Source organism: Heloderma suspectum, chromosome 4 (genome assembly GCF_057233095.1).
Source record: "Heloderma suspectum isolate Gila_16-S chromosome 4, 16-S_ref, whole genome shotgun sequence".
Taxonomy (NCBI): Eukaryota; Metazoa; Chordata; class Lepidosauria; order Squamata; family Helodermatidae; genus Heloderma; species Heloderma suspectum.
Window position 1 is genome coordinate 105366022 of NC_139461.1, and position 288358 is coordinate 105654379.

General features: G+C 42.2%; 5 protein-coding genes across 18 annotated transcripts; 3 read left to right on the forward strand and 2 right to left on the reverse strand.

The window, feature by feature from the left end:
* The first annotated feature begins 1948 nt into the window (after positions 1 to 1948).
* On the forward strand, positions 1949 to 124396 carry KIF13A (kinesin family member 13A). Of its 9 annotated transcripts, XM_084850190.1 has the most exons (41): positions 2024 to 2629; positions 3819 to 3912; positions 28924 to 28936; positions 39605 to 39665; positions 42002 to 42094; positions 47406 to 47586; positions 48352 to 48439; positions 50028 to 50162; positions 52654 to 52766; positions 57268 to 57379; positions 58148 to 58360; positions 59509 to 59619; positions 60919 to 61053; positions 61936 to 62066; positions 64855 to 64941; positions 66136 to 66302; positions 66713 to 66923; positions 74451 to 74613; positions 76122 to 76262; positions 77908 to 78057; positions 78823 to 78987; positions 79501 to 79674; positions 84266 to 84417; positions 84829 to 84961; positions 85176 to 85322; positions 87742 to 87749; positions 87866 to 87902; positions 89807 to 89906; positions 90258 to 90384; positions 97245 to 97300; positions 98122 to 98246; positions 99810 to 99986; positions 102047 to 102139; positions 102331 to 102483; positions 102879 to 102956; positions 103732 to 103776; positions 104406 to 104517; positions 111405 to 111553; positions 111996 to 112100; positions 119579 to 120641; positions 122760 to 124396. In XM_084850190.1, the coding sequence occupies exons 1-41, from the start codon at positions 2575 to 2577 to the stop codon at positions 123041 to 123043; spliced, it is 5937 nt and encodes a 1978-aa protein (XP_084706316.1). In that variant the 5' UTR covers positions 2024 to 2574; the 3' UTR covers positions 123044 to 124396. The 9 variants fall into 9 exon arrangements, with proteins under 9 accessions (XP_084706312.1, XP_084706313.1, XP_084706314.1 ...); XM_084850186.1 differs by lacking the exons at positions 87742 to 87749; positions 87866 to 87902 and having other exon boundaries at positions 1949 to 2146; XM_084850181.1 differs by lacking the exons at positions 87742 to 87749; positions 87866 to 87902.
* Positions 124397 to 138853: 14457 nt separating this feature from the next.
* On the forward strand, positions 138854 to 157858 carry SIRT5 (sirtuin 5). 4 transcript variants are annotated; one of them, XM_084850197.1, is made up of 10 exons: positions 139404 to 139738; positions 140828 to 140905; positions 142395 to 142527; positions 144626 to 144759; positions 146656 to 146881; positions 152707 to 152794; positions 153699 to 153752; positions 154973 to 155090; positions 156146 to 156261; positions 157026 to 157858. In XM_084850197.1, the coding sequence occupies exons 2-10, from the start codon at positions 140888 to 140890 to the stop codon at positions 157099 to 157101; spliced, it is 963 nt and encodes a 320-aa protein (XP_084706323.1). In that variant the 5' UTR covers positions 139404 to 139738; positions 140828 to 140887; the 3' UTR covers positions 157102 to 157858. The 4 variants fall into 4 exon arrangements, 3 of the variants coding, with proteins under 3 accessions (XP_084706322.1, XP_084706323.1, XP_084706321.1); XM_084850195.1 differs by lacking the exon at positions 140828 to 140905; XM_084850196.1 differs by lacking the exons at positions 140828 to 140905; positions 142395 to 142527; positions 144626 to 144759 and having other exon boundaries at positions 138854 to 139738.
* Positions 157859 to 160388: 2530 nt separating this feature from the next.
* Positions 160389 to 172839, forward strand: NOL7 (nucleolar protein 7). The gene is made up of 8 exons (XM_084850199.1): positions 160389 to 160605; positions 165236 to 165296; positions 167362 to 167417; positions 168018 to 168049; positions 168934 to 169018; positions 170443 to 170564; positions 170656 to 170733; positions 171828 to 172839. Exons 1-8 carry the CDS (start codon positions 160421 to 160423, stop codon positions 171893 to 171895), a joined length of 687 nt encoding a protein of 228 aa, XP_084706325.1. The 5' UTR covers positions 160389 to 160420; the 3' UTR covers positions 171896 to 172839.
* Positions 172840 to 173779: 940 nt separating this feature from the next.
* RANBP9 (RAN binding protein 9) lies at positions 173780 to 222518 on the reverse strand. Of its 3 annotated transcripts, XM_084850193.1 has the most exons (15): positions 221437 to 222518; positions 210642 to 210753; positions 194206 to 194258; positions 191065 to 191232; positions 190034 to 190056; positions 188614 to 188798; positions 186853 to 186965; positions 181516 to 181624; positions 179841 to 180031; positions 178701 to 178848; positions 178548 to 178601; positions 177574 to 177695; positions 176696 to 176847; positions 175880 to 175991; positions 173780 to 174733 (listed from the first exon to the last, which is right to left on the reverse strand). In XM_084850193.1, exons 1-15 carry the CDS (start codon positions 221864 to 221866, stop codon positions 174603 to 174605), a joined length of 2103 nt encoding a protein of 700 aa, XP_084706319.1. In that variant the 5' UTR covers positions 221867 to 222518; the 3' UTR covers positions 173780 to 174602. The 3 variants fall into 3 exon arrangements, with proteins under 3 accessions (XP_084706319.1, XP_084706318.1, XP_084706317.1); XM_084850192.1 differs by lacking the exon at positions 178548 to 178601 and having other exon boundaries at positions 177622 to 177695; positions 221437 to 222485; XM_084850191.1 differs by lacking the exon at positions 178548 to 178601 and having other exon boundaries at positions 221437 to 222333.
* Positions 222519 to 245120: 22602 nt separating this feature from the next.
* On the reverse strand, positions 245121 to 260670 carry MCUR1 (mitochondrial calcium uniporter regulator 1). Its single transcript, XM_084850198.1, has 9 exons — positions 260197 to 260670; positions 259025 to 259144; positions 258519 to 258622; positions 257533 to 257634; positions 256552 to 256593; positions 253083 to 253154; positions 252324 to 252377; positions 250091 to 250205; positions 245121 to 249368 (listed from the first exon to the last, which is right to left on the reverse strand). Exons 1-9 carry the CDS (start codon positions 260531 to 260533, stop codon positions 249313 to 249315), a joined length of 1002 nt encoding a protein of 333 aa, XP_084706324.1. The 5' UTR covers positions 260534 to 260670; the 3' UTR covers positions 245121 to 249312.
* Between the last annotated feature and the right edge of the window lie 27688 nt (positions 260671 to 288358).

Genomic DNA, 288358 nt, shown 5'->3' on the forward strand with positions numbered 1-288358 from the left:
ACGCTGGTACACAAGCTGTTGCCCTACCTGAAGAAGAGGGACCTTGCCTCAGTTATCCATGCACTAGCAATGTCCAGGCTGAACTTCTGTAATACACTGTCAGTGGGGCTGCCTTTGAAGATGGTTCAGAAACTTCACCTGGTACAGTATGCAGCTGTCCAAGTGTTGGTGGAGGCAATTCAGTTTGATCATATAATGCCTATACTGAGCCAGCTACACTGGTTACTGGTGTGTTTCTAAATCCAATTTAATGTGCTGGTTTTGACCTTTAAAGTTTGGAACCAAATTACTTGAAGGACTGCCTTCACCCATATCAGCCTGCCGCATGTTAAAATCAGTAAGAGAGGCCCTCATTTGCCCACCTGTAATAGCAGTTAGGTGGGTGACCACATGAGAGAAGGCCTTTTCTGCAGTGGCCCCACATGTCCAGAATAAGTTGCCATCAGAGGTCTGCCAGGCCCCATCACTGCAGCCTTTAAGAAGGCTCAGAAAACATACTACTTTACTTTGGCCTTCCCCTGGTATGTTTGCTTTTATTGTGTTTTTGCTGTTTTTACTGTTTTTATTGCTTTTTAAGACCGTATTAGTTTTTATCATGTGTTTTATTATTGTACGCCAGCTTAGGAAGGCTTCTATCCTGAAAGGTGGCCAAGAAATATTTTAAATAAATAATTCTTGAAGTTACATAATCTCAGTACAGAATCTGCAGTATTGTTTTATCTCTACAGGCAGGCCTCTCCACTTCTAAGTATACATATACACACACAACCTAGCAGCCCTAGGTCCCCAGCCAATGAATGGCAGAGGCCAGCTTTGAGGTTCCAGGATAACATGACCTTAAGCATGACAATATTCCTACCTAGATAACAGCATAGATTTAACAGTTTGATATAAGTGTATGTGAAGCTCTTTGAACAAACTGAGTAACTGGTCTGCGACAGGTAGTTTGGGACCCACAACTTCGTTGCGCTCCCCCTCCCCAACCTAACATGGGTTGCACCACTGACACCATTAAAGGCACAATCCTATTCATGTTTAAATAGAAAAAAGTCTTACTTTTAAATAGAAAAAGTCCATGGCTGGCTGGGGCATGCTGTGAGTTCTAGGGCTTTCTTTCTGTCTTAACATGAATAGGACTGCACCCTGAGTTATCTTTTTGGTGGTCGTTGCTTTGAAGCAAGGGTGTCTCCAGAAAAACCGGGGTGGGAGAGACCATTATTAAGGGAGCCAAGATTTAATCCATGCTATATAGGACTTTAGTATACAATGACTGAAAGCTGGGGGCGGTGGGGAATTTTTTGGAGGGGTGGGGGAGGAAGCCCACTATCCCTCGGAGCCATCCCTACTTTTAAGAGAGGAAAGAAACAAGCATACACACAGAGGGACCGGAGGGGAGGGTGAAGAAAACAGAGAGGCGTTAAAATGTTTTAAAATGGTTCCTACGCTGCAGATTGGGGCCAAAGGTGGTTCCATGACTTCAAAAAGTTGGACTATTGCCTTAGGACATATTAAGGTTAAGCAGAACGACTGCACTCTGGTGAGTCATCGGGGCGCGAATAAAACCAGGACCCTGCCTTCGCTCACGCGGGAACGGACGATCTCGGGAACGCTGTAACCTCACCATTCCGGATTCTATGATCTTCCTTAAAATGGGCAAGTCTCCCGCTGTTCCACTGCATTCCTGCCTGCCTAGACAACACTCTCTTTCCTCCCTGTCTCCGCCAAGGCCGCGCTGCCCCATTAGGACTTCGGCCCTTGCCTTACACTCCACCGTGCCGCCCAGCGTGCCTGGGTGCGCTTTTTATCCCCTCCCGCTCCCGTCTTCGACGTGACCCCCGCATCCACCCCTCTGAGCCCGGGGCGGGGGCGGGGGCGGGGGCGGCGCGGCTCCCCCGCTTCGCCCGCACCTTCCCCCTCCAACGCTTCCGTCTGCGCTTGCGCGAACGCGATGCCGAGCTACAAGTCCAAGCCGGCAGGCGGCGCGGGGAAGAGCTCGCGCATGACCGTTGGGCGCATCTTCGTCGGGAGACGGTTGCCTTTTCCTCCCTCAGCGCCGAAGCCACTCGGCTAAACCCGTCGTTTTACGACTCCTTCTCTCCCCCCGCCCCGCCAGTCTGCCTGACCCTGGAATCTCCGCAGAGACCGAGTAGGTAGAGAGACAAGGCAGGACCCGCCGCCGCCGCCGGGGCTAGAAGATGGCGGTTGGGATGGGGAAGAGGCGGCGGCAGCAGGAGGCGGCGGCGCGGGGCTGGGGGAAAGGACAGAGGGGCTTTTTGCGCGAGCGAGGCCGAGGCGAGTAGCGCGTCCGCCGCGCCTTCTGGAAGCCTTCTTCCGCCGCTCCTTCCCAGCCAGCCGGCGGCTCTCCTCCTCTTGGCGGCTCCCCGGCCCCGCTTCCCCGCCGGCCCGAGATGGACCGCGGCGCTGCCCGGAGACGCCGGCGGTGTCCCGCGGGCGGCCCCTGAGGGAGAGGCGGCCCGTTGTGCCCCTGGTTGTGCGACGCAAGAAGACTCCGGAGCCACGTTCGCGGCTGGGGGCGGCGGGGACCCCGCGCTGCCTCTGCCGCCGCCGGGGAAGATGTCGGATACCAAGGTGAAAGTGGCCGTCAGAGTGCGGCCCATGAGCAGAAGAGGTAATAAGAAATTATCATCACCGTCATTGTCACCGTTCCCAGCAGTCCCTAACTGACCCTGGCTTAACCCCTTAGAAATACCGTTTTCCCTCTTCCTCCTGGGACTAACTTGTTTGCAGAGTGGTTGGGATGGGGTTGGAGAAGGCGGGAGGGAAGGAGAATTAAGAGCTGCAGCTTATTAAGCCCCCACCTTTTTTTTTTTTTGGCTCGGCGGAGAGGTAAGTGGGCCGTCCGACTTCCCCAAACTTTGCCTTTGCGGCTGGGCAGCTTGTCTGGGTGCAAGCCTGTGGCGAAAAAGCGGGGATCCGATCCCTCCCGTTATGTCCTTACGATCCAGAGGTTTTCGTTGGAGCGCAGCCTCCCTTTTCCAGTGTGAGGGGCGTGGAGCTCAGGACAAACCCCGTCGCTCCTTGCAAAGCTGCCCGTTAAGAGAAGAGCTCGTTTTCTCGCGTGTCGGGTGGGGAAGCTTGCTGACTCCTCGAGGCGATTTTTCCTCGGATAACCTCGCAACCTGTTTCCCCTTTCCTCCATCGGAGAAGCTGGTAATTCCGTCCTAGTATTGGAGGCTGTACTCTGAAATGTTTTTCATGGCCCCTGCTTCGTTCTTAGGGTGCATATTCAAGATTGCTCAGTGTGGCTTGGTTATTTATGATATTACATATCATAGTGACAATCAGGGTGGTTAAAGCGAGAGAGCTGTCTATTTCACCATCCTTTTAGTCCACAGTTGTGTGTGAAAAGGGACTTGTGATCCCACAGTAGTGATGTGTGAACATGGAATTGGGATGGCATGGTATACAGCAACATGATCTCACATGTGTGGCATGAGGCAACATGCAACCCAGGCAATTGAACTAGTCTCTGAGACAGACAGGGAAACAGCAGTAGGCGCACCATGACTGTTCAGAAAGGTGCCCATGTGCCTCCTGGGTTTCAGAAACCACATAATTCCCCACTAGGGGAGAACCTCTGTCAAATCTGTAGGTCTCCAACTTCTTGTTCCAGGGTTTTGTTTTGTTTTGTTTTTGGAGGACAACGCCCATATCCTTCCCTATACTCCTAGCAACAAATGGGAGTTGTTTTCTAGACCCAAGAAGAAAGAAACGGGAAAAGCCTTGCCGACTAGGGATGAAGTGTATAACATTCTGTAAGGGAATGTTCTGATGTCTTCTGTTGTATTATGTTTCAGAGCTGGAGCTGAATACCAAGTGCATTGTGGAGATGGAAGGGAATCAAACTGTGTTGCATCCTCCACCTTCAAATAACAAGCAGGGAGAAAACAGGTAAAAAAGCAAATCCAAATCTATATTCTCAAGCAAGATGAGTTGCTTGTGAGCTCTTGCATTCTGGGGCATGATCCTCCTCTTATGCAAAGAGGAAAAACATCAATTTAGCTTCCTGTAAATGAGGAATGATATCATATTAACCTGCAATGGTTTAAATGTTAAGTTGCATGGGCAAAAAGTTAGTAATGTTACCTTATAAATGTGACTACAGTATTACAAGTTCATATGGTATTCAGGGTTGACCTAGGAGCAAAATAATCTCTAGATTTTTAGGCTATGGTGAAAATTGTTGGGGCTGTTTACTAGATTCCAACATACATTCATCTGAGCAGATGTATCTCCCGGATTCCTTTCTAGTTCTGGCTTATTTTAATGAAGAGAGAGAGTGCTGAAATAGTTCATATATTTGGCATTTATTTGTAAAGCTCTGAAAAGAACAGTTGGAAACAATCCAAAATACCAGTGCGCCAGACTGTAAAAATAGATCAGATGTTTTTCCTTCATGAGGGGTCAAGGAGAGGAGGTTGTACAGAGAAGACATAGAAAGAAAAGTTACATTATCATCTGATTTGTATTAGTAATTGATTATTGTAAGCACTTGGCTCTGTACATATTTTATTTGAGGGGAATCTCTGTTATGATACTTTCTCATAAGAATATCTTGTTTTATGTAGAATAGATTGGGGGCATACTGTTCTATCAAAAACAGTTTTTGAAGAAGAATTAGTTACTAAGGAGGGAGCATAGCAGAATTTTGTACAGTTGATGATAGTAGGGCTTTTCTTTCACTGCTCAGATTCCAGTACCTGTGACATTTATATCTAAACTTTGGCATCAGAAGATAAAAGGGAAGTATTTGATTAAAAGAGTGAGAGGTGTGTGAAACTTCATGGTTAATTTCATTGTACACTTTGAACAATTAAATTAACATGGGCACAATCCTGTGTGCCAGGACAACAAGATAAAGTGGTCGGCTTCTCAAACAGAAGATCAGAAAACATTAAACACCTCATGGGGAGGAAGTTTCAGATCCTACATGCCACCACCGAGGAGATCCTGTTTCTAATGCCCACCAAATCAGCCTTAGGCAGGAAGCCTTGGTTTTGTCTTTGACTCCTCTCTCCTTTCCTCTCATATTCAGTCCATCTGATCATACCACTTCTCCCTTCACAACATTGCAAAAATAAGGACCTTCCTTTCTGTCCCTTCAGCAAAACTCTGGTTCAAGCCCGGATAATCTCTTGCTTTGATTGCTGCCATATTCATCTTTCTGGCCATCTGCTTTTTCACCTTGTTTCACTTATGTCTTGTCCAGGATTTTGCTGCCAAAATTAATCACTTCTCTCAGCACTCTGACCATGTGATGTTCCTCTGTAAATCCCTACACTGACTTCCTGTCCTCTTCCAGATCCTGCACAAGCTTTTCCTCTTCACCTTCAAAACTGTCAATGGCCTTGCCCCCTGCTTATTTCTTTGCTCCGAGATCCTAACTCATCCTTACTTTGACCTTCACTTGTCTAGTTTTGCCACCCTCAGCTTTCCAAGGGCCTCCATCTCCTCAAAACAATTGTCCTTTCTTCCTTGATGCCCAGAATGCCTCTATGAGATCACTAACTATTTCCTTTAGATCCTTCCTCAAACCTGTGAAACCTGTAGAACTACCCCTAGATCCATTACCCTATTTTCTGTGGAACCTGTAGAACTACCCCTAGATCCATTACCCTGTTGTAACTAAGCCTAAGTATGTGTTTCTGAAATCATCACATGTTCTTCCCCTGTTTACTTCTGCCTACATTTCCTCCCCTTCTTCCGTTGTTTCCCTTGTGTCTGGTTTTAGATTCTAAGACTCTTGGGACAGGGAACTGTCCTCCCATTCTTTGTAGAGCACCATACATGAAGACAGCATTATATGTGAATATAAAAATATAAAAATACATCTTTAATGGTATTCACCAGTACTTTGAATTGGGCCCAGAACCATATTGGGAGCCAATGATGTCTTGATATTGGAGTGATCTGCTCTGAATAGCTTGCCTGTGATACTAGTTTGGCAACATTGTGTACCAGCTGCAGTTTCCAGGCATTTTTCAGAGGCAGCCGCATGTAGGGTGCTTGGCATTAATCTAGTCTGGATGTAACCAATCTGTGCCCAGGTTGCCCTCTTCTAGGGACAGCTGCAGTTGACACACCACCCAAAGATTAGCAAAAGCACCTCTGGCTGCAGGATCAATATAACCTTCCAGGAGCAATGATACATCCAGAAATTCTCTTAGATTGCAAACATACACTAAAAGATTTTTACCTTTCTATTTATTTAACTGCAACCCTGATTGTTAATAGGGACTGGCCTGCGAGCTCATATTACGCCAGTACTTTTCCAGCTGCACTGGCTGCCAGTCCATTTCCGGGCCCGATTCAAAGTGCTGGTGTTAACATTCAGAGCCCTTAACGGCTTGGGGCCAGGTTACCTGAAGGATCGCCTCCTCCCATATGTGCCAGCCCGGACCTTAAGATCATCGTCAGTGGCCCTTCTCCGTGAGCCCCTGCCAAAGGAAGTGGGGCGGGTGGCTACTAGGAGGAGGGCTTTTTCTGCTGTGGCACCCCGGCTCTGGAATGAGCTTCCTAGTGAGGTTCGCCTGGCACCTACATTGTATTCCTTTCGGCGCCAGGTGGAGACCTTTTTATTTTCCCAGGCATTTTAGCGTTTTAGCTTTCTAAATTTTTAGCTTTGCTGTTTTAAATCTGTATTTTAAACTTCTGCACTGCTGCTAGGTTTTATTGTGGTTGTATTTTTATATTGTGGTTTTAATGTTCTATATATTTTAAATTGTTTTATTGTGTGTTGTTTGGTTTTAATTTTTGTGAACTGCCCAGAGAGCTTCAGTATTGGGTGGTATAGAAATAAATAAATAAATAAATAAATAAATAAATAAATGTAATAATAGCCTAATGCAATTGCAGTTGATCTGGATCACACAACCCAGTCCTATAGAAAATTAGGCATACCTAAGTCAGTTGAATTAATGGGACTTAGGCATGCTCAACTCTGCCTAGAATCAACCTGTTAGTAGGACAATGCTGCCTGGCCAAGGATACTCCAGTTATAACATCACATTTCACTTTAGGATTAAGATCCTAATTGTTTTCTTCAGTTTTCCAGCTACATGTTGAAAATTATATCACTGTAATACATAAATTAGCTTATCTTCTTTCTTCATAAACTCTTTTATATATTTATAATATTCTTTTAAAAAGTTATCTTAATTTATATTCCTTTTTCCAGTTATGCTTTTTATTAAAGATCATAACCATCGTAGACGATAGAAGAACATATGTGGCATTTGTAATGGTTCATGTGGTTTGTTCTTTTATTTACTACTGCTTCAAGCCTTAGAGGAGGTTAGAAGGGAAAGGCTCTAGCTCTGGGGAATTGGTGTTTTGTTTCAAAAGCCTCAACTGAAACTTATCTAAATGGTGTGTCAAGTGAAATGAGACAGCTACCAGCTGTCTGTTTGTCCGAAGGAATTATCAGCCAGAAAGAAGCTGCTATGCAGGTGCTTTTAATATCACCTGCTTGAGGTAGTGGATAGAATAACAGCTGACAGCATACTTTTCCCTTGTTTGCAAGAAACTGTAAAAAACTGATTTTGACCTCTCTCAAATTTCCTGTTAAAACTTTTCAGCTTCTGAAGTGCTAACCTTGGTTTGGTTAGGGTTTTAAAAAAATGAATAGAAACACGTATTTATGAACTGCTTTAGCAGCGTTTCACTAATCACATTCTAGGTGGTGACCAAGATACTATTCCAGTGGAGTACCACTCTCAAACTGTGCATTATTAAAGCCCTATTCAAGTTACATATCTATGGCGATGTTTCTAATAAATATTTATTTAATCAATGTATAGACCACTCACCATATTTTATTTGTTTATTTAATATTATTGTTAGACTGCTGTTAAGGGAAAAACCCTCACATCTTAAAAAACACATTGTAATGGTTTACAATACAAGATTAAAATACAAAACAGTTAAAAAAATTGAAAAAATAGCAATTAACAAACTGGGCAGCCGAATCAGTCAGGGAAGCCCTAGGTGAAGAAAGGGGTATTTAACTGGTACCTAACACACACCACAGTTGGGAATCCCCTGAATAACAACAGGGAAGGCATTCCACAAAGCGGACACAACCATAGAGAAGTTCTGCTTCTGGGTTGCCACTAGATGGCAATCTGTAGGACACAGTACAACAAGCAAAACTTTGTACACCCTTAACAATCACATGCGGCTACACTGGGGAACGTAATCCACCTGGTCCCAGGTCCTTCAGGGCTTCATATGCCAACAACAAGACCTTGAACTTGGCTTGGTAGCTAATAGCAGCCAATGCAGTTGTTTCAACTCCAGTGTTGCATGGCCAGATGCCACACTCAGCATCCTGGCCACCACATTCTGCATGAGCTGCAGCTTCTGGACCAAGCACAAGGGTAACCCAATATAAAATGCATTACAGTAATCTAAATGTGAGGTTACCAATGTATGGACTACAGTGGTCAGGCTATCCCTGTCCAGGAAAGGGTGGCATGCCAACTGAAGCTGGTAATAGGCACTCCTCATCACAGATATCATTTGGGCTTCTGATGACAACAATAAATCCAAGAAGAACCGCAAGTTACATATTTATTCTTTCTGAGGGAGGAAATTCTCTAATTTCTATATCTGGGAGCCACCCACCCATCGAGTTTCCATCTTGTTGGGATTCCATCTCAGTTCGTTAACCCATCACTACCCCAGGCACCAGTTCAGAACATGCATGACCTCTCCTGATTCAGATGTCACAGATTAATAGAACCAAATCTCCTAATGAACGCCCCCAGAGACTTCATATAGATGTTTAATAGCATTGGGGGCAGTTACCCAGGGCTAATTTCTGGAGCCATCTTTACAAGGTAGGAGTGGAACTACTGTAAAACAGTGCCCCCGATTTGTGGAGATGGTTCAGAAGAATGCCATGGTTAATGGTATTAAAAGCTGCTGAGAGATCAAGCAGGATCAACAGGGTCATATTCCCTCTGTCTCTCTCACACAGGGGGTGATCCATCAGTGCAGCCAAAGCCGATCCTGTCCAAAACCAGGCCTGAACCCAGGCCAAAATGGGTCAAGGTAATTGGCGTCCTCTAAGAATGTCTGCAATTGCACAGGCACCAGCCTTTCAGTTGCCCAAAAAGAGGATACTAGTGATGGGATGGTAACTGGTATAAACCTCTGGATCCAGGCTTTTTCAGGAGTGGACACATCACTGCCTCCTTCAGTGCAGTGGACACCACTCTATCACTTAAAGGTGCATTCACTACTTCCTGGATCCACCTGGCCAACCCCCTACCCCCAGTTAGCTTCAGGATGGGCAAGGGTCAAGAGAGCATGCTGTAGGCTACAAGCATCTTGTCCACATTCTCGGGCCTAAAAAAATTGGAACTGATCCAATATAACTAGGCCAGATGATACATTGGACACCTAACTAGATACTGTACAGAAAGCAGTGTTCAAGTCAGCATGAAGCCAAGCTTATCCTCAAAGTGCCTTGCAAAATGAAGTCAAAGTTGACAGCAGTCTATACAGCATAACTACTTTTTTTCATGTTCTCTAGATATTGGTGATCAGTGATTGAACTTCCAGGGCTTGCCTGTTAAGTACAGACAAACAAGATAGCCTTTATTCAAGTTTAGAGATACCAGAGTAGATTTCTGAGGACGTTTTCAGTGTTGTGTTTGAATGGGAAATCTTGACTTAAATTCGGCTTTCCAAAAATTAGACCAACTTCTGTTAAGGGATCTACAAGCTGTTGAATTGAACAGAAGCATTTCTGATTGATTCTGTCTAACTGAAAATGTGCATGTCTACACACACAGAAATTAATCCCATGAAAGAGATTACATTAATTCTGCAAACTTTAGGAATATTCTTGAATAGAATAATGGCAAATGTCGCACTGTTCTAACTAGATAAAAAGTATACAGTGAAACGCACCAACTATGTAATATGTCGTAGTTTGTGAGAGATTGACAACCCTTTAAATATAATTAACTTATGTGGATACAGAAGAGATCGTTATGCATACACCTGACTGTTATCCTTGCAGTTCAAAGAGATCATTAGAGGTATGGAGCACTCTTCAATTTAGCATTCTGTTTGTATGCTAGGTTAAGACCACAGCTTACTTGTACAGTAATACTACTGTTTTCCTTTAGCAATTGTCAATTATTCTTGCAGTAGGAGTGACTAACCTATGGGTTACATATAGTTGCCTGATACGTATATTAAGAATCTCAGTTTTCACATAAATCCTAAATCAGAAGGGCAATGAAAGACACAGAAACCAAGCAAATAAAAGTCTAATGTGAATTTTATTTTCAGTGCTCATTTTCTAAGGCAGACTAATTATTTTAAGGCCTAAATTATTAGTATGAAATTTCACTACAAAGATGCAATGAGAGGGTTTTTCTTCTATCTTTAACAGTTTAGAGCAGTTGGGATTAATACAATTTAATACCATTTAGATTTGGAGATTAATAATCCCAAAATACTGTAAAAACTATTAGCAAAGCCCTGCAAAAGATACTTACTAGGCATGCACTGTAAGAAGTACAGTACTCCCAGGAAAGTGCAAATAGGATTGCAACCTTACTTAATGTCTCCTTTTCTTGGATACAAATGTTAATGCATAATTATAAGCCAATACATCTCAGGAGTGATGTTTATGTTCACATGGTAAATAGTGCTTTGGAAATATAGCATTTCATCTTGTATTAATGCAAAAAGAAGGAGAAGGAGAAAAGAACCCCATCGTGAAGGTAAAGGCTACTTTTTGTACTTGTACAGGACAAACAGCTATATCCAATAATCATTAGCATTTCCTCATATTTACTCTGACAAGTATTCTGAAAGCTAATGGATATCAGTGTTTTTTTCCCAGAGTCAGAGAACATCTGAAGTATTCATGAAAACAATTCACACCATTTTACCCAAGTGAGGATGCCAATTACCATCTCTCCTGATACACACGTTGTCCATCACAACTTGCTTTCAAAATAACAATAAGAATATTGCTTACAACTTTCAATAACAATCTTCCAACAACAATCACAATCTCTTTTTAAAGGGTTTGTTAGCCCACACAACACACTGTTTCTAAACTCAGCAGGATTGTTTCTGAAATAGGATTGTAAAACATTCTGCCTTAGTAGCAGATACCACAGATTCTCTTTTCCCACCACCACACTATAGTGCACATACATCTGATCTTTAAGAAAGGAAACTCCCTTTTGTCTACAGTTGTAGCAGAAGACACGCCACTTCCAAGGTACTGCATACTTCACAAGTTACCTGGTGGTAAGGACAGAATTTATACACACACCCCTCAATTGGGTGCACACAGAAAAAGCTTTCCAACAGGAAGTTCGATCCCTTAAAGTACCGGGCATGCATAGAATGGACATTCCTGAGCACACACTGCTGGGTACATTTCTCCCTACTTTTAAATCAACTGGTATACCCCATGCAGCTTTAAAGCTGGATCATTATTGACCAGGAATTTTCTTGGAATCCTGACTTTTTCCTAAACCTGTAACTGAAGATTACTGGTCTCAAAAACCAATGTCAAAAAGAGAAAATCCACTTTAGCTACTGATTCCCCCCACTCTTATCATATAGCCCCTGATGTCCTGGCCCAGGGCCCTGTGGATGCATAAGGGGGAGGTAACAGCAGTCTTGGGGAAACCCCAAGGCTTGCAGAAGTACAAATTGTATTTAGAAAAAATCCTTAATCGGGGAACAAAACAACCCAATAAGAAATGAGCATGCTTAGTGTGTTGGAGTGGGGAGATGGAAAAACAGGGAGGAGAGAGAATTCTGAAAAAAGCCATGACTGCCTGGAGAAATCCAAACTACAACATTTTGTTGCAGCTCCCACTTGTTAACCCAGGCATAGAAAACCTCCTGCCTGAGGGATTACCCATCCAATCCATTACCTTCTTTCCTAGGCACCATCCTCTCTCCCAAGCAAAAGGTCTTATCACTCTCAGAGCTGGGGAAGGGGAAAGGGCTTATCTCCGATTTTCTGAAAATTCAAGATAAGCCCCTTTCCCTGCTTAGTGCTGAGAAAGGGAGTCTCTCAGTGCTGGCTAGGGAAATCCCCCTCCCTCCAGTGATCTGCATGGATCAGCTGAGGTGAGACTGGAAAGGGTGAGTGTCTGCGTGGATGAGAATGTGTTTGCATGCAAGCCAGTGGCCTCACCCATTGCTGGCCTACCCCACCCCCATGTCCTCACCCAGCCGCCAATTTGCCCCTTGGGCTGAAAATGTTTTCCCACTCCTCTGTTAAACTATAATATGTTCACTTATTAATCAATCAGACAATGCTTTGGAAATACATACAAAAATCCAATTAGCCTGTATTTCTCATAGCCCTTCCATGGAGGATGAGATGGTTTTTCATAAGCAATTACTATGACCTACAAAAAGACTTTCAAGAAGATTACGTCAAAACATTTTTCAAGAAAATTAAGTTACCTGATAAACTCTGCATTCTGGGAGTTCAGCTGGGGTGGGAAGAAGAGTAAGGGTCACATACATGCTTGCTAGGTCACCAGCAGTATCCATAAATTTAATTGCAGTGAGTGACCAGCAGGAAATTCTTTTTTAAAACAGTATCTGTGTATATCAGCAAGGTGAAAATATAGGAGCTGTGTGTTCTGCAGTGGTTCCTGTGGACTTCCAAATATGGTATGGCAGAGAATAAGGGCGAAGTTTCTTTTTTTGTTAAAAAGAACACAACAGCAACACTGGCCATACAGCTTTCAGAGGAACTCTTTCCTAATATGATTTCAGACTGATCGTTAGATTCTCATTATTCAACACCCGCAAAACTTTTTCTGGCTCAGACTTACTTTATGTAATCATCTGGAATTTCATATGGGCCTCTAGCCAATATTTTTCTAAATATATTTCCTAAAACAAAACTACTGTCTTTGTGTATGATAAGGGTAATGGTTTTCCCTAATGTCACAGTTGCCTCCTTAGGAACCCAAACCATGTTAAAAGCCTCTGTGTACAAAACTAACATTTACTGCTCAGGGATAGCCCAAGACATTTTGCTGCCTGAGACAGTAACAAAGCCTTCCCGCTACAGTAGTAATAGAAGACTAGAAGTAATAGGATCAAAAAATACAGGCTGAAGAATTCAAAACAAGAAAATGAACACCCTCAGGAGGAGATGCTGAAGTATATGGAGATAAAAGGAGAAATGAGGCAGTAGTATTACATCTGAAAACTAAGTATGAGCAGAACAATTTTTATCAATGAACTAAAAAACGTTTGAAGAAGGAATGGGTAAAAATAGGGAATCAGAAGTGGAAAAGAAGCATTGAAGTCAAGCAACAAAAGACTTAAAGCAGAAACACATTGTAGCACAACAGAAAGAGCAAGAGAAAAAGCAAACATTATATTGCAGAAAATTAGAATTTCAGATCTGCCCCAAACTCTCCAGAACTGAACTATAAAAGTAAGGTTTCACTGGGCCTAATAGAATTAAAATCAAGGATCACAGCAAAGAAAAGTAGAAGAGAACTAAGGAAAACATTGTATACTTAACAGACAAGGATCGAAAAAATGGAACTGAAAAAAAGAAAAAGTACACCGATAATCAATAGATACACAAAGACAGCCATGTTGGCCATAAGAAAAGAATCCAACATCCATATAGTGTAATACCTTTATTGGGTCAACTCAAAGATCACAAAAATGTGCAAGCTTTTGAGATCTCTAGATCTCTTCATGAGGCAAGATGTTACAAAAAGTAAGTTGGTGTGCTGGGGGAGGTGGGGGGGATAGGGAAAAAAAGTCTGACTAGTTGTAATCAGGATGTATGTATGATCAGATTCTAAAGATATGAAGGAGGAAAGGTTGCAGACATTCAAATAGAGCTCTTCTAGGTGATTCAATGGTTTCAGTGCCCCCTAGGACCACTGGGTAGAAGAAAGTCTCAGACAATTGTATATCCCCCATTTTTTAAAATATAAAATCAAGCCAAAACTGTCTCCATCCAGGGCAAACCAGATAGGTTCCTTGACTGATGGAAAACAGAAGTAGAGATCAAGTAGGAAGTCTTTATATTAACAAAGCTGGAGATATGCTCTGCCGAGTAAAAAAGAAAAAAGGTCAATAGAAGCCAAATCGGGTAGTTTTACCTGGTAGTTGGAGAGGATAATCCCTCAGAGAATTAAGTCCTAATTAATTTAGGCGGCATAAATCCTCTTCCTCCAGTGTAGGGTCCTGCTGTTGAATAGCTGAATTCAATATTCTCCAAGTTACACAATAACAAGAAAATAAGCAAAGGCAGCTCTTTTGGCCATAAGAAAAACTCTAAAATCTTTGAGTTGGTTGAATAAAGGTATTATGCTATATGGATTTTAGAATTTTTCTTATGGATTTTTCATAAGAAAATAATTTGGTTCACACAATCAAAACCGCCCACTGGGTTGTTTAAGGCATGGAGTGCTGTGGTGTATGCTGGCACGTCCCTAGCAGGATTTGCATATTCAGCGCCTGGCCACAGCTTGTTGTGTCATGCGAACCTGTGGACCTTGGGTTATGTGAGGGTTGTTAAGATTTAAGTCGAAAGAAATGTAGGATTTTAAAGATAATTTAGGAATATATTATTTACATTTTTGTTGTTGTTCAGTCGTTAAGTCGTGTCCGACTCTTCGTGACCCCATGGACCATAGCACGCCAGGCATTCCTGTCCTCCGCTCTCTCCCGGATCATGCTCAAGTTCAAATTCATTGCATCGGTGATGCTATCTAGCCATCTCATCCTCTGCTGTCCCCTTCTCCTTTTGCCTTCAATCTTTCCCAGCATCAGGGTCTTTTCCAGAGAGTTTTCTCTTTGCATTAGATGGCCTAAATATTTGAGCTTCAGCTTCAGTATCTGTCCTTCCAGTGAGCAGTCAGGGTTGATTTCCTTTAGGATGGACTGATTTGACCTCCTTGCAGTCCAAGGGACTCGTAAGAGTCTTCTCCAGCACCACAGTTCAAAAGCATCAGTTCTTCGGTGCTCAACCTTCCTTATAGTCCAGCTGTCACAGCCAAACGTTGCTACTGGGAAAACCATAGCTTTGATTATACGAACCTTTGTCGGTAAGGTGATGTCTCTGCTTCTTACTATGCTGTCTAGGTTTGCCATAGCTTTCCTCCCAAGGAGCACGTGTCTTTTAATTTCATGGCTGCAGTCACCGTCTGCGGTGATCTTGGAGCCCAAGAAAATAAAATCTGTCACTGCTTCCATTTCTTCCCCCAGTATATGCCAGGAAGTGATGGGGCCAGATGCCATGATCTTCGTTTTTGTAATGTTGAGTTTCAAACCAGCTTTTGCACTCTTCGCTTTCACCCTCAACAAGAGGCTCTTTAGATCCTCTTCGCTTTCTGCCATTAGGGTGGTATCGTCTGCGTATCTGAGGTTGTTGATAATTCTCCTGGCAATCTTAATTCCGACTTGTGATTCATCCAACCCAACGTTTCTCATGATGTACTCTGTATATAAATTAAATAAGCAGGGCGACAATATGCAGCCTTGTCGTATTCCTTTCCCAATTTGGAACCGGTTGTTCCATGTCCGGTTCTTACCGTTGCTTCTTGACCCTCGTACAGGTTTCTCAGGAGACAGGTAAGGTGGTCTGGTACTCCCATCTCTTTAAGAATTTGCCACAGTTTGTTGTGATCCACACAATCAAAGGATTTAGCGCGGTCAATGAAGCAGAAATAGATGTTTTTCTGGAATTCTCTTGCTTTCTCCATGATCCAGAGAATGTTGGCAATTTGATCTCTAGTTCCTCGGCTTCTTTGAAACCCAACTTGTACTTCCGGTAGTTCTCGGTTCACATACTGCTGAAGCCTAGCTTGTAGGATTTTGAGCATCACCTTGCTGGCATGTGAAATGAGCGCAATTGTACGGTAGTTTAAACACTCTTTGACATTGCCCTTCTTTGGAAATGGAATGTCAACTGACCTTTTCCAGTGTTGTGGCCGCTGTTGAGTGTTCCAAATTTGTTGGCATATTGAGTGCAGCACTTTAACAGCATCATCTTTTAGGATTTTAAATAGCTCAGCTGGAATACTGTCATCTCCGCTAGTTTTGTTGTTAGTAATGCTTCCTAAGGCCCACTTGACTTCACTCTCTAGGATGTCCAGCTGAAGTTCAGTGACCGCACTATCATGGCTGTCAGGGACATTCAGATCTTTCCTGTATAGTTCTTCTGTGTATTCTTTCCACCTCTTCTTAATCTCATCTGCTTCTGTTAGGTCCCTGCCTTCTTTGTCCTTTATCATGCCCATCTTTGCAGAAAACGTTCCCTTGAGATCTCCGATTTTCTTGAAGAGATCTCTAGTCTTTCCCATTCTGTTGTTTTCCTCGATTTCTTTGCATTGTTCATTTAAGAAGGCCTTCTTGTCTCTCCTTGCTATTCTCTGGAACTCTGTATTCAGTTGGATAGATCTTCCCCTTTCTCCCTTGCTTTTCGCTTCCCTTCTTTCCTCAGCTACTTGTAAAGCCTCATCAGACAGCCACTTGGCTTTCTTGCATTTCTTTTTCTTTGGTATGGATTTCATTGCTGCCTCCTGTACAATGTTACGGACCTCCGTCCATAGTTCCTCAGGCACTCTGTCTATCAGGTCTAATCCCTTAAATCTATTCCTCACCTCCACTGTATATTCATCAGGGATATGATTTAGGTCATACCTGAATGGTTTAGTGGTTTTCCCTACATTCTTCAATTTAAGCCAAAATTTTGCAACAAGAAGCTCATGATCTGAGCCACAATCAGCTCCCGGTCTTGTTTTTACTGACTGTACTTCATTTTGTACACCAAGGCCATGCTTGCCTGTTATCCTGGTGATTTCTTGACTTCCTGCTTTAGCATTCCAACCCCTATGATGAAAAGGACATCTTTTTTTTGGTGTTAGTTCTAGAAGGTGTTGTAGGTCTTCATAGAACCGATCAACCTCAGCTTCATCGGCCTCAGTGGTTGGGGCATAGACTTGAATTACTGTGATGTTGAATGGTTTACCTTGGATTCGTACTGAGATCATTCTATTGTTTTTGAGATTGTACCCCAGTACTGCTTTTCCCACCCTTTTATTGACTATGAGTGCTACTCCTTTTCTTCTAAGGGATTCTTGCCCACAGTAGTAGATATGATGGTCACCTGAATTAAATGCACCCATGCCTGTCGATTTTAGTTCGCTGATTCCCAAGATGTCAATGTTCAATCTTGCCATCTCATGTTTGACCACCTCCAGCTTACCTTGATTCATTGATCTTACATTCCAGGTTCCTAAACAATATTGTTCTTTATAGCATCGGATTTTCTTTTCACCACCAAACACATCTGCAGCTGAGTGTCCTTTCAGCTTTGGCCCAGTCACTTCACCCTTTCTGGCGCTACTTGGAAATACCCTCTGCTCTTCCCCAGTAGCGTATTGGACACCTTCCGACCTGAGGGGCTCATCTTCCGGCGTCATATCTTTTAGCCTTGTGATACGTTCAGTGGGGTTTTCTTGGCAAGAATCCTGGAGTGGGTTGCCATTTCCTTCTCCAGTGGACCACATTTTGTCAGAACTCTCTGCCATGACCTGTCCGTCTTGGGTGGCCCTGCACGGCATAGCTTATGGCTTCACTGAGTTACGCAAGCCCCTTCGCCACAACAAGGCAGTGATCCATGAAGGGGATTTACATTTTACTGTTACTCTATCATACAAATTTGCTTGGTTATATAAACAATGTACTCTTCACTATAAGCCCCACATTTTAGACACGCTGCTGAATAAGTCAGTTTTCCAAGTGAGACTCCTGAACTTCTGCTTTCAAGCATTATTGCTATTAAAGTGTTTCTTTTCAGTTTGAAACATGTATCAAACATTGTAAAGTTTTGTCCTCTTATTCCTTTCCATTGTTCTACTTTTTCAGTATCAAATATCAGTGTTTCTTATGCTGGACTTTGAAAGTTCCAGAGTGACACAGGTCCAGCTGAACATTGATACTCATGTTCTGAAGGTCATTGCCTTTTTTGTTAATTATATAGAATAGGGCTAGTTACATTGTGGTGGTTCTAGTAATCTCAAGAAATTACTTCATTTTTTGTAGACAAAATACTGAATTTAACAGGTTACATATTACTTAGTAGTATTATACACTTTCAGTGTTTGGTTCTTCTCAAGTTAACATCAATTTTTGTTTACTGTATTAGCGGAGATTGCATTTCCATGCTTTTAAATTGACCATGCCAATAAGGAAATGATTGCTCTTGCTGATACGTTTTTCATGTGTTCATTTAGAACAGTTTGCTCAGAACAACTATACTTTCTTAGTAGAAAATAATTCAGCATGAAGAAAATGTTAAGAATAATCATTGATGAATTATTTCACTTGAAACAGAATACTGAAATAAAGCTGTTTCTGAATCTCATGACATCAGCAGGTACTTCCTGAATGCTTATAGGCCCCTTCAATTCAATCGACTACTGTTTTTTGTAGTATAACTCCCTTAAGATTTTGTTGTAACTTGTCTGTTACTTTATGACTGACTTAAATGTCTATATTACTGAATTCTTTGTCAGTTGCTTAGTGAGGAAAAGTGGTATCTTATGTGGCACTAATGTGCTACAGTGGTTAAATGGTTGGACTAGGATTATGGAGACCCAGGTTCAAATCCCCACTCAGTCATAAAGGTCACTGCTTGACCTTGGACCAGTCAACATATCTCACCCTAAACTACCTCAAAGGATCATTGTGGGATATTATATTACTCCAATTATTCAAGTTTTGTGTTTTAGAGAGAGATCTTACATACTTCTTCACTTTTCACATTATTATATGTATGGGAGATGTGGAGTGCTAGATTCCTGGCAGGCACATCAGAATCAATAAATACTTTGTGGCAGTTCTTTATGCATTTTTCTTTGGAAATATGAATCATCATGGGTAAAAAGGTTTCCATTTATCCTTACTACAATAAGATTGTCATGCCCAGGCCCAAGGAATTATACCAGGGATCCCCAAACTTTTTGGACCCGTGGGCACATTTGGGAATTTGAGATACTGCTGTGGGAAACACCACAAAATGCCTGATCAGTGGATCACCACTTTGGCATCTACCTTTCACGTCTATGGATCTTAGGCTGCGTCTTATTCAGCAAAAACGTTTGCTTTGTGTCTATTGGACACCGCAGTGTCTCTCTAATAAGGGATTGTCTAGTTCAGCCAATTGCTGGCAGTGCAATACAGCTAATGCTTCTTTTAAACATATATTTTGGCAATATCCAGTAGTTGCTTCTTTTTGCAGGGAGGTTATTACACCAAAAAAAAAAATGTTCTAGAACAGTCTTTGATATTCACTGATGTACATGCTCTTTTAAATTGTTTATCTGCTTAATGGAAATTAACAAATGGTCAGCGTAAATGGCTTCTCTGCACCCTTTAGTCAGCTAAAAGACTAGTATTACAACATTGGAAAGATAAACACTCTCCTCCTATAAAGCAGTGGACTGAGGACCTTACAACACTTTCAGTATTTGAAAGGGTTGCATATGGATGTCATCTTCAAATGGATACTTATTTGGATGTTTGGTCCACTTTTGTTGCCACTCATGTATAATTGCAAGAAAGTTGTATGCATTTCATACAAATCCATGTATGTATATTAAAAACTGGAAAAAAATAAAGAAATTGAGTGCTTGCAGTCACCACGTTGAGGACCCCTGAATTATACAGTTGAGAGGGAGAGAGCATGATAACTCATTAAGCAAAATGAAAAGTTTCATTCTATGTTAATTGCCTTACAGATTGATTATGGCTTCTGGTTGAGTTGATCATTTGCATGACTATATTGACCCCAAAGTATTCATCTGGGTGCACAAACAGCTTGGCATTCCGCTGTCAGGATGGAATCCATATCATAATGGTTTCTTGATGGGAGCTGTATTAGCTGTAGGGTTTCTTTTTTCTGTCAGCAATTTTTTGCCAAGTTGGAGACACAAACCCGGCTAATTTCCACAACTGACATTTACATTTTCCCTTTGTAAACAAATGCTAAACTAGTGCTCATTAGAAGTTCTAATGGTCTCAAATCCTTTGATCTGATGATGTGGTTATATAACTTTCCAAATCAGACTATGGCAGCAATCAAATTATTGCACCCTGCTTTCTCTCTCCCTCCCTCTGCCATACCCTTCTCTCTATTTCCACCATAAGAACATAAGAGCCATGCTGAATCAGACTAAAGACCTATCTAGTATAGCATTCTGTTCTCACAGTGGCCAACCAGCTGCCTGTGGAAAACCCCCAAGTATTGCAATAGCACCTTCCTGCTCTTGTTCCCCTGCAACTGGTGTATAGAGGCGTGCTGCCACCAATACCAGAGGTAATATATATCCATATAATGACTAGTAGCCACTGACAGCCTTTTCCTCCATAAATGTGTCCCCCGGTAAAGCCATACAAACAACTACTGACCACATGCAGCCCTCATCTTAATTTCATGCAGGTGGCAAGGCCCTCAGGCACCTCAGCTCATAAAGTATAAACCTCCTACCCCCTTCAAATTCCTCTTAAGTGCTCCTCTTCTGGAAGAGCCACCTTACTTGGGGTATTCTTCCCCCCCCCTTCATTTCCATTAACCATTCTTATTGTCCTCTTCCCTCCCCTATCCTGGGCTTTCTTCCTTGTCTTTATTAAATCAAGAGCCAATCTTGAAGAATTCTGAAGAGGGGATGGTGGTATGTAAGATAAATTCTTAACTGTATTTTACTTCAAACAGCAGGGAAGAGGACTAATGTTTCTCCTCCTCACCTAACTCTTTAGGAAAAGTGGCTTCACATGGTTGCAGAAGAAGGAATCTAGGGCTACTTGGGTTTGTCAACTGCCAGTATCGAACAACGAAATGACAAGCTTTAATCAAAACAGAAGTTAATTGGGAGGAGGTGGAAGAGATAAATACTGTTTACTTATACAATTCTTTGTATGTTACCTCATTAGTAAACCCCATTGTGTTCAGTGGGGCTTACTACCAGAAAAGTGTACATAAGATAGCAGCCTCAGTTAGTTTTGTGGGGAGGTTTGCAGCCTGATCCTCTGCATGTTTACTCCGAAATAAGTTCTGAGTTGTGAGCATGGCACTATAGGCTTAATAAACTGTCCATCCCATTCTACTCTACACACTTGGCTACCCTTTCAGCCCAATCCTGTGCATGTTTTGTCATTTTCCTTTTTGCATGGCCTCTAGCTTCAGTGGTGAGGGAAAGATGCTTTGTACATGCTCAGGGGTAATTTGCCCATAATTTGACGCTATTATTAAAACAGACTACTTGGCTGAATCCTGGCAGTGTCTTGCAACACATTAAGTTAAGGGGAAGTGGAGGCAAGGAGAGCTTGGCTATAATAAGGAGGTGGTAGGGGAGGAAATGAGGAAAGATTGTTGTTTGGAGGGACATAGAATATATGTGATTTAGTTGTGGTGTTCTTGTAAAAGGTGTGGTAAGTGCATTTAGGAAACCGAGACATGCAACAGAGCTAAAAGATAAATGCAGGAGCACAGAGGTCAGGTCAGCAAGAACGTAGAGGGAGCCAAGAGAAAAGGGCATTGAGCAGAGAATGGCATGAGAGCAGTATAGAGGAGGCATGGACCAGAGGGCATGTGAGACAAGACACACGCACGTGGTATTTACCACCACCAGTTGAGATATCCACCACTGATCTTAGGAAATTTAGTGTTATCTACATTCTCCTGCTTCCACCTCTGCTATCATGGCTGTGCACCTAGATCTTCTACTTCTCCCTCCTACATTGAGAGAGTAATTCCTGCTGCTGTTAACACCTCATCAGTTGGCAGGGTCCAGCTAGCTCGGGGTACATACTTCTTCCGTACCACTACTGCTGACCTGCTTGCTTCACATTCCCAACATGGGAGGCTGGCAGGGATCCAGACTAGACAGCCCAGAGAAGAATATGGGGTAGGATTGCTATTCCAGATTTTGTACAGGCAGTGTCATCTGCACACACACCTTGCAAGCCTCCTCCTGCCCAGCACACACAAAATGAGCAATGGTTAAAAAAAAAAAAAAATACAGGGTAGAGAGGCTCCAGGGCAATGAGGCAGAATAATTTCTCTACTGGTTGACCTATCCCCAGTCTATCCAATGTTGCACAGGAAGCTGATAGTATAACAGGAAGACTTATATGTAATTTAGCTTAGCATTGTTCCTGTGGAAAGTATTTCCAGCTTTGCAGTAGCAGAAGGATAATAACAATATCCTTTTGGGGAGACAGCTGCTGCTTTTATTCGAAATACTGAATATTGTTACTCAGAGGTTTACAGTATTAACTATGTCATGAACATAGGAAGCTCCCATATACTGTGTCAGATCATGAGTCCATCTAGCCCCATATTGTCCACTCTGACTGGCAATGGCTCTTCAGTGTCCCACAAGTCTCCCCAGACCTGCTACCTGAGAACATTTTATAGGAACTTGGGATTTTATGCATGCAAAGCATGTGCTCTACAAGCAAGTTATAGCCCCTTCCTAGTCCTTGTAATGATTTGCATTCACACACAGATCCTATAAGAATATCTAATGCCTATAAGAAATAATTTCCTCATTCAAGTACTGTTGTTCGTATGTGCAGTTGTGTATAAAAATAGACAAGTAGAGGTGGGTATCTTGACACCACACAGCAAAATTAGTCTAGCTTGTTCATGTGAGTATAGTTGAAATAATTGGCTTAACAGCAGTTGTGTTCATCTTTAGCAGTATTCTGCAGTACAGGTTGTTTTACCCACAATGGCTTGGCATGTTGCCCGAATTCAGACATGCCAACTCATCATGGGTAAAGGGTATAGGGCAGCAAGCCACTTGACAAGAGCAGCAGAAAACCCCTGTCCCTCTTTCCCAGCAGAGCTGCAATTGCCATTTGGCACCTTGGAGGGGTTATTACCTTTCTCCCCTGCAGATCCCCCCTTACGATCAGATCCCCTTTTTTAAAAAAAATCCAATCCCCCCCCCCCCCCCGTAGACCATAGCAGGGGGTCTGTCTGGAGTAGCACATGTAGTGTTGTTTCTGTTATCTGCCAGGAAACTGAGATTGTTGTATGGAAGTATGAGACTTGAGATCTCTCTCTCTCTCTCTCTCTCTCTCTCTCTCTTCCTTTTGTAATTTCTGTGTTTTGGTTATAATGTTCTTTATTTGACAGTTTCTGGAAATATCGTTAAGGGCTGGTCCACATATGTATGTATCTTGTTAGATATTTGATTCTCAGTGATTAGCTGTCTGCCTAAATTATCTTCAGTGAAATGTCCTGTGTAATGAGGTGGTATGAAACCTCTGCCTGTGTTGTGCATGTTGTGATGGCAGTTTTATATATACAAGTCATCAGTTGATGATACAGTTATCCATCCTGATCCGTCTCTGATCATGTGCAATTAGTCACATCAACAGGTGACTTTTTGCCCAGATGGGGTTGAGCATTCCCAATCTGCTTCAAAAGATACAACAAGTGGCTTCAACGGGATCTTAATGAGCATTACAGTGTAGATGTGAACACCCAACCAGGTGCTAATTTGTATCTTCTGCAATCATGGAAGCTTGCTTTCTCACACTTCGTTCTGGATCAGGGCATTGTTGTGATGAAATGAGCATGTGATGAGCCATATGGTGGCATTCAAAATGAGGTTACTATTAACTTCAAAATGCTTTAAACAGGGTTGATTTGATTTAAATCAAATTGATTTAAATCATGAGTTACATCACTTTTCTGAAGGACTCAATTTTAATGATTTAAATCACAGTTTAACTCACTAGTGAGGAATATTCTATTTAATCATCATTTTTAGTAGAAGCACATTATTGTTTAATATAACCTTATTAGATATTCAGAGATGTAGATTTCATTAGACGGTAGGTACAGACTAAGCAATTATTCTGAATTGTTTAGAGATTAATTTTCATCAAAAGTGGGATGATAATTTGGTCATTTTAGTACTAAAGCAGAATGAATTTGTGAAGCCATTCAGGAGATGAACCAGCTCCAACTGTTCAATTAATCATGATACTTTTGTCATGATGTGCCAAAATCACCACACCAAACAAGCTTTTAATTGTATGAATAAGATCGTTATTCTTCTGGTTAGTTTTCTTCAACAAACAGCAATTGCATTGATATCCTCCTCCTTGTTCAGATCTACTCCATCTCTCCAAATTCTCTATTCACTGACATCCTCTATATTTGCACTTAGAGAAAGGCAGGGCCTTGAGAGAGTGAGAGAAAGAGAATGCACTTCTGTGTACCACCTGCAGTGCAGAGTAGGACTGATCAGGTTATCTCACATCTCCATAAACTGTTAACATATTCATAAAATATAGGAGTTGTATAATTAATGTTCATGATGATATCTTTGACCTAGGCTGCTTTTTTACTAATTGTTTTAAGATAATTTCAAGATCTGATTTAAATAAAAACAATTTAATTTTTTTAAAATCTATTTTTTTCATTTTTAAAAAAATCACTGATTTTTATCAACCTTGGCTTTAAAAGGGCTTATGGTACAAGTAGCAAGAACTGCAGAAAAGGATGGGAAACAATAGGTTCACTCTTTCACATTGTTTTGGAGATGTTCAGTTATTCAGAGATGCTTCAGAGGTTTAAAACATTAAATCCAAAAAAACTGGTGTTATATATTGATTTCTCCATGATTGTTTATTTAGGATTCTTAGTAAGGCTACATAATTGAAATTTATTTACCGCTGCAAGGTTAATGTATAAGTAGGTGCTGGAAATCTAGAAATTACTTATCTGTTGATAAATGGCTGCGTAAGATTTGAGATATATTCAGTATCTGTCAGAAAAATGCAGGGTTTTCCAAATTAACTTCTCTTTTTGCAGTGAATTTACATACTAAATATGATGTTTAAGATTTCTAAGCTATATTGACTACATTTTAGGAAATCCCATTACTTTTATTGTTTTATCACACCCTATTTCTTTTTTTAAAGTTCAGTTTACCATAAAAAACATTTTGATAACCTTTGAAAATGCAGGAATGCTTCAGAGAGGCATCCTTAAAAAGCAGATGGGCAGTGACAAAGAGTCAGTTTAGGTGTTCCATTTAGCCTGCCTCACAAGCACTGGTAGTAGGTAAGTCAGGCTTGTACATAACCTCTTCAAATGATCAGTCAGGAGAGCTTTTGTAGCTTTATTTCTTAGCAGTCCACATATACCTAAGCTAGTCTGTCTTTGCAGGCTGCAGACCGGAAGGTTGGCAGGACAGCAGTTTGAGACCCAAGTGCCGTGTGACGGAGTGAGCTCCCGTCTTCAGTCCCAGCTCCTGCCAACCTAGCAGTTCGAAAGCAAGAAATTGCAAGTAGATAAATAGGTACCGCTTCGGCGGGAAAGGTAACAGCGTTCCGTGCACCTCGGTGTTCAGTCATGCCGGCCACATGACAATGGAAGCGTCTTCGGACAGCGCTGGCTCTTCGGCTTAGAAATGGATATGAGCACCACACCCCAGAGTCGGACACGACTGGTTGGGGACACCTTTACCTTTAAAAAAAATATTTTTGAGGGCTAGTAACTTCTGAAGACTTCAAGGCTGGGTTAAATGGTAGGGCTTTCTAGCCTGCCATTGAATTCTTAACTCTTCATATGATGAAAAACAAACAGAACCTGTGGCAAAGATGGCTTACCATTGGGGTACCAGAGATAAAGATGTTAATTGGTGGGGGCATGTCCACTGTCAATATGAATGGTTTTCAAAATGGACTGAAAGGGTGTGAAAGTATGAAAACTCTCATAGAAAAGTCCACTTAAAGAGAGTTGTTGAGAAAGTAAAACCAAAATCTTGAAATCCTTAATAAAATACCCGAAAGGAAGACCTGTGTTTGTGTGTGTGTGTGTGTGTGTGTGTGTGTGTGAGAGGGGGGGGGGAGGAGAGAGAGGGAGGGAGAATACAAACAATAATGAGACAGTGGCAGTGATTAAGCTAGTTGCCACTGCCAGAAATCATGCCTATTAACATTGTGATCTTTTCTTATCTTGAAGAAATTGAGGGCAGGGATGTGTGGAATATTCAATTTTTCATGTAATAGTAACTGGGGCTGTTCACATGACACGGTAGCCCGTGATGGGTGACTAGCCATGCAGGGTTGGTTGTTTGGTGCCACCCTGGCATGAATGGGAAACATGCAGGTAAGTGGATAGTTTTAACCCTTCTTTCCCCCACTCCCATTTGTGCCAGGCTGGCGCAACACCCTAAGGGGGTCTCCTGTTTGGGCACCCATTCCCCTGCATCCCATCTTTTCCATAATTTGTTTTAATTTCTTCATGCTGATCTTGCTCAAGATTGGAATGAAGCCATTTTTTTAAAGTGCCCTATATCTTGTGAAGACTCAGGGACCCTGGCACAGGGAGGGGGGCATACACCCCCTCCCACCCTTCCTCGTGCTGGGCTTCCTGCTTCTTCATAAGAAAGTGAGTGGTCTTTATGGGGACTGGATACAGGCTATCCTCGCCTGCAACCCTTTATGTTTAGCAAGAGCAATATGCGGTGGGGGGGAGCCATTATCCTTCAGTTTTGTGTGGATGCGCATGTGCGCAACAGCACAAACCTGAAGAAAAATAGAATGAAAAGAAAAGCCCCATTTGTGCACATTCCCTGGGCATGGGGAAGTGTACAAAAATGGAACTAGGAAATTTTTTTAAAAGGGGATCCGATTGCAGTTAGAGCCAGGAAGGGGGAGAAAGGGTGGGTGATAACCCCTCCAAGGTGCCATTTGGGCACCTTTGGAGGGGCTGTCACTGGCAAGGGGAAAAAGGCATGGGCAGCAGCTTAGCCACAATAGCAAATGGTGATTGCAGCTCTGCTGGGAAAGAGGGGAAGGGGTTTCTGCTGATCTGGCTGAGTGGCTTGCTGCCCTATGCCCTTTACCCATGGTGAGTTGGCATGTCTGGGTTTGGCTAACACGCCAACCCATTGTGGGTAAAACAACCCCTACTGCACACCATGCATTCTCAGGGTGGGTTGTTTGGGAAAAACAACCCACCCTGAGAGGAACTGTCTGGGTTCAGACAACATGTTAACCAATGATAGTTTGTTCCAGAAAACAAGCAATCATTGGTTGGCATGTCATGCGAACCCAGTCCCTGACATTCTTGATATAACTTTTGGGAGAATACAACTCTTCATATTGACAATTACAATGTTCCTATCGAGTTGTGTCATTAGTGGCAGAATGACATCTCCATCTTTGTGAAGGCAACTTGTAAAACTTCAGACTTTAGGGTACAGAGAATATGAATCTGCACAGTTTATGACAACATTAAGCTTCCATACCATATCACACAAACATCTCATTTCATGTGTAAGAAACTCTTGTATTTTGTAATACAAAATTTGCTCCTAAATGGAGGAAGAGAAGTCAGCTTTGGAAAAAAAAACTGCATTTTTCCTGAACAAGAAGAATATGGCAGCACATTGACTGCTGGGTTTGTGATTTTTTTAAAGTTTTTTTTAAAAAATCAGTAATTGATCCATGCTAGACACAACATGTTGAAAGTAATGAGTGGCAATAGGAAAGGCTAACTCACCTCAAGAATGTTTGTATATTGTAGGTTTACTTTGTCGTAAGCATGCAGCAGATTAATTGGAAAGTATCATCCAGGTGCTAAACAAGCTCTGCAAATTATTTTTACAATTATTAATGCATTAATATATATAGAAAGGGGCCGCGGTGGCTTAGTGGTTAAGACACTGAACTGCAGACTGGAAGGTTCGAGACCCAAGTGCTGCGTGATGGAGTGAGCTCCCATCTTCAGTCCCAGCTCCTGCCAACCTAGCAGTTCGAAAGCAAGAAATTGCAAGTAGATAAATAGGTACCGCCTCAGCGGGAAAGGTAACAGCGTTCCGTGCACATCGGTGTTCAGTCATGCCGGCCACATGACCACGGAAGCGTCTTCGGACAGCGCTGGCTCTTCGGCTTAGAAACGGGGATGAGCACCGCACCCTAGAGTCGGACACGACTGGTTGGGGACACCTTTACCTTTACCTTTTTATATATAGAAAACAGTATTTATGACTTTTCCAGCTGCATGAATATTTACTTTGATCTCATTGAGAAACACTGTTTTGCTCAATAACTACCAGCCATTCCTTCTGGAAAGTTCTGAATACTCATATCCTGTTCACTGGAAGTGAAGACTACTTTATCCAAAAGAACTTGTTTGTAGATAAATGTGCATAGGATTGCAGTCTTAGCCTTCAGTAAGCGATCTTGCTTAGTACCCTTGTAAATGTTCAGAGTACAGAAACAGAAATCTCTCTTACCTCTAAACAGACATAATTCTGCTTTACAAAAGGCATGTGAACAGTATTTAGATTATAATCCTAGGGTGTATAAAACCTGTATTGTATGTTTTGCTTGATCTTATTATAGCATTTAGTTAGTTTGGGTACTTGTTCTTGGATTTCAGAATGGGAAACAATTTAAATAAAATGTTTAAATTGTTGTTTTCTTTTTCTTGGGAGATTTTAATTCACTAACGTCCTTGATTTAAAATCAGTGCTCCCTGGGAGATTATCATCATATGAACAGACAATGAGACTAGTACCTTCTATTACAGAGGTCAACATAATATCAAAACTATAGCATTAGCCATCTTGTAGATTTCTGGGAGTTGAGCAGATACATTTCTTCTCAAAATCTTATTGATGTGTTTTGTTTTTTGGTAGAGAAAAAATGGCTTTCCTAAGTCAAATAAAAATCCAAAGAGCTTTCTCAATAGAGACACTTATAACGTTTATAGAGTGTTCTAATGGTTTTAGACATTAACTATATTCTCATTTTTTTAATGCTTTCTGGTTATGCGGATGATACATTGACAATCCTCTTCTGCCGCTTTGAATTTCCATTCCACAGAAAACTACCAAAGGTAGGTGACTTTTTTTATTTTCCTCATTTTGCTTTTTATTCTGTCAAAATGCAGATCATTTGCTCACGATGATATAAAATATATGCTTTAAAGCTATTTCTACTTCACATTCAAATCATAGAATCATAGAATAGTAGGGTTGGAAGGGGCCTACAAGGCCATTGAGTCCAACCCCCTGCTCAGTGCAGGAATCCAAGTCAGAGCATCCCTGACAGATGGCTGTCCAGCTTCGTCTTGAATGCCACCAGTGTGGGAGAGCCCACTACCTCCCTAGGTAATTGGTTCCATTGTCATATTGCTCTAACAGTCAGGACGTTTTTCCTGATGTTCAGCCGGAATCTGGCTTCCTGTCACTTGAGCCCATTATTCCTTGTCCTGCACTCTGGGATGACTGAGAAGAGATGTTGGCCTTCCTCTCTGTGACAACCTTTCAAGTACTTGAAGAGCACTATCATCTCTCCCCTCAGTCTTCTCTTCTCAAGGCTAAACATGCCCAGTTCTTGCCGTCTGTCTTCATAGGGCTTTGTTTCCAGTCCCCTGATCATCTTTGTTGCCCTCCTCTGAACCCTCTCCAGTTTGTCTGCATCCTTCTTAAAATGTGGTGCCCAGAACTGGACACAGTACTCCAGATGAGGCCTAACCAGTGCTGAGTAGAGGGGAACCAGTACTTCATGTGATTTGGAAGCTGTACTTCTATTAATGCAGCCCAAAAGAGCATTGGCCTTTTTTGCAGCCACATGACATTGTTGGCTCATATTCAGCTTGTGATCGACAACAATTCCAAGATCCTTCTCGCTTGTAGTGTTGTTGAGCCACGTATCCCCCATCTTGTAACTGTGCATTTGGTTTCTTTTTCCAAGGTGCAGAACTTGGCATTTATCCCTATTCAATGTCATTCTGCTGTTTTCTGCCCAGCACTGCAGTCTATCAAGATCACTTTGAATTTCGTTTCTGTCTTCCAAAGTATTCGCTATCCCACCCAATTTTGTGTCATCTGCAAATTTGATCAGCATTCCCTGCACCTCCTCCTCCAAGTCATTCATAAAAATGTGGAAGAGCACTGGGCCCAGGACTGAGCCCTGCGGTACCCCACTCATTACCTCTCCCCAGTTTGAGAAGGTCCCACTGATAAGCACTCTTTGAGTCTGATTCTGTAGCCAACTGTGGATCCACCAGATCGTTGTTTCATCTAGCCCACTTTGAGCTAGTTTGCTCATCAGGATATCATGGGGCACTTTGTCGAAAGCTTTGCTGAAGTCGAGGTATATGATGTCTACAGCATTCTCACGGTCCACAAGGGAGATGACTTGATCAAAAAATGAGATCAAATTTGTCTGGCAGGACATGTTCTTGACAAATAGATGTTGGCTTTGAGTAATCACTGCATTGTTTTCAAGGTGCTTCCAGATGGATTGCTTTATCATCTGCTCCAGAATTTTCCCTGGGATTGATGTCAGACTGACTGGTCTGTAGTTCCCAGGTTCCTCCTTTTTACCCTTTTTGAAGATAGGGACAACATTAGCCCTCCTCCAGTCATCTGGCACTTCCCCCGTCCTCCATGATTTCTCAAAGAGAATAGACAGCGGTTCTGAGAGTTCTTCTGCCAGTTCCTTTATTACTCTAGGACGCAGTTCATCTGGCCCTGGAGATTTGAACTCATTCAAAGTAATTAGGTGTTCCTTGACCATATGCCTATCGATCTCAAGCTGCAATCCTGCCCCTTCAGCCTGTACTTCGCCTTTGCCAGGGGGGTCATAGACCCTCTTTTGGGAGAAGACTGAGCCAAAATAGGAATTGAGCACCTCTGCCTTTTCTTTGTCATCTGTTATCATTTTGCCATCCTTATTTAATAGCTGAACCACCATTTCTTTCCTCTGCCTTTTACTATGCACATAGCTGAAGAAAGCCTTTTTGTTGCTTTTAGCATCCCTCGCTAACGTCAGTTTGTTCTCAGCTTTAGCCTTCCTGACGCCATCCCTGCAATTCTGTGCTACCTGCCTGTACTCTTCCTTTGTTACTTGGCCCTCTTTCCACTTCCTATATGTGTCCTTTTTTGTTTGCAGGTCATCTCTAACCTTTTTGTGAAGCCACATTGATGTCAGCGTGGAAACTGAGCCGATAGAACCCCAGAGCAGTTCTGATTCTGAGGAGGATCAGCAATCCATGGGAGAGGAGCCAGATCATCCCTCACAGGCACAGCAGCTGGAAGAGATTCCTCCTGCTGGCATTCCTGAGATAGATAGTGATCCTAACAGTGAGAAAGTGTGGGAACGGGGCTTGCTAGACGCTCGATGCAGATGCAGGGAGCGACAAGCGATGGAGGGCGCGGAAAGGAGGTGTAGCGCCTGTTTGGCGCACAAGCAATGGCCACCTCCCGTGAACCCAAAGGAAAGAGGGAGGATCTCTCCCTAGCCCATAAGTTCAGGGTCTTCAAGTGACTCTCCTTCAAACGGGGATCAACTGCCTACTCGGAGCATAGGCCACTCTGCTGTTCCTTGCTTAGTTGCTGGTGATTAGCATCTGAAAGCGTCATTAAGTTGTAAAAGGATTAAAGCCTTGAAAAGAAATCTTTCGTCTGTGTCTTGAATTGGCTATTGCAGTCTACTGAAAGAGGCCGCCAGGGCACTCCTGACAATTGGCTTCTTCTGTTGTCTTCCACCTTTCTTCTTGTTGGAATTGTTTGTAATTGTGCCTTGAGAATTTCCTTTTTTAAAACCTCCCACCCATCTTGGACTTCTTTTCTCATTAGCGTTGCTTGCCATGGGACCTTACTGATCATTGTTCTGAGTTTATTAAAATCAGCTTTCCTAAAATCCAGGGTACGCGTTCGACTGCACTCAGCTTTTTGCTTCCTTTAGAACCAAGAACTCAAGTACAACATGGTCGCTTTCCCCCAGAGTTCCTGTAACTACAAGTAGCATCAGAAAGAATGAAGCGGCTGGGCCAAAGCCGAAAGGACACTCAGCTGTGGATGTGTCTGGTGGTGAAAAGAAAGTCCGATGCTGTAAAGAACAATATTGTTTAGGAACCTGGAATGTCAGATCAATGAATCAAGGTAAGCTGGAGGTGGTCAAACATGAGATGGCAAGATTGAACATAGACATCTTGGGAATCAGCGAACTGAAATGGACAAGCATGGGCGAATTTAATTCAGGTGACCATCATATCTACTACTGTGGGCAAGAATCCCTTAGAAGAAGTGGAGTAGCATTCATAGTCAGCAAAAGGGTGGGAAAAGCAGTACTGGGGTACAATTTCAAAAACGATAGAATGATCTCAGTACGAATCCAAGGCAAACCATTCAACATCACAGTAATTCAAGTCTATGCCCCAACCACTGAGGCCGAAGAAGCTGAGGTTGATCGGTTCTATGAAGACCTACAACACCTTCTATAACTAACACTCAAAAAAGATGTCCTCTTCATCATAGGGGATTGGAACGCTAAAGTAGGAAGTCAAGAAATCACCAGGATAACAGGCAAGCATGGCCTTGGTGTACAAAATGAAGCAGGACAAAAGCTAATAGAGTTTTGCCAAGAGAGCACGCTGATCATAGCAAACACTCTTTTCCAACGGCACAAGAGGCGACTCTACACATGGACATCACCAGATGGTCAATATCGAAATCGGATTGATTATGTCCTTTGCAGCCAAAGATGGAGAAGCTCCATACAGTCAGTAAAAACAAGACCTGGAGCTGACTGTGGCTCAGATCATGAGCTGCTTCTTGCAAAATTTCGGCTGAAATTGAAGAACGTAGGGAAAACCACTAAACCATTCAGGTATGACCTAAATCATATCCCTGATGAATATACAGTGGAGGTGAGGAATAGATTTCAGGGATTAGACCTGATAGACAGAGTGCCTGAGGAACTATGGACAGAGGTCCGTAACATTGTTCAGGAGGCAGCAACTAAATCCATCCCCAAGAAAAAGAAATGCAAGAAAGCAAAGAGGCTGTCTGATGAGGCTTTACAAGTAGCTGAGGAAAGAAGGGAAGCGAAAAGCAAGGGAGAAAGGGGAAGATCTATCCAACTGAATACAGAGTTCCAGAGAATAGCAAGGAGAGACAAGAAGGCCTTCTTGAAAGAGCAACGCAAAGAAATCGAGGAAAACAATAGAATGGGAAAGACTAGAGATCTCTTCAAGAAAATCGGAGATATTCAGGGAACATTTTGTGCAAAGACGGGCATGATAAAGGACAAAGGAGGCAGGGACCTAACAGAAGCAGATGAGATTAAGAAGAGGTGGCAAGAATACAGAGAAGAACTATACAGGAAAGATCTGAATGTCCCTGGTAGCCATGATAGTGCGGTCACTGAACTTCAGCTGGACATCCTAGAGAGTGAAGTCAAGTGGGCCTTAGGAAGCATTAGTAACAACAAAGCTAGCGGAGATGACAGTATTCTAGGTGAGCTATTTAAGATCCGAAAAGATGATGCTGTTAAAGTGCTGCACTCAATATGCCAACAAATTTGGAACACTCAACAGTGGCCGCAAGACTGGAAAAGGTCAGTTTACATTCCAATTCCAAAGAAGGGCAATGCCAAAGAGTGTTCAAACTACCTTACAATTGCGCTCATTTCACATGCCAGCAAGGTTATGCTCAAAATCCTACAAGCTAGGCTTCAGCAGCATGTGAACTGAGAACTACTGGAAGTACAAGCTGGGTTTCAAAGAGGCAAAGGAACTGGAGATCAAGTCACCAACATTCACTGGATCATGGAGAAAGCAAGAGAATTCCAGAAAAACGTCTATTTCTGCTTCATTGACTACGCTAAGGCCTTTGATTGTGTGGATCACAACAAACTGTGGCAAATTCTTAAAGAGATGGGAGTACCAGACCACCTTACCTGTCTCCTGAGAAACCTGTACGAAGGTCAAGAAGCAACAGTAAGAACCGGACATGGAACAACCGATTGGTTCAAAATTGGGAAAGGAGTACGACAAGGCTGTATATTGTCGCCCTGCTTATTTAACTTATATGCAGAGTACATCATGAGAAACGCCGGGTTGGATGAATCACAGGTCGGAATTAAGATTGCCGGAAGAATTATCAACAACCTCAGATATGCAGACGATACCACCGTAATGGCAGAAAGCGAAGAGGATCTAAAGGATCCTCTAAAGAAGCGAAGAGGATCTTGTTGAGGGTGAAAGTGGAGAGTGCAAAAGCTGGGTTGAAACTCAACATTGCAAAAATGAAGATCATGGCATCTGGCCCCATCACCTCCTGGCATATACTGGGGGAAGAAATGGAAGCAGTGACAGATTTTATTTTCTTGGGCTCCAAGATCACCACAGACGGTGACTGTAGCCATGAAATTAAAAGACGCTTGCTCCTTGGGAGGAAAGCTATGGCACATCTAGACAGCATAGTAAGAAGCAGAGACATCAGCTTGCCAACAAAGGTCCGTCTAATCAAAGCTATGGTTTTCCCAGTAGCAATGTTTGGCTGTGAGAGCTGGACTATAAGGAAGGCTGAGCGCCGAAGAATTGATGCTTTCGAACTGTGGTGCTGGAGAAGACTCTTACAAGTCCCTTGGACTGCAAGGAGGTCAGATCAGTCGATCCTAAAGGAAATCAACCCTGACTGCTCATTGGAAGGACAGATATTGAAGCTGAAGCTCAAATATTTTGGCCACTTAATGCGAAGAGAAAAGCCACTGGAGAAGACCCTGATGCTGAGAAAGATTGAAGGCAAAAGGAGAAGGGGATGGCAGAGGATGAGATGGCTAGATAGCATCACCGATGCAATGAATATGAACTTGAGCACACTCCAGTAGGAAGCGCAGGATAGGAAGGCCTGGCATGCTATGGTCCATGGGGTCACGAAGAGTCGGACACGACTGAACGACTGAACAACAACAAGAACCAAGAACTCAAGTACAACATGGTCGCTTTCCCCCAGAGTTCCTGTAACTGCTACTTTATCCACTAAGTCATCTCTGTGGGTTAGGATCAAGTCAAGGATAGCTGATCCTCTAGTTCCTTCCTCTACTTTCTGTAGGAGGAAGTTATCCTCCACACAAGTCAGGAATTTCCTGGAGGGGCCATGTTTTGCAGAATTTGTCTCCCAACCAATATCAGGGAAATTGAAGTCCCCCATTACTACTACATCATGCCTCCTTAAAACACTGGCTATTTGCTTTTCAAAAGTTTCATCCTCGTCTTCTCCTTGATTGGGTGGCCGGTAGTAGACTCCGATCATCAGGTTCCTTTTATTCTTTGCTCCATTTATTTTGATCCAGATGCTCTCAATGGGGCTTCCAAGCTCATCCTCCTGTATTTCTGTGCAGAGATATGTATTTTTCACATACAGTGCAACCCCACTTCCCTTTCTGTTCCTCCTGTTCTTTTTGAACAATTTATATCCTTCAATTGCTGTATTCCAGTCATGAGAGTCATCCCACCAAGTCTCAGTTATACCTATCAAGTCATAATTCCCTCTTGTATTAAGAGTTCAAGTTCGTTCTGTTTGTTTCCCATACTCTGGCCATTAGTATATAGACATCGAAGACCATGTGCTTCATGGTCTGGCTTTCTTCCTACATGTGTCTGAAGACTATTATTGGGAGGTATCAGAGCTGTTCTCTCCATTGTAGTGCATGAGCCTACATCCATTGTTACCCCCAACTTTACATCTCCCTTCCCCATAGGATTCAGTTTAAAGCCCTCCTGATGAAGTTCTTCATGCTGTGGCCAAACACATTCTTCCCAGCTTTTGTGAGGTGCAACCCATCCCTTGCCAACAGCCCATCTTCCAGGAAGTATAGCCCATGGTCCCAGAATCCAAATCTCTCACGTCGGCACCACCTTTGTAGCCAGTCATTCACCCGGAGTATTTTTCGTTCCCTTTCTATCCCTCTTCTAACTACTGGAAGGATGGATGAGAAAACTATCTGGGCCCCAAAGTTCTTGAGTTTCCTTCCCAAAGCTTCAAAGTCTGATGTGATTTCTCTGTAGCTCCGCTTGGCGGTATCATTTGTTCCCATATGGATGAGAAGAAAGGGATACCTGTCAGTGGGCTTTATGAGTGCAGGCAACCTTTCAGTCACGTCTCTAATCCGTCCTTCCAGGAGACAACATACCTGGCGAGTCCACGGGTCTTCGCAACATAGTTGGGTCTTGATCCCACGCAGCAAGGAGTCTCCCACTACTACCACTCTTCTTGTCGTTGTATGCCTTGGTTTCATCGCTTCTGTTTGACTGACCTTCAGCCTCTTGCTCACTCTTATGTAGGTTCCCCTGTGATTCTTCCTCTGCAGGCTGTCCTCCAGTCTCATCCGCAAGTACCTGGAATTGGTTCCACAGCTCCACTGTTTCCACTGGTGCAGAGTGGCGTCTAGTTCTTCTTCTCCTAACTGTCACCCTTTTCCAAGGAGTATCCTCTACTCCATTTTTTTTCATCTCAGCATTTCCCACTACTGCCTCATCTTGCTGTTGCTCTTCAAGCTTCTGGTCTTCCCTTTGCTGCTGTAGTTCCCCCATTCTGTCCAAGAACTCTTTGTGTTCTCTTATTCCCCAGAGGGTCTACAGTTGCCACTCCAGTCCACTTACTTTTTCTTCCAGCAGCATGATCAGCTTGCACTTGTTGCAGGTGTAGGCCATGTTGTTCTCAGGCAAGAAAACAAACATTGCACACACCTTGCAGGTCACCACCACTGGAGAGTCGTGTCCTTCCATAGCCTCTTTTCCCTTTTTGTGTCTAGCTTTGTGATTGTTCTAGACTAGCCTGTGCCTGCTCCTCTACTCAGTAGAGGTTAAAAGCAGAGTCCCACTGGTGTGGAAGTGTGTGTTACAAATAAATTAAATTATTACAAATAAATGAAAAAAAGTTAGTTAAAAACTAAAATGAAAATAAAAAATAAAAAAATGTTAGGGGCCTCCCCTTGACCTCCTCTGCCGAACTCCCCTGGCCAACTCCTGTTTGCTCCCCCTGTCTGCTCGCTCTGGTCACTCGCTCTCTGGTCGCTTGCTTGCTTCTGTAGTCCCTGGACCAGCTGGAGCAGCTTGCTCTGCTCTGCTCAGCTGGGAAACAGGATACAGTGGGTTTGTAAAAATTAGTGGTTTTGTATTCTAATGTGACTTAGAGCAACTGCCTGCACTATTTCTATCTGACAAGCTCTTAAATCAGGTGCACAGAAAAAATTTGAAAACAGTTAAGTAGGTCTGTCTTTGTAACATGAGAAATTACATGCATATCTGGCTCATTGACAGTCAAAATGAGACTGAGGTGCATATTCTAAGAGTCCACTTTGTCAGATATATGCACTGGATTGTCCATATGTCACTCAGGGTCAGTTCGGATGTTCATTAACATAGTAATAAGCTACATGTATGTTGGATGTAGGTCTCCAGGTTGCACCTGCATGCAGGAAGTAATGGGACTGGTGTATGCATATGTGTAAATAACTTGAATTTTGCTTTGCTTTCACTTGTTTTGGTGTGTGTGTGTGTATGTGTGTGTGTGTAGGCTTTGGGACAACTGTGTGTACATTCATATACCTGGATTGGATTCTTCCTCTAGGAGGTGGAAAGCACACATAATCTTAATATTCATGTCCATATTCCACCACATGCAGAAAGGGTAGCTGAGGGCCAGAGATGTGATATGGAATATCCATGATGAGATCTGTCAAAATTGGCTTTGTTTTTTCATCTGTAAAATTGCCATGGTGGGTGTTTTTATTGGAGTAGCAACTCAGGGGAAGGGAATCCTTCATCCTTTCTCTTGAACAGCTCTCCCAATTTAAGTTGTACTTTCTTGAAGCTGCTGTCATTCTGCTGAAGGAAGAAAACATAGGTACAATACAAGTAACCATATTTTTCCCCTGGTAGAGCTAATGGCACTTTGGGTACAGGGACTTAATTTGGTAAACACTGCAGATGGAGAAACACTCCCTCAAATCTGGTGCTTTGATAAAAATCAGAACTCCTCATGTTTTAAAAATGTGTGTGCTTTTAAGAAAGAATGGATCTCCTGCATTATGTGAGTTTGATTTTGAGAAGTTCTCAGTGTAGAAAGAAAGGAGTTGGGTTTGGATGCAGGGAGTTTTTATGATAATCAACATCTGAACTCTCTATAGACGTGAGTCTTTAGCCATTTGTGGCTGTTTCTCTAAACGTAGTTAGAAAGAAGATTCTAGGAAGTAGTAATTAAATTGCTTATTAAATACATACCATATATTGATAGAGTAATAAGCCTATTAATCAGAATTCTGATACTAGGAAATGAATAACAGCTTATTTTGCTTTAGTGCATTGCTGAATTAGATTAAATTATAGCAACACTTGTTATAAGAATAGCATATAAGGAGCATCCTGGATAGTATATGGGATATGAATTCTGTTGAGTCTCTGTCCACTGCCGATTTACAGTGAGACTCCCAAGCCAGATGGGCCAGACGAGAGCTGCCTGCTCTGCTTGCAGTGCATACCTTATACACCACACATCTGTTGTGTTAGTGCTCACTATAGAACTGTTTACCCAATTGAAATGAGATGCTGATTATTCTTCAGACAGAGATTTTTAAGATGAATTTGAAGCCCTTCTTTGAATTTGAGAATTTAATGGTAACATTTGGGAGGAAAGAGTGTTCTCAGGTATGTGGTGATGTCATCAACAGCAGCGTTCTAGTTAAGCCACCTCTGTGTGTGTGTGTGTGTGTGTGTGTGTGTGTGTATTCCTCAAATTTTCTGAAAGCTGAAAAAAAATTGGGACTAAATTAGCTAGAGATAATGAGACTTTTTTCCTAGACATTTTTTCTACATTTGTCATCTCAGTAGTACTATGAATTGCCAGTGTCTTCAAAAATCTAATGAATGAACTCAACTGTCTAGCTTTTCTTTGAAAGACATACATATAGTAGTGCTGGATGATTATTTAAATCTATCCCAACCTGAGTTCAGGCCTGGTTCCATCTGAGATGGAAACAGCCTTGGCCACCCTAGTAGATCACTTATGCTGGGGAATGGATGGCAAGAGTGACCATGTTGGTTCTCCTGGATCTCTCAGTGGCTTTCAGTACCATCTAACATGGTATCCTTCTGGATCGTTCATCCAGGCAAGGCATGGGGGCACTAGATTAATAGTTTCAGAAATAGTTTCGTGCTTGGGGACTTCTGTTCTACCCCATGGCCATTGGTCTGAGGGGTGGAGCAGGGTTTCATCTTGTCCCCTATGCTTTTCAATATCTGCATGAAACTGCTGGGGGAGGTTTGGGCTGAAGTGCTATCAATATGTGGATTAGACTCAGTTCTACCTCTCATTTCCATGTTATGACCTGAAGGAAGCTGTTAAACTCTTGAACTGGTGTCTTGAGGCAGTGTTGGGATGGATGAGGGCAAACACATTGAAACTTAATCCAGACAAGATGGAGGTACCATGGGCAGGAAAATTGACCAATCTGGAATACATTTGTTTTTAGAACAACTGCAGACTATATGTGAACTACACTGAAAGAATGGTACTTTCACTACTGTTGTTGGTCGTTAGCTTTCAGGAGTATATAAAGTTGAAAGTGTCATATTCCAGATAAGAAAGCAAATAGGTGAAATAATCAGAGAAAAATATGAGAGTAAATTCAAATATTTGAATTAGTTTTTTCAAACCTGCAGATACAATTGTTTTGCTATTCAAACTTAATGTTTTACATTCTTATGCAGGTGTTTGCCTTTGATTACTGCTTCTGGTCTATGGATGAATCAAACACTGCAAAATATGCAGGTATAATTTTTCACTGCCACTAAAATTATGTTCCCCAACCTTGTTTCTTGTGTACTCTATTTATGTACAGTTTGTGTACAGAACTGAATTTAATTTTTAGTTCTAATTCTTTTGTGATTTGGTTATGCCCTTGGTAGAGAATCTAGTATTTCACTGTAAAGTGTGTATCTTAGTACCTGTAGATCAGGGTTGACCCAAGATATTTTACTACCTGAGGCATAGCACCAAATGCCGCCCTGCCCATTCCAATATAAGAAAAGTCAAGGTGCATACTACCCTGAATACATACAGATTTGGTTTTAAAGGAATATTTTATTTCACAGCATTCACAGTTAACTATAAACTTGATATTTAATTTCAGAAGAATAAGTTGGTTTTTAAGTAGCACTTCATTCTGGATTGCTTCCCACTGAAAGTTCAGTCTATGGCCATTGCTTGTACAGTATGACTCCTTGGATGTAGAAGAAATAATATTTTATTCAAAATTGAATTGCATTATTGTGAATTAAGCTAAACATACATTTAGGGTGTAATCCTATGCATGTTTAGACAGGAAAAAGTCCTACAACTACCTGCACTCCCAGTCAGCTTGGCTGGCTGGGGTATGCTAGGGGATGTAGGGCTTTTTTCTGTTTAAACATGCTTAGAATTGCACCCTTGATGTAAAATAAAGCCTAGGGTGTTGAACTGTGTCTAAAGTGCCATTCTTGACTATATTCTTATGTGCTTTTCAGGTAGATGCAGCGTTCGCCTTTAGTCTTCCTTTAGGAAGCCAATAGAAGTACCTTTTCTTGTAGCTAGTTATTGTCAGATGTTGGGGGGAAATCAACTGTAATTTTGTTCCAAAATAAAATGTTTTTTAGCTAGTAATGTTTACATTTGAATACTCATAGTTTAAAAATGTGTGCTACTCATTCACAATGTTTAAGGGCGCAATCCTATTACTTCCACGTCCAATGCTCATAAGCCTCTGAACTCAGAGGCTTATGAGCATCCAGTGCAGAGTGGGAGGAGCAGCAGTGAAGATTGTCACCTCTGCTGCTCCTCCCACTTGCATTTTAGCTAGAGAGGCTCTTTTGCCCGTCTAGCTGGGGCTCACTGGAAACGGAGGGAGGGAGGCTGGAATGGCCTCGGGATAGCTTGTATCCCAGTCTCTCCAGACAGCTTGTATCCTGGCCTTTCCCTCCCTGCCCACTGGAATGCTGTCTGAGGCTGCTGGTGCAGTTCTTGCCACACCGGCTGCGAAGAGGAGGGGGTAGGGAGCGCAGATTCCCAGCTCTGAGGTCAGAGCGCTGTCTCCGACCTCAGATCTAGGAATCGGAAGTATCCTATGGCCCCTCAGACACCAAATGCCGCCCTGCCCATTCCCCAATATTTAGGATTGCTCTCTAAAAAGAGTTCTAAGGAGAGAAGGTTGATCAACCTGATTTAATTTAATACACTCATAATTCACTTTTTTGTATATGTGTGCTGTTGATTTGATAGTTTCTATCAAGGAAAGGAAATACCGATTTAGATAGAGGGCCAGTTTTTTAAAAAGCACAATTCGTATTTATCTATTTGTACAGTGTGTTCTGATCTCTTAATACCATGGGCTGATAAACATTGTAAGGAGTGGTTGTACTGGTAGGGTTATGACAAAACAAAGTGGTGCAGGACAGTTCATTCCTGTCACCTCTCAGAAGACAGTACTGATAATGACATAGTAATTGTACTGAGTTGGATGACCTGTGCAGCAGTACACATCCGATGGACAACCAAACCACGAATTTTGTACTTACGTGGACACAATTGTAGCATCTTAAGTTGAGGCATTTGATATCCATGGTTAAGATGACTGCAATAAAATAAAAAAATACCCATGTTGTTCAATTACAACAAAATTCATAGGCAGCAAAGGAATAGTTTCTAAGCAGTATGTGAGCTTTAGAGTTACTCAAAACTTTCTTCCTGTGGCTGGATATTATAAAAATAATGAAAAGGTAAGAGAAGATAATTTACTCAGATATCCATTTTTTCATTAACATAAAAATGTATTCATATATTGGGGAAGAATTCTGGATAACTAAAACATATGCATATTGCATTGTGACCATTGGTTGGTGTTACTGAAGGCATTTGTTTACTGTTTGACTGTAAGGAGACAGTTGCTCTGTGATTATTTAAATAAGACACACATACATTCGGCATGGATTTAGATGTCAGCTTTATTCTCCACAACCGTTACTACTTTTTTCTTGTCTTTTTTAAACATGAAGATTTGCTTTGGTTTTGGTGGCAATAAAACATTTAATGTTTACAGATTTTGTCTCTCAATTATGTATTACATTTTGTAGGTCAACAAGTAGTGTTCAAGTGCCTTGGAGAAGGAATTCTTGAGAAAGCCTTTCAGGGATATAATGCTTGCATTTTTGCCTATGGACAAACAGGTGAGAGGATTGTCTTTCTGGGTTACAAGTGGGAATGTTTCATTGTCCCAGGGGCTTATTTGGGGAAGGGAAAGCCACTCACTAGTGTCTTCCTTCTCCAGTGTGAACCTCTCCTTGAGTTCAGGGCTGGATTTCTCCATAGCTGCTTTACTCTCCTCCCACCCTGGCCACTTCTCCCTTAAGATAGCTGTGTTTTTTTAATGTTTATATAGATCGATATAGTGTATATATGCATGCGCACGCGTGTACACACACACACACACACCCCTGCTGAATTCTCACTGCCCAATTAACTTTCTAGATTTCTCACTTTCAGCCTTGTCACTTTTACTGCGCAGCAGCTCCCTCAGTTGGTGTCACTCCCTGGGTTCTGGTATGCTGCTCTCATTGTGGATATGTCACAATTTAACTGTAACTTGCAGACATGTTACAACTAAAGCCATTAATATAGAGCAACCAAAAAAACACCATTGGTTCTATAGTTTTCTGTTGAATGAGTTAGGGTGTGTGTGTGTGTGTGTGTTTTAAACTACCCTGAGAACTAGTGTTTCCTGAAGGGGGGTGACCCAAACCAAGGATAATAAAAGCAAGAGAAGGAACTCGTGTTTCATTAGATAAGTAGATATAAACCCTGTGAAGTTTTGCTGGAACCAGTTCCAACCTTCCTGCAAGGTAGGACCACTCTGGAACTAATTCCAACTCTCCTACAAAATACGACTGGCCTTCCAGTCCCCCAGAATACCCAGTAGCCACCCTCCTAGGCCAAGAGGCACTGAAATTAGCACGGAGGTTATGCAGAGAAATCACACCAACTGGATAAAGATTGATTAAGACAAAAATAAAGGGGTAGAGGGAAAGGGAAGAATGGAAGTAGCAAGTTGCACAAGAGGGTACAAAGCCAAATTACTTAAACATACACAGAGCTTTATGAACGCACACCCAAACAAAATAATAAAGCCACCTGGCCTATCCTTAACATGCCAACGTATGGGTCCCCCAGGACAGCAACCAGCTGTCTTCAGGTCCAGAACCACCAGGACGAAGGGAGACACCATGCCTCTAAAAGCCCAACCCTGGCAACCCAGTGCAGATTTTCCTTTAGCCAATCACCTGCTCAGCCCCTGGGTGGCCGGCCCTTGCCTCCAAAGAGGCTGGAACTCCCTACCAACTACAGCTGATAGCATTTCCCAATTAGTAGGTATTGTGCCTGGCTTTGAGCAAAGGGCTGAGGAGCCTCTAGATAATATACAATTCCAGTGGTTACATCATCAGATGTGACAGCCCAGCCTAATCTCCTAGTGGAAAACAGGCTGTCATTCTTGACAAACCAAATTATGGTCATTATCATGTTACAGTGAAGGTGATCAGAATTCACAGTCCTGTGTAGCTGCTTTTCTCTTGGGTAATAAGTCCATTTGTACTAGTGGAATTGCCTGATGCCGCTTAAAATTTGAAATTATCACTTTGTATACATTTCTAGTGATATCTCATACTCGTTCATTTTAAATGGATCCAGTGCAGACCAGAGCAAATGGCTCTATCCATGTGTTCGTATTTTGAGTTGATAGTAAAAAGTTCAGTGTATGATATTTGGGGAGAGTTAGGGCAGAGGTATGTTATCCTTAAGAAAAATCTGTCCAACAAAAGGATCTGTCAGTGGGAGCCATCTTGAAATGTGCATATCTTATGTTTCTAGAACATGAACTGATTTTATGTACATTCCCAGGCTTTTGTCTGGAACAGAAACAAAGCTCAGACTCAGCTTGGTTAGCCAGTGGTATAGAGGAGACTAAATAATGTGCTATAGTGGTGTGAAATAACAAATCCCTGGGTCAAATTTCAGCTCTACCGTGAACTCAGTGGATGACCTTAGGCAAACCATATTATCTCAGCCTCATCACCCTATCTGCAATATGGAAATAATGTTGGCCTATTTTACAGGGATGCTTCCTCATGCACAGTAATGTATCTGAAGTGCTTTGAATACTCCAAAGCACTAAATCAATGCTGAGTATCATCATCTTATGCATGTGGCCATATCAAAGCATGAAGTACTTGTTCCCCATAGTAGGTACTATTCCAGAATCATTTTTTAAAGATCAAATAGAGGCAAAACAGTATCTTCCAAAACTGAGTTTAGATTATAGGCAACATGTTCTGCACCAAGAGCCAAATAAGTTGGAGTGTTGTGGTCTGTTTGCATAATGCTCAGATATTAAAAAATCCATATTACTTTTGCATTATTATAATGGGGGGGGTGTTGCAGTTAGTGAGTGTGTCTCACCACTTTGCAGTGAGAAGCTAAGTCTAGAAATAGTAGTTCTTAAAAGAGGTAGTGATGGTTACCAATTGAAATATCAATTTCAGAGTCAAAAATGAAAATATACTTGCCTCAGGTTTATAAACTTTTAAAACAAATTAACATAACCAAAATTTTGCAAATGTTTAGGTAGAAATTCACAAAGTCAAAACCTGTAAGCACTTAGGGAGGTAATCCCTAATGGACATTTTCTTGAACTTAATAGAACTGACTCCTGAATAAAGATGCTCCTGGATCTCATGGTAGGTTAGATTTAAATGTATCTGGCTTTGATGAGACAAATGATCAATAAATAGATAATGCTACATATTCTCAAGCTGAAAAAACAATCTTACTATGATTAAGGATTATCTCGAACTGTGGGCTCAGTACTGGTCTATTCAGACAGGTACCCAAGGAGAAGACAAGGATGAAACTTTTGAAAAGCAAATAGCCAGTGTTTCAAAGAAGCGTGATGTAGTAGTAATGGGGGACTTCAATTTCGCCGATATTTGTTGGGCAACAGATTCTGCAAAACATGGCCCCTCCAGGAAATTCCTGACTTGTGTTGCTGATAACTTCTTCCTACAGAAAGTAGAGGAAGGAACTAGAGGATCGGCTGTCCTTGACTTGATCCTAGATGACTTAGTGGGTAAAGTAGCAGTTACAGGAACTCTGGGGGAAAGCGACCATGTTATACTTGAGTTCTTGGTTCTAAGGAAGCAAAAGCCGAGTGTAGTCAAACGCGTACCCTGGATTTTAGGAAAGCTGATGTTAATAAACTCAGAACAATGATCAGTAAGGTCCCATGGCAAGCGACTCTAACGAGAAAAGGAGTCCAAGATGGGTGGGAGGTTTTAAAAAAGGAAATTCTCAAGGCACAATTACAAACAATTCCAACAAGAAGAAAGGTGGAAGACAACAGAAGAAGCCAATGTGGCTTCACAAAAAGCTTAGAGATGACCTGCAATCAAAAAAGGACTCATATAGGAAGTGGAAAGAAGGCCAAGTAACAAAGGAAGAGTACAGGCAGGTAGCACAGAATTGCAGGGATGGCGTCAGGAAGGCTAAAGCTGAGAACGAGCTGACGTTAGCGAGGGATGCTAAAAACAACAAAAAGGCTTTCTTCAGCTATGTGCAAAGTAAAAGACAGAGGAAAGAAATGGTTGTTCAGCTATTAAATAAGGATGGAAAATGATAACAGATGACAAAGAAAAGGCAGAGGTGCTCAATTCCTACTTTGGCTCAGTCTTCTCCCAAAAGAGGGCCTATGACCCTCCTGGCAAAGGCGAAGTACAGGCTGAAGGGGCAGGATTGCAGCTTGAGATCGATAGGCATATGGTTAAGGAACACCTCATTACTTTGAGTTCAGATCTCCAGGGCCAGATGAACTGCAACCTAGAGTAATAAAGGTATTTCTCTCCCAACGAATATCGGGGAAATTGAGAGCCAGTGTGGTGTAGTGGTGAGAGTGCTGGACTGGGAGCCGGGAGATCCGGGCTAGTCCCCACTCAGCCATGGAAGCTCACTGGGTGACTTTGGGCCAGTCACAGGCTCTCAGCCCAACTTACCTCACGGGGTTGTTGTTGTGAGGATAAAATGGAGAAGAGGAGGAGGAGAATGTAAGCCACCTTGGGTTCCTTGCAAGAGGAAAAAAGGCGGGATATAAATGCAATCAATCAATAAAAAATGGAAGTCCCCCATTACTACTACATCATGCCTCCCTGAAACACTGGCTATTTGCTTTTCAAAAGTTTCACCCTCATCTTCTCCTTGATTGGGTGGCCGGTAGTAGACTCTGATCATCAGGTTCCTTTTATTCTGTGCTCCATTTATTTTGATCCAGATGCTCTCGATGGGGCTACCAAGCTCATCCTCCTGTATTTCTGTGCAGAGATATGTATTTTTCACATACAGTGCAACCCCACTTCCCTTTCTGTTCCTCCTGTTCTTTTTGAACAAGTTATATCCTTTAATTGCTGTATTCTAGTCATGAGAGTCATCCCACCAAGTCTCAGTTATACCTATCAAGTCATAAGACTTGGAGGAGGAGGTGCAGGGAATGCTAATCAAATTTGCACAGAATTGGGTGGGATAGCTAATACTTTGGAAGACAGAAACGAAATTCAAAGTGATCTTGATAGACTGGAGTGCTGGCCAGAAAACAACAGAATGACATTTACTAGGGATAAATGCCAAGTTCTGCACCTCAGAAAAAGAAACCAAATGCACAGTTACAAGATGGGAGATACGTGGCTCAACAACACTACAAGCGGGAAGGATCTTGGAATTGTTGTCGATCGCAAGCTGAATATGAGCCAGCAATGTGATATGGCTGCAAAAAAAGCGAATGCTCTTTGCTGGTTAAGGGTAGATTCACCTGTTCATTTTTATAGGTTTGTTTCGTAGATGTCCTTGTGCATCTCCATCTTCCAAATCATTCTGAGGAGATGGCAGCTGTACTTGCTGTTTATATTTGTGTTTAGAGGCATATTTCAAGATGTGCAGTTTGTGACAATGCACAAAGATGGCACGGCAGAAGACTAACTGCCAACCTTTACACTTCCCTGTAGTCAGGTTAAGCAGATATTTCTCACAAACGAAGTAGCTACATTATTCATAACATTTTAGTTACAGCTAAATAACTTTACATCCCTAATGTTGACCATCAGTTCCTTTCTTCCTGGATGAGTTATCCTGAAGATGGGAATGATAAGGCAGCTTGCACTGCCCATAATTTGTTACCTGTTTATTTTGAGAGAGGGAGGGAGTGCGCACAATTGATGACAAGGGTGCAGACAACCTAAAAGTTACCTGTACTGACTTATCTGTGTACACTCTTGCATATAACTGGTACTTGGAAGAACAAGCTGACTTGTGTTAATCTATCATGCAGTTTAGGTGTACATACAAATTCTAATGTGCTTGTGGGGTGGGAGTAGTATAGGAATCCCCTTAGAAATGTCAGGATGGTTTTTAAAATGCATGTTTTTTATATTTATTCTCTTTTAGGCTCAGGAAAATCCTTCTCAATGATGGGCCATGCAGAGCAGCTGGGTCTCATCCCACGTCTCTGCTGTGCTTTATTTCAGAGAATCACTTTGGAAGAAAATGATTCACACACCTTTAAAGTTGAAGTGTCCTATATGGAAATTTATAATGAGAAGGTCAGAGATTTACTGGACCCTAAAGGGTGAGTAACTTGTGTTAGTCGACATGGCAGGTTTACATATGAAGTCAGCAGACCTGCATTTAAAGTGACAGGTCTGCCATTGTTATGTGTAGTGTAGATCTGGCTGTGCTGACTACAGAGAGCTATATTTACTGAAATGAAAATGTCAGCCATCTACAGTGGGTGTGCTCCTAAAGGCAGCTGGCTTTTAGAATTTCCCTCATTAGATGTGTACAGATGTTGAATTCTGAAGAGCAATGGGAGCAACTTCTCTCTTACTGGCATGGCACTGCTATTATAGTAGCCTGATACCTATACAAAAGTAGTGGGGGATGGTGGGGAAAAAAACAGATTGTGGGCTGGGGGCAGGGGTGGGGAGGCTGTTAATTTCATTGACATGGTTGGCACATTAATATGGTTCGCACAGCGGCAAACGGTGCATGCAGCATGCAACCTGACAGATTGTAGGTTAAGTAATCCATGATTTGTCACCGTTACATGTGAATGGGGCCATTGTCTTGTTCTCTAACCTTATCTTGCAACTGGTTTCTCCATGTCCTATAAAGTCTTTTCGCATTGGGCTGTGAAAATGGCAGGAACTTAGAGGTTATGGGAAAAACATAGAGGAATTAAATGATGAAATTCAGATTGTAATGTTATGAGAAGCTGTGTTTGATTAAAGTAATTGGTTGTGTAATCAACCCTTGAATTTCTAATAAATTAAATTTTTCCCTATGAAGTAAAAGTTTACAGGTTGTTGAATGGGTAATACTTTTTGTTTCAAAGGAGTCGACAGTCCCTCAAAGTTCGTGAGCACAAAGTTTTGGGTCCATATGTAGATGGTTTGTCTCAACTAGCTGTTACTAGCTTTGAGGTAGGTAAAGCACACATTTAATGGTATTCCTAGGGTTGGGGTGGGGGAAGAGCAAATACTGAGGCCATATAGTACACCACTGTGTGCCAGGCTGGGTAAACAGTTGAGTGAGTGAATGACTTGTGCACTTGCACTCTGAGAGAAGAAAAGAAATGTGCTTGTGCGCGCACACATGCAAACACAGAAACACACATGTGCACACGTACATATGCACTGAAGGAGGAAAGTGAACTGTATATATTCAGGCTGATGTGTATTTTAACTAAGAAACTACTTTTGCAAGAGATTTTAATATAGAAATCATAATGGGCAATATCCTATTCAGCAGTAGCGCTAACAATATGTTGTTACGCTACATTAGTTACATTAGTAGCGTAACAACGTAATTAGTAATTACGCTACATTAGTAGCGCTAAATTACGTTGTGCTAGTGTAAGCTACTTCTAGTTCAGCACCAATAAAGTTTACTGGTGCAACAGGTTTTCCAGGGAAAACCATTGTACCAGTAAATGTTATTGACATTGCACTCAACGTAGCTTATGCTGGTGCAATGTAATTTAGCTCTAATACTGAATAGGATACTGCCCATTAGCAGTGTATTAGCGATTGACAAATTTCAGATATTTGAGTACAAATTAAATTATGTCAGCAGAAGATAAATTAATTCACCCACCTTCTATTTCCAAAATTATTGGCGGAGGGAGGAGTAAAGTTTAACAGCAATCATATTAAACTTAAGCAAACCTATATATCAGATGTGATGTAACTATCTTCGGCCTTTATACGTGTGGAATATCTAGTGATTCAAGGTGAAATAAATTCTTGATCTAATTACGTGAAGATCGTATTAGTGTAAATGGCACAGTTTATATGTCATTAACAACCCATGCTTAACAAACCATGGTTTGTTGAGAAGATGAGCAGGAGCTGGTGTGCATACTGGTGTCTGTCCACCCGCTATTGCTGTGACAAATAACACAGGGGCGCTTTGTGGGTTGTTTATCATGACATCCAAACTCAGAATGCTGGGGGACAAACCCTTGGTTAAACCCATGGCTTGTTATGTGCGAACCAGGTCATTGTGTTCATCTACCCAAATGCATTTGTGTTGGCCTGTTTAGTCATTCAACCATGTTTTGAAATACGGACTTTAAGAGGATGTATGGGATCAGTTAAGGACAGGTAAAAGGTGTTCAAAATTAGCTTACACTTAGTTAGATATTCCACCCCACCCTGAAGGCTCAGTGCAGGCAACCAAGCCTTCTCATACCCCAGCAAAACAGAATACAATGTTTTTAAAATCACTGAAATGTCTCCATCCTTTTCTAACTTAACCCTAAGCCCCTACTTTTGTCAAGTTATTTGGCTTGGACTTCGAGTCCATCATAGAGGGGAGTTCCATAATGGGATGGTGCGCAAAGAACATGCTTAACATGTGATGCTTTAGGGAAAACTCATGTTTATTTGCACCCCAAAATTGTATTTCACATTTTGTGATGTGCTATATGGTAGTTACCATAAATTGGGAATGTTCCAAATGGGAAGAATAAGTTCATTGTCACATCCATTGTTCTTTGTTGTGCTTCAGGATATTGAATCATTGATGTCAGAGGGAAACAAGTCCCGAACTGTTGCAGCAACCAACATGAATGAGGAAAGCAGCCGCTCCCATGCTGTATTTAATATTATAGTAACTCAGACACTGTGTGACCTGCAGTCTGGTGTAAGTGCATGGAGTCTATGGGCTTTCTGAAATGTTATTACATTAGTCATGTGATTCAAAAAGTGAACTTGTATGTCTCATCTCGTTGATTTCAGTGGCACTCACTCCCAGATACATGGTTTTTAAAACAGGAGTGTCATTCTCTAAGGTTTAGAAGGGATCTTAATAAAAGCAGTTAAAGGCACAATCCTATGCACGTTTAGACAGAAACCCCCCCTACAACTCCCAGTATGCCCCAGCCAGCGTGCCCCAGCCCCATGGCTGGCTGGGACATGCTGGGAGTTGTAGGCCTTTTTTTTTCTGTCTAAATGTACATAGGATTGCACCCTAAGTCTTGAATTAAAGTTTCTACTGTTGTAGGCATATAAGTATTTAATCTGAGATAAAGAGCTAAAGTGATAACAGGTGACCTGACACCTTTAAACTTAAGATGCCATGATGACCAGCTTCAGCAAAAGAATATATACATGTAATCTCAAATGCCATTCGTGGACACACATCTCTGTTAGACAGTGGGTTGGATCCACACTTAGTCATCATGTTTAGAGTGGACTGATTCAATTCAGTGAGTCTAAGCATAACTAAGTCTGGATCCAGCCTCACTGTATTTTGCTATTACAGATGATACAATATACTTTAAATTTTAAAGATCCAATGTGGCCCTTACTACTTTGCTTTGATCTAATATTTATTTATTGTGGTCTCTGTACAGTCACACATGGGGATAGGCAAGTGCAAGTTAGCTACCAGGAACCTTATGGAAGCAGTTCAGAGAAAGTCTGGTTAATACTCATCCAGTAGTTCTACTTTATGGTAAAAAAAGAGAGAGAAGGAAATGATGCAGTGAGGTCAATAAAGAGAATGGAATTGTACCAAAGATCTGTTGCCTGCTGTTATATAGAGTTGGTTCCAGCAGGACAGACAATTCAGCAACCTCTGTCTGGGAATGATACTAAGTACTTGAGGGATCTATAAGAAGAGGAGTTATAGCTGGGTCAGGGGAGCATGTGATACAGACCTTTTAAAATCTCCTCAGAATGCACATGGTGGTTTGAAAACACCCCCATGGAAATTTTCACACACATGGAAAGCTAAATTAGAGATAAATGTATGCTAAAAGCGTGAGAAAAACATGCCTAAGTGGGAGGACAGAGCTACTATAGTCTCCAAAAAGGTTTCTGCTCCTTTTTTCATGCCTGCACATTTGTTTGTGTGAATATGTAAACATTAACACTTAAAATAAGTTGAGCCCTGTTTCCTTGAGGAGTGTGTAGTGGAGAGTATAAGGAAATAGCACGAATGCATCTTCGTTGTAACAGTACGTATGTGTCATTTTTTATCTCAAGGCAAACTTTTACAATGCTAAGTTCTGAGTCCTTTTCTCCTTTTGGGTGCACTTATTAACCTTACCACCTGTAAATTCTGTGGTAGGTAAACAAAAGATAATACTTGTGTGCTTAAATTTAAATGGAGGAGCGCCAATAGAGACTCAGTCCAGACAAGGTGGAGATTGGTAGATGGTTCATCTGCCCAGCTGAATCATGTTCAACCTGTTCTGGAAGGGGTTACTCTCCCACTAAAGGATCAGGTTCGTAGTTTGGAGTGCTCTTGGATTCAGCATTGTCACTGGAAGCACAAGTGACTTTGGTGGTGTGGAGCACCTTACATTAGCTTAGGCTGCTATACCAACCATGACACTATCTGGATAGATAGCCTGACTACAGTTATCCATGCTCTGGTAACCTCTTGTTTGTATTACTGCAATGTGTTATAAATGGGTCTGTCTCTGAAAATGATCTGGAAAATTCAGCTGGTCCAAATAGGTCAGTAAGATTGTAATGGGCTGGGCAATGCAATCATTACACCGGTGCTTCGTGATCTGCACTGGCTTCTAGTCTTTTTCCATGTCCAGCTTGGAGTACTGGTATTAACCTTTAAAACTCTAAAGAGCTTGGGGCCAGAGGGATCATCTCCTCCCATATATACATGACCAAACTCTAAGATCATCTTCAGAGGCCCTTCTCCATTGCCCCTGCCAAATAAGGGTACCTAGGGGTCTACTAAAGACAGTCCCTTTTCAGTGGTGGTGGAATATCCTCTCCAGGGAGCCTTACTGAGTTCCTACATTGTGGTCTTTTCAGTGCCAGGCGACCTTTTTCCCACGTTTTTTCGTCCTTCATTTGGACTAAATTGTATGGTTTTAGCTCTCTTTTGTAAACCGCCCAGAGAGGTTTGGCTATTTGGCAGTATAGAAATGTAGTAAATAAACAAAAAATAGGAATGAAAAGGAATTATGGGCGTTTACACATATTTGTTAATGTTGGATTATAATGGTGATGTCTACTCCATAGTAATGTTAAATTGGTTTAAAAGAGAGTTTAACTGCCAATAATTTTTGCTGTTCTTCAGGTTCCTTATATTCCCAGTTTTGTTTTTGCACTCTGTAAAGTCATTATTTTTGTGTTTACTATTTCTTTGTGTTTCTGCTTAGAACTCTGGAGAGAAAGTGAGCAAAGTCAGCTTGGTAGATTTGGCTGGTAGTGAAAGAGTATCTAAAACAGGAGCAGCAGGAGAACGTCTGAAGGAAGGCAGCAATATAAACAAGTAAGAACATTAGTAAACTTAAATTGTCCAAATAAACATTCATTCTAACTGCACTCACCAGAATGCCCTTCAAATCAAGCTTCTTATAAGTATACTACATATAAATAACATCTGTAAGTCCCAAGTGTTACAATAGCCTCATTTTTCTGTACTTTTTTTTTCCATTAATGAACCAGCTGTATGACTAAGGTGAGATCTTCAACTTGAAGTGACTGCCGCCTTTCACTGAATGAAAAGGTGTTAACCCATTACAATTTCTTTACACACCCATTTCCCCAGGCAGTTGTGGGCATCACATCACAGTATAGAACTTGTTGTATTGCGTTATAAAAAAGTGAGAGTAATTAACAGGCAATAGGCCACAGTTAAGGGTGTGAGACTTTAAAAAAGTCTGGGCCTCCAATAATTGAAGCAATGAGTAGTTACAGGACATTTTAATACAATAATTAATGTACTTTCATAGAACCAATAAAATGACAATGCTACTATTTTAGTTATATTTTTTTCTAGAATGAAAAGCAGCACAATATTGACTCCAAAATAAGAATTTTTAAAGTTACTTGGTTTGCTTGCAGTAAAGCCTTGCTACTGAGCTGTTTTATTAAACAAATGACAGAAAATGAAGGCACACTCAACTCTCATTTACATATTTTTTATAGTAAGAGTACTTTTTCATATATTTGTACACACTCCTCTCCCATGTCTATCCACAAAAGAAGAAAATTCCTTGTGGACAGATGGAAAGTGTATTGACACTTTGGCCTGCTGTAGACATAATGCACCAATCTCTTAACTATGGAATTTGGGAGTGGACCTTAGCATAATGTGATTCATCCCTTCTCCCCTATTTTGTCCATGTCAATCATGGTAGAGCATTACATCTCCACCAGTAGCTTTTTACCCAGGGTTTGGAGATGACTTGCCGCAGTGTCTGCCACCATGAGGCAATTTTACCAGATACTCAAGAAATTGCTATATCAATTATTCAGATAACACATTAACAGTGCAATCCTGTGTATTTCTACTCAGAAGTAAGCCCCACTGAGTCCAGTGTGGCTTATTTCTGTGTAAGCATATATAGGACTGCAGCCTAGATTAGTCCACACAAAGCATGTACCCAAGAAGGCCGTAACTGCTTCTTCAAATCAATAACTGCTTTGATTTATTTGAAATGAATTGTCTACATCTTAATTTGAACTGATCTCATGTTGAACTTATCTGGGGTACAAGATGAGGCAGTGAGTCTTTGAAGGCTCTTTATGCCTAATTGTACTTTGGCTCAACCTGAAGTGGGCCCAGGTCAGCCATTATCATTACAATTGATGCATTGATGCTTTGCGTTTCCTTTGTGTACATTGCTCTCTAGCTGAGTTCCTAAATTCTCAAACCAATTAATACATTTTTAATTTCGGTACTGCAGTGGGACTTACAGGCTTGAAAAAGAATGGAGTCCTAAATTAGCCCTTCATGAATGGGCTAATAAAGTTTGAAAGAACTGTAAATTGTTTAGAATTTCTGTTCCTGTACATGTCAAAGCAGAGAAAATGTGGAAACTGTAAAATCACTGTGTGTGAAAGAGAGTGGGGAAGGTAGAGAGTGCATGAATTAATGAGTATTTGTAGCAGTTTTTAGTATTATTCAGCTATTTTGTGTGTTGAACAATGCAGTTGTATATACTTGGGCATACAATGCCTTATTCTTCACTGTTAAGCATTTCCTCTTTACTGTATTGAGTAAGCAATTCGTTAGCAATGGGTAAGTTGTACATTGCACGTAGCCAAGTGTACTCGAGCATAAACAAACCTTCCTTGACTAACCATCCACAGTTTTATTGGTACAATCTTATTGTAAAGGGTTTAATTCTGCATTTCTATCATCATCATCATCATCATCATCATCATCATCTCCCCTTTTTATTGTTCACCACTCAGATATGTTTTTGGATGTGGATGGTAAATGAATCATGTAATTAATAAATAAAGGGAAAGTAAAATGTGAAGTCTTACAGAGGTATTTTCCTCATACCCCATGGTAGGCTGTTAAAGAAACATGTTTTTTTTCCTTAGCTTATTGCAGGGGTAAGCAACCTGCTGCCCTCCAGCTGTTTTGGAATAAAACGCCCATCAGCCCTAGCCAGCATGGCTAATGGTCAAGGATTATGGGAGTTGTAGTTCAAAGCACCTGGAGGGCAGCAGGTTGTCTACTGTTGGTTTATTGCATGATGCGAACAATTTATTTTCAGACTACAATAAATAGTATTAGACTTCATATGGGATGTACGAAAATTAAGTCATATTAGAAGATATCAATTTTTATTGCATTGCAACAGTTCCTAATATTACTGTAGTTTAAATCTTCAGACAGTTTTATGTTAACACTCCATTGAGTTTTTATACGTTATACACAGAACTCTTAAACTTGCATATACTGATTGTCCCATTAAAACCCATGTGGAGCTCAAGTATTACTGTTCTTATGTTTTTGTTTATTAAATCATGATCCAATGTTCTGGGTGAAGCCTTCTGTTGCAGAGCAATTTTGATTTAAGAGGCATGTTTATTATTTCTTTAAAATGCTGTTTACTGTGAAATCTTACCCCTTTTCCACTTCTGTCTCTCTTGTATCTACCCAATTCCTGAGTGGTTTTTTCCTTGGACTGCTGTTTATTTGACTGTATGTGGTACTACATAGTACCCCTTACATCCTGCTCTTGGTGTTCATTGTGACCTGCATGTAACATCCCTTAGTGTCTGGGTTCATATGTTTCACAGCATTATCTTATTTATTTATTTATTTATTTATTTATTTATTTAAAGCTCTCTGGGCGGTTCACAAAAATTAAAACCAAACAACACACAATAAAACAATTTAAAATATATAAAACATTAAAACCACAATATAACAATACAGGCACAATAAAACCTAGCAGTAGTGCAGGAGTTTAAAATACAGATTTAAAACAGCAAAGCTAAAAATTTAGAAAGCTAAAATGCTAAAATGCCTGGGAAAATAAAAAGGTCTTCACCTGGCGCCGAAAGAAATACAATGTAGGTGCCAGGCGAACCTCACTAGGGAGCTCATTCCAGAGTCGGGGTGCCACAGCAGAAAAAGCCCTCCTCCTAGTAGCCACCCGCCTCACTTCCTTTGGCAGGGGCTCATGGAGAAGGGCCGCTGATGATGATCTTAAGGTCCGGGCAGGCACATATGGGAGGAGGCGATCCTTCAGGTAACCTGGCCCCAAGCCGTTAAGGGCTTTAAATGTTAATACCAGCACTTTGAATCGGGCCCGGAAATGGACTGGCAGCCAGTGCAGCTGGAAAAGTACTGGCGTAATATGAGCTCGCAGGCCAGTCCCTGTTAACAATCTTGCTGCCCTATTTTGGACCAGCTGAAGTTTCCGGACCGTTTTCAAAGGCAGCCCCACGTATAACGCATTGCAGTAATCCAGACGAGAAGTTATCAGAGCATGGATAACTGTAGCTAGGCTATCTCTGTCCAGATAAGGGCGTAGTTGGTATACCAGCCTAAGCTGATAAAAAGTGCTCCGTGCCACTGAGTTCATCTGTGCCTCAAGTGACAGTTCCGGATCCAAGAGCACCCCCAAACTATGAACCTGATCCTTTAGAGGGAGTGCAACCCCCTCCAGAACAGGTTGAATATCACCTAGCCGGGCAGACGAACCACCCACTAACAGTACCTCTGTCTTGTCTGGATTGAATTTCAGTTTATTGGCCCTCATCCAGTCCATTACCGTGCCCAGGCACTGATTCAGAACAGCCACTGCCTCACCTGGTTTTGATGAGAAAGAGAGGTAGAGCTGGGTGTCATCTGCATATTGATGGCACCTCAGCCCACACCTCCGGATAACCTCCCCCAGCGGTTTCATGTAGATGTTAAACAGCATAGGAGATAAAATAGAGCCCTGTGGAACCCCATGGCACAATTGCCATGGCACAGAGCAATAATCCCCCAGCACCACCTTCTGGAATCGGCCATCCAAGTAGGAGCGGAACCACTGTAGTGCAGTGCCTCCAACTCCCAATCCAGACAACCTATCCAGAAGGATACCATGGTCGATGGTATCGAAAGCTGCTGAGAGGTCCAGAAGAATCAACAGGGTTGCACTCCCCCTGTCCCTCTCCCGGCAGAGGTCATCCCACAGGGCGACCAAGGCAGTTTCCGTTCCAAAACCAGGCCTGAAGCCCGATTGAAATGGATCTAGATAATCCGGTTCATTCAAGAGTGCCTGGAGCTGTCCTACAACCACCCGCTCAAGCACCTTGCCCAGGAAGGGGATGTTGGCTACTGGCCTATAATTGTACTTATCCTTCTACATGTTCCTATTACTCTTGAAAACTGTTTCAAATCTTCATAAGTTCTAGAGGTTATTATGTATTGCAGAACCTGCTTTTTCTTGCAAGACTAACGCTTGTTAATATTTATATATTTTGCCAAATCACATGTTACATGTTCAAGCTGTGATAATTTGTTGCTCTCCTAGGTCACTCTCAACACTAGGTTTGGTTATCTCATCACTTGCAGACCAAGCAGCAGGAAAGGGGAAAAACAAATTTGTCCCTTACAGAGATTCTGTACTCACCTGGCTTCTCAAGGTAAAAGATGACCCTCTTTCATACTTATGGGAAATATCATAGACTGATACCATGCTTTCTTGCACACCATTATACAAGTTTCTGAACTTCAGTGAAGTGGGAAATATTGCAGATACAATGCGCAGTGTCCAATACTGCCACTCCACTTATGGAATTGACACAGTGCTCGCAGAAACGACCATTAGCGCTATGCCAATAGTGTAAGCTGGTGTGAAGGGTTTTCCAGGGATACTGCCTATTGTATCTGCAACATTCTACCGTAATACTAGAAGTTGCTTATGCTAGCAGTATGTTAATTGCGTAAGTGAAGCGGCAGTGTTGGATACTGCCTGATGTCTTCCTAGTATGACATGTTTCTTCTTGCTATATTAACATTTTGACAGCCTTGTTTATTTGCCATTCTGATTTTTACATAATCATTTTTAATGCTGAGAGCACTGTAGATCAGATTCAGTTGAAAGAGATACATTGGGATTTTGAAATTATGGGCAGTATCCACTACTGCTGCAGTATTCCTGCTGTTTGTGCTAGTACTTCCTAAAGCAACTCTTTGCAAGCCCCACTGACCTGCCCTGTTCCAGAAATGAGTATTTCTGATAGTTTCTGCTGGCTTTAGGATCCTCTAGTTTCCTGTTGTGCTACTGCTGGTTTGTGTTAGTACATGAGCAGCATTGTATACTGCCCGTTGTATGTTAAAAGTTAAAGAAATAGTACATCTAAACCATCAGCCTATTTTGAATCTGTCTGGCATACTAATGTGCTCTTTAGGACAACTTGGGAGGAAATAGCCAAACAGCGATGATAGCTACAATCAGTCCAGCAGCGGATAATTATGAAGAAACTCTCTCTACACTGAGATATGCAGACAGAGCTAAAAGGATTGTTAATCATGCTATAGTAAATGAAGATCCAAACGCCAGGGTCATAAGAGAACTCCGTGAAGAAGTAGAGAAACTGAAAGAGCAACTTTCTCAGGCAGAGGTAAGGCTTGTAGAAATATTTACTTTACTGGTGATGTTAAATGAAATAATGTGTGCTTTTGATTGCTTCCATATAGCTTTTTACAACAAAGAATGGAAAGCTTTTACAACAAAGTGTTATGCCTTTTGAAAAAGATCTGAGATAATGGTTTTAGATCTGCTGTAAAACTTGTATCAGAACAGGTTTGCTTTGAAGATAAATTGGCTCCTTATAACCTTTGAAGATAAATTGATGCCCTTGGTTCCTTATAGAATGAAGAACAATGTGGGTGAATTTATACCCAAGGAGGTGGCTGTTCACAATCCTTAGGGCAGTTCCTAAATAGCAAGGGGATTCACTGGGGGGAGCTGCTGCTGGCACATGTAGGAGGTTCTGTGCTACCAGCTAGAGCTGAGTGTGCTTCACTCCTACTGCTTGTTCACTGTGTGGGGAACGAGAAGCAGGAGAAAAGCTGGCTTGAGTGCTTTTTGGTCATCCTCTACCCTCCCATCATGGGGAAGGCAAATAATGAGTGAAGCTGGGCTGCACGCTTGGCTGACACTTGCTGGAGGCCCTGTAAGCACCAGCTGAGTGTGCATTGCTCCTGCTTCCCATTCCCTGTGTGGGACCAAGAAGCAGGTGCAAAGCTGACCAAGTGTCTTTAGCTCATCCGCCACCTTCCCCTTGTGAGGAAGGCAAAGGGCAAGTGAAGCTGGGCACTCCTGCAAGCACTGGCTAAGTGTGCTACTCCTGCCCTGCATCCTCACCCAATCAGAGAAGGCGTGGGGTAGGCAAAGCCAGTCAGAGTGGCTTCCCTGCCTGTGGGCCTTCCCCAGTGTGAGAAGCCCCATGCACAGCAAAGCTGGTTCCCAGCCAGTGCTTCAGGAGGATCATCCACCTGGTGCGTTGGCCGGGGCCCAGATGACATTGGGCCATGGCTCTGCCCAGACACCATTTGGCCTGCAGAGGGGTGGATGGGGATCATCTGCCCCTCCACTACAATTCTCTTGCCTACCCCTGCCTATACTTCCTCCCCACCTCCCCACCCCAAATTTATTTAACTGATAGTTTGGAAACAAAATGACTTAGCAGAACAGGATTAAAATTTGTCATGGTTGAAATGGGAATTGTAAGAGAATTGTAACTGTCATGTTTTGGATATTATTAAGGCTATGAAGGCACCAGAGTTAAAGGAAAAATTAGAGGAGTCTGAAAAGCTAATAAAGGAACTGACCGTCACCTGGGAGGACAAGTTAAGAAAAACAGAAGAAATTGCTCAGGTATTTTAAGTATTTTCTGTACTTGTTATGTTAATTACTTAACTGGTGTGCCTTTGCATTACTTATATAACAGAGATGAACAAACGTTATATTTTTAGAAGTGATCTGGCTTGAACATGCCATTTCCCATGAAATTTGTTCTGGGGGTCTTTCCTTTCAACTGGCTTTTTCTTTTAATATCCTTACATTAACACTGTACAGCCAGGTTGCTAGTGCTCAACATTGGCATACTTGCTGTGGCTGCATAGGCTTTGTTCACGGATTAAATACATCATAGAAACTCACAAATCTAACAGTTGGATCAAAATCCACAGCTACAGTATGCCAAAGCCCAAACATTCCTTGTTATATTAAATAATTGTGACAGCTCAGACCCCACTGGATTAAAATGAGTATCACGCATGCCCACTTGAAGCAAAACTGAAGCGTTCCAGAATTGGGGGTGGGATATTAATATGTTTAGCCTGACTGAGTCATGTTTCAGTGTATTTTTATATTCTGCATTCTTTAATATTTTGTTTGCAATATTTACAAAGAAATATAAGGCGAGTAAGTTCAGAATAAATTTCAGAATCTAACACAATTTAACGCCCTTTACCTAGCTTCTGTCCATTAGCACCTCTGTAGTACTAAGTAGCTATTGTTGTGTTGGAATGTGAAAAAATAGTGAAGATGAAAGGGATGAGTTTATATACAAAATTAATATTTTTCATATACTTTCTTTTTATGTAATACCTTGACCAACTTGCAGTTTATAGATATATTATAAACTGTAAAATTAAATACTGTTTTTCATTATTTTAAACAATGTCTATAGGTCTATATACATGACTTCAGTAGTTGTGCTTTCGTAGACTAATGAGCTGGAGTCATAATGGATGAAAGGCTTCCTGGATAATCGTTCACATATTTGTGTAACTTCTTATCTGTTCTAGTCATACTCTGTTAGTTGGGTGCAGATAAATGTTAATTCTGCTTTTATTTCCATTTGTGCCCCTCAATATGAGGAATGCTGCTTCTACTCCCAGATGTTTTACATCTCACAGTAGAGCATTGTCCAAGAAAAGTGCATCTAAATTCAGAGATGATATTTTACTTACGCAGTCTTTTGCAGAAGTGAGAACATGGAAACTGATATCGGACCTACCTACATGAACTCTTGTGTAAGCATTTGCAGAGGAGTTACATCAGCTGTGTTTCTTTGACTCATGATTCTTTTGATACAGTCTGTAAGATTTAGGTTTGTTGCCCCTAAACTAACTACATCTGACAAATTTCAGTTTTTTGTATATTTTACAGGAGAGACAAAAGCAGCTAGAGAGTATGGGTATTTCCCTAGAATCATCTGGCATCAAGGTTGGGGAAGACAAGTGCTATCTGGTGAATTTAAATGCAGATCCTGCACTCAATGAATTACTGGTTTATTATTTAAAGGTAAAAAGGAGCATGAATTCCTAACAGTCCATACTTACAAATGCCTTAGAGCTTTATTTTAAAAAGTTTCCTATTGTACTCAATCTAAATTGATTCTCTGAATGGGTCTGACACAACTGTAAACAAACAAACAAAAATATGTCATTTAATACTTGTAGAAGTCTTTACAATGTTATTGCTGAAACCTTGATAATGTTACTCTACAGTTATTTGACTCCAGTTCTCAGCGGGGACAATTAAGTGGCTGAAGTAACTTCGTTCATGTATGCATTTAAAAAAAATAAACACATGAATTAAATGGGCATATTGACAAGCTTTTCTTTCAGTGAGCAATACTCCTAAGATTCAAGCCAATTTTTTTCCTTCTTGTATGTAGTAAACAGTACAGATTCAGGTCTCCCATTACAGTATAACTGGATTGTTTTCAGTAGACTTCAGTCATGTAGTTAGTGTGATTATTAAAATGTAGCTCTTTTATTTTTGCTCACTACATACTCATATAAGCATGTTTTTTTTAGAATTCTCTAATAAACTCAACATAATACCTGTTAGTGTTTTAAACCGAAAATATTGTAAACAGTTAAGCCATGAAAATATTACTAGTTTGTAAAGCTGGATGGCTATTTTCCTATATAGCACTGTGCCTTGGTACTCCTGTAATACTGTTAATAGTGTGTCTTCATTTTTGTGAAATCGGTTTGAGAGAGTGCCAAGTAGGAGGACAAGTCTATTGCCCTTGCTAGCCTAGGAATATTTTCACTGTGTAGTGAATATAAATAAGCATAGGATTTCAGAGTGGATTGCATATACTTTGTGACTAGTCAGTTTGTACTTGCTAACAGAAGCAGCAGGTTTTATTTTTATTGTATGTGTCTTAATCAGGATCATACTAGAGTTGGTGCAGATACCTCACAGGATATTCAGCTATTTGGGATAGGGATCCAACCAGAGCATTGTGAGATAGACATTGCATCAGATGGGGAAGTTTCACTCTCACCAAAAGAAAATGCAAGGTAAGGGCAACTGTAAAATTGATTTGGTCTTACAAAAGGGATCCTCTCATAATTGAATCATTTAACCAAAAGGGCTTCTCATAATCAAAGAGTAAGTCACCACACACCTAGCTTTGCAACAATTGTAGTGCTAAGAAGCATAAGAAACAAGTGCTTACATTCTTCTAGATGCATAAGTATACAGGGATGGATACTTCTCATCTGAGATTTTTTTATTTGCAGTTGGTGGTGTCTGTGGGAATCTTTTCCCAGACTACTTCTCTTCAGAAAATCTTAAATGCATTTATTTATTTATTTAATTTTTATACCACCCGATAGCCGAGACTCTGTGGGCGATTCACAAAATTAAAACCACAGAAATACAACAAAAAATACAATATAAAATATAATAGATTAAAATTACAGAATAAAAATGCAACCAGAGTAAAACTAGCAGCAGTGTAGATTTTTAAAACGCAATAGCAGATTTAAGACAGCAGAGCTAAAAAAAACTGGAATGTTAAAATGCTAAAAATGCCTTAGAAAATAAAAAGGTCTTCACCTGGTGCCAGAAAATAGGTGCTAGGCAAACCTCTTTAGCAAGTTCGTTCCACAATTGGGGTGCCACAGCAGAAAATGCCTTTTTCCTATTGTGAGCCACCTGCCTTACCATATATTACGCATATATTCCTCAAACTTACTTATCGGATCTAATTAGTGCATGCATTACTGAATACAAGAAATCTGTTTCACTTAACATGGTGCTACGAGAAGCATCAGTAACTTGAAGGTTTGGTAGTCTTTTAAGCTGATTTAGTTGTTGTTCACTTGTACATGTAATACTTAGTTATAATTTTGTTACATTTTTTGCACTGATCAAAACCCTTTTTGTAATCAGAAATATAGTGGAAAATTGTTTTTCAAAAATGTTTGCTCTTTAATGTAAAGCTTGGCTTCATTTTAACATGAGAATTAGAATTTCACATATATGTGCTGTGTTAACCTTTAAAGACACAGTGCCAGCTTGCAGGCCTAGGTAAGAGTGTAAATGTATAGAAATTAGCACAGTTTATTCTACATGTTTTACTATTCTTTTTGCAGGGTGTACTTCAGTGTTCTATACTGAAATGCTGTAGTCTTGAGAACAAATTTCCAAACATATGGTATTCAGAGTTGTTATGATAGAATTACATTGCTAGGAATTAGTCATTTTGACTGGCAAGAACAAAGAAGCATGTCACTGGAAAGAATTTATAACTAAACAGGCTTTGTTTAGTTTGTGCTTCATCCAAAAATGCCTAAATAGACACAAACCTTGTTACCAGGGCTACAACGGACAATACGTTGGGTCATTTCATTGCTGACTCTCATAGAGATTAAAAGTAACTTCTTTGTGATAGGTGAATTAAAATACTGTTTCAGGTGAATATTTACCACATTTGGAACTCTTGAGATTTTTTTGTGGGCATTGAGAGAACTGGAAGATGGTTTAGAAGTTACCTTTTTGAGAAAATTAGGTGCAACATTATTTACTTCCCTATTTTTACATGCCTGAATTTAAGGGTAGAGAAGAATTTATACGGAAGTTATCTCTCAAAATTTTCCTCAAAGCCTGTAATAAAATATCTTTGTTCTTTTAACTGTGACTAAAAAGTGGAATAAACTTCCTTTATTTGGAGTAACTTGATTTTGGAAGAATTTGTGTAACTGAGGAAATGACAGATGTACATGCCTCATTCAGGAGCTTTTAACTAGGTTTGTGCAGACTGCTTACAGTGAACAGCCTATGACTCAATTACTTAAATTTATGCGCTGCTAAAATAGAATCTCTGTTTCCCCTGTCTACAGGGAGGTCCTGCAACAGCAGTAATAGTTTATCAGTAGGAATATACTTCTTATTAATTACAGCCTTCATGATTAAACACTGAATTGATGGTTTATGCTTTTATTTTGTGCACGTTTAACATGTGGTGATAGACAAACTAGTTCAGGGGTTTCTTCTAGCCTTAGCAACAATGAATCAAGAAATTCCCCAGTCCTCTCCAAATTAAGTGCATGGGTAACTCATCTGTTGACATAACATTTATCACAGAGCTTGGAATAGGTAGGCTAAAAAGAAGAGAGAGCGTGTCTACGTGGTGGTCTTAAGATCCAGAAGGAAATGACTAGTAAACAATAAAGGGGAGAAAATATGTCAAACTTTCTTGGGCACTTGCACTATCAAGCAATGCTAACTGTCACAGTAGGAGTTCAGTACACAGACATTTACATCAACAACACATCAAATTGGAATGGAAAATGGTAACAAAGGGGCTTGTTACTATGTTAAAGCCTATCATGCCTTGCTAAGGAGACTCACCTCCCACTTAGAAAACCATGGAAATGAGAGCTAGGCCTCATGGAGAAAGCACATGAGATTCTGCTGCAGAATGTGCAAGGTACTGCTTCAATACTCCCACCAAGGTATTTGTACATGTGTTGAGTGGGACATAATGTAAAATAAACTTTTGCTATTCTTGGTGAGCATTATGTGTGTAAGAAGATCTCTCTAACATTGGTTCCAGGTGACACACATAACAAGGTGACTGCTGTTGTACCTAAGGGCAATTGTAACCAGTGGGTAGGAGGGAATTGTGTTACCCCTCCTTCTCCTCTCTATCTTTAGGAACAAGCCCTTCCCTGGACCAGAATGAGTTAACGGTCTGTGGCAGATGGTAATTGGTTGTAGAGAAGTTTACCATGCTGGAGTTGGAGAACTCAAATACTATAGGATGGTTTTGGTCTTATCTGTCTCATGTTTTATTTTTAGATCTTGTGTAAATGGCACATTGGTGTGTTCTGTGACACAGCTGTGGCATGGAGATAGAATCTTATGGGGAAACAACCACTTTTTTAGGTAACAGTTTTTCTCTTCCCCTATCTTCTTTATAGAGAGCCATGTTCAGATAAGAATTGTGAATGATTTTGCTGCCAAAGGGTTTTCAAATAGCTTTAACTAAGAAGTTCATTTGTGACAATTTAGACTGTTCTCAGATTTCCTGGACTGGAGCTAGTTGACATACAGACTACCTATCTTTTAGTCTACCTATCTTTTAAACCAGCCAACACAATGCCTTTCTCAGATAATTTTTCTCCTGTTATAACTATATTGCGAAGAGCTTGAATCTGTTATCACACTCTCTCAAAAATGCTTGCACTGGGCTTTGAGAGTATCATGAAGCATGTATGAAACATCTTGAAAGACAGATGCAACTGAATTTCTTACAGCAAATAGAACATTGTATTGTAGTGTAGACATTTTTATTTCATTTTGATCATTTATTTTTTGTCAAAGGGTGGGGTTGGATGATCGCAGGGGTAAAAGAAGCTTCTCCTCCTGCCCCTGTGTATGCTGCATGTGTGCTGGTTGTTTACATAATTACCAGCGCAGCAGCGCAGGTTGGTGTGTTGTTTAAATCTGCACAGCACGACAGGGGGCTTGTACCCCCACCCTACAACCCCTACCGGATGGCATGTGTTGTAGGGTGGGTACGAAGCCACCACTGCTGTGCCATGTGCTGGGTTTAGATGATGTGCTAATCTACACTGCAGCGCAAGTAATTATGTAAACAATGACATGTGCCGAAGCAGGGTAAAAACCACAATGGCTTGTTCTACCCCCTGTGGTTGTGCAAACCCAGTCAAATTGTCATATGCGTCCTTGCACTGGAAAGAATAACCCCTTAGTATTCTCTGTCTCACTTTTATTAAAAGGAGGCCTTCCTTAGCCTTGATTCTCAATACTAGCTAGCAGTTCAGAGAAGCCTCAAGGGCTTGATAGGCAGCTGCAAAAAATGTTTAGAGTGGAGCAAGTGAGGTACCCTCTGATGAATACACAGTCACATATTCTTATCCTGTACAGTGAGCAAAAGCTACAGTCACACCTCTAGCCTTTTATATAGTTTCCTTTCTTTTGAAATAAGCCTTCATCCCTTTCCTCTCTGCCACAATTCCTTGTATAAAAGTCAGAATTAAAACAGTAATTACCGTCCTGCAAACTTTTTATACACTTACCAAGATCTTTAATCAGTACCTTTTAACTTTTAAATAGAATTAATCTACCTAAAAGAAAGCGACGAGATTGGTTGAAAGACTCTGAAAAAGAGATGTTGTTAGCAGAACATGATCTAGACACAACCAGTGATGCTTCTTCAGAACCAGACTATAACTATGAATTTGCACAGATGGAAGTTATAATGAAAACACTGAATAGCAACGGTAAGAAAATGATTGTTCAGTCACTGAAAATGCTAAACAGAAGAAAATGCTAAACAAATTTCTGGACCCCAGTAATAGATTGTTTAATCTGTTCTCTTATCTTGACACTCAGCAATAAGGAATGCGTAATTGCTCTGTATATTCAATAACTGTAGTAACTTCCTGGGAATAGAGGCCATAATGAAGTAAATATTATTATTGCTCGAGGTTGCTTCCTTTGTGACAGACTGATCCTAAATATATTTACTTGGGAGTAGGTCTCTCAGTTTTATAGGACTTACCACCAGGTTAGTATGCTTTGGATAGCAGTTTTGATCTTTCATATAAGCTAAAGTAGGCTATTGCAATAGCTTTAATATTGGAAATATTGGTAATGAACTCTAAGATACAATGGCTTCTTTTCTACTTAGATCCAGTACAAAATGTGGTGCAGGTCTTGGAGAAACAATACCTAGAAGAGAAGCGTAGTGCTTTGGAGGAGCAGCGGATGATGTATGAACGTGAGCTGGAGCAGCTCCGGCAGCAACTCTCTCCAGAAAGGCAGTATCAGCATTGTAATGACAGGCTTGCAGATGCTGCCCAGACTGCTCAACAGAAAGTGAAACTCTGGTCAGAAGAGAGGTGAGAGCACTGATGTTTAAACCATAAGAAACTGAAGCAGAGGATGAATGATAAAGAAAAATACAATTCTCCTGTGCATGTAAACAGTACATCAGGTGGGTCTTATGTGCCACCTAGTGGTCAAAGGCAAAATCACTGCTCCAATTAAGTCTTTTAACTATCTTTCCCGCCTTTGAAGCTCAGTTTTGCAAATTTGCCTCACTGAAGTGGTCGTGGATTCACCTCTCTGCATTCTTCTGACTCGGTCTTGTTTTTTTCCATTGTCTCCCTAACAATCAAAGAGTCATCTGCTCCCCTCTCACAGAATACTCGACCTGGGGGCCTTAATAGACACACAAGTAGGGATCATGGCTGTCTCTCCAGAAGGGTTCTGCAAAATTCAAGCTGCAGTCAAATTGATTTGCTTCAGGAAGTCAGCTGGTTTCATGCTTCTAATGAAGGTTTGGGGCCTCATGGTGTCAACATTCCAGGTAACTCCTTGGGCAAGACTTCATTCGCGTCCCTTACATTGGACCCTGCTTCCTTTCCAAAGCGACATAGCTTCAAGATGCCACTTGAACATTCATCTGTCCAGGACTGTTTGAACCTCCTTCTGCTTGTGGCTTCTCCATCCTGTTCTGGAGAGAGGGGTCCCCCTCCAGGATCCCCCCAAAACAGTGATTACATCAGATGTCAGCCTTTCTGGTTGGGAACCTCTGTGCAAGGGGAGGATGGTTCAAGGAACTTGGTCCTTGGGGGAATCGCAGCTTCCTATCAACCTACTAGAACTCCAGGTGGCCAGTCTAGTGGTGCTACACTTCATGTAAGTACTTCCTCTCAGATCGGTCTTCATCCAGGCAGACAATGTCACAGCCGAAGGCACACATCGACCATCGGGTGGGAATCAAGTCTCTAGACCTCTAGGCGGAGGTGGACTCCCTCATTCTATGGGTGGAACATCACCTAGAATCCCTCTCTGCAGAATACCTATGTGGGAGACAGAATACTCAGGCTGACTGTATAAGCAGGAAACAGCCAAACCAAGGAGAGTGGATGCTTCACCCAGAAGTCTTTGAAGTGATAGTCTCCTGTTTCAGGAGAGTCCAGGTGTACCTGTTTGCATAAGAAGCCACTCACCAGGACAGCAGGTTCTTCTCCCGTTATGCATCTCCAGTAGCAGAGATGATGGGTGCCCTGTCTTCTCCATGGCCGACTGGACTTCTATATGCTTTTCCGCCACTCCCTCTTCTTTCCAGGGTTCTGTGGAGGTGAAGGAAGAAAAGGCGAGAGTCATTCTAGTGGCTCCCTTTTTTTGGCTACGGAGACCCTGGTTTCCCAACCTGCTTGTTCTGACAGGGGCTCCTCCTTGGCCCCTTTCTCTGCAGGGTGACCTGTTATCTCAAGGCCATCTCCTTCACCCAAGCCCTGTGTGGCTTCAGTTACACGTCTGGAAATCAAACAGAAACATTTCGCCAAAGCAGACCTCTCCCCCACGGTATTCGAGATTATATTGGCCTCTAGGAGGCCATCTACCTGCAGAATTTACCAGAATACATGGAAGATATTCTCCACTTGGTGTACTAGGAGAAGGATTTGGGGCTCAAAAAGCCAGAATCTCAGACCTTTTAGCATTTCTGCAAGATGGTTTGGCTATGGATCTCAAGCCTAATATGCTTAAGCATCAGGCTTTCATGCTATCTACTCTTTTATCAAAAAGCCCAGATAGGTCCATGGGATCTCATCTTTTTCTTAAACAGTTCCTGTGCAGAGCTTTTTCAAAGTCACCTCCAGTTCAACATCGTTTCCCTTCCTGGGGTCTCCATAAAGTACTTTCAGTTCAGAAGTTACCCTTTAAACCCCTGAAATCAGTATCTCTCCAACTGCTCTCTTTCAAGGTTTTATTCTTGGTGGCCCTAACATCAGTCAGAAGGATCTCCGAACTTAATGCCCTGGCTGTGGATAAACACCTATGTGTATTCCATAAAGACAGAGTGGTTCTCTGTCCTAACCCCTTTTTCCTTCCTAAAGTTCTGTCTCCTTTTCCTTATCAACAAGAGCTAATTCTTCCCACTTTTTGCCCTTCCCCTGTGCAGCCCTCAGAAAAGAAATGGCATTCCCTTGTTTGGAAGGCCCTGAAGGGCTATATCAGCAGAACCAAAACTTTTCAGCAGTCAGATTCCCTGTTCGTTTCATTCCATCCTGCTTCCTTGGGATGGAAGGTTTCTAATGCCACTCTGAGTAGGAGGCTAAAGGCATGTATGTCCCTAGCCTATTCCTGCCTGAAGTTGTCTCCACCTACCAAAATTTTTGCCCATTCTACAAGAGCAGCTGCAACGTCGGCAGCCTTTTTCTTCAATGCTCTGCTGCATTGATTTGTAGGGCAGCTACATGGTCAATCCTAGCACCTTTGTTAAACATTACAGGAATGACTTATATGCATCTGCTGAGGTGGCCTTTGGAAGGTGTGTCTTGCAGCACATCCTTCCCAGTCATTAAGCATCTACTACTTTGTTGAATCCTGCCCTACATGGGTCAAGCTTTGCTATGTCCCACCTGATGTACTGTTTACATGCACAAGACAAAAGACTGTTGGGCACTTACCCATCAAAGGGATTTCTTTGTGCATGTAAAACAGTACATCAGGGTCGCACCCTAGATTCAGATTCTGTTAGGGCTGTTTCTGCTGGTGGGGATTAATTTTCTTTTTTTTGTCACACTTGGTTTCTTTCCAAGCCCTGTCTGCAGAGAGTGCGAGATGTCCTGTTTTTCTTGTTTATGTTTCGCTGTTCTCCCTGATCCTAGTACTTCCTGAGCTTGTCATCGGAAACTGAGCTTCAAAGGCGGGAAAGACAGTTAAAAGACTTAATTGGAGCAGCAATTTTGCCTTTGGTGCATAAGACCCACCTGATGTACTGTTTTACATGCACAAAGAAATCCCTTTTACAGGTAAGGGACCAACAGTCTTTTCTTGGAATCTGTCCAGGAAAAAACATTCTGTTAGGTCTGAATTATTAGTGGCATTAGAAAGTAACACTTGCTAATGCATCTTGGCACTGGGAAGAATACTTAATCTGCTTGTTGTTTAACGTGGGACACAATTAAATTCTTCAGATTTGGGACTCTTGGGAGCCTCTATACATTTGACTGGGTATTTTGCATATATGTACTGCAACTAGGATGTAGTCCTGTTTACCAAGTGGCGATACCCGCTTTGGTCCTATCTTATCATCTCTCCACCATGTACTGATAATTATGTCTTATTTTGCATTTTAGCTCCAGGAATCAGTTTGGTTCTAGGAACATATTTCGGAAGCTTCCTTGGCTGGGAAGAATAGAACAAATGTTAGAGGTTAAATACTAACAAAATAAGCACTTTTGGGTTCATCATTATAAAGAGATGTAGTTGCCTTGAAGCATTTTCTTCACGCATTAATTGTACAGTGATAAAACATAAGTTGCACAGACTAAATTATATACCTCAGTTATGCAAATGTTTTGTTTTTTTTAAAAAGAAATACAAATCTAGAAACACAAACCTGTCTAAAAGCCTGATCCTGTCTTACCACGGGCACAGTGTTTGTGTATGTCGGAATTGCTATAAGGCATAATGGTGCACATGGACGTTGCATTCCTTGACTGAGTGGACGGGATAGGCCGAATGGGAGTTCAGGAGCTACATGCACATTTACTATTCTCTGTAATGGCTTGATGCAATACCTGCATGCTTGCCTATAAACATGTGCAAGCTTGGGGGAATTGGACTTAGTTATGCCCTATGGGCATCCTTCTGTGCCTCCAGTAGGATTTGACTGAGACTTCAGGGTTTGCAGGAACAATTTTCAGTCAGTAGGAAGATAGCATGCTGGTTTAAGTCATTCAATACAAATAGAGCTCAAAACAGATACATATCAGGCCTAGCCCAAGCAGCACTGTTGGCCCTACAGCTTTGGAGCCAGAGTCTGATTCAGAGTTGGAGCAGGATGATTTAGAACCCAATATAATTGTGGGAAATGCAGAGGCTGGGAGCTTAGCTCTTCCTAGCTTCCCATCTGATAGCAGGCTGAAGGAAGGTGATGCTCCCTGTCAGCCACAGCTGCAAGATTCGGACCTCTGATTTACTGCCTGAGAACTCAGCAGGAGGAAGATTCTGCAGAGGAGGGAGGCTCAGGCGTGTCACCCAGGCTAAGGCGTCAACTAAAGAGGGCAGAACAAAGGCATGCTCTCAGATGTAGTGCTCACTTATGGGCCAGATTCCTCTGTCAGGATAGATTGTCAGAAGGGGAGCTCTATCAGCCCCTCTTCTGTATTTAAGCTGGTGCAGAGACTGAGGAGCCTTTGCTGGGAACAGCATCTTAATTGCCTGGAATACTTTGTTGCCTGGACTTTTTGTGAATCCTTTACCTGTGTGTGCCCTGAATTCTATACTGTTGAGATCCTGACTTGGAATCTGTTGCTGGACTTGAACTTTGACTGTGACTCTGTGTGGATTCTAGCCTTGGAACTTTTCTCTTCAGTGAAGCAATGTGCTGATAGCCTCTGATTTATTGGGGTCTATAAACACTATAAGCTTTGCCCCAAACTCTGGAAACTGGTCTGTGTAACCTGATTCGCTGCAATAAAGAGTTTTGCTGTAATTTCTGTTCTGTGTTGGGTTGCCAGAGTGTGTCAGAAAGCTGAGCCTGCCAATACATGAGATACAAATTGACTTTGAAGTATTTGGAAGGGAATCTTGGTTTTGTAGCAAAAGACAGTAGGGGAGTGAGCAGAACCTTATAAAAATCACAGTTGTATTTTTGGCAGGACTTTGTGTACACTATTCTTACTCTTGAGATAAGAAAAGGTTGAGTTCTGTGACAGCTATAAACTGTGTATATTATCAAATACGTCTGATTTTGTTCATTTTACTTTGCAATGTTACTATTTCCCTGAATTTATTTTGCTTCTAGTAGTCATGAAGCAGGGCACTGAAACCCTTCAGTTTGACCGCTAGAAATCCTATTCAGCAGCTCCGCTAGATTCTGACATTTCACCAGGCACATTTTTGCATCTTATAAGGGCTAGATTTGTTTTCATTAAAAAAAAAAAAAAAGAGTGCTGGATTTTCAAGAAGCTAAATTCTACAGCCAGGAGCAACTTCTGTAGCTTTTTGTATTCATCCTGAATTATAGCATGCATGCAGTCCTGTATAGAAGTGATGCATCTCATTCTTTATGTTGAATTTTTATAGGGCAGAATCTGACATTGCTGCTCTTTGAACAGAAGAAGTTTCTAACCATGAAAGGTGTGTCCTTCTATGAATACAAGCTCCTTCCATTTATAGAGCAGCTACACTGTATACCACCCAGAGATAATAGTGAGATGGCATTGTGGTAAAGGGTTTTGATAAATTATTCAAACTATAGTAGTTTTCTTCTCCCACTTTATTTCTTTTTCAGTCTTCTTAAAAAGTAATGATCATTGGTAGATTTCCACTCACTTCTGATATAACTTTCCATGGAAAGTGGGAGAAGAAATGTTTTAGTTTTTATCCAAATATGCTTTTTCTAGACTGATGGATACAGATAGAATCTTTTGAATATAGAATATATAACAATGAATCTCATTTTCAAAAGGTGGCAGAAATCTGGATCTGAAGTCAGGAGATAGATAAGTTTGTTACAAAGCAGTACTGTTACATGAAACTCTGCTTGCTGATTATGCAGTGAACTTGCATTTTCTTCAAATGATTCCAAGATTTAACTGTGTGCATAGAGTGCATTACTGTCTAATTCCAAGATTAATGTCAATGTAAACAAGTAGAGACCTGTGAGTTTGTGCAAAATGGCTTTAATCTTTTCTTTCTTTTTCTGTATTAGAGACAAGTGTTTAAAGTATACTGTAGTGTTTGGCTCAGTATGTCCTAGCTGCCATACAACCCCCTACTCTGTCTTTCTGCAGGCATGTCTTTCTGCCTCTCACACTGCAGTTGTATGTCTCACATATACCCTCACAAGTACATTTGCTGGTGGAAAACATCCTCAGCATTTTCCTCATTGTAGTACATGGTGCAACTTCATTGTGTACATCTGCTTTACAGGAAGCTGCCTAACCTGCCATCGTGAACAGTCTGAAGGTTTCTTCATGTGAATATCTACTTGTGGGGAAGCGATTCAGAAACCCAGGAAACCCTTTCTTGGCAGGAATTCTCTGTGTGGGCGTGATTGTGTTTGCTTCCTAATGTCATAATGTGACTTTATGTTGAAGCCAAGCATTTTCAGTCTGTTGTAGAAGACAGCAGGTCACAATTCTGGCCATCTTTGAGGGGAGGGGCTTTTTAAAATTCATGCTTTTTTCTATGAAATCTCTGTTATGTGAAGCTCAGAATAACCTGCCTTAAACTTCAGGAAGTACCTGATTTGTCTGCGTGATCCTAGAAACCTTTCTAACAGTATTCTGAACACTAATGAAATTCAGACTTTCAACCTGGATTTCTTTTACTTCCTCACACTTAGATAAGAAGTAGAAAAAAAGAATACTGCTTACAGCTGCTGGTTGTGCATTAAGCATGTACACAATCCAGCCTTCCCCAACCTGATACCCTCCAGATGTTCTATATTACAAACTCCCATCATCCTTGATGGGACTTGTAGTACAGAACATCTGGAAGGCATCAAGTTGGGAAAGCTGACCTAATCCATCTCAGTCAGATAGAGGGTATGTTTACAAAGATCATGATACATAGATGTGTTAATTTGGGGTGGTTGTATCCATTAATTAAACTACCCTTTTGGTTTATTTATATATGTAAAAAAATCATAGCGTGCTGCAATATTTTTGCTCACATCTGGCTTATGGGGCTAGCTGGAATCACAGCCCTATCAAAGCCAGAGTGACAGAGTGAGTGTTGCTGTCTTGAGGTCTTTCTAGTATTTGTGGCACCATTATGGGGTATGCTTCAAAGAACCTAAGATGACCATTTCAGTATTGAAGACTGTCCATTCTGATGACATAACAGAGGTGAGAGCCCCTGATCATCCGTACAATTTCAGATTCTGTATCTGCTACTTACACTTTGGGTGTGCCCATAAGCTAGGTATAGGAAAGCTGAAGATGAATTAGCTTGGAATAAGCACTTGTCTAAACAAGCCTAAGCTGGAGGTTTTAGTATATTAAAGGAAGCACATTACAGCTGTACTGATAGTTTGTCAATTTCGTCTTGGTTTACGTATAATTTTCCTCTGAATGCCTATAAAAGTGGATTATCATGTGACTGGATTAATTTTGTTCCTGAGCAGCATATTCTAGATAGTCTTGGCTTGCATTTAAAAAATAAGAAGCATCTTTGGACTCATAACTACTACTGTGGCCTCTTATAGAAAACTTTGGTCATATTTATTCTAGATTTTTTTATCAAAACTCTAAACTTACCTCATACTCTTTCACTGAGAACTTGGTAAAAAAAGTTGACAGATCTCCCCAATATTGACAGATCTCCCCAATAACTGATTACTAGTAACAGAAATGGGTTTTTTTCTTTACATTTTTCCATACCCCACCTCCTCACTGTAGGGATGAGTTATTTCGGCAGAGCCTGGCAAAACTAAGAGAACAGATAGTTAAAGCCAATACGCTAGTGAGGGAAGCAAACTTCTTGGCTGAAGAAATGAGCAAGCTAACAGATTATCAGGTCACACTACAGATCCCTGCTACTAACCTGAGTGCCAACAGGAAGGTAAGAAATTTGATAATTGAAACTATTTTGTATAAGGCCTTGAAAGATGCAAAGTCATATGGGTACAGAAATAGATTTTAGAGGTCTAAGTGAGAAAATGCCACTTAAATGAAAGTAATTGTAATACCGAATAAATACAGCTTCTCTAATCTTCCTGTCTCAGTAAACTTGTACTATGTCTGCACACATACAGTAGAAACAAGGCATTCATACTTGTGCTATCTTGATGTGTCTATGAACAGTTGTGATTTTTAGTTTTATACTGAGTTAATTTTATCTATCAACATTATTTATGATTATAATCAATATAATAGGGGTAAGGGCTGATCCATACATTTTAAACAACGAAGACAGCACATGCAATAGAACAGACAAAAACAACCAGTTAAAATGCCTACGTAAACACAAAGGTTTTGAGCTGGCACAGAAACAATTGCTTTGTTGGCGCTGGTCACATCTCCATGAGGTGGATATTCCACAGTCGGGGTGCTACAGCCAAGAAGGCTCTCTCCCTTGTTGACACATAATGTACACAAGGTACTTGGAGAAGAGCCTCCCCTGATGATCTTAAGTCATGGGCAGGCTGTATAGGAAGAGATACTTCTGCAGAAGTACTTGTGTGCCAAGCTTTAGAGGTAAGCAGCAGCACCTTCAATTGGGTTCTCAAGCAAGGAGACAGCTAATGCAGCTCCTTCAGAATTGGTGTAACAAGATTCCAACTGGCTGTACCAGTTACTATTCTGGCCATCACATTCTGCGCTGGCAGAAGCTTCTGTGTTATCTTCAAGAGCAGGCCCACGTAAAAATGCATTACAGTAATCCATTCAGGAGGTCAGCAGAGCACGAAGCACTGTGGCCAGACTAACCCAGTCCAGAAATCATTGTAGCTGGCAGACAAGCTGAAGCTGGTAAAAGCCACTCCTGGCTACTGAGGCTACCTGGTAAAAGGCACGCCTAGCCACTGAGGCCACCTGAGCTGTAAATAACATACACATGATACAGCTCATAACAGGCCAGTACCATCTCTGAATGTATCTGATATGATTTGTTTGAACAAGGTACTTCCATCTTGCTGAACATAGAAAGCCAGCATGCTAGAGTAGATTTTTTCCCCTCTGACATGTTAGCTTTTTATATGCAAGGAGGTTTTGACATGATCACACAAGGGATGCCCCATGTCTGAGGCTGCGAGAAGTACTGTATGCCTGTCTGTGTGTTTGGGTTACCTCCATCTTTTTAGACAAATACTGGTATATTTAGTTAAAAGTACATAATGTGCTCATTAAGGAAGATGCATATTTTCAGTCTTACATGAGCAAATAAAAGTACCCTCAGCCACAATTATTACATGTGAATATTTTTGAAAACACAGGAGGGTGAATGGAGTATAGAAAGAATAATTAGAATATCTAAAACAGAGTACTCTTGAATATAACTTTGAAAACCTGAAACATTTAGTTATACTATATTTTTAACTGTTTAAGTTACTTTGTCTTGTCTTTGTTTAGAGAGGTGCAATAGTAAGTGAACCAGCTATTCAGGTAAGAAGAAAAGGAAAAGGAACTCAAGTGTGGACCATTGAGAAGCTAGAGAACAAATTAATTGACATGAGAGATCTGTATCAAGAATGGAAGGACGGAGTCCATGAGGTATTGAACTTCATTTTTTCAATGTGACCAAAATGTTTCTCCCCAGTTCTGTTTTTATAAAAGGAGTGTGTGCCTGAAAACCACATATACTACAGTTACCTGTTTTTGAGGAAATCCCCTCTCTGTCAGACTCCACTGCTACATTCAGTTATATTATTAGCCTAGTCAATTACTGTAGTTCAATGTTCATGTACAGGTTTGAGAACAGACTAAATTGACTAAGCATTAGATTCTTCCATAATCTGTCCCTTCAAAGCACATCAACATTGTGTCTTGCTAGTTCAATAAGATAAGATAAGAGCTCTTATCACCCAGGTTTCAGCAATAAGTTTGTTTAAATGTAGAATGTTATTTCGTTGGACATGATGCTGAACATAGTACTTTATATAGTGTAATATGCATTGCTGGAATCAAAAGCATGGCAGGTGGTTTTTTGTTTTTGCCATTTCACACATACAGAATTTTACTTTGGGTCTTCTATGCACAACAGAATAGGGATTCTTGAAAAGTCTGTATCCTTTTTATTTTAAAGAGGAATAAGCTTCTGGTCTGCATAATGGTTAGGTTTCAACACATGTAACACAACATGTAAAGTTCTGTTGTTTAGAGCATACTGCTCCTCTTATGAATTCCAGTCCTAATGCTCTACATACCCCTGCTGCCTTTTTCGATTATCTCACTTGCTCTGTTTAGATATGTTGTACAGTGATTAATTGGGGGTTTGACTATGACATTACAGGATGTAGCTCATAATGATTCCATAAATACACATCTGTGTTGAATCGTATCAAGAACTCCCATTTTCTTTTTGTGCTCTGTGTGTCTAATTCCATCTGGCCAGGCTGAAGTGACACGTACCATTGCAACCACCTGTGTGTCTGTTATCTCCAGATGCCCCTGGCCTTCAAGGCCAGGGTAAGATTTGGTTAATTGGATTAAATGATCTCAGTTGTGTTCCCATGGGAACTTTCACCCTCCCCTGTGGGGTTTGGGAATGCTGCTTCAGTCAGCCTGTGATTAGCTAACTAAGATCTTCCTTGAGTTGTCAGGGTTTGGGGTATAAAAGAGGGTGCTTGGAGCCTACCATATGCTTCAACTTGCCTTCAGGCTTGTGATTCTTTGGATCCCAGATTGGGCCTTGCTCTATTGGAGGACCCATACCTAGGTAATATATAGGGCAGATTTAGGACGTTTTGTTCTATTCTTACCTGAAGTGCTATTTCTAAGGGTTACTCTGATTTTGTATGACTTTTTATTCCTTTCCCCCTTACTCTATATAAATAAATGTAACACCTAATTCCAGAGTTGTGAGTGCTTCCTTCCAAGTAAGCCTTAGTACTAAATCCAGAGTCTTCTGCTTCGTTATTTGCTACTGTTTAAAGTTTCAGGCTTGAGGCTTGTGAATAGGATGGGGTGAAGGTGAACCCCTATTTCCTCAGCCTCAAGAGTGTCCTGTAAGGTCTGAGAGTCTCCTGGCTCAGACTGAGGTAGACATAAGGGGTGGTGTTAGCCTTCCTTAGTACTTGTTTGGTTCCTGCCTACACTGCAGGGAGTTTGGGCAATCCCCTTTCTCCCTTCACAAATTGCTATATTAAATCATTTATGCTTTTAAAATTAAACTTGTCTTTTTTAATTAAAAAAATAGATAAAGAGAGTCACTGGAAAAAGAGGTGATCCTTTCTATGAAGCACAAGAAAACCACAATTTAATTGGTGTAGCGAATGTCTTTTTGGAGTGCCTTTTCTGCGATGTTAAACTTCAGTATGCAGTGCCCATAATTAGCCAGCAGGGGGAGGTAAGCATAAGTCCCTGATACTTACTGTATTTTGCTTGTGAAGGTGAAACTTTGCTGTAAACAGTGCATGCGTTAGGGAGGAAGGGCCCATGTTACACACAGAATAACTGGGGTGTTGCCATTTGGTCTGCGCTTGTCTCTTATTTTCAGTGCTGCTGATTGCAGCATCTGCTAGCCATGGATGGGGGAATGCAAAGCATGTGGCTTGAAGGAAAGAATGACATAGAGAATACGTTGATGACTAATAATTAAAAGGTGATAAAATCACACAGACCCTAGGGACAAGGAGTTTTATGCCACTGAGATCAACAAAGCAGAGTGCATGTGCACAGAAAATGTTGAGGCCAGCCAAACTGAATTTCATGTTTAGCTGCAGATCACTTGATTTTCCAAATAGGACTCCAGCATGCTTAATCTAGAGGCCAGATCAGAGGGAAGGGCCGGTGACTATATAGAAGACTATTCAAAAGAACTAACTATTGATATCATCCACTTTATTTCTAAATATGTAAATGTTGATGACAGTTGAGTAAGAAAATTGGAATTTTAGTAGTTAGATATAGAGCTCTGGTTCAGGTAAACCTCTGTAGCTTTTAGTTCATTCTGAGACTGTTTTGAGAATGATAGTATTTGACTTGCAAATTTTATATGCATGTTTTTCTTCCATTCAGTTGCTGAAAGTGCAGTTAGATGTATGTATCTATCTGGATAACTGATGTTATGCAGTGCCCCAATGTCTAAAATATTAATATTTTTGTAATGCAGGTTGCAGGGCGTCTGCATATTGAAGTGATGCATGTAACTGGTGTTGTCCCAGAACGTGTAGTGGAAGGAGATGACTCTTCTGAAAACTCCAGTGAAAGTGGAAGCTTAGAAATCATGGACAGCAATGGAGAAATTATTCACAGGCCAAAAAAGCTCACCTGCAGGGTTAGGGCAATACAATGTATACACTAATATTTTAAAAGGACAAATATTTTAGCAATACAATATTCTGAACCATTTGCTTACTATGCTGCAGTAGAAGATGCCTCTGTCGCTGGTCCACTGAATTGACATAAACCTTCAGAGATCTTGGTTTGTCTTTAGAGGGCCTGTGTTCATACTACAATCATTACCTTGGATAGCAGTTTTAGAAAAAAAACTTCTGTTTGGCAAATAAAGTCAACCAAGTTAACCTTCATTTAAAAGATGTAAGATGTCCCTTTTAGAACTGGAGATGAATAATTTGGAGCAGGTTAAGAAATCAGTGCTGACCTAGCAATACACATGTATTGACAGAGATTATATCTTAGTCAATTGCTATTACACTGATTTGTTTAATAAACAACCTCTCAATATGTGCAATATATTTAATAAATATATTTTGTAACATAATATCCTATTTAGAAACATATTACTATAAATATATCAACATACTGAATTTGTTTTATTATTGTCCAGGTAAAAATTAAAGAAGCAACAGGGCTACCACTGAATCTCTCAAACTTTGTCTTCTGTCAATATACCTTCTGGGATCAATGTGAGTCAACTGTTGCAGCACCAGTTGTAGATCCAGATGTGCCTTCACCTCTGAGCAAGGATGCCCAGTTTACAGTGACTTTCTCTCATTGTAAGGTAACTATTCTTATTTTTTTGCTTAGGGTACCATGGACATATATTTTACTGTATCATACTGTACAGTGGCCCAGTTTGGATTTCTGTGGGAACCCTGGCTTACTGTGCTCTAGTAGCATGCTGGTGCATGCTTCCAAATCGCTCTCGCTCCTGCAAGCAGGAATGGGTAAAGAAATTGCGGATCTTCCATCCATGGTTTGTTTATTGTTATATGTGAATTGGGAACGCTGGTTTCTCTCCCTCCAGACAAGCCAGAGTCATAAGCCAATAACAAATCATGACTGGTTTGTGTGGGGAGAGACAAGCCAGAGTTCCCAGTTGACACATAACGATAAGCAAACCAGAGATAGAAGGTCTGTGGTTTTGTTTAGGCACTCCCACTTGCAGGAAGATCCAAGTGGGAGTGTTTGTATCAGTAAACAAAAAAAAGCATTACTTAAGCTATCTCACTTTTTGTTGGGCTTGGATGGATGGAGTACAAGACAGAGAAAAAAAATTTCTCAAACTTCATTGTGCAAGGCATATCAAAGAATCCACAGTGAATTCACTGCCATGGTTTTTAGGCTGCCTGTGTGTTGTCCAGTTCCGTGCATCTCCCAAGCAGGCATCAGGGAAGTCAACAAAAGATCTCTAATTCACCTTTCCTAAGCCTAAAACCTCCCACCTCTGGAGTTACCAGATCCCAATGTCCCCAGTACCATAGGTCAATCAGAGTCCTACAAGTCATTAGCAACATCAGACACAGGAATTGTGTAACCTGCTTCTAGTGATAAAGACAAAACATTTCAATTTTGAATCCCCGTGGAAAGAGGTAGACAGAATACACACAATTCACTGCTTCAGAGGATCTGGTCAGAAAAAAAGAGTGACCAGCCACTCCCTCTTAGGGAAAATGAGGTCAGATGAAGGAAATGAAAAAAAAAAAAATGTATGTGCTTTTCAAAAAATTTTTTTCTCAAGACAGCTTATAGTTAATATCATAAAACATGTAAGATCAATGTATAATAACATTTAAAAGCAGTAGGATAAAACTTCAGACCAATAAAAAGCATGTTACCATTAAAAACAGAGAGAAATGACAGTCATTGTTAGACACTCATCAGTTAGGAGTGACTAATCTGGCATACTTCCTGGTTCCTGAAAACTGAGCATTGTGCTTTTTAAAATGGTAGGCTATCATGTCAAATTCAGGTTCATCACTGCGGGACAGGGGCTTAAACACTAAGTGTTGTATTCATCAACACAAAACATTAGATTTTGATAACATGTGGTAATGTAATTCAGAAATCTACTAATATAAAATAGAAATCTGGTAAGTATTGCTTGAAATCCTTATAGCACTGCATATTAATGCATATGAACTGATTTGTGGAATTACTTCTCTCCACTAGGAGCTTTTACTGCCCAAGAGAGGATATTAACTCAGAGATCTGTTTCCCCATTGCCACTTGAACATGCACTCAGTTTTTTGCCCTTAACCATGTTGTTGTTGTTCAGTCGTTAAGTCATGTCCAACTCTTCTTGACCCCATGGACCAGGCCTTCCTGTCCTGTGCTCTCTCCCGGAGTGTGCTCAAGTTCATATTCATTGCATCGGTGATGCTATCTAGCCATCTCATCCTCTGCTGTCGCCTTCTCCTTTTGCCTTCAATCTTTCCCAGCATCAGGGTCTTTTCCAGAGAGTTTTCTCTTCTCATTAGGTGGCCAAGATATTTGAGCTTCAGCGTCAGTATCTGTCCTTCCAATGAGCAGTCAGGGTTGATTTCCTTTCAGATTGACTGATCTGACCTCCTTGCAGTCCAGGGGACTCGTAAGAGTCTTCTCCAGCACCACAGTTCGAAAGCATCAATTCTTTGGCGCTCAGCCTTCCTTATAGTCCAGCTGTCACAGCCAAACATTGCTACTGGGAAAACCATAGCTGATTATACGAACCTTTGTCGGTAAGGTGATGTCTCTGCTTCTTACTATGCTGTCTAGGTTTGCCATAGCTTTCCTCCCAAGGAGCAAGCATCTTTTAATTTCATGGCTACAGTCACCGTCTGCGGTGATCTTGGAGCCCAAGAAAGTAAAATCTGTCACTGCTTCCATTTCTTCCCCTTCTATATGCCAGGAATAGGTGGGGCCAGATGCCATGATCTTAGTTTTTTAATGTTGAGTTTCAAACCAGCTTTTGCACTCTCCACTTTCACCCTCAACAAGACGCTCTTTAGATCCTCTTCACTTTCTGCCATTAGGGTGGTATCGTCTGCGTATGTGAAGCTGTTGATAATTCTCCCGGCAATCTTAATTCCGACCTGTGATTCATCCAACTCTGCGTTTCTCATGATGTACTCTGCATATAAATGAAAGAAGCAGGGCGACAATATACAGCCTTGTCATACTCCTTTCCCAATTTGGAACCAATCGGTTGTTCCATGTCCGGTTCTTACTGTTGCTTCTTGACCCTCGTACAGGTTTCTCAGGAGACAGGTAAGGTGGTCTGGTACTCCCATCTCTTTAAGAATTTGCCACAGTTTGTTGTGAGCCACACAATCAAAGGCTTTAGCGTACTCAATGAAGCAGAAATAGACATTTTTCTGGAATTCTCTTGCTTTCTCCATGATCCAGCGAATGTTGGTGATTTGAGCTCTAGTTCCTCTGCCTCTTCGAAACCCAGCTTGTACTTCTGGTAGTTCTCAGTTCACATGCTGCTGAAGCCTAGCTTGTAGGATTTTGAGCATCACCTTGCTGGCATGTGAAATGAGTGCAATTGTATGGTAGTTTGAACACTCTTTGGCATTGCCCTTCTTTGGAATTGGAATGTAAACTGACCTTTTCCACTCTTGTGGCCACTGTGGAGTGTTCCAAATTTGTTGGCATATTGAGTGCAGCACTTTAACAGCATCATCTTTTAGGATTTTAAAGAGCTCAGCTGGAATACTGTCATCTCCGCTAGCTTTGTTGTTAGTAATGCTTCCTAAGGCCCACTTCACTCTCTAGATGTCCGGCTCAAGTTCAGTGACCGCACTATCATGGCTATCAGGGACATTCAGATCTTTCCTGTATAGTTTTTCTGTGTATTCTTTCCACCTCTTCTTAATCTCATCTGCCTCTGTTAGGTCCCTGCCTTCTTTGTCCTTTATCATGCCCGTCTTTGCACAAAATGTTCCCTTGAGATTTCCTATGTTCTTGAAAAGATCTCTAGTCTTTCCCATTCTATTGTTTTCCTCGATTTCTTTGCATTGCTCTTTCAAGAAGGCCTTCTTGTCTCTCCTTGCTCTTCTCTGGAACTCTGTATTCAGTTGGATAGATCTTCCCCTTTTTCCCTTGCTTTTCGCTTCCCTTCTTTCCTCAGCTACTTGTAAAGCCTCATCAGACAGCTACTTTTCTTTCTTGCGTTTCTTTTTCTTTGGGATGGATTTAGTCGCTGCCTCCTGAACAATGTTACGGACCTCTGTCCATAGTTCCTCAGGCACTCTGTCTATCAGGTCTAACCCCTTAAATCTATTCCTCACCTCCACTGTATATTCATAAGGGATATGATTTAGGTCGTACCCAAATGTTTTAGTGGTTTTCCCTACGTTCTTCAATTTCAGCCGAAATTTTGCAAGAAGCAGCTCATGATCTGAGCCACAGTCAGCTCCAGGTCTTGTTTTTACTGACTGTATGGAGCTTCAACTCCATCTTTGGCTGCAAAGAACATAATCAGTCTTATTTCAATATTGACCATCTGGTGATGTCCATGTGTAGAGTCGCCTCTTGTGCTGTTGGAAAAGAGTGTTTGCTATGATCAGCGTGCTCTCTTGGCAAAACTCTATTAGCTTTTGTCCTGCTTCATTTTGTACACCAAGGCCATGCTTACTTGTTATCCCCGTGATTTCTTGACTTCCTGCTTTAGCATTCCAATCCCCTAAAAAGAGGACATCTTTTTTGGTGTTAGTTCTAGAAGGTGTTGTAGGTCTTCATAGAACCGATCAACCTCAACTTCTTCGGCCTCAGTGGTTGGGGCATAGACTTGAATTACTGTGATGTTGAATGGTTTGCCTTGGATTTGTACTGAGATCATTCTATCGTTTTTGAGATTGTACCCCGGTACTGCTTTTCCCACCCTTTTGTTGACTGTGAGTGCTACTCCATTCCTTCTAAGGGATTCTTGCCCACAGTAGTAGATATGATGGTCACCTGAATTAAATTCGCCCATGCCTGTCCATTTTAGTTCGCTGATTCCCCAGATGTCGATGTTCAATCCTGCCATCTCATGTTTGACCACCTCCAGCTTACCTTGATTCATTGATCTTACATTCCAGGTTCCTAAACAATATTGTTCTTTACAGCATCAGACTTTCTTTTCACCACCAGACACATCCACAGCTGAGTGTCCTTTCGGCTTTGGCCCAGCCGCTTCACTCTTTCTGGCGCTACTTGGAAATTCCCTCTGCTCTTCCCCAGTAGTATATTGGACACCTTCCGACCGGAGGGGCTCATCTTCCGGCGTCATCTCTTTTAGCCTTGTGATACGTTCCATGGGGTTTTCTTGGCAAGAATACTTAACCATAGAACTGATAAAAATCATGTCCTTTAAGTTTTCTGCAGTAAGTATTCCATTTTTCTAGGAGTATGTGGTGAACGTAACAGAAGAATTTCTGGAGTTCATTGCAGACGGAGCACTTGCTATTGAGGTATGGGGTCACAGATGTGCTGGAAATGGCAGTTCCATATGGGAGGTGGATTCTCTTCATGCAAAAAACAGGACCTTGAGAGACAGGTAAACCTATATTGTATCATCCTTGTGGTGGTGACGCCTCATAACAAACAGCATATGCATCAGGGAGAAAGGAGAAGGTGTAACACATCTGCCAGGGATGAGCAGAAGGACAGAAAGAGGGTAATGCATGTGAGAGTGAAATGTTGGACAGAGGGGGGGAAAGCATGCCCATGAGAGAGAATACACTGGTGGTGGCAGGGGGGGGCGGCAGGGGGGATTGGAGAGAAATAAGAGATTTTCTCATAGTCTGCTAATTGGGTAGTCTGGAGGCGGGGAGAGTTCTGTGTACGTTAGAATTTACCAGCTTGCAGACCTGTAGTACTGAGTAAAATAAACGGCTCTAGAAATGTTCCACTGAGGTTTAGAGAAGTGTATTCATACTAATCTTATTGCTTCTTGGATTATCCCTAGGTGGAATGAAGTAACACGTCGGATAGAAATGTGGGTTTCAATTCAAGAACTGAATGAAATGGGAGATTATACAGCTGTGGAACTCCACCAGGCAAAGGATGTAAACACAGGAGGAGTTTTCCAGCTTAGACAGGTACAATAGAGTTTCTCCTCTCTGAAAAGGATTGTTGTTGTTCAGTCGTTCAGTTGTGTCCGACTCTTCGTGACCCCATGGACCATAGCATGCCAGGCCTTCCTGTCCTGGTGTGCTATGAAATATGTTAGTATCCTGAAAAGGATACTAACATGTTAATAAATGTTTACTTTATTTTACTTTTTCTCCCCTCAACCCTGCTTTATATGACCAGGGTCATTCTCGTAGAGTTCAAGTGACAGTTAAACCAGTGCAGCATTCAGGAACATTGCCACTTATGGTAGAAGCCATTCTGTCTGTCTCCATTGGCTGTGTGACTGCCAGATCAACCAAATTGCAACGGGGCTTGGACAGTTACCAGGTAAGATAACTGGTCTTAAAGTACTAAGTTATTACAGCGCTGTGCAGTTTTGTTGTTGTTTCAGTTCTGTCTTTAAGGATACATTGTTTGGAATTTGTATGTGTACTGTAAACGATACATGGATGATAGTTTTCCCAAGGGCTATTAGCTATAACAACTAAATGGATCATCATGTTCAAATCAGTATCCACTCTGTTCAAATCAGAGTGCCAGATGCAAGGGACAGATGGGTGGTGAACACTGGCCTCATGTCCTGCTTGTGACCTTCAAGAGGCATCTGGTTGGCCATTGTGAGAAACAGAATGCTGGGTAGCTAGATCTTGGGTGGAACTAGGCAGTATGGAAAAAGCATGCCTGCCACCAAAAGCAACAGCTCTGTGTCTCTTAGTTCTTTCTCTTGGCCCCAAGTCTGATAAAACTCAATGGTCTAGTTCAGATGGTCTTGGTTTAGGTTATTGTAAATTAGTCATGGCATGCTTCAGGCTCATGCGCTCCCTCTTCTCCTGCATCGTTTCCATCTTCACTTAGAACAAACAATGGTTCTGCATTACATACAAACTCTAGGAACTGGTTTATTTATCCTGGTTTATTTTCTGACTGTTTGATCCTGGTTTATCTTCACTAACTTTGGTTAGGACAGACCATAGTTCACGGAATTTGTACAAAATGCAGAACTGCACTTTATTCTAAAATGAAAGTAGAAGCTTCCTTTCCTGTACAAGGAGGAGAGGGGTGGGAAAATGTGCAAGCCTGAGGCTCACCATGGCTTGTTCTCTATCATCTGAATGATGGGTTAGATGATCATCTGAACCAGGCCAGTTTATAATGTCACATAATCAAGTTTCCCTAGTTCCTCTCCAATCATTGGCAGCTGTTTGCAGGGGAGGGAAAACTCTTAATACAATTATGTAATTTCAAACATTGAAATGTACTAGATGTTACCAGGGAAGAGGGAAGGAGGAATTGCAGGTTGCTGCTGTCAGTGGCAACTGTACATTGTCCATATTAGCTAGTTCTTAATTTGTGCTAACATAGCAATCCTTATGATATGAGACTCAGATTTAACAGATACAGGTTAACTCTCATCAGGACTTAGAACTGCAGCACATGATTATACTAGGTTTTTGGGTCACATGTGAGTCTGCTGTAAAAAAGGCAAATGCCATTTTGAGTTAGATTAACAAAATTTTAACCTACCTCACAGGTAAAATGTGAGGATAAAATGGGTGGAGGGAAGAGCTATCTTTGATACCTTGAACTCTCTCAAGGAAAGGCAGGATATAAATGTAAGTCTGCCTTTCCACCTAATTGTGCACTTTTAACTCATGTTTCTGTGATTTACCTATGAGCATATTGTGAGGTAAAGTCACTATTGTTCCTAGGATTCTGCATATGATATCAGATGAAAACCTACACTAAAATTTAAACATCAAGTCAAAGCTTAGATAAATCAGATTTTAAAAACCTCTAAAACAAATGATTTTGTCTGTGTCATTAAGCATTTTGTCCAAGCTAATGCAAAGCAGGTCAGCTGCATGAAATGATTTTGCTCTGATCTGGCAAGGGTCCAGCCGTAGGTCACTTTACTGGATGCAAACAGTGTTGCACAAGGTTAAAAAAACAGCCACCTGTGTCTAGCCCCTTGGGTTGTGTGCATAGGTTCACTTGCACACACTTTGACAAGTAGTTGACCCAGAGAGCTTTGATAGCTCAGATTACCTGTCTGAATCCAAGTCTGCCCACCACCCACAATATGCGATCATTGCATGTCGACTGTTCTACAAGGATCTGTAGATTGAAGGCATCATGATTAAGCCTCCTTTCTTGCTTTACCAGTGTTTGTCCTCATGTGGTGGAAGAGCATGTGGACACTTCTCTGCTCAGCTATCACTCCAAGAATGTGCAAACTAGGAGCTTCCAGCTAATGCCTGATTATATGTAGGCCCTATTTGTGTGATTCCACAAATAAGGTCTCAGCATGATCGTGCATTAGCATAGAGCTGGGGTCCTGGGAACCAAATCCAACCCTCCAGGGTTCCCCAGAAGATCATGCCCCCTTTCCTCCAACCACTGATAGTTGGGTGATTTCCTGACTTTTGTGCAGTTCTTCCCCATTTTAAAAGATTGAAATGCCTCTCCTAAGGGTTAGTTACTGGCAGTAAGTTTTAAGCTACAATATGCTGGTATTTTTGGCTCCACCCTTTTTGCCCTTCCCCCTTTTGCCTTCTTTCACACCAACCACTGGAATGCAGCCTCCGAGACCTTCTTCAAAATGGAATTCAGCCCTTGGGCTGAAAGAGGTTCTGCATCCCTGGCACAGAGGCCCTGACCCACACCTTCTTTGTTGTGAGTGACTGAAGGCAGAGGTACCCACCTGCTCCCTTTCTCTCCACCATGGTAGTGGGCCTCTGAGGCTAAGTTTGGTGGGTTCTAAAAAAAATCTAATTTGTGTCTGTTATATTTGTGTATGCTTTTATTTGGGGTGTGCTAGCAAGAAAATGCATGTTCTGTGTATTTCTAAAGTTTATTCTTTTCTACCAGAGAGGAGATGATGATGGTGGTGATATGGATAGTTATCAGGTATTGCTGCTGTCAAATCACATGGCATGGGGCACAGCTAATGCTAATTGTCATCAACTCCAAAGAGTTTCTAGAAGAAAAATAGCACATGCAAAAGTAACCTTTCGAGTACTCTCTGCCTTAAAAGGCATCTATTGATTAATAGAACAAGCCATTTCATTTACATTTGATTGCATCCCTAGCCACTGATATGTCATTGGTGATTTGATTGATTGATTGATTGATTTGATAACTGAAAATATTTTAACCCCACTTTTCCATTTAAAATGCCCAAAGGTGACTTGCAGCATAATTAAAACAAAATAATAACGCAACATTATAAAACAAATGCAGGAGAAAAGACAGTAGATAAAATTTCATAAGCTAAAATGCCAGGGTATTAAAAACCATCAACGGCCTGACAGGTCAAATGCTTTCCAGAAAAAAAGAAGTCTTCATGTATTAATCAGCTGTCAAAGAGGGGGCAAAACAAACTTCTCAGGAAAGGAAGATCAGGAAGCCTGGGCACAACAGAGAAGGCTATCCTGTATGTCCCAACCAAACATTACTCAGATATTGGTGTGATGCAAAGGAGAGCCTATAGACATGAGTTACATAGCAGAAGGATTCATAAAAAAGCTAAAGCTTTATTTTTCTATATGACTATATTACATTTTCAGTCTTTTATGAAATCTTACTGGGATATTACATATAGTTTATTTGTCATTCCGAATTCATTATCAATTTCATTAAATTACAGTGTGGTTTTTGAAAATACAAGTATAGCAAATATTTACTTGATCTGTTAAACATTTTTTCCCCAAAAAGATAGTCCTGTAAACTTTGCCTCCATACTGGTAACAGCCTTAATAAAGTTCTGAATTAATTAACAAGGCTCCCCAATTTGAAACGCAAGAAGCAGCAAAACTAGCACTAGTATAAATTTAGGCATCCCACCAGATAGCTTAGCAGGTTGTGCAGTTGTTCCGGAAACCTAAAGCTCAAACTACATATGATGGCTGATCTATGTTTAAACCCAGATCTGACCCAATCATGTAGAAAGAGGAGAGTGGGGGTCCAAATTAAGGGATTCATGGCTGAAGAGAGCTGAATCCATGCTCCTGCACCACTTAGCTTTCTGCAACCTTACTCCCCAAGCATGCATCTCAGATTTATGGGCACTTCTAGTATTAAGCCTGGCTGAGAGAAAAGTAATTTCAAGGGACAGACTGCAAGGAGTTAAACCGCAGGCAGGGGGAAGGTTTTGCAGTTTCTGTTCATGAGGGGGCCCTGTTCCCTGCTTTCTGCATGATTTGGGCCTATCCAGGTTTAAATATAGTTCTGCTGCTGTCACAGGTAGTTTGAGCCTAAATTAGCTACTAATTTGCTTCAAGCTGTTCATGGCGCTTCCTGATAATGTGTTATGAAGAATGGATTAAACATTTCTATTATGTCAGCCAGCATGATTGCATGATGGGTTTTCGTTTGCATGGGGATGATTTAGTTGTACTGATAGCTATGTATAATGAATTTATGCAGGTTTAAGGGTATCTATGCTGATATCTGTATATTCTTTTTCACTTCCATATGCTACTAAATAATTCTTTGGCCACTGCATTATTTTTCTGCTTAGACCTAAATCACAAATTTACAAAGGATGAAATAGACAAATAGCTCTAACTATGGAACTGTTGATGCAACTCAAGCTTTTCTTTCTTTTTGCTGTTTGCAAGTTGGGCAAGCTTACCTTCTTGGTTGATGTACTATTTAATCTAATGTAAATGAAACATTTACACTTCAATATATCAGTAATCAAGACTATTCAGTAACCTCCAATCAAAGCTGAAAATTGCATAACATTAAATATGTGTGTTATTGTTTGGGGTATGATGCATGTTCAGAAAAACATGCTCTCTTTTAAATAGGAGGAAGACTTAAACTGTGTGAGAGAGAGATGGTCAGAGGCACTAATAAAACGCAGAGAATACTTAGATGAGCAGATTAAAAAGATCAGCAATAAACAAGGTTTGTTATCCTTGTGGTTTAATTTCCTTTATGAGAACTTTGTGCCTTCTTGTTGTTGTTTTTTAAATGAAGAGTCCTACCCTAGCATATTACATTAAAAAAAAACTAGTTGTATTTGAAAATTAACTAATGTTAAAGAAACTCTTAATGAGGCAACCATTGGAATGTTCAGCTCATTATAAAGTGAAAACTGGGTATCCACTTTCAGTGACAAATTCTCATTGGCTTCAGTGGAGCTCACTTGCATCCATTGTAAATTAAAAACAGCCATTTTGTTCTGAAGTACTGAGCAAAATGTAGCTTACAAGCTATGGACCTAGGAGAAATTAAGCATGCTATCTTACATTATAGAGAAAACAGAAGATGACATAGAAAGAGAAGCACGGCTTGTAGAACAATGGGTGGGACTAACCGAAGAGAGAAATGCTGTTCTAGTCCCAGCACCAGACAGTGGGATCCCAGGTGCTCCTGCAAATTGGTAGGTAGAGAGAAATCATTACAACTTGCTTACAAAATACCTTCAATTAATATTATATGCAGTTAACTAGATGATAAAGAATTGAGGGAAACATAAGCTGTATGTACTACAGTGCTTGGTGTGTGTATGGTAAAAATGTTGATTTTTATATCCCGCTATGACCTGGTTTGCATGTAATAGCAATCCATTGGTTAAACAACCCATGAGTTGCCATGCATGAGTGGGAGAGAGTGAGTGCACTGCCTCCTGTGTGTCTGCTACTTCCACTTTTACTCCACAACCCACGATCAACTCCTTCATAAGTTGTTGAGCCACCGTGGCTCCTGGGTATGACAGCTGAACCCAAACTGATGGGCTGTTTAGGGGCTAAACAAGCCAGTGGTGAACCCATGGAAGGAACTGTATCCATTCATCCTTATCCAAGTATATACAAAGTTGTGTTAGCAAAACTTGGCCCTGGTCCTGTCCCTACTACTTTGGAAGCAAAATGGGGCCCCACCCAGAAATACAATATTAGTTCTTCTTCGTGGTTTCTGTTCATCACACATATGGGCTCTGTGCCTGAGGGGAGCCTTGATTCAGGAAATTGCTAAAGCTGAGAAAGTTTTGGTGGGAACCCTCCCCCACCATCTCATCATGCATATCTGGGTGGGTTCCCGCCTATTCCTCAGTTCTTCTTCGCCTGCCAACTGTGGTGCCTCGTTGGGAATCCTCATCTGTTTTAGGACTGCATTTTTGACGGTTTAAGTTGAGATTTTATTCTATCTATATCTTTTCTATTGCTCTTCATCCTGTACATTAAGAATGTTATTTTCTTCTATCGGAGAGAGCGATCGGTCAATGGCGCACAGTCCGCCTCAGGGAATATTGCCTTGAAGGCACCTTTTCGGAAGTGCTTGCAGTATGGGAGTAAATTGCCACCTTCAGATAGGCACTCCCTCTATCTTCTTTGCCTCAGAGAGGGGCACGTGGTGGAGGAATGCTCATTTTGCTAGGAGTTCTCTAAACAAGCCCACAGAATTCAGGCTGATAGACTACAAGCAGAACATTGGAAATGGGCCTTGGCTGCTGTTGAAACCCCTAAAACTGCAATGATGCAGCCGTCTGTCCACCTCCGGGAAAGCGCCTCACACAGGAGAGCAAATGGACAAAGCTTCCCCCTCCGTGCTGGCTCCAACCATGGGCAGGACAGAGAAGCCATTTGCTCCAAGGAGATCTCTAATGCGGTCTATAGCGAGAAAGGTGTCCAAGTAAGCATTCGACCCTTCGTCTATAGAGCCAGAGAAAAATAAGAAAAATAAGGAGAAAGATGGGAGAAAGTCGCATGCGGCACATTTGGGGGATATTCCGCCACCGCTGTTGAACTCGCTGACACTGACAAGACCCAAGACAGAAGATATGTCGATAGCGAGGCTTCTACATCTGAGTGAAATCTGAGATTCCACTCTACCCTGCGAGAGAGGGGAGGATATCACTTACCTCAACACCAGGAATTGCATGAGTCTAGATCTTCGTTTTACCATCTTTGGGCCCATAGAATGGAACCTACTTATGCAGCCCGTCCTCGACATCGATCTCAATCACTGATGTCAGGTTGGGAAAGATGCTTGGAGTGGTCGTTTCCTCCCAGACCTACTTATTACTGAGATGATTGGAGGCACAGACAGAATGACCACTTCTATCCCTACATGGACACGGATCGACGCCATCCTAGATCCATACCGACAGCAACTCTGTCATGTTCCCCTCTGGATGCAATGCCTCAGTCTTGACATCTAGATGATCCTGAACCACTTCAGTAGATGCCACCGCCGTAGCCACCAAGGGCGGTGCAGCCTTCAACCCTTCAACAGGATGCTCTTTCAGCACCTTACGAGATGCAGGAGGACGATGCCCACTTCTCGATCAGGGACATCACCACATTCTGCCACTATCAGTCGGATTCTGCCTCATCCTCCTTGATTGCACCATCATTTCCTTTCCGGATAGAGCAGTCAGCTCTCAGGACACAATTTTACCTTCTGAGGATTTGAGCCATTTCTCTGAGCAAATCTTGAGAATGGCACAATCTTTAGGGATAGAAACACAACAATCTGTCAAATGCCTGAAGGACCTGGTATTTGATGTTGTTAACATGGAGACATCGATGCCAGTTGCTATCCCTTTCCTGCCAATGTTGTTACAAACTGTGAAACAATTGTGGAAGGCACCAGCATCTATGACGCCTACTTCAAAAAGGTTGGAGAGCATGGAAAAGGATGCTGAATTCCTGTTCATGCATGCGCGCCCTAACTCAGTCATTGTTGAGTCGGTACAAAGTCTCTCACACAAGCAGCATTCTGCTTCAGTGGACAAGGGGGGGACACAGATTGGAACTCATGGGCTGCAGGATTTATTCGTCAGCAGCTTTAAGCCTCAAAGTTGCTAACTACCAGGCGACGATGGCAAGGTACCAAATATTTTTGTGGGAGAAAATGGGATCGCTTTGTGACCATTTATCTGATGTCCAGAGAACTAGCATGGGTGTTCCAGGCAGAGGTGACTCATGTGGCAAGACAGCAGATCAACACTGCATGTCATCAGTCGGATTACGGAGCTAAAGCAATGATGGGTGCAGTTGCGCTTTGGAGACATGCCTGGCTTAGGTCGGCTGCGTTGTCTCAGGAAGCCAGGTCACGTATTGGAAGATCTTCAATTTGATGGTGCTGGTCTATTTAATGCAACCACAGACAAAGCTATGGATTCTGTCCAAAAAGCAAAGGCCACGGCCAAAAAGATGGGACTAGCTCAAGCCTCCACTTCATACAAGCCTCGCTGCTTTTCAACAGCAAAGGCAACAGGGAGAACGGTACCAATGACATCAGGGTCAGCATTCCTCTGTCCTGAGGAGGCTGTACCCTTCATCAGTGTTCGGTTCCATTTGTCGCAAGTCTGATCCTGGCAGCAAAAATCATCTTTGACTTGGGTTGGAAATGCCCCCACTTGCTGACCACTCCTCAAAAATTTGTGACTTGTCTCTCTCTTTTTCTCAGCATGGGAGCAAATCACATCAGATTCTTGGGTACTGTCAATCACCAGAGGATACAAGATCGAGTTCAATGCCCCCCCCCCCCAGTACGATCAGGTCAACGCCACCATTGGATGTCTTGGAAGCAGAGGTAGCATCGGTCCTGCAGAAGGGTGCAATCCAGCAAGTGTTACATCGTCAACATCTCCAAGGCTTTTATTCCCAATACTTCACCGTACTAAAGAGGGATGGAGGGCTCTGCCCAATTCTGGAATTGCGAGATGTGAATTTCTTCCTTACACCAGGGGAATTCCTCATGACCTTGTTGACTACGATACTACTGCTGTTGCAGACGGGCGATTGGTTCGCATCTGTCGACCTCAAAGACATCTATTTCAACATTGCAGTTGCAAAATCCAAATCCGGGGAGTGACTTTTTCCTTACATCGACGATTGGCTCATAGTGGCACCCCTGCGATGGGACCTTCTTCGTTCCATATCCCTTACTTGCGATCTCCTAGCTGCCCTTGGCCTCTACATAAACTTTCAGAAATCTTCTGTGGAACCAGGCCAAACCATTCAGTTTATAGGCGCAATTTTGGACTCCACCCAAGGTCACGCTTTTCTCCCAAGGAATCAGGCAGACACACTTGTGGCCTTGGTAGCAAAGGTCCTTCATGTTGGTACTGTAACCACTTTTTCCATTCATTGGCTGTTGGGACTTATGGTGGCTATGACTGTGGTGGTCCCATTTGCCCATCTTCGAATGAGGAATCTTCAGTTATGGTTCAACGACGTGTTCAACCTGTTGAGCAATGCAAGGCAAGTTAGTTTTTGCCTCCCTGGGAGGATTTGAGAGTCGTTTTGATGGTGGATGTCCCTCAGTCATCTTCTCCCCGGAGTACCTTTCCACTGGGTATCACCTTCCAGGCTGCTCATGACAGATGCCTCACTACAGGGACGCGGGGCACATTGTGGTTCCCTCAAGGTACAGGGCCCCTGGGCAGCATCAGAGAAAGGCAAACACATCAACTACCTCAAGTTGCTCGTAGTCCAAAAAGCACTGAAGGCTTTCGAAGTCAATGTTTCTGGCAGGGTTGTGCAGGTCACATCCAACAGCACAACTGTGGTTTATTATTTGAACAAGCAAGGGGGGATGAAATCCCCCTCTTTAGCGAGACTTACTTTGAACATCCTCAAATGGTGCATTGTGAAGGGAATCTCCCTGATAGCAGTATATGTGTCAGGATCCGATAATGTTCTGGCCAATCTGCTCATTTGATCTTATCGAGCATCACATGAGTGGCAGCTCCACCCTGAAGTACTACAGACTCTGTTCAATCCGTGGGGAGACCCCATAATAGACTTGTTTGTGATAGAGGAAAACAAAAGTATGCTGGAATTATTGGTCAGGCCTCACTGGGGGATGCTTTTCTCCTGACTTGGAACTAGAGATTCTTCTTCCTTTTTCCACCATTTCCTCTGCTAAATTGGGTGCTGTTGAAGGCTCTGGATGATGACACGAATTGCATAATTATCATGCCGTGGTGACTGAGACAGGGTTTGTCCCATTGCCCTGTCGGTGTCAGGGGAAGTATTTCCAACTCCCAGTGAGACCAGATCGCCTGTACCACCAGGACAGCCGTATTCAACATCCTGATCTCTGAATGCTGGGACTGACAACATGGAGGCTCCAGACCCACAGGACCTCTCACAAATTTCGAGGCTGATCCGAGCAATCTTAGAGGGGGCTAGGAAGCCAGCCACAAGATGTTCTTACGCCCTTAAGTGGGAAAAGTTTTTGGCATTTGTGATTTCTAAGAGTTTAGATCCAGTTACTTGTTCCCTCTCCAACATTCTTGTTCTCCTTATTTGAAAAAGGACAAGTTATCATCTAACAAAGTTTACTTGGCAGCCATTTCTGCATCGCATGCTTTGATACAAAGCTTTACTGTTTTTTCACACCCACATATTCAGCAGTTTCTTTGCGGAGTACGAAATCTCCAGCACCCTGTTAAAGCTCTGATTCTGAGTTGGAGTTTCTCAGTAATCCTGCAGGCCTTAACAGTTAAGCCTTTTGAGCCTCTCGCTAAAATTGATCTCCATCTATTATCATGGAAGGTGGCCGTTTTAGTAGTGATAACTTCTGCTTGCTGAGCTAGTGAGCTAGCGGCTCTTAGAGTGGATGATCCCTATATGGTCTTCCATAGAGATAAAGTTGTACTCCATCCAGATGTGCAATTTCTGCCAAAGGTAGCTTTGGCTTTTCATGTTAACCAAGACATTGTTCTGCCTGCCTTTTTTCCATCAGGGCTGGAGTCGAGATTGCATGCTTTGGATGTGAGATGGGCATTAGCCTTCTATAAATCTAGAACTGAAGTCTTTCACAAATCACCAAGACTTTTTGCGTGTTATGGGGGAAGAAAAAGGGTCTCTCTTTGCCAGCTCAGAGATTAGCGTCCTGGATTACCCAGACCATTACCCTAGCTTACAAGCTGGCAAACCTGGATTTGGGCAGAGTGATGGTGCACTCCACCAGGGCCATGGCAGCATTGATGGCGTTTCACAGGGGTGTCTCTGTTCCAGAGCTGTGTCATGCTGCCACTTGGGCAACCCCATCCGCATTCGTCTGCCATTATTGCCTGGATGTGAGGCCTTGAGCCGACTGCTCTTTTGGCTGCGCTGTTCTTTCATCTGTATTACATTAGGAAACCGACCCACCTCTGGTAAGTGAGCTTGCTACTCACCCATGTGTGTGATGCACAGAGACCATGAAGAAGGAGGACAGGTTGCTTACCTGTAACTGTGGTTCTTCGAGTGGTCATCTGTGCATTCACACAACCCACTGACTGTCCCCACTTCAGTGTTCTTGTTATGATTTGTGCCTGATACCACGGTGATTGTTCATCCTACTTCCTTCAGTTTCAAGGCCACCTTTGGGTCTCATCAAACTGAGGGAATAGGTGGGAACCCGCTAGGACATGCGCAATGAGACGGTGGGGGAGGGTTCCCACCAAAACTTTCTCAGCTTTAGAAATTTCCCGAATTGAGGCTCTGTGCAGGTGCAGAGCCCATTTGTGTGAATGCACAGATGACCACTCAAAGAACCACAGTTACAGGTAAGCAACCTGTCCTTTCTGCAAATAATGGGGACAGCCCAGGTATGCAAATATATATATTTGTTTGTAAATTAAAACAAAATGTTAAAAAAAATCTTAAATGGCCCAACAATTACCTATGCGCAGTAATTTCCAGGACCAATGGAATAGTCAGGACAGTTGAGTCACAGAATGTTGAATTTGTCAGTTGAAAGAAAAAAAGGGAGTGGGGAGGAAATCATTATGCTTTCACGAGTACCAGGTTAGAATATCCTGGAGGGGAAAATTATGTTTAAGGAGACCCATAACCTGAGGGTTTTTTTGTTTTTTAAACCTTTCCTCTCAATGTTTATGAGAAATTAAAGGATATAAGATATCTTCCCCACCTTCCCATTCTCCAGAAATCCTCCCTCTCTCACACCACAATAGACCAATAAAGTACTTGGGTTCAGGGTCCACAACCAGCCCCAAACCCACTGAATGTAAAATATCATACCAGGGGAAGGTTTTAGGAGGGCAGGAAAGCAAAGCGGTCCCCCCACCCCAATATTTGTTTGAACCCTGGAACGGAAGGACTCCTGTTGGTGGCTGAGGATGTACTGCAACATTTTATTGTAGGCCCCCACTTGTTAAGTCTCTAGTAGTGATGCAAGTTTGAATTATTCTTTTTTTAAAAAATGGCTTGAGTTTTCCATTGAAATATCTATGCATGTATCTGGCTTATTATATTGATTGGGATGCTTCCTTACTGTTAGGATCCCACCTTCTGGAATGGAAACACACATTCCTGTACTTTTCCTTGATTTGAATGGTAAGTTGCAGCTTGCCAAGGGAGTGGAAGTAAGAATTCATATTGCAGTTCTAGTGCTGTGTGAGAAGTAAACAAAATTTATGTTGGGCCCCTGAATCTAAAGTGACTTCTAGAAAATTCAGTTTTTGCTTATTGAATATATTGAGAGAAGCACAGCTCTTGGGCAGTATAATGTAGAAAGACACATAGTGGAGTAATTAATATTGCTGTGTTATTGGATTTTGGGGTAACAAATTATATTAAGTTGATGTATACAAATGTAAATACGACAAATTAAGGTTAGTCTCGCAAAAAGCACTAGCTGTGATGGCCAGAAGAAAATGTCCAAAATCCATATTAGGACAATACCTTTATTAGGTGAACGCAAAGGACACAAACTAAAGTGCAAGCTTTTGAGTCCTCCAGAACTCTTCATCATATTAGACAGTAAACAAAGCAAAAGTGGGAGGAGGGAGGGGAAAACTGGCTGATGTTGAAGCCATTGAGTCTTCGTTTAGTTAGTCTTAAGATAGAATCTGGGAGGAGGTTGCAGACATTCAATTTAGGCTCTTCTAGGTTCTGTGATGATTTCACACCAGTCCTATGGACTGCCCCTAGAGCTGCTGGGATGAAGAAAGAAACCATGACTATTCCTTCAGTTTTAAAAGAATAAAATCCAGACAATATCAATTGTCATTCCATCCAAAATATTATTTTCAGTGGTGCATGCTTTCTGTGTAATATGTTTAAGATTAGGTTTTACGTTTATTTTACTAAACACTGTGGCAGATAGAACTCTTTAAGGCTAGAACTTACTGTCTTGTAACCTTTTTGTTTGTTAGCTGATGACCTCAGTGCCAATGAACAGCTTATAGGTCCACATGCATCAGGAGTTAATTCAATACTACCAAAGGAGCATGGAAGTCAATTCTTTTATCTGCCAGTTATAAAACACAGTAAGGACGAGGTAAATTACTAGCAAGCTAACCTGGATAGCAGATTTATGGCTACTGTATTCCTACTGTTTGATTTTCATTGATGTATTTCATTTGTATTCATATTTAATACATCTAGAGTGCAATCCTATTGGGATAGTCGGCCGCCTTCGAACTCGGAGGTGGCCAACTATCCAGTGCAGGGTGGGCGGAGCATGGAGGGGATTCTCTCCTCCTCACTCCATCTGCCCTGCATTTGCGACTAGATGCTCGATTTCAGCTGTCTACTCGGGAGCTGATGGAGCAGGGATGGGGGAGGCCAGATGGCACATTGGAAGCGTTGTAACAGCGCTTCTGCCATCCCCTCCCCACTACCAGGAACACCCCCTTTTTGCCCGTTCCATGCTGCTCTTATGAGCACGGAGCCAGGCATAAGCCACACTGCCTATGAGACAGTGGGGGAGGGGGAGGGGAGCACAGTTTCTGGGAACTGAGCTTGGAGCCCTGGCTCCAAGCTTTGTTCCCAGAAACCGAAAAATCCTATGGCCATCTAGGCACTGTCTAGCAGCCATAGGGTTATGCCCTTAATTCTACATCAGCTCTTTGAAATGTTTCAGTATACCCTCCTAACAAAGTGGTCTTTGATTAGGTCTAATTCATGCAGGATTGAGAGACTTCCCAAGAATAAGAATTTTATATTCATTGGATGGGTGAAGAGTTTTTTAAAAGTGTGACTTGAATGGTTTCCTCTCAGTTGCTCAGCTCCCACTCTTCTGGCTCTTCTCTTGTCTTTTCCACTAGCTTGCCTGTTGTTTTGCTGCCTCAGGTGTGACAATACTTTGTCAGAAATCAAACCATGAGCATATTTACTGGGGGAGGAACATGAGAGAGCTATTGTTTTCCTGTCCTGCTTGTGGGCTTCCCAGAGGCATGTGGTTGGCCATTGTGGAAAACAGGATGCTTGAGTAGATGGACCTTTGGTCTGATCCAGCTGGGCTCCTTTGATGTCTCTTTAATAAAAAGTACTATGACTCATTTCACCTTTCCTTACTTAAGATCAGAGATTATAAAGAGCCTCTTCCTCTAATCATTACAGGGCCAATCACATGCCGCTGGGAAGCCTACAAGCAGGACATGAATTCAGTGAGACAAGTTAGTCATTTCAATGGTTCTACTCTAAGCATGACTAAGTCTGGGTCCAACCCATTGTATCCAAATCAGAAAATATTCTTTCTTAATGGGATTAATGGGTTTTGCATGCAGGTAGCTAGCTTTTTACTTTTAGAAAAAAAATCCCCCCGCTGCCAAGTTTAAATAGCCTGAGATGCTTTGTTTGGGTTGGTGTGGAATTGCTTTTGGGAAAGAAAGTATGAGTACTGCTCCATGCTTCAGATTCTTCTCCTGGGCTGTTAAGAGGGTCCATTATACCTTCCGTCCCATGTAGAAATGATTTGCTTCAAGGTTTTCAGTTAAGCTTCTTCTTTCTTTCCTTAATGGTATATTAATTGTTTAGGCATTTCTGCATTTCAGACCTACATTTAAGCAATGTAAGCAAAAAGTTTCCTTTTTCATATTCTACCAAATTGTGCCTGTAGGTTTCAGCCACTGCTTCCTGGGACTCTTCTGTGCATGATTCAGTGCACTTGAATCGGGTAACACCACAGAATGAGAGAATCTACTTGATTGTGAAGATTACAGTCCAGCTCAGCCATCCTGCTGCAATGGAACTGGTGTTACGTAAAAGGATTGCTGCCAATATTTACAATAAACAGGTACCGGATGGATTCATGTAATTCAGATCTGCTTTCAGCTTGATGAATCCTGCTTTGGCTGTATTTTGTTTCCATTTTATCATAGGGTGCAATCCTATGGACGCTAGCCATTGGCTAGGCAGCCATATGATAGGTTGCTTCCCTGAGCACTGACCTCCACCCCCTCTCGCACTGCCTCGTAGGCAGTGTGGATTGGCCCCATGCTCCTAAAAGCAGTGAGGAGCAGCGAAAACGGGGCGTTCCTGGGGGGCGGGGTGGGGTGGGGAGGGCGGAAGTGCCTTTCTGATGTTTCCTGTGCGTCGTCTGGCCTCCCCCACCCAACTTCCTGTGGCTAGACAGCCAAAATTGGCTGTCTAGCTGCAAATGCAGGGCAGCTGGAGCGCAGAGGAGAAGATCCCTCTGCGCTGCTCCTGCCCTGCGATAGGCAGTCGGAGGCAGCCACCTATCCCAATAGGATTGCACACTTAATGGTTTGAAGGAAAATAATCTATGATAATAAAGGAGGATGTGTGTCTAGTTGTCTGTCCGCATTCTAGAGCCAAGACTGCCAAACTTAGGTACTTGAAATTGGCATGTTTACTTCAGGGACCCTAGGGGTGTACAGCTTGGGGTTATTTTCTTTTTTAAATGCATTAATTTAAATACATTGGCATGGTTGAATCCTGCAGTAACATTTTCACTAGAGGCAGAATTCCTAACCATTTCATAGCTTTGCAGTCGATACAGTTTGAAGCCACAAGAGATTAGTAGGCTAAGGGACAAAGTTATACGGCTGCCCCTCCCCTCTTTTGTAATTCAGCCTTCAGGGAAATAGATAGACCCCGATCAGGGGGCTATACGGGTGCACCATATGTTTAAATTACTTAAACCATGCCTAGGGGTGCCAGGGGGCCTATTTTTACTCAGAGGGGCAAGCATAATATGTCCAACTCTGACAGCTGCATAGGTTTGCTTACAGCCTTTGCTATATCAACAAAAGGCCTATTCCTACCCATGTGAAGCTGGCCGGGTCTATTCACTAGTTAATAATAAGCTAAGCTAGGAATTATATCCATGCAATGCTCTTGCATGCTAGGTTTTATTCTGGTTGTATTGTTATATTGTGGTTTTAATGCTTTTATATTTTATATTGTTTTATCCTGCACTTCTTGTTTTTAATTTTTGTGAACTGCCCAGAGAGCTTCGGCTATTGGGTGGTATAGAAATGAAATAAATAAAATAAAATAAAGTATGTTCATCTGTAACCTACACAGGTCACTATAAAAGTAAATACCATTATGTTAAAATCACTATTGTACTTGATCTGTCAGATATCAGTCAGCATTTCACCTGGACTTTGGCTCTTTCTTCCCATCATATGTTTATGGGCATAAGATTTGACTTGTAATAACACCTGTCATGTCTAATGTTTACTCACACTTTACCTCCCTCTTGTAGATCCATTGACCATTTTAATGTGCTTCTTTCCTTTAATCTTCTAATAAATATAAAGTATAGTAATTTTAGAACTAGTGATTGCTATGTCAGACAGATGTCAGTGTCACATTTTTTGGTAGAGTCACATGTATCTGTTACGGCGCATGAAATCTTATTCGCCAATTGCAACTTCCCATCTCATGTATACTTATTTTTTAATTATAGTTTAATCATGTTCTTCTCAGAACTCTCAGTGGCTCTAGGCAATTATTGGATCCATGCCTGTTAAGGTTTAGTAGTGCTACAGTAGGGGCTGCTGTTTGTCCATTCTCATGCAGTGAAAGGGACAGATGTGTGCTGATCCCACATGACAGAAATGCATAATTTTCCTGCGAAGTGAACCTGGGAGAAATTGCTTGCCTTATCTATTTAATATTCTTGACAAGAGGATGTTGGCAAATGAGTTCTATTTAAGAGAGGTGCACTGCAGATGTAATTGAGTTGTGAATTGCTTTTGAAATCGCAGTCTTAGGGTTGAATACAAACAAATATTTAAAAACAGCTGTTTTGTACCATGATTAGGAGCTTGCTTATTTGGTCACAGTATTCACCATGTAATACTGTGTTTAAATTTTTTTTTCTAGAGTTTTACCCAGAGTCTCAAACGAAGAATATCCCTGAAGAATATATGGTATGCTTGTGGTGTGACCTATGAAATAGTGTCAAATATACCAAAGGTAAATTCTACCTTACTTCTGTCAAGAGGTTTAAATACAGGAGAAAGTCAAAGTAGAGGAGAACTCTGCAAACTACTTCTGCAGAATACTGTTTGAGACATTTTGACATGGACTCTGTATCAGGAAAAACTGAATAGTGTGTTCCAGTCCAGTTGTGTCTCAGTTTTAAACATATATAGTTTACATTTTAGGCCACAGAAGAAATTGAAGATCGAGAGACTCTGGCTCTGATGGCAGCCAGGAATGAAAATGAGGGTACATCTGATGGTGAAACATATATAGAGAAGTATACACGTGGAGTGTTACAGGTGGAAAATATTTTGAGCCTTGAGCGACTAAGACAGGTGAGTACAAAGGAAGCTCCAGACCGGCTTGGTATAGTTGTTGTAAAACTATGGCCATTAGGGATGTCTCTTATTTTCGTAGCCTTTAGTGGCTGGCAGACACAGTTGATGGGAACTTGCTTTGGAGGTGTAATTTTGATGTAATGTTCCATCCTTGAACTGCCTTCAGTGACACTAAAGTTATGTAACATTGGCTAAAACCTGATTATGCAAAAGTAAAAATGAATACTATGTATAAATGTACCCTTTATATAATTTTTGAAATGAGTTTCAGATTGCAATCCCATAAACGCTTTCCTGGGAGTGAGTCCCATTGAGCTCAATGTATTGGATTGCAATTGCCTAGATCTGTAACTAGCAGTATATCTCAGTTATCTCTTTCTGTCTTAACACAGGCAGTCACAGTCAAAGAAGCTCTTTCTACTAAAACTCGACACATACAGAGGAGTATTAGCACACCAAATGTTCACAATGTAAGATGTTCTTTCAGGATGACAAACTCATCTATTACTAAAAATGTTAAGGTTGTAAACAAATGTGTATCAGCTCTGATGCTGAAAAAATGGGGAAAGGGCATTTTTACAAATATGTAATAGGATGCTACAATCAAGTCAGCAGCACATTGATATTTATGGGAACCTACAGTTAAGGCGTGAACTGGAAGAATTAGTTGTTAAGCATTAGGAAGAGATTTTTCTCCCTAAGAATAGTCAGTAGAGCAAGGTCCTTTTTTGCAATATAAGCTGCCCAGAGGATATCTGTTCATGATAATAAATAATGGAACTTATAAATAATGGAACTTCTGGTCTTATCAGAACTTGTTTCTTTTAAAGTGTTTTAATTGTTTTAACGTGATGTTTTATTCTTTTATTCTTGCTGTTCACCGCTCCGAAATCTTTTGATGTGGAGCAGTATATAAATATTGTAAATAAATGAATAAATAATATAAGTAAATAATAAACTTCATATAAATAAATTTTGGAAAGAAAATAAAGGAAATGTGGAATATAATTTGTCAGGGATAATGTAGGTGTATATTTCTTTCTGAAATGTAGGATAAACAGTAGATGGAAGTTAAGGTCCTGAAAGTCCCATTGGCATTCTTCAGTTTCTTGTATTCTGAACCTTCAAATGCAGACTCAGCTTAGTAGGAGGTGAAGAGGCTATGGTTCTCCTGTGGAGCCAAGCTAGCTGCTTAGTAGGCTGACAGCATTCATTGGCTCATAACTATTCATTGCTGTGTTTTAGGTATCCTCTAGTCGATTAGATCTTTCTGGCTATGATGAAGATAAGGTATGGACATTCAGAAAAGTGAACTGGTGACTCCTTTAAGGTGTTTGAAAATGTACTAGGTTAGAAATGCCTCTTCTTTCATCTTTAATACAAGAAATATATTATCAACAATTAGGAAAATAACTGTAAATGGTTTAGATCAGCAGTCTAGAGTTTGGCACAGCATTACTGACTGGAGAAAGTCAGGGTAATTTCTGTTCAACGCAGCAATGTTTTTTTATAATGGTATATGGAATCTTTTCAGTTAATTCTCTTGGGTGGCAGCGTGGAGGGCATAATAGGTTTGTCAGGATAGTTACAGTGTAGATTTAATCCATTACAAAAACTCCTAGGAATTTCCCAATTTCACTATGAAATAGTAAAGATTACTGGATGTTTTTGTAATAGATTTTGACAAAAATAAGGCTGCAGTCCTAATTAAACACTTCCTACAAGCACGCTGCAGTGAACTTACTTCAGGGTAACCTTGAAGAGAATTGTGCAGCACTAATTGAGGAAAGCATTATTGATATTAGAATATGTATATGAGAGGGAGAAAATTGACTACTTTGAAAGAAACTGAACTCTGAAAATAGTAATATTTTATTTTGCAACTTAATACTGGTTTTTTTCTGGGTTTATGACATTAGGGTTGGTCAGAAGGTCATCTAGATGTATTAGATTGTTCTTCCAGTTATCAAGATGTATCATGTTATGGTACTTTACCCAGGGATTCACCTCGCAGAAATAAAGATGCTGGTGGTAAGATTGTATTTTTTTCATTTAATTAGGTCAGTAAATGTAGATCAGTGATGTAAAGGACATTTTCCTCTGTTCTACTGCCTTTGAAGTCTTGGTGCATTTGCGAATGTGTAAAGCATTTTGTCCAAACTTCTACAGTGCTTTTTAATGTGCTAGCAGTGGCTATTTCTCTAACTGCTACAACCAGACACTCTATTTGTGAAGAGTAGCTTCCTGGATATGAAGCTCTTTTCATGAAAGTATGTTACCAACCAATCTTGACCAGGCTTTTTCACTTGGAAGAATTCTTATTAAATATATTTCCTATAGAGAAACAGACAAAAATAGCATTACATTTGTAAACTGTTGTCCACTGGGTACTTCTGCAAAAGTATGGCACGCTTTTAATGTGATTTAATGTTTGGCCCTTTGAATGGGAGCTAATGTTTGGCCCTTTGAATTGGAGTTACTGTGAAGAAGAATCTTACAGTGCAAGTAGCACTTAACTGTATTTTATTTAAATCTTATTTTTTTTTTTTTTTAACCTGCCCAGTAGCAAATGTTCTTCTTTGTGGTCTTTGTGCATCACACATATGGGCTGTGCACCTGCATGGAGCCTTAAATCAGGAAATGTCTAAGGCTGAGAATTTTTTGGCAGGAACCCCTCCCCCACCGTCCAGTGTGCATTACCTAGGGGGTTCCTGCTTCTCCCCTCAGTTCCTTGAGACCGCCATTGCGTGCACCTTGAGGGATCTTCGCTCTGTGTTTTCTCCTGTGACAAAGCATTCGTTATCGAAAAGCTGAGGTTTTTATTCTATCTTTTCTCTGACTATCATTTTTATGTAATGTTTCGTGTCTTTTCACCATCGCCTTCACGGGGGTATGGCCCTCCAGGCACCTTTCAGAAAGTGCACCTGCTGTGGGGCCAAATTACCCCACAAAGACGGGCATAGTCTGTGCCTGTTTTGCCTAGGAGAAGGGCACATTGTAGAGACTTGCTACCACTGCAACGCCTTTTCCAAACAGATGCAGAAAAATTCCTCTGACCGGCTGAAAGCCACATTGTGGAAGAGTGCATTGGAGTCCATCCAGAGTCCTAGGAAAATGGCAGAGGCTGTTGTCCCAATGCAACTATAGCCTATAGAATCGGGGCCCAAATCCCCTCAATGCCGTGCTTCGCCAAGTACCCAAGACCTCTAATACCGTGTCGGTCTTTGGCGCTGACACTTGCAAAAAGACGTTCAAAGAAGTTGAAAAGCACAAAAAAATCCACCCTTTCGTCTTCTGGACACAAGAAGCGAAAGGAAACTGCCAAAATGGCTCATGACATAACTCAGGAGCAAGTGAAGGATGCACGTACCGCCCTTCCTGATCCTTGAACACAGCAGCTGCCCCTGCCGTCAGGCATGCCAGTTTGGGAACACTCTCCCGCTCTTATCCGGACACCACCTCGAGAATGCCAACCCGCAGTATCAGTGCCATCAGTACCACCGCCTGTTCCCACAATTCGGCTCTTGGCATTGCCCATACTGATGGTACAAGCCCAGCAAAGAGAGTCCCTCCTTTTGGCTTCCACATCGGAAGGCGAGATCAAAGAGTTGTCACCTCTGAGACCTCCTTCTTGTCCACCTTGGCTGGGGCATGACTATTATGATCTGATGGGATGACATCGAAGGTCACCTGACTCGGCATATTCTATAACATCGTCTCACAGATCATACAACTCGACTAGATGACATAGTCATTGGTACCGGGAGCACTCCAGGTCCCCACACTCAGAATGGGGAATAAATCCCCCCACCCCGTATGGTAGAGCAAGACAATGGGTTGAGTATGATGACAACGTCAGGCAGTATTGTCCTTTTACTGAACGCCTGGCATGGGGGAAAAGTTGCCCTTGAATCCAGCCATCAGCTACCATCTCGAAGGCACCAACTGAGTGTATGTCGCCTGCATTGGAGTCTTTGCAGCCCCTTTCACAGGTTGCCCTGCCCCCTCCTGTACATCAGTCTCCACTGACTTGGCCTCCGGCACCATGGCAATAAAGTATAGTACAAACTCTGTTCCAAACCAAATCACCCCTTCTGCTCCAATACCCCAACTTGCTTTTATGGTGACGACACATTTATCCAAGACAGAGGACTATGAATCTGACTCTACTTCTGAGGTGGCCTGCCCACTTTCACTCTCCTCCCCAGATACTTTGGTTGGGACTAACGAATCCATCTCTCCTTCTGAGGATTTAGGTCAATTTGCTGACCAGATTCTTAGAATGGCGCAAGCCCTAGGACTTGAAACACAGCAGGCCGCTCCATCTATCCAGGATTGTGTTTTTGATGCAGTAAATGCAGAGCCTTACAAACCAGTAGCTATTCCATTACTGGCTACCCTCAATGAGACCATCAGACAGTCTTGGAATGTGCCCTCTACAGTTCCCCCAATCTCTAAGCTCTTAGAGGGTTTGTATCATCTGCAAGACACCAATGGAGAGTATTTGTTTAAACATCCGACACCCTATGCCATGGTGGTTGAGGCCGCTCAAGGCAAGTCAAGAAAAGCACATTCCTCTCCCACTGACAAAGAAGGGAGAAGAGTGGATTTACTCGGCAGGAGACTTTGCTCTTCTGCATCTTTGGATCTAAAAATCGCTAACTACCAAGCGGTGATATCAGGCTATCAGTTGCTGTTGTGGGACAAAATGGGCAAGCTCCTTGACCTTTTACCTGATGACAAAAAGGAGATGGACCATCTCTTTAGGGCAGAAGCACTAAAATTATCAAGACAACAAATAAATACATCACGGCACCAGACAGATTGGCAAGTTTGATCACCCTGTGGCATCATGCGTGGCTTCAGTCATCTGGTCTTCCCCAAGAGACGAGATCAAGAATTGACGATCTGCCATTTGATTGACAGGGGCTATTCAATGCGAAGACAGACAAAGCTCTGGACACAGTCCAAAAAGCTCATACTACGGCACATCATATGGGTTTTCTCTGGCAGCAGCAGCAGCCTAGATCTTGTAGCTGGGCTGGCTCAACAGCACCAATACCACTCTCAATCAAACAGGCAGGGAAAGTCTGTCTAAATTTCAAGGCCCCACAACTACCGCCAGAAGCCTGATAGCAGGGACAAACAGTGCTTTTGATTCCCTCTTCTTCTTCCACAGCAACCACTTGCATTTGGGACACTTCTGGCACAATTCCATCTAGCTTGGCATACAAGATTCGGCGGTTATTGGGGTTGATGGCTGCAACGACGGCAGTTGTTCACTACGCACGTCTCCGGATGAGACCTTTACAAAATTGGTTCATCCGTCATTTCAATGACGTGCGCTCCCTTCTGACATCTCAACAGACTTGTGGGTCCTAACCATAGTACAATATGGATACTGGATCAAATTCAACACCATCTCTCCATTTGGTACTGTGAAGGTGACTGCTCCATCATTGGTCCTTCTGACTGAAGTGCAGACCCTCCTCGACGAAGGGGCGATCCAGCCAGTCCCGAACAACCATCTGACAGCCATTTTCTATGCACGGTACTTCACGATATTGAAAAGGGATGGTGGCCTTTGACCAATCATGGATCTCAGGCAACTCAGCAGGTTCATCTCACCCAGAAAATTCCGCATGGATACCCTGGCGCCTATTCTCCTCCCTCTCTCCCAAGGAAAATGGTTTGCCTCCATCGACCTCAAATATGCTTACTTCCACATCACTACAGAACAGTCCCACCAGCGTTATCTCCGTTTTGCAGTTGGTGCCTGCACCTTCCAATTCAAAGTTCTACCCTTCAGCCTTGCCACTGCTCCGAGGGTATTTATGAAGTACATGGCAGTCGTTTGTACTCATCTCCAATTGCAAGGCATGGAGGTCTATCCTTACATTGCCGACTGGCTTCTGGTGGTGTTTACAAGGTTTCAGCTTCTGAGGTCCATAAGGTGACCTGTGACCTTCTTATGGGTCTGGGACTTTACATCAACTTGGAAAAGTCTCATCTTGTGCCAGGACATAATATTCATAGGGGCATTGTTGAATTTCCAAGTGGGCTTGGCCATCTTGGCTGAGACCAGACTACAAGTCCTAGTTGCCTGTGCCTCCAATATCCTGGCAAGAGAATCGTCCACGGCATACAAGATTCGGCGGTTATTGGGATTGATGGCTTCAATGACGGCAGTTGTTCGCTACGCACGTCTCCGGATGAGACCTTTACAAAATTGGTTCATCCATCATTTCAATGACGTGCGCTCCCTTCTGACATCAAGGACTCCCTCCACTGGAAGTCAGTACCAGACAGTTTGGATTGGGGGCTTCCGTTTCATCAGCCCAGCCCATCTGTGATCCTGACAATAGATGCCTCCCTTTCAAGATGGGGAGCGCATTGCAGATCTCTGATGGTTCATGGTGACTCATCCTATAAATTTTCTCAGGCTGATGGCAGTGGAAAAAGCACTTTGTGCTTTCAAAATGGACCTGAGAGACAGGCAGGTCCAGGTAACATCAGACAACATGACTGTGATTGTGTACTTCAGTGAACAAGGGGGTACCAGGTTGCTTCCGCTACGGCCCCTATGCTCAAAATCTTTGACTGGTGCATATCATGTCAGATAGGCTTAGTGGTGCTTATGTTGCAGGTGTGAACAATGTGCTGGCAGATCAGCTCAGTTGGACGATGCTGACCTCCCACGAGTGGGAGATGGACAGGTCTGTTCTGATCAATCTCTTCAAGCGTTGGGGAATGCCAGAAATTGACTCATTTGCCATTGTGAGCAATGCCATCTGTCCCAATTTCTGCACCAGAGCGGGTCAGGGTCTTGGGTTGTCTTCCAGTGGGAAGAATCTCTGTTCTATCTTTTTCCTCCCTTTCCACTTATAACAAGAGTGCTGGCAAAGATCACAATGGATGGCACCAAAAGATGCATCCTTATAAGACCTTGGTGGCCATGCCAGCCTTGGTTCAGCTCAGGATCAATACCGACGTCTCCCATTGACCCCATCCCTCCTCACCAGGGAGACTGGCTGGATTTGCCATCCTGACCTCTCCACTCTCCATGTGGAGACAGCATGGAGGATAAACTCATTGACATTCCAGTAGCCCCAGCCAGGGTACAGAGAATTTTAGATGCCGTATGAAAGCCTTCCATACAGCACTCCTACTCGAGGAAGTGGTCTGTGTTTGTGGCATTTGCTTGTCAGCAGAGCTTCCACTCTCAGATGGTGCGCAATGCATCAGGTTCTCGAGTTCCTCTTATCCCTTTTTGAGAAAGGACTCTAGCTTTCCTCCCTCAGAGTTTACCTGTCAACTGTCTCAGCGTTTCACTCTCCAGTTGAGGGATTTTCCTTTTTCTCACATCTGACAACAACCTGGCACTCCCACTCCATTCTACAGTTCTGAGCTGGAGCCTTTCTGTCATATTGAAAGCCCTTTCATCTGAGCCCTTTGAACTGCTAGTGATTGTGGACTTACACCTTCTTTCCTGAAAGGTGGCTTTCTTGGTAGCAATAAACCCGCACGTCGAGCTAGCAGATTTTGTGCCTTTAGGGTACACATATCAGCCATATCTCAACTTTCATCAAGATAAGGTGGTGCTTCAACCTGATCCTGTTTTTTTTTTTTACCCAAAGTTGTTTCCGATTTCCATTTAAATCAGGACATTGTTTTGCCAGCTTTCTTTGCTTCCCCATCCACGCATCTGGAGTCGACCCTGTACACTCTTGATGTGTGCTGTGCCCTGGCTTTCTATAAGGCAAGAACTGAATATTTTGTTTGTCACATCGTCTTTTCGTATACTATGGAAGCAAGCAAAAAAGGCCAGCCTTTGTCCAAACAAAGTCTTGCCTCCTGGATTGTCAAGACTGTTGAATTATCATATGAACTGACTGAACTCAAACTGTCTGCCCCAGTTAGAGCTCACTCTACTCGTGTAGTAGCAATGTCTGTCACATTCAACAGAGGGCTCTTCATCCCTGAACTGTGCTGTGCAGCTACCTGGTCAACACTGTTACCGTTTGTAAAGTACTACAAGTTGGACACTCAGGCAAGAGCTGACTGTGCTTTTGGTCAGGCTGTCCTTTCATCTCTTTTGTAATGGGACACCAACCCACCTCCATTCTAAGTAAGCTTGCTAATTACCCATATGCATATGCACAGAGACCACGAAGAAGAAAGACAGGTTGCTACCTGTAACTGTAGTTCTTGAGTGGTCATCTGTGCATTTACACAACCCACCCACCATCCCCACTTCTGTGTTGTACTCGAGTTCAGTGTTGGGCACCAAAGTTTAGTTATTTCTCTTGGTTATGAGGCCACAATGTCAGTCTCGAGGAACTGAGGGGAGAGGCAGGAACCTCCTAGGGATATGCGCACTGGATGGTGGGGGAGGGGTTCCCACCAAAAATTCCTCAGCTTTAGAAGTTTCCTGATTCGAGGCTTCATGCAGGTGCAGAGCCTATATGTGTGAGTGCACAGATGGCCACTCAAGGAACTACAGTTACAAGTAGCAACCTCTCTTTCTCTGGGCAAATAACCTAAAGCTTAGTGAATAAGAACTTCCCTGTTATGTGGCACCTCATTCTTGTTTATGAGCTAACTTATCAAACAGCTATTTGGTCTTTTAAATTACCATGAACATCAGTTTGTGATGGTGCTTGTTCCCATATAAGAATGTATAGTTTCCCTGTTGCATCTCAATCTCCACTGCTATTTCAGTGTACAAACAGCAACATCTTATCATAAGGGGTAAGAACAACATGACCATAAACTATCTGATTGCATGACACATTATGAGGAACTAATACCCGGTGATGCTTTATCTTCGTTTTGTTTTGTGTACTTGCTCATTTATTTGACAGTCGGTGTTAGAATTGCTAATCTATTGTGTGTGTGTTGTTGTTTTATTCTCCAAGGTTGTGTATCAGAGAATCCACAGGCATCAACTGTCAGCCCATTTAAAGTATTTTCCCCACAGCCACCCAAGTTTTTCAAACCCTTAATGCCAGTAAAAGAAGAGAACAAAAAGACCTCTCTTGAAACTCGGCCTCTTCTAAGCAAAGAGGTAAGTAGTTGGAAGAAATTTAAGTACTATTAACCTTTCTGAATCTTGATAGATTTATGTTTAAGTAGTAATTATCTTAACTTTGCAAATAGCTTGCAGCTTGCATTTGTGACATGGAGCATTTATAATCCTGCATTAAAATATTGCAAGTTCTTGCTCTATATTTATTGGAGTGATGCACTATTTCAGATTTTGTCTCCTTTCATAACCATTCTTGCATGGAGTGTGTCTTTTTGCTTAAACGTACGTGTGTGTGTGTGTGTGTGTGTATGTAAACACCTGTCCTGAGTTGTCAATTTCCATTAAACTATAGCACCAGACAATGTTTCATATTTCTTTGCTTGGGTTGTTTTAATAAGGGAACGTCCTGCCTTACTAACTTGCATGTGTTTGATGTCAGTATCTCCTTTGTGTGATGTTTTGTGTGTCTTAACCTTTGCAGAACATGCCATCATCTCAGGTACATAACACTGGTTGTGTTGTACCCTCAGGAAGTAATGCCAGTAGCATGCCAGTAGAACACAATAGCATGCATGAGGAGACGATTGTAAGTGTTGCATCAGTTTCTGTCACAGTGCCTGGTGGTGGTTTATGGGCTCATTCCTGGGTTCATAATTCTAAGACTATGTCTTTGGGGCATTTACACTGCAACTGTAAGGAAAAAAGTGTCTATAAAATATGCCTTGTTGCATGCTAGCTTCTGTGCATGTGACAAAACGCATAATTTGTGATAATTCATTTGATTTGTTCATATATAACTTTCCAGTGGAAAAAGTGGTATTCTCTTGGGTAAGACTTACTGGTAAACATCAGCATTTCTTTCACCTTTCCCATGGGAATAAAACCTTAAGAATTATCAGTGTGTAACAGCATTCCCTGTCCCCTCCTCCCAGCCCCCTGAAAATGCTGCCTAGAGAGCTGAGGGAACCTGCTGAATGGAATAGGCTGTAGTCTTGGGGGTGCTGAGGGGAAGTGAGAAATCCCCCCAAATTGGGGGGAGGCACCTTCTGCAATTTGGAGCTCCACTTAAGGAAACTGCCTCTGCCTGATTTGGAAGGACCTCACCCTTCCCTTCAGCCCACACCACAGGCCACCCCATTTAGCAGAGTCCCTCTGCCTTCTGTTAAGCATTTTCAAGAGCCTGCCATGGGAAGAAGGGAAGTCCATTTCCTCCAGTCATGTAGTTCTGGATCCAACCCAGTGTTGCACAGTTAGCAGTATACAAAGTGTGAATGCTTGATTTGAATGCCATAAAATAATGAAGCAGCAAATTATGAAGATTAGGAAAGATATATTTATTATTCCATAGGCTAGGGATAGACAACATTTGGCCCTCCAGATGTTTTGGCCTACAACTCCCATGATCCCTCAACATTGGCTATGCTGGCTAGGGATGATGGGAGTTGTAGACCAAAATATCTGTAGGGCTAAAGGTTGCCAACCCCTGCCATACACAGTCTCATAATTTCAATAACCCATGAGAAATGTACCTGAGTAGCATAAAGTTTCAATCTACACCATTAGATTAAAATTTAGCAAGATTAAAATTTAGCTAGGAAAATTGTCTATCCAAGTAAAGTTATTTGGCTCTGAATATTTTTAGTAAATGTACTGGGAAAGGAGAATCAAGAAGTGAAAGCAAAGAAATCCTGGAAAGTATTACATGCATGTCAAAACCCAGTGCGTAATTAGTGTGCGGGAAAAGAGATCAAAGTCAAGAAATATTTGACTTGTCATTGTTTTAGACCTGTGGTGGCGGAAGGTATATCTGGATCTACCAGTAGTTCATTGGTTGATTTGCAGTAGACCAACTCAAACTCCTAGTTGCTTAACAATAGCAGCAACAGAATAACACTCTATGCTGCTGAAATGAAGAGAGCTTGCAGTAACCAGGAGTGGATATTTGTGTGCAGGGACAAATTCCTGGACTCATAATTCTTTAATTCTAAGTGTATGTCTTTTGCACCAGGCTCCAGTTGGTGGATCTTTTTTTTTCTCGTAAATAACAAAGTGGATCCCATAAGCTTGAAGGTTGCCCACCTGTGCTTTATACAGTCTAGGTTGAATCCAGAATGTCCCTTTTGTTTGCAAAAGGGGCTGAGACCCAGCAGAGCTTCCCACAGAAGAAAAGGGGGAAATTGTTTCCATTTCCTCCTTCAACCCCCTCATGCCACCTCCCACACAGTTCTGGAGGGTCCCCCAACCCACTGGAACAGCTTTTCAGGCGGCACAGAGGTTGCAGGAAGAAACTACTGGCATATATACTTTTGTAATTTGCTACACAACCACTGGAAGTCTAAGAACTATTTGAGTTTCCACCTATAATCTTGTTGAGTTCAGTGCAATTCCTTATACTCAACCAATATCTTATACATAATAATTAATAATATTTGTTACATATTTGCCAATTCATCGTTCTGGAACTCTTGAACTGTATAGTGATATTCTTGACATACCCTGTGATGGTATCCATGTTGCTTGTTGATGGAAAACAGCTGATACTCTTGGCTTCCCAATCAGCATGTTAATAAATAATAGCTATATGACAGACTTACCCAGCTATGCAGGGAATATGAAGCTTAATGCTTTTTATTTACAAGACAGAGCTCCATGTTGATTACCTTGAGGGTTGTTGCAAGATTAGTGGCATAGTGGAAGTAATTGTGTAAGACTGCTTCTATTTTCTGAAGTCCAGCATGAAATCCAAGTGTGCCTGACTTCCACATTTCCTACTAATAATCTGTAAGCCCTAGTATTGGTTTAAGTCATCTACTAGTGCTTACATAGTCCTTTCCTTCTTCTGTATAGTAACTCTGGAAAAATCTGGTATGACAAGGGGTAAGAACAGAACAGCCAAAATTGTCTAAAGATGATGTAATAAAGCTGAAGGATAAACTTCCTATAGCAAAAGGCCATATTAGGAACGTGTTCAGTGGAATGAATAATAGAAAGCCCTTTGCCCTTCAGTGTGTACCAGTAAACCATTGTGCCAGGTATTCTTGTAACATTTCTACAAAAGTACACTATAAGAATCTGTAAGGAGCCTGGGCAATTTAATGTGTATACAGCTAGCCTAACTTAAGCCCTCTTGGAGCAGCCAGTATTGTAATATGTAATAGTGAGTTTATGGACAGCTAAGTGGATTTGATTATTGTCTCTAGAAACTGGCATAGTTATTGCATTACATTCTGGTGCCCAACATACTGCATTGCTGTCTAGAGAATGATTAGAGAAAACATTGACAGGGTTATCCACTTTGCTATTGGGGGATTATATTTAAAATTATCCAAGTTCCTTTCAGTATAAAAATGGAATATCACTGTGAAGATCTGATTCTTTTCAGATGCTAACAAAAATTAATTTTTCAGGGTACAGAAAACATGTAGATTACAGGTTCTTATTGTCTTGTCTATCTGATGCTACCCAAATCTAATTTTCCTGTGGCTTTTATGTTTTCTCTGAAAGGATCCTTCAGAGTAGAAAAGGGTTGCAAGGATTGTTTCTGTTTTTCCAGGACATTGCCTGGATACAGTGTGCTGACTGTTGATAACTGAGAGGGCCGAGATTTGGAGATCAGCAGAGACAGAACAGGTAGACATTTCACAGAATACGTTTCAAAGATCTTTAGTTGAAACCCCACCTAGTACTTCAGCAGCTTGTATTAGGGTAGAGGTAGGATTTATCCAGTACGTATTCTCATGCCATTCATGTATTATTCCAAGCTTTGTAAGTGGATGATGATACAGTATTAGAAAAATTATTTGGGGAGCAAAGAAGAGTCAAATATAGAAGCAATTGGCTATCTCATTGTAAACAGAAAATGTCAAATCAACCCTAATAATTTAAAGAATCAATATTTAGCCCAGGCCCCCCAACAAAAAAACATCAAAGATAAATCCTCTAATCAAGATAAGAAAAAGTGAGCTCTTCTATTTTCTTCTCAATATCTTTGATCAAGACACGTTCTCAAAAGGTGTTTTCATGATTTAATGTATTTTGCCCTGTGTAAGAACTTTTTCACATTGACATTCCAAATCGTGCCTACTCTGTATCTTGAGGAACTATATCAGAAATATCCCTTCAGACTGTTAGCTGTTTGTGGAAGGCTTTGACATTTGTCATGATATTTCATTGTGATATTTGTACTGCATGCAGGACATTTGTTGAGCCATTGTTGGATAGTCTGGTGTCAGGATTCCTTTAGCCCCCACTTTATTTCAACACCGAAAACAAACACAGACGAGAGGCTTCAGTTTACAGCTTTTAATCCATTACTTCACAGGGTCATACAGGTGCAAATTCTCAGTGACTCTCAGTCTACAAAGGAATGCCGTCAGGGGAATTCAAAAGGAAGTTATGAGAGTTGTCCGCTGTTTGAAGAGGAAGGTGGTCTCACTAGCCTAACTTAAGCGGGGGAGGTCCCTTTCTCTTGTGAGGCTTCTGAGCGCAGCTTTTCACGCAAGGCCAGTCGGGTAGACGGACTAAGTTCTGCCCCTGCCTTCTCTCTCTTTGCTCTGCACCTGGCGTCTATTAGATCAGACTCCCCAAACGCCGCCTCCTTCTGTTTGCTGTCTCTCACAGGGGTGTGTGAAGAGGGACCCTCATCCTCAGCAAGCCGGGCGTTTGTAACCTGGGAAGTCGGCCCAGTCATATCTGGACTAGCCTGGGAAAACACCTCCCCCATGTCTGGCGGTTCTCCTTCAGAATCTGAACTGCTATCCCACTCCCTGCACTCAGAAACACCCGACATCTGGCCAATTCTGATATCATTTAACTAACTTTTTAAACTAATTCTGATGATTTAGTTAAAAGCAACAACAATTGATTGAAAAGTTCTGTAGATCATGAAATGTGCATATTAAGATAGGTTTTTAAACATATCTTAAGATATAGAACTGAGTTTCATTCATAGAAGGGGGCTTTCCCATCTCCCCCTTCCGTATGCTCCCTGAAAATTGCTCTTGAGGGTTAGGAGACCCTCCAGAATAGTATGGCATGTGGTGCAGCGGGCTGCAGTAGGAAGAGGGAATCACCAAAAATCGAGGACTTCTTCTCTTTGGTTGAATGGAAGTGTCTTCCATTTACACAACTGCACTTTCAGATCAGAGGCATGCTTATTTTTACCTTGGGTGCAATTTAAATAATGTCCAGCTTTTATATACTTGCAACGATGATGAAGCCTCGCAATAACTGAATTTGCTTAAGCAACAAATCTTTGGCTAGTATATATTTAAAACATAGTAATCTTTCTATTACTCCAATTACTTTGTTCCAAAAACTCTTGAGTAGCACACAGAACTGTAGTGCACACCGGTAACACGTTCTTGTTGCTTAGTAGTAGTATCATTACAAACCAGTTGACTTGTGTAGAAAGCTGCAATTTTTAAGTGACCGAGTATATTGCTCTGGGGTCCCGATTCTGTCAGGTCCCAGCCAGAAATAGATCCTTTCGATTACCAAGATGAAACAAAGCCACTTGTGCGAAAAGATGACAGTTTATTGATAGAAAATAGATGCAGGATATACATGCAAAGAAAGCTCACACCGCTTTCCAGCTAATCAAGCTATCATAACTAGGTATCTATCAGAGGACCCACAATAGATGGAAGCCATCCCTTGAGCCACGAGTCCTCCAAGCTGGGTGTGTGTGCATTGCCCCTTGAAGTAAGGCTAAAGCTCAAAGTCTGTGGATTGGATCTTATAAGCTTTTCTGTTAGATGCCCACTTCTAGCTCATGATCTGATAGGCAGGTTTATACACACACTTTTAGGAGAAGGGGGGCCTCCGCCTCTCAAAGCATTGTAGTAGCCTGGGAAACTAATTACTCCTGAGCTTAAAGAGAGAGGCCCCAACAGTCCAGCTCCTCTGTGAAAACTAAGGCAGCACACCTTCTCTCTTTAATTGGGCAAAGGCCTAGCAGTGGCTAAATGTTGACATATGGAGCTGTGCTGGCTTGGAACCAATTAAGGCCTGGTGTAGAAGATCTGCTTACTTAACCATGAAACTGCTGGTTAACCCAAATCACACAGGTCTACTACCAGCATACAAGAACTCTGCAAAGTCAGGGTTTTTTGCTTATTAACCAACTCAGTTTTGCAGTTAGTAAGGTGGGTGAGGGAGAGTAATTTGAGAAGGATATTCTGAGTAATTCAAACAAAATTAGGTTGCAGTTTTAGCATGACAACAGAGTAGAAGTTATACATCATTACTTGAAACTTCATGTGGTACCTAGCATTCCATTGTTACTTGAATGGGCAAGTTTTCATCTGCTAATGGGGGATTATTACCTGTTCTGCATTTCTAGAAAACTAAAAGGCTCAGAACGACTCAATAGATAACACTTTTCCTGTGTACTGTCAGATAAAAACTTATACAAATTGTATACACTATTGTGAGAGAATTGTTTAAGTGTTTTGTCTTTAGTGACTGCTGTGTGGAAGCTGCTATGTGTTGCTGTTTTTAATCACATGTCTTAATTAAACTTGGAGGAACACATTTTCCATGATTAGTTTCATGAATATATTGCCCCTACAGTACATTCCCTTCATAGATCAAAGATTTAAAATCCATGTACATATTCTGACAGATGCAGGAGTATACTTGCGTCTAAGCATTGTGTACAACAGCATGAAAATAATATAAAAGATAAGTGACTAGACTGTGAATAGGAGAGAACAGTTGCACCACATTTTTCCATAGAGATCTTATATACTGCTTCACCAGTTTGGCATGTGAAATTGTTACGTGTGGCAGAAGATTGATCCTAAAGTGCCCTTGGATTAGGTTCACCCCAGCACCAATAGCTGCACTGGTAGCCTAAAAGCTATCTATAGAAACAAACTATTTGTATATTATAGGAAAAATAACTGAAATTAAAAATCTACATGAACAGTAAAGTGATATTTTTGTTAGACCATTCAGCGGGACCTGAATTAGGAGACCTTGTTATTTAACTGGCTTAAAATTTAGGAGCTGAACTCTCTGTTCAGGGTCCAAAGAATGGGGAAACTAGTTCTGTGAGCCCCACACAGTTTCTAACTTGTTTTTCTCAAGCTACACAGTACCCCACTCCCACCCATCATGGCAAACGGTTAAATCTGAGGGGAGTTTGTGATATGGCATGCAGACATAGGTTTTGAAAGAAAGAGAAAAATCAAAATATTCCACTTGGATGCACACAAATCCTTGAATGAACTTTAAGCAGCAATTTGGATCCCAGCCATAAAACCTTTTCTGAGATCTGGGACGGCAACCATCTTCATTAGTACCAGAATCAAACTCTGAGAATGTGAATGGCAAGTGCTCTTAAAATAGCCACTACAGAATAATACATTTGATTTTCTGCTGAAATCAAATGAAATTAAAAACAGGCTGATAGGCTGCTCACCGCCTGAGAAAAAAGCATTATTTGACTAGTCTGTTGTACAAAAGTTGCAGGTTGCAACACTTGCAGATTGTACACAAGTTAGATTTCATTAAAAGACAGTATTAAGTGTAGGTAAACACTATTGTTCTTTACAGGAACTGACCACAAACATATGCTGATGTTTTCTTAAAATAATTGTTGCTTTAGCCTCGATAGCCAACAGTGTGCTCCATCTAGTTCCATTTCATGAAATAAAATGCTCACACATTGTATACATCATTATGCAAAAGGTACATAAGTGTTTTGTGTTGAGTGCACATGTTTAGAAGCTGCTGTATGGTGCATCTTTTAAATGCATTTCACTGCAGCAAAAGAGACAAAAAACTTTCTCATTAGTTTTACCATTTCCCTTCATCACTAGAGAAAGTAGAATCTTCTTATTTTGAATGGGAAAAGTATTTAAATAATGTTATGAACAGAGTTTTTTTATGGAACATGATGGACTGGTCCAGTTTTGAAATGGTAAGATTACTAGCATCTTCGTTAATACGTTACACTGATTCCCCAGACCATATTCATCAGATTTATTTTTCAGTGATAACTTGTCATGCTCTTGCTTAAAATGCAGCAGTACTAACTGTATATCTTTACAATTTTAGCAGGACTCTGAGGAAGATGATGAGTTGGAGGCCAATAACAAGAAGCCTTATGTGCCCGAGGAGTTTGCTGACTTCAGTGTTTACAATGCTAGCCTGGAAAACAGGGAATGGTTGTCCTCTAAAGGAGATTTTGTAAACTCACGTGTACTTGAGAAAGAAGTATCTCGTAGCCCCACCACGAGCAGTATTACTAGTGGCTACTTTTCCCACAGTGCCTCTAATGCTACTTTATCTGATATACTTGTTCCTTGTAGTGATAGCACAGACCAATTAGCCAGTCAGATGAGGGATTTGGACTCTAATGGCCATTCTGTAGCCCATCTAACTCATGATTTAAAATCTTCAAACAATGAGGCTTCAGAGCCAGAAAGAGACTTCACTAAATATAAGAGATCCGTGTCACCAGTCAAAGGAAACAGTGCCTTAGCAACAGAGATTTCAGTGTCTGAAAGCACTGACAGTGATGCTACAACATTACATTGTTCAGCTTTGGATTCCTCAGCTAATAATAGTAAACAACATGGGATTGAATTCCCATCTCGAGAAGCAACAGTTGAACACACGTCAAATGTTTTTGAGGATCACGCATTTACAGAATTCATGGGTGTTGATGATGGAAAGGAACTTGAACATACAGTAGGTCCACAATTTTGTTCCAGTGACTCTTCTAGAAGAAGAAAAACGCTCTCAGTGGCTAGAATGAACAGTGCCTCAGGTTTCTCAAAAAATCCCCACAACCAGGACAATCCTGTGAGCAATTTGGAATCCACACCAGTGGAATGCCAGCTGTCAAACAGTATTGAAAACCCTTTATTGGCTGTTGGAGTAAAAGAAGCTTCATGTTGCCAGATGTATACAGAGTCTTTCCTAGGAGATGACTTCACTAGAAAAAATCACTTTGATGTTTCTGGTAGTGAAGTTACTTCTGAAGAGCACCCGAATTGGGTGACAGTGGGGGAACAAGTGTATATTGGTAGTAATAAGACTGGTGTAGTAAGATATGTTGGGCCTGTGGATTTTTCAACTGGTACCTGGGTTGGCGTTGAATTATATCTCCAGATGGGTAAGATCTCATCATTGTATTTACAATCCCTTATAGGCATGTTGCCTAGTAATATATACATATCCTTCTATTTCAGGATTGGAGAATTCCAACATGTGAAATTAGTAACACCTGCTGATGTTTATTATTTAGTCATATCTTACCTTTCTTCCATAATGAAACGCAAGGCAGCATGCACAAGCTTCCCCACATGGGGAAGTGGGCACAGAGGGCAGTTGAGCCTCCCTAAGATTGGCCCGAGAAGCTGCCCTACCCCAGGGATAATCAACAATCAAAGACTGTTGTAGTCAAGACTATTTGACAAAGGGAAGGTTCAGGACCTAGCAACCAGCTGCACCATTTGGGGGCAGAATTCTGCAATGGAAGCAGGAGCTGAGCTAATGTGTGGCATGGTGGGGAGGAGAGTTGAACTTGAGAGTGAAGAGGATGAGCCCTAAGTAGTGAGCTCCTCATTCTTTCACCATTCTATAATCATGAAATGTGTGTTTTCAGTATTATTGGGATCCTTTTGGGCTTTGATTTTTAATTTAATATTGGACTGCGTTAGCCCCTCCACACATGCGCAAACCCCTTAAAAACACTTTTGGGGTCCCAGTTTTCCAGGCTGCCACCATCCAGATGCTGACCAAACTAGAGATGTGACAGCTGGGGGAAAAAAAATTCCCCCTGAGGACCTTCCCCCCCCCCTGCAAAATTGAACAGTTTTGGATTATGAAATATTTTCTTTCAGAATTTAAGACAAAGTATTTCTGTATTATTACTCAGCCTTTACACCCTGCAGAATGATTTCTAAAAACTATGTCATAAGAACACTTTTATAGAATGACTACAGATGTAAAATGTCTGGAAATAATGAAGCCATGGGCAAAAATGTTTTTTAATCCTCTCTGTGAGATTACCAGCACAGTTATTTCTTTAATTCCTTATTAAAATTATTGATCTAAAGTATAGTTTACTGACAGATATTTATGATCAGTTTCCCAACATGTGAGTAGAATCACATTCTTGATAGTAATTGTGCTTTCTTAACAGTTTGGGTTTTTTCTATAGGGTTCTGTCTTTCTGATGCTGTAGCAGTCATTTAATGCAGTTATAATCAGACAATTACCAATGTACTGAGTGTACTTTTAAAAGTTTTTAAATATAATGATAATTTTATGAGCAAACTAAGTTCTACATAAAATAGCTTTAGGAACAGAAAGTTGTTCCTGTTCCTAAAGCATCCCTTTCCAACCTGGTGCCCTCCAGATGTTTTGGACTATAGTGCCTAGCATTCCTGACATTGGCCATGCTGCCTGGGGCTGATGGGACCTGAAGTCCAAAATATCTGAAGGACACCACGTTGGGGAATGCTGCTGTAAGAGTTAAGCAATTCAGTGACCAGCACAATCCACTTTAGTGTTAATTGGTAAGATCCAGTTTATTCAGGATCACAAGATGCTGGAGTTCGTCTGGATGAAAGCAAATGGGAACATTCAAATGCTCAGTCTCTTGGTTGTGGTTAAGATATTTGAATTGACCACCAGATCCCATGCTCATGTGTAAATCCACTCTGCCTTTTCACTGTGGGTAAGGCTTACATCACCATCAACCTTTAACCATGATTAACACTTATCAGTGTTCCCTCTTGATCAGCTGGTTAACAAATTGTGGTTAAGAGTGAACTTTGTGCATTAACTACAGTTAAGAATAGTATTAATCAATGCCTTAACTGTGGTGAAACGATGAAGTAATTAACCATGGCTGCTAAGGAGAATTCATGGAGAGGGACTGGAGAAAGGAAACATGAGATCCTGTGACACATTCATTTCTTAACTGTGTCCATAGATTGCAACTACTTTGTTTACTTAATGAAATTGAACTATCTTATTTTGAGCATGTTACTTTCAGCAATAAATTCGCTACCCAGCAGAGCAGCTCTTCATACAATATTCTTGTATAGGTTTCTTCATCTGCGGTCTCAATCTAACAAGATTAGTTATTCCCAGAGATATTCTTGCAAATTTCCAGTATTTCTCTCATTACAAACTCCTGCATCTTCAGGCTAATTCTTATTGGAATTGTATTCAATCAGAGTATAACAAGATAGTCATTTAACTCTGTGTGTTTGTTTTTAAGGGAAAAATGATGGAACCATAAAAGGCAGAGAATACTTCCGTTGCAAGCCAAGACATGGGGTATTTGTTCGTCCTGAATGCCTCACTAAAGCACCAGCTCCAACAAAGATATGCAGTAGCACTTCACAATCTCAGGTATCATCCAACACGGAGAAGTGGAAGAGTTCAGTTCTTCTACGGTCACCCTCTTTCAAAGCAGGGGCAGGAACCCTCTGTCAGTCAGGAGATGCAGCAGCTTCTGCTTTTTCTAGAAAACAGGAGATCAGGAAATCTTGGATTAACTGAAGCTGCAGTTTTGCTCTTGTTTTTGCACTTGCTGTACACATCACTGTGTGGAAACACTATTTTCAAAGTAACTGTTTAGTTTTAATTTGTTACTGAATGTTTTGAATCATGGACATAATTCTCTGGTTCTTTTAAAATAAATTATATATATAGACTGTGTATCATTTGCCTACCTAAAGGCAAACATGGCTGCACACTAAATTACAGTTAGGTTGCAATCCTATACTCACCTGAGTGTAAGCCGTATTGAACTCAGTGGGATTTACTTCTGAGTAGGCATGTATATGATTGCACTGTTTGTATATAAAACTGTGAGGTACTTGACTATTTGTTACTCAACAAATTAGATCATACTTTAAACAAAATATTTTATTGTGTGGGAAGGCAATGGGATGTAAATATGTATTGAGGGAAAACCTACAATATGCTGTTAATTACCAAAGAATTTGTATTAGACTGATACACTCGCTGTTTATATCTTGGTTTTTATTGTATATGCTTATTTTAACTGATAGCTTGGTGCCATATTTCTAGAGGTCAGTACCAGGCACCATGCTGCCTTTTATCCTGTGTTTAAGAAGCACACTGAAAATACTTTTTTTCCCTTTTGTTATGGGCCTACCACTGTGCTGTCTTGACATTTATTGAAAATATTTACAATGCCTAAAGCTGGCATGTTTGGCGTTTTCCATGTGCCAACACAAGCCAACCAGGCAATGTGGATGCAAAAACAGTTATTACTGCAGACAACATTTTCAACAAATGGCTTTCTTTCAAAACAGGGACAAGAAACAAAGCAGTAGTAGTGGGGAACAACCACAGACAATGCACTGTTTGTTGCTGGCTTTGACCAAGCTCAGATAAAATGTTCTGAAGTGATTTAAACTGTAATGTTAATTTTTAATTGTGAATTTTATTTTGCTTTTGAATTCTTGGGGAGCTATTCCATGTATAGATACTGTGTTGGATATTTGTAAAGTAACAAATGGAAAAAGGAAAGATGAATGGTCTGCTGTATTCTTTATTTTTTAGAACATAATTGAGATAATGGGACCTTACAGACAAGCTGCTGCTGTTCATTGATTTATATGTATAGTAAGCTAACTCTTAGTATTTTGCAATTACTGTAAAGAAGTGTAATTTATATTCTGTTTCTGCTATACTGTATTTAATTGGTACAGAATATTTGCGTGCTAGAATACAGATGGTTTACTTCAGATTTTATAAATGTTTGTGCCTATTTGACTTGATATTCTGTAACAATACTTCATCAGTTATAATGCTTATATATTTACTAATTCATAGCTGGGCATATGCTGCATTTACCTCTTAATACACATATTGAAAAGAGGACACAGTATTAAAAGAGTGTGTTCATCACTGCTCTCATAACCCCTCCCCCCACAAAGCAGTTGTTGTTTTTTCACATACATTATGAAATACATATTTTCTATTTGGGGACTTTCCTTTTATAAAATGTTTATGAATTGTTCCAGCAAAGTAGCTTTAATTATACTTCTATAATGGCTGCAGTATCAGCACAATGTGGAGGAAATACTATTCCTGTTCAAATCATAGCATGTGCAGGGCATGACTTCCATAATCACTGTCTGTATGTGGCTTGTTGTGTCATCTGAACTTGTTGGAGGGGTAAACAACCCCCCAGTAATCCTACAACAGCCCATGCATTATTGGAGGGTTGTTTCCCTCTCCAATAAGCCATGCTACCCAGGTTCGGATGACACAACAAGCTGCACCTGGGCAAGGATTATGGAACTTGTGCCCCACATGTACTCAGCATGCATAGAGATTTAAATAAGCCACTGTGGCTTATTTTGATTGTGCAGTCTACATCATAGTGTCTTCACTTACTGTGATAAAGTACTTCAGTGCTGAAGTAAACTGCTTTTTGAGAGGGTAGGTGTGAATACACCAAAGTAAAGCACAAATGTACCACCATAACACAATACCTTTTGTAATGATCCTGGAAAAATAAATTGCTCATAGGAAATGCTTCAAATTGTAGTTAAAAAAATGACATCTAAACATGTATATGATTGCACCTTAAATGACCTAAACATCATTAAATGAAAGAAAAAGGTAATCATTTACCTAACATCATATTTCTAACACTGATATTTCCAAAAGTCTTCATAGTTACATATACTTTATGTATACTTTTCTATTTATGGGACCCAGAGTTGGAATTTCTTAAAAGCTTCAGGAAAGGAAAGGAAAGGTTCCTCCTGCGCAAGCACCGAGTTATTGCTGACTCCTAGAGGGACGCCGCTTTCGCTGGCGTTTTCATGGCAGACTGTAGCGGGGTGGTTTGCCATTGCCTTCCCCAGTCATGACTACCTTTCCCGCAGCAAGCTGGGTACTCATTTTACCGACTTTGGAAGGATGGAAGGCTGAGTCAACCTGAGCCGGCTACCTGGGACCCAGCTTCTGCTGGGATCGAACTCAGGTCATGGGGAGAGTTTCAGTTGCAATACTGCCACCTACCACTCTGTGCCACACGAGGCTCAGAAAGCTTCAGACAAAGCATGAAAGTGTGAAATTACACTACAGTGAAGTGCATTCATACATGACGGAAGGGAGGGAAAGAGAGCCCACAAAGAGTACTGGATTGGATTCAGAGTTGCTCTCAGCAGAATTCTGCTGGCACTGGTGGAAGGCGGACAGGGTGGCCATTTTTGCCAATTCCTCCTCCTCTCTACTACCCTATGCCCCCTGAAAAGCTGCTTTAGATGGTCAGGGGAGCCTCCTGAACAATGTGGGAGTGGATATGAAGGGAAGGAGCAATTGATGAAAATTACTATTCCATTTGCAGACAAATCTAGATCTAATCCATAGTCTGCTCTATGATGAGGGCTAGAATTCGCAATGGGGATAAATATTCCACAAAAAAAGGCTGTGTGTGTCATAATGGTTTTTAAATCTTGGTTCTAGAGTACAGTTTTAGTTAGTGTGTCAGTTCTAATATTCTGTACCCTGCACTCATATACCTTTTCTAATGTGTCCCATTAATGCATACACATTAACATGTTTTGTTGGAATAAGTAACATATGTAGCTTTGATTTCTTAATCATGAGACTGGCACTTGAGCTTCATGATAACAAGAGCAGTTTAAGAGTGTATAACTGTGTGTGGGGCGGGGGGCGGTATTATGAAAGTTCTGGAATTGATTTGTTTCATGAACAGCTGGCTTGTTTGATTTATGTTTTGAACTCTATTCAAAATAATATATTAAAAGAGGAATAGGTCACTCATAATATTTGTTCAGAGAGAGTTCTGTGATTAGACTGGTTTTCTTCCAGCTACAACTCACTGGATCATTTTTGACCAAGCTGTGGAAGTAATCTATTCAAACACATTTTCAGATGCATGCATTAGAAATTCTCTCTGAAATCCATTTATACAAATGCAGATTGCTCTAAGTGACTTTGCAAGGTATTTAGCAAGAAGGCAGAGGTTAGCAAGAATGAACACGTTAACATATTTTAAAACTTAAGAACAATAGCCGATCATTCTAATTCAAAGATTCTAGTCCTTGTGAATTTCAATTAAGGCGCAATCCTATCCAGATAGGCGTTTGGAGGCGACCACCTATCCAAAGAAGGGCAGGAGAAACACGGAGGGGTTTATTCCCTTCATGCTTCTCCTGCCCTGCATTTTTGGCTAGACAGCTGATTGTGGCTGTCTAGCCGCGGGAGGACGGAGTGGAGGAGGCGGCGGCTGCTGTACAACACATTGGATGTGTCGTACAGGCATTTCCACCCACCCCGGAATGCACCAGCCATGCCCCTTTTCAGCCGCTCCACACTCCTCTTGTGAGCACAGAGGACAGGGCTGAAGTGGGGAGACGTTGGTTCTCCGGGAACAAACCTCAGAGTGCGGGCTCTGAGGTTGGTTCCCGGATAACACGATATCCTGTGGCCATCTAGCTGCTGTCTATCAGCCATAGGATTGCTCCCTCCTTCTCTTATATTTTGGTTTTCCGGTTGTCTGTTTCCAGGTATAAAACAGTGGAAGCAGAACACTATTACCTGCCCTTGAAACTATCAGTTTGTTTCTTTAGCTGTGCTTATCTAATACCAATACTGACTAATTTCCTTTCATTTTAATTAAGCTGGAAGTGTCCGGTACTTATGTATTTCTTTAAAACATTTATAGCCTGTCTTTTCAAAACATTCAAAGTGGCAATTAAGAAAAAAATATGGATTAAAAATGCAAATAAGAAACACTGAAACATAATCTAGAAAAGAAACAGAACACTTAGAACCAGGGGCATCATTAGGAAAGGGCTCACCTGGACACAGGCCCCGGATGTTTTGAGCTGTCCTAATTTTTGTACATCTTCCCATAGACTTGCATTGGAAAACAAAAACGGCCATAACTTCTTTAGTGTGCATGACAAATACACGAGATTTGGAAGCTTGGTAGCCCCCATGGAGTTGACTGAATATGCCAAATTTCAGTTAGGTCCAGTGGCTTTTGTGCTTGTCATGGGTAAATTTTGCTATTTTCAAGAAAATCTGTCAAAGCAAAGAGCTATAATTTTTTTTCTGTTTCCACATACGTGCATGGAATTTGGGGACCTGGCAGCCCCATAGAGATGACTGAGCCTGCCAAATTTCAGACAGGACCAGTGGCTTTTGTGCTAGCCATGCATAAAATTTCCTTTTCTCAAAGTCTAAAACAAAAAGTAAAAAATATCAAGCCACCCTTCAGCAAAGGAGATCGTTACCTTGTCGTGGTGCTCGAGCTTGAGCACCTCAATGACGTCGTGAGCTAAACCGTGAAGGCTGATAGAATTTTGCCAAGACAACTCACTGTGCATAACACTCTCTTCCAACAAGCTAAGAGACGACTTTATACATGGACTTCACCAGACGGTCGACACCGAAATCAGATTGACTACATCCTTTGTAGCCAAAGGTGGCGGACATCTATGCAGTCGGTAAAAACAAGACCTGGAGCTGATTGTAGTTCAGATCATGAACTTCTTATTGCACAGTTTAGAATCAGGCTAAAGAGAATAGGGAAGACCCACAGATCAGTTAGATATGAGCTCACGAATATTCCTCATGAATATGCAGTGGAGGTGAAGAATAGATTTAAGGGACTAGATTTAGTAGATAGGGTCCCGGAAGAACTATGGACAGAAGTTCGCAACATTGTTCAGGAGGCGGCAACAAAAAACGTCCCAAAGAAAAAGAAAACCAAGAAGGCAAGATGGAGACACTGGAAGCAGCCCAAGAAAGAAGGAAAGCAAAAGGCAACAGTGATAGGGGGAGATATGCCCAATTAAATGCAAAATTCCAGAGGTTAGCCAGAAGAGATAAGGAATTATTTTTAAACAAGCAATGCGCAGAAGTGGAAGAAGATAATAGAATAGGAAGGACAAAAGACCTCTTCCAGAAAATTAGAAACATCGGAGGTAAATTCCAAGCAAAAATGGGTATGATCAAAAACAAAGATGGCAAGGATCTAACAGAAGCAGAAGAGATCAAGAAAAGGTGGCAAGAATATACAGAAGATCTGTATAGGAAGGATAATAATATTGGGGATAGATTTGACGGTGTCGTCAGTGAGCTAGAGGCAGACATCCTGAACAGTGAGGTTGAATGGGCCTTAAGAAGCATTGCTAATAACAAGGCAGCAGGAGATGACGGTATCCCAGCTGAACTGTTTAAAATCTTGCAAGATGATGCTGTCAAGGTGATGCATGCCATATGTCAGCAAATTTGGAAAACACAAGAATGGCCAACAGGTTGGAAAAGATCAACCTATATCCCCATACCAAAAAAGGGAAGCACTAAAGAATGTTCAAACTATCGAACAGTGGTACTTATTTCATATGCCAGTAAGGTAATGCTCAAGATCTTGCAAGGTAGACTCCAGCAATTCATGGGACGAGAATTGCCAGAAGTACAAGGTGGGTTTAGAAAAGGCAGAGGAACTAGAGACCAAATTGCCAATATCTGCTGGATAATGGAGAAAGCCAGGGAGTTTCAGAAAAACATCTATTTCTGTTTTATTGGCTATTCTAAAGCCTTTGTGTGGATTATAAAAAACTGTGGCAAGTTCTTGGTGGTATGGGGATACCAAGTCATCTTGTCTGCCTCCTGAGGAATCCGTATAACGACCAAGTAGCAATGGTAAGAACACACCACGGAACAACGGACTGGTTTAAGATTGGGAAAGAAGTACGGCAGGGTTGTATACTCTCACCCTACCTATTCAACCTGTACGCAGAACACATCATGCAACGTGCTGGGCTTGATGAAGCCAAGGCTGGAGTTAAAATCGCTGGAAAAAACATTAACAATCTCAGATATGCAGATGATACCACCTTGATGGCTGAAAGCAAGGAGGAGCTGAGGAACCTCATGATGAAGGTGAAAGAAGAAAGTGCAAAAGCTGGGATGCAGTGAAACTTCAAAAAAACCAAGATTATGGCAACCAGTTTGATTGATAACTGGCAAATAGAGGGAGAAAACATGGAGGCAGTGACAGACTTTGTCTTTCTAAGCGCAAAGATTACTGCAGACACTGACTGCAGCCAGGAAATCAGAAGACGTTTACTTCTTGGGAGGGGAGCAATGACAAATCTTGATAAAATAGTTAAGAGCAGAGACATCACACTGACAACAAAGGTCTGCATAGTTAAAGCAGTGGTATTCCCTGTAGTAACCTATGGCTGAGAGAGCTGGACCATAAGGAAGGCTGAGTGAAGGAAGATAGATGCTTTTGAACTGTGGTGCTGGAGGAAAATTCTGAGAGTGCCTTGGACTGCAAGAAGATCAAACCAGTCCATACTCCAGGAAATAAAGCCAGACTGTTCACTTGAGGGAATGATATTAAAGGCAAAACTGAAGTACTTTGGCCACATAACGAGAAGACAGGATATCCCTGGAGAAGATGCTGATGCTAGGGAAAGTGGAAGGCAAAAGGAGGAGGGGCCGACCAAGGGCAAGGTGGATGGATGACATTCTGGAGGTGACAGGCTCGAACTTGGGGGAGCTGGGGGTGGCGACGGCTGACAAGAAGCTCTGGTGTGGGCTGGTCCATGAAGTCACGAAGAGATGGAAGCGACTGACCGAATACACAACAACAACAATCAAGCCACCCAGGGGATTAGGGATCCTAATCAGAAGTTGTTTAAGGTGACCATTAGGAGGTCACTATCCCTAATCTCTGGTGTAGGGTTTTTTTGAGGTGCAAAAAACCTCTCTCCCCCTACTTTTCTGCTCTTACATGCCCACTGTTGGGAGCTTGCCTGCAATGAAATTTTGAAGAGGGAGAAGGAAGGGAAGAAAGAGCTCCATGTGAAATACTGGTATTTCACATCGCATCTGATTTTACTGCCCCAGACTGGAACCTTTGGATTCTGCAGAAGCTTAGTAGCTTCAGTACAGCAAAGGATCCAATCAGCCTCCACAAACTTCTTTCCCCCCTCCACTTTAATTTCTCCTAAATAGCTGCAGAACTCAAATAATCCCAAGGGGAGGGTTAGGACTATGTGGCATCATGATCGAAAAACTGCTGGGGCTTTTAAATAGGTTCTGCCGTTTTAAAAAACCTAGAAAAAACCCTCAGCCACCTCACCTCATAAGGTTCATTTAAGTACATGCAGTCCTTACAAACCCTCCACAGTCTCCTAAATTCCTCTGAAGTACCACCTCTCTGAAAGGAGCCACTTGGCTTAGGGAATTCTCTCTACCCCCCAACCCCACACACATTTCCAATCACCATTCTTCGTTTCTTCCCTCCCCTGTCTTTCTCTTCTTTATTCCACCCAGAGCATATCTTCAGGAATTCTAAAAGAGAATTCTCTTTGATGGGTAACAGAAGTTCTGAACTGTATTTGACTTTATACAAACAGACAAGAGGGTTGGTTTTTCTCCTCACTCAAGTCTTTGAGAAGAGTGGGTTCACATGGTCGCAGAGAAACAAATCTGGGGCCATTTCGTTGGTCAGTTGCCATTATCCAGCAATAGGAAGGGCTGTAGCTCAGTGCTAGAGCACATGCTTGGCATGCAGAAGGTCCCGGGTTCAATCCCCAGCATCTCCACGTAAGGCTAGGCTACGAAAGAATACTGCCTCAGACTTTGGAGAGCTGCTGCTGCCAGTCAGTGTCAACAATTCTGGGCTAGATGGGCCCAGGGTCTGACCCATTATAAGACAGCTTCCTATGTTCCTATGAACAGAAAGACTTAATGAAAAAACAGGAGTTTGGGGTTTGTTTTTTAAGTGGAGGGGAGATAAATATTGCTAATTTATGCAATCCTATGTATGCCTACTGAGAAGTCCCATTATGTTTAATGAGGCTTACCCTCAGGAAAGTGGGCATAGGATTCCAGCACAAGTTACTTTTGCAGGGAGGTTTGCACCTTGATGTTCGGCATGTCTACTCAGAAATAAGTCCTGAGTTGTGAGCATGGTACTGCAAGCTTAATACACTGCCTACCCAATTCCGTCTAATGAACTGACTACCCTTTCAGCTCAGTCCTATGCGTGTTTTGTCATTTGTGGCTTTGGGGTTTTTTTTTGCATGAACTCTATCTTCACTGGTGAGGGAAAGGCACTTAGTACATGCTCAGAATTTCTCCATAACTTAGCCCTAGTTTTGAAAACAGACTCATTGGCTGAATCCTGGTGAAGTCTTGGCATAAATGAAGTTATGAGGAGGAAGATACAATGAGAGCTTGTGCATAACAAGGAGGACATAGAGAGGAGTTGCACAAAATATAATTTTTATGAAAAGTTCCTGGAGGGTCGTAGGATGAGGAGGGATTGTTGCATGGAGGGGAACAGAATTGGTAGGGGGAGAATCTAAGTGCCCAGTGGTGAAAGAAAAACATTCTGCACATGCTCAGAGGCACTCTATATTTAAAAACACAAGAGCCATGCTGCATCAGACCAAAGGCCATCTAGTCCAGCATTCACACAGTGGCCAACCAGATGCCCATGGGAAAACACAAGCAGAACATGAGTGCTGTAGCACCTTCCCACCCATGTTCCCCTGTTGCTAACTTTGGTGAAATGTAAATAAACTCTAGTAATTCTAAATGATCATGCATGTACAGTCGGGGCCAGAAATATTGGAACAAGGATAACTGTTTTGGCAGTTGGCCTCTGAACACCACCACATTGAAGTTAAAAGGAAATACACCCAGATGGGAGCAAAGTCAGGACTTTCAGCTGTAATTCAAGGGGTCTGACAAAAGTGGGGCACTAACCATTCAGGAAGTACAGCCAGTGGCAGGCACACACCCCCATCGTTGGTGGCTCATAAGTAATGGAATGAATGGCTGACAAGCAGCTGCATGGCCAGGTGTGGCCTGTTTCCTGGGTACCCCATGACCAATCAAGCAGAGAAAAGGCCTGGAGGGAGTTCTGAGTGTGACATTTGCATTTGGTAGCTGTTCACTGGAACTCCCAACATGAGGCCCAAAGATGTGTCCATGCGAGTTAAGGAGGCCGTCATTAGGCTGAGGAAACAACATAAACCCATCAGAGAGATAGCAGAAACTGTGGGAGTGGCCAACACAACAGTATGGAACATCCTGGAAAAGAAGGAATTAACTGGCAAGCTCAGCAACAGCAAAAGGCCTGGAAGACCACGGAAGACAACTAAAGTGGATGGCCACAGAATTCTGCTCGTGGTGAAGAGGAACCCTTTCACAACATCTGGCCAGGTCAAGAACGCTCTTGCAGAGGTAGGCATGCCATTGTCAACATCTACAGTCCAGAGACGGCTTTATGAATGTAAATACAGAGGCTTCACAACAAGGTGCAAACCACTGGCAACGCTCAAGAACAGAAAGGCCAGATTAGCCTTTGCCAGCAAACACCTAAAAAAGCCTGCCCAGTTCTGGAATAAGATTCTTTGGACTGATGAAACTAAGATTAACTTGTACCAGAATGATGGGAAGAGAACAGTATGGAGAAGGAAAGGAAAAGCTCATGATCCAAAGCATACCACTTCATCTGTCAAACATGGTGGAGGCAGTGTTGTGGCATGGGCATGTATGGCTGCCAATGGAACCAGGTCACTGGTGTTAATTGATGACCTGACTGCTGATAAAAGCAGCAGGATGAATTCTGAAGTGTATAGGGCTATACTTTCTGCTCAGATTCAGCCAAATGCTGCCAAACTGATAGGACGCCGCTTCATATTGCAGATGACTAATGACCCAAAACATACAGCAGAAGCTACCCAAGAGTTTCTGAAGGCAAAGAAGTGGGAAGTTCTTCAATGGCCAAGTCAGTCATCTGATCTCCACCCAATAGAGCATGCTTTTCACTTACTGAAGACAAGACTGAAGGCAGAAAGACCCACAAAGAAGCAGCAGCTGAAGGCAGCTGTAGTAAAGGCCTGGCAAAGCATCTCGAGGGAGGAAACTCCGGGTCATGTCCATGGGTTCCAGAATTCAGGCAGTCATTGACTGCAAAGGATTTTCATCCAGGTATTAAAGGCAATCCTTAAGTTTGAAATGATGTTGGTTTGTTCCATTACTTATAAGCCACCAATGATGGGTGTGTGTGTATGCCACTGGCTGTAGTTCCTGAATGGTTAGTGCCCCACTTTTGTCAAACCCCTTGAATTACAGCTGAAAGTCCTGACTTCGCTCCCATCTGGGTGTGTTTCCTTTCAACTTCAGTGTGGTGGTGTACAGAGGCCAACTGCCAAAACAGTTATCCTTGTTCTGATATTTCTGGCCCTGACTGTATATCCTTCAGAAACTTTGCAGATTTCTTGCCTGGGGGACACCTCTAATGACCTGTGCAATTTCATACAAATTTACCCAAAAACTTGGGGAAGAGGTGAATGGAAGGGAAAGCAAATCACTCCCTCCCCCAAATTGGAGAACTCCCCTTCCACATGAACTGCTGCACCTATCCTTCTGAAACTTTGCTGCTTTCTTACTTAGGGACACCTCTGGGCTGTCTGTAATTTTCAGAACAATGGTCCACAAGAAACATAGGGAGATAAGTATGTCCTCTTTTGGAGGCCTCAAAATGTCAAGGCCACCCTTGCACAAAAAACCCTTGTGGCTATCATTCTGACATTTGACAGACATGATCTCTGATGGGGCAATGAATCCTGAATTTTTTTATCCAATTCTTCCAAGGAATTAAAATGTTACTGGCAGTTCCCTTTAAAAGAAAATCAAAATATAAACCCTGCATCTATTTTTCTGACATTGGACAGGTGTAATCCCCTTCTAGGGGGCTACTATGCCTGAAATTATCATCCAGTTCTGACCAAGAGAAAAAAATTACAGTTTTTTTCTAATTTCCCATACTAATATGGAAGCACAAAGATTCATTTTTCCAAACCTTGACTCAGGTTTGGTGCTGAGCTGAAGTGGTCCAACTACAAATTGGCCAGAGCAGAAGCAGGATGTTTTCCAAAATGTTGAATCAGGGTCTGAGTTGAAGTGGGGTGGCGGGTCAGTGCACACTTATGTATGTAATGTATACATACATGCATGCACACACCACACACACACACATATCAGACCTCCGCTTAGACTCGTATGTGTGTATGTGCGCGCGCGCGCACACACACACGTATTATGGGCCTGTGCCCTGGATCTTTTAAGAACCTAGCAATGCCCCTGCCTAGAACCCAGAGAGATAAAACATAGTAAGAGTAAAAACTCACAGCCAAACTGCTACCCTGTTGTTATTCCTGGATCTTTCAACAGCTTTTGATATCATTGCCCACAATATCCTTCTGGAGATGGGTATTGGAGGCGCTATTCTTCAGCAGTTCTGGTCCTATCTGCAGGGTCAGTCTCTGAGTGGTTTGGGGGGTGGAGTGCTCATCAGCCCCTGGTGTTTAGACTGTGGGGTGCCACGGTACACTATTTTGTTTGCAGTGCTATTTAACATCTATATGAAGTCGCTGGGAGCAGTCATCAGGGGATTAGGAGTGAGGCGCCATCAGTATACTGATGATACCCAGCTGTTTCTGTGTAATGTCTGAACCAGGGGAGGCTATGCAACTGTGGACCGGTGCCTGGATGCAGTGGTGGGCTGGATGAAGGCAAATAAAAGGAGTCTGTATCCTGGTAAGATGGAGGCTCTGTGGGCAAGTGGCTCTCGTGCCCACTAACTTGGTCAGTCACCAGCTCTGGAGGGAGTTACGCTCCCTCTGAAGGAGAAAGTGTAAAGTCTGGGGGTGCTCATTGATCCAGCACCGTCACTGGAGGTACAGGTGTCTTCAATGGATTGTAGTGCCTTTTACCAGCTCTGGTGGGTAAGACAGCTACAGCCATTCCTGGACAGGGATGTCTTGACCACTGTGGCCCATGCATTGATAACCTCAAAACCAGATTACTGTAATGTGCTTTGGGTGGAGGTGCACTTAATGTTAATCTGGAAGCTGCAATTGGTGCAGAATGCCTCAGCCAGGTTGGTAACAAGTGGTTTATCACCAATATATCTATGCTGAGGGAACTGCAATGCCTGCCTATAAATTCCAGGCGGGTTTAAGGTTTTGGTACATGTTTACAAAGCCATGAACAACTCAGGACCAGGATCCTTAGGAGACTGCCTGATCCTCTACCAGCCTGCTCAGTTGCTTCACTCATCAGGAGGTACCCAGGATTTCAGAGTCTGGCCCATCATGGCTCAGAATAAGGCATTCAGTGTTGTAGTGCCCACTCTCAGAAACTCCCTACCACTCCAAATTAGAAAACCCTTCTGGGTTTTCAGTGCCTACTAAAAACATACCTTTTTCAACAGGCATTCCAAGGAATCTTGTCGTCTGCATGAAAACTTGTTTTTTGTACATTGCTTAGAAATTTATTTAATATAAGCAATTTATAAACACTGTTAAATCAATACATTCTACAGTGGGATCTTACACTGGAAGAAGAGGAGGATTTTATGCCACCTACAGGTAGACCTTTTGTCTAAGAGTGAATCCCCTCCAAATACTAGGTAAATCTATCCAATGTGCCTTATGTTGACTTGAAAAAAACACCACCTAGTATAATAGGGGTGTTAAACCTTTTCCAGCCCAACAGCTGACTTCCATTTTGAGTTGGGGCTGCATTGCAGTGGTGGGTGAGTCCAAAGACAAATGGGACGGGGCCAAAATACCAGCATATTTTAGCTTAAAGCTCTTACTGCCAGTAAGTAAGCCTTATGAGAGGCATTTCAGTCTTTTAGTATTGCGGGGGGGGGGGGGACCACAAAACAATCAGTGGCTGAGGGATAGGGGAAAGGGCATGGCCATCTGGGGAACCTCAGGTTGGCCAGACTTTGCCCCCAAGGCTGAAGTTCTACACCCCGTAGTACAACATCTAAAATTGTTTCAAGCTTTAATATACAATTTGTCTAGCTTGTCCTTACTTTTGTTTTCTGTCTACTAAGAAACCTGAGTATTTTGCCTCAGGGTGGAGCTGGTTCTGAATAACATGTGGATTTTAGATTTTCAAAAATGTAGGATGAACCTTTGTTGGTTTCTCAATCCGAGCAGCCCTTGGAAGAATCCTAGGTACAGCCTGAAACCATCTCAGCACCTGATGGAGCCTAATTTGAATTTATTTTATTTATTTATTATTAAATTTATTAATCGCCCATCTGGCTGGTCACCCAGCCACTCTGGGCGATGTACAACGTACAATAAAACAGTTTAAAACAATAAAATTCTACAATAAAAATATTTTCTAAAATATCCGAACCCACCCCAAATGCCTGCCTGAACAACCACGTTTTTAATGCACGACGGAAGCTCGTTAAAGAATGTCTTCAGGCTCCTCCCATGTCCCATCTTAAGACTGTAACTAAATGCAGACTCCATGGCTTAAAAAGCCACTTCTCTGCCTCACCTTATTTTTATTTTTGCTCTTTGCCATCTTGCTTCTGGAGAACTCAAAAACATGGACACTATTTTGTGACATTTAGTTGGCCTAATAAAGGTATTTCCCAAATATGAATTCCAAAAGATACTGATGTGTTAAGATGTAAGGGTTACTTTTAATGTTGAGTGATGCAGTATGAACCCTCTCAAAATTTGCGTACACTTTTCCGATCTCTTGACATTACAGTGTCAAGCCACTCAGTGCTAGCTTTGGCCACTCTGTGAAGCTGTTCCTCTCACTTGCCCTGCTATCTTGTACCCCCATCTATATATACTACCTCCCACACTCCAAGGTATTTCCAGTACAGTGTCTGCAACAGCACTTCTGCCTGCTTGTCAAAACTGAAAATTATTTTCAGAAGTGACACTTCAGCTATTTGCTGAGGAATTGACAACAGAGAGGAATCGTTATGAGTTTTTCAGCTTTGCTTAGGGATGGCTCTGTTGATTTCTCTCTCTACAGGTAAAAATTCAAATGCCAGTAGTTATTCAGACTGCATCTATACCTTTGTAACAAATAGAGAATTAAGGGTGCAATCCTATGGGGATAATTGGCCACCTCCAAACTTGGAGGACTCCAACTATCCAATGCAGGGCAGGCAGAGCACAGAGCGGATCTTCTCCTTCACAGTCCAGCCACCCTGCAATTGTGGCTAGATGGCTGATTTTGGCTGTCTAGATGGAGCAGGGGGCGGAGGAGAGGCCGGACTGCACATAGGAAGCATCATGCCAGCACTTCCGCCATCCCTTTCCCTCCCTGCCCCCAGGAACAGCCCCTTTCCCCCCGCCCTGTGCTGCTCTTCCAAGTGCAGAGCCAGGGATGAACTGAGGCAGTGGGGGCGGGGAGGCGGTTTTCTGGGAACCGACCTCAGAGCGCTTACTCTGAGGATGGTTCCCGAAAGCTGAAAAATCCTGTAGCCGTCTAGCTGCTGTCTAGCGGCCATAGGATTGTGTCCTAAGCCTTATTACACATAAAGATCTGGGAACAACTTAAGCCTCTTAATAATGCTAGATGTTTTTGTTATTGCTAGTGAAAGAGTAAGCAAGCTGTTGAATTGTGTTAATGAACAGTCTACTGAATGAATGCATTACTGTAAAAGCCTTGTCTCTCCTACATTCTTTTCCATCAGAAAAGGAAGGCCTTATTTTGTGTTCCTTTTACTGAATGGGGCAGGGTGAGGTGCCCACCCTCTGGACTTATCTTCCACACATCTTGTCAATTTCATGTCATTTTGCTGTCAAGCAAAAAGAAACTGTTGTTCACAATGGCATTTCCCAATAACCTTAAATGTTTAAATACTGGTATTGCTTGAATATTGATACTGTTGCAAGAGACCCACACTTTTAAGAAGTATAGTGTGTCACTGATTTTTGACAGATCTCCTAACACATTTGTTGGTTAGCTTTAATCTGATGTATTGTTTTATTACTTTAAAATTGTACAACGGGTTGAGCGCTATGCTGCTGCAGCCAATATGAGTTATAGTGCAAACCTATAGCTGTTTCCTCAGAAGAAAGCCCAGTGAGTTAATTTTGGGCGCAATCCTACGCATGTTTAGACAGAAAAAAAGACCTACAACTATGCTGGCTGGGGAATGCTGGGAGTTGTTGGACTTTTTTCTGTCTAAACATGCATAGGATTGCACATTAGGCTTTCCCCCATGTAACTGTACATAGGATTGCACATTAGGCTTTCTCCCATGTAACTGTACATAGGATTGGAGCCTTCCTATAAGTACCTGGGAGTAAGCTCATTGAAGCTAGGGGGACTTATATCTGAGCAAATATGATTGAGCTGTGTGTTTTAAACAAAATTATATATGAATGAAATAGAAGCCATGGCTAAGGGATCCAAGATGTGTATTACTCCCCCCACCCTCAAATAATCACAATGTTCTGATTCCACCATAATTTTAAAAATGAATTTTATATGTGTGTGCTTTAAAATAACTATAACATACATTCATTTTTAAACTGACCGGGAGTGGGTTCTAACATAATTCTCCACCCCACAGACTAATGGGGGAATGGGCTCTGTTGTAAAGCTCCCGAGCTGGAGATAAGGAACGGGGTAGCGCTGCGGCAAAAGGAGGGCACCGCCTCACTGCGCACCGCCTCGAGCGCTGTTCAGCAGGTAAGGCGAGACACAAAGGTCAACAAACGAGTGTGCATAATGGCGAAGGTAATTAATAAACCTCCGCCGCGGCTTTTCGACCTGCTGACGGCGGGCCTGGCGCTCCGGTTGGGGCCCTCGCCGGCGGCGCGCCCTCGCTCCCTCCGGCACCGAGGGGCCCGTGGGGCGGCGGCGCTCGAGCCGGGGGCCGCCGGCCTGGGGACGCGCGGGGGGGGACGCGCCAGGGCCGCCCCGCGGCTGGGCCCGCCCGCGCCGGCTCCTCCCCCGCGCCTGGCTGTGGTCGCGGCTGCGGTCCCCGTCGCGGGCCTGGGGGCGGGGCCTGGGGGCGGGGCCTGGCGGGGCCGCCTGGGCGCGCTCGGGGCGCAGAGGCCGGAGGCGGGCCCTGGGCTGCTTTTCCAGCCTTCCCCGCGGAGGAGGAGAGGAGCAGCGCAGGGGGCCCGGCGGGCGGGGGGCGGCCTTACTCCCCGCGAGCAATTCGGCAGGCCCGCTTCCTCGCGGGGAAGGAGATACCTGCGGGCGCAGCGCTCCCTCGCCCCCGTTTTCCGGTTCACGGAGACGGCTGGAAATGCTACTTGCATGAGGGAGCGGGCGCTGGCTCCTTCTTTAGGCCTGCTTGCTTCCCTCGGCTGGAGGAACCGTTCCCTTTCGGCGGCAGAAGCTGTAATAAAAAAGGTATGCTTCTCTTTCCCACCCCCGGCGCCTCCAGTTTTGCGTGCCAAAACAGCGCCCGGAGACGACGGTTCTTCAGCTGGGGGCAGACCGAGTTTAAGTGGCCCTTTTATGCAGCGCTGTTAAATGCGTGACGTGTTTCGCAGGCTTGTTGTCCTGGCAGCGTCCCTGACCAGGCTCCACCCCCACCCGGTTTTATAGACCGGGAAACTCAGGCTGGTCCAAAATGGGTTGTTATCAACCCAGTATAGGGCATTGAGGCTGGATTTAAACCTAGCTCTCAGAGTCTAACTTCAGCACCTTAGCATGCTGCTAGTGCTTATAAGCACTCCCAGAAATTACTACTAATTATTTTTCGTAGTTCTTTATATTCTGCCTCCCCCCCCCCAAAAAAAAAAACCTCAGGTGGTCTCCCATGCAGCCATTGATGGGCCTACTTAAATTTGTAGAATGATACCTCCAGATCATGCCCTGCCCCTCCCCTTCTTGGATCATAACCTGAAAACTGTTTGGGGATGTAAGCCCTACCGCTTTTTAAAAGGCTCAGTACTTAATAATGTGTTGAGAACAGGGACACCAAAACCCTGGTGAGTGAGATTTTTTACAGATAGAATGTGTGCGTGTTTCTCATCTGTGATACGTTGGTTGGCATCCTGTAAGTCCCAGAGCGAGCAATCCTATGGCCACTAGACAGCGGCTAGACAGCCATAGGAGATGGTGTTTTCCAGGAACCGACCTCATAGCCCGCACTCTGACGTCGGTTCCCAGAGTGGCCGGAAAGGGGCATGGCTGGGGGCATTCCAGGGTGGGGAGAGCGTAGCTGCGTGTGCGACACATCCAATGTGTCATACAGCAGCCTCCTTCCCCGATCCATGCTCCCAGCAAAAAAGCAGGGCAGGAGAAGCGCAGATGGAACAATCCCCTCCATGCTTCTCCTGCCCTGCTTTGGATAGGCGGTTGCCTCCTATCTAGTTAGGATTGCACCCTTACTGTGCTTGTATCACCGTGTTTGGAGAATTTTGTAGCGATAGGAGATGGTGTTTTCCAGGAACCGAAAAAAATTACTGACAATATGTACCTAACCTGTTTCAGAAACTTCCAGTGACTGTGGAAACTAATATTTCACGTGTACCGATTTCTTAGGTCAGCCTTATGAATAAGCCGCAAAAGGTACCAGCCTGCAAATATTTTTACTAACATATTGGAGGTTGGCAGAGGAGAAATGGAGAGCTGTATGTCTAAACTGGGCACAGAGGAGCGGGCTTCTTTCTTCGGCAGCCCATGTGGTTTCTGTGCTGGATGCAGAAGAGGGGCAGAGCAATCTATCCTGCTTCAACTAGACCTCTCACTCGCATGCAGTTCCTGGTAGCCTATGGCTACCAGGCTGGCACTTAAATTCAAGGCTACAAGAGTAACAGCCACAGTCTTAGCCATGGGAGAGTCTAACACACATGAGTATGAGAAGCAGAATAGCAACACTCATTGTACTTTGAATGTTTTTAAGGCTATGGGAAGCAGTGTTGCTATTCCTGCTTCTCTTGTAGCTCTGGCTGTTACTCTAAATGTGTTAGCCATCTCTTTCTGAACACTGTGAGAAGTCCTTAAATAGCCCAATGAGGAAGCAGGACATTAACAACAATGGAGTATCTTATATAAGAATACAGTAGCATATTAAGGCTTATTACTAGAGATCTGTCAGACTGATTTTGCTCATCTTTGTTTAAACTGAAGGTTGAGCAGTGCAGACATGCAGAAAATTTTGAAACTTTAAAAAAGGTGAAAGCTCAAGGGAAAAGGGATAGGAATGAGGCAAAGGGGAGGTTAATGCATATGCCCCACACTGTGCATGTTAAGTAACGTGTGACACTTCATGTGTCTGCACATGTAATAATGCTTACTCCTAGGAGCTGTTAGAGTGCTGGGCCAATGAAAAAACAGGCACAGAATGTTGGGAAAGGGGCTGAAGAAAAGTGCGTTGATGATAGTTAGAGGAGGAGGAAGAAACACTGAGGAGAAAGACTTGAAAGGACACCAGAGGGAGAAGAGAGAAACAAGAGATGAAAGCAGACAGGCAAGACACCAGAAAGAAGAAAAGTTGACATGAAGCAACAGAATTGATAGACTAGAAGAAACTTGTTTTTTAAAAGAATTTAATTTGTATTTATTATTTCTAAAAATATTTTTAAATTTTGAAACTCCGAAAAAATTCAAAGCTCAAGCTTCAATAGCAAAGTATGTTTCTTGGCGTTGTGCCAAACAGTCTCCTATTCCTCAACAGTTCAGTGCTAATTTATTTGCTCCACCCCAAACAGTGCCTGATATGACATCATGTGTTTTCGACCTCAAACTTCATGAAATGGGAAATGATCTTTTTTAAAACATCTTTTTGTTTTGTTTTGTTTTCACCTTTGTCAGCTTACTTGTAGTACATTTATTTTAAACGTCTAAAGTTGTTCCAGTTGCAAGGAAAATGAGCAAACATATTTTAATCCAGTCATTCTGAGACTACTTACTAGACCCCATGGTGATACGGGATTTACATTAGTATACCAGGTAGCTGCAGGTGAAGATACATAAGTTGCCTGCTTTATAATTTGCTTTGCCATCTTGTCAGGTAAATATTTTTATATTTTTTCCATTTACCTTTTTTCCATCTCAGTACTATATAGTGATCCTGATGAATCTTTTCCAATTTACCACGAGAAGGTTGGTTTCTCAAGTATATTGTGGACTTAAACCTGCTTCTTCCAAGAAACAAAGGACCTGCTTTGAAATGGCAAGACCCAGTTCAAGTAAGAGAAGATTCTTTCAGTGGTATCTCTGTGTTTCAGTGTATGCACAAGATAAGATGGCTGTAAATAGGGTGGAAGAATCTGTCGGCTTTGCTATCTCCCGCATTTGAATGTTTCAGATTTCAAGTTCTTTCAATCCTGTTCATGGAGAAATTTGTGCAGATAGATAGATAGATAGGCTGAACAGAATTCTCACCCATCCGTATGTAAACTGGTTCTTTCTCTTCCTTGTGTAATGAATGAACATTGACATCTGTTGTGTAATGAATGAACATTGACATCTAAAAATGGGAAACCTTCGATTCACTTGGGCTTTGAGAGCCATTGTTGATGGACATGATTGGTTGTACAGACAATAAGATCTGTTTTTAAGTAATTGTTTTATTAAGATGACATCTTCTAATCCTCTTCCTAAGATGACATCTTCTAACCCTCTTCCTAAGATGACAACTTCTAACCCTCTTCTTATTTAAGGGTGGATGAACTGCATGACATCTTGGCAAATGCATATGCTCAAATGCACTGTGGGCAGAGTGGGAGTTTGTAGGAGTGAATTGATGGGAGGAATGTGTGCTAGCGCCTCCAATACTACCCAGTTTTCCCCTACAGACGTTTGCCCCTCCCCACAAGCTGGCCTTACTTCTGGTTTTGGAGTCCAGCTGGATTAAAAAATAAATAAATTTAATGGCCACAGGGCTGGGGCAGGCTGGGAAGAGGTGAAATGTAATTGTTCCTGTTGCTTTCCCTAAAATCATCCTGTGTGTGACAGGGAGAGTTAGGCATAAATTTAAACCTAACATGTCCATGGAGCACACAGTAAAGTACACATATACCACTTAAATCAGTGGAAATTGCTAGTAGTTAACTGTGCCAGATTGGGCCCCTGATTAGTAACAAATTTATAAATCCAGTCTTCGTGGGAGCTAACCACAACAGCTATAACCTATGACTCTAGAAAGGCATGGCTAATTGTACAATAAATAGGTAGAATGAATTGGTTAGAACAGCTAGGTCACCATACAGCTGTGCTTTTTTTTTTTTTACTTTGACATATTTAAATACCGTAAAGAAAAATGAGAAAATATCTCCTGTTGTGCTCAGCCGAGAGTCCATGTAGCCAAGTACTGTGAATTTTGATTGTCAGCAGTCGAGGGAGCAATCCTATGGCCGCTAGACAGTGGCTAGATGGCCATAGGATATGCTGTTTTCTAGGAACCGACCTCGGAGCCTGCGCTCCAAGGTCGGTTCCCGGAATCTCCCCCCCGTCCGCACCGCCTCGAAGGCAGCGCAGAGATGCTCCATCCTCCGCATTCGGAAGAGGAGTGCAGAGTGGCTGAAAAGGGACGGGGCTGGGGGTGTTCCAGGGCGGGGAGAGCAGATCTGCATGTACGACACATCCTGCGTGTTGCACAGCAGCCTCCTCTCCCGCTCTGCCCCCCACAGCTAGACAGCTGAAATCGGTTGTCTAGCAGAAATAGCAGGGCAGGAGAGGTGCGGAGGGAACGATCCCCCTGTGCTTCTCCTGTCTTGCTTTGGATAGGCGGTCACCTCCGAGTTCGGAGGCGGCCATCTATCTAGATAGGATTGCGCCCCAGGTTAGGTATCGATTTTCAGGATTTTCTAGCCCTGCTAATAAGATTCCTTAACTGGAGACTGAAACTTAAGACTTCATAGATGCAAAGTATGCTTTCCATTTTATTAAAGATGCTCTGGCTAACCTTTGCAAATCAGTAGTATGCCCACTTCAGTACATGAGATTACAGGATGAACAAAATTATTATTCATATATTGTATTATTCCTAAAATAATATTTGTAACACTTATTGAAACACATGTTTATAGGGCCAACATAATTTCTTGTGAAATATATCCTTCAATTCTTGCACCTAGAGGTTTTAAGATTAAAATCAAAACACAGCCAAAGCTGATTAGGCAGAAAGAGACTGATCTGTACTGGGCCATCCAGTGCAGACATCCTTATGTTGAGAAGGAATTTCAACATGGGTTTCCCACTTCCCAGTCAAAATATCTTTGTATATATTTAAAATGTGCCTTTTAAAAATACAACAAATCTGACTGTTTAACTTTCTTTTTAAAGATATGGCTGATTTTCGAGAAGTATTTGCAAAAGCAAAGCATATAGCTATTATTACAGGGGCTGGTGTCAGTGCAGAGAGTGGTGTTCCAACCTTCCGAGGTGCAGGGGGCTACTGGAGGAAATGGCAAGCTCAGGTCTGTACTACTGGTCCATATTTTCGGCATGCTAAATACTGTTAACTTAATTGCCTAAGGGTTCAATCCTATGCCTGTTTAGATAGAAAAAGGTCCTACAATTCCCAGCATTCCCCAGTAGCTTTCAAGAACCTTCAGCCACAAGGTAAACTTAAAACCTTGACGTGTCAGCCAGTTAGATGTGGTGTTCATATCAATAACTACATAAGGGGGAAAGCTAAGAGTACAACAGTGCCAAACTGGAGCAATTTGCAAGGTTGTCTTACACAATTCTACTACATGTTTTCAATAAGCATGAACATCATTAATTCAGCTCCACCATACCACTTTCATCTTTAGGCTTATTAAGTAGCAAACATGTTGGCAACACTATCTTTTTGGTCACATCTATTTTTCCTCTTGGGACACAAATAGCTAGAATGTTTACTTTTTCCAAGATTAGTCACTTTTTCAAGGCTTTCCATGCGATGCAGGAAAGATAATCACCACCCTTGCTTTGGGCACACACCCTCATCAGGTTATTAGGTATATCAAGTTTGGGACTGTAACTGAGGCTGTATTGGTTTGGAGTTACTTGTTTGTGGGGCTTGTGGGCGGCTTACCCTTGTACTGAAAATATCAATTGGGTTAGATCAGGTGTAGGCAACCTTTTTGGACCTATAGGCACATTTGGCAATTTGATGAAATTCTTGGGCACCATCACAAAATCGCTGCCACTGGAGTAGACTCATTAAAATCATTGGGACTTGGGTTAGTCATGACTAACTTGAGTCCCGTTGATTTCAGTGGGGCTACTCTGTGTATGGCTAAGTCTGGATCCAAGCCACTGTTTCTAATAATATAATTTATTTCAAGTAACAACAGACGAAATTTAAGTTTCATGTGCTGTGTGAGAGTAGCATAGTGTCCAAGAGTGTGAGCTATGATGTCCCTGATTCAAATCTCACCTTAACCACAAATTTACCATATGGCCTTATATTGGTCAAGTCGATATCTCTCTCACTTCCATCAGCAATAAAGAGAGTAGTAATATTGGTCTAGCTGGCACAATAGTTGTACATATTGCTTCAATAAGCCACACAAGTATATCACTTACAAAGTGGTCAGAAAAATGGGAGAGGAGTTTGTGAAGCTGAACGCCGTGCACTGTTATGAGACTCTTTCATCTAAATAGTATGTTGTATGATAGGCCTGTTGATTGGCTTCTCAATTCTGAATTTTAGGGCACAATCCGATGGGGCTAAGCGGTTGCCTTCGAACTTGGAGACGACCACCTATCCAGTGCAGGGCAGGAGAAGCACAGGGGGGATCGTTCCCTCCGTGCTTCTCCTGCCCTGCATTTGCAGCTAGACAGCTGATTTTGGCTGTCTAGCCACGGGAAAGTGGAGAAGGGGAGGAGGCTGCCAGATGACACACAGGATGTGTTGTACTGGCATTTCTGCCTTCCCCACTCTGGAACACCTGTTTTGGCCACTCTGTGCTCCTCTTCCGAGCGCAGAGCATGAGGCCATTCTGTGCTGCCTGTGAGGCAACGCAGGAGGGGGGGAAGGTTGGTTCTCTGGGAACCGACCTCAGACCGCGGGCTCTGAGGTTGGTTCCCGGAAAACCACATATCCTATGGCCATCAGCCGCCATAGGATTGCTCCCTTAAGTTGTGTTGTCAATGTTTTTTATTCATTAAAATTTCTGCTTTGTTATGACCAATGGTTTAAAACCAATAAAGACTGGACTCAAGCTAGATTATTCCAATAATGTTTGTGGAGCACCTTGAATACTGAAATGCACTGTGTAAGTGCCAAGCCATGCTGGTCCTCTTACAACTGCACATTAGGCTTCATAATTATGTATAGGCCTTATTTTTATTAATGGAGAAATACATGTTTTTTTCTTCTACAGGAACTGGCTACTCCAGAGGCTTTTGCAAGGAACCCCTCCAGGGTGTGGGAATTCTACCATTACCGTAGGGAGCTTATGATGAGTAAACATCCAAACCCAGCACACATTGCCATAGCGGAGTGTGAGGCCAGGCTGAGCAAGCAAGGCAGGAGTGTTGTGGTCATCACGCAGAATATCGATGAGCTCCACAGAAAAGCAGGAACAAAGCACCTCTTAGAAATTCATGGTAAGAATCCACAGCAGTGTCTTACTGATGTCTCATTCAACCATCCTTTAATCGGGGGGGGGGGGGGTATTTCCAAGCATAAACAAACCACACCAGTACCTGGGAACGTGCTATGACTGAACACTTACCCTTTCCTTTCCTGCCACAAATCTCCCTGAATAACATGTATCGTATTCTGAAGATGGAAGGTACCTGTATATTTCCTTTGTTGGGCTAAAAACAACAGGATGGGGTTTTGATTGGGAAAACAGCACAGGGGAAAGGGTTAAAAAACACCCCCTCTCCTAGAACTACTGCTCTGATCAAATTGGCAAATTGGCAAAAAAAAAGAAGAAACCATCGGGAGACTGAATAATAGAGGTGGGCAGATCTGCTTTATTTTTTTAATAGAACTCTGAGACCCACCAAGTGGAGCCTGGTGCAAAAGACATAACACTTAGAATTAAAGAATTCTGAGCCCAGGAATTCGTTTTGAGTACCAGAACTGAACAGAGTTCACAGTCTTAGCTCACACAAACCCATACGTAGTCACTCCAAGCTTTCTTCATTTCAGTGGTATAATTTAGGGCAGGGGGGAAGTGCTGCTGCTGTTAAACAATTGTTAAACAATTGGGAATAAGAAACCCTTGCTGTTCTACTTCAAATCACCCAAAGTTCTATCAGTAGATCCAGATCTACCTTCTGCCCACCCCTGCAGTAATAGATCTCCTGTGTAAGGTGTAAACTGGCTTTGAAAAGCACATTGGAAATTAACGTCTTCAGATAGATAGTGAGAATTACATGCATAAACAAACCAGGATTCCGAGGGTAATGCATAGCCTTTCATGCATGCACAAGGGTTTTTGGTTCCTTTTCTTTCCCGCCTCCTAGTTGAGCAGAGCAGAGGACGCTGCTCCAGCTGGTCTAGGGGCTATACAAGCAAGCAAGCTCCAAGAGAGTGAGCAATCAGAGTGAGCAAACAAGGAGAGCAAACAGGAGTTCGGCAGGGGAGGTCAAGGAGGCAGTCCCTAACAAATTTTGTTTTCAGTTTCTTTTCTTGTAACACACAATTCCATACTAGTGAGACTCTGTTCTTAACCTCCAGTGAATAGAGGACAAAGCACAGGCTATCCCAGTATCATCAGAAAGCTAGAAACATAAAGGGAATAGAGACTATGGAAGGAAAAGACTCTCCAGTGGTGGTGACCTGCAGAATGTGTGCAATGCTTGTTTTCTTGCCTGAGATCAACATGGCCTGCATGTGCAACGAGTGCAAGTTGATTACAGTGTTGGAAGAAAAGGTAAGAGGACTGGAGCGACGAGTGTTGACCATCCAGGGAATAAGAGAAGCCAAAGAGTTCTTAGCCAGAACGATGGAACTACAGCAGCAAAGCAAAGTACAGAAGCTAGAAGAGCAGCAGCGAGCTGAAGCAGAAAAGGAAAATGTTAAGGCAAGGAAAAAGGAAGTAGAGAATACTCTTTGGAAAAGAGTTACAGTTATGAGCAGAAGAACTAGAAGCCACTCTGCACCAGTGGAAGCAGTGGAACTATGGAACCGTTTTCAGGTACTTGAGGATGAAACAGGATGACAGTTTTCAGAGGAAGAATTACAGGGGACCCCACATGAGAGCAAGCAAGAGGCCGAAGGTCAGTCAAGCAGAGGCAATGAAACCAAGGCCTACAACAACAAGAAGAGAAGTAGTCGTGGGAGACTCCTTGCTGCGTGGGATCAAGACCCAAGTATGTCACGAAGACCCATGGACTCGCCAGGTATGTTGTCTCCTAGGAGGACAGATTAGAGACATGACTGAAGGGTTGCCTGCACTCATAAAGCCCACTGACAGGTATCCCTTTCTTCTCATCCATGTGGGAACAAACGATACCGCCAAGCGGAGCTATGAAGAAATCACGTCAGACTTTGAAGCTTTGGGAAGGAAACTCAAGAACTTTGGGACCCAGATTGTTTTCTCATCCATCCTTCCAGTAGTTAGAAGAGGGATAGAAAGGGAAAGAAAAATACTCAAGGTGAATGACTGGCTATGAAGGTGGTGCTGACATGAGAGATTTGGATTCTGGGACCACAGGCCATACTTTCTGGAAGATGGACTGTTGGCAAGGGGTTGCACCTCACAAAGGCTGGGAAGAATGTGTTTGGCCATAGCATGAAGAACTTTATCAGGAGGGCTTTAAACTGAATCCTATGTGGGAGGGAGATGTAAAGTTGGGGTAACAATGGATGAAAGCTCATGCACCACAACAGACATAACAATAACTCTAATAGTGCCCAATAATAGTCCTCAAAAACATGTAGGGAGAAAGCCAGACTATAAAGCACATGGTCTTCGATGCCTATATACTAATGCCCAGAGTATGGGAAACAAATGGAACAAACGTCAACTCTTAATACAGGAGGGAAATTATTACTTGATAGCTGTAACTGAAACTTGGTGGGATGGCTCCCATGACTGGAATACAGCAATTGAAGGATATAACTTGTTCAAAAAGAACAGTAGGAACAGAAAGGGAGGTGGAGTTGCACTATATGTTAAAAATACATATCTGCACAGAAATACAGGAGGATGAGCTTGGTAGCCCCATCAAGAGCATCTTGGTTAAAATAAATGTAGCAAAGAATAAAGGGGTCATGGTGGTCGGAGTCTACTATCGGCCACCCAATCAAGGAGAAGATGAGGATGAAACCTTTGAAAAGCACACTGCCAGTGTTTGAAGGAAGCAAGATGTAATGGCGGATTTCAATTTCCCCGATATTTGTTGGGAGACAAATTCTGCAAAACATGGCCCCTCCAGGAAATTCCTGACTTGTGTTGCTGATAACTTCCTCCTACAGAAAGTGGAGGAAAGAACTAGACGATTGACTATGCTTGACTTGATCCTAACCAACAGAGATGACTTAGTGGATAAAGTAGCAGTTATGGGAACTCTGGGGGAAAGCGACCATGTTATACTTGAGTTCTTGGTTCTAAAAGAAGCAAAAGCCGAGTATAGTCAAACGCGTACCCTGGATTTTAGGAAAGCCAATTTTAATAAACTCAGAACAATTATAAGTAAGGTCCCATGGCAAGTGACTCTAATGAGAAAAGGAGTCCAAGATGGGTGGGAGTTTTAAAAAAAGAAAATTCTAAAGGCAGAATTACATACAATTCCAACAAGAAAAAAAGGTGGAAGACAACAGAAGACGCCAACGTGGCTTCACAAAAAGCTTCAAGATGACCTGAAAACAAAAAAGCACACATATAGGAAGTGGAAGGAAGGCCAAGGTACAAAGGAAAAGTACAGGCAGATAGCACAGAATTGCAGGGATGGCATCAGGAATTCTAAAGCTGAGAACGAGCTGAGGTTAGCGAAGGATGCTAAAAGCAACAAAAAGGCTTTCTTCAGCTACGTGCATAGTAAAAGACAGGGGAAAGAAATGGTTGTTCAGATATTAAATAAGGATGGGAAAACAATAACAGATGACAAAGAAAAGGCAGAGGTGCTCAATTCCTACTTCGGCTCAGTCTTCTTCCAAAAGAGGATCTATGACCCCCCTGGCAAAGGTGAAGTACAGGCTGAAGGGGCAGGATTGCTGCTTGAGATTGGTAGGCATATGATCAAGGAACACCTAATTACTTTGAATGAGTTCAAATCTCCAGGCCAGATGAACTGCATCCTAAAGTAATAAAGGAACTGTAGAAGAGCTCTCAGAACCGCTATAATCTTTGAGAAATCATTGAGGACAGGTGAAGTGCCAGATGACTGGAGGAAGGTTAATGTTGTCTTCAAAAAGGAGGAACCTGGGAACTACAGACCAGTCAGTCTGACATCAATCCCGGGGAAAATTCTGGAGTGGATTATAAAACAATCAAATCTGTAAGCACCTTGTCAACAATGCAGTGATTACTCAAAGCCAACATGGATTTGTCAAGAACAAATCCTGCCAGACTAATCTGATCTCATTTTTTGATCAGGTAACTTCCCTTGTGGACTGTGGGAATGCTGTGGACATAATATATCTCAACTTCAGTAAAGCTTTCGACAAAGTGCCCCATGATATCCTGCTGAGCAAACTAGCTAAAAGTGGGCTAGGTGAAACAACTATTAGTTGGATCCACAGTTCGCTACAGAATTCGACTCAAAGAGTGCTTATCAATGGGATCTTCTCAAACTGGGGAGAGGTAACGAGTGGGGTACCACACGGCTTGGTTCCGGGCCCAGTGCTCTTCAACATTTATATTAATGACTTGGATGAGGAGGTGCAGAGAATGCTGATCAAATTTGCAGATGACACAAAATTGGGCGAGATAGCTAATACCCTGGAAGACAGAATCAAAATTCAAAGAGATCTTTATAGGTTGGAGTGCTGGGCGGAAAACAACCAAATGAAATTTAATAGGGATAATTGCCAAGTTCTGCACCTAGGAAAAAGAAACCAAATGCATAGTTACAAGATGGGGGATACTTGGCTCAACAGTACTACAAGCGAGAAGGATTTTGGAATTGTTGTCGATCACAAGCTGAATATGAGCCAACAATGTCATGTGGTTGCAAAAAAGGCCATTGCTCTTTTGGGCTGCATTAATAGAAGTACAGCTTCCAAATCATGTGAAGTACTTGTTCCCCTCTACTCAGCACTGGTTAGGCCTCATCTGGAGTACTGTATCCAGTTCTGGGCACAATTAAGAAGGATGCAGACAAACTGGAGAGGGTTCAGAGGTGGGCAACGAAGATGATCAGGGGACTGGAAACAAAGCCCTATGAGGAGAGACTGAAAGAACTGGGTATGGTTAGCCTTGAGAAGAGAAGACTGAGGGTGATATGATAGCGCTCTTCAAGTACTTGAAAGGTGGTCACAGAGAGGAAGGCCAGGATCTCTTCTTGATCATCCCAGAGTGCAGGACACGGAAGAATGGGCTCAAGTTACAGGAAGCCAGATTCCGGCTGAACATCAGGAAAAACTTCCTGACTGTTACAGCAATACGACAGTGGAACTGATTAGGGAGGTGGTGGGCTCTCCCACACTGGAAGCATTCAAAATGAAGTTGGACAGCCATCTGTCGGGGATGCTTTGACTTGGTTTCCTGCATTGCACAGGGGGTTGGACTCGATAGTCTTATAGGCCCCTTCCAACCCTACTGTTCTATTATTCTATGATTCTCTCCCACGGAATTCCCTCATTATTCCCCCCTTCCCCAAGCCATTCTTGAAGGCTTGAAGCCATCCAAGGGCCTCCAGCAGGAAGAGGGAAATCAGCAGTACTCCGCCTTTAGGCATGAGCACAGAGGTCTATATATTCCAGCCATAGAATTCAATTATCTTATGTTTGGAAATTTAACTGAATACTTCTACCAAGCAGGTTTCCTAGAAATCTGAACATTTAGGCACACTAAATAATCTATGAACTATATTTTTTTGGAGTCTCTGTATATTAAACTTGAATTCAGAGAGTAAGATTGCCCCTAGGTAAATAGTTTTCTCAAAATATCCCAATTATCTTTTATTTGCACTTGTGTCTTTATAGTACCTGTGTTGTTTAAATATTTAAATGCTTTCCTATGGCTAGTCAATACATCATTTCACCTGGAAGTGCTTTATTTATATTTTATTACTTATTTTATGTATTACATTTTTAATTGCCAATGCTCTCTGGGCAATTCACAAATATTAAAACCCTAGAATACATAATAAAACATCATTGTCATTTGTTCCAGCCTAGAATTGCTGAGTTTTGGCATTCTCAGTTCTTACAATATGTATTAAAATCACATTTAAGTGTTAGCAGTTCTGCATTACCAATCGTGAAGTCAAGCTTTAAAGTTGTACTCTGGGATTGTTACTTTACTTTACAGGTAGCTTATTCAAAACCCGATGCACAGGTTGTGGAAATGTGACAGCAAACCACAAAAGTCCAATCTGTTCTGCTTTGGCTGGAAAAGGGTAACTGATCTGTTCTGTGATATCTATAGCTTGTGTCAGTGGGGACTGATGGAGATACTGGCTTCTACTAGGGACATTTTCTCCTAAGTAAGGTTAAGTGAACAGACAGAGATCCCATTCCCACCCCCAATGTATGTGAGACTGTGAGTGGAGAGCTCTTCTGCTCACACACAGGGAGAGTGACAAAAAAATGCCTTCTGCTAGCGTAGAGGGTGTTTCTCCAGAGGGCCTTCCAATCTTGGCTGTGGGGGCTGCTACTTGTATGGGGAGCTTAAAAGCTGCTGTGCATGAGTGGAGCAGAGCTTCACAGCCATAAGCGTTTAAATGATCTAAATAACCTTTAAAGCATATTTCTTCTCAGACAGATGCCACTACTCTTTCTTTACTCCTGCCCGTTCTAAAGGACACTTGAAAAGTTGTCTAATATAGTTGTCCAATTAGGAGAAATAATTTCTAGAACCATTTTTAAAATGTCATAAATGAGAAACAGAAAAAGAGATGATTTTTATTACACAGAAGTTTGCCAAATATCTGTCTTCAGTTCCTATAACAGCAAAACTTTTATTTGGCACTTTCTCTTTAAATCTATTTCTTAAACTAATTGCTCATGTAGAATCATAGATTAGTAGGGTTGGAAGGGGCGTACAAGGCCATCGAGTCCAACCCCCTGCTCAATGCAGGAATCCAAGTCAGAGCATCCCTGACAGGTGGCTGCCCAGCTTCATAGATCGTTTTCACCATGAAATGATCTGCATGTTGCTGTTCACCTCACTAGAATAATTATTTTCATAATCTAAAGGTTGTAGTCTTTTTTTATATGAGAGAGAACATGGCATGATTTTAACTTATGTAGTGATTTATTATACTTCTATTTAAATTATTATTTTTTTTTTTACAATTCTAGCGCTCCAGATCCTGATGCCGAAGATACCAAGATTCCTGTGGAAGATCTCCCTCGGTGAATGTTGAACTACTTTAACACAAAAATCTTATGTTGATACATGTGTATCCATGTAAATGTGTGATAGAGCTTTTTTCCCTCAAAGGAAAGAGCTGTTTGACTTCCAAACAGGCAGCCAAACACCACTGCTTTACAGCTGCAACCCTAGCACTTCCATACATTCATGTGAATATGAGTATAGGGGCTGGGGGGGATTGCACTTGCTGGCCCTGCTGTATACATCAGTTCAGTGGATGGTATGAAAGAGCCTGTACGTGGATGAACCGTGTATAGGCTCCATCCATATGATCAGGGAACTGTTGCAAAGGCAAGGGTCCTCGATTCTGCACATGGAGTCTACGTACACATACTTTGCAGTTAAGCAAAGTATGTTCACACCTTTTGCTGAACATACATGCAGGGCCAGCAGGTGTAATCCTACTCCCTTATGTATGTATTTATTTTTTAAATGTTTAGACCACACCTTCATCTAAAAGAGGAATTCAGGGCAGTATAATCAAATATTCAGTACAATAAAAAGAGCAGGGGCAGAATTGGATACTGTGTATTATATGCTGCAATCCTAAGTTTACATAGTATGGAGTAGACCCCATGGAGTGCAGTGGAACTTAATTCTGAGTAAACCTGGTCAGAATTAGGCTTTCATTTTATTCATTCTAAGATGTCCTGGACTTTGAACAAGGATCTTGTTCTCTGAGCAAAAATAATTAATTTTTCATTTATTTGTTAAAATATTGTTTAGAATTTTCCAAGGTGATTTGGATACTATTTTCTCCATACTGAGTTTACTCCAGCCTTTTATTTCACTAGGTATAAATTGATAGTTGGGCATGATCCAGCCGGTTAAGCAATTTATGCCCCATGGATTTTAGTCAGAGAAAATGTAAATATGTGCTTAAGTCTATTTTAAAATCAGTGACACTTAAAATGCCTTTCTTTGGCTGAATCGCACCCTTTATTTGCACACTAGCAGTTTCAATATTGGGTGAATGTTTTTGAAGTGTTCTAGAATTATTTGGACTAGAGATGCTATATAGATTATCAAGATGATTCCCCCTATCAATTTTTAGAATTTAAACAATATAATTGTCCAGGTTTATGATAAACCTGGTATAATTGTGATAGACTTTATAGTAAATTAACTGGAGATTTTTTATTATTTCCTTTCCAGCTTTGCTTCAGTTCACAGTATAATTTCTTCATATTTTTTTGGGCAGGTGCGAAGAGTGCAATGGCCTCTTGCGCCCTCATGTTGTGTGGTTTGGAGAAACTTTGGATTCTGATATCCTTACAGAGGTTGAAAAAGAACTTGAGATTTGTGATCTTTGTTTAGTGGTAAGCGATTTTTGAATTATTATTTCCTTGCCTTTAATACTGCAGGCTATCTAACTTTGTGAAACCGCATGTTTTCTGGGAGAGGATATCCAGTGGTAACTGTCAAATGTAACATTATTCATGAAGCTTCAAATGTTGACATAACAAAGAGTTGGATGTTTGACTGGTCAGATATTGACAAATAATGGTCAAGTGTTTTTAAAGTATTAATTTTATTAGAACAACAAAATTTCAATCAACAGATTTGATAATTGTGCTAATAATTGTGCTAATTATGAAAACAAAGTAACTCTTCGTGTGAAGTTCCCTTCACAATGAGGCTGTCACAGTTTCAGATAAAGTTATCAAGTTGCTGGCATACTGCTGGAGGTTTTTAATGGCCTATGTATACATTTTTTTAACGTTCTCAACAATATTCCTTTAAGGGTAAGTAGAAATGTTTCAAATCGTTTTTAGATTGGATTGTGTTAGTTCATCATTCCATTTCAAAATCTGTCATTGATGAAAAATTACTTGAAATTAGTCATCACATCAGTGTCAGTGTTTCAATGTGGGATGAAGTGAGATTTCTCAGCCCTCTTTTATTTGAATTTGATGAGTTATGCATCCAGTGCGGACATAACATATTCTCATCCCTTATCTATGCTTGAGAGATCAGGAGTGCTTCAACAGCTCATGCACTCCCTCCTTTCTCCCAGGCGATTTCCCTCATGTATTCCTTTTCAGTGTTAACGATGATGTTAGCAGTGTCTTGCAGCACTGCAAATGGTAATCAGTTTTTAAACCACAATTTGAAACCAGGGTTTGAAGCTTATTTGAAAACCCTGGTTAAAAGATAGTGTTGATGTTTGTAAAGTCCTCATGTTACACTGTGTTTAAATTTGGAAAGGCAAATAAGTGAGAATGAGCCCATAGGGCCCTCTCAGCCTCTGGTTAAGGGGTCAGGAAGCATGATACTGCACCAGACCAAAGTAGTGAATAGCTAGATTAATGCTTTTTGAGGTCAGTAACCATTGTTGACTTTGATCCTGGGATGTGTTCTTTCTCTTTCTCAGGTTGGAACCTCTTCTATAGTATATCCTGCTGCTATGTTTGCTCCTCAGGTATCTGCCAGAGGCGTGCCAGTTGCAGAATTCAATATGCAAAGCACTCCAGCTACAGATAGGTTCAGGTAATACCCTAATGTTTGTTGTTACTTGAGAGAATTAGATCCCATCCTTTGCAACAGTAATCTAATTATAACAACTGAAGTATCTAAAACGTTCACCAGAAAAGACAATGCTGTTTTCTAACTTACTGCCTAATCTACAGAACTTTAAGCCTATTTAACACCATAGAAGTCAGTGGGATAATAAATGATGGTCAGAGATTAACTGGCTTATGAAATAAGAGAGTAGGCAAAAGGGATAACAACGTCCTCTTTAAAGATTTGCTGTGCTGGCATAAAGCTCATCTCTCTCGAGTAAGCGTCATGTAAATTCAATTCAATTTTATTGCATTGACAACCAGTCATTTGCAAAACAATGAACCAGGCCATACAGCTAAAACATATTTAATTAAAATACAGCCACTGGTTACCTCCAGAAATTCAACAACCCTTAAAATTTAATATTTAAAACCTATGACCAAATGATTTTGGCTTGTTTTACCTTGAACTAAGCAAAATTTGGGGGTTTGAATTCAAAGCCCCTTGTCTCACTTTCAGAGCAGAATGAATATGTTTTCCTGTTCTAAAAGCAACATAATCCGATCCATTTAATAACATAAGCACCTTATCCCTTGATGTTTCCAACCTCTTTTTCTTTAGGAGTGGAAAAATACGTACATGAAGTATGTTTGTCTTGGGTTAGGGGTTTGACTTAGTAGCTGAAGTGCTATTATTTGTGTACTATTTGATGAAGAACTATTTACATCCTGAATAATCCGCTGTTTCAGGTTTCATTTCCCAGGTCCCTGTGGTACCACGCTGCCTCCAGCACTTGCTCGCCATGAAACTGAGATCATCTCATGAACACTTATCAGAAGCAAAGAGGAAAAAATATAATTGCTAATTTCTGCAGGGTACAAGCACAAGAGGAACTTGTAGAAAATGCCTTGCCTGTATTTGAGCAATGGGATCTGAGGATGACACTGAACAAAATAAATCATGATTTTCTGATTGATTACAAGAATGAGCAAAGGAAAAGTGTTATCATGGACAGGGACATTTGAAAAGCAGTTACATTTTTGTTGGACTAAAATTTTATGTGAAATGAAAGCATAAAAATACGAGCAGTTCATTTAAATGTGGTAACAAAAGGGGCATTTGTGCTCCCAAGTATTAGACTATATCTTTGGTGAATCTTAACCATGGAGGGATTTCACCATAGCTGTATAGTTCACAAAATACTTTTATACAACAGGTGTAAAATTCAGAAAAAAAATTAAGTATAAGTAAGCAAATGGGCAATGACAACTTTTAATATAGCATACACTCCCAGTATTTTTTTGCAGGAAATCAATAAAACAGGGTGGGCTTTCTCATGAGACAGTGCACTTTCCAAAAAGATTAAAGGTTGAGATTGTGCATTTCTATGCGGTGATCAATATGAGAGAGTAATATTGAAGGCACATATGAAACGGCATCCCCTTGTATAGTATAAATGCTTGCTTCCTTTTCACTTCCAGACTTGTATACATATATGTGTGGTATTACTTATTGCAGTCCTCTAATTCTTTTGTCAACTGTTCTAGGGCACTAAATAAATTAAATTGATGCTTTGTCTTTATTGTGCCAAAACTATTTTTCTGATCAGAACATGAGACTGTATTGGTAGGTTAAAGTTAATGCTGCTGCAGGTACCACACTTGTTTACTCCTGCTCTTCACAATGATAATACTGATAAATGGAAAGGAGCTCAGAGTAAAACAGAAGTGCCATACCTCTGATTCTAGTATGTCTCTGGAGTTTCCATCTTGTAATTTTCAACGTATGTATAGGGTTGAATACACTTAGTGGAGTTCTGCTTATGCTGGAGGAAGGGGCAGGGAGGCAATTTTTGCAATTCCCGCTACAGCCTCCTGTAAAGCTGCCCTGGAGGGCTGGGTCCCCAGGGTGGTGTAGGGGCTGTAGGATTGCCTCTGTTCCTCCAATGAGAAGCCTTCACTGGCTCCTGGGGCATTCTGTGATTGGCCAATTTTGATCCAACCATAGTCTTTTAATCAGAGTGATTCAGTTATTATAATCATATTCCAGTGTGAGAAATGAATTCCATGCAATTTTGTTAAGGAGATGGTATTAGCAAACCTTGTTCTCTTGTCCACAAATTTCAGCTGCTTTTCTGGCTGTGCTAAGTAGAAGAAGCTTTCTCGGAGGAGAGGAAGGACTAGGAGCTGAAAAGCAGACAATCTGAACTTGAGCAGTATTTTACTAGAATATGTAAATTTTGAATAATATAGCCAAACTTTATTTACTAGGATGATCTGTCAACTGAGATTTGAATAAAGTAACAGCCATAGTTATGGGTTAGTTAAGGGTTACAATTGTATCAACCCTTAATGTTTTTGTAGAGGGCAGAATTTCAGTAGATGCAGCAGCTTCTGGTGAGAAATGCTACATTAACCCATACACACAGCTGTGACAAGTACTTCCATGCAACACTAAGGCTAAGCATGCTGGGAGTTCTGAGTAAACTTATATGAAACAGAATATTTACATAATAAACATTTGGATAACAGACTCCCAGTCTATATGTCAAACCCTGGTTTGAATGGCCAGGGAAGAGACCTTTCTCAAAAACTGCCTCTATATGTACTTTTTTTTTGTCCATGAAAATAAAAGTTCTGTGCTGGCGCCATCTCGCAAGATGAGGAGGCAGTACAGCCTGTGCATGTGTCTTACTAAGGTTGGTTCAGTTCTCAAAGATGCATGTGGGCTCCCCTCTCAATCTTGAGCAGCCGTGAAGAAATTCAGCATGAATTTCAGTTACCTTAAAGACTGATAAGATTTATTGTGGTATAAGCTTTTGCCATTGATGAGCTTGTTAGTCTTGAAAGATAAAACGAGCCTCTTATCTTTAAAAGTAAAGAAACCCTAAGGCGGCACCACAGACTGATGCCCTAAGGACAATCGCACTGGATCACAGTCTCCTGGCACCGGGTCAAATTGAGTAGCTTCTGGTGAGCAGGGCTGCCTTGTTTGTGCTATACGGACGGGGGGGGAAATACTTTGTATGTCTGTGGGTTGTACCGCTTTCATAAAAAACACTTGAAAAGTGTCAGCCTAGCCAAGTAACACACAAGCCGAACGTCCGATAGCAAATTGAAAGCCGCCATTGGTCCTGCATTGCAGCGGGATCGGGACCCTTGATTGCCACGTGACTGACCGGGATAAACTCCGCTTTCCCTTCTCGGTCCCTTAATAGAGGTACGACAAATATAGAGAGACATTCGACCTGTCTGGAAACAACCTCCGGCTTCCTTTCGATATTTCCCCCCTTAAGCAGAAGTGAAACAATGCAGGAATCCAGAATTTTAGCATAGCTGTGATTCGACAGCAGGGTGTCCCCTCAGAAAGAAAAGATGGCAACAAAGCTGCTTTCTAAATCAGGTCGTAGTGCGTGCGTGCGTTAACATTTAAGAGGTTGCCATCTTTTCGTCCATGCTGCGGATTAGGGCGAAGGGGCTTGGGTGGCTCACGATAGCCCCGTAACGTAGCGAACTTTTAATTTCGAAAGTTACAGGCGCGGCTGGCTTTGGGTTGCAGCCCCAAATCACCCCATACATAACATCCCTTAGATTGCAGCAGAAGTCATTCTACGTAAATTGCATCCTCTGCCACAATCCAGTAATTGCATGTAGAAGCCTTGCAATTTTAAGGGTTTAAAAAGTCAAGTTACATTTTCACATGAAACAATACCTAAGCCGTTATCTGGAAAGAGCAAACTCTGATCATCCAGTATATCTCTGTCTGGCTTACCTATACCAGCCTACCCCACCCCACCCCGGGGAAGTTCAAAAAATAGTTTCCAAAGTCAACCCGGAAGCTGATTTCCGTGGATTTCGGGATTTTTCTTAAGGATTGAAGGCAAAAGAAGGGGCCGGCAGAGGATGAGGCGGCTAGGTGGCATCACCGATGCAGTGAACGTGGGCTTGAGCACGCTCCGGGGGAGAGCGCAGGACAGGAAGGCCTGGCGTGCTGCGGTCCACGGGGTCACGAAGAGTCGGACGCGACTGAACGACGGAACAGCAGAGCAGCGCGCATTCTGTTCTGCGCGTGCGCCTGGTTCCCTTCCTCCCTCCGCCGGCTGCGTCCGGGTCACGGAATGTCAGCCGGAAGTTAAGTGGGGGAGATGGTGGCGCGGAAGCCTCGTGCTGTGCGGGGAGGAAAAGAAGCGGCGGAGGCTGCTCCTGACGCCCTCTCCTCAGCGGAGGCCCGTGACAGTGACAGTGACGAGGCTCCCGAGGAGGTGACCTTCGAGCATGCGCGGGTGGCGGCTGAGGAGGCGCGCCGCTTGGCGGGGGAGCGCGCACGCAGGTAATGCAAAGGGTGTGATCCCGCTAGCCCGTGACGAGAACACAGTGCGGCGCTTTTGCTTGGGGGGCGCAGCCACTCGTGCCGGGGAACGGGGGCCGCGGTGCTCGCACGCTGGCCGAGGCCCCCCCTTGCCCTCCCTGCCCTGGAGGTGGGGAGTGCTGCCGAGAGCGCTGCTGTGGCCACAGGAAGCCCCTCGGAGAGAAAGAGGCGGAGAGCGCGGAGTCCTCGACTTGAAGCAGCTGCAGCATTACGTTTTCTTACCCCGGCGCTTTCGTCCTCCCTCTTTGCAGCGCTGCAAATGGCCTTTCAGGCGTACTTCGTTACAGAAAGCGGCATTTGCTGTTGCTAAATAGGTCTGGGCTGCAAGAGGCCGTTTCTTTCTGTGGTAGGAAAATCGTAAGGTAATTTCCCCGGGAGCTTGAATAACTAGGACTCAAAGCGCGCAACCATGGAGCAACTAGCGTGGCTGTTTAGTCCTCTGGTGCTCCTTTAACGTAGGGAAACCAAGGGGTTTAGAATGGCCAACTTACTGTGTACAGGAGAGAAGATCCATTCTCCATACAGATCGAGTTAACATAAAGGAAATGGTTATTGTGATTCCACCCAGAGAGATTTTGGGTTCGATCCATACTTAGGCATACTTCAAATAAATCCATTAAAATCAATGGCATTTAAGGTAAGGTATATTTTGAATTTCTTTCAAAGGGAACTGCCAATAACATTTTAATTTCTTGGAAGAATTGGATAAAAATTTCGGGATTCATTGCCCCGTCAGAGGAGATAATGTCTGCCAACTTTCAGAATGATAGCTACAAGGGGTTTTGTGCAAGGGTGGCCTTGACATTTTGAGGCCTCCAAAAGAGGACATACTTATCTCCCTATGTTTCTTGTGGACCATTGTTCTGAAAATTACAGACAGCCTAGAGTTGTCCTTAAGTAAGAAAGCAGCAAAGTTTCAGAAGGATAGGTGCAGCAGTTCATGTGGAAGGGGGGTTCTCCAATTTGGGGGGAGGGGGTTATTTGCTTTCCCTTCCATTCTCACCTTCCCCAATAGTTTTTGGGTAAATTTGTATGAAAATACACAGGTCAATAGATGTGTCCCCCAGGCAAGAAACCTGCAAAGTTTCTGAAGGATATGCACGCATTCTAATTTAGAATTACTAGAATTTATTTACATTTCACCAATGTTAGCAGCACGGGAACATGGGTGGGAAGGTGCTATTGGACTCATGTCCTGCTTGTGGGTTTTGTATAGGCATCTGGTTGGCCACTGTGTGAACAGAATGCTGGACTAGATGGCCCTTGACTAGATGCAGCATGGCTCTTGTGTTTTTAAATATAGAGTGCCTCTGAGCATGTGCAGAATGTTTTTCTTTCGCCACTGGCACTTAGATTCTCCCCCTACTAATTCTGTTTCCCTCCATCCCTCCTCATCCTACGACCCTCCAAGAACTTTTCATAAAAACAGATATTTCGTGCAGCTCCTCTCTACGTCCTCCTTGTTATGCACAAGCTCTCATTGTGTCTTCCTCCTCATAACTTCATTTATGCCAAGACTTCACCAGGACTCAGCCAATGAGTCTGTTTTCAAAACTAGAGCTAAGTCATGGAGAAACTCTGGGCATGTACTAAGTGCCTTTCCCTCACCAGTGAAGACAGAGTTCATGCAAAAAAAAACCCAAAGCCACAAATGACAAAACACGCATAGGACTGAGCTGAAAGGGTAGTCAGTTCATTAGACGGAATTGGGTAGGCAGTGTATTAAGCTTGCAGTACCATGCTCACAACTCAGGACTTATTTCTGAGTAGACATGCCGAACATCAAGGTGCAAACCTCCCTGCAAAAGTAACTTGTGCTGGAATCCTATGCCCACTTTCCTGAGGGTAAGCCTCATTAAACATAATGGGACTTCTCAGTAGGCATACATAGGATTGCATAAATTAGCAATATTTATCTCCCCTCCACTTAAAAAACAAACTCCTGTTTTTTCATTAAGTCTTTCTGTTCATAGGAACATAGGAAGCTGTCTTATAATGGGTCAGACCCTGGGCCCATCTAGCCCAGAATTGTTGACACTGACTGGCAGCAGCAGCTCTCCAAAGTCTGAGGCAGTATTCTTTCGTAGCCTAGCCTTACCTGGAGTTGCTGGGGATTGAACCCGGGACCTTCTGCATGCCAAGCATGTGCTCTAGCACTGAGCTACAGCCCTTCCTATTGCTGGATAATGGCAACTGACCAACGAAATGGCCCCAGATTTGTTTCTCTGCGACCATGTGAACCCACTCTTCTCAAAGACTTGAGTGAGGAGAAAAACCAACCCTCTTGTCTGTTTGTATAAAGTCAAATACAGTTCAGAACTTCTGTTACCCATCAAAGAGAATTCTCCTTTAGAATTCCTGAAGATATGCTCTGGGTGGAATAAAGAAGAGAAAGACAGGGGAGGGGAGGGAAGAAGAAACGAAGAATGGTGATTGGAAATATGTGCAGGGGTAGGGGCAGAGAGAATTCCCTAAGCCAAGTGGCTCCTTTCAGAGAGGTAGTACTTCAGAGGAATTGAGGAGGCTGTGCAGGGTTTACGAGCATTACATGTACTTAAATGAACTTTATGAGGTGAGGTGGCTGAGGGCTTTTTCTAGCTTTTTTAAAACTGTAGAACCTATTTAAAAGCCCCAGCAGTTTTTCGGTCATGATACCACATAGTCCTAACCCTCCCCTTTGGGATTAGTTGAGTCCTACAGCTATTTAGGAGAAATTAAAGTGGAGGGGGGAAAGAAGTTTGTGGAGGCTGATTGGATCCTTTGCTGTACTGAAGCTACTAAGCTTCTGCAGAATCCAAAGGTTCCAGTCTGGGGCAGTAAAATCAGATGTGGTGTGAAATACCAGTATTTCACATGGAGCTCTTCTCTTCCTTCTCCGTCTTCAAAATTTCAGTGCAGGCAAGCTCCCAACAGTGGGCATGTAAGAGCAGAAAAGAAAAGTAGGGGGAGAGAGGTTTTTTGCACCTCAAAAAAACCCTACACCAGATATTAGGGATAGTAATCTCGTAATGGTCACCTTAAACACCTTCTGATTAGGATCTCTAATCCCCTGGATGACTTGACAGTTTTTACTTTTTTAGACTTTGAGAAAAGGAAACTTTATGCATGGCTAGCACAAAAGCCACTGGATCTGTCTGAAATTTGGTAGGTTCAGTCATCTCTATACGGGCTGCCAAGTCCCCAAATTCCATGCATGTATGTGGAAGCCCCCCCACTCCAATATAGCTCTTTGCTTTGACACATTTTCTTGAAAAAAGCAAATTTTACCAGTGGCTAGCACAAAAGCCACTGGACCTAACTGCCCGAAATTTGGCAAATTCGGTCAGCTCCATGCGGGCTACCAAGGCTCCAAATTTCATGAATTTATCATACAAACTAAGAAGGTTATGGCTGTTTGTGTTTTCCAATGCAAGTCAATGGGAAAATGTTAAAAAAAAAATGGCAATTAGGACAGCTCAAAAGTTCTGGGGCACAGCTCAAAAGATCCAGGGCCTGTGCCCAGGTGGGCCCTTTTCTTTGGCCCTTTGAGAGCCAGTGTGGTGTAGTGGCTAGAGTGCTGGACTGGGAGTTGGGAGATTCGGGTTCTAGTCCCCACTCGGCCATGGAAGCTCACTGGGTGACTTTGGGCCAATCACAGACTCTCAGCTCAACCCACCTCACAGGGTTGTTGTTGTGAGGATAAAATGGAGAAGCAGGAGGATTATGTATGCCGCCTTGAGTTCCTTGGAGGAAAAAAGGCGGGATATAAATGTAATAAATAAATAAATAAATTTTTCTAATGATGCCCCTGTGACTAAGTATAGATCTAGCCCTTTCAGTGTTATTTGTTCTATTGCCTAACTTAGCCAGGTGTTCTAGATGGGAGTGTACTGACACTGAGGTCTTTTTTGGCAGATTTTGCTCTGAAAGGTTGTTTACTGAAAGTAAATTTAAAGATGATTGATATTATAAAAATGTAGATACAATTTCTGAGTTCAGATAACAATATTTAAATGCTTCCCCTCCCCCTCTCCCTTAATGTGGACAGTTGTAACTTGTGATAATTAAATAAGCAGCCTCTTTTTCTCTCTACTGCTCTACTTAACTCAGAGATGTGAAACCTCCAGGCCACAGGCCAAATGTGAATGTCTGGGTAATACCTAGGCCATGCCCCCCAATGGCCCTGCTCCAGGTTATTAATATGGTTTACTCCATCCTCCAGCTACAAAGCTGATGGAAGGAAACTTGCACAAGTAGGGGAAAGAGAATGTCTAGATACGAATTTCTCCCTCCTCCCTCACCCCCTTGTTGCAAACTGAACCAAGGTAAGATTGCATCTGTAACTCTACCCACTGTAGGCTGTGTCACCACCCACATGGCTATGGCCACACTCACTGGTTGAATGCGGACCCCAACAGGATTTTGTTCAATGTAATGCAGGCCTTGATAGGAGAAAGGCTTCCCACCTCTGTCTCAACTATTTTCTTTAATCTTGTAAACAGACCGCAGCTTATACAAGTACCCATCATTCACTGTGAAGCAAATACACATTGATTTTTTTCTCCCTCCTTTCATTCCCCCATCTTTTTTGTTTTGTTTTTTGCTTTCTTAGAGAAAAGGCCATCTTGAAAGAAAAGAGACGACACAAAGAAGAACTGTTTAAGGAACAAAAGGTAATAATGTTGCATCTCCTTTTTCTGGTTCTGGAGGTTGCTTTATATGTTATGTTTTAGTATTACCAAAAATCTGCACACTGAAGATTTAACATTTAGATGTGTACCTGCTGCTCCTGCACTTGCATACCATAAAATGGAGATAATCTCTTCATGAACATTTAATCCCAATGCTACTCTATAGCATTTAATTGTATGAGAAAACTACGTATCTTAAGACACAAATGTATACGCAAACTGATTTTCCTGATTCTGGCAAATCTCAAAAGACATTTAGGTCTTTTTTTTTTTTTTAAGTGAAACATGACTCTTCTATTGTCTTTACTGAGATTGGACTTCTTACGTTGTCTTAGTTTGGACTTTTTATTTAAATTAACTAAATAAATAAGTGCAAACTACTGCATTTTATTAATGCAAACTTTTCCACTCTACTTGATTCATACTTTTATCTCCACAGAGTGGTTGATAACAGTAGGGATTAGGGAGCCTGGCAGGTGAAGCCAGGGACTCCCTGTGCTGCGCAATCTGCGTGCTGTACACAGTCCCTGTCAGGATGACAAGCCAGAGACCGGGCCAGTGCTGGGAGGAGCCAGCACCAGCCAAGTTGTTCTTCATGTCCCTTTCACCACCCCCGGTGCGCACAGGCACCTGACTTGGCTTGTGCTGGGAGGAGTGACTCCTCCCAGTGCTGGCTGAGTCTCTTTCTTTGTGCTGAGACACTAAAAAAGGCAAAGCCCGTTTATATTATCCAGCTCTCAGAGGGCCTTGGGGGGGGGGGGGAGATTTCCCCACAATCACCACCACCCACGCACCTCTTAACATAGTTCCCCATCCCTTATAGGATCCAGTATTAGCTCACTGCTGCTCCAAATTTTAGTAGCCCTCCAGCAAAAGTAATTTAAGTACCCATGTTGGATCCTTTCCATGTGCTGTTATATGCTCCCACAAATGAGCAAGGAAGGAAGCTGGATATAAGTATGTATATGTACACGTAAATATGTAAGGACGTAAGTGTTGTCATTCAGGATTAGACAAAAGTTCTATCTAGTACAGGGGTAGGTGACCTGGGACCATCCAGACGTTTGAACTACAACTCCCATTGGCCTCAGACAGAATAACCAATGATCAGGGTTCCAAAAATATCTGGAGTCCAAAACATCTGGAGGGCCGTGGGTTGCCTACTTTAGATCTAGTGCAGATGTCCTCCTAAAGCATCCATTCCTGAGCTGATGCCTTCTAAATGTGTCGGAATAGAGCTCCCATCATGGTGGGGGTTGTAGTCCAGTGCATCTAGAGGACACCAGGTTGGGGAAACAACAAATATTTATAACCCACCTATCATCATGACTTGTTTGTAAACTCCCTAGAACCATCTGGATGACCATTGTTTAGGAAATGTACTGGCTCTATTATATAGTGGTTGTATTATATTTTAATTTAATGTGATGTTGGTCTTTTGTATTTTAAAGTTTTATTATAATAATACATCATTATATTTTTATTTGAAACTTGAATTTTGTTCGGTGTGTTGAGTGGACTTGGTCTAAAAAGGCAGGTTATAAATATTTAAATTAATAAATCATGAAGGGCCTCCCCGCCCCCCTCCACTTTCCCCATGCCTGGAATTTTAATCTAGGACCTCTTAAACCCAAAGCAACAATCTTTTTGGAAAACAGGTTTCATGACGGAATAAAGTTCATTTAGTCTTTTCCCTTTTGTGGAAAAGACTAAATGAACTTTATTCTGTCATGAAACCTGTTTTCCCTCTCAAGATAAAACCTTGTTAGGGCGCAATCCTACACATGATTATACCAAAAAAAAAGTCCCACAACTCCCAGAATTCGCCAGCCAGTCATGCTGGCTGGAGCATGGTGGGAGTTGCGGGACATTTTTCTGTCTAATCGTGTGTAGGATTGCAACCTTAGATAACATTATCTTTCCATTCCCAAACATACATTAGTAACAAACTTTCATTTGAATGCTAGGTTTGTAATTAATGTTACATTGTCAGAGGGTAGTTTGATAATGATTATTTGGAAGTAATCTTAGCTTGGGTTCTTTTCAGAAAAGAAAGCTGCTTCCTGAAAACGTTTTAGAAGAGTTGGAGTCGACACATAATAGGTAAGCAAAGTATGTTCTGGTGCACAAATAAATGTTCCAGCTTCTTTTTGATTGAAGTGTGCTGCCTTTGACTGCATTCCAGAGAAATGTGACTAACTCCACCTAGCCTATAGAGCTTTTAACTTGTTTTTCCTAAAGAGCAACCCGAGATCCAAAAGCAGCTTGTGATATGACTAGGGGAGGGGTTGCTTGCTATTAATGAAGGAAGTACCTTAGGGTATATGCAAGTTTTTTGTGCATGCTTTAGAGAAAGCTGGATTATTCCCTATGCTTCAAAATGTCTTTGTTAATGGGTGGGGGACACCTCCAGAAGTTTGTATTTATCCAAATTAAGCTTCAAGCCTGCTGCACTGATAGTCTATTACAGACTAAAAAATACTTCCGTGTTCCTCAGGAGTATTCTGATGTAGTTTTTGAATTACATTATATGGGCAAGCACAGCTATTAAATATATTTGTAAAGTATGAGCGTGGTGATAAAAATTGCATGTATTTTAATTAACTCCATATTAATGTGTCACTACTGGATATATGAATAATTGCATATCAATATTCATTACTAAATGTCTTCCTAAATACAGCTTTGCTTTGCTTTCCATAGCAAAAACCAGCCATCTGGCACACCTGAGCAAGGTATGTGTAAAATTCTGTTCAATTTTATTGTGTGCTTTGTAGTATATCGTTATTTGGATCTACCAAACAATACAAATGAAATATTATATTGACCATTAATAGTAGAGATGTTACATTTTAGTGTTGTCTAATGCATCTTTTGGTGAAGGTACATATTTCCAAGAAAATATTGGAAGAATATCAGGTTTTAGCTATTTATCAATTTTTCTTCCAACAAAAAATATAGTAGAAATTATCTATTCATAATTCACAATTTTAGCACCGTAAGGGAGCAATCCTACCAGGATAGGCAGCCGCCTCCAAACTCGGAGGCGACTGCCTATCCAATGCAGGGCAGGAGAAACACAGAGGGGATCATCCCCTCCGCGCTTCAGCCGCCCTGCATTTGTGGCTAGGCAGCTGATTTTGGCTGTCTAGCTGCAGGAAGGCAGAGTGGGGGAAGTGGCTGCTGGATGACATGTTGGATGTGTCATACCAGCATTTCCACCTTCCCCGCCCCTGAACGCCCCATTTTTGCTGCTCTGCACTCCTCTTCCAAGCACAGGGTGTGGGGCCATTCTGAGCTGTCTGCGAGGCAGCGCAGGATGGGGGCAGAGGTTGGTTCCCAGAAACTGACGTATCCTATGGCCGTCTAGCCAGACTAGCAGCTGTAGGATTGCTCCCTAAATGTGCTGTTCCCAAAATTTGATATCCTTCTGGTACCAGGTATTTCTAGAGTCACTAGCTTTTGGTACACCTGCATTTGCAAATAGTTTCATTCCCCAAAAGTTATAAAATACTCTTGGATATTTGCAACTAGTTGAAACAAACATTTTAGTTCTGTAAGGTCTCTGCTGAGAGTAATTGTGAGGTGTAAAGTCTTCAGTGCATCAAATTATTTATAGATCAGAATGTTGAAGATGAATCTGAAAGTGAAAGTGGTAAAGAAGATACAAAGGAAGATGGTGAAGAAGAAATATTGGCAGCCAGGTATGCCTTAGCAGTTCTTATTTAGTATATCGTATTACTGTAACAAAAGTCCATTGATTCACTCTGACCTACTCTGTGAACACATCTGATTCCCCTACTGTTCCATGCCATATCATAAGCATTTATTTGGTGGCAAACATCAAACCAATCCATTAAACGCACTGTAGAGAGATACTATTACATATCAAATGTGTAAACTCCAGTATGCTCATCATGAAAGATTTGGATACAGTGGGCAGAATCCAGTGGGGCACTTATGCTCCCTTCCACAAGCAGTAGGTCCCACCAATTTCATTGCCTAAGGAGGACCCACAGCAAGGGAGATTTAGTGCTTCCTAGGAGAAGTCCCCAAACAAGCAGAAATGCTCATTTCTGGAAGGAGTCGGGTAAGTGAAGCTCCCTTGTGCAAGCTGTGCCGACCTGCCTTTCAGAAATTAGCATTTCCGCTCGTTTCAGGCTGCCCCAGGAGAGCTAAATCACTGTTCTGCAAGTGGTGGGGGCTGTTTGCATAACGGAATTGGTGGGGCGTAAGAGAATCAGCGGGGGCATAAGCGCCTCGTTGGATTCTGCCCAGTTCTACCCCATAGTCCAAGAGTAATGGGGAAAGTGCTGTGTTTTGCATAAAGAAGTTCCCAGGATGAGTCACTGGAATCTTCTGTTAAGAATACCAGGATTGTTCTTGGAAAGCCACAGCCAATCAGAATAGACTGTCTTTCCATCATGGGGTACCTTTATTTTTAGGACTGCTTATATCCCGCTTCATAGCCCCAAGAGACTCTTCATATGGCTGAAAAACTAACATGGTGTATTGTGAGCACCCATGCCTTTGGATGGTGAAGCTGTCTACGTACCTAGAAGAAAATTTCTCAAATTTTATTATAATGAAACACATTAAGGTTTCCATTGTAACATTCAATCTTATCTCGAGCCATGTCTGCAATGATGAAGAGTTGAAAATGCCACCACCATCATGGATATATGTGGCCACATATATATCATCCATGTAGAGGAATCCGTTTACACAAAGGGCACCTCTTTGTTGGCATGGAAGCATAAGCCTAAGGGCAGCCCCACATCCTTACAAAGCTGTTCTGTGTGGGGTGCCACCAGGTGTGAGCCAGGCATCTGAAGTATCACAACTTGTGGTAGCTAATCACTTCTGGTATATGAACAGCTAATTCTTCATTTTAAAGGGATTAATTTTGACTCTGAACATAAGTGAAAATAGGAGATCTTTATAGCACAAGTTATGGTAATAGGAAACTTTGATCAAATCTAAGGAATAAGATAAGATCAAAGCTTATTTGATCAAATCTAAGGAAGCTGAACATTGTTTGATCAAAACATAAATGTAGCTCTGCTCCAGTAAGATGTGGCATAACATATACTGCTAAGTATCTTCTAACCTTTTGCTTTATCATTAGGCTCCAAGACAGCTACATGGCTGTGCGGTTAAAAGATCAGGATTTAACCAACAGGCAGCAGCAAGAGGCCAAAAAGTTCATAGAAAGACACCTCTATGGAGCAGGCTGCAACCGAACTACTGGTAAAGTGGCTTTTGCTTAATGCATTTGTAGAACTTAGATTCGGCTACATGCATAACTAGATTAAATTACATTACACTTTTGTCTTTTCAGCAAACCAATATTTTTCTGTTGAAAACAAGAAAAGTGCAGTTAAAAAAGCAGCAGTCCAGTTTACAAATAAGTCTTGGGGTAAGTTTTTATGTTGCTCCTTTTTTGTGGTAGTGCAAAGAGGGTTGCAGGGGTGTGGATAAAGTCCCCTGATCCACATGGCAAACTGCTGTTCTGCGTGCCCTGCCCTAAGTGCCTGAAGTTCAGGCTTGGCTGTGGGTGACCTATCTTTTAAATGATAAGTGTTCAGAGAAACTGAAAACCTGTCCAGAAATCTGCTTGCTAAGTCTTTTTATGGCATTTATGCCAAAGGCTTCTTCACAAACAGCACTTTCCTTACATGGGAGTCTGAAGGAAAAGTGTATTAAAGGCAGAAGTGGTGAAACATGTTTATCGCAGGAGGGGTACACACTTTTTCACTGAATTGATATGATTAGGGAACTCGTGTACAAAATTGTCCCAAGATGTCTTGCTTCCTGACAGTAAGTAATGCCTATGGGTAGCTAGGCTGGGTTACTTCAGGCTGGTGGGGTTATTTGATACTGCTGATCCTGTGTATGGTACTTTAGTGCCCAAAGCACCTCATCCTTTCTAACACGTACATAGCCCTTTAAGGTAGAGAAGTATTTTCCAGATACTGCAGAGGAATGGGGCTGAGGCTGTGAGAATAGCGGCTTGCCTAAGGCCATTTGGTGTGTTCCTGGATGAGGTGAGACTTGAGGTCTGCCTTACAGCTCATGTACTTAGCTGTTACATTATATAGGGCCTTGCCTTTATGTAATAAAGGCAGGAATTTGTGGGATTCTAGTGGTCTTATCCTCTGCCCGAATGTTCAAATAAAATTCCTGTTAAGAGATTAGAAGTAGCCTTCTTTTTGGTAATGAAAGTAATCCAAGGATGTAATATGTGAATGGAAAGCTAAGGTTACATTATTTAATCCCCTCCTGTACAGGGGATTAAAAACCATAGACATCTCTGACAGTTCTTGGTGAATGGAGGTAGTGGCAGAGAGAGACCTTGAATGAGGTTGCTCCATCAGTGGCAAATCTGAGGGCTTGTTTCACAGGGACTCAGGGTGGCAGCTGGTGGTTAAACCACCTTAAGTCTGGTGTTGCTAGCTTCAGAATGGTTGACCTCTCAAGCACACATCAACTGCCTGTTTTCTTTTCCCCCAGGTAAAATGAAGAAACAAAAAGCTAAGCAATTTACAAAACATTGGGTTTCTTCAATGTTGACACGCTGACTACATTTTGATAACCAACCTGTTGCTTACTGTGCAGAAAAAATAGTTAATGGATTTGTTGTTTATATTGTGAAAAGCTGTGTTCAAGTATTCTTCTTACTCATGTTTAAAGAATGTTGTAATAGAGATTGTTACATTCAAGCTTTAAGGATAATGAGTATTGTATGTGCTGTTTGCTGGATACTGCTTAGTTCCTTGCCACCCAATGAAACTTTGTTTTAGGTCTTCTAAACAGTTTACTTGAGTATTCTTTCTCTTCCATGAAACCTACAGTAAACCTAACCGACTATGTTTTGAGTTGACAGAGGTGGGGCTCTTAAATGGATGATATATTATCCTTTCTTGCTGAAAGGCTGGTTTCACAAGCCAAATTGTGTAGATATTATAAAATGACTTTAACGTATTAAGCAGAGCTGTAGCTTGCTGAGGGCTTTTATGAGGTTTGTATCCTGCCCTTCCTCTAAGTCAGGGGTGTTGAACTTCAGCACTTTGGTCCCAATCCTGCCCTCTGGGGGTCCACATTCCCTTTACCATCAATCATTTGGTGGTTTCTTGGCTTTTGCAGTTTTTTCCCTATTCTAAAAGGTTGAAATGCCTTTCCTAAGGCTTACTTACTGGCAGTAAGAGGCTTAAGCTAAAATATGCTGATATTTTGGCCTGCTCCATTTTGCCTTTGGCCCCACCCACCACTAGGATGTGTGCCCTGAGAGCTTCTCCAGGGGAGGGATTGAAAGCGCTTGCAGAACTACAATTTGTACAGGAGGGCAGAACATGGTTGGGGGAGGGTCATTACTTTTTCAGAACCAGCTTTCATTTTAAAACTTCTAGGTCTTATGGATGCTAAGGATATGCTTGAGCATTACCTACTGAAATGTTGGTAGCTACAGCGATATAATCAAGATTAACTGCAACTTTAAAAAAAATAAATGAATTTGCTCAATTTACATTGATTACGGAATTCAGTACTCCTTGGCAGAGATTTTGCATAACCTAGGTGTAGCATTTGTTTTTTTAGCATGCACACAGTCCTGCTGGTGCAGAGCAGAGTAGGTACACTGTGAAAATTTTAAAAAAATTATTTGCTAACCAACCACACAGTGCTACTCCAGTCTTGATGTTATTAACTGAAGCCATCTTTTTTGAGACAGCCACAAAATCTAAACCCAGGCACCTCTGTCTGCCTCATCAAACGTTTTCCATCCTTTTAACACAAGCAAATCAGTCCCAGTCAGATGCAGGTAACATGACTATGTTCCAGCTAGGGATGGTGGAGAATTTCTCCCCGAAACTTCGGGGGGCCGAGCGCCAACGTGTTTGGCCCCCCGAACAAGTTTCGGGGAGAAATCCTCCGAACCCCCCCTGCACACACCCCCCGGGACGGGACTTACCTTCGCCGAATGCCCTCCCGGCGGCGGGTCCGGCCAGCGGTTCGGCAGCTGTTCGTGCGGGGCGGGAGCGGCAGCCGGTCTTTCAACCGGCTGCCGCCGCCGCCATTCCAACAAAAGAAAAAAAGAAAAAACGCCCCCGTGATAGGCTACGTGACGATTAACGTAGCCTATGACGGCTAGATTTGCAAAGTCAGCCGTGATAGGCTACGTTAATCGTCACGTAGCCTATCACAGGGGCGTTTTTGTTTTGTTTTTTAAACTTTCGAGTTCGCGGCCAGGGCGAGGCGGGAAGCCTCCCCCCCCCGGCCTGAACTTCACGGGGGGAGCAGCGAAGCGCCTCCCCCCCCACCACAAACAAGCTTCGGCGAAAGGTAAGGGACTTTTGTCCACCCCTAGTTCCAGCACATGACATTTTCTATGTAGCACTGACACAACGCAGACAGAAGTTCTCCTACTCAAGTTGAAAACACAACACAAACAAAAAGGTAAGCCATCCTACCATATGTGGAAGTATTTAATGGCTGGTTAATTATGATATCACTACATTTTATTGCAATAGAGTACTCATTTAAGCACTTTTAAAAATGCAGGGTGTACAAAGATTAAATTAAGACTGAAATTGACTAAATATTTGGTTTTTATATAAATAGGCCATAACCACACTGTGTTGACATGTAATACTGTTATAATACAACAGTTGAACAGGTGAGTCTACAACGTAAGTTGTCTGCAGTTAAACAGGAAACAGAGTTGAAAAGACCGTGTTAAAACAAAAACCACCAGGAAACAGGTTGAGATTGTAAGTAGCAACAAACATATTCACTCAGCTCCTGAGTATTTCAAGTTTTACAGTACACATTAAAAATATTTCTTCCCATCAATACTATACAGCCAAACTGTCAGGTACGTATGCATTTTGCAAATTACACTGATTGATCTATGTAATAATGGGGGTGAAAGTTGGCAAATTATCCTGCTTGAAGTTTACATCACCCACATACTAACACATCCACAACATTATCTATTTTACCCCACCTTCCACGAAGGCAGAACGTTTTTGGTTTGTTTGGAACAATTCAAGGATTTGTCAATCTGATGTTACTGATGATATTTAACTCTGGTTAAAGATGGAAAATTTCTCCTAACAGTAGTTTAGAAAATCACTTGCGTCATGCTGTAAACTAGGAAGCAATGTAAAGCAACAGACCTGTCCTTAGTACATAATTAAAAAAAAATCCAAACTCCAATTGGCAGAGCTGGTCTACTTTCATGTTGAATATATGTCACATTATACACCTCGGACATCTTCATATGCATAGCTAGTGTAGATAATCTTCCACTGTGGCAAATGCACAGGATCCAATTCCTGACCGGGCCATCAATCCTAGGCACTGTGAAGCCTGTCCCATTGCAAGAGCAAGTGGAGGTTGCTTTGGTAGATTGTGTGTCTCTGAAAAGATTCAACAACATACGTTTATTATTAAGTTACACTCCTATCTTAAAAAAATCAAGAAAAACCCTGCATCTAATTACCAAATTGGGCTTTAATAAAATTCTTTGAACATCCCCAACCTGAAATAAGGACTGAAACGTCAATTGTTTATATTTCTAATTTAACACACCAAGAATACTGTACTGTAGCAAAGTGTTGATGTCATCAACACTTCATAAAAGCAGTTCTTACTAGAAGCTGAAGTACTGGATTATATCTTGCCAGTTCTGAGAGTGTACACACTTGTACCATCTCAGCTACAGGCGAAGTAAATTTGCCAGGGTAACATCTCATATTAATTTCAAGTAATTTCCAAACCTAAGCTGCCTGGAAGGGCAGTTGAGGGGCCACAGACTACTGCAGAGTGCCTTTTCCGGGGAAGAGACGGGGAAGTCTCAATCAGAGGCATCACCAGTACAACAGCAGGAAGCTTGGCTGCTGTCACTGGCCCTGTCGTGGTTCTCTGTATGCAGAGGGATAGAATAGGGCATTCTGGGAGAGGCCATGGTTCTGCACGAGCCAAGGCCTCCTTGTTTCCCAGACAGGCTGAAAAAATACACCAGTTCTAGATCTGACATACTTAATTTCCTCCCACTGCAGTCAATAGAAAGGGAAACTTCAAGGAATCCAGAGGGGAGTGTGAGTGGAAATAATCATTTTCAGGTGGAATGAGCTGGCAGGGCTCTAGATGTAGCAGTGGCTACACCACAGATCTCATCTCCTCTGCTTAAGAAAGTAGGATTGTTTTGCCTGTGGTTCATCAGGCATGCATTTTATGATAAAATGTAAAAACCATTAAATGTCAACGTTCACGAAGTTAAGATCTTAAGTTTTTAAGAGACCCACTGGAAATGTTACGATCTGTGAGGCTTGTTTTTGGTATTTATACTTGCGGCATGGTAAATACCCCACACCAGTTAGTGATGGAAATGAGGGTGTAATCTGGACATTTACTGGCAAGTGAATTTCTTTCAACACTTCTCTTTGTAGCTCAAAATGTTAAGGGTCACCAATAAACTTCATTATTCATGGCCTATAATATTACTGCTTTCACCTTAACTTTCCTTAATAAATGTGCTATGAAGAAAACTGATAAAGTCTTACCTAGTATTGCACTATTGAGAACTGAACACACAGGCTCTCTCTGAATGGGGTCCAGCTGATTTCCTACTGGACTGCTCCAAGGATCTGAATATGCAAGTAAACTGAATGCATCCTGTTGAGAAATCAGTGCTTAATTTTGTCATTACTAAATTTTAGTCAGTTCTACCAAGTTAAAAAAACTAAGGATATTTTCTGTATTTTTATCTTGTGCAAATCAAAATTAGAACTGTCATGGTACATACATCATAATATTTGCCAAAATAAATTCCAGATGCTTCTCTTTAAAATCATTCAAAAGAATGTCACCTCTTGTGTAATAAAAAAGCCCCAGTTCCTATATACTTCACAGCATGAGATCAAGTGCTAACTAGTTGAGAGGAGGTGGAACAGAAGTGTCTAAGACACGAAACTGGTTTCATTTAGTTATTCTCCACAATAGGTTCTATATTGGCATTTTCCACTACATTCCCCTCAAGTGTGATACAATTCTTTCCTCTACTGACTTATGCAAAATGAAAAGCTGGCACAGTTACCAACCATCTCTACCTAAAATATGTTGAACCGCTTCTCAGACACACATTTTACTACTTGTTCTGTTATTTGTTTGGTCTACTATTTGACAAAGAAATAGCTACACAACAATTGTTGCACTGATAACTCAGCTCAGAATTGCTGACCTTGTACCCTTTTCCATGGCATAGATAGGGCTGCATTTAAGAACTTGGAATCTAAACTTATCATATTACCACTGATTCATGTGAGAAAGGGATAATACGTCACAAGGTTAGATTTTACTGGCAAGGCATTTTCACTTACTTTGAGCATTTTCTTATTTGCTGTGTTTTTGCCACACTCTCTTCTTAACTGTTCACTCATAGCTTGCAATTCTCTGCCAAAGTGAATCATTCTTTCAATGGCTGCTTGGCTACCTCCACACAGTTGACGTCTTAATTGACTGGAATCAACCTCTGTAAGAATAACAGCACACCATCACTAATGCAGCACAGCAGCAAGGAATACACCGTGTTTGACTACATACTGACTCATTTAATTAGTCAAAAGGATATGGGTGGTGGGAACCATTCAGGGTTTGTGCTTATTATTTTTATGATAGGCTACTTTTCAACTCTGAGAACAGAAAAGCAGCATACGGTAAAAGTTACCACCATAACATCACAGATAAAACATTAGAAAACAGCACAATACTCAGCAAAAAAAAAAAAAAAAAACAGCATGAAGCCTGACAAAATGTTTTTACTGTTCTAAAGTAGCCAAGGAACTGGATCTTACAGATTTTCCTTGAGGAATTCTATAAAACCAAGACCAATGCCCAAAATACACTATTCTTAGTGGGGGACAATCTTACCTCCCTCAGTGCTGAAACCTGTAATAGGGCCTCACCACTACCACTAATTAGCATTGTGGAAACAGAACAGTTTAAATATTGTTGCAGCCCTATACACACCTTACATGGAACTCAATAAGGCTTCTGAACAGATATATATATAGGATTGCACTATAAGGCTTCAATCCTGTGCGTATGTAGTTGGAAATGGGCCCCATTAAATACAAAGGGATTTATTTTCAAATAAAAGTGCATAGGAGTGCATTATAAGACAGTGCCTAAATTTCATTTGGAAATTACACGTAAATAATAAAAAGCAAAGGTAATAATAAGTAATATTGCTGCAGACCCATTTCTGTGTCACATTCTTCCATTTCATGATCATGTTTAGAACTACCATTTAGGAAGCCATTGGATGATGTCTCTGCAACCCCATTGGAGTAATGATCTGTTTCCATATCTACATCATTGCTGAGAAGAGGAAAAATGCATCATTAACTGTGTAAGGCTTTGGACTTGGGTCTTATGTTTCAGCTATGTTCCACAACACAACCGGGTGGGGGTGGATACAAACATTCATTTCACTACACACCCACATATGATATATGGTAATAAACTACCCCAGGGTGAGAGTACTCATCCTAGGGAAGTCTAGTCCACTGTATGGGCTCTCTTACATTGCAAAGTAGTATTGCTAAGAACGTTATTATTGAAACATGATAAAGTTACATAATCTAATACTCATTATGAAGAAGGCTTGGCAAATGGTGGCTCAAGGACATAAAAAGGTCTGACTCCAGGGTTTGGGGGTTCCTTGGCAAGCTGCCTTCAGTGACACCTCCCCCGCAACATCTCTCCCTGTTGGCGCCCATTCCTCTTGGCTTACAAGTTGGCAATCTTGTCTGCTTGTCCACACTGCTGAGCAGAACTCTGGTCCTGCATGGCTAGCACTGGCATTGCCATCTTAATTACAGTGCCTCTGGCACATACACATAACCACTGCTACCAAACTGCCAGTCCCTCCTGACTGCCACTGTGGGCTGGTAGGTTGCAGACAGCTACTGCCACTCTGTAGCCCTAGTGGTAGCAATCAGCCAGCTGGGGCTCTAGCACTTGCTGAAGGATGCCATGCGCTGGTGGTGGGCCTGGTTTTCTTAGCATAGCAGAAATCAGTGCTCTGGGTGAAAATACAGTTTCTCATCCACTGTTAGTTTCAACACAGTTAATAATTATAATAGACTTTTTAGAAATATGGCAAACGTATTTATATGTATATATACACACACTAAAATCACACAGAAAAATATTAGATTTGTAGCCCACCTTTTTGCCCACCAGGGAGAGATAGGGGCACTGAAGCCAGCGATAACTAACTGCCTATACCAGAAAAATCAGCACAATACTAGGTTACATAAAGGGAAAACAAACAGTTCTGGATGACGAACAGGAGCATCAGACTGGATTGAATATACTTACCTGGAGTAGCTATTAACCTGCTGTGATCGTGTTACATTTATATTATTGAGTTCTGGTACATTCAGACTGGTGGACTGATGTTTACTGTGACAGTAAGACTGATGTACTTTGTTTGATATCACTCCATTACTGCAACTACTTTCAAAACCTAAAACCAAAGAAGTGAATATTATTAAAACAGTAGTAGTATTTGAATGTCTTATGTCAAGTATTTATAATTCCATACCTTGCTTCATGCAAACAAGTTGGAGAGGGCAAGCTAACCTCAAAACAATCTGGTTCCAATCTCAGGACATAGGAACATTGGAACATAGGAAGCTGCCTTACCCTTGGTCCATCTAACCCAGCATTGTCAACAGTGACTGGCAGTAGCTCTCCAGGGTTTCAGGCAGGATTCTTTCTTCGCCCTAGCTGGAAAAGCCGGGGATCAAACCTGGGACCTTCCGCATGCAAAGCGTGTACTCGATCACACTGAGCTATGGCCCCTCTACCTGATGGGCAGCTGCAGCTGGAAGGAGGCTCTCCTCCCATAGTCCCCCCGTCCCCACAAAGTATTAGCATGAACAAGCTGTCCATTATTTGCTCCACAGTTGCCTCAATACCAGACAAATGGGTGGGGTGCTGAAGGAGAGACCATTCCTTATGTCTGCTAGGCAGCCAGGCTGAGGCCAGAACCTCTGAGTGAGGAAAGGGTTCCTCTCTTTGATCTTTATTTGCTTCTCAGACAAACAGGGTAGTGGCAAGAGCTGCAGTGGTTAGTGGAGTGAGAGCTGCCCTTCTCCGACAGCCCTAATAGTTGGCATCTGTCCCCCGTCCATCCATTCCCACCCCAAGGTTTCTAGAATGGTGTTCAACAGAGCATTGACAATGTTGTTGTAGACTGGGAGAACCACACATGCAGCTTTCCATACAATACCCTAGGATAAACAGGGCCACACAATGAGGACTGCTGTAATGGAGCAGGTACAGAAGACAGAGCCCCCTAAGTAGTTACTGCCAAGGGAGAACCACTCATCAAACATTGCGGGGCACCAACCACAACACAAACTATTCCATATGCTAGTAGACAAATACAAAATTCTGAAGACTCCCAAAATAAATACTTCTGTATAACACCACCTTCAGCCACCTTAAACTCACCAGAACAATGTGTACTACTTCCTTTGCCTGTAGCTAGACTGTGAATATTCATTCCATGGCTGGGGCTCATACTGGGACTACTAAACGATCGAGGACTAACAGGATAACTGTCTTGAGATTTTGGACTGTGACCTCCTAGACATCGTACTTCACTGTCTGTACCATTGACCATTTCTATGAACTGGCGTACCCTAGGAAACATGAGAGAAGCGTTAGTTTATGGAACGAAGATAAACATTTCAAAAATTTATGCCCACTCTTAGTATTACTGAAGATTTAAATGTCTGTAGTTTTGCAGCTGTTTAATACAAATGAATGTCAGTGACATGTATAATCGTTTTGCAGAATGGGAGCCCCCTTCTTCCACCAATATCCCCCCAGTATAGCACTCACTGCAATACAACCTTTTGATTTAAATACAAAAAATAGGAGATGGGGAGTGAAGGAAGGAGTCTTATTGCAGAGGAAAGGTCTTTTCTCAAATCCTAATTGCAGGTTCTTCCTAATATCCCATACAAGTCAATGCAGTAGGGAAATTAACTAACAGCACAACCTTTTATATTAAACTCAGAAGTAAGCTCCTTGTGCCCAGGTTGCAGCCTAAAAATCGGAACGAGGTTCTGGGCCTGTCACACTTTTACTTCTAAGTGAAATGGACTGCATGAGCAATAGTGAATATGGACATACTTTTATGTACTAAGAAGCACAAGAAAAACTGCAGAATTGTCATGAAAGGAGTAGAATATATTACTCATCCCCAGCAACAACACTGGCACTTATTTTTTTCTTTTTAACGTGCTCTTCACATACTGAAAATATTTTGACTTGGGTATATGGGAAGAGAGAAGGATTTATTGCAGATTATCATAGATCTATTAATGTACTTCATTCTAAGATAAGTGGGGGGAGGGGGTATCTACTCTCTCTCTCTCTCTCGCTGTCTTTCTGGTTAGGCGCCTATGCTCCACAGAAAGGGAAAAGAAGTGTTATAGCTGGGCAATAAGAATGCAGAGGCCAACAGGTTCACAGTCACCAAGTGTAAGTGGATACTATCTTAACCTTCTAAAGTTTTTAGATAGAACTATTAGGATTAGAAATGTGTTCTTCAAAGAGAGGTTCTCAAGACTGAAGAACGTAAGACACTGCTTGAAGCCATAGGGTCAGATCCAGCTTTCTTTCAATGGATCTACATATGACTAAGCTTGGATCCAATCCATTTTTTAAATCCAACCCAGATTTTTTAATTCACTGCATGAACATAACTGTAGATTTTGGGGGGAGGGGAGGAAAGGCTGAGAGACAAAGGAGGAGGAAGGAGGGTGAGAGAGAATCCCACCAGGGCAGGGGGAGGCAAGAAGAGAGAAAATCCCAGCATGCGGGGGGGGGGCAGGGGGAGAGAAAATGTCAGCATGAGGGGCAAGAAAACAAAATCTAGGAAAAAATGTGGATGGATCCGAATGACTATGGGACAAATGTGCCCTCAGGCCCAAGAAAAAAAGTCAAGTGTGCCTGCTGCCCAAAATGTTTGCCTATCCCTGCCCTAGATAACCAAAAAGTTAATTTGTTACTATGGAAGCTTGAAAGTCATGACAATACACACACACACACACACACACACACACACACCCCGAGACAGCTATTTAATAACAGCCATTTGCTTTACTTGAAGACTTACTTCAAAGCAAATAAAAGATTAGGATTTCTTTCTAATAAGCTTGGATAAAGTTGTTGTGTTGTTTCAATGGCTTCTCCCATTCTTCCTGCTAAAACCAGTTTTTGAATTCCTGTTCACAAAAGCAAAAAAATAACAGTTTGAATATTCAACACATTTGGGCACTTCTGAGTCCAACTGATTTCAGTGAAAGAGTTATCCCTTGCACACCTTTTTAATTTTAATTTTTTACAGTTTCAAACAAACCCCTTGAAGTCCTAGCTGGAAATAAAAGTTAAGGATCAATTTCAAAATGACTCCAGTTTAACACATACAAAAATGATTTTATTGGTATTACATCGCAAAAATGTCGTAGACCCCACAGTGTTAACTTACATTCGTCATTGGGCTATCAGGAAGCCCTGGAGGAGAAAACAGAAAAATACACAAAAGAAAAAACAAAAAATGCCTAGGTGAAATACTGGGCTCATAATACTTAAAGAAAGAGGTCCAATGTAGTACCCCAATAATCTAATAAGGTCCCCCCCCATAAGAATATTACAAATAAAAAAAAAAGTGTTGCAAAGTCTGCAGTATAAGACTGTTAATCCCTGTAGTATCAAGATAAAGCCAGGCTGAAGTAGAATTAACTCCATAGGGTAAGAGTTACTCCTGGTGTCCAACACAACCCATGCAGATGCTTTGTCATTGTTGTACACTAATTGTTGTACAGCAAAAACAAATTTAAAAAAAGTATTTTAGTGCTCATGAAGTGGTATAACCAGAAAAATGGAATTTATTATATGGGCAAAATGTTATTTTCTTATCTGATTTTGAGAAACTGCTAGGAATAGAATAGACTCCAATTAGCTTAGGAGTTGTGTAGCTTTACATGTCCATTCATTTCAACAGTGTTAAACTGGACCATGGATAGCTTAGTACATTTATAATGCTAACAAAATCTTATTTATTTCTATTGGAATCAATGGGACTTAGCAGTTCTTAACTTTTGCTGGATTGTATCTTTAAAGTTTATTAACCTACAACTTAAAAAACAGCAAGCAAAAGCAAATAGATTATGTTTGTGCTGGAAATGTTTGCAACAAATATATAAGTACAAATCAGCAGCTTTTCTCCATTTTCTACACACTCACATTCTGTTTATTTAAAGTATTTGGATTTTGCCTTTTGACAAGGAAGACCTACAAAGCAGTTCACAGATTTCCAAGTATACATTAAAACATTAGGCAAATAAAAACCACAATAAGCAACAGTACAATAAAAAAAGAAAGAAAAAGGCAGAAGAAGCAGGAAAATAAATTGCTTCAGAAATCCTGACAATTTGTCTCTCTGAGAAAATCAAAGGAAATCTTCTATTACTCCAAATATAAGGCAAAACTCGATTTTAAGACAGAGATGAAACAGTATGGCTGAAAGCTATGCGGAGGAATCCTATGTATTTTACTCAGAAATGTCCCTCTAAGTTCAATAATAAGTTCACTGAACAGATGAATTAACTATTCCTAAGCCAGGCAAAGACCATTCTGAACAGATGAATTAACTATTCCTAAGCCAGGCAAAGACCATTCGTACTGTGCAAACTATCAACCTATATCATTAATTAATGTAGATATCAAAATATTAACAGCAATCTTGGCAGATAGATTACAACAGGTCATGGCTGTATTGGTTAGACCAGACCAGGTGGGATTTATTAAAAACAGACAGGGGGTTGATAATCTTAGATTAGTTGTTGATCTGGTTGCTTTAAACTCTGAAAGAATTGATCAGGTGGCCATCATTTCCTTGGATGCAGAAAAGGCCTTCAACAAAATTCACTGGAAATTTATTTTTACTACATCGACTAATTTTGGTTTTCCTATAGAATTTCTGAAATGGGTTAAAATTTTATACTCAGGTCTTAGAGGGAGAGTATTGACCAACGGTTTATTTTCAGCTTTTTTTCCAGTAGGGCGGGGCACTAGACAAGGTTGCCCACTTTCCCCATTGATATTTAATTTATGTTTGGAACCCTTGGCATGTGCTATTAGACAAAATAATGGTATTCATGGATTCATCCATTTTGGATTAGAATTTAAAATTAGTCTTTATGCTGATGAACTTTTGTTGTTTATCTCAAGACACCAGTCGTCAGTTCCAGCATTGATGAAATTGATTAATACCCTTGGTGAATTGTCCGGCTATTAGGAGTGCACGAAAGCCACTTACCTGGTCTCGCAGCTTTTCGCAGTGGGGGGGGAGGCGCTTCGCTGCTCTCCCCCTGAAGTTCAGGCCAGGGGGCGAGGCTTCCCGCCTCGCCCGGCTGAAATTCAGGCTGGGGGGGAGGCTTCCTGCCTCGCCCGGCCGAAATTCAGGCCGGGGAGGAGGCGCCTCGCCCAGCCGCGAAATAAAAAGTTAAAAAAAAACAAAAAAAACGCCCCCGTGATAGGCTACGTGACGATTAACGTAGCCTATCACGGCTAGATCTGCAAAGTCAGCTGTGATAGGCTACGTAAATCATCACGTAGCCTATCACGGGTGACTTTAAAAAAAAAAAGCGCGTACACAAATGGCGGCCCCCATAGGGAGCCGCCATTCGCGTTCCTTATTTGGTCGCTGTAGTCTACGTAAATCTTTATATAGACTACAGCGACCAAATAAGGTCCAAATAAGGACTTTGCAAATCTAGCCATGATAGGCTACGCTAATCGTCACATAGCCTATCACGGGGGCGTTGGTTTTTTTTTTACTTTTATTGGAATGGCGGTGGCGGCAGCCGGTTGAAAGACCAGCTGCCGCCCCCGCCCCTGATGAAGACCGGACGAACCGCCGCTGGGACCCGCCGCCAGGAGGGACGTTTGGGAAAGGTAAGTCCCGTCCCGGGGGGGGCAGAGAATTTCTCCCCGAAACTTATTCGGGGGGCCGAACACATTGGCGCTCGGCCCCCCGAAGTTTCGGGGAGAAATTCTCCGCCATCCCTACCAGCTATTCAATTAATTGGTCAAAGTCGGAAATAATGCCGATTGGACATAGGATATACTCTAGTGCATTAGCCAATTGGCAATGTTGACAGTGCCTGGAGTTTATTACTTATTTGGGAATAATTATTCCTAGAGATATGTCTCACATGATTAGTTTAAATTTAAACAAATTGATTAATGATAGTTCACGAGATATAGATAGATGGGCATCTTTAAAGTTGAGTTTATGGGGTAAGGTGAATACATTTAAGATGAATACCATACCTCGAATTATTTATGTTATATGAAGGATCCCTATACTTATACCTGGCAAATATTTCCAAAAACTCAATGCTTCATTTCGTAAATTCTTTTGGGGGTCCTCTCCACCAAGAGTATCTTTAAAAAGGATGCAACTTCCTATTAATGAAGGTGGGTTTGGTTTTCTGGATCTAGCTATGTACCATCAAGGCTATTTGCTGACCTCTACTAAATTTTGGTCTTTCCCACTCAAACTAGATTTTCCTCTGTGGTCAGTATTGGAATCTTCTTGTCTGGAGCCTCTCTTTAAATGGATGGCATTAGGGTCTCAGCATATTAAGGAAGACAGAGCTCCTCCCACAATTTTGGCAGTTAGAGAAGTCTGGCGTATAATGTCACGTCAATTACAGTTCGATCCATTTTCCCATGCCAAATTGACTTTATGGGGAAATCCAAATTTAAGAATTGGCAAGAAAATGTTTTTATGGTGGACCTGGACAAATAAGGTGATCTTTACTTTAGATCTATTAGTGGGGGTTGACTATGAGTTTTTGAAGTTTCAATTTTGCGAGATCAATTTGATCTGCCAGCTTCAGCAGAATGGCAGTATTTGCAATTTAAACATTTGTTGGTATCTAGATTTGGTCCTGCTGCTTTTACTGCCTCGGAGTCTCCTTCGCTATTGGAAATACTTATTGAAGCGGATCAGATGCATCGACCTACAATTCATGTTTATAACCATTTCGTATCAATGAATAAATATGACACAGGTGGTTTACAGCAGGAATGGAACAGGGAATTGGAACATCCTATTTTGCTTAATCAATGGACTGCCATTTGGGGGTCTGTGTCGGACATTTCAATGGATCTTCAGTTACGCCTTATTCAGCAGAAGCTTTTGTTTCGGGTCTATTGGCTGCTACGACGTCTTTTTAGTAAAGGCTTGTCAAATTCAGCTAATTGTTGGAGGTGTAATGCAGCCAATACTTTTTTTATTCATATGTTTGGAAATGCCCAATGGCCACCTCCTTTTGGGAGGAAGTCACTGTATGGATAAATTTCGCATTGGAAAGCCCTTTAATATTTACTGATAAAAATGTTCTCTTAAATTACTTACCTGCTTCTTGGAACATAACACATGGTCAGTGTAAATCGATTTTTCATGCCCTTTTGGTTGCTAAAAGACTGATACTACAATATTTGAATGATAAAAGCTCACCATCTATAACGCAATGGACGGAAGACTTAACAACACTAGCAACATTTGAAAGAGTGGTATATAGGCATAACTTGCAAATGGACTAATATGTGGATATTTGGTCTGCTTTTACCGAAGTTTATATGTAACCATTTTTTCCTCCTTCCTCCCCCCGCCCCCCCAAATATTGTAATGTTAGAAACTGAGGATTTTGAATATGTTGTTGGTATTTTTATTTCACTTTTTTTCCTTTTTAGATTTTCTAATGTTTTTCAGTTTGTTTTGTAAAACATTCACAATAAAAGATTAATAATAATAAAATTTTAAGGCTATTTGGGTTCCAGTACACCATTAGATGGAACATAAAATAAAATATTAAAGATAGCATCTCAGTATAATAGCTTTTGTTGGCTAAATTGTAAATTATACATCCATCAATATCTCAATAATGCACAATACTGAAGTTGTAATATATACATTCATTTACATTTAATCAATTAACTGATCAGTTAAAAGTAATTAAACCATTCCTTTATCTAGGGATAGCCCTAGTAACTATATTTAGGTAAATATTTTTCTCTTTACCATGGTAGACATCTGCAGTAAAACAAACTCACCACATGACTGATTTATAAAATTATGAGCAATAGAACTCCATGCTTAAATTCAACATCGTGCAAGAGGGCTTCCGCTCATGCAACAGGACTTCCCCTTGCTATCTTCCCCCCTGTGCACCTCCCAAATCTACTCCAGAGGGCCCCCCAACACTTGGGCAGATTTGGGGGCTTGTAGGGGATTACAGCATGAAGGGGAAAACTGTTTCCGTTCCACTGATCAGGGTTAGATAAACCCTGAAATTCATAGGTCAGACTATGCAAAATATTTTTATATTTGAATATTTAAATCCTTTTAATTAAAGAATACAGCACTGTTCAGGCTTACGCTGTCTGTTTTTAATGGATGCTAGTTCTTCTAGTACAGTCTGATCAGTAGATCTAGCAAAGGCCTCTGCTGTTGCACAGTATCCATGATGTACCAAGTAAGATGAAACCATCCTGTAAAATGAAGTCAACAACATATGCAAGTAAAAAATGTTGTATGGATGCAACTTTTCAAACACATAACACTACACATTTGAATGAACAGCTTTCATGGAGCTACCATTTATATGTATTTCACATTTTCTCAAATTAAAACTGTATGCTTATGTACATTTTATATTCATAGCAACATTTGGTTGCTTGTTGCTAGGAGACTGAAGATGCAAAACAGAAGAGTGCCCAAGGTAACAATTCTCAGGCCACCTAGTCTAGCTGTCCCGTTCAAGACAATGGATATATGCCAGAAAGGGAAATATTTAATGAAAAATGGGGTAAAAGCATACAAAGCAGAAACATGGTCCCTCACACATGTAGCAATCTGCATGCACAGGAAACTGGGACTTAAAGGAGTTCTGGATATTAACACAGAAGAGGAGAGCATTGAGCAGGGGGTTGGACTCGATGGTCTTGTAGGCCCCTTCCAACCCCACTATTCTATGATTCTATGAGTGATCTGAATTTCCTTGCCCTTCACTTTGTTCAAAGTTGCTTTCAGGATCCATGGTGCAAATGAATACCCCTTTAGTGACAAGCAGCTTTGGTTGTAAAGCAACAGCAATCGCTTGGTAGATGACGTGTTAATTTGGTGAAAAACAGCACAGGCACAATTATCCCTTCCTCCCTCATTTAAGCAGAAACAGAGTGAGAACTGGGCCACATTGTCCATAGAATACTGAAAGGAAAATGATTTGCACATGGCCACAATTTTCAGAATATACCCAAAAGAAAATCCACAATACCGTGACTAATCCTGCCTTAATTTTGAAGTTTCTATGGTGGTATCATTGCTAATACAACCAAAAAAGGTACTAGCCAGTGCTCTTGCTGCTTAACATGCATCATCTGGTATGAATTGGTAGCACACACAACAAGGATCAATCCTAAATCACAAATATTCCAATTACTCTCCCTTCCCCCAGAGTTTAATTCCAATATTGTTTCCTTCTGGTTTCAATATGTAAAATTACACAAAATCAAAAGGTTAGCACTTATGGTAACTTAAAGCAATCACTGACCATTACTTCTTGCACTCATGAGTAACTTCTGAATCTGAAATTAATGTGTACATCATTATAGCATTTTCAGATACAGGAGTGAGACAAAGTGCTTTCATGTCTTTCAACTATTACATGGGAAGCAGGTCTAAAAATAACAAATCTCTACAAAAGCTAACAAGGTATATTACTATATTAGCTAATCCATATTGAAGGGGAATGCCACAGCACAGATTTTTTAAATTACATGCAACAGATGGTTATTTTACTGTTCAAGTTTGGGCCATAAACCTATTCCAGGTACCAGTAGGCATTTTTTTTTTCATAAAATACTTCATGGAACTACAGTAAATTATCAGATACAAAAAATTCTCTTCATTACATGGACAGAAACATAGAGTTTTCTGTGGAGGTAAATTCCACCAGATAAATTAATCACCCTCAGGCACAAATGGGACATATTAGCAGTCATTACCTCTACTGACACAAAAGTATAAAACTACAGAAGGGTGGTATAGGATATGTAAACCTGAATAGACCAGTTTTCAGACTTTTCAAAATTGAACAGGAATTTACGCAGGCACTCATTATAATCTTCAAATCATTACTTTTGGATCATCGTCTGCCATTCTCCTTCCCGATCTCCTATAGGAAATCGGTCAATCTGAGCTTGAATTTTAGTTCTCCATTCACGCATATAGTCTTCAATATCAAACACAAATGGATGCTGCCCAAAATTAGCATCCACCACTTCTCCTGGTGTTTGAAGTCCAACTGTAGGGTACAGGTTTGGCTGCAAGAGATAATTGTGATACCTACTTTAACCTCTCAAAATCCTAACATATTGATTTTAAATCAGCATTAAAGCAACAAAGTACTGAAGATAAAAAGCAATAAAACTTCTGCAAGCTCTATCAAAGAAGCAGCAAATTTAAGCAGCAAATATGAAATGCAAGTTCCAGGACTATTTGAAGACTCCTCAGGTCATTTATAACAGAGCAACTTCAGGGCTGTTTGTCCTCTCTACACAACAAGTGGTACATTTCCCCTCAATCTTTGTTTTCACATTACAAAGGTACACCAAATTAACAAAAGTACACCAGTACTATGAACAGTGGTAGATCCTGTACCTTACATTTATAGGATCCTCTGGCACCTCTAGATTAAAAGATGGCAAGTAGCAGGATCAGGAAAGATCTCTGCTGGTGAACTTATAGAGCTGTTGCCAGCCAGAATAGATAGTATTAGCTAGACAGACTGATGGCCTGAAACAGGCAGCTTCTTGTGTTTGTCCAAATATCAAGCCTCCTCAAAGATTCTGAAGTAGTTCTGATTTCTGTCATGATCATGATGATAACACACAAATATTCTAGGATATTCTGGTGGTCATTAGTGCCTTTTCAGAGTTTTCTTGTGGGACATGGCAGACAGTATTTCTCAGAGTCAACCATAAAAGGACCTAAATACAACACATCCTGACGGCTCAGTGGAATTGCTATAGGAACAAAGGAAGTTGCCTTATATGAAGTCTCAGACTACTGTTCAACATACTTCAGTATTGTTTACACTGACTGGTAAGAGATCTCCAGGATCTCAGGCAGGAATCTTCCCTATTATCTGCACTTTTTTTTAAAACTGGAGATGACAAGGACTGAATCAGGGACCTTTTGCTCACAAAACATGTGCTCTACCACTAAGCTTACATCTGTATGCTTACAAGTCATCCTAATACATAATCTAAACATTTGCCAAAGCATCAAAACTTATGCATGTCCAACAAGTACTAACACACCAAATGGGAGACACTGTTTACCAATACTCCTGTCAAAATTACACTTTTCTTTAACATTACAGTCAGAATAAAAGCAATGACTTAATAAGTAACTAAGTCTTAATTGCTATTTTGCTACCATAATTGTTATTTTAAAAGAAAATTAAATGAGTAATCTCAAAAATACGTATTATAGGGGCAGGGGAAAGTGTTTTATACATAGGAATGTTGCAGTTCTTTGAGTACATTTATCTTACCGGCAGATCTGTGAATGCAATACCTGTAATCAAGAGACATTAGTTAAAATTTATTCTCTCACAGTCACATAGAACAACATGTTTTAATAGTAAATACAAATCATGTCTTACTGCCCTTACAATCAAAAGTAGAGCATCTTAGATCTCAATAGGTCAGGAAATTTTAACAGCTAGACGTTTCCCTAAAAATTAATTTATACAGGCTGACATTTCAGAATGAATAATTCAGTTTTGGGGGAGAGGGTTTAACCAACCTGTATTGCTGAACAATTAACTGATTCAAAAGTTACATTTTCAGCATATGTTTGAAGCAGCTAAGGCAATAGTATAGAGTTTATGCTGAGAATTTGTTTTACTTTCAGAAAAACCAGATCATACAAACTGCAAAGCTGTTACCAAGTTGCCAATATGTTTTTGTAGTTTTCATTATTATTTTAGTTTGATGTTTTCTTGATAAATACCAGAGCCCTGTCCCAAGCTAATTTTGTCTTGGAGAACTGCCAACCCTTCAGAAAAGAAAATGTTCCAAATTATTAGGCTATGGAAAGCTATAAAGTAACTTTCTGTGTGTTAATTTTAAATTTGATTTTCCTCTCCTTTTAAAATAAACAATTTTGTATATGAGATTTTAAAAAAAGCTTACAAGCCCTCAAAGAGCTCTGCTCCTAGATCTGATCTCTCTTTTCTTTAATATATTCTGTCAGAATTAAACTCTGACCAAAGTTAAACAATCTCAGATTTGTAAAGACTGCTATTTGAGTGTTGGACTAGGAGTCGGGAGATCCGGGTTCTAGTCCCCACTCAGACATGGAAGCTCACTGGGTGACTTTGGGCCAGTCACAGCCTCTCAGCCCAACCCACCGCACAGGGTTGTCGTTGTGAGGATAAAATGGAAGAGGAGGGTTGTGTAAGCTGCCTTGGGTTCCTTAAAGAGGAAAAAAGGCGGGATATACATGTAATAAATAAATAAATAAATTTTTCATTAGGTGTATTCACAGTGTGCAATCATCATGAGTGATTCTTTTTCATACCCAAACTATGTCCATTCTTTGTGTAGAAGCAGGTATTGTTGATAAGGTTTACACAGCAACCAATGACATCACCAGTTGTAAATGTTGGACCGTAGGGTTGTCCAGTGCCAGAGGAACAAAATGAGTGTCCATCATCTCCATGGTAACCATACGAATGTTTATCCCAACCTAAAAACAAAAACATGACATTTAGTGTTTACTACATCATTATGAAATGCCCAGAAAGAGATCCAAATTTAGCTGGACCAATATTTAGTCATGCTCAGAATAGTCCCACTGAAATTAGTGGAACTTAAGTTAGTCATGACTAAGTCAAGTTCCATTGATTACAGTGGCTCTTTACTCTAAGTCTGATCCCAGTCTAATGGCCTGGATTGGGAAAGATTAATTCATTTGCAGAAGCCTCAAGATGAAGCCTCCATGGAAAAACAACAGTTTTAAGGGGGTGGGGGAGGCATACAAAGAGAAAAGAATTGAAGTGTTTGGTAGCTGGGAGAAAAATTATGCTTCTGAGTTCAGGGCAGTAGTAGGTAGTACAGAGGTGAACGGGAAGCCATGGAGTGTTTCGCAGCACTATGTGTTATCGGATATTAGCTTGGGAGTAAGGTTGTGCTTCTGAGCCAGCACAGACAGTAGCATTAAGAAGAAAGCAGGAGGGGGACCTTGAAATGAAGCTGCTTTTAACACACTTGTTTGCCCATCACCTTTCGCAAGCATGCCCCACCACATGGAGCCATATGCTGCCTGTGTGGTTTGGGAGGGGTGTGTGTGTGTGTGTGTGTGTGTGAGACACACGGGGAAGGTGCCTAGAAAGTTCTCTGGGGATCTGCATCATTTTAGTTGCTGCATCTTAATAAATCTGCTGAATTTTGCATGCAGATAGAGGGAGGTAATAATTAATGGCTGGTGTATAGTGGAGAGATTCATTCATTTATGTGTCCTTCCTTCCTTCTCATCTCCTTTTGCCTAAAACCACGATCCTATGTATGTTTACTCAGACAGAAGTCCCACTGAATTCACTGGCACTTACTGCCAGGTAAGTGTGCATAGAGCGGTAGTTAAATTTTTCATGAGCAGGAATGCTTGCAGCAGCAGAAGGCTGAGTAAATTTCTTGTACTGCTTGCTTAGTACACATAGTGCTACTATTGGTGAGTGCCAAGTCTTAACCAGTTCCAGAACAAGCTAGCGGGACAGACACAGGGTGTATACCAATGGTTCCAAGTTACCAGTGCCTCTACTCCAGCACCACTATAAAAACATCTCACTGTATCCAGCCTTGTCAGACGTTTCTATGCTTGTAACTGTATATAAAAATAAGTCAATTCTCCTGTTTACAAAAATGAAATAACATTTTAAAATTACTTTATTTTTACTAACACAGCTTTGATTATAAGGCCCAGTCTAGAATCTCTGCATTGCTCCTAGGTTTTATTCTGGTTGTATTGTTATATTATGGTTTTAATGCTTTTATATTTTGTATTGTTTTACTGTGTGCTTTTTGGTTTTAATTTTTGTGAACTGCCCAGAGCACTTCGGCTATTGGGCAGCATAGAAATGAAACAAACAAACAAACAAACAAACAAACTGTTACAAGCACCACTGTGTTTGGATTGGACTTGAATGACTAATAGAAAAGAATGGTTGGCTACTAAGCCCAGCCAAAATTTGTATTTTATTTATTTAAAATTATTTTTAGACCACCTTTAAGGGTTAAAAACATTCCTGTTTAAGAGTTCGGAACACTTCACATACATTCTCAGTTAATTTTTTAGGCCTGAGAATTAGTTAAAAGTCAGAACTAGCCCACATCCTGTTTCAGATGATCACAATGACATCTCTTGATTACAACACCATCTCAGCACATTTTGTCTCTGCCACTATCAGTTGCCCAATGAAAAAGCATGTGTATTATTCACACACATATAAACTGGAGTCCAGTAAACCATTAACAACATTTCCATGAAGAAAGTAAGGCCAAAAAACTTCACATAGCATTGTATCCATTGTTAGTTCTAATTACAGAAGACTTGAAATGAATGGGACTTAAGCTAGACTAATGTTGGATTCAACCAATCTCAACCCCAATCCAGATAAAAGCATCAGCTTAGAGACACTGTGCCATCCAGAAGAGCACTAGTAGTGTCAAGCTCTCTTAAGCTTTCCATGACTAGCATTCAACCCCCAAACTGCATTTAAACTTACAAGGGAAGGTCCACAGAACTGTTGTGGGAAACACCTTGTAACAGGGAATCCTGACCGGACGAAGTGCCCAGAAAGTGTTCCTGCAACCACTATAATATGTAGGGCTACCCCAAATTTAAAACAGCAGGCTATCAGAATCATCTGCCTTCAGGAATTCTCTCTCTGATGCATTCACACTTTTTTTCTTCTTTCAACAGGTTTCTGTATTAGCAGTTCTTACACCAAACCGCAAAAACATTTTTCAGCTCAAGTCTTAAAAAGTACTTTTGGGGCTTGCTAAACAGAGATGTAACTGGGAGACGTAAATATAACTGCAGCAGGCTGAACACATCTGCCTTGATTGTTTTCTCAGAAAGGTCTTATTTTTGTACAAGTAGCAACACTTCCAAGTAGTAGTACATAATACAGTAGACAAATCAAATAGGCATTCTATGTGTATACTGGATTACTACGTTTTAAAATTTATCACACCACATACCATTTCCACCCGCAATCAATATCCCAAAGTACACATTTCCCAGTTCTGGTCTACTGAGTTGTGGTTAAATTTTACTGGAGTCTATGTGTAAAGCAAATACAGCAGCACTTAGACACACAGATGTATCTTCCCTAATTTTATTTGTATCATTACAGCTAAATTTTACCTGCGCAGTCACCAGGGCTACCATGTCCCCACTTCACATCACAGTGCCTCCCCACTCCCATCCTACAAACCACTCCTGAAACTCTGTGGCAACTTTTGATTAAATGTGGGAAGCTGCACTCTGAAGAGCAAATTCCCTGCTCTCTAGATCTCAGACTACATTATGAAACAGTACTTGGTCTCACTAAGAACAGCTTTCAGCAGGAAGAAATATATAAATAGAAGATGAAGTGGTTCGCATCTCACAGAAACAAAGCAATGGTTAGAAAACCCAAATAATTATTTTTCATCATACCTGGTAGTCTATTCATGTTCACACCTTGAGCAGAGAGCCCAATTCCCATGTAACTGTAAAAGTGAAAAAGACAGTTTATCTTTTTGTGTGTCAGAAGTGATTATTTCAAAACAGAGAAACATTACTAGAAAATCTATTAGTCACTATTTCATTCAAAAGGCATAGTTTGGCATGACAGCAGTATAATCAGTTACACATACAGATATATTTTCTTTTGACAGGTTCTAGACAAAATGCATTTCAGTTCCCCTCCTCTATTTCACTCCAACCTTTTAAAGATGTACTGACGTTCCAGGGAAGCCAAAACCCTTGGCCTTTTACTCAATTGGCATTAATTATCAATTTTGCTTTCAGTTTATTGCAAGTCTCATAAGACAGACATGGAAGCCATAAGCACTGCAGTTTACTGACATCCTCAGAAGACAGCCTATTTTAGGCCGAGTCTTGGCCTTGTACTTAAATGGGTTGTGCTTGCTTCTCGAAGCATTAAGTAACCAGCAACTTTTCTACTGCACCCCACAGGTAAAAGGGGGGTGGGGAATCCTGTTCTAAATTTCTTGTTTGCACTCCATTTATGCTTTGAAACTAGTCTATACAACATTAGCCTCCCGAGCTAGATTTAGGTGCCATCCTTTCAGCCAGGAGCACAGGAAGGGTATCTCTTCTAATACAAATGCCTTAGCTTTTATAATTCCAAGGTACCTAGGCTAAACTTTTTAGGTAAAAATATATTAGACACTTCCAGGGAAACGTAGGTGAAATTAAAGTAAGAATTAAACAGCAGGAAGAAATTATTTGTTGGAATACACTAAACAGCACATATGCCCCCTAGAACACAGACACTCAGAAGTAGTTTGGGGAAGAGAAATGCTGTTGGCTGTATAGGATTTTTGCCTGGAAAAAGGTGCCATAAAGACCACCAACTACAATTCAGGATCAGGACCTAAATAAGACAAAATAAAAGGTAAAACAACCTGTTCTGTTTAACATCTAGTCAGCAAGCACATTTAGGAAAAGAGAAGCATTTTAAAACATCTTTAATTTCAATCTTTGACCACGGGGTATAAAATGAAAAACTTTTCTCAATTATCTTTCTGGCTTTTGATATAATCCTGCACTAAGTAAAAATATACGCTTTTTCAAGAAAAAAATCCAATCTGTGTGGGTTTTGATTTCTGTAAGATGAACATGCCTAGTGATGCTAGTCTACAAAAAAGGAAGGAAGAAAAGGGGACACAGTTTTCTTGTAACGATTTTAGCCCAGTGGGACTCCCAACTGCAGTATCTTTGCCAAGGGCAGAATTGTGGAATACCAGAAGAGTACTCCAGGAGCGCTGAAGACTCCATAGCCTCAGTAGGTGCATGTACTCATTTAACAAGGACCACCACTTTTTTCTTCTGCTGGTAGCAGAGGAAACACAAGTGCTGGTAGCAGAGGAAGCACACACTACTTGTCAGTAGTGAGGCAACAGGACCGGGGAGGGTAGGCTGAAGGGAAATTTTCTTCATTGAGATCTAATAACTTGAGGTGTCAACAGGATGGATTTTTTTAAAATTACACTAAGCATGTTTTTTTTAAAAAAAAAAAACCCTAATATAAGAAACCTGAAATTGTTTGTATTAAAACATATTAAAGCCTACTCTTACAGTCTCTTAAAACTGAATCATAACCATCTATCAAACACTGAATTATGCCTTTCTATGTGAAAGAAAGACCTAAGTGGTGGGAATCCAGTTTAAGAGATTATATGTTATAAATACAAGCAATCATGCATTTCATATTTACTGCTATGGGCTTTCTTCTGGACCCATAAATTAGGAAGTCATCAGATGGGCTAGAATCTAGGTGATACCATCTGGTAACTCACGAAGTTTATCTATCAAACACTGAATTAAAGCTTGCCTTTCTATGTGAAAGAGAGAATTGAGTGGTCCTTATGAATGATCTGGTACATCTAGATTAAAACCTTAGACTCAAATCAAACAAGTGATCTTCTTACTAACTTTGAATGTGTACACGTCTTCTCTGTAAACATAGTTCTGCTATACAAAAGATGTGTTATATGGCCAAGGGTTTTCAATTATGCTTTTCAGTTACATAAAGATTTTATTTAGGTGCAACCCAGTATGTTATAATTGTTACAGCAACAGTTGGAATAGCCAATATGGTGAACACACTGAGACCAATAAGACAGATCCCTCCACACTCTCCTGGACCTAGAAGAGGACAATTCTGTGTTACAGTATTCTGCTGTATTTAATATCACCTGCCAGATATGGAGAGTTGCTGGAGATAGATGACCTCTCAGGACTGTAAGCAGAAGAACTGGAGCGAGCATTACTGAACTCCTCCAAGAGCAATTATTGCAGAAGATATGGGAGGCTATCAACCAGTTAATCTGGTAATCAATTTCCCACATGCTTTTCAATAACTGCTTTCTTCCTCCAGACTGCACATCTTATTAGCCAAAGCAAATATCCATCTGCTGTAAAATAGGCAGAGCCAATTCCCAGGTTTGAGGGAGGGCAAAGTGCACTCTAGTGGGCTGCCTCCTCTAATTGTAGGCCCTGGTAAACTTATCTGGCAGCGGTAGAAGCAGCACTCCAAGTAGTGTTGGTTGGCAGTGGGCTATCATTTAAATTTCCCACAATGCTCTGGAGCAATGCTACATTGGGGACATTGTGGCAAATTAAAATGGCAGCTAGACTCAGCTGCTTGGTGGTGCTATGGGAAAAAATAAGGCGGGGGGCAGGGCATGCATTAGTGATGGGCCCTGCCAGAGTGCTGTGTCCAGCAGCTGCCCAAGGATGCTAGACCCTGGAAACTGATGCACAGTATTTGTTTCACATTAAGTAAACCTTTTTTCATCTATGATATAGCTTGTATTACTTCACTGAATGAAATGACAAAGGGAGGGGCATTTACTCTTTTTTACCATAAGGTTTTGAAGAAGGAAGTTGAATGTACATCAGACACATATTTCTCCAAAAGATATTAAAGCATAGAACTCCCAGGATCCTGTTCATAAGATTATAGCCAAGAAACACCTGGTTGTGAGAGGTGTTATGACACCCATATTTGACATGTGTTTACTTAGAGGTAAGTCAAGCTGAATCACTGCCACTTATTCCTGAGTGGATGTATACAGAGCTGAGAACACTCAGCAAGGGAGTATAGGTTCCTGGTAAGGCCTTTTTCCACTAAAGAGCAGTGCTGGGGTTCAAGCATCACCCTCCAAGATGGAAGCCATTCCCCTAATCCCCAATATGTGGGAACTCTCTACACTAATTTGGTGAAGGAAATGCACTCTACACCAGTTCTGGGGCATTTATTCATTCCCAGTGTTTTCAGCCATAATAGGCTTACAAAGTGGCTGCTAAGGAAAATCCATCACAAGATACCGTATCTGTACGATGGGAAAACAGGAAGGGAAACTTTGGCAGCTCACTGTTCCAGCTTCATGTTTTGCTTCTCTCTTCTATTTTGAGTTGCTCTAACCATAGCCTGCTTGGCTAGTTTATTCCATCTGCATTTTTAATTTAAACCAATTGCTGGGCCTTCAAAAAACAACCAGCCATGATCAGTATTCTGACAACTACAGAGATGTACAGCTCTGTTTTTTTCTATACAAAGATAGAGGGATGGCAGAGAATTCCACCACGGATATCGGGGAGGCCGAATGCCAGTGCATTCGGCCCCCCGAAATCTGTGGCGGAACGGCCTGCCCCCCCGCAACGAGACTTACCTGGGGCGGATCTCCCGGGCTGCGGCGGCTCCGGCAGCTGGTCCTCCGACCGGCTACCGCCCCGCCGCCATTTGCAGGGTGTGTGTTTTTTTACACCGACGTGATAGGCTACATAAATTTTTACGTAGCCTAAAACGTCTGGGTAAAAAAAAAGGCGTACACAAATGGCGGCGGCTACACTATTTGCGTTCCCCTTATTTTCGCTGTCTTAGTCTACGTATTTACGTAGATTAAGGCATCAAAAATGAGGAACGCAAATGGCGGCGGCCATAGCTGCCACCATTTGCGTACGCGGTTCCCCCCCCCCAGAGCCCTCCGCGGCTGGAAATCCAGCTGCGGATGGCTCTGGCCTGGCCAGCTGCTCCGCAGAGCTGCCGCGGAGCACAGCCGGCCAAGGAGGATTCCGGGGGGGGGGGGGAGGAACGGAGCACCTCCCCCCTGTCCAGGATTCCAGGGGGAGGGACGGAGCGCCTCCCCCCCTACCATCAGCATAACCCGCGAACAGGTGATTTTCGTACATCCCTACAAAGATGTTTCACCAATTACTCCAATGTCTGTTAAAGCCTTGCAGAACACTAAGCAGCTGTCACTCAGTTGCTAGAGAGGATAATGTGTGCGTGTGTGCGCGCGTGCATGCATGCGCACGCATCTCTGTGTGTGCATGTGGAGTGTCTTAAATGTTAGTCCACCACTCTAACCCCCACTTCCCAGCTGGTGATGGTTGATGATGGCTGCTAACTAATGGGTCCATAATAGCCAGGGTTGAAACGTGTCACTGCAAGTGGATTCCAGGCCTGAATTATGGCACAAACTAAGTCATGGAAGGGGCACCTTGGGCATATATGTGCTTGGTAACATTAGAATGGGGTGGGAGATGTACTGGACTTTAGGGCCCCTCCTTATTTATTGTCTATCCTTCCACCTCCATTATAGACACACAGAGGCTGTAGTTTCTCTCATTTTTAAGAAAACATTTCAGATGTACATAGGAGAAAGCTTGAATACATAGAAACTGTGTGAGGAACAAAACGGTCAAGAGAGTATCTTCCACTCCATATGTTCTGTTCCCCTGCCTTTATAACCCACCCCAACCCATAATTTAAGATCAAAAACAAACACCAATTTATTTGTAACCAGAACAGTGTACACATCAATACAAATCTATCTGATTTATGTAATTTATTCAAATCATAAAAATCAAGTTCTCTGCTCAGAGGATTTGGGAGGGAAGTAAGGAAGAATTTTTGAACACATCAGGTTATATTGGAGAAATATGCCTACCATGTTAAATACTATATTGAAAACACTAGGCTATCAAAGCCCCAACATTCTTTTTGGCAAACATTATAGTGGCACCATGATAAGCTGAGTATCACTAAGTAGGCAAAAAGTGTTGACACAGGTGCATCTAGGTAATACTGTGCCATAAACTAGAAGAGTAGCTGTCACTAAATTTTCATTCATTTCATGCACAAAGCGAGCAACCAGGTCCCATTAGTTCCTAAGGTCATTAAAAAAAAGATATCCAGCCTGTCATTTTTTCTAAAAAGCTGAAAAAAGGACAAGCTAAATTCTTCACCCAGAATTGTAGCTAGGTCCACATGGTGCAGATCAGGTGGCTGTGATCACAGAAAAGTTTGGCACACATTTAAAAAATGTGTATACTCAAGCAACATATGTTTAACCATGAAAACACTGTAAAGCACACTCTCTTTCTGGAAGTATTATTAAGGATGGATACCATATGCAGAGCATTGAATAAGTTACTGGAGAAGGAAGTGGGGGGCCCAAACAGTGACTTACACTGCATCCAGAAACATCAGAGCAGTTCCACCCCTCTACTACTGGCACAAAACACTGGCAAAAAGCTATCATGTAATGTTTTAATAAGGATTGTCAAGTCATGTAGGGCAGAGACCCACTTTTTGCAGTACAAACCTCTGCTTGAGCACAACAGTGGATGCGACTGCCCCTAAAGCTAAAGTGGAATGCAATTTTTAAAGCTTCAAATAAATGCTAAGCATCAGAACAACGCTTTGCCCTTTGGAAGGCCATCCCAAAGGGATCCAGGATGAGGAAATCCACCTCTGCCCGCAAAAAGGAGCTCCAGCCGGGAGGGGGGGGGCACGTTCAAACCAGAGGCCCTATTTATGCCCATGGAAAGCTCCACAGGAAGAAATTACTGTTGGGAAGCAGCAGCAGCTCCTGAAACATGGTGTTCTAGGCACGGGTTTGGATCTTCTGGACCACTGTTTCCCCATGAGGCCCCAGGATCAGACTACTAGCCTACACTCAGCCTCCTCCCATCAGAATCAACCACTGGGGAAGGAAAGAACAAGGTAAGTCTGCCCCCCAGCTAGCATGTGCTTGCAGGGCTTTGGAAGGTGCAGAGGATCTGCCACTTCTCTCCCCACCCCTATTTCAGCATATTTTGTACAGACTGTTCCTCCTGAACTTATTTAGCAATACACAAAAATAAAAATGTCATAAGATTAAACCTGCCTATAAGTATAAAATGTATTTTTCAGTCTTCAATATTAGAGAAGGTTTTTTTAATATATTTTTAGAGGAAAAGACATTGTTTCACTTAAGTGCACTAAAGGGAATATAGCAAGAGCTGAAATTAAATTAATGTGATATTAAACAATATAATTTCTCAACTCCAGTTGTATTGAGAACCTGACCTCAAACGAAGAACAATGACCGAGCCTCAGTTATGCACAAGTTGAATTCCTTTCTCAATGGGAGTAGAGTAATATAATATAACTGGAAATAATGCCATCAGTCCAGAAGTAACTCCAGTTAGTTTAGAATGCATCATATCCCTGATGAATATACAGTGGAGGTGAGGAATAGATTTCAGGGATTAGACCTGATAGACAGAGTGCCTGAGGAACTATGGACGGAGGTCCGTAACATTGTTCAGGAGGCAGCAACGAAATCCATCCCAAAGAAAAAGAAATGCAAGAAAGCCAAGTGGCTGTCTGATGAGGCTTTACAAGTAGCTGAGGAAAGAAGGGAAGCGAAAAGCAAGGGAGAAAGGGGAAGATATACCCAACTGAATGCAGAGTTCCAGAGAATAGCAAGGAGAGACAAGAAGGCCTTCTTAAATGAACAATGCAAAGAAATCGAGGAAAACAACAGAATGGGAAAGACTAGAGATCTCTTCAAGAAAATTGGAGATCTCAAGGGAATGTTTTGTGCAAAGACGGGCATGATAAAGGACAAAGAAGGCAGGGACCTAACAGAAGCAGATGAGATTAAGAAGAGGTGGCAAGAATACACAGAAGAACTATACAGGAAAGATCTGAATGTCCCTGATAGCCATGATAGTGCGGTCACTGAACTTGAGCCGGACATCCTAGAGAGTGAAGTCAAGTGGGCTTTAGGAAGCATTAGTAACAACAAAGCTAGCGGAGATAACAATATTCCAGCCGAGCTATTTAAAATCCTAAAAGATGATGCTGTTAAAGTGCTGCATTCAATATGTCAACAAATCTGGAACACTCAACAGTGGCCACAAGACTGGAAAAGGTCAGTTTACATTCCAATTCCAAAGAAGGGCAACGCCAAAGAGTGTTCAAACTACCGCACCATTGCGCTCATTTCACATGCCAGCAAGGTGATGCTCAAAATCCTACAAGCTAGGCTTCAGCAGTATGCAAACCGAGAACTACCGGAAGCACAAGCTGGGTTTCGAAGAGGCAGAGGAACTAGAGATCAAATCGCCAACATTCGCTGCATCATGGAGAAAGCAAGAGAATTCCAGAAAAACATCTATTTCTGCTTCATTGACTACGCTAAAGCCTTTGATTGTGTGGATCACAACAAACTGTGGCAAATTCTTAAAGTGATGGGAGTACCAGATCACCTTACCTGTCTCCTGAGAAACCTGTACGAGGGTCAAGAAGCAACAGTAAGAACCAGAGATGGAACAACCGATTGGTTCAAAATTGGGAAAGGAGTACGACAAGGCTGCATATTGTCACCCTGCTTATTTAACTTATATGCAGAGTACATCATGAGAAATGCCGGGTTGGATGAATCAGAGGTCGGAATTAAGATTGCTGGGAGAATTATCAACAACCTCCGATATGCAGACGATACCACCCTAATGGCAGAAAGCGAAGAGGATCTCAAGAGCCTCTTGTTGAGGGTGAAAGAGGAGAGTGCAAAAGCTGGTTTGAAACTCAACATTAAAAAAACTAAGATCATGGCATCTGGCCCCATCACTTCCTGGCATATAGAAGGGGAAGAAATGGAAGCAGTGACAGATTTTACTTTCTTGGGCTCCAAGATCACCGCAGACGGTGACTGTAGCCATGAAATTAAAAGACGCTTGCTCCTTGGGAGGAAAGCTATGGCCAACCTAGACAGCATAGTAAGAAGCAGAGACATCACCTTGCCGACAAAGGTCCGTCTAATCAAAGCTATGGTTTTCCCAGTAGTAATGTATGGCTGTGAGAGCTGGACTATAAGGAAGGCTGAGCGCCGAAGAATTGATGCTTTCGAACTGTGGTGCTGGAGAAGACTCTTACAAGTCCCCTGGACTGCAAGGAGGTCAAATCAGTCCATCCTAAAGGAAATCAACCCTGAGTGCTCATTGGAAGGACAGATAATGAAGCTGAAGCTCCAATATTTTGGCCACCTAATGCGCAGAGAAAACTCCCTGGAAAAGACCCTGATGCTGGGAAAGACTGAAGGCAAAAGGAGAAGGGGACGGCAGAGGATGAGATGGCTAGATAGCATCACGGATGCAATGAATATGAACTTGAGCACGCTCCGGGAGAGAGCGCAGGACAGGAAGGCCTGGCGTGCTATGGTCCATGGGGTCACGAAGAGTCGGACACGACTGAACGACTGAACAACAACAACAACAACACCACACATTTCAGGCTGTCATATGCAAATAATCAAATTACTTTTTCACATTTGATAGGTTTTGAAAATAACTGAGTACTCTCCCAAACAGATGAATAAGTAGCACTATTTAATAGGAGTCCCTATCTTCTTTATCTTTGAACAGGAACATATTAGCTATGGAAGCTGGGATGTAGTATGATTGTTACATTTTTCCTTGTTTTTTTACTTGACTCAACTGGCACAGAACAGGAGTGTTATGGTATCACCATGACTACAGTTTGTATTTGCCTTTCCCCTAAATCCCACCCCAATTCCTGCTTGCAGTGGCCCAAAAGACATAAGAATGACCATATATGTTTTTTAATCCATCACGCTTACCCATATTCTGGGTCTCTCAAGTATCTGACCCACCAATCAGGTAGCAGGTACACACAAGTGCAGATACATACACACAGCACTTATCACTTCCATCTACCTCCTCCAGTTCTTAAAAAAATATATTTTATAGAACACAAAGTACTCTGCTTCTCATGCAGTTCATGTGAAGAAATACCAGACACTATGTCCTAAACACAGGAAAATTTGAAAAGATATCTATTGCAAATTCTCAGGCTAGTGATCAGTCACACTTTCTACACCGGGAAACTGATCCATATTGCAAGTTGGAGCCCCAGTACAACTGCCACTACTCTCTGGTTTAGTTAGAATTATGTTTTATTCATGCCTACTTCAACGCCAACTAGGCACTCCATCTTTTGAAATAAAGAATGTGGTACACACTACAAAACCACTCTGTGCCAAGAGGCCACAGGCTAGCAAGGATTCTAAGACCAAAAAACAGGCAAAAGGTAAACTGCAATTACTTTGGGACAAGGCAATGTATTGGTTTTGCCTTTATACGCCTACACACTTTGCGCACCAGTTGTTTTCTAGCTAGAGCTCTCAGACATTGAGTTTTGTTCTATGCAAGCAGAGGACCATCATTTCTCCATGTGCAAGAATGCCCCACGTCAATGAAGCAGCAATGTCTATTCACTTTGGTTGACATCCTAAAACTGCATAGTTTCAGTAAGATAGTATACAGGACCTATTGTGTGCCCTTGCCTCAAATATCCCCCCCCCCCAGTTCATTTTTACACAGAAAAGTAGGTTTTAATAACCTGTTGGATACTGGTCATGGATTCAGTTTCAATAAATTATGAATATAGACCACTCTTCCCTAACCTAGTGTCCTCCAGATGTATTGAACAACTCCCATCTTTTCTTGCCAGCATAGCCAGTGGGAGTTACATCTAGAGGGCACCAGGTTGGGGAAAGATGGTATACAATAACATGCTTGTATAAAATTCTGATTTTATTTTAAAGCAAATTGATTACAATAAGCCTTTCTTAAAAAAAAAAAAACCAATGATTTTTATCTACCCCCAAATTAAAATGGCAGCACATCCGGATCCTGTTCTCACCAAAAGTACGTAATACTATCAAGTGGCCTTAATGTAAGTAACTAAAGTATGGTGTTGTGAGAATAAAATGAAGTGTGGGAAGAAGGGAACCATGTACACCACCTTGGAGGAAATGGCCTTGAGCGTCATCTTTTTGGTAGAAAGGTGGGGTACAAATCCAATAAATAAGTGAAATATAAATGTAATAAATAAATACTTTTTACTCAGTTTCCTTCTAATCCAATTTCTCTTATAATGCAAAATTTAACGTTTCATCTGAAACAAAATATTTTTTAAGAAATGGAAGAAATAGAATGCAAGACATTTACATTGTGCACTATATGCAAACAGAAGCAGTTGCTTTCATTCTTTACTGCATAATATAGGTAGCATTTCACCAGCAAAAGTTTCTAATACAAATGACTGTTTTTTGCACAAGTCTAAACAGATTACTAAGTTCTCTGTTCTCTGAGGGAGCAATCCTATGTCCCTTACACAGCATCTGAGGAGGCGTAATATTGTTCGGTGTCCCCCCTCCAAGGTGGAGACAGCACTCTGACCTCAGAAGGGGGAGTCAAGAGATCTGACCCCCTTCCCCCTCCCAGCTGGCACAGAAAGAACTGCGGCAGCTGGCCTCCGAGGTCAGGAACTCAACCTTTGATATGGCACTTCAGTGGGCAGGGAGGGGAGAAGACTGGAGAGGCCAGGATATGAGCTATCCTGAGCCTCTGCCAGCCTCCTTCCTTCCATCTCCAAAATGCCATTGCTAGACAGGCAAAAAAGCCACTCTATTGAAAAACGCAGGGCAGGAGAATGGGAAGTTCAAGACTGCTTCTGCCGCTCCTCCTACCCTTCATAGGATGATTGTAAGCCTCTGAGTTTGGGAACTTATGACCATCAAGGGCACAATCAACAGGACTATGCATGTTTAGACAGAAAAAAGTCCTAAATAAAAAACTGAAAAGTCTGGATAACATAAGTATTCACCCCCTTTGCTGTGACACCCCTAAATAAACTCTGATTTAACCAACTGCCTTCAGAAGTCACATAATTAGTTGACTTTGGCCATCCACCTAAACTCAGCAACCAGATAAGGAGGGCATTAGTCAGAGAAGCAACCAAGAGGCCAATGGTAACTCTGAAGGACCTGGAGAGATCCACAGCTGAGAAAGGAGAAACCATCCATGGGACAACTATCACCCAGACGCTCCACAAAGCTGGGCTTTATGGAAGAGTGCTGAGAACAAAGCCATTGCTGAAAAAAACCCATATCAAATCCCCTTTGGATTTTGCCAAAAGGCATGTGGGAGACACAACAAACACATGGGAAAAGGGTCTCTGGTCTGATGAGAACAAAACTGAACTTTTTGGCCTTACCACAAAACCCTATCTGTGGCGCAAAGCCAACAGTACTCATTGCCCTGAGAACACCATCTGCACGGTGAAGCATGGTGGTGGCAGCATCACGTTGTAGGGATGGCCTTTCATCAGCAGAGACTGGGAAGCTGGCCAGGATTGATGGCAAGATTGATGGAACCAAATACAGGGCAATTCTAGAGGGAAAGCTGTTTCAGTCTGTAAAGGAACTAGGACTGGAGGAGAGGTTCACCTTCCAGCAGAACAATGACCCGAAACACACATCCAAAGTTACACTGCAGTGGTTTATAAACAAGAACCTGAGTGTCTTAGAATGGCCCAGAATGGCCCAGTGAAAGCCCAGACCTCAATCCGACTGAGAATCTGTGGCAAGACTTGAAAATAGCTCTTCATTAACAGTCCCCATCCAACCTAACATAGCTTGAACAATTTTGCCAAGACGAATGGGCAAAAATTGCAGGATCCAGATGCGCAAAGCTGGCAGAGACTTACCAAAAAAGATCCATAGCTGTAATTGCTGCCAAAGGTGCTTCTACCAAGTATTGACTCAGGGGGGTGAATACTTATGCAACTAACTAACTTTTATGCCACAATACAAATATTTTGCACCTTCAAAGTGTTGAGTATGTTGTGTAAATCAAATGATAAAAATGCCAATTAAGGGAGCAATCCTATGCAGATAGGCGGCTGCCTCCAAACTCAGAGATGACCACCTATCCAATGCATGGCGGGAGGACCACGGAGGGGATCCTCTCCTCCAAGCTCCAGCTGCCCTGCATTTGCAGCTAGACAGCCCATTTTGGCTGTCTAGCCGTGGGACGTTGGAGCGCAGAGTCGGGAGGCTGGATGATGCAGAGGAAGTGTCGTACCAGCACTTCCGCATTCCCCGGCCCTGGGAATGCCCCCTTTTGCCCTGCTCCGTGCTCCTCTTACGAGCATGGAGCCAGGGGACAATTTGCGCCATCTACGAGGCAGCAGGACAGGGGGTGGAGAGGCAGTTCTCGGAAACTGAACGGTCCTATGGCTGCCTAGCTGCTGACTAGCAGCCATAGGATTGCGCCCTAAATCCATTTTAATTCCAGGTTGTAGCACAACAAAATGTGGAAGGTCAAAGAGGGGTGAATACTTATGAAAGGCACTGTAAGCATTCTAAGATAAAATATGGAATGTTATCCAGTTATGTTATGGAATGCTACAGCCCCATCAAAATAATAAACTGTGGAAGAAGATGAGAAAGAAAAAGGGGTTTTCTCTAACTAGGGAATCACATTCCAGCATGAAGACAAACAAGTTATGAAATATGGCTTGGAAGTATAGACACATTATGGAATGCAATGAAAAGGACAACACAAAATGAAAAGCCAAAATTAAACTACTTAGGCTGCAGTCTTATACCCAATTCCTTAGAGTAAGACCAACTGAACTCAATGGGATTTTTTATTTCATTTCATTTCTTCAGAGTAGACATGTATAGGATTGCAGTGGTAGAGTGTATTTAAGAAATCCTGTTAAGATTTGTACATCACCTGCAAAAAACAGCAGGAATACTTGTTACAGCAGTTCCTTTTATGGTTTGCTAGATCCTACCCCAATGTCTATGAAAAACGGGTACAAACCAGACAGGACAAGCCCCAATATCCAATCATGTATACTTCTATACATCCTACAAGCTAGGCTACAGCAGTATGTGAACTGAGAACTACCAGAAGTACAAGCTGGGTTTTGAAGAGGCAGAGGAACTAGAGATCAAATCACCAACATTCACTGGATCATGCAGAAAGCAAGAGAATTCCAGAAAAATGTCTATTTCTGCTTCATTGAGTACGCTAAAGCCTTTGATTGTGTGGCTCACAACAAACTGTGGCAAATTCTGAAAGAGATGGGAGTACCAGACCACCTTACCTGTCTCCTGGGAAACCTGTACAAGGGACAAGAAGCAACAGTAAGAACCGGACTTGGAACAACCGATTGGTTCACAATTGGGAAAGGAGTATGACAAGGCTGTATATTGTCGCCCTGCTTATTTAACTTATATGCAGAGTACGTCATGAGAAACGCAGGGTTTGATGAATCACAGGTTGGAATTAAGATTGCCGGGAGAATTATCAACAACCTCAGATACGCAGACAATACCACCCTAATGGCAGAAAGCGAAGAGGATCTAAAGAGCCTCTTGTTGAGGGTGAAAGTGGAGAGTGCAAAAAAAAAACTAAGATCATGGCATGTGGCCCCATCACTTCCTGGCATATAGAAGGGGAAGAAATGGAAGCAGTGACAGATTTTATTTTCTTGGGCTCCAAGGTCACCGCAGACGGTGACTGTAGCCATGAAATTAAAAGACGCTTGCTCCTTGGGAGGAAAGCTATGGCACACCTAGACAGCATAGTAAGAAGCAGAAACATCACCTTGCTGACAAAGGTCCATATAATCAAAGCTATGGTTTTCCCAGTAGTAATGTATGGCTGTGAGAGCTGGACTATAAGGAAGGCTGAGCACAGAAGAATTGATGCCTTCGAACTTTGGTGCTGGAGAAGACTCTTACAAGTCCCCTGGACTGCAAGGAGGTCAAATCAGTCAATCCTAAAGGAAATCAACCCTGACTGCTCATTGGAAGGACAGATACTGAAGCTGAAGCTCAAATATTTTGGCCACCTAATGCGAAGAGAAAACTCACTGGTGCTGGGAAAAATTGAAAGCAAAAGGAGAAGGGGATGGCAGAGGATGTCATGGCTAAATAGCATCACCGATGCAATGAATATGGACTTGAGCACACTCTGGGAGAGAGCGGAGGACAGGAAGGCCTGGCGTGCTATGGTCCATGGGGTCACGAAGAGTCAGGTACGACTTAATGACTGAAAAACAGTACTTCTATACATAATAACATGTCTAATTACTCACTTTTCTTCAGATAAATGCCATAAACGGTAGATAAATTAATTTCATTTCAATAAGAATTCTATTGTTGATATATATTGTTGATAACATGTTGATATAGGTCACATATTCACATTTTACCACTGGCAAACTCAGGCTGGGAGACAGCAAACCAAATCTACCCAGTGAATCCAAGGTGGACAAAATTAAGTTTGAAATATAAAACTGTCTACATTACTATGTTGGCTTTCAGATCTTCCAGTATTCTAAAAACAGTGTGAATTTCAGAAGTGTTTATCACATTATTAATCATTTAGATGGCACTTTAAAATCTATGTTCATCCTCACAACCACACTGAGGTAGATCCTATATGTTCACATTTTATGAACAGGGAGTTATGGATTGTTACCCTAGTCACCCAACCTGGACATCAGTCTTCCAAATCCAAATATAAAAGCTGCTTCATCTTACAACCTAAATTGCACATCACTGTTGTTACATTGGAACACGAGACATGATACATTTGACTAAACACTGGGGGTGGGGGCAGGAATGCACGGATGAAGTTTCCTCTCTAACAATCCAGAGTATTTAAGTGCTGAGCACTGCAGTCTGGGCAAACTTATAGACGACAGCAATAGCTGATGGAGTGCTTTTCCCAGTATGAACTTACCCATATGCTGATCAATATCTGAGGCCCTCCTCAGAGTGCCTCCTCTGAGGAAGGTTTGGAAGATGGCAACATGGGAGAAGGCCTTTTCAGTCATGACCTCCTGACTCTGGAACACTCTCCCCAGTGAGGCCCACCTGGCCCTAACAATGTCATATTTTCAGTGCCAGGTCAAGAGTTTCCTCTACTCCCAGGCATCTGATGGACTTTTTATGAATCAGTGATTGGGTTATGATCCATACTGATGTTTAGTTGTTTTATGTTTTAGTATTTTAATGGAACTTATCTTTAGCTATTTTATATTTTGTATGTTATAATAATTTTGTTGTAAGTCACTTTGTGTCTTTTTTAAAAGAAAAGCAGCTTAAGGCGCCATCCTATGCATGTTTAGACAGAAAAAAGTTCTACAACTCCCAGTAGCCCTCTAGCTAACCATGCTAGCTGAGGCATGCTGGGGATTATATGACTCTTTTCTGTCTAAACATGCCTAGGATTGTGCCCTAAGAAATTCAATAAATAATAATAATAATAATAATAATTTTAGACACCACAAAGGCCAGTCTTGTTCAGAGACTCTCACAAAGACAATTACTACTTGAAACTCACCGTTAACCAGGCTGGAATTCAAAACAACTTCATTTCAGCACTAGAGTTATTATACTTCTAAGCATTGCTTTCTTTCCACCACTGAGGCAGAAACTGACCCTTCAGGAGAAGAGGCCAAAAAGAACGTGACCAGCTTGTGTCCTAAATGTTAATCTTACACATTAGGCATGCAGGAAAATTTCAGACTAAGACAAGTGCTTCCAAAAACGGCTTTTATTGTGCAATCACTCTGCCTCATTGACAGAATGTTAAGTGATGTGGGTTTTCCAGAAAAATGTGAATGGGAAAAGTAGGTTAATTTGCATAGGGTCATTTGCATATGAAATTTTTCAGTTTGCATTAGAAAATTTTCTAATGAGAATGAATGAAGCAATACAATCATTTTCATTGGCAATTTTTCCAATGAAAAATGGATTAATTTGCATGGGCCATTTGCATAGGAGTATTTTCAGGGAATTCTTAATTCCTTGACAGTGACACTACATAATTACCACTGGAAATTAAAGTTGCCTGTTTTCGGTGCAATCAGGCTGGTCAAGTAGAGAACTTGATTACTCTGGCCTATTTAGAAGCTGAAGACAGAATGCTGGTCTGTGGTTGCAACTGTCTGCAATCTAATAACCTGGATTAAACCTTTAAATATGTAGAGAAAGCTTAATTTAAATATGTGGTGAAAGCTTGATTTGGGGATTAAATCCCCACCACTCCTTTTGTACCAGAGCTGAACAGAAAGTAGTATATCCAGCATTCCAGAATATGGGCCTTTTTTTGAACATGAACTTTATTAAAGTTATTAGCAGAAATTGTCAGATTATATGACAAACTACATTTAAAATAAAGTTGCACTAAAATCTTACCCATCTCTTCCTTTGCTGACAATTTTAACTTCAAAATAGTATATTCCACAAGCAGCAGGTATGGGGTGTGTCGCTCGAACAGAAGCAGCATCTTTTGGAGTTTTCCCATGGCCTGCAAAATACATTAAAATGCAATCCAGCATTTAATATTTCGTAAAATAAAAGTAATCATAAATGAAACAGCTGTGAAATGAAGTATACATGACACTTAAAAGATTCAGTAATCCTACTGGCACCTGACTAAAAATCAAGGCCAAATCCATTTACAAAACACTTCAAAAGACTGGCCATTAGAGTTGTTCAGCTACTCATTTTTAAGCTCATGCATGTAATGCTAAACTATATTCTTATTTGAGATTTGATCAAATTGGTTCTTTGTTTACATAGAAAAGACTTTTAACTCTGTGACCCAGTTTGCACGCCATGCTAAATTTTGCCTAATAAACCAGAATACGCATGTGTAGTGTGCATCTACAAGCAACCCCTTTCCTGCCATTTCACTCCTTCCTGCGTGCGAACAGCAAAACAAGAAAGGATTCAGCTTTTAAACATAGGGTATTTCTACATTAAGCAAAACCCCCACGAAACCCCACATCCTTTCTGGAGCTTCCTACTTTCGGTTTCTTTGCGGGATTAGGAAGGGTTTCTTTACACAGCAGTCATGTGGTTTGAACTGAGGGAGAGCCTCCCTCCCTCCCTGTCATGTGTGCAAATGGGGGCGGTCTTGTTTTCGCAGCTTAACTTCTGCTGTACTGTTTTCTCACAGCCCCCAAGAAACTTCTGACTTACTTCTGAGTAGACATAAAATGTAAGATTGTGCTGTAAGTCTGTAACTCTTAGCACACTTATGTGGGAGTAAGCCGCACTGAACTCAATAGGACTTACTTCTGAGTAGACATATGATCACCCTGTAAGTCTGCAACCCTTGGCACACTTACTTGGGAGTAAGCCCCACTGAACTTAATAGGGTGCTCTGAAACAACAGAGGACGTTGCTTCTGAGCCTGGTGAGGTGGGGGATCAGATGTGTCTCCCTTCATTGCAGGGTGGCATTTTACCCTCTTCACCCTTCAACTGAGAAATGCAGAGGCAGGAGACGCAATCAGCAGGCAATTCTTGCCCTCATTCCTGTCAAGTCTCATCCTGACCATGCCTCCAACAACTGAAAACAAACGCCCACAGCAGGCAGACACAGCGGTTTCTTCCACTACTGGAGACTTTCACAGGGGGGTCATGATGCTCCTGTTCTGTGGGCTAGAAAAAAATTTTTTTTTTTGCGTTTGGGGAAAACATGAGATAGGCTGGAGGAAATAGCGGGAGACACCCTGGAGGGTAATAGCCTCATCTAAAGAGCCCACAAACTTCCAAGAGAGAGCCATCTCAGTAACAGGATAAAAGCTCCGTGTGATGAACCCCATAGAGAAGCAGGAACTATGATTAAGTGTTTCCAATTTATAAGCCAGCTTTAAATCAGGTTTTGACATTGCCTTATGAATCCTGGCTTCTTTGGAAACAGTAAACCATAGTTTCCAGTTCACACGAAGTGGGAAGCTTTGTTTAAGTGCTGTGTCCTGACTTATTTTGCTGCCTGTGTGAAGGGAGGAGCAAACGGGGTGTGTGCACCTGTGAACCACACAGAGAGCGGCTACTGGGTGGTAAAGGAATGTAATAAATAAATAAATAAATAAGCTGGCTTATCAGGTCTCCTTCCCATTTTTGGCTTCCCATTACGTGCAAACACAGCCAGTGTATCTGGTATAGGCCCTGATTCATTTTAGAGATTAACTTTAGGGCTTGTTCAAAAGTTGAACCTGGGTATCACTCTTGAGTCAAATTATTACAAAGAGCTATAGCTTTCATATTTCCAGAACTGAATATAGATCATTAACTCATCCTATTCTGGGCTGCTTTTTAACCAAGCTTGTGTTAGCAACAAGGTGTATACCTGTAATTACTATCATTAAACAGGCACAGAGATCAATTTTGACTGCTCTATTGGGACACTAAAACCCATTTCTAAAAAAAGCGGTCACATATGGTCAACGCCAGATGCGGTGAGAGGTCTACAGGCCATATGCTGACCATTCCAATTTTCAAATAGTTGTGATTTCAAAGTGTCAGTTCTTTAATGGTCCTCCACCAGAGCTTAGCTTGCCATTTTTAACTATACATAAATCCCTAGACTTCTAAATTCCAAAAGTTATGAAGGAGCCTTATAGAAGCTGATGTTAAAATTAAACAGGAAAATGAAAATCTAAGATCAATGTTTAAATGCAACAGCAACTAATACAGAAAATACATTTTATTATAAAACCACACATTCATAAAAAATATACAATAATTAAGAAACCCACCATATATTTCTTTGGTCAACTGAATATCTGTGTAATAGGAAAAAAAGTTTGCAGGCAATGAACTAAGACTTACAAATATAAGAGCAGCCCTACTGGATCGGACCAACAGCCTATCAAGTCAAGGATTCTGTTCCAAAGTGGCCAACCACATGTCCATGGGAAGCTCAAAAGCAGGACATGATCACAAAAGAACCTTCCTGCTCATGTTCCCCAGCAACTGGTATTCAGAGGCATACAGTCTGTGATACTGCAGGTAAGATATAGCCATCATGACAAATAAGGCCATTAACTGCCTTATTCTCCATGAATTTGTCTAATTCCCCTTTAAAGCCATTCAAGCTGGTGGCTATCACTACATCTTGTGGAAGCCAATTCCATAGTTCACTCTGCACTGTCCTGAATCTCCCAACATTTCGCTTCATTGCATAACCCCAGGTTCTGGTATAATGGGGGAGAAAAACCTTCCTATCCATTCTCTCTACACCATGTATAATTCTAAACATCTCTTGCATGTCCCTCTTGCTCACCTTTTTTCTAAGCTCAAAAGCCACAAGTGTCATAACCTTTCTTCATAGGAGTTGCTCCAACCCCATGATTATTTTGGTTGCCCTTGTCTGTACCTTTTTCTACTCTGCAATATCTTTTTAAGGTATTACTGAGGCAGCAAATCACTGCTTAGGATCAAGAATACTGCTCACAGCATCAATGTAGTGTCATGGATGGTGATACAGCACTCTTAGCATCAATGTAGTACAGCCAGCCATAACACTAAAATAGTGCAACTGGGCCCATGTTTTAAGGTCAAGGTGCCAAAACTTTATATACACATAGGACAAACCCAGGGAAAGTAATGTCTGAAATGCTTCTCTCTCTTTCAAAACATGGTTTGGATTTGGTGGTTTATAAACAACATACCATCAGACATTGACAAATATCTTCAACAATATATTGGGCTGGATCCACAGGTGCACCACCAAAGAATAGGCCTTCAAGTGAGCCTTCATCCATGTTCAGTCAGATTCATCCCAAATTTTATTTATTATTTAGAGTGTTTATACTGCTTGCTCTTCAGCCAGAAAGGCTCCCTGAGCTGCTTACAGATCAATAAAAACAAGCTAGCCCCTGCTCTCAGATGTAATATAAAAAGACACAAAATAAAAAAGGGATGGGGATGAAAAGGGAAGATCTCCACCACCAATGCTCTCCTACCTACTTCACTATCACCACCTCATTTGAAAACCTGTGACCTACCTTGATATTTGGTGATGGGAGGGGGCATATAGGAGTGATCATACTAACCACCAAGGTCATTTCAATATTTCAACAAATCAACCAGAGTATTAACAGGAGAGCTCCCCAGGTCAGACAAACTTCCTGAAAGCAGAGAAAACCCACTCTACTCAGCAGATTCTGGGGATGGACCATTTTAACTGTCCCCCTACCTACGAAGGTTATAGAACCCCATGATCCCCCCAGCCACTAGGTAAGATTTGTCCAACACAAGGGAGTCACCAAAGGTTACCACAACATAAGATTGCTCCTTATACATCCAGAGCAGAAAAACAAATGTGGTGCATGACCCACTGAACATGGTAACATGCTAATACAATTGTGAGACAACCCCCATGGTGGTCATGAAATCCTGAGCAATCTCTGACAAGGCAACTTGTAAGTGAATACTGGAATCCCTTGGTATCAAAAACCTGGGGTTCTCCAATGTGACTCCGAGGATCACCTTAGTGAGCTTAGCCAGCAAGTCTTGTCAGGAAGCAGGGTAGGCAGTACATCAACAGAATCCACAATGTCTCTCTGAACACAGCACCAGGTACAACACTTATTAGAGATAGTCTGTCAGGCCAAACACCTGGTAAGGTGGAATCTGGCTGACACTTTTCAAGTTCCCAACTGGGGTTAGCTGGATGAAAGCAGGAACTTTCACTTCCATAAGTGAGGTGTCAGTAATATACAAAGTTAGCATTCTCAGCCAGGATCAATAAAAATAATCAGGTCCTGAGAAACTCCTCAAGTATTCCTTCATCTTGAAAGTTTCTTGAAAGTTTAAATTAGTTTAAATTATTTAAACTAATTAAAATCTTTCAAACTCTAGACATCCTACCCAATGGAGTTGAAACCACATCCAATTTCCATGACTTGGCAAAGGCTTGATCACCTTTAAAAAAAGGAAAAGACAAAACTCTAATCTGTAATCTTGTTCTTATTTTTATGCTTGGTTGCAATCCAGTACCATTCACACTGGACTTCAGTCTCAGTGAAACCAATGGAATTTTGTCCCAAGCAAATGCAGAGAACTATGGCTGCTTACTTCTGCATGATCTTTCTGCCATGACATCTATTACATAAAATTATCCAAGCATTAAATATCTACATTTAAACAGTTAATAGTTTAATTCAACAGTTATATTTTATCACTAGTGATGAATTACCTAATTGCTAGTGTTTCTTGCTCACTATGAAAATTGTTTTAAAAATTGAATATTTTAACATCTTATTTGAAGAGCAATTCCTTTTCAGTATGTCACTCAACATTTCATTTTTATCTATGTTCTTCATCTATCAGCAATCTAAGATAATGCTAATACAAAATATAGTCCTAGATGCACAATTTATTTTTTTAAATGACTGCCCAATCCCAAGGATGTTTAATCAGAATTAGTAACTCCAACTGAATTCCATGGGTCCTTATTCTCAGGCAGTGAGCATAGGATTGCAACCTGAAGGTGCATACAGATGTACATACTTTCAGTGGTGAGCGCACTGTGGAAACACACTCACTGCATTTTAGACACATGTACACTTTTGTTCACAGATCAAACTTAGGGGAAACCTGTTCTTCCAAGTTGGAGTTGAAGCCAGACTTACACAACAATTGTACCAAATCATGAAGCTCATCCCTTCCTGTAGCAGGGCTGTGCACAGTGCTGACTTGCTGGCCCTTGTATCAATTACAAAGTTACTTCACCAACCCACCTACACTCCATGCACACACTTCTTGGACCAGGTTAAATGTTTTTTAAATGTTAAAGAAAGATAAAGTGCTGTATGTTTAAGTAGCCAACCACGTGGGTGCTGGGAAAACAAAAACAGAACAGACAGCCCACACAAAGCATAGAGTTAGAGAAGCCACAATCAGCATACAACTCAGAGCCAGGTACATATGTTCTTTGAACGTCTTTGAGGAGCAAAGAGAGGAGCAGAGAAAAACCAGCATTTGCACTCGCTTCCATGTATGCAGCCTGAGTTAGGTAGAAATGTATAGCAGAGTCTTTTTATTTGCAAATATATGACAAAAAGTCAATTTTTAAATGAACATTCTAGTAAATGTAGTCTTTACATTTGATTTACAAACAATCCAATGCTAACTATAGTACTAGCTAGCTCATTATGTGTCACTGCTGAGCTATACGTACAAGAATATCTAGACAAGTCCTTGCACTATACCCCACAGCCATATTCTGTATTGCTGTAGACTTTGCTAAGGAGCAATCTGCATGGTAATATATTCAAATAAATATGAGGCAAAAAACAAAACAAAAACTTATACCACTTCCTCCTATTCCACTAAAACAAAATTGGCTATGGAGATCTCTCACCTGTTCACCAATATGAAACTTCCATTTGAGCCTAAAGTTTAATGAGGAATCCTATCACAGTTTTTAACACTTCTGTTAAGTTGATGTGGCTAGCTGCCAAAAATAATACATTGAACATTGAACTTATTTGGAATTTCATGACATCCAAGTAAGGTGCAATAATTGCTATAACTATGGCTTGCTGCTGCAAACATCATGCCAAAATCATAGCACAAACCATGGTTTGTAGATCACTTCAAACCATAGTTTCTGAGAGTTTCACAAGGTTGATCTGTTCTGGATTCTGTGGGTGCTGTGCTCAGCATCTAAAATTATGGAACAAGAGAAGTCTGTCCCAGCCTAACTTATATAATTTGAGAAAGGACAATTATGCCCCTCTCATTAACCAAAGGAGGTCTACTGCTGTGTTCTGTCACTCTGTATGCAATTTGGCCTCCTAGGTAGACCACACTGTGGTGTAGCATACTATGGCAATGCTAAAGATGTGCTCTGCAATGCTCTGTTTTCTAGTGAGGGAAAAACAAATGACTTCAGCATGGAGGGTAGCGATGGTTACATATAAATTTACTTTTGCTGGGAAGCCATTTTGACATGGAGAGTAGTGATGGCTGGCCAAGTGCTCATCACTTCCCAAGTAGCGGCCACCCAGTTGAGAATCTGCTGTCCTCATTCCTGACCCAGAAAGAACCTGATACCACAACACTTTTTTTCAGAATGCCAATAGTAAAAAATGCCACAATATAATGTGAGGTGGGCAACAACATTTTGACTCATAATCCCATTGAATGTTCCCATGCAGAATATTAAGAAGCAGGTAGAGTTGGATCAAACATTCTGTCTGGGTGGCAACCACACTAATGATTAAAAGACTTCAGGGTATGCATGCTGCGCTCTTCAAGTCAGTTGGTCATATGCAAACATTCCATGGTGCAGGGCTGAAAACCAAAGAACCACCTGTGCTGCTTTGAAGAGTCCCAGTTAAACATTATCTGTATTTTTACACCCAACTTTCATTCAGGGAAACTTTGTTCCTGAAAGGATATTAAAATACAATTATTTGTAGAGTGTTTCAATTATTTTTAAGATGATATAAAAATACCTTAAAATATTTTTAAGTGGGATATAAAAATACCTGAAGGCTTAGGCCAGCCTTCCCAAACCTGGTGTCCTTCAGATGTGTTGGACTACAACCCCCATCACTCCACCCAACACAGGCATTGGATATGCTGGCTGGGGATGATGCAGCGGTAGTCCAATGCATCTGGAGGTCACCAGGTAGGGGAAAGCTGGTTTAAGCAATAAGACAACCGTATTTTCAAACTCTTTCAAGTCTCTTCTATAATCTAAAGCCAGGAATAAAAGGGTTAGCATAAGTGCTCACTTTGTATTAAACAAGTCCAAGAAACTTTGAAAGAAAAGCTCATAAATACCTAGAATTGTAAAAGAAGTCTTATTTAGGAGACTTACTTAGGGCTCTGAGTGCCTCCTCCAAGGGAAGCTTGAAAGGTGGCAACGAGGGAGAGGACCTTCTCAGTGGTGGCCCCCCATCTGTGGAACAAGCTTCCTGATGAGGTCCACCTGGCACCAACATTGTTATCTTTTAGGCACCAGGTTAAGACCTATCTCTTTTCTCAGGCACTTGACAGCACATGATGAGTTTTAATTGGTCCTGGATGTGTCTTTAGTTATGACTGACTGTTCAAAGTTGTTTTAGTTATATGTCATTTGTGTATATTGTCTGTGTGCTTTTATGTAAATGGCTTTTAAACTTTTTATATATCTAACAGCGTCTCTCTCATTTTCTAATCATTTAGTCATTGTGCAAGTTATTTTCTAAATATCTTACCATTTCCTTTCATTTCATGATGTCTGGTACCACGAAGTGGTGTAGCTTATACTGTGCGACTGCTATAGCTCTTCTACCTGGAAATTTTTCCAACCCTCACAACAGAAAAGGAAGAAGCTTTTCACCATTTTCCTATTTAAGTCCAAATAAATTGTTTTTACTAAAGTATCCCCTCCATCACTACATCTCTCAATACACTTCTTCCTTGGGTTTAGTTCAAGTTATACCTACCTAGTCAAGTCTTCAATGTTCTTCCCTCCACGTCCTCAGTTAACTAAAGGCATTTCTGAATTACGGTAATTACCAAGTGCAGCACACTTGTCTATGAATAATAAATTACGTAGCTTTTTCCTTTTCTCCACAGGTGCGGTCATAGCTCACTACAAGTACAAAAAAGTGTAACACTACTATTTTTAAGCATTGCAGTACAAGGAAAAAGAAAAGCCACTAAATATACTTCTACATTATGCCAAGCCACAAATATGCTATATTTACATGTTAACAAAATATCACACAAAAGCAAAAAAAAAAATACAGAACAGAGACTTGAGACAGGTACAAATTATGCTCAAAGTATAAACCATTATGGGAACATTAATCATCAAAACTCCCCAAACAAACAGAAGTTCAAGTTAGCCTAACCTCCCCCGGGGCTTACACTCTCCTCCTCCCCTCTGTTAATCTAAAACTGTTTAGCATATTCTCCAAACCCTAAACTGTGGTTAATCTTAACTATGGTTACTGAAAACAAGCCAGCTTCATGAACTATAGTCTGAAGTGAATTTGTTTCTACTAATCACAGTTAAGATTAACCAGACTTTGTCTGGGTTCAGACAACACAGCAAGTTGCAGTTAACCAAAAATGGAAGTAAAGGCTTCCGAATTGCTTCTTGCGGCCACGCCAGATGGGGAGCACGTAAACCCAAAGGAAGGCTAGGGTCATTCTAATAACATTACAACTGAACCACTCAATTCCTTATATAGAACATTTCCAAATACCACAGTGTCTTTAATAAAAAAAAAAAGATGGTTCCTAGTTATCTAAAATGTCATGCCTGCACCTAAGGATCTGAAACATTATTTCAGTCTTGGTCCCTAGGAATTCAGTGCTGAAGCACATAAACTTTTTCCACCCATTTAAGAGAATGTCACCAGCTTTTGAAAGTTTGCATCAAACTTAATATTCAAATTCAATATTGAGTATTTTGTATTGAGTACATACTAGGACCTATAATAGAAAGTTTTACAGAACAAGCCAACTATAATATGTTTTGCTACCATTTGTCTACACTTTGAGCAAAGAGCTTATGTTTATCAAGAACTGACTTGAATTTCACCATTTTATACTGTGGGAAAGGCAAACCACAATGGGCCTTTCCCCTCCACGTTTTTGTTCTATACTGTCTGACAATCTTACCAAAGCCTGCCTTTCATAACCAACTCAGAAGAGGACTTGAGTCTAGAACAATAGATGTGCGTTTTTCCAGGTTTGCATTAATTTGTATACTTAGTTTTAATGACATAGTTCTGCAACAGGCATTTACCAGCTGCCTCTGCTATTATTTTCCTTTACCTAACTATATCTTATTTTGGTATGTCATTTCTAGTATTAAAAAAGCAGGAAAAAAATATCAACTGCCTCAAGAAATCTCAGCACAGTAGAAAATTCAGTACCTTTTGTATGTTAAATTAGTCTTCCCCACCATTGGCTCCTGATAATACTATCAGGAGGTAATGGTGATGAAGATTAATTTAACATATAAAAGGAAGTGAATTTAAGGAATTCAAATTGTGATAAACTATATTTAGGGTTACTTATATCATAATCATGTTATATACACAGTGAATTCCTAGACATAAACAATGGACCTCTAACCTTTCTTTCTCACTTTTCCATGCTTAATAGTTTTACATTTGTTCTTCCAACTTCTGCTGACCTTTGCTCTTTTGCTAAACAAACACACATTTCTTGCCCTAACTGGTTATTTTTAATTGGACACGTCACACTGACTGACTTGCTTTCTCCTCCTCTGACCCCAAGCTGTTACTCAACAAGAGAACTGAAATGCTGAAGAAGTCTGCCAGTTTATATACCCTCCTCCCCCAAACCAGAAAGTTAAGAATCATCCAAGTGTTCCTACATCTTTTGAGAGGGGTGGAGAGAGGCAAAGAGGGAGGGATAAATTCAGATTGTCTCCACTTGGTTTCCTAAATTCTTCAGAAGACCCAATGAGAGTTATTTCCTGTTGTTCTATTTTTCTACATTCCCCCCCTCCCCCATGCGGGTTTCTTCTCAAGATGTTGCTGCTCCCCACTAAAGAAGCGATATACCTGGGGAGGAGGGCAATGGCCACAGGGATTAAAGACCCAGATTTCTGTCTCTCTCACACACACATACACACCATCCTAAGAGTAAAGGGGTCTGGTTTAAGACTAAAATTTAATCCTAGGCCTAGTTTCCAAAAGAATAGGCCAGATTGCTCTGAACCCAATTCGAGCAAGTGAAGAGAGGCTGTAAAAGGGGGAGATACGAAGGGGTGGGGGGAAGAGAAAAACAAAAGGAAGGAGTCAAGGAAGGGGTTGTTACTGCAGGGAGAAGGGGGAAGCAGGTGCCATCCAATATATTTGGGAGTGGGTGATTTGGAGAGCTGATGGTAGGGGCGTCGGTATTGTCTGCCGAGAATGGGAGAAACAAATCATAAGGAAGGGGGAGATCCTCCATCAAGGGGGGGGGGGGCGGTAGAAGAGCAAGTACGATTCAACCCCAGTCACGGGAGGATAGGATTTACTGGTCCAACTGTTGGTAAGCAGGGGTGGACGCACGGGGAAATCGTAGGTTTGGGTCTACCTATCTAAAGGAAACAATCCAGCCTCTTCGGTTCCGGATTTCTGTTGACTGATCTGCCTAGTATGGCTGAGTTTGCCCGCAAGTCTCTGGTGGAGGGGGAGGCGGCCTCGGCCTTGTCTGTCGTCCCCTCCTCTCACCTTTGTAGTGGACGCGCAGGTTGTTCTGCGAGAGGCCGATGTAGCTAAATTTGTCCTTCGGGCTCCACGAGCGGGGCAGCGGCGTTTCCTGCTCGTCCACGGCCGGGTAGAGCCGCTTCAGGCGCCGCTTGAGCTCCTTCTCTTGCTCGTTGAGGGCCGGATCGCCGCCGTGAGGGAACGGGGCCGGGGCGCTACTACCGCTCCCGGCAGATATGGGCCCAGCTGAGGCGGCGGCGACGGCTGTTGTCGTCGTTGCTGCTGCTGCTACGGCGGGCGGAGGAGGGGGCGGCGGCGGGGCCGAAGTGGCCGGCGGCGGCGGCGGCGGCGGCGGGTGAAGCAGAAGCGCGGACGAGGCCGGGGATGAAGTAGGATTGCCCGGCGCTTGAGGCGCCGTCGCTGGCAGTTGCTGCTGCTGCTGCTGCCCGGACATGCCGGCCTCGTCCGCTGTCGAAGTGAGCGGAGAGAAGGTCTGAAGAGGGTGTTTATACCGACAGCCCCGAACCGGAGTGACAGTCCGCGCCGCGGAGCGGCGGGGAGGGAGACACACACTGGAGGAGGAGGAGGAGGAGGAGGAAGCGGCTCGGCTGAGGGACTCGACTGAGCTCGCGCGAGCAGGGGTTGGAAACGACGGAGGTGATGACGAGCCGGGGGGAGCGAGCGAGCGCGCGTGCCTGGCTGGCTGTGCGCGCGTGCGTGCGCGCGTGCGTGCCTCGAGCTCGCGGAGCCGCGCGCGCGGCGGCGACGTTGACGGGAGAGGGAACGCCGGCGGCGGGGGAGGCGCTGGCTGCGCCCGGCGCTGTCGCCGTTGGCGCGCTGAACGGGGGTGGTTGTTGCGCTGCCGCTGCCGCAGCAGCAGCGGCCGCCGCAGAACGCCCTCCCCGATCAGCTGAGCTGCGTGGCGGGCGGCGCCAGGAGCCGAGCGGGGGCGGCGCTTCCCTTCCAGCGACACAGGGCGCGTGAGGGCGGTGTCGCGTCCCGGGCGCCTTGCGCGCAAGAGCGGGCGGGCCGGAGGCCCCGGGGAGGAAGTGGGCTGGCTGCTGCGCGACCGCGGTGGCCCGCGGGGGACCCGGGCTTCTTCCGTTCCGGTGTTGCCCGGGGCGGGGAGGACCTGTCTTCGAGCCTTGTCCAATGTTAGCCCTCCCTGGAGTAGACCCATTGAAATGAATGGGACTTAAGTTAGACTAACGTTGGATACAACCTTCTGTGCGCAATGACAAACTGACACCCCCTTCCCCCCTTCTTGCCAGTTCAAAGTTCTCACCTGGGGAAAGGGGCGGGATTCAGGGACGTAACCAGAAAAATATTCGGGGGCACAGAAGGGGCAACGTAGATTGCGTGGGGAAAGCGACCATTTGGGCAATTTAAGAGTTCTGAAAAAGAAACAAGTATATATTTCATATTAACGATCCCATCCTTAATGTATTTTACATCCCATCCTTAGATCCTTAATGTAGGCCGTCTTGATTTTTTAAAAATGAAGTCAGATGTTCATATAAACATGCATAGGATTGCACCCTTATTTTAATTTCCAGTTTATTACGTTAAAATTTCCGTCCAGCAGGAGGATGGGGATGGGCTTGCAAACGGTAATTTTTGAGTAAAGAACATCCTGATTGATGTCACTGCCAAATGTGAATCGGTTCACTTTCTTAACACTGAGGCTGAGCATAAAAGGGGTGGGGGGAAACCCAGCGTATCTTTTTAAATTGATTTTTTTCTCTAAGAAAAATAAACATGGGCATAACATATAACAAAAGAAAACAAGAATCGGGTATTTAGGAGCAAATCTCAAAGACATCTTGATATCCAGTAATCTATTCCAATAGATTAAAATTCCATTTTATGTGAAAGCAATTTCTCTCACATGCACTTTAAAATACATTGATTTGACCAGATCTGAACAACAACAGTATTCCAAATCTTCCATATCATTTTGAGTTTTGATGCTGTTTTCTATCTGGCAGCAGTTTCCAGTTGTGCCGCTAAGGGTACAATCCTATCTAAATAGGCGGCCGCCTCCAAATTCGGAGGCGACCGCCTATCCAATGCAGGACAGGAGAAGCACAGAGAGGATCGTTCCCTCTGTGCTTCTCCTGCCCTGCTTTTTCTGCTAGACAGCCGATTGCGTGTAGCCACAGGAGCACGGAGCGGGGAAGGAGGCTGCTATACGACACATTGGATGTGTCATTCAGGCAGCTACGATCTCCCCGCCCTGGAACGCCACGCCCCTTTCCAGCCCTCCGTGGAGGATGGGGCTGTTCCGTGCTGCCTTGGAGGCAGCGCGGAAGCGTGGGGAGGTCGGTTTTCCAGAAACTGGGCTCCGAGGTTGGTTCCCAGAAAACGGCACATCCTGTGGCCGTCTAGCCTCTGTCTAGCGGCCACAGGATTGCTCCCTAAGATATTTATAACTAGTTCAAGATCATTTGGCCTGACCATTTGGTATGAGTGACACACAGCTTGGTCTTATGCATGTTTATTCAGAAGTAAGTCTCACTATCAGCCCAATTCTATGCATCTTTCTCAAAAAATAAGCCCCACTAGGTTCAACAGTGCTGCTCCCAATTAAGTGTGCATAGAAGACTGTGTTTGTGCATCGGATTGTAGCTGTAGTAGCAATGTCTGCAGCTCCACAGGACGCCCTGTCAACTCATTGATTAGGTTTAATTTCTTAGACCAAGTTTATTTACTTACTTATTTACTTGCCTACCTACTTACATATTTGTCTTAGTCCCTAACACTGGGGCTGTGTGCTTTGTTTGATTTCTTAAACACATGGTAGCAACCCTACCTGATTAAGTTTTTTTAAATGTCATTAAAGTTGATGGATACATATGCAGACCATTCCTATCTTTCTTCTTAAAACCACCCTGCAATTCCAGATGAATTAATCTAGAATATCACTGCACATTCTGGTTTCACAGAGATTCATTAACACCACTTCTGTTTATACAATCAGCTATAGAATGGCTACATACTAAAGAAAATAATGTATTTTTATTAAACTTGTTTTCTTCATCATTATTGCAGTGTAACATCTTGATACTTGTTGAGTAGCTTTCTAAAATGATTCAGCAAGATCTTGGGTATATGGCAGTAATGACATACATAGCTTTCCCATTATTTCTTGCTAGGTCCTGATAAAGGATTCATATCTGGAAGCGTTGCACTACCTTTTCATTGATCTCCAAGCTCCCCTTCACATGCACACTGAGCCGTTCCCCCATGCCGGTATTAACTACACAGGGTAAAAATATAGAGATATTTACTATTAAGCACACAATTGGAGGAAATACAATAGCCTTTTAATATCTGCTGGCATTAACTTGTGTAATCCATTGTTCTAACCCTCCATGCTATTTTTAAAAAGACCAAGCGAAGAAAGTTGATTAGATATTGACAATTTAAACATAAGTATTAGGACAGTAGAAATCTCTGTGGAGAATGACAAGCTACGTGGTTTATTTTTTTTTCTAAGTCAAATTCTGAGATTAAGGGCTTCCTGCATCACTTAGTGCAGGCCTATTTGATCAGTACAACTAAATACTAGTAATGTTATATTACCGAGAATTCCATATATACCTGCCCAGACCCTAAGATCACCTTCAGAGCCCCTCCTCAGGGAACCCCTGTCAAATGAGGTGAGGCAAGTGACTACTAAGGAGAGGGCCTTTTCAGTGGTGGCATTCTGGTTGTGGAATACCCTCCCCTGGCATCTACTTTGTCATCTTTTTGGCACCAGATAAAGACCTTTTTTATTCTCATGGGCATTTTAGTTAAAAGGCTTCTGTTTAAAAAACAACACCTGTGTTCCTGCTTTTAATATTTTAGCATTGCTGCTGATTTTCCACTCATACAGTGATAGGATAATGGTATTTATTAGAGATCAAAAGGAAAAGAGGATCAAAAAGGCAAACCAGGAAGAGTAGGACTCCAAAAATTATAAGATACAATGGCATGAATAAGAAAATCCCTGTGCTTTTTTTAAAAAAATAACCAGATAGATTCAAGTATGCTGCATATTTTTTAGTTATTTAGGGCAGAATCCTATCGGGATAGGTGACCACCTCTGGAGGTGACTGCCTATCCAATGCAGGGCAGGACAAGCGTGGAGGGGATCATCCCCACTGCGCTTCAGCTGTCCTGCATTTATGGCTAGCCGTGGGACCTCGGAACACGGTAACGTAGGATATGTCGTGCCAGCATTTCTGACTTCCCCGCCCTGACACACCCCCAGGAACGCCCCAGTTTTGCCACTCTGCGCTCCTCTTCCAAGTGCGGGGCCATTCTGCACTGCCTATGAGGCAGCGCGGGAGGGGTTGGAGGTCGGTTCTCAGGGAACCAACCTTGGAGTGCGGGCTCCGAGGTCGGTTCCCGGGAACCGACCTATCCTATGGCTGTCTAGCTGCTGACTAGTGGCCATAGGATTGCTCCCTCCGTAATTTAAAAATTCCTAACCTACTCTTCCTATATTAAGGGAGCCTTAAATATTAAAAAATAACATAATCCAACAAAAGAAGTAGCTACATCTACGACATATATTTGTTTGATGAAAATTGACATTTCCCAGTAAGTTTTAAGATTTGAGCAGGCCAAGATAGAAGTGACAGAAAATCCTCGTTATTTACCATAACATGGACTGTGGTCTGAAAGCCATGATGCAAGAACTTTGTGGAAGCTAAGTTGGTCTAGATCTAGTCAGTGCCTTGATGGAAGACTGCCTGGGAATCTCTTTGTACCCTGCCTTGAGTTCAGCAGAAGAAAAGCAGGATATGTGTAATAAGTAAATAAAATCTTAAAATAATATAAGCACAATAAATTGCCAAACACCTGCTTTGGTATAAAGGCTTTTTACCTTCTTTTGAAATGATTGTCGTGGGGACCTCTGTGAAAGCAAGTTCCATAAACTTGAGAAGAGATAGCATGGATTCATATCTTGGTGTGCCAACTAGCCAGAATTTTAACGTCATGACCCGCTGTTATGTTTGAGTTACAGGGACATTGTAAGGGCCAGCCCAAGACATTTTGCTGCCTGAGGTGAAGAACAAGATAGTGCCACCTCCCATTCCATGTACAAAAGCCATCTGGACTGGCACTTGAACCTTACTTCCGCACTGGTGATGGGACAGCATCTTCCGCCACACCTAAAGGCAGCAGGGAGCACATGGCAGGCCACGTGGCCCACAGCTCTCTCCTCCAGCATCTTGCTGTAACCTGCCAGTATTTGTAACCTGCCAGTATACAGTTTGCCTAATGGCAGGGCTGGCCCTAGACACTGTGATAGCGTTAAGTGTAAATATAACCAGTCTAATATTTGGGACTAGGGTGGAAGATAATCTGCTTGACCCCAAGTACTGGTGCATTTTGGGGAGTACGGTAGTGTTTATTATTTTATGTTGGCAACCTCTATGTAAAGCTGATCTTCATGTGACTACCTTCTAATAGAATATTATCAAATCAATATTCATTTCTAACTAAGTACCATCTGGTATCTTAGGCCCCAATCTGCTCAATAACTGGATAAACAATTGTATTTTTCAGTAGAGGCTTCAAAGGCAGTTTGGGCATGGGAGGGTGCTGTTAAAAAAAACAAAACCCAAACCTAGGGTAAAATCAACATAAGTCCTACTTACAGTAGAGCCATTGAAGTGAATGGGACTTCAGTCAATCATGATTAACTTAAATCCCATACTCTACTTCAAGTAGGACTTCTGTTGGATTTGATCCATAGTCCTCACCACCACCCAGGTTCACAGAACTACTCTTGTGGTTTTCTGGCCATAGAAAGTTCATTTTCATTTAAGAAGTGGTATCTAAATGGGGCCGGGGGTTAGACAGAACTGCCGCACATTCACAAAATAGGGTGGGTTCTAAATGTAAATGGATATGTAATAAATACAATTAATTCTAGCTGGATCAGGGCCATTCCGTGGGAGTTTAGTATAAAGCACAGATTACCGCTACTTCTGGTGGTCTCATCTATAAATACAGTACCAGTGTGGGCTAATTTTAAAAGTAAGTCCAATCTTTCAGTTATGAGTAATAGAGAAACATATTTTCCCCCAGGTGCTGCAAACTGATTCTACGTTTGCAGCTAGAAAATATCCCTTCCCAAATGTTTGTTGCATATTCAATGAACTGCTTGTATATGTGTCCTTTAAAAAAATGGGCCAAGAAGGGAAATCAGTCAGGCCTTCTAAGTCATGATTGCCATTGTGAGAACTACTTGTCATGCTGGAATTACTACCTCATTGATCTCTGTTGAGACAGCCTGTGTTGGTGAAGTCTGGCATGAAGCTGGGAGGCGATTAATTCCTCCTTGAGAGAGGGAGTGGTCCTGGGCTGCCTGAAAGAGGCATCAGTAAACACACTCCTGGAGAAATCCTCCCTGGAGGATCTGAATAACTTTAGGGTGGTGGCAAATGTTCCTTTCCTGAGCATGGTCCTGAAGTGGGTGGTTGCTGACTAGCTCCAGATGCTCTCGGATGAGACCAATTATCTGGTTCCATTTTAGTCGGAGTTCAGACTGGGTTTTGGCACAGAAACAGCCTTAGTCACCCTGTATGATGACCTATGTTGGAAGAAAGACTGGGAATGTGACCCTGTTGGTTCTCCCAGATCTCTTGGCAGCTTTTGATACCATTGACTGTGGTATCCTTCTGGGGTGACAGTCTGAGCTGGGAGTGTGTGTGTGTATACTGCATTGCACTGATTTCACTCTTACTTGGATGGCCAGCTCCAGAAGATGGTGCTTGGGGGATATTTTTTGGCCCCATGGATTCTCCAGTATGGGGTTCTGCAGGGGTTGGTTCTATCCCCCATACTATTTAACATCTTCATGAAACTGTTGAGTGGGATAATCTGGAGTTTGGGAGTGCATTGCCTTCAGGATGCTGATGTCACACAGCTCTGTTTCTCCTTTTTATCATCAGGTGAGGCTGTGGATGGGCTAGATTGGTGCCTGGCTGTGAGAATGGATTGGATGAGGGTTAATAAATTGAAACTCAAACCAGGCAAGACTGAGATGCTGTTAGTGGGTGGTTCTTCTGACCAGATGGAGAGTGTTCATTTTGTTCTGGATGGGGTTTCACTCCCCCTGAAGCAGCAGGTCCATGGCTTGGAGGTTCTCCTGGAGTCATCATTGTTACTTGAGGCTCAGGTACCCTCACTGGCACAGAGTGCTTTCTAACAGCTTTGGCTGGTGGCCCAGCTGTGCTCCTATCTGGACAGAGATAACCTTGCTTCAGTAGTCTATGCTCTGGTAACCTCCAAGTTAATTACTGCAATGTACTCTACATGGGGCCGCCCTTGAAGATGGTTTGGAAGCTGCAACATTTGCAAAATGCCACTGCCAGTGATAGCGGGGAACAGAAGGTCTGAGCATAACCAATTCTGGCCTACTTGCATTGGCTGTCTGTATGTTTCTGAACCCAATTCACGGTGCTGGTTTTGACCTATAAAGCCTTACACAGCTCAGGGCCACAATACCTGATGGAGCGCCTCTCCCAGTAAGAATCTATCCCTACACTACAGTCAACATCTGAGGCCCTGCTCTGAATGCCTCTAAGAGACGTTCTGAGGATAGCAACAACAGAGAGGGCTCCCTGATGGTGGAATACTCTCCTTGGTGACGTCCATCTGGCACCAACATTGTCGTCTTTTCAGCACTAGGTTAAGTCTTTCCTCTGAGGCATTTGACAGCATATGATGGGGCATTTTAGTTTTTGTTTTGTTTTATCGGGTTCTGGTAGTTTTACTAATTATTTTTAACTTGTTTTTAAACTGTTTTAAATTCTTGAATATCAAAGGTTTTATATTTTATCATGCTGTGAACCACCCAGAGAGCTTTGGCTATAAAAATGTATAGAAATGAATGATATAGAAATGCAGTAAATGAAGAAAATGTAATCAATAATAAAGACATCTCACTTTTGGGAAGCTCCTTTATAGAGCTAACTGCAACTTTGGAAAGGTGGATTCCATTTCGGAGTTGTGTGTTTGTGGAATGTTGTCAAGGTTATAATATTTCCAATGTACACATGTCAGTTCTGTCTTCTTTTGGTGACGTTCCTATGCCTTCAGTGTTACTTTATAATGATTTGCAGCCTTTCGAAGCTGAGATACAAGAAAGCTTGTCTTATTCCAACATGTAGCCTGATGGAACATCTGAGGACTTAGAGGAGGTTTGCATACTAGCCAAGGTAACATTGCTGGGGGCAGGGGCTGCTATAGTTTGCTTATATCCCCCCCCCCCGAACGTTCTGTTTAACAGAAGCTAGAATGAAGAGTTTATTCTATTCTGAACCATGTTGTCTTCAATCACTAGTGCCTCTAGAAACTATTTTTTCCTTCCGTTGAATATGTGAAGTAAGGACGGAAAATAATTGAGAGCAAACTTGCAAAAGTATTATGTTTTGATGATAAAACATTGGGCAGAAAACAACACTTCAGCTGAATGTTGTTGTTCTAAAAATGTGGGGGTTCCAATCAACTACAGACAAATTATGTAAATAGGTGTTAGCTAGTGGCCCTTTAAATAAAGCTGGTCCAGTCAGCAACACCCCAATGCAGGTTTTGTAGTAGGAGCCAGCTTCCAAACTAGGGACCAGTTTGCAGAGAGCAAAATGACCTTGCCTTACATTCTGTCATAGCACTGCTTGATATCTTAGAATTTAAGATATCAAACAGTACTAGGATAGAATGTAAGGTGGGGTAGATTTTCTTTTCTTTTTTTTTTAGAGAATCTGAGACTTGGATCTAAGAAGACAGCTCATCCCATGATCTTGGAGTGGAGAGCCTTCCCTAGCCTCAGCAGATCCCAACCACTTGGTGTCATTTAAAAACACACATTCTTTTTGACTTCTGAAAAATGCTTCGGGTGTTCTGATATCAGTATTATATGGGAAACAAATATATTCCCTCTTGTATATTGCCAGGCTGCTTTTGTTTTAATTGAGCATGCCTGGTCTTGTGTTTAGGATGTTAAGAATTATGAATATCTCTTCCCTCTATATAACTGAACAGCAGGCACTAAATTTTCCTAACTACCAAAACCCTATCCAAGAGAAGGGTGGGCCCATGTACTTCCTCCCATTGTGTTTACTAGAGGGGGAAGGGAAAGAGCACTGCACCTTCTAAGAAGCAATACTTCCAACTGCTATGAAAGCATTTCCAAAAATGCTTGCTGTTCACAGATGATGAGTCAGCTATGAGTTACTTAGGGCTTTGCACATCTGCAAATGACAGTCCCCCCATCCTGTCATATTCCCATTCTAGTTCTTCAGCTTTCAAAGTTTACTACTAGAACGATTTCCCAGTAGGAGGTCTGCTTCAGTACGATCATGTGAGTAAGTACATTGGGCAAGATCTTCTCTCCCTTCACTGCACAAGTACAATGTCAGTTTTATGGCATGTCAATGCAACAACGCTGCATATTTGCAGTATCGTTATCTTCTCTTCCATTCCCCACACCTTATCAATGGATGGAGAGAGAACAATTAAGTTTGGGCTTGTACAGATAGGCATTTCTGCTGGGTCACTGTGTCCTCCTTTTCTGGCAGACCCCATAAGGGCTTGGTAGTTAATACTCTGCCAGGGTGGGTGGAAATGACATGTGTGGAAAAGGAATGTTCCAAAGCAGCCTTCCCCAACCAGGTACCCCCCAGATTGCAACTCCCATCATAGCAAGCTGGCCGGGGATAATGGGAGTTTCAGCCCAACACATCTGGAGGTTGGGAAAGGCTGCTCTAAATCTAACAAGCTACAAGCCCAGAATTCTTTCCCAGATCATAACCTGGCACAGACTTGGGGCTCCCACTTACCACCACCCACAGTGCTCCTAGTTTTTAAGTACAGCATGGCATACAGACATTTAACCAGTGAAGTTTCTCCAACCTTGTTTCTCCATGCCAGGAAAAGCTTCAGCAGTGGCATTTCTTTGTGTCAGGCTTTTGCTAGAGACAGGGCCATCACCAGCACTTGGCATCCTCAGGCTGCTGCTGGGGTCCCAATCTCCTGGCAGGGCCCACTGCTGACACCTGTCCAGGGTCCCCTTAAAAAAAAGGTGTGGCTCAGTACTCCAAGTAGGCATCTATATCTAGCTTTATTATTTATGTTATTTATTACATTTATATCCTGACTTTTTTCATCTTTAAGGAACCCAGCGCAGTTTACATTATCCTCCTCCTCTCCATTTTACCCTCACAACAGCCCTATAAGGTAGGTTGGGCTGAGAGTCAATGACTGGCCCAAAGTCACCCAGTGAGCTTCCATGGCCAAGTGGGGACTAGAACCCAGATCTCCCAGCTCCCAGTCCAACACTCTAGCCACTACACCACTATGCCCCTCATATAACATTACTTTGGGGCACTGTAGGAGATTAAAGTGGCAGCCCCTAGCCACCTGGTCCTGCTTAGAGAACGGCTGTTGTCCGCTGCTAGGGCCCACCCGAGGGCCCTTTGCTCAGGGCCCTCTCAAACCTGGAGCTGAGCTGGCCCCTACTAAAGTCAAAGAACCAGGGCCAGAAAAAGAAGCGGTGACCTGGCCCTAGCACCAATGTATTCCAGTTCCAGCATGGTGAATCTGAGCAACTCAAGACACAATATTTAGGAACAAGGGCTCCAATATATTTGTTAGCTGAGCCATACATTGTAGTCACCAGTGCCCACCCACATCGAGTCTCAATGGAAAGGTCAGGTGGTCAGCATGTGCCGTTGGAGCACCACTTCCTGAAGGCAGCACCATGAGTTTTTCCAGGCCATAGTGCTGGACCTTTCCTCAGCCTCTCTCAATGGAGAGGCAGGGCAAGGAACATATGCTGTTGGATGTTGCTGCCTGACAGCACCCTGCACACCTTCATGCAGTGGCAATTAATGGTCCTGCCCACCTTTCCTGCTCCTGCCCAGGAAAGGCCAGCAACGCCTTTGGAGCTGGCAGGAATTTTTGGCAAATGATCCCCACCCACCTCTGCCATTTCAAAGTTGGGAAGATGGCTGACCACTCATCACTCTCCCCAGAGTGTAGCACCACACTTGCTATGGGGAGTGGCTCTGCTGAAGCCTGAACAAGGCCAATAGGGGCAAAACTTAACAGAAGCCACTGACTGATAGTTTTCCAGAGCTTCGGGCAGGAATCTTTCCCAGCCCTACTGAGAGCTATTGGGATCGGTGGGTGGGACTAGGAAAGATTCCTGTCCAAAACCCTGGAGAACCACTGCCAGTTAGTGTACTGCCGATACAGGGGAAATGGACCGATGTTCTGATTCCATGAGGCAGCTTACTATGGTACTTCCTATTTTCCCAAGATGTTGGGGTTGATATGAAAGACACTGTGCCAGGAAGGATTTACAGGACTAGGGCTAGAATTATAAGTAGAAAAAACCCTCTTATGGGTACTGTTGGTTTTGGTAATCTAGCACCCCACCCCCCTTTAACCATTTCTATTTAACATCATGCTCCCCACCCGTATGCCCTTTTTTAAAGATACAGATGTGAATAAAGTATCTATGAACCTGTACAGAGTGCGTTTCTCACAACAACCTGTCCTCAGGTTATGGCTTTGTTCATGGACTGGTGCTACAGATACCAAGCAAACCTTATTTTGGTACAACTCATGCCCTCTTTGACAGCATTCTGAGAATATAGTCCAAATGTTGGGAGAGTTTATAATGTTTATAATTTATGGCTATATTTCCATATCACCAATAAACCGTATGATGGTACTCATCAGCTAACCATACCTGCTCAGTGTCACCTCTGAATAAGGGGCAACCAGGGCTGAGTCAATTGAATGAGCAGGTCATTTTGCAAGGATGGTAAGGATTGTCTTACACATGAACCTGCCCAAACACTGATGACCTTATGAAGCGAGGTGTGGAGTGGCTGGAGAAATGGACTTCTCTGTTGTGGGCCCAGTATGGGCCAGTGGTCAGAGTGCTGAACTAGGACCAGGGACACCCAGGTTCAAATCCCCTCAGCCATAAAACTCAATCGATGACCTTGACCTGTTCACCACCACTCGGCCTAACTTACCTCACAAGGTTGCTGTAAGATGAGGTCGGAGGGGGTGGGGGAGAGAGAACCATGTATGCCATCTTGAGCTCCTTGGAGAAAAGGCAGGATAAAAATATAATAAATGCGATTGCTGGTGGTCCTGCCTTTTAAAAAAAGTGTTTATGCTTTTGTTTTTACTGTAAGTGACACTGAAAATACTTGCACTGAAGGGGGGATAGTAAATACACAGAACAATACATAGAATAACTAAAAAGAGTTAACTAAAAAGAGAAAGAAGGGCCATTGTGAGGGGGAAAGTTTCCAAAAGGAAAACCATACAATCAGCAGCTCTTAACCTTTTCTCTTCACTTGCTCAAGCAGTCCATTGCATCAGACTTCCAGCAATTGTAACTTAGGGAGAGAGATAAAAGAAACAATCAATTTCAGGTACAATGTCGTGTTTTTATGGTGCTCTTTTATTCATGACCGCATTCTTATGGACCCTTGTTCTGAAGACACAGATGAAGCTGTAATTTCATTGATCTCTGCATGAGTGTGTGCATATGCCAAATAACAGCATGGCACCCAGCCAAGTGACTGTCCGTCGACGGATATAAAGCAAAGGCTATTAAAGATTACACTGATGCACCTGTAGGCAAAAATCAAACTGTTTCTCCAGGTGCATTATGTAAAGGTTCAGTTCTATTCTAAAATCTATATAATGGCACTGTAGCGCTGGCATGCTTCAAGACTTTACTGTCATACAAGAGCATTAAGGACAGTATTGCTTTCATGCAGAATAAAAGACCACTTCTTTTAGAGATAAGTCTTTTTAAACTACACTGTGAAGAATTTTTATTAAGAGCCTCTAATGAATAGAAGGGATTTTTCTTCTTGCAGATTTGACAGTGATGAAAGCTTTCCTTAACGCACCATTATTCTTTTAGGGTTCTTTTTTGCATTATCAAGAGCAAAGCAATAAAAGAATACATATAATCAGAGAGGTCATAATGTCATATTTTAAAAGGGATATTTTAACTAATTGGTTTCTTGTTACTGTATTTCAAAATTTAAAGTGACTTTAAAACTTTGCAGTCATCTTCATTTTGCTGCACAAACTATGCATTTTTTTTCTCTTGCATATCCATCACCGACCAACCATTTAGGATTTTTTTCCAGTTTTCTCAAATGGTTGGATTCAGACTTGGTCGTGCTTAGATTAGACCCACTGAAATCAATGGAATAAGTTAATCATGGATCCAACCCTTAATGTCTCAGGAAGTACCTGTTAAAGTTTGACTCTCACCCCACCCCCTCATGAAGGGCAGCTAGCCCTGCTGTTATAGATTTGTTTCTGTAAACCTCCCTCCAAGACCCAGGCAGAATGGGAACTATTTGAAAAGGATTTTGCTTTTTGTTTGGGGAGGGGTAAAGGATGCGCACTTACCTACATTACCATATGAATGTTCATTTAGTGCTTTTAAAAGAAAAATGTGTGAGGCTATCCCATTACAGCAATTTACTGTCATTTCAAGTAGCATTTATTTTTATTTTTCCTCAAAGTACATGTAGCCGCCTCCTCCCCTCCAGAACTAGTTTCCCATTCACTGGAAGGCTCTTCCTACTACAGCAGCCTTCCCCAACCTGGTGTCCTCCAGATGTGTTGGACTACAACTTCCAGCATGACCAAGTCAGCCATGGGTTCAATCTCATGCCATTCATCTTCTGCTTGTAGCACAGTATAGCCAAGCCGGTTTGCATTAATCTAGGGCTGCTGATGGGATTTTCTGGGTATAGTGTTGTATTTGTATTCAAACCACCCTCAGGTCTGGCCATGTGACAGTCTCTCTGAACTCTGTAGCCCTGAGTCTATGCATGGTGTGGATATGGTTTATGGCCAATTCAAGTGACCACTGGAATGTAGTGAGGTGCTGTTGATAAATACAGCTTCAATTCCACCTGGGATTAAGTTCCATTGAAAACAGTAGGCCATACTTCTCAGAAAACATGCTTAAGGTTACACGGCAAAATTAGTAGCCCATGGAGTATCAAGCAACATGAAACATACAATTTTATCTAATGTTAGTCCTACTTAAAGTAGACCAATTGACATGACTGGGACTTAAGTTCAGCTACCACTGGATATAACCCATAGTGTCTTGTCTTGATTTGAAAAAGGGATTTGACACTGTACCACCATTAGAGGGGGTACAATACAGTCAGTGTAGTGTGTTGGATTTGCACACAAGATACACAGATTTCAACTCTGTTCACCCATAAAGTTCATGAAGTAGGTTTTGCCTCTTGGCTTTTCCCAGCTCACATGGTTTGGGGAGGGATAAAAGGTACAGTGTAACATAAAAGAAATGTTAAATAAAACAAGTTTAACTCAAAAGAAACAATATTGTAGTAAAATGGTTACTTGACCCTCTTAACTCAAGAAGCATGTCTTATTTCCAAGTAGACAATACTTCACTGGAGAGGTATGATTTGATAATCTAATTTTGGCTTGACCTTTAGAACCCAGTGTTTTGACAGCAGTGGAAAGCTTTCCACTGCTATACTTTTGTCACAGAAGTTTCTATTTCTAAAAGTGCACCATATCATAAAATTAATTAGTATCCTAATGAATGGATACAATACCAGTCAAGGTGGGCAGTTTCAAAGTTACTTTTTTCAAGTGACTATAGCCTTCGTTGATCAAGGCATGGAAAGGGAGCAGTATTACAGCCACAGAACTCAGTGCTAACTCTGTGCGCGTGCAGGCCCTTCTCTCCAACTTGGAGATATTCAGAGGAAGGTGAGAAAACGTTGTGTCCACATACAATCGTACATCTGACTATTAGGTCTGTGTATGCAATCAGGAACCATGTCATAACTTGAGTTTCTCATCCAATCTACTCTTGCCTTCCACTGAATGCACAGAGATCAGGGAACACAGCCAGTCAATACAACAACCTCTCCACGTATCACTTTAATGTGTGGATGGAACATGCAAAGAGGGTTTATACCAGATAAACAAATATCTACTGCAAAGCTCTTTGGGCATATTCAAGTATGTTAACAGTTTTAAGTGCTTTCATTATTTCCCTTGAAATTTAAAACAATGCAAAACAAGTGCATACTATTGATTTTTCATGTCCTAAAATATTCAGAAGTATTCCAATAAAAAATCTCCAAGGAAAGCCTTGAATTCATTTGAACATAACAAATGCTTTTAAATTTCTTTCTAATAAAAGATCTTAGTTTAAATACTTTCAGCGATTAGAAAAGCTTTTAAGATATATGTACAGCATGTAAACATGGTGTACTCTTAGTTTTGTTTACTAAAAGTAAGTCAAATAAACATGTTAAATCCCAAATTGATTACCCGGGCACTGGGAAAAATTCCATTTCAACGTTTTCCAGAAAACCCACATTTGACATAAACGTTTGAAATCATCCATTAATTTGATACTGGTCATCACGTCTCTTCCTATCGCCAGGCAGGCCTACACGTTGTTACCCGTTTGGCAATACTTTATTTTTCCAGAAATAATTCACAAACCAAAGCCAGGATACTCCATGCACTATGTTAATATTGGGAACAAATAAAATTGTAAATCCACAGCTAGGCAATAGCTTTATTAAGGCCAATTAAAATGCCAGAAGTGTGCAAGCTTTTGAGTTCTCCAGAACACTTCATCAGCCTAAATGGTACAAAAAGGGGGGGGCAGGGAGAGGAATAGAAAAATATGAAGATTGGGCTAAATGTTGTGGCCATGAGATCTGCAGCTTAAACTCAGTCTCAAGATGGAGACTGAAGACTGATTAGTCACTGGTAGGTGTTGCTGTGTCCCTGGTATTCTGGTCACCCAGCCACTCTGGGCGATGTACAGCATACAATAAAACAGTTTAAAACAATAAAATTCTACAATAAAAACATTTTCTAAAATACCCTAACCCACCCCAAATGCCTGCCTGAACAACCACGTTTTTAATGCACGATGGAAGCTCATTAAAGAGGGGGCATGGCGGAGTTCCCTAGGGAGGGAGTTCCACAGAGTGGGGGCCACCACAGAAAAGGCCCTCTCCCTCGTCCCCACCAGTCTAGCTGTCCTGGCTGATGGGACAGAGAGAAGGCCATCTGAGGCTGACCTTGTTAAGTGGCTTGTCTGGTGCTGCTGGAGGCGCTCCTTAAGATAGGCTGGGCCGGAACCATATAGGGTTTTAAAGGTCAAACCCAACACCTTGAATTTGGCCCAGAAAACAACTGGTAACCAGTACAACTCCTTCAGCACTGGAGTGATGTGATCTCGCCAGCGGCTGCCTTTAATCAGGCGAGCCGCCGCGTTCTGTACCAGCTGCAGCTTCCGAACTGTCTTCAAGGGTAACCCCACGTAGAGCGCATTACAGTAGTCTAAACAAGAGGAGACCAGGGCATGTACTACCGATGGGAGCAGATGGTGGGGAAGGAAGGGGCGCAGCCGCCATATCAGATGGAGTTGATACAGCGCTGTCCGGCTCACAGCTGACACCTGAGCCTCCATGGGCAGCTGGGAGTCCAAAATGACCCCCAGGCTGCGGACCTGGTCTTTCAGGGGTAGCCGTACCCCATTCAACACCAGGTCAACATTCCCCAGCCTCCTCTTGTCTCCCACCAAAAGTACCTCGGTCTTGTCAGGGTTCAGCTTCAGCTTATTCCTCCCCATCCAGCCACTCACCGTCTCCAGACATTTGGACAGAGATTCTACGGCCAACCTTGAAGATTTGAACGAGAGGTAGAGCTGCGTGTCATCTGCATATTGATGACACCGCACCCCAAACCTCCTGATAGCCCCCAGCTGATGGATCAGCCGTTTAATTTCAACTCTTGTAGAAACCTCGCTCATTGAACCCACTGATTTATGCAATGTGATAGCACTATTAGTCTCAGAAGTACGTTTGACCATCTAAAATTGAATTTCAGAACCTACATTACACGTCAGCACAGCATTTTGTATCTATCATTGTCCATTAGAGAAAAAATATCAACATACAGGATCCGCTAAATAGATCAGAGCAATAACCCATCAATCCTACATTCATATCTCTACAAGTTGCCTTAGTTCCTTCTTTATAATAAAACAGAAACCAAACACTATATTTTTAAGCATAGAATGTTTCACCCACTAAAATGAATGTGGACTCCCCGTGTGCAAGAGATCCATGTGCCTTTCTAACTACATATCAGTCAGTCTGAACCTTATTAACAGGTCAGGTCCAGAAAATGGCTAAACAGAACAGAAAAATATCTAAACACTGTAAGGCATGGCTGGGGAATGCTGGGAGTTGTACGACGTTTTTGTGTCTAAACATGCATAGGATTACACCCTAAATCTGCTTGCCCTGAGCTTATCTTTTTATGTAAACCACCCAGGGAATTATTGAAAGGTAGTGTAAAATACCCCTTCATGGAAGGGGCTTGCGTAACTCAGTGAAGCCATAAGCTATGCCGTGCAGGGCCACCCAAGACGGACAGGTCATGGCAGAGAGTTCTGACAAAATGTGGTCCACCGGAGAAGGAAATGGCAACCCACTCCAGGATTCTTGCCAAGAAAACCCCATGGAACGTATCACAAGGCTAAAAGATATGATGCCGGAAGATGAGGCCCTCAGGTCGGAAGGTGTCCAATATACTACTGGGGAAGAGCAGAGGGTATTTCCAAGTAGTGCCAGAAAGAGTGAAGCGGCTGGGTCAAAGCCGAAAGGACACTCAGCTGTGGATGTGTCTGGTGGTGAAAAGAAAGTCCGATGCTGTAAAGAACAATATTGTTTAGGAACCTGGAATGTCAGATCAATGAATCAAGATAAGCTGGAGGTGGTCAAACATGAGATGGCAAGATTGAACATCGACATCTTGGGAATCAGCGAACTAAAATGGACAGGCAGGGGTGAATTTAATTCAGGTGACCATCATATCTACTACTGTGGGCAAGAATCCCTTAGAAGATATGGAGTAGCACTCATAGTCAACAAAAGGGTGGGAAAAGCAGTACTGGGGTACAATCTTAAAAACAATAGAATGATCTCAGTATGAATCCAAGGCAAACCATTCAACATCACAGTAATTCAAGTCTATGCCCCAACCACTGAGGCCGAAGAAGCTGAGGTTGATTGGTTCTATGAAGACCTACAACACCTTCTAGAACTAACACCAAAAAAAGATGTCCTCTTCATCATAGGGGATTGGAATGCTAAAATAGGAAGTCAAGAAATCACCGGGATAACAGGCAGGCATGGCCTTGGTGTACAAAATGAAGCAGGACAAAAGCTAATAGAGTTATGCCAAGAGAACACGCTGATCATAGCAAACACTCTTTTCCAACAGCACAAGAGGCGACTCTACACATGGACATCACCAGATGGTCAATATCGAAATCAGATTGATTATTGATTAAGATGGAGAAGCTCTATAGAGTCAGTCAAAACAAGACCTGGAGCTGACTGTGGCTCAGATCATGAGCTGCTTCTTGCAAAATTTCGGCTTAAATTGAAGAACGTAGGGAAAACCACTAAACCATTCAGGTATGACCTAAATCATATCCCTTACGAATATACAGTGGAGGTGAGGAATAGATTTAAGGGATTAGACCTGATAGACAGAGTGCCTGAGGAACTATGGACAGAGGTCCGTAACATTGTTCAGGAGGCAGCAATGAAATCCATCCCAAAGAAAAAGAAATGCAAGAAAGCCAAGTGGCTTTCTGATGAGGCTTTACAAGTACCTGAGGAAAGAAGGGAAGCGAAAAGCAAGGGAGAAAGGGGAAGATCTATCCAACTGAATGCAGAGTTCCAGAGAATAGCAAGGAGAGACAAGAAGGCCTTCTTAAATGAACAATGCAAAGAAATGGAGGAAAACAGAATGGGAAAGACTAGAGATCTCTTCAAGAAAATCGGAGATCTCAAGGGAACGTTTTGTGCAAAGATGGGCATGATAAAGGACAAAGAAGGCAGGGACCTAACAGAAGCAAATGAGATTAAGAAGAGGTGGGAAGAATACACAGAAGAACTATACAGGAAAGATCTGAATGTCCCTGATAGCCATGATAGTGCGGTCACTGAACTTGAGCCGGACATCCTCGAGAGTGAAGTGGGCCTTAGGAAGCATTAGTAACAACAAAGCTAGCGGAGATGACAGTATTCCAGCTGAGCTATTTAAAATCCTAAAAGGTGATGCTGTTAAAGTGCTGCATTCAATATGCCAACAAATTTGGAACATTCAACAATGGCCGCAAGACTGGAAAAGATCAGTTTACATTCCAATTCCAAAGAAGGGCAACGCCAAAGAGTGTTCAAACTACTGCACAATTGCGCTCATTTCACATGCCAGCAAGGTGATGCTTAAAATTCTACAAGCTAGGCTTCAGCAGTATGTGAACCGAGAACTACTGGAAGTACAAGCTGGGTTTTGAAGAGGCAGAGGAACTAGAGATCAAATTGCCAACATTCGCTGGATCATGGAGAAAGCAAGAGAATTCCAGAAAAACATCTATTTCTGCTTCATTGACTATGCTAAAGCCTTTGATTGTGTGGATCACAACAAACTGTGGCAAATTCTTAAAGTGATGGGAGTACCAGACCACCTTACCTGTCTCCTGAGAAACCTGTACGAGGGTCAAGAAGCACCAGTAAGAACCAGACATGGAACAACCAAGTGGTTCAAAACTGGGAAAGGAGTACGACAAGGCTGCATATTGTCACCCTGCTTATTTAACTTATATGCAGAGTACATCATGAGAAACGCCAGGTTGGATGAATCACAGGTCGGAATTAAGATTGTTGGGAGAATTATCAACAACCTCCGATATGCAGACGATACCACCTTAATAGCAGAAAGCAAAGAGGATCTAAAGAGCCTCTTGTTGAGGGTGAAAGAGGAGAGTGCAAAAGCTGGTCTGAAACTCAACATTAAAAAACAAAGATCATGGCATCTGTCCCCATCACTTCCTGCCATATAGAAGGGGAAGAAATGGAAGCAGTGACAGATTGTATTTTCTTGGGCTCCAAGATCACCGCAGACGGTGACTGTAGCCATGAAATTAAAAGACGCTTGCTCCTTGGGAGGAAAGCTATGGCAAACCTAGACAGCATAGTAAGAAGCAGAGACATCTCCTTGCCGACAAAGGTTTGTATAATCAAAGGTATGGTTTTTCCAGTAGCAACGTATGGCTGTGAGAGCTGGACTATAAGGAAGGCTGAGTGCCGAAGAATCGATGCTTTCGAACTGTGGTGCTGGAGAAGACTCTTACGAGTCCCCTGGACTGCAAAGAGGTCAAATCAGTCCATCCTAAAGGAAATCAACCCTGACTGCTCATTGGAAGGACAGATACTGAAGCTGAAATATTTTGGCCACCTAATGCGAAGAGAAAACTCTCTGGAAAAGACCCTGATGCTGGGAAAGACTGAAGGCAAAAGGAGACGGGGACGGCAGAGGATGAGATGGCTAGATAGCATCACCGATGCAATGAATATGAACTTGAGCACACTCCGGGAGAGAGCGCAGGACAGGAAGGTCTGGCATGCTATGGTCCATGGGGTCATGAAGAGTCGGACACGACTGAACAACAAAAGTGTAAAATAACTTTAATAAATAAGGCATTTCAAATGTAATACTTAAATACTGAACATTTTAATAAACTTGAAGCACCTTATTTATTAGAGGTAGTAATTAATGCTGCAGGGTATGCATGCAAAACCTAAAAACAAAGTATTCTTTCCACTTCAGGACTACTATTTCTAGGCAGAAGCTACACAAGCATAAATATGTTGTTATAAAGCAGTTGTCATCACTCTTGAGAGCACATTTATTTCCTTTTCTACCATTATGAATGAGTTGAGATCTGTTACTAAACCACCGTTATAATTCCATTTATTTGTTTTGACCTCGTCTTATACGCTCTGTGGGTTTTCTTACTGTTGTCATTCATTTCCCCCCTTTTCCCCTCTTGCATTTCAGTGCACATCCAACAGCAGCGGAGTGGGCATGATTTTTCCTTTTTCGGAGGGTTCTGTCTCTCCGATGGTTAGTTGTCTGACCGTCATTTTTGAGCCTGCTACTCAGCAGCCAGGGGAAGGGGTGCCCCGCGCCTCTTCTTGCTCCTGCCTTGTCGGCTGGGTTTGTAAGAGCGCATACGCAGAGAAAAGTGAAACGAGAAAAAAAAGGGGGTGCCTTGTCTACATTCCCAATACAGGAGCAACCAATACCAGTACCCTCAAGAAGCCCGGAGATTGCGTTTCGATTACTAACTCTACAGTGGTGTGCCTTTAAATAGCGGTAAACAACACAGAAACAGTAAAGTTACAGAACAGGCAGTGTTTTAATATCATTAAAATCCGTAAGGGGATTGAGCAGTACAGTGCAGTATTCGAAACATTATTAATGAAGGTGTAGCTTTGGCCCTACTTGTATGCAAATTTAACCAATCAGTGTTTAATCGGGTCACAGTCCTATGAAACCACAAAAAAACTCAAAAGGACAAAAATTCTTCTAAATTTTCTACTATCTCTAGGTTGATGTTGCTATGCTGATCTTGTACAAAGACACAAGATTGTTAAGCAGACACACATCTTAGTTTGCTCAAGAAGGAAGAAGTGGCATCTGTAGGTCAGTGCACCACTTTTCGAACTTTATATGTTTGTTATATGCCCTGCGTTTTAGTAACATCAGGCCTGAATACTGTAATGCATTATTCATGGGATTTTATTTAATTATTTATTTATTACATTTCTATACCACCCCATAGCTGAAGCTCTCTGGGCAGTTTACAAAAGTTAAAACATTAAAATACAGTATACAAAGTTTAAAAGCCATTTACATAAAAGCATATGGACAATATATATATGGACATATAACTAAAAACAACTTTGAACTAAAAACCATTTAACAAAAAATAAAAATTCAACAATAAAACACAGCTTAAAACACAGCCTTTGAAGTGTTCAGAAACTTTCAACTGCTTCAGTATATGGCAGCTAAGCTGTTGGCAGGAGCTTGTTATGGTTAACTTACATTTCTTTTTATTAAAGTACTTGATTTGCTCCCAGTCTGTTTCAAGGCCCAATTCAAGTTTTTGATGAAATGGTACCTGAAGGATCACCTACTCCTGTATGTACCCTGTGTGACAGCCAAGGTAGTCACTGTGGGCCCTTCTCTGGATGCCACAGCCTGCAAAGATTAAGTGACCAACAGTGGATTGGGCCTTTTCTGTGGTTGTCTCTAACCTGTGGTACTCCCTCATCAATGAGATCTGCTTGTCTCCTTCATGTGTCAAGTGAAGTCCATCCTTTTCAACTGGCTTTTTGTGTGTTCATCTGTTGGTTTAATTCAGTCTGGCTTTGTGTTCTGACAGTATAATCTCTGACCAATTGCTTTTACAGCTCTGTTGCTTTATTCAGCATGTTTTAGTTTGTCCATTATGTATTTTGTACTTTAATATTGAATTTTTGTGATGTTTTACCATGTGTTAATTTGGAGAAAGCCAGCATACACATTTTAAAAACAGTTTCAGAATGAGTTTATGAAAATTATATTGGAGGCAGGCCTCTATTTCATTATGTGTAAAAGTCATTAACAGGGCAGGAGAGTTATCCAATGTGTACACCACCATCCAATTGTATCTTACTTATTTACTGCTTTCACATCCCCAGATGTTGCTTATGAGGAATCTCCGTATTGAGCTGACATTGTGACCAGAATGAACTGAGGCAAAACACTCTGATCAAAAGTTAAATCACCTTAGGTTAACCACTTTGGCAAATCTGATCTTTCTTCATTTTGTCTATCATGACTCCAACTTTTTGGTTTTCAGGAAAACTTTCATATCCACCATGTGTCAGTCAGTGAACTGAGGTTGACCATGCACAAGATCTGCCAGGAACTGATGTTACTCCAGCCTTTCTGCAATGAGGATACAGTTTACAATAGATCTTATATCTGGACAAAGAGATCAGTCTGGAGTACATATGATTCCAGAGAAGACGCCTCACCCTGAATGACAATTCCATCTACTTGTTTTGGAAGGGTGCTAGTTTTCCTGGATTGCTGCAGGACGTGTAACAGCAACAGGAGTATCAGAGCTGGGGAGATGCTTTAACATCATATCCTCTCAGGGGTCCCACCTCTGAGATTAAGTTAATAGCTGTGTACTGAATTATATAATTTTAAGATGCCTTGGGAAGCATCTAGGTTGAAAGGTGGTTAAATCTACTGGTTAGTTTAGAGTTCCTCTCCTCATCGAATTCGTTAAACTGGAAATTAAGTTAGCTTCAGCGTACTAACATTTTAACTCCTTTTTAAACAAATCCATAGCCCTGCTCTCCTGGAATGAGAAGGAGAATAAAAGAATAAAAGCTTAGATTTTGCCACTCTTATACAGTACTTCAAAGTATGTAAAACTGCATTCTGCACCCAAAGTACAGATAGTTCTACTTATATGTAGATATAAGCAGAAACTCTGTAGTCCAGTTCTCTACAGTCCAGTTCTGTAGGTCTAGACTAGGGGTAAGCAGCCTGGGGCCCTCCAGTTATTTTGAACTATAATGCCCATCATGCCTTACCACTGGCCATGTTGACTGGGGCTGTGAGCTCTATTCCAAAACATCTGAACGATGCCAGATTGCCTACCCCAATCAAGACAACACATAATATTAGGAGAAAAAGACCACATTATCCTAAATCATTTAGTTATGAGCAAAGAGTTTATTTCACATCAAAATATACTGGCATTAAGTATATCCAGGTCTCCAGCCTACATGTGTAGTACAATCCCAGAAACACTTTAGTTTAACCATTAAAAATCTCTTTGTAACTTATGGTTTAACACAGAAAACTTTTAAACCATGCTGGAAAACAAGAGAGACAATAATTTAGGGCTTGGTAGCTAGAAACATGATTGCAATAATAAAACAATGTTTAATAATTAAACTGAGAAAAGAGTAGCATAAATTAATCAACCAGAAAATGCAGAATAAAATGTGTGGGGGGGGAGTTTATAGTTCTTTGGCATCAGCACAGGAAGCCAAGCATAGAAAAAAGGGTGGTGTAGGGGAAACACAGTGGATCTCATTTAAAAAATACCAGTGAAACAATTAATATGGTCCTTAATTCACCATTTATATCCTATAGGCTCAAAACTTATTTAGGGTCACAGCCTATCTTTCAGGCGGAAAACAGGTAATATGTAGCACTCTAATATACACAAGGCAATCCAAAGATAAAAGGTTATCTTCCCTCTACTTTAAAGTGAGCTTCTAGTGTTACTGGATACTGCTGAAATTCCACCATTGTCTCCTCACCTCTGTCAGGAATCTGGACTCCATAATGTAAAAATAAAATTAAAATGAACGAACTTGATTTTCATTTTATTTTTACATTATGGAGTTCAGATTGCTGTTTTAAAAGTTGCTGTTTTAAAAGTTAAAACAAATGTGGGGGATTTGGGTTGCCTACTGCAAATATAAATATTGCAGCATAAGTGAGTATAAGGGGGACAAGGGAGGGACCTGCAATGCTCTGAGGCCACAGAAATGACTGCAGAGCTACTAATGAATACTGTAGTCATACTATCTTCACGTGGGTAACTTCAGAGATCCAGCCACTAGGAAAAGGTTTTAAGGAGCATTTCATTTCAAACTAGCTACTATGTAGACACTTCCAATCTAATCTTGTATATGGTCCCAAGCCTGAATGCATTTACTCATATGTAAAACCTTCAAGGAAAAGCCAAATGGTAAAAATGTATAGCTCAGCCCTAAATACATTTATCTGGAAGCTAGTCCCACTGAATTCCAAGACTTTGATGTGACCTTAGGGTAGAATCTAATGGGGCACTTATGCCCCTGCCAATTCTTTTCTGCCCCCATCAATTCCCTTCTACAAGCCAATCGTATAGGATCATAGTTATTGTACTGCATTTGTACTATAGCTAAGAATAAAGAATCAGAGGGAGCAATCCTATGGCTGCTAGTCAGCAGCTAGACAGCCATAGGATATCTGGTTTTCCAGGAACGGACTTTCCTCCCCATCCGCGCTGCCCTGTGCTCCACGCTCGCAAGAGGAGCACGGAGCAGCCAAAACAGGGCATTCCGGGGGTGGGCGGAAATGCTGGTACAACATATTCTACAGCCTCCTCCCCCACTCTGCCTTCCCGCAGCTACACAGCCGCTGCTACACGCAATCGGCTGTATAGCTGCAAATGCAGGGCAGGAAAAGTGCGGAGGGAACAATCCCGTCCATGCTTCTCCTGCCCTGCACTGGATAGGCAGTCACCTCCAGATTTGGAGGCGGCCGCCTATCTGCATAGGATCGTGCCATACTAGAATTGAACAGCTTTTAAAACTTAAACTATTTAGGTATCTTGACCAAGCAAGGTATTTCTTTACAAAATATTATATGTCACTAGTTTATATTAGGTATACAAATATATAGTTACACAAACACTTCAACTAAATTCTATCAGCTTACAAATAAAGAAGCTTTGGAGCTGGAGTTACATAATTCTTCCAAAATAGTTTTATATGCAGTACACTGGCAACAATGACGAAAAGCCAAAAAGTTTAGTGCTAGCTTCCTTAGTATGTTGGAATATTCTCACATCTTCCATATTATTAAGCAAATCCTACTCATCTACTTTTGTTACCTCTTCTTAGGGCTCTGTGTAAAGTTAACTGAAATGGTACAAGTAGCAGCAACCAACCAGGTCACTTTTTGTAGCCAAAATTTGTTCTTGGAAGGGCATATTAAACAAAGTATGCCACTTAGAATAATTCCAAAGACAAAAAGTTAGACTGCAAAGATTTCAGTCTCTGAAACAGGGATGATAGTTGATGGCCTTCTTGCCAATCTCTGACAGCTCAAAGTAAGAGAAGGGAGAAAATATTACATTAAGAGTAGGACAGCCCAAGATATTTTTGCTGGAAAATGCCTACCCTCCACTTCATGCCAAGGTGCAGAGTACCCAGACTATTTTGACACTTGAGGCAGAAAATCCCAGAAGTGCTTCTCCCCTCTTGGGTAGTAAAAATACAGTAGCAATAAATTAAGTAACTATCAATTTTCTGCCTTTTCATGACAACCAAAACCAGCTGACTGAGGTTACATTTTCACTCAGCGTAACAGTTGAACCCGCCTTCGGAGTGGGGAATATGTAGTAACTATTGAGAGTTGCCACAACAGAATGGTTGAAAGAGAACCAAATTCCTACAGGCCATTTCAGTGGAAGTCAATCAGGGTTAAATCCAATGTTATGCAAGTGAGGCCATCCACTGACACAATTTTCCTTCCCCTCCTCCCACCACCTCCCCAAATCTGCTCGAGGGTTCCCCAACTCTCCAAAGCAGATTGAGGTGGGACACGTGGGGCTGCAGGGGCATGGCGAATTCAATCTGCCAGTGGTGTCTGCTCCACTAGTGGCAGGACACTGTTGGATATAACCCTGCACGTGCAGACGGATCTATTCCTTTCATTTAAATGAGTCAGCGGTCTATAGACAAGGCTCTCTGAATCAGAGCAATTATGTGAAAGTCTGTTCTCAGTTCAGTGGAACTTATTTCCATGTAAGTATTTGAGGACTGTGCCCTAGAAAGATATTTTTAGCTGAAGTCTCTAGTCGGTTTAGGAAGGATTGCTTACAAAAGAGTTAAATCCATCAGTGATTAGTTTATACCATTGTATTCCACAATATTGGCCTTACTACCAAGTACTCACTAGTAAATGTTTTAAAACAGTTCAAGACAAGTCCTAAGATAAGTGCATTTTCTTACTGTTGGGTTGCATTTAAGCTTGCCTTATGCTTTAATTTTATTGTCACCATGGAGATAGTGAAAAACATCTAGCTTAGGCTGTAATCCTATGCCCATTTACCTGGCAGTAAGCCCCACTGATCTACTTTGAGTAGGCATTTATGGTATTGTGCTGTCAGCCTCTTATTTTCTCTCCAATAACTTTTTTAACCTTATTTTCCACAATTCCTTAGCAGAGGCCACTCTCTTCTATCAACCAAGAAGTCTTCAATGTCTATCTAAAATGGAGTGTTTAATGCTAATGCATCTCATGCATTAATGCTAATGCATCTTTGGTTTCTTCATAATTTATCAAGATAACAGCCAGGATGTAGTTTCTAGTATACTGTTCATTTGGCATTTGCTTATCATAAAATATCATTAGTTGGATGGATATTTTCAAAAGCAGATCACAATGAAAGCAACCCATGTGTTAAAATACAGGGACAACAAATCTTTTCAATGTGTTATCAACACAAAGGAAATATGCAAATTATGATTTAACTCAATAATTTCTAACTCTGAAGAAACAATGGGCAGCATCCAACTGTGTAATTCTGCTAGCGCAAATGATGCTGCACTAGAAAAAACTAGTTCCCAACTATTTGTAAGATGAGAATTCAACTGAAGTTACATTTGCACAACCAGTTGCACAAGTGTAATGCACAAGCACAATGCACAAGCGCTTGTGCAATGGAAAGATTCTGTAGAGCCGCACTAACAGTATTTGAGTTTGTGGAATGACTTTGTTGGATACTGCTCAATGTTAAGGATGATTAGAGCTCCCCCCCCCTCCCCAGTTAGTGCTGAATTCTGCTTTTAGAACTGTAGCCCAGAGATACACAAAGGTTTAACTGGATGGACAGGACTCTGCAAATTATAGCTGCCTGTGACTCAGGTCACATTTCTATCAATATTTTGAAACTTGCATTAATTTTCAGGCACATTCTTTAGTTTTCAGTTTACATTCTGCAGTTTAACAAATAAATAACATAGCAGTGACTGTTTGAATTAAGTACTACAATATTTCAGCTAGGTGACAATGCATTTAAGGCAAGATAATACAAGTCTTTTAAAAATAGATGCTTTGTTATATCCATAAACGGTAAAACCCCAGTGCGACCGTAAGGCATGTAAATACTGAACCTGGAAGAAAATAAGGGTGGGGAAGAAAGCATACACATTGGCTTATTTTAATTCTTATGAAAATACAAGTCTGACAACACAGAAATATGAAACTGTTTCAACATATGACTTAAATCCTGCCTGCAACAATGCTTTGTTAGGTATCATGAAAACCAATGGGATTTGCATGCTTGTACGATCACAGTCTGTGATCTGCATTTCCAGGATGCAAGGACAATTTTAAAGGGCTTTGAAGGAAGAGGGGTCGGGAAGAAAGAAAGAAAAAGAAGACTGGGGTAAAATACTACTGCTGAAAATACCATTCCAAGATAGATATTACGAGAAATATAAAAATAGTTTATCTTATTCAAATTGTTTTATACATTTACAATGTGCATACATTTATACACAATGTATATATTTTTTCTTGAAAACATGCTAATGGATAATATCGGATTTTTGTGGTGAAATGTATCACAAGTCAAATCTATATAATCTAACAAAACAGCAACAGAAGTAGTATTATACACAGCTAGATGAGACATTACATCAGCAAAGATACTAATACTGAGATACTAATCGGAGGTCTCTATATTCTAAATAAACCTCCACTACATAATTAGTAACTCTTGGCAGGCAATCAGAAACCATCACTTTAGATGCAAATAATATTAAATATACACATGCATAGTCGACAAGCAAGACAGTTGACTAAGCACATCCACGAAGACAGAACTACTTACCTGCTAAATATTTAATGTTGTCAAGTTTGTGTGATTCAAGCATTGTTTTCAGACCTGCAACTTCAGTGTCAATTTTCCTGTCTGTCTGTGTTAAAGCTCGATCTTGCTGTGCATGCTTAAAAAAAAAAGTAGTGCTTCAATACAGTTTAAACATTACCATTTAAAAATTAAGTCCACATCTCCAAACAGAAATACTTTAACATTTTATAGAACACAAATGCTCTCTTTACTATTGCTACCAGGTCAATTTTTCTATTTGTGCGATACTCTGCCAGTTTCTTGGGTCTAACATTATTAGACATATATTTCTAGGTTCTCTCCTCCCCACCTGGCTATTAAAAATTCACTCCTCCCAAGAATTATTCTTTAGGTTGTATGTCTACCCTAATAGTATCTACTTAGGTATTCTCAGAGAATCTACAAAAAAGCGTAGGACACTAAATCTGAATATACACGAAAGTAGTGACATTTTTTCAAAATGTGAAAATAACACTTCTTATTTGGAAGTAATTTCTGCTGAAATAAAATGGGATATACTTCAGAGTAAAAATAATTAGGATGGAATCTATATGTGTTTCTAAAAGATTAGATGCTTCCTACATGCAGTACTGAATCATCAGAAACAAGTCCAATTTGGCATATTTTCCCATATGTACAAGTATTCTTCCCACATGCTTAAAACACTCTTATGTTTCCAAGTTGAGAAAGTGTCAAGAGATGCATAGATTAAAACACACCACCTGCAGTTTTACTCCTATATGCCCCAAGAGCTCAATCTGCAAGAAAGAACTACTGAATTACAAATGGTGGTGTTCTAGAGACTAGACATCATGCCCCAAAGGAAAAAAAAAGTTAGAATTGTAAACATGTTGAGACTAAACCATAAACATTAAGCATGCCAGATTTACTTCTCTCCATGTATACCTCAAAACACAGCTATTTTTAGAGGGGAACTTTTGCAGATTTCACAATAAGTGTACACAGGGGACCAGCCAGGTTCATTTCAAATGTTATTTAAACCCTTCACTGACCTGGACCAAGCCCTCAAAGGGCAGTCAAGTCTTCACTCATATTGCCATTGGAGATGCATGTCAATCTGGGAAGTTAAAATATACTTTGGAATGTATAGCACTTCAGTACTTATTGATGCAAAGGCCTAAATTAGAAGGAAAAAATCTAAGGGCTCTCCTTATGTTCAGCCTAGAAATTCTAAAATGGACTCTATTTTTAAGGCTGACTTCTACATAAAACTAATCTTCCAACAGTTTCGTATCAATCATGATTTTGAACTCACCTAAACTTTATCCAGAAGAACCTCATGTTTTATATTGCATTCATATTATTTTGTGACTTTTAGTTGGGCCTAAAAAAGGTATTACGTGAATATGGATTTTTGATTTTTTTTATTATCTACACTGCCACCTTTGCTGATTGTTTTCATATTCAATTAATATAAAATGATAAGCAACAGCTGTCATTTTGCACAGTGAGGAATCTATTTCTACTTCAATGCATAAATATTTAAATGCCTTGAACATTAACGTAATGTATGTAAGCTTGCACAACAAATATGGAGGGGAGTATTATCCTAATCAATTTGTAGAGATTTGGGCGCGGTGGGTGCCCACTTCCACTCCATGCTTGTGACCAAGCTGGCTGGAAGTGTGTACAGCTGGGGCAGGCGCAGCCTGAGGTAGTTGCTGGGCATCCAGCACCCTTCTACTGACACTTAAATGCTGGATGGAGCGAGAAGCAGCAGTAACAGGGCCTGGAAAAGTAGCGGTGGTGGCCACCTTGACAGAAGACAGACAGAACAATGAGGAAGGGGGAGGTTCCAGGAGACTTTGGTAAAGGCGTTTGTAAGGTAACTGCCCATTGCTTGTGTACACCAAAAGAAGGGGAAGGAGCTGAGAGATTCTGGGTACAGTGGCAAGCCAAGTTTGGAAAGGGAAAAAAGAGCAAAGTCAGTGTTCTTTGGAAGGGGAGGAAAGAGGGATAGCAGTAGCAGTGAAGAGGGGAGAGGCTAGGCTTAGGCATTAAGAGTTAATTACAACTGCTGCAGGAAAGCCCCACTGAAAATACTTAACCCTGCTCAAAGGGTGAGAACGACCCACACACTCTAAGAAAAAAGACAGAGGTGGCCTCTAAGAGGTTTTCCTAAAGATTAAAGGTTCCATCACTGTTCCCACACAAGAAGGTAACCTAACACAATAATTAAGCTTCTAGTTCTTACCAATTCCACTATTTCTGTTTTCATTTTCAACAGTTTTCTCTCATTAAGCGAATACTGAAAAATAAGAGCAATGCTTTAAAAAAAAGCTCCTGCTTTTCAAAAACCCCCTTTTGTTTGCACTTTTCATTAAACACTGCTTTGTTTCATTTTTAACACCTTCAAGTATCACTGCATTAACACTGTGCTTCAGTTTGTGTGTGTTTTGACACCTTCCAGGATCACTGCAACAGCTTCTGACTTTGAATGTTCCATTCTGCATTCTTTTATGCGATGACCATGCCAACATTACAAGTTCGCTGTTGCCAAAAATACCATCAGTTAAGTTTTAAAGTTTATACTTTACACTATAAGTTTATACTTTTAAACCTACCCTGAACTAGAAAAGACATTATATCTTCCAGTTTATTTTTGGACCATACTTGCTCTGTGGTTTTTGGAATATGCCAGACAAGTTTACTTATGATTAAGTGTAATATTGACAAAGTTCTCATATCTATTAGGCACTCAGAAGAGTCCAATATGTGGAAACAATAAGCCTAAAATGTTTTTATTATTTTGTGAGGGATGAATGTTCTACTTACTAATCATGTTTTAAATCCAGTAGTATGTCCAAGTGTCACCCTAAACTAAAACACAATTCCCACAGATGATTTACATAATCCTTAAGACAAGCAACTTCACAGACTACAAATAACATCTTTGTCTAAACTATACACTGTGGTAATGTTCCTGAACAATATAAGAGAGAAATGTACATACCAATTCTTTTACTCTGCTCTTTTCTAGATTGAAATCTAGCTTGCTGTCTGTACGAACTTTGGAAGTCTCATCCTAGAGAAAAATTGTACAATACTAAAAATAATGCCTATATCTTGACATACAAATTCTTTTATCATTTCAAAATAAAGCAATATTATATTTGATTTTCTTTAATATTCTGCATTGGGTTATTCCAGAAGTTTGGAAATATTTTTCAGCCCTGCCAAACTTTTTCTCCTACTGAGCAGTCCCAACCTAGAGGGATAAAAAAAGAAGTGTCAGCCTGGGTGAAAGCATGCACAGGTGTACTATACTCAAATGTTTATTGACCCAGTTTGCGTGGAACCAACCAACCATGGATTAATAAACCCATTAATTAGACCATGATTGGTCAAGGTCATGGGGGAGTGAGCAAGCAGTCTCTTGCCTGCCGCTTCTGCTTTGCATCCAGTTTAGAAAACAACCGAGGAACGCCCTGTGATGTGTGAATCCAGAACACTGGGTTATGGAGGGAGAAACAACCTAGAGTTTTAACCCAACAAGTCATGGGTTAATACTCTGGGTTACTTCCCCCCCTCAACAACCGAGTTCCAGGTTTGCACATCATGCCAAACAACCCAGGAATGGGACATTCTTGGGTTGTTTTCTAAACCAGATGCACAACAAAAAATAGCAAGAGGGTAGGAGGCAGCATGTTCACTCACTCCTGTACCATGGGTTGTCGTTACATGCAAACTGGGTCACAGAGACAGTTTGCACAACTCTACAAACTGCAAGTTATCTATACAGGTAGTTAAGGCACACCTTTAACACTACTGATGAATGGTTACCCAACTTTAGAAACTAGCTGCCATAATTCCAAAGAACTCAATACACATTTACTGCAGCTATGACGCAACATCCACTGACCTTTAGAAACACCCATCAATGATTTACTTATTCAGCAGCTATAAGTGGTTCAGCTCAGCTAACTTGAGACAGCATTTTACATCCCAGTAACAATTCTGACTAATTGACAATGCCACCATACAAGCAATGTTCATAAGCAGCTGCACATTTCAACAAAGTGTTCAAGAAGCATGGTTGGCTGGGGGATGTTGGGAGCTGCAGGGCTTATTTGTCTAAACATGCAAAGAATTGCACTTTCCCCCCCATCTAAAGTAGCAATAATTCTAAAAGAACCATTTTATCTGAAGGGCACGGTACAGAACACAGTGAGAACATGTTTGAAGAGAGCAGCATCAAAAGAGCCGAGCAGCCATACTACAAGGTAGACAGAGAAGGGAACTAAAAAACACAAACATCTAAGGCAGCCTTCCCCAACCTGGTGCCCTCCAGATGTTTTGGACTTCCAACTCCTATCAGCCCCAGCCAATAGTCAGGAATGCTGTGAGTTGTAGTCCAAAACATCTGGATGGTACCAAGTTGTGGAAAGCTGATCTAAGGACTTGTCTTCATTCACATGCCACTAAAAAAACTGCAAACCTCACCTGATCCCACTGGTTAATACATGACTGGAAACAAAGCCCTATGAAGGGGGACTGAAAGAACTGGGCATGTTTAGCCTTGAGAAGACTGAGAGGAGATATAATAGCACTCTTCAAGTACATGAAAAGCTGTCAGAGAGAGGAAGGCCAGCATCTCTTCTCGATCATCCCAGAGTGCAGGACACGGAATAATGGGCTCAAGTTACAGGAAGCCAGATGCCGGCTGAACATCAGGAAAAGCGTCCTGACTGTTGGAGCAATATGACAATGGAACCAATGCCCTAGGGAGGTGGTGGGCTCTCCCACACTGGAGGCATTCAAGATGAAGCTGGACAGCCACTTGTCAGGGATGCTTTGACTCAGATTCCTGCATTGAGCAGGGAATTGGACTCAATGGTCTTGAGTCCTCTTCCAACCCTGCTATTCTGATTCTATGACTAATGATGAAAGGTTTTCCTGTATTCTGTTCCTTTATTGCTATTTTGTTCTGTTTTATCTGGTTTTTAATAAATTTCGTCTCTATCCTGTTTGTATTGTTCTGTATGTTTAAAAAAACACCAAAACTTTATGTAAACTGTTTTGAAGGACCTGGTCTGAAAAGCAGTATTAGAAATACTAGAGATAGTTATTGCTGCTGAAAGTCACAAGGCTCAGGCCTGGAAACAAACCTTAGTGGTTTGGCAGTGCTTGACTAAAAACAAGAGGCAAGCACGAGAGACCTCCACATTCTTTGCCTGCTTGGATTAAAATGCAAGCTGAAGAAGACTTCTGGGTTTACCACTGATTTGCATAGCTATGCCTGGGGAAACAACTACTGGGGAAGCAAATGCCCACCTCCAGCAGGGGACTCTGTCACCCTGTGGGTATAGGCCTCCATCCCTCAGCAGTGGGTTTCTGAGATATAGCACTGGAAAGCAGTCCCATGCAAAGGTATGGACTATTGTCTTGTCTGTTTCCATATGCCCATAAGGTCTGCTTTCAGAAGGTACACCTGTGGAAAATTAGAAATTTCAGATTTTCCAACTGCTTGGCTCATTTCCAAGTCAATCCAATGTGAGCCAGGGGAAGCTATCCATCTCTCATTTTAACCACCACAAAGAATGCAAGGAAATGTCTTTTCTAGTGTGCTCAGAAGTGAACATTTTGGGGACAATGATGAAATTGAACCCAAATCAGCTAGTGACGCCAGAAGATATCTTTTTGGCCTTCTTGCTGGAGCCATCTCAGTTAGGCTCATCTTATAATATGACCTAATATTTCTTGCTGAGACCTTGCTGGCATTAATTTCCTTTGGGCGATTTTTTGTGGCAGTTAACAAATAACTTCGTGTTCTGCGAGCTGAATGATTCTTAGGGGTCTACAACTTTATGCACCAGAGAAAGCAGGCCCTCCTCACTCTAGGGAGCACAAGCCCCACCCCTCCTTCTGAACGTGGGGTTCAGGGGGTTGTCCCTGCAACTGCACTGAGCTTCCAAGGCACAGATGAAGCAATATGGTGGGCCACACCTTTTCTTCACATCAGCATTTTTAATGGAATGGGTACAGAAGCACTGGTGCAGACATACCCCAAGATTTCATAACTTAAGCAGGTATTACTGCACTGTCATTCTGATTCAGCAAGAGTTAAGCAGTACAAACGGTTCCATGTGGTTCACTCTTCTAGACAGATGCTGTATGTGGGCAGGAGCAAAAACCCTGTATCCAAGGTTGTGCACACAGTAGACAAATAGTTGGCACCACCATCTTTAATAATGCTACTGACTTGTTTATTCTCAGAAAGCACTGGTAGTCTTACAGTGCAATCTTGTACATGCTCACTCAGAAGTACAACCAACTGAATCCAGTGGTGTTTTCTCCCAAGTAAAGAGGCTATAAGATTGCAGCCTTAAAATATCATCTTACAGAAAGGCCAAATATGCAACATGTGTAACTAGAATGTTATGTTTAGTAAAGTTATATTATACAGGTATGAAGTATCTTACCATTACTTGCCTTTTTAGCTGCCGAAGTTCAAGTTTTATTTTCTTTGCATTAAAAAAAGAGAATAGACATTAAAGTTACATAAATGCAGAATACAAATGTGGTGATTCATACGCCAAAGTTACAACCAACTGATTTGGTTGCTTTGATGCCACAGAAGGACTAATCAAGTGGGGACTTTGGAATTCCAAAACGAGTGTCTCCAATGTCAATAAACTGTTAAATTACACTACACACACTGCCTACGTGACAAGGATTGGGTCTAAACTAGGTAAGGGCATAATCCTATGCATTTAGATAGGAGAAAAGTCCTACAACTCCCAGCATTCCACAGCCAGTACAGCTGGCTGCGACATGCTGGGAGTTGTAGGACTTTTGTTCTGTCTAAACGTGCATAGGATTGCACCCTAAGTAGCTTTGGAGCTTTCAGCAGATAGATGGGCAATGCTTACACCTCTTGTATGCAGTTATGAGGAATAAAGAAGCCTTCCCTTCACAAGAAAATCAGTACATAGTTTTGCTTCTCTTAAGCTAAACAGCAAATGCACTTAACAGATTGTGACTGCTGTATCTAACTGTGGAATATTAATAACTGAATTAAAAGATGTACCATATTTCTGCTAGACAGCATACCAAAATGCCACTGAAATCAAAGGGACTTCAGCATACTTCACTTTCTCTGCATTGCAAAGTACTATTTCGGTAAATTCAAAAGTCATCTCCACATATTAGTTCTATGGTTGCTTTTTTATGGTTCCTCTTTTAAACAGACCAAAACCACAGCCAAAATGCTTGATAAGTGGCATATAGCAAAACCAAAGGCTAATTAACAAGCTTTAACAACTATAATCATTCTCTTCACTTCCAGATGGGGGCTGAGGCTGAGCAGACTCACTACAGAATTTCCAGCCATCACAATGAGCAACAGATTTATTCAATGTATGTTGCATAAATAGGTCTGAAATTTTTAGAGTTACTTTTACCTCATTTTCTGCTCGGAGTGCTGAAAATTCACTCTTCTCCAAAATAATCATATCTTTTTTCACAACACCAATATGAGACATAATCTGCTGAAGAGCAATTTCCTTTGAAAAGAAAGAAGGAAGTGTCAACCTAGTAGTACTAATAGCATCATTATAGCAATGATTCTTTTTGAACTGGTATTCCACAATTTTGAACTGGCTGAGGGCTTCATCCAGTCAAACTTCAGAGGAGTCTAGCTAGGCTAGAGTTCCATTTTCCCACATCCTGCCCAGGTTGCATGGTGCATAGAAGGAGGGTTGGATGGGAAAATGGGTAGAAAGAGTATATATTTTATGGCACAGTATCATCTGAGCCAGCCTTTCCCAACCTGTTGCCCTCCAAACTAAAATTCCCAGAATCCAGCTAGGTTGAGTAAGGCTGGCCTAGGCCATACTGCACCATACACTAGATTATATCATGGTTCAAGCGGCTTATTCAAATCATGCATAAAACTGTTTTTCAGCAGTCAGATAGCACTAGTTCCCAACATGCTAGAAGTGGAAATGGGTGGTATGCAAAGACATCCCATTCCTCACAATGACCTCTTGCTTTGAAATTGTGGGTTAAACAACCCAGAGTTAACCTACAATTCGTTGTTAGGTTAGCTTTGGGTTGTTTAACCTATGATTAACCCATACTGTCTGGTTTTGGACATTACAGAGCAATTTCCGATTGGGGGCTGCATACTCAAAATCATTATGCACCACAGCAAATCATGGGTTAATTAACCCACAATTTACCATCACTACATGCAAATGGGGCACTTGACTGAGATTCAGAATTAGAGTAGACCTACTAAAATCAGCGGGACTTCAGTTAGCCATTACTAACAAGTCCCATTCATTTCAATTAATCTACTCTTAGTATGTCTAAGTCTGGATCCAACCCAATAGTTAATTTGGCTAAGGCTGGATATTAAAGAATGTTTCACTTTTATGTATCTAACCTGTTGTACTTTTGTGACCATGTCCTTATATATAACATCCACGTTGCTTTTCATGATGGTCATTAAAGCAGACACAACAATCTCAGATTGCTGAGTAGTGAATCCTAAAAAAAATAAAGTTATTATTTGGCAGATGTTAACAATGTGCAATTCACACACAACAAAAACCTCAGAAATAGCGCAATTCTGCGCATAATAACTCAAAATATTAAGTCTTCTGAGCTTATTCCTGATTAACACAGGTTTAGGATTGCCACCTAAATAAACAAACAAGGCCCCAACAGAATACATTTCCTTTTTGCAAGGTAGGTGCATGAGAAAATTCAACAAATTTATTTTCACCAAAATATATAAGGATATACAGAAGAGGAAAATCTGGTTTTGACAAGGAAGAATTTGGGGAATTTGCCAGACTATCTAATGAAAGCTAATGCTCATTATTAAGGTAACACAAGCAATAACTCATATTGTAGAATGCATATTGATATATATAGCAGAAAAGTTACCATTTTGCTCCAGGAGGCACACAAAGGCATGGGTGTCAAAATAAAGCTTCCTGCTTCCCGACAGAGAAAAACTACCCTTGCTACTTTCAAACTGTGGAGGAGATGTACAGATATTTACATCTAAAGAAGGAAAGCACACAGAAATAAGTATTAACATAAAGCAACATATTAATATATGTAATACAATAATTCCTCCAACCTTGGATCACAATACACCTCTACAGTTTAGCACCATCATTTCCCCTTTGCCATAAAGGGGCAAGGGTTTTTCACATACTCCCAGCTTTAAACAGACAGGAGAGATTTTTGTAAGTGCAACTACACTTACACCACAACTAAAGCAATTCATAATTTGTTATTTTTATCCGAAACAAAATACTTTCAATATGGAATTTTCATAATCCTTATCCCATCTATCCTAAAGAGTGTACAGCAGACTTACAGCAATAAAGAAAACGTACAAAAACGTTTCTTGATCTCTTTATTGCATGCATATTGTAATCTGAGGATTAAAACACACATTATTAGCTAATTCCAAAGAATACTTTAGCACAGTAGGAATACAATCCAAGGACTATGAATAACTTTTTAAAAACTCCATCAGATTTCGAACAGGTTACCAAAAAAGCACATGCGCCATTGACAACGAAGTGGTCAGCTGCGGTTCGATCCTTCTCCGGATACTTAAAACCCAACAGACGGTTGATGTGCATATTATGAAAAGAAGCTACTACTTTTAGGCCGCAATCCTCTGCGTGCGCAGACTGAAAAGACGTCCTACATCTCCCATCATTCCCCAGCCAGCAAATGCAATTCTAAAAACCGCTGCAGGACGCAATCCTATCCATGTGTTTAGACAGAAAAAAAAGCCCTACAAATCCCAGCATCCCCCAGCCAGGCTAGCTGGGAGCTATAGAACTTTTCTCCTGTCTAAACACACGCACAGGACTGCGCCCTTAACCTGCCGTTCGCAAGCAGCAGCAGGGAAGCGCCGAAAGGCTCTGGTACCGATGCCAATTAAAACTTTCCCGTGAGGTCAGCTTGCGAGCGGAAGCCCGTGAGGCACCGGCATTCGCATGATGTGCACAACTAAGCAACCGACACACACACACACACACCCCTCCCTCTCCCGGCGGATCCGCTTCCCCGTTCTCCTACCAGCCGCCTCTCACCTCGCTCTTCGACGGCTCGGCAACGACCCGCGCTCAGGCTGAGGAAACGGGCGCCCGCCCCAAGCGAACAGGCGCTGCCGGCGCAGGAGGCGGAGCCGCGCGACACGGCCGCCGCCGAGCCCGCGCTGCCGTCTCGGCCGAGCCCGGCCGGCGGGTGCGCGCCGCCGCCAACTCCCAGCGCGAGGGAGCCCGCCCGCTTCCAGTCTCCTAGGCAACGGCGGCGGGAGAGCGGGGCGCGTGCGGAGGGGAGGAGGCCGGCGCCTGGCTCCCGCTGAACGAGGAAGAGCCCCTTCCTCCCACTCCCCACCGCGACGGCTGCGGCCTGGCCCCTGACCATCCCCGCTTCGCCCTCGGCTGGCGGTCAAGGCTCGAGGGCGTCGCTTCTTCGCTTCATCGCCACAGCAGACAGCCGGCCGGCCGGCCGGCCGACCGCTCGCTCCTTCCGACCGCCCGGCCCAACGGCTTGCTTGTTCCGGCAGGCGCTACGCATGCGCCGCTCCCTTCTTCTGGGCGCTCTGGCGTAGCGAGGAAAAGCGAGGCGCTACGTCCGCCACCTCCTGGTCGGAAGTAAGAATTTCCTCCCGCGAGCGATGACAAAGGGCCTCGTCACGCGGAGCTTTTAGCCTGCCGCTGAGGTTGCTCCTTCACGGCCGCTTGCGGGCTCTTCACGCGACGCCGTAGCCCTCCCGCCCTAAATGCCCTTTGCTCCGTTTTTAAATAGCTCGCAGGTAACGAGCTATTACCCCGTCGTGTTCCGCTTCCGTTTCCTCCGTGAAAAGAGTAAAAGCGGCAAGAAGAGGAGCGAGATCAATGGAAGATAGTGGAAGACTCAGATACGGGGGAAGGGGAAAGGAAGCACATGTAAAGGGAGGCAGTGGTGATCCTGCATTTAAAACGGAGGCAGAAAGCCCTGTTTTAAATGCAGGGTTTTAGGCTGGTGTAGAAATGCCCAAAGACCAGAGCCTGGACGACGACTCCATTCAACACCTTCATACTCAAGCCTTGAAAGCTGCCCACCCCAGAGCCGTCCCATGACTGTCTGGAGGGACGTTGAGAGTACTAGGCCTTTTTTTGTCTTAAAAGTGCATAGGATTGCACCTTTATTCTGAAGAGCAGCCTCTAACGTTAAAATCCTGAATCCCAAACACTGCAGCGCACAAATAAAAGACTCCTGCTCTATTGTTGTTGTTGTACAGTCGTTCAGTCGTGTCCGACTCTTTGTGGTCTACTGTTTCCCTTCCGCACAAATCATACATTAATCAGAATCAAGACCACCTATAGTAAACCACTAGGTAGGGTGCAACATCCAGTCAGAACCCGAAGCAAAGCTACCTGCTTCACCCGACCACGTTAAGCAAAAATCCAAAAAAGTCTTCCAGCGTTGGGCATAAGGGGAAAAACTCTCCCAGTGTCCCAGCGCCTTTGACAAAGTCTGCTAACAAAAGGCATAAGCACCCCACTTCCCACCCTTTCTTCTGCCACTCCTAATTGCAGTGAGCGATATCCCCCCCTTCCACACCCGTGCAAATAGCTTCAGGGGGCGATTTTCATTGGGAAAATGGCACTGGGGAAAGTACCCATCCCATTCAGATTTTACATACAATAACATTGCCACTATTATACTGCCAAAAAACATTCCTAGTTGTATCAGACTATACATTTTCTGCCTGAACTTGTTTCTGATAAGGCTTCAGGGCTGGAACTTTGTACCAAATTCATGGCCCTCATTCAGACAGAGCAATTATATTGTCCAACTATCATACGCTTATTGGAAGGTCACATATATATATTACTCTTTTTCTGGGGAACAAGTTTAAACAAAAATAAATGAAATTATTTCTGCATCTCCTCTAGGCAATTATTCTTATTTTTCGGGTGGTGGACTGGAAACATGGCTTGTATAATGCCATCATAGTGAATTGATGGATATATGTTTTCATTGTACTCTTGAAGTATGAATGTGCTATATGGCCACTTGTATTGTGTGTACAATTCTTGCTCCCTAGTTTTTAGTCTTTCATACAGTCTCTCTGCCAGTTGTGCACAGTGATTCGTCCTATCTTGCCTTCTCTTCTTGGTTCCCTTTTCTCACAGATCAAATCTCATGCATGGTCACAAAAGCATAGATGTCATAGATCGGGGGGTTCATAAGTTATGGCTGAGAAAAAGCACAGTTTTAAACTTGAGCTGCCACCACGAGTTTAATTAACTTTTGCATCTCTGAACAAGTCTCTGAGAATAAAGAAACAGGAGTTTCCTGTTGAGAAAGCTAGTTACATTACAAATGTTCAACATTTAGCTTTCCAAGCACTCTCAGTTCTACTCCAAAAATATTCCCATATCTTACCCAAAATGGTAGAAACATAAATGTGAGGAGAATAATAATAATAATAATAATAATGGCAGCATTTTTATCTTGCTCTTCAGCCAAAGGGGCTCCTACAGCAGCTTATATAAAATCGGTAAAAACAGGACAGTCACTGCCCAAAGACTTACAATCTAAACGACACAACACAAAAGTTAAAAGGCATGAGGAGAAAAAGATGAAAAAGCAAATTTTGGCACCAATTGTTAAAGTTGTACTTATAATGACCAACTGGAATGGAGACTTTACAGGGAGCAGAGGAGCCAAATGGTGTTGGTCTCTCAGTAGAGCCAATGGAGCATGCTCTACTTCCCATATCTCCCTCTGCTGCAGCCTGATGAAATTGATGAGTGCCTCGTGGAACAATAGCAATCTACCCCAGACAGGATGATCCAGAAGTTGACATTCAGTATGGCTAGGACCTGCTACTTAGCAGAGGCCATGTGTCACACAAGAACAACATTATTTCAATTACATAGCGACTCATCACCTTTGGTCTGAAAAACAAACACTAAAAATGTAGCAATGGTAACTAAAGGACAGGTTGTAGAATTTATGATGCAATGATAATCACAATTTGCAATTATTTTAGAATAAATTCTCTAGCAAAATGGTGATAAACATCAGAAAACAAAAGCTCAACTCTTGATTCCTATCTTGATCTTGCTTTATAGCATCCTTGTCTCTTCAAGACACAAGAAACAAATGCCCTCATCTATGTTTACTTGACTTCATTCCAACTGAAAATAAAAAAGAAGGCTTTATGCACAGTCTTATCAATTAGTTGGGGTGGCTTGCTTCCACATAGATACATATTAAACAATGAAGCGTCAGATTACAGCCAGTTGTTCTCTGTGGTAATTGTCTTCAGGAATATCAGAGGATAGGTGGTTATAGCTTACCTAAGACCACCGTTGAATTCAAGGCTAGAAATAGGAGCTGTGTTTATGAGAACTCTTCTTTCTTTTTTCTTACCTCAAAAAATCCTTTAAGGAGAGAAAAATGGAATGGCTAATTGGAATGGCCATCCATCTGGAAGCACCCCATGTCAACTTGTCATAGTTTGTTATCCTATGTGCTATCCTTAAGTCTATGCCATGAGGAATGTGAAGATAGTGAGACTGTCCAAAGCATTGATCAATTTAGTTGTACAAGTGTTAGATAAAAAGTCCTTGCTTTCGGTTTAGAAGAAAAGAATGCCAGGCAGGCAGCAGTGGATCCAACACTATTTTATTGAACGTTTTGCAAAACGGGTGCAGAGCAGTCTGGACCCCGAGACACGTGTGCAAAAGCCCTTTATATCATATCGCTTCTATTGTTCTTACCAGTAACCAATGAAACAGTACATCGGCTCACTAAGTTAATATCCAATAAACAGTCACTATCAGCTTACCAAGCCGTTAGTCATGAGCGCGTCAGTATGATTCCCTTTTTGCTCCGCCTATATTTTCCCGCCACTCGGGCTCTTACGTAACTTGAGACGCCAACGGTTATGGAGTCTCCTTTTTTCTAACAATTCCCTCCTTTAAGTCTTTATTCACGTCTTAAAGCATTTAAAACGGAGTTTCTTTATCAGCACAATAAAGCAAGAGCATCTGTTTTGACAGAGCGGTTTCAATTAACTGCTGGGATAAGCCTCTAGCGCAGGGGATAATGCAACAACCAAATAACACTAAAACTCCTATCATCACTACAAGCGAAATAAGGATTGAGGCTGCTAGGTGTTTCCATTTTCCAAACCATCTCTCCAACCAGTCAGTCACGGGGTTGTTAATCCCTGAATTCTCGGCTAATTCTTCAGACAAGGCGGTGAGACCCTGCAAAGCCCTTGTTACCGTGCCATCTGGGGCAGTGTTGTTAGGGATGAAGGTGCAACACCGTCCACCTAGCATGACACAAACCCCTCCTTTTTCTGCTAACATCATATCAAGAACACGCCGATTTTCCCAAGCCATTTGGCTGGTGGCATCTAGCTGCTCAGCCAATCCTTTTACAGCATCTCGAGTATAGTTTATAAACCTCTGTTGATTATAATAAACGTAATTGATCCAATCTACATTTTTGTTAATGGTCACCCACCAAAACAGGGTAGATTCAAATCCTGCAGAAATTTGATTTCTTCCTTTGAACTCATCTGGCACTCCCCTTGGTACTCCTATGGAGTCAATATATATTTGATCATCAAAAGGGGTTACTGATCGTTTCTGCCGGGGTTGGCCAGTCTTCTCTGCTGGATGGTATGCAATTGAAAAGGGGACTGCCAACTGAACTAACCCACAAGCTCCGGACCAATTGGAGGGCAATACCTCATACAACTCTAGGCCACCACAATACCACCAGAGATCAGCTCGTGGGATTGAAAGGGAATTATTCCTAAAGCGGGTGGAATTAACACATCTTACTTTACTCGTCAGGTTCCCTATACGCCCCTCTGTGTCTGCAAGGTTTCGGTGTATGCATCCGGTATGGTTTCTTCTTTGCAGGAAGACTGTGGAAGGTCTGACACGATCCTTTGATTTGAGTGGAGGGTATAATTTATTGAGGGTTTGGCATTCCTCCTCTCCCCATGCATCAGGGTGTTGGAACAAACGGATCACGCAGGTGAGGAGGGAAGGAGTGTCCCATCCCAGTGGAAAGGGCAGCACCTTTGCTACAGATCTCCCTGTGGCACAAACAAAACAGTCAGACTTATTTAAAGACTTGGCTGTATACTTTATCCACTCTAACCACACATTATCAGTTTCCTTTGTTATTGGGATCCCTAACCTGGTTCTCCAGGGATGCCTCTCTTTCTCAGGGATCTGTACCAGAAGTGGTCTGAGGGGTGTTGGTGTGACATTTCGGGGTTTTATCTTAAAGCTGTCAAGCCCAAGTCCTTGAGGTATCACCATCCACATTAATATTTCTTTAACTAACATTACCAACACCACCCACAATACTTGCTTCATATTACAAGTTTTTTGTAATTCGAACCCGAGCTTTTCCCAGATGTTGTGACTTGTATATTACAGGCGATTGTGGCTCCTGGATGGCTTCTTCGCCTGTGTCCTTGGCAGCTTCCAGAGGGGTGCCAGGGAGCAAAGGACCGTTGCCTGTGTCCTCCTGTTCTTTCCAGGTGACAGAAGGAAGCGAGGGTCGCTTAAATGGCTTTATCCGGCTGCAATGTGTCCATTTACTAGAACCCACAAGCTTTACACACGAGTGGCTGGTTGGTCCCACCAAATAAGGCCCCTCCCACCCTTCCTTTAAAGCTTCTTTATTCCACTTTTTCAGCAACACCTCGTCTCCCGTCTGGAAGAGATGGATAGGTGCATCTAATGGCAGTCTCTGAAACGGAACGGAATAAGCTCGTAGCTGTGAAAGAACAGACTGGAGAGAAGTCAACTGATCCCTTAGCATCTGATCACCCACCTCCCACTTGACTTCCTCCCTCCTTCCGCAGTGTACCCGAGGCGGGAACCCAAACATCAGTTCAAAGGGGGACAATTTTATGTCCTTTCTTGGCATCCTTCGAAGCTTCGTTAAAGCTATTGGCAGAGCCTCAACCCAAGTGAGCTTCACCCCTCGTTGGAGTTTGGTTAAAGTCTCCTTGAGGCTCCGATTGATTCTTTCAACCTGTCCACTTGCCTGGGGCCTCCAGGGGCAATGTAAATGCCACTCTACTCCCAGAGCTTGTGCCAGCCCCCGTGTGATAACTGAGGTGAAATGTGAGCCCTGATCGGACTCTATAACTTCGGGCAGGGAGAACCGGGGCACCACCTCCTGTAACAATTTAGCAACAACAGTTTTAGCTTGGCAGTTCCTACATGGAAACGCCTCTACCCACCCTGTCATTTGACATACTATTACAAGCAAATACCTGTAACCCCTACATGGTGGCATCTCAGCAAAATCAATCTGCGCCCTCTGGAAAGGATAGTAGGCCCATGGTCGCCCTCCTTTTGGAGGAGGGGGTGCCCTGGGAGGGTTGGTTTTCTGGCAGACTTCACAGGTTGCGGCTAGTCGGTGGGCGCATACAGTTAAGCCAGGGGAGACAAACAGCCTCTTGCAATAGTCGATCATGGCTGATGCTCCAGGGTGTCCAAGAGAATGGTGAACTTGCTCTAGAACAACCCTCTGCAGGGTCTGTGGAAGAAGCAGTCTTCCATCTGTCATCTGGATCCATCCGTCATTGCAGGGACTTATTCCGTGTTCTTGTGCCATCCGTAACTCAGCAGGGGAGTATGTGGGGCGCTCTTTTCTTTTGGGTAGAATGAGGAATGTTCCTTGGATTCCCTCTCTGGCTGCTCTTTTTGCGGCCTCATCTGCCTTCTGGTTTCCCTGTCTTCATTTTTCCTCTTTTTCTTTCCCATGGGCTCGGACGTGGACAACAGCTACTTGTGAGCGTAGCTGGAGGGCATCCAGAAGATCCACTATTAGGCCGCCATTAGCCACTGGAGATCCATTTGCTGTAAGGAATCCCCTCTCTTTCCACAGTTGCCCATGAGCATGCACAACGGCGAAGGCATTTTTGCTATCGGTATAAATATTTACTCGCTTTCCCTTGCTGGCTTGCAGGGCTCTTGTCAGGACTACCAGTTCAGCGGATTGGGCGGAGAAATGAGGAGGCAGCCTTTCCTCACGCACACTCTCCTCTAGAGTAACGACAGCCGCGCCTGTGTAGCGCCTTCCATCCAGCATATAGCTAGATCCATCTACAAACAGATCTCTGGCTCCCTCTATTGGTTCATCCTCAAGGTCCGGTCGGCCTTTGGTGTCTAGGTCTAATACTTCAAGGCAGTCATGATCTGGGAGTCCTGATCCGTTTGTGCCCAGTAATGTTGGCAGTAGTGTGGCGATATTAAAGCTGGAGCAAGCCTTAAAAGTGAGGTTTTCGTTTGTTAGTAAACCTATTTCATATCGGGAATGCCGGGCTGGGTTGAGAAATTTGCTTCCTCCTCCTGATCCCAAAATTTGTGGCACTCCATGCGGCACCCAAACTTCAATGGGTCCTCCCATTGTCATTTTCTCGGCTTCAGCACAAACCAGAGCTATTGCCGCTACTGCCCTCAGGCAACTTGGCCATCCTCGTGCTACGACATCTAGGACCTTGGAGTAATATCCCACTGGTCTCCAAGAGGGCCCTTTTCGCTGGCAAAGCACTCCCGAAGCTATGCCCTTATTTTCATGCACATAAAGTCTAAATGGCCGGCTGGGATTTGGTATGGCTAGAGCAGGTGGTGACACAAGAGCAGCTTTAAGACTGAGAAAAGACTTATTCATTTCCTTAGTCCATTTCCATTTATCCAGTCTATCTTTCTGCAGCGCCTCATACAGCGGCCGCACTGTCTCCCCATAGTTTGCTATCTATAGTCGGCAGAATCCGGTCAACCCCAGGTAGGCCCTCAATTCGCGGGGGGACTTAGGGACAGGAGTGTCACGGATGACTTCAACTCTTTCTTGCCCTAGGCTCTGAGTCCCTTTAGTTATGTGGTAGCCTTGGAATTTTACAGTTGGTTGGGCCAACTGTACTTTTTCTTTTGACACTTTATACCCCCCCCCCGCTAGATAGTTGAGGAGGGAAACCGTCCCACTAAGGCACGCATTCTTGGCCTTGGCTGAAATCAGGAGGTCGTCACAGTACTGGAGGAGATGCACCTCTGAGTGCTGCTGGACCCAGGGTTCGAGATCCTTTTGGAGCTGCTGGCCAAAGACCACCGGTGAGAGATTCAGCCCCTGAGGGATGACTGTCCATGCTAATTGAACTTTTGACCCCCCCCCCCGGGCTTTCCCATTCAAAGGCGAACAAAGGCCTTGAATCAGGGTGCAGGGGGATGCTGAAAAAGGCGTATTTTAGGTCTATGACAGTGAACCAGGCGTGCTCTTCCGGAATTCCTACAAGGAGGGTGTGTGGGTTGGGGACCACAGGATGAGGGGCCTCGATCTGCTGATTAATGAGCCGGAGGTCTTGCACTAAGCGAAAGCCCTTGCCCCCCCCTCCCCTTTTTGGCACAGCGATGATGGGCGTGTTATAGGGGGACATTATCTCAATGAGCCGGCCTTCTTCTCGGAGCTTTGTTATAGGCCCTTTGGTTGTAGGCCCTCCTTTCCTTGGCGGGAAAGGGGATACTGTTTCACATGAACAGGCCTTGCTCCCTCCTTGAGGGTAATTTTGTATGGTGCTGCCGACTTGGCATGAGAGGCCCCTCCAATCCCGGCCCAAGCTAGAGGGTTGACTCTGTTTTCTATAAAGCTCCAGTCCTCGGTGGCCTCTGGGGTGGATTCTTCTGCAACCTTCAAAAGGGCCATTTGGTAGTTACTACTCTGCTGTTTAGGGAGCCGTATCTCCATCCTTCCGTCAGGAGTAAAAGCAATCTCAATTTGGAGTTTAGTCAATAAGTCCCTCCCTAGCAATGCCACTGGACAGGAGGGGGTACAGACAAATGCATGTTCTAGGTGTGTTTTCCCAACCTTGGTGAACAGGGGACGAGAGAGGGGCACTTGGGTTGCCCTTCCCTCGGCCCCCATTATGGTGGTGAACCCCCCACCTCCCGTTGGGGGCTCACTGAGGGGGAGGACGGACAGGGCGGCCCCTGTGTCCACAAGGGCTTTGTAGGAGCGGCCCCCAACCTTTATTTTGACCATGGGGTCCCGTCTTGCCTCAGAGACGGCTAAGAGGGGGCCGGGCCCCAGTCTGTCCTAATCTCTTTCCTGTTCATACAGAACTCTATGCGCTCCTCCCGTATTTTCCCCTCTCTCTTTCTGCTTCAAAGCCTCACAGTCACGCTTCCAGTGCCCCATTTTCTTACAAAAGGCACATTGATCTTTCCCCAGGGGAGATCCTTTCCTTCCCCCTTTTCTCCCCTTCCTAGCTCCCTCCTTGTCAGGTTTAAGAACCGCAGCAAGGAGCTTGGCCTGCCTCTTGTCTTTTTCTTTTCCTTCTTCTTCTTCTCGCCTCTCATAAACCTTTTGAGCTACTTCAACTAAAACTCCTAGGTCAGCTGCCAACCCTCCTTCAACTTTTTGCAACTTCTTTCTGATGTCCTGGCAGCTATTTCCCACGAACTGAGTCGTGAGGATCCTTAAATTATTTGGATCATTCAAGTCAATGTCAGTATATTTAGCGAAGGCTTCCCTCAGCCTTTGGAGGAACACAGCAGGAGGTTCGTTTTTGTCTTGCTTTAGAGTCAGGACTTTTTGCAAATTGGGGGCCCTTCTCGCGGCTTGCTTCATGCCTGCTAAAATGAGTCGAAAATAGTCAGCATGTAAGCGTCTATGTGCCACTGTGGCCACCCCCCAATTGGGTCGCCCTGTGGGCAGAACCTCCGCCGTCTCCTCCTCAGTTGCCTGGGGATTTTCCTCCCTATACTTGGCTCGTGCCCCCGCAAGGATGGTTGGCTTTTGGCTGAGAAAACAGGTGTTCAATAGCATTTGTGTATCGTCCCATGTGGGGTTGTGAGTAAGCCTCACATTCTCCATCAGAGACAGGAGTGGCCCGGGATCCTCTTCAAAGGAGGGGTTAAATTGTTTCCAATTATACAAATCAGATGTTGTGAATGGGACATAAACAAACACCGTCCCTTGAGGATGTTGGGCGGTAGGGTCGGGGACTTCTCTGATGGGGAAGGTGAACTTCACCGGTGGTTGGGGGTCCTTTCGCAGGTTGTAGTTAGGTCCCCCTTTTGCCTCTCTCTGTAGGACCTCCAATCTTTCCTCTAGGGAATATAGACGATCTTGGAGAGTGTCCTGGCGTTCAACTAGAGGGGTGGGGTCCTCTGGTACTATTTCATGAGAGGGGTCCTTCTCGGGGGCATCTAACCGCTGGGCGGGCCCCTCAGGAGAGGGTGGTGGTTGCAACGAGCGCCCTGCGACGGCTGTCCCGTAGGGAGGAGGAAGCAGTAGGTCCTCCGGTGCCGTGGCCACGACCCTGGGTGGTCCTTCTTTTGGTGGTTTCCTTTTGACCACCATGGGAAGGGCAAGAGACATGCATTTAACAACCCACGGAGCAGGCCTGCCGCCAAGGGGCACACAAGTTGCCCACGAATCAATATAAGGGAACTGGTCCCAACTTCCCCTCTGTGCTACTATTGTTCGCACATCAGATACCAAGGTTGGGTCAAAAGACCCCTCGGGTGGCCATTTGGGTTCTAATATTGGCCATTCCCGGGTGCAAAAAAAGACAAGACGATCCTTTGTCATCTTAGTTCCATAATCCTGCTTAAAATGTGACCAATTGCGCAAACAACACTCCAAGGGCGTATGGGACTTCTTCGCAGACTTAGATTGGGACCCGCCCATGACGGTGGGAATTTCAGTCAGCAATTCTTGCGCTTCGCCCTCCTCTGACCTAGCCTGTCTCTGGGGTAAGGAAATGCAGATCGGGGCTCCCCGCTCACTTCGCCCGTAGGCGTCTCACACAATCTCAAACACACCACCGTCCCGCGTTTATCCCCTAATGTAAGCTGTTTCACTTACCCCAAAAGCCTCTTCTGTCCCACCCGCAGCTGCGTCCAGCTGCTTATTGATCCACTGCCGGTGCCTAAAAGGAGTGATCACGTCTCCCTCTTCCTCTGGCATTGGTCCCCAGGCGCTTCTGCCGCCACCGTCGTGAGGAGAAGGCAGTATAAAACAACCGCCTGTGGCCACTTCTCCTCCGTGGCCCCTCGGCTCAGCGTGAAGGGGACGCGCCCCGAAGCAGGATCCGAGTCACGGCACCAAATTGTTAGATAAAAAGTCCTTGCTTTCGGTTTAGAAGAAAAGAATGCCAGGCAGGCAGCAGTGGATCCAACACTATTTTATTGAACGTTTTGCAAAACGGGTGCAGAGCAGTCTGGACCCCGAGACACGTGTGCAAAAGCCCTTTATATCATATCGCTTCTATTGTTCTTACCAGTAACCAATGAAACAGTTAGTACATCGGCTCACTAAGTTAATATCCAATAAACAGTCACTATCAGCTTACCAAGCCGTTAGTCATGAGCGCGTCAGTATGATTCCCTTTTTGCTCCGCCTATATTTTCCCGCCACTCGGGCTCTTACGTAACTTGAGACGCCAACGGTTATGGAGTCTCCTTTTTTCTAACACAAGTAAGCAGGGACTTACTTGCTCAACGTATTTATTTATCCATGTGGAAGTAAAGACTAACAGCTTTTCTACACGAGGCATTTATTGTGTGCTCATCATTTCCTTCTCACAGTTGTTTACAGGTTCTTCAGGCAACGTCATGACCCTCCAGTTTCACTTCTGTTTTTAAACAGCATTTTTTGCAAGTTTTTTTAGAGCAGGGAAAATGAGGTATTATTTAAAGAAAGTGAAAGAAAACACTATTTCCACTTGACTTGTGTATTTGTGCTATTCTGTTAAATCACAGTGCCGCTAGAGTTTATGTAGCAGAAAAGCAGGAAAGGAAACACTCTTTGTGTAGTGCTCGGATCTCAATTCTGCAATGAAACCAAAAGTAGATAAGTGGATTAACAGCCTCATGTAGAAAAGCTCTAAGGTATATCAGTTCCCCTGTGGAGTGTGCTCTAGTGTCCCCCTCCCCAAAGTCTATTTGAATCCTCTCCCCTCTTGCTGGTAGAGTTTATAAAGGTGCTGGCAGCAGTGACTGCTTATCTGCATTCTGGTGGAGGCAAACATGTCTTTGACAAAAATCTCCACTGAGGTCCTAAAGAAATGAGCCATATCAAATGTAAGCTCCTGGGTCATTCTCTCTTGGGAGGCCTGATGTTGTGCTGAGAAGTGCTCTATCAGCTCCCTCCGCATCTGTCTCAGCCATTCCATCAACTGTGTCAGATCCAAAGATGCATCAAGATTCATCTTCCATATAAGTGAGATCTCTCTCTGGGGGTTGGCTTCAGAGGGAAAGATCCAAGCTCCCTTTTAATGGGAGGAGACTTGGAGCACCTTCTTAAAAATGACAAAATTTGAGGTGAAGGGAAGGGAGAAGGCTCACTCACTTCATCTTTGGCATCCTCACAACTCTCCCTGCCACATCTCATGCTTAGTGGGTGCTTGGCTGGTCATTCATTCATTCATTCATTCATTCATTTCATTTCTATACTGCCCAATAACCGAAGCTCTCTGGGCAGTTCACAAAAATTAAAACCACAAGGTACACCATAAAACAATATAAAATATGAAAACATAAAACTACAGTATAAAAGTACAACCAGAATAAAATCTAGCAGCAATGCAGAGATTTAAAATACAGATTTAAAACAGCAGAGCTAAAAGACTAGAATGCTAAAATGCTGGGAAAATAAAAAGGGCACTGAATGGAGTATAACACAGGCACCAGACGAGCCTCTCTAGGGAGCTCATTCCACAGCTGGGGTGACACAGCAGAAAAGGCCTTCTTCCTGGTAGCAACCTGCCTCACTTCCTTTGTCAGGGGCTCCTGGAGAAGGATCCCTGAACATGATCTTAGGGTCTGGGCAGGTACATATGGGAGGAGGCGATCCTTCAGATAACTTGGCCCCAAGCCGTTTAGGGCTTTGAATGTTAACGCCAGCACTCTGAATCAGCCGGATCATGGACTGGCAGCCAGTGCAGCTGGAAAAGTACTGGCGTAATGTGATCTCATTGGCCAGTCCCTGTTAACAATCTCGTTGCCCTGTTTTGGACCAGCTGAAGTTTCCTGACCATTTTCAAAGGCAGTAATCCAGTAATCCAGATGAGAGGTTATCACAGCATGGATAACTGTAGCTAGGCTATCTCTGTCCAGATAACAGCGTAGTTGGTATATCAGCCTAAGCTGGTTAGCTGTGCCTCAAGTGACAATTCTGGGTCCAAGAGCACCTTGGCTATACCAAGTCTTCCTTGGGTGTTAAACTCTGGCTCCCTGAGCTGCGTGCGGTTCTCTGAACAATGCAAGACTAGGCTAGAGAATTTCCTTTCACTCCTGCTGGGCATGGGGACTCTGAAAGGTGCTTCTCTGCCTTCCTCACCTAACTCGTCCTGCATTTGTTTGCCCCCTGTGCTCCATGCTTACTGTGGCAGCATCAGAATGGTGGAGCCATGCTGCTGGCCACCCCACATAACTTCTGTTGGGGCTTTACTTCCACACTGAATCAGGCTGGGCTGATCATGTCACAGCACAGCACATCCAGAGGGCCCATGTCAGCCCAGTTCTCAACAGAGAACAAATGTATTTATTTATGACAGTTGCACTGCATGGCCCATGGGAGAGTTTGATTACCAGGAAGAAATGTGTCTTATTCTTTGTCTTAACATAACAGAAAAAGTTATTGTTTTTTATTAATGGAGTCATATAGGGCCAAACTACACGCACACACACACAAACACACAATTTCCTGATTCATATAGCCCTCCTCTGAAGCTGCTATCGGAGGAGGGCTATATCCACTACATAGTTTCCACTACTATGGAAAAATGATAGGGATCCGTATTTCTTTTCCACTGTGGAGCTAACAACAGCTTTGCAGGGGATGACTTAGATCTGGAAAACAACATGAAGGAGTTTTTAAAAACTCTCCCACAGTGTTGTTGCTCCAATAAAAACTGGAGCTCTCTAAAGCTGTTCTGCTTGGTTATTATGGTTTTGCAATGACACCATCTGCCAGAGTGCCATTTGCCTCTCTCTCTCCGTGTGTATATGGCATACCTACACACACACACACACCATGTATATATTTACTCTCATTGGAAGTGTGGCCATGGTTGTCATGAACCAGGGGCCATCCACTGAAGCTGAATTGTGGGAGATTCAGGACAGACAAAAGGAATTATTTCTTCACACAGTACATGATTAAACTATGGAATTTGCTTCCACAGGATGTGGTGACGCCAACCAAGCTAGGCAGCTTTAAAAGGGGATTAGACAAACTCATGGAGCATGTGGCTATCAATGGCTACTAGACAAGATGGCTGTATGCTGTCTCCAGGATCAGAAGCACGTGCCTCTGAATACCAGTCGCAACAGCAGAGGAGGGTGCTGTTTATTTATTTATTTTATTTTATTGTTTATTTTATTTATTTAATTTATACCCTGCCTTTTTCTCTCTCGCAAGGAACCCAAGGCGGCTTACTTTATCCTCCTCCTCACCGTTGTATCCTCACAACAACAACCCTGCGAGGTGGGTTGGGCTGAGAGTCTGTGACTGGCCCAAAGTCACCCAGTGAGCTTCCATAGCCGAGTGGGGACTAGAACCTGGATCTCCCAGCTCCTAGTCCAACACTTTTGCCACTACACCACACTGGCTCTCATGTCCTACTTGTGGGCTTCCCAGAGGCATTTGCTAGGCCACTGTGAGAAACAGGATGCTGGACTGGATAGGCCTTTGTTCTGATCCTGTGGGGCTGTTCTCATGGTTTAAAATAAAAATATTGGGATTCCTGATCAGATATCTCATGTTATTTGTAACTGTGTCCTTTGTTTCATAAAAGCACAAAGATAACAACAGGTTTATGCTTCATAAACCGAACCCCTACTAATAAAATAATGTTGCAAGTCCTCATCTTCATCCCAGTGGAGGAAAATGGAGTCTCACATTTCAATCCTATTTTCTCCTGGCAAGACAAAACAATCATGCTACAAAGATAAAAGGATATGCCCAGCTGCAAGTGAGGGGAAATCAGCTCATTGTCTCTTTAATGTATTGAAATAATTACAGCGTGTTTTATATTAAGCCACAGTAGTAACGTTTGATATGTATGAGTTTTCACACAGTTGTCTTTTTTAGCCTGAATCATTTACTAGATGTAACAAGAATTCCTTTGATATTAAACCTTCAAAGACCAATTTCAAAATCATTACTTGTGACTATCACTAAAAAGACATTTACAAAGACTGAAGCATCTCCTTTCATGTCATCTGCATGCTCTCAGTAGCTCTTGGATTTGACAGAAGGAAATGTTTGCAAGCTTTATCTCAGAACTGATGACTATAGCATCAGCCTAGGGCTGACACCTTTTTCTCTGGCAGGCATGACATCCAAATATTCCACCAGTTGAAATTTTCCAAAGGTGGAGAGGCAGGAATGGGAGAAAGCTCTTCTTCTTAAATTTCTGTCTATCATGCAGAAAAGAGAGAGAACGTGCTAGTAAAAGTGTTAATAATTAAAATAAAGAACTTCAAGTTTCGACTTATGATAGTGATCACTATGATCCTGTTCGCACGTACAGATGATTCATTGGTTTAAAAACCGATGGGCTGACATGCACTCCATCAACAAACCATGGGTTAACCACTGGGTTGTTCAGCCCCTAAATAACCCAGCAGTCTGGGTTCAAATGTCAGCTCCACAACCTATGAAGGAGGTGATCATGAGGAGGGCTCTGGATAGGGGTGAATGCTCCTTCCTTGTTCTCCTCGACCTCTCAGGAGCTTTTGACACCGTTGACCTCAGTATCCTCCTGGAACGCCTGGAGGGGTTGGGCACTGGAGACACCGTATTGTGGTGGTTCCAGTCCTTCCTCTCCGGCAGGTACCAGAGGGTAGCACTGGGAGAGCAGGTTTCGGACCCGTGGCCACTCACTTGTGGGGCGCCACAGGGTTCCATCCTCTCCCCAATGCTATTTAACATCTATGTGAAGCCGCTGGGGGCTATCATCAGGAGGTTTGGGGTGCGGTGTCATCAATATGCGGATGACACGCAGCTCTATCTCTCATTCAAATCTTCACCAAGGTTGGCCATAGAATCCCTGTCCAAATGTCTGGAGACGGTGAGTGGTTGGATGGGGAGGAATAAGAGGCTGCGCCCCTTCCTTCCCGACCATCTGCTCCCATCGGTAGTACATGCCCTGGTCTCCTCTCGTTTAGACTACTGTAATGCACTCTATGTGGGGTTACCCTTGAAGACGGTTCGGAAGCTGCAGCTGGTACAGAACGTGGCAGCTCGCCTGATTAAAGGCAGCTGCCGGCGAGATCACATCACTCCAGTGCTGAAGGAGTTGCACTGGTTACCAGTTGTTTTCCAGGCCAAATTCAAGGTGTTGGTTTTGACCTTTAAAATCCTATATGGTTCAAGCCCAGCCTATCTTAAGGAGCCGCTCCAGCAACACCAGACAGGCCGCTTAACAAGGTCAGTCTCGGATGGCCTTCTCTCTGTCCCATCAGCCAGGAAAGCTAGACTGGTGAGGATGAGGGAGAGGGCCTTTTCTCTGGTGGCCCCCACTCTGTGGAACTCCCTCCCTAGGGAACTCCTCCATGCCCCCTCTTTAATGAGCTTCCACCGTGCATTAAAAATGTGGTTGTTCAGGCGGGCATTTGGGGTGGGTTAGGGTATTTTAGAAAATGTTTTTATTGTAGAATTTTATTGTTTTAAACTATTTTATTATATGCTTTGTACATCGCCCAGAGTGGCTGGGTGACCAGCCAGATGGGCGATTAATACATTTAATCAATCAATCAATCATGAGCTGTGGGGTAAAAGCAGAAGAGGCAAGCATGGGTTGTTGTTACATTCAGTGAACCAGGTGTATACATATAATCAATTGACATACAATGTCAGGGCCAGTCCTGTTAAGTATTGAGGAGATGTGACCGGCTTCAGAAAGCACCATGGGAGTGGGGCGGGGGGGGGGCAGGGATAGATGGAGGCATGACCTGGAGTCGGAATGGTGCAGCAAAATTTTAAAGCAGGGATCTTTAAACACAACACCCATAGACACCTCCAATAGCTCCCACAAAGCTCTTCACTCCCTGCCCCTTCAAAAGAATTTTTTAAATAAAAAAATGAGAAATGCTAGGGCGCCAGGTTCTCCTTCCTGTTCCTGAATCTGCTGCTGATCAGCTGTTCAGCAGGCAGGAAGAAAAAGCAAGGCAAAAGGGTAGAGGGGAGAGAAAGAGTGAGGCTAAAGGTTAGGAGGGGGGAGAAACAGCATGGTAAAGAGGTGGGGGGAGCAAAGTAGTGAGGCTAGAGGCTGGGAGTGGAGAGGAACAGCAAGATAAAGTGGTGAGTGGGAGAGAAAGAGCATGGCTAGGGGCTAGGAAGGGAGAGAAAGAGCAAGGCTGGGGATGGGAAAGGGAGAGAAATAGTGAGGCTAGAGGCTGGGAGCGGAGGACTTAGGTGATGGGGAGTGCTGACTGAAATGGGGCCACTGAGAAACAGAAGGATAGCAGGTAGTAGGTGAGCTGAAAAACCTCTGCCTGAGACCCTGGAAGGCTGCTGTCAGTCAGACACTGCTGGGCTAGATGGACAAATAGTCTGATCAGTATAAGGCAGCTTCCTATATTCACAATGGATGTGGTGCTCATATAATTCTGGGTGTCTGTGGTATGAAAAGTGGCCCTTTAGAATTTTCTATGAGTTAGTCACTTTGGGGTCCATTATGACTATTCAGTAGTGGACCCTTCAGATAAAGCTATAAATTTGTATTTTTGCCTGGTTTCTTTTCTTCACAAAGTTGAAGGTGGTTTAAAAAGGTGTTCACTCATCACACTTCTCCCTCTGGTAAACAGGTTTTTCAGTGTTTTATATTGATTCCAATACCTGCAAGACATGTTTGACCAGAAGTGACAGTAGGACAAAATAAAATACATTCCCTTTTCAACACTCTCAAACTATTGTCTGAATCCCGGTACAGGGATTTGATGGCTATGCCGCATCATGAGCTACTTAAGCACCACAAACTTTCAGAAAGAAACACAGAATGGCCCATATATATTAACTGGCAATGGATGTTATTTAAAAAATAGCATTTTTTATGACAACAGATCACATTCTTTGATGCATCTTTTCACAGACACTACAGTCTTTGGGATAGAAGTGTTTGGAAAGGGAGAATCACTACAAGAGAGATTTTCTCCATGTTACACAACTTCAAATAATATAATTTTCTGGCTCAAATGGAATATTTGCGGTGGACACGTACCAAATATGATCTGAACTCTTTGGGGGGTTTTTAAAGAGAAGAGACAAAAGAAGAGGACAATTCCTCTGGGATTTAGTCCTAATCTGTCTTGAATAAGCATTCATTTGTTCTAAAACTTTCTCCACTTTCCTCAAAAAGGATGTTTACTATATTTGTTGTTTTTCTGTTTTTGAAGCCTAAAAAGACAGCGGTTGTAACAATCAGGTTTTCCACATGTTATCCACTGACTTACATTTAGAACGTGTTGTATAATGAGTAAAGACTAAACAAAAGTGATTCTTCGTGAAGTAACACGGTGTGAATCATGTATGGGAAACATGGCGTCCAAAAATCCTACCCATAGATGGCAGTAGCTTCTAACAAAGCTCCCTTCTAAGGCCATTTCAGGTCAATGAATGTTTTGGACATAAAGACCAACATGGAGAGGCGATTTCTAAATTGTAGCTTAACTCACCTTAAACTGGTGCCACATTGGTTCACACTGTTTACGGTACTTTTTATCTATGTTGATTTTTAACTCGCTCTCATTTTATATGCAGACAGTGAATTCTGATTTGATTTGCTTCAGCAAAAACACTGTTCATGTGAGCAGTCTCCATTAGGCATGGCGGAGAATTCCGCCACAGATCTTGGTGAGGCTGAATGCCAGTGCATTCGCCCCCCGAAATCCGTGGCGGAACGAAAAAAACACACACCAGCGAACGCAAATGGTGGAGGCTACAGCGGCTGCCATTTGCACCCCTCTGTTTTGCCGTGAGAGCCTACGTAGATATTTACGCAGCCTATCACGGCGGGAAAAAAAAGGAAACGCAAATGGCGGCCGCCGTAGCCGCCGCCATTTGTGTTTGCTGGTGTTTTTTTTTCGTGATTTGTTGTTCAGTCGTTCAGTTGTGTCCGACTCTTCATGACCCCATGGACCATAGCACGCCCGGCCTTCCTGTCCTGCGCTCTCTCCCAGAGCGTGCTCAAGTTCATATTCATTGCATCGGTGATGCTATCTAGCCATATCATCCTCTGCCGTCCCCTTCTCCTTTTGCCTTCAGCCTTTCCCAGCATCAGGGTCTTTCCACAGAGTTTTCTCCTCACATTAGGTGGCCAAAATATTTGAGCTTCACCTTCATTATCTGTCCTTCCAGTGAGCAGTCAGGGTTGATTTCCTTTAGGATGGACTGATTTGACCTCCTTGCAGTCCAGGGGACTCGTAAGAGTCTTCTCCAGCACCACAGTTCGAAAGCATCAATTCTTCGGCACTCAGCCTTCCTTATAGTCCAGCTCTCACAGCCATACATTACTACTGGGAAAAACATAGCTTTAATTAGATGGACCTTTGTCGGCAAGGTGATGTCTCTGCTTCTTACTATGCTGTCTAGGTTTGCCATAGCTTTCCTCCCAAGGAGCAAGCGTCTTTTAATTTCATGGCTACAGTCATCATCTGCGGTGATCTTGGAGCCCAAGAAAGTAAAATCTGTCACTGCTTCCATTTCTTCCCCTTCTATATGCCAGGAAGTGATAGGGCCAGATGCCATGATCTTAGTTTTTTTAATGTTGAGTTTCAAACCAGCTTTTGCACTCTCCTCTTTCACCCTCAACAAGAGGCTTTTTAGATCCTCTTTGCTTTCTGCCATTAGGGTGGTATCGTCTGCATATTGGAGGTTGTTGATAATTCTCCCAGCAATCTTAATTCCGACCTCTGATTCATCCAACCCGGCATTTCTCATGATGGACTCTGCATATAAGTTAAATAAGCAGGGTGACAATATGCAGCCTTGTCGTACACCTTTCCCAATTTTGAACCACTCGGTTGTTCTATGTTCGGTTCTTACTGTTGCTTCTTGACCCTCGTACAGGTTTCTCAGGAGACAGGTAAGGTGGTCTGGTACTCCCATCACTTTAAGAATTTGCCACAGTTTGTTGTGATCCACACGATCAAAGGCTTTAGCATAGTCAATTAAGCAGAAATAGACGTTTTTCTGGAATTCTCTTGCTTTCTCCATGATGCAGCGAACGTTGGCGATTTGATCTCTAGTTCCTCTGCCTCTTCGAAACCCAGCTTGTACTTCCGGTAGTTCTCGGTTCACATACTGCTGAAGCCTAGCTTGTAGGATTTTGAGCATCACCTTGCTGGCATGTGAAATGAGTGCAATTGTGCGGTAGTTTGAACACTCTTTGGCATTACCCTTCTTTGGGATTGGAATGTAAACTGACCTTTTCCAATCTTGCAGCCATTGTTGAGTGTTCCAAATTTGTTGGCATATTGAATGCAGCACTTTAACAGCATTATTTTTTAGGATTTTAAATAGCTCAGCTGGAATACTGTCATCTCTGCTAGCTTTGTTGTTACTAATGCTTCCTAAGGCCCATTTGACTTCACTCTCGAGGATGTCCGGCTCAAGTTCAGTGACCGCACTATCATGGCTGTCAAGGACATTAAGATCTTTCCTGTATAGTTCTTCTGTGTATTCTTTCCACCTCTTCTTACTCTCATCTGCTTCTGTTAGCTCCCTGCCTTCTTTGTCCTTTATCATGCCCATCTTTGCACAAAACGTTCCCTTGAGATCTCCGATTTTCTTGAAGAGATCTCTAGTCTTTCCCATTCTGTTGTTTTCCTCGATTTCTTTGCATTGTTCATTTAAGAAGGCCTTCTTGTCTCTCCTTGCTATTCTCTGGAACTCTGCATTCAGGTGGATAGATCTTCCCCTTTCTCCCTTGCTTTTCGCTTCCCTTCTTTCCTCAGCTACTTGTAAAGCCTCATCAGACAGCCATTTGGCTTTCTTGCATTTCTTTTTCTTTGGGATGGATTTCGTTGCTGCCTCCTGAACAATGTTACGGACCTCCGTCCATAGTTCCTCAGACACTCTGTCTATCAGGTCTAATCCCTGTATTCCTCACCTCCACTGTATATTCATAAGGGATATGATTGAGGTCATACCTGAATGGTTTAGTGGTTTTCCCTACGTTCTTCAATTTCAGCCGAAATTTTGCAAGAAGCAGCTCATGATCTGAGCCACAGTCAGCTCCAGGTCTTGTTTTGACTGACTGTATGGAGCTTCTCCATCTTTGGCTGCAAAGGACATAATCAATTTGATTTCGATATTGACCATCTGGTGATGTCCATGTGTAGAGTCGCCTCTTGTGCTGTTGGAAAAGAGTGTTTGCTATGATCAGCGTGTTCTCTTGGCAAAACTCTATTAGCTTTTGTCCTGCTTCATTTTGTACAACAAGGCCATGCTTGCCTGTTATCCCGGTGATTTCTTGACTTCCTACTTTAGCATTCCAATCCCCTATGATGAAGAGGACATCTTTTTTTGGTGTTAGTTCTAGAAGGTGTTGTAGGTCTTCATAGAACCGATCAACCTCAGCTTCTTCGGCATCAGTGGTTGGGGCATAGACTTGAATTACTGTGATGTTGAATAGTTTGCCTTGGATTCGTACTGAGATCATTCTATCATTTTTAAGATTGTACCCCAGTACTGCTTTTCCCACCCTTTTGTTGACTATGAGTGCTACTCCATTCCTTCTAAGGGATTCTTGCCCACAATAGTAGATATGATGGTCACCTGAATTAAATTCGCCCATGCCTGTCCATTTTATTTCGCTGATTCCCCAGATGTCGATGTTCAATCTTGCCATCTCATGTTTGACCACCTCCAGCTTACCTTGATTCATTGATCTGGCATTCCAGGTTCCTAAACAATATTGTTCTTTACAGCATTGGACTTTCTTTTCACCACCAGACACATCCACAGCTGAATGTCCTTTTGGCTTTGGCCCAGCCGCTTCACTCTTTCTGGCGCTACTTGGAAATACCCTCTGCTCTTCTCCAGTAGCATACCTTCTGACCTGAGGGGCTCATCTTCCGGCGTCATATCTTTTAGCCTTGTGATACGTTCCATGGGGTTTTCTTGGCAGGAATACTGGAGTGGGTTTCCATTTCCTTCTCCAGTGGACCACATTTTGTCAGAACTCTCTGCCATGACCTGTCCGTCTTGGGTGGCCCTGCACAGCATAGCTTATGGCTTCACTGAGTTACGCAAGCCCCTTCGCCACAACAAGGCAGTGATCCATGAAGGGGTTTTTTCGTGACAGGCCACGTAAATATTTACGTAGCCTATCACGGGCTGGTGTAGGGACACAAATGGCGTCCCCTACACAGGACGCCATTTGTGTCTGCACCAGCCCAGCAGCGGCTGGAGGCCCCACTGCGGGTTGGCCCAGCCGGCGTCTCCGCAGCCTGGCCGCAGAGCGGAGCCAGCCAGGCAGGATTCCGGGGGGGGGGGGGGAGGAACGGATCACCTCCCCCCCATCGAGGATTCCGGAGGGAGGAATGGATCGCCTCCCCCCACCTGCAGAACCCGGCGGAGCCAGGTAAGCGGGGTTTCGTACAACCCTAGATGTCATGTCTTCCTATAACCCATGGCACATTTTGTGACATATACCCCTGCATAATCTTCTAAATCCTCCTTGCCATATCATGCGAAGCCCCATCTTCCTACAGCTCACTGCTACATCTTGCTACACTCCCCTGCCATATCTTATTACTACCATCACCCTTGAAGATCTGCTACAACCTCTCACATACCTTGCCAAACCACCAGAAAGATCTTGCTACAATCCTCAATCTCCTTGGAAGACCTTGGTACATCCTGGGCATATCTCACTACAAACTTTGAAAGCTCTCACTATAGCCATTCGGAAAAAGCATGGTACCCCACCCCAGCCATATCCTGCTATACCCTCTTGAAAGATCTCGCTACACCTCTATGAAAGATCACCCTTTATCCCCTTGCAAGAACTTCTCTGGAATAGCTCGGTACACTCCTCTAGATCTTGCTACAATATCTTGGTACTTAAAACAATCCTGCAAACCAGCATTATTGTAGATCAGACTTCCTCAGCCTGGTGCCCTCCAGATGTGTTGGACTCCAATTCCCAGGATTCTTGACCACTGGCTATGCTGGCTGGGGCTGATGGAAGCTGAAGTCCAAAACATCTGAAGGGCACAATGTTGAGGAAGATGATCTACAATAATACTGACTTATCCCTGTTGTAAGGATAGCTGAGATAATGTCTGGGATGCACTTTGAATACTCAAAGAGCTATATAAATGTGAGAATAATAATAAGTTATTATCTAGAAAGAATCTAGTAATGCATAGGTGCACATACAATGCAGGTTCATGCAACTCCACCCATGTTGCTGTCAATGTTTCTGGGATCTCCAGATCTGCTTGGATATTGTAGAGGAGCATCTGTTAAGATCAGGGGTGTAGTCCCATGCACAAATGTTCACTCTATCACACAGGTTATCACAGCTAGATTATTTGGTCAGCACATGGAGCTTGGTAAAATGTGTACATGAGTGTGAGCAAATGCACTTTTGTGTGTTGCTGAGTTTTGCTAGAGTTCTAGACTATGGTAACAGCCAGCATGGTGCAGTGCTTCCAGTGTTGAATTAAGACCGGGGAGACCCAGGTTCAAATCCCCAGTCACTCACTCTCAGTCTAATCTACCTTACAGGGTTGTTGTTAGGATAAAATGGGAGAGCCATGTAAACTAATGGCACATCTCCACCTGCAGGTATCTGCTCAGAGCCTTATGTCATTTTCAGAGGCCCTCCTCTGGATGCCCCTGCCAAAGGAAGCTAGACGGGTGGCTGCAAGGAAGAAGGCCTTCTCAGTGGTGCACCACACTTATGGAATAAACTCCCCAGAGAGATTCACCTGGCACCTACATTGTTATCTTTTCGGCACCAGGCAAATACCTTTCTTCCAGACATTTTTAGAGACCTAGTTCTAGATTATTATGGCTGTTTTATTGGTTCCTGTGCTGTTTATTGTTTTGCATTATGTTGTATTTTATTCTTTTAAATATTTGTATTGTATTTTTTAAACTGTGTTTTAAAATGGCATTTCAGTTTTTTAACTGGTTGTAATCCACCCAGATAACATTAGTTATTGGGTGGATTAGAAATGTACTAAATACATAAAATAAACATAAATGAATCACTATCCTGAGTTCTTTGGAGGAATGATGGGGCAGAAATGTACTAAATGCATTTTCATACACACACACCCAATCTCAGGTCTCCTTCTGCTGAATTGCCTGGCTATAGCAGCTGAATGATTCAGCAAATTAATGCACATTTAAATGATAGATGTAATTGTGTGCTGGATTGTAGCCAATGGCTTTGTACTAAAAATCCAAGCTGACTAAAATTAAGGAATCCCTTAATGAGGAAGAATGTGGCAGATCAAATAGAGATTTACCCCAACATATTCCATATAAGACTACAGATATGTGCCACACTCAAGGCAATGGTATAAATGACAAGATGTATCTTTCATATTAATTAAGCTCATAGCCATGTTTCTGAAGCCCCATGATGGAGCAAAACTTTCCATTTTCAATATTTGTGAGATCATGTTGTTCTTAGACACAGTCATGCCAGTAATGCATTCCCTTGTACTCCGACTAGATTCAGTTGATGAGAAAATGGCCGAAAGAGAGAAGGGAAATGGAAAAAGGGAACCAATTTGTACAGTATTTTCATGTTCTCTCCAGCTGGTTGCCCACTGCAGAGAAATGCAAAAAGAGCCGCTTGATAAAATGTTTGAAGCCAAATTGTCTGTGGCCTCTGAGTGAGACTCACAGCTGGACTTACTGAGCTAGGAAACCTACAGCCAACCTTGCTGCAAACATAAGACATGATGGCAGACATATGCAAGTGTGTCTTCTACACCAGACTTCCTCAATCTGGTGCCCTCTAGATGTGTAGGAGTTGTAGCCCCACACATCTAGGGGGCACCAGGTCAAGGAAGGCTGCTCTGGGCTGCATACTTAATATGTAGCAGCTGGTGTAAGAGTTGTCCCCTTTGCCTAGGGAGCCTGGGGAACTGTAGGCCTGTGTGGAAGGTATGCATCTCCAGTACAGAATTTTCAGCAAGTGTGTTCAGGCAAACATCTTCATGTGTTTGGGGTGGGGGGGTAGTTGGGCCTGCCGGCCATAGTTCCCCACTGCTGATGTGCCCACCAGGCACACACACATGCATTAGGCAAATGTGAAAAGAGGCCCTATTTATGTGCCGTTGTAGGTGCATAGTGCTCTTCCATGTCTGTGGGGATCCTGGGCCAATCAGGATTCCCCTCGTCCTTGCATGGAGGAGCTCTAACTCCATCCATGGGCACACAGTGCATCAGTCAGTACACACTTGCTGAACGTGCAGCTGGTGTGTGTGTGTGTGGGTGGGTGTGTGTGTGGCTGCCAAACACAGTGGCAGGGGACATGACTGCTCACAGCCCCATGACCCCCTCACCCGTTCTTTTAATGCATGAGGAGGTGCATGTAAACACACACCCCAACACACTCACCTAATAATACTCCCAGGATTATTTCAAGGAAGCCATGACAGCTAAACTGGTTTAAAATGGATAGATGTTTGTAATGAAGACAGGTTTTCTTGTCATGACTGTGTTTGAGTTCTAATGAGCTGTTTTGATATAAAAAAAGAGAGCAAGGCCTGGACTGTCTGGTTACAGTTCATACTGGTCAGGGTAAGAGGAACTTTGTCCCTAGGACTAGAGATTCATTCTCCTTGGCCAATGCCACAATCCGCTTGGACTCCAAGCACCTGCCTGCATAATGGCAGTGATGTGGTGGGAGGGTCCCTCTGTTCCGAAGAGGTGGCAACTCTTCAGAGCAGTAGAGTACCAAGTCCAGCCCAACCTCCCGCCTTCCAGCCTGGTTGAGAACAAGAGGGCACCAATGGAGGTTCTGCTATGGCAGGCATTGCACTCCTGTCTCCAAGGCAACAGGAGTGCCAATTCCACCCTCACTCATGTCAGTGTGCCAGGAGGGATGTTCAAATGAACATGTCTCCTACGTTGGGGGAAGAAGTGGGGGCCGTGCCTGCTGGCAAGTTAGAGAAGGGGACTTCTGCATGTACCAACGTATGTATGCAGAGCTCCTCCACATGAGATGGTGGATCCTGGGGCAATCAGGATCCTGTCTTATGTGGAGGAGTGCTACATGCAGGTGTCGGTGCATGTGTAGGGCTTATCTCAAACTCACCAAAAGTGTGGCTGGGGGGTGGGCATGGCTGCCAGGTTCATCAGGGGCAGGGCTAACCCGCCTGGCTCCATAAGCCTGCCACACATTCTTTTGACATGAAAGAAGGTTCCTCTGGACTCCTTTGTTGTGTCTGGGAATAGGAGAACCTTTCCTTGAATGTTAGAATCCCCTCCCCCTCCTGGTTAACAAGAGGTTTTATACACATTAAATTGTCATGGTCGTTGGTGAAGTATAATATAAACCACTGAAGGTACTTCCACAACTGCATATGCTATGTGCAAGATGCAGCTGAGGACAAACTGAGCTAGGTTGCAGCTTGACTCGGCCCATTTACAGGAAGCACAGGTTTACACACCTGACTGTCACTGGATTATTTCCAATGACATCAGGTGACCTCGATTTGTTCCATACTGCCAAATATGACTGCCAGTCCAAATTAGTTCCGAGTTAGCTGCAGCCATGTATTTGGGGGCATGCCATGTAGATGGCTCCCTATCACTTACCATGTTGACCAGCAGTCAGGGCCAATTTGACCCAGGCTAAGAGAAGGTCTGATATATTGTTGGGAGTCCATATAGGAGAGGCTCGTGTGGTGCAGAGTGGTAGGCAGCGGTATTGCAACTGAAACTCTCCCCACGACCTAAGTTGATCCCAGCGGAAGCCAGGTCTCGGGTAGCCGGCTCAGGTCAATTCAGCCTTCCATCCTTCCGAGGTCGGTAAAATGAGTACCCAGCTTGCTGGGGGAAAGGTAGTCACGACTGGGTCAGGCAATGGCAAACCACCCCGCTATAGTCTGCCATGAAAACGCCAGCGGTGTCCCTCTAGGAGTCAGCAATGACTCAGTGCTTGCACAGGAGGAGCCTTTCCTTTCCTTTCCTTTCCTTTCCTTTCCTTTCCTTTCCTTTCCTTTCCTTTCCTTTCCTTTCCGTATAGGAGAAGAAACCCAGCACCCTTTGGGGCTGGCAGATATGCACGTGCAGTCATTCACTTGCCACACAGAAGTGAAAACAGTTCATCCCCTCAGAGCCTTTCTACATGAAGCATTTATTGTGCACTTGTGATTCCTCACTTGTGGTAGTTTGCAGGTGCTTTACACAATGTCGTCATTGTCAGAATTGGGTCCAGGCCCCCTGATTTGGTTTCTAACTCAGATTCAGAGTCGGAGGTGGAGCGAGAAGAAGCCTAGCCAGACAGGGAGCAGGGGATAATTCCCCAAGACTCTCCAGCAGGCAGTGAAGAACCTTCCCAGGGGCTTATCAGCCAGAAGGGCCAGGCTCAGAGACTGTCTTCCCCCCTCCTCATGGTCTTTGTCAGAGGGGGAGGAAGGACTGGCCTTGACAGATGCCAGAGCTCGCCGCCGAATTAAGTGGGTGGAGCTGAGAGGAGGTGGAAAGCGTTCTGCCAGAGTGGTGGCCCGTCAGAAGTTGAGTCAACAAGACTCTCTCTGAAGGGAGGAGCCCTGAAAAAACTTTGGTGAAAGATCCATTCAGTAGTTTTATTTATTTATTTAAAATATTTCTTGGCCACCTTTCAGGGCAGAAGCCCTCCCAAGCTGGCTTGCAGCAATAAAATACATAAAAACAGTTAAAATGTTAAAAGTGGTAAAAACATTAAAACAATAAAACCCAACAATAAAACCAGCAACAATGTTAATGTAGTTGAAGAGCAACTGCCCAGTTTCAGTCGTTCTCTTAACAAAAGCTCCATTTTATTAATTAGGGCAGCTCCCACCCTTTGTAGTTGCTTTAGGTGTGAAGAGGAGCTATTAACTGAATAAAGAGCTTGTGGATTGCTAAGTGAGTCTCTGTTGCTTCACTACTCCACAGGAGAGTTTGAAATCCTTGACAATCATTCTCCAGAGCTTCTCCTGTGCCTTATAACCATTTTAGCTTCTTTTAAAAAAAAAAAAACAA

Bases quoted from the DNA above. Each gene is read 5' to 3' on its own strand.
- KIF13A (XM_084850190.1), top strand. From the start codon at position 2,575: ATGTCGGATACCAAGGTGAAAGTGGCCGTCAGAGTGCGGCCCATGAGC. The intron at 52,767-57,267 runs GTAAGAACATTA...TTGCTCTCCTAG, and splicing joins GAAGGCAGCAATATAAACAA to GTCACTCTCAACACTAGGTT. The intron at 74,614-76,121 runs GTAAGAAATTTG...GTCTTTGTTTAG, and splicing joins ACCTGAGTGCCAACAGGAAG to AGAGGTGCAATAGTAAGTGA.
- MCUR1 (XM_084850198.1), bottom strand. From the start codon at position 260,533: ATGGTCAGGGGCCAGGCCGCAGCCGTCGCGGTGGGGAGTGGGAGGAAG. The intron at 253,155-256,551 runs GTAAGATACTTC...ATTTTTCTCTAG, and splicing joins AGCTAAAAAGGCAAGTAATG to GATGAGACTTCCAAAGTTCG. The intron at 250,206-252,323 runs GTAAGAACTAGA...TTTTTTTTTAAG, and splicing joins AAACAGAAATAGTGGAATTG to CATGCACAGCAAGATCGAGC.
- SIRT5 (XM_084850196.1), top strand. From the start codon at position 139,106: ATGGCGAAGGTAATTAATAAACCTCCGCCGCGGCTTTTCGACCTGCTG. The intron at 139,739-146,655 runs GTATGCTTCTCT...TTTCTTCTACAG, and splicing joins CAGAAGCTGTAATAAAAAAG to GAACTGGCTACTCCAGAGGC. The intron at 155,091-156,145 runs GTAAGCGATTTT...TCTCTTTCTCAG, and splicing joins TTTGTGATCTTTGTTTAGTG to GTTGGAACCTCTTCTATAGT.
- RANBP9 (XM_084850193.1), bottom strand. From the start codon at position 221,866: ATGTCCGGGCAGCAGCAGCAGCAGCAACTGCCAGCGACGGCGCCTCAA. The intron at 180,032-181,515 runs GTAAGTCTTCAA...CATGTTTCCTAG, and splicing joins AATCTTTTATTTGCTTTGAA to GGTACGCCAGTTCATAGAAA. The intron at 178,602-178,700 runs GTAAGTATATTC...TTTCTGGTATAG, and splicing joins CAGGTTAATAGCTACTCCAG to GCAGTTAGTTATCGCTGGCT.
- NOL7 (XM_084850199.1), top strand. From the start codon at position 160,421: ATGGTGGCGCGGAAGCCTCGTGCTGTGCGGGGAGGAAAAGAAGCGGCG. The intron at 160,606-165,235 runs GTAATGCAAAGG...TTGCTTTCTTAG, and splicing joins GCGGGGGAGCGCGCACGCAG to AGAAAAGGCCATCTTGAAAG. The intron at 165,297-167,361 runs GTAATAATGTTG...GGTTCTTTTCAG, and splicing joins AACTGTTTAAGGAACAAAAG to AAAAGAAAGCTGCTTCCTGA.